The sequence below is a fragment of the Amphiura filiformis genome, chromosome 4 (genome assembly GCF_039555335.1).
Source record: "Amphiura filiformis chromosome 4, Afil_fr2py, whole genome shotgun sequence".
Lineage (NCBI taxonomy): Eukaryota > Metazoa > Echinodermata > Ophiuroidea > Amphilepidida > Amphiuridae > Amphiura > Amphiura filiformis.
The window spans coordinates 63,382,817-63,640,898 of NC_092631.1; the positions used below are offsets into that span (position 1 = coordinate 63,382,817).

At 36.4% G+C, this 258,082-nt stretch overlaps 2 protein-coding genes and 1 long non-coding RNA gene across 3 annotated transcripts; 2 read left to right on the plus strand and 1 right to left on the minus strand.

The window, feature by feature from the left end:
- Positions 1-13,358: 13,358 nt before the first annotated feature.
- Positions 13,359-184,819, minus strand: LOC140150317 (uncharacterized). Its single transcript, XM_072172326.1, is given in 22 exon segments — positions 13,359-15,443; positions 16,064-16,150; positions 16,810-17,101; positions 22,812-22,917; positions 23,855-24,002; positions 28,916-31,168; positions 31,814-32,572; positions 32,575-32,817; positions 33,172-34,129; positions 34,920-35,065; positions 38,324-38,482; positions 40,147-40,671; positions 53,008-53,097; positions 54,543-54,614; positions 67,699-67,752; positions 72,535-72,627; positions 99,267-100,229; positions 113,475-113,586; positions 115,144-115,295; positions 132,861-132,926; positions 173,199-173,279; positions 184,528-184,819. Coding segments are annotated over 22 exon segments (7,704 nt in total). The 5' UTR covers positions 184,696-184,819; the 3' UTR covers positions 13,359-15,266.
- Positions 184,820-188,901: 4,082 nt separating this feature from the next.
- Positions 188,902-195,131, plus strand: LOC140151186 (uncharacterized). Its single transcript, XR_011858914.1, has 3 exons — positions 188,902-189,268; positions 190,485-190,612; positions 194,219-195,131. It is a non-coding gene; the product is annotated as an uncharacterized lncRNA (long non-coding RNA).
- A 25,319-nt stretch (positions 195,132-220,450) lies between these two features.
- Positions 220,451-234,763, plus strand: LOC140149901 (monocyte to macrophage differentiation factor-like). Its single transcript, XM_072171917.1, has 7 exons — positions 220,451-220,912; positions 223,871-223,952; positions 227,328-227,485; positions 228,646-228,720; positions 230,077-230,178; positions 230,887-230,956; positions 234,250-234,763. The coding sequence occupies exons 1-7, from the start codon at positions 220,887-220,889 to the stop codon at positions 234,481-234,483; spliced, it is 747 nt and encodes a 248-aa protein (XP_072028018.1). The 5' UTR covers positions 220,451-220,886; the 3' UTR covers positions 234,484-234,763.
- Positions 234,764-258,082: the final 23,319 nt, after the last annotated feature.

Below are 258,082 nucleotides of genomic sequence, written 5' to 3' on the forward strand. Positions count from 1 at the left end.
AAATAATAATTAAAAAAAATAATAATTTAAAGAAAAAAGAAGAAAAAAAAGTTCCAAGGCCTTAATCAAACGCAATTTGCAGCTTTTAAAGTAAAAAAATCCCTAACATTTAAATAGGAATCTATTCTTTATGCAAATCACACATTATTGCTTTAAATATACAAAAATATCATTATTTTACTATATTAAAGTGTGACAATATATACATGCAACATATCTTACCTATATATACATACATCTGCTTTTTTGTATATATCCTATATTAGAACATGCGATATAGACATAAATTATATACATACACTCTAAATAAAAGTACTCAATGTTGAGTAACACGGGAATAGAACAACAAAATGAGTGAAAAGAAATTGTACTCAAATTGAGTACAAATGTAATCAATATTTTGTTCATTTTGTTCCTCTGTTCCCTTTTTGCTATGTAAAAAATACAAAAAAGATGATATAAATGAGAAGTTCAACATATGATAAAATTATAAAGCATACTATAGGCCTATTAGTCATGATTTACTACCGGGTATTTCACAACTGTGCCACCACCCCCGCGCAGTATTTGATACAGCTCACGTGAAAAGTAAAACCTTCCTCACAATAATATTGACATTATAAACATTATGGAACATTTCGGCAGACTTTTAACCTTTAAATTTGAGTTGAAGTAATTGAAAATATACACCACATTAAAATTCTGATATAGGCCTACCAAGTGATTCGAATACATAACTTATCAAAGCTCAAAAGTTATAGAAAAAGGGAGCAATTTTAACAATGATTCCCTAACCATTAGGCCCCATGTCACATGGGAAAACGCGGTAAATCGCCCATAATTGACAATTGCTGGAAATTACAGAAAAGTGCCGAAAATTATGCTTAATTGTGACCAATCACCGAGAATCGTGTTAAATTTTGATAAATCACAGCAAATTGAAGAATTGAAAAATGTTTCAAAATTTGATCAATCGGCTAAAACCGCCGAAAATCGCAACAAAATCTGCTAAAAAAGCTTAAAATCTACCAAATTGCTGGAAATCACAGTGAATTACCGAAAATGATGCTAAATTGTGACCGATCACTACGAATCGTGCTCAATTTTGATAAACCAGTAAATTGAGGTAAATTTAACAAAATTGTTTTAAATTTTGATCAATCGGCTAAAATCGCCGAAAATCCCAAAAAAATCTGCTAAAAAAGCTGAAAATCTACAAAATGGAGACAACTGAGCAGAGATTCTGCAAAAATTTTCCCATGTGACATCCCATGTCCTGATGAAGTTTAAACTAATCCCTTTTTAGTGCTGTGTGTTCAAAATGTTTTTAAAAACCAGATAGCGGCATTGCAAGGAACCACTGACAAATTACAACATCTCCTTGCGGATATCATGGATATGGTGCAATCTGGTCTTTATATATCACTATTAGCCTATATCAAATTCGGTATCATTTTCAAGCTACATCAAAGACCTTATCATAATTATTGAGATGGAATTGACCTCTAACGAATTTTCAAACTGCGTTAAGATTCACGTTTGTCACAGCCAAACACAGACTCTCTCGTATGTGTAGCCAAATAAATCCGATAGTCGTACTCTTCCTGGAATATAAATCACAATCCTTTTCATCTTGAAGAAAACATGCCAAAAGCTAATAAAATAAATAAATATATTGTGGACTTTATATAGCGCATTTTTCTTAAGGATGTAATTTTGCTGCCGCGATCAGATCGCATCAACTAGGCTAGTCTCCACGGCAGCCAGTTTGGTTCCGCACCCTCCACACAAACAGTCTGCCAATGATAGCGAACGAGTTCTTTTTGATTGGCTAACGGTTTTCTGACGACGTCACCCAGCTTGACGTCAAACAAAGCTTTCAATTGGTCGATCGGCTAGACGGCTACTTCATTATTCATGAGCAATTTTGACCCGCCATCTCGCCAGCTGGGCTGAGGTCAATCAAGTTCCCGTATGTACATCTCTGCAGCTACATACGTATAGCCAATCAGACACGGCGTTATAAGCGGGGTTATAAGTGGCCATTGGCAGACTGTTTGTGTGGAGGGAACGTAACCAAACTGGCTGCGGAGGAGACTACAACTAGGCCGGTAATTGCAGCCGAACCCGGCGCAAACCTATCCGTCCATATTTAGATTGTAAGGGACCGTCCCGGGGGACCGTTCACAAACACTTGTTCAGATCTCAAAAATGTCAGCCCCTCCCCTTTTTGACATGAAAATTATGGGCCAACCCCATAGAAAAGCATATAAACTCAATTTTCCCAGGAAAATTTGTGCATCAGGCCCCCCTAACATATGTTTGTGAACGGTCCATAAATCCGACAATTTTTGCAGCTCCCATTCCATTTGATAACCAAACAACTATAATCAGCGATTTTGGTAATCACTGATTTTAATCACAGATCCTGGAAATAAGCCTATCACAAAATTACTTTTGATCGCTCAGTACAAATCTCGGATCTCATAGAGATATACTTTCCCCGTCCCCTGAGAAATTAAAAAGAGACCGATCAATATCTACGCAAGAGGGCGGGGAACATTTTTGTTGGGGCGGGCACATTTGTTAACCAAATGGTTAGAGGTCATGATTTATATATTTTCCACTTAAAAAAAAAAAAGGGGCGGGCACGTTATCTTAAATGATGAAACTTTAGAAGGACGTGAAGGAGGGGATAGTGAAACATTTGAGATGGGAAAGCGAAATGGTTCGTTCAAAAAGTTGTCAATTCCCACACTCGCTTAATATTGATCGGTCTCTTACCTTCAAACAAAATCTTGAATTCCTATAGTTTAATAGAGTGGTTCAGGCTGCATTCTCTTTTTAGCAGAAAGGTCATCCATCAACATATCCTGATGGTTATTAGATGGTCCAAACCGTTGGATAGAATGTTGGTAATTATTATCTTCAACAGACATGCGAGTGTGATAAAGGTTAAATTGGACTGTTTCCATGTCTTCATAATCCTCTAATTCGCCTAACTTTTTGATTTGTTGAAGAGTGTCTTCATCATCTGTAGGGATGGGCGGCACAGGTGGAAGATTCACCATCAGCTTTGGGGCATTCAATGTATCTGTATTACCAGAAGTGGTAGTTGATGGGCTTGTTAAAGTAGGTTCACGTCGCGGACTGGATGCAGAACTTAGGTAACCGACCGTATAATCAGCTGATGGGCGGTTCTTAGTTTGTGAACATTTGCGTTTAGACATAACTGTTAACCAGATCAGCAGCATGATAAGCACAATGCTCACCAATCCGGCAGATACTGGAATTATCAACTTCCAAAGTTCGTCATTGTTCGGGGAGGTCTGCGAAGCTTCTTGCTGATTATCTTGCAGGCTCTTGACGAACAGTCTTGCGCTTGCAACTTCTTGATACCTGTCAGCCATTACAAGACAAGAAATAGTGGCGTTATTATCCCGGGCATCTACGTTAAGTACACGAAGGCGTTGCAAACGAGTTTCATCGATGACGAACTTTTCCGACAACCTTTGCGAATCAATTTCTGTATCTCTGTAATACCACTTGTATTCGTAACTACTCCTGTATGTACTTACGTTGCATTGGAAAGTTGCCATATCTCCCATAACAACGTCAGCGATCTTGGGTTCGATTCTCACCCTAAATGGGGGTACGTAGGTACCGGTGGACGAACCAAAAGGTTTAACAATCAAACGTTGCTTGACGCGTTTCTCCCCAAGAATGTTCCTACTGTGACACGTTATCTCAGTGCCATTATCGATGGATGATGTATTTGTAATGATAAGACTTGACATGCCGCTGCGAGAAATGATCTCGCTGCTCGAATTTAGTGGCGGAACGGAACTCCAAGTCACACCAGCTGATTCAAGATTGGCCGAAACGACGACACACGTGAAAACGGCCTTTCCACCTTCTACGATCTCCCCCTCCTGCTTTAGCGAAATTACCGGTAGACCAACATTGCATACTTTGATGATTGGTTCATACTTCCCGGAGTAATTGGATTGGCATGAATACTCATTTTCCGCAGAGGGGATTGAGATGTCCAATTCTGCCTGGGTGAAATCTCCGGACTCCGAAACTCTTACGTTGGTAAGAACCTCCTGATGTGATATCCAATTCAAACGAACAGGTGGGTAAGCAGTTTGAGATCGACATCTTAATGTCACCATAGAACTACTTGAAACAGTATCAACGTTACACTGTGGATAGAACTGATTTGGTGGAAACTGCACCGTCAGATTCTTTGGACGCGATTGGCCTATGATATTTTGACCAGATATGAGAGCACATTGGTAGGCTTTGTTGTCCTGGGCGGTAAGGTGCTTTATTTGTAAGTAAAAGTAGGTTTCACCATGTAAACGAAATACAGAAATGGAGTACTTGTCTTTTTCGCCATATTTAATGTAGTGGTTCTGTTCGCTGATGCTGGAAGAACTTGCGATCTCTTCGTTGTCAGCATACCACACCAACCTTCCTCCAGTTGTGAAGAAGTCATCTGTTTGCTGATCGATCACCCTTCCGCGGCAATGAAACTCAACGCGTGTTCCGATTTGTGGTTCGGTAGAATTATAAACCTCTAGATAAAGAGTTGATGAAAGAACTACACCGAGTGTACATAGGCGTATGAGAACTATCAAGTTCACAATAATTGATGGAAAATATGCCATATTGCGGTACAGATGTTAATATCAACAAATGAAAACACTAACGTGGGATATTCTCCTCACTGCGCTGCAGACAGTTTGAGTAATAGATCACTTGTGAGCAAGATATATTACTTGTTTGTCTTAATAACTAACAAATAACTGGTACCGCCAACTTTCTGCTATCAATCGAAACACTGCAACATGTAAGAAAACCTTTAAAGCTATTATTCCTGTAACGCGAGTATCAATATTTTCACAACTGTTATTTAAGTCATTTAGCCCGGGTATTTAACATACCCAGAGACCATTTCCTGGCCATTGGATTGTTTGTATGGTATGCAAGTCTCTCCTTATGGCTTGACACTGAAAATGAGAATACCAACTCTTCAGGTCACTGTAGGCCTATAGTTGTTGTTTCACTTGCACTTCCTTTTAAGGTGATACTGACCAGTTAACTATTGTTTAACTTTTTGGAATCATAACTTATTATTCGTCATTATATTGTTATGAGTGACAAATACCAGACAATGATTGATTACCACATTAATGTGAAATGCGTTTCGCGAGGCGCCCAACGCGGCAGTATCATTGCAGAAACAACTTTGCACTGGTTAAAAAATCGATAATAACGCCCTCAGCCCTCATAGGTCTGTATAAAAATATAATCCGTGATTCGTCACTGTGAACGATCACGATGATATCAATGTCCAATCTATCAAGAATTTACCCGGAACTGTACCCATACAGTGGCTCTGGAACCGGGAGGGGTGAGACTCATTAATTGTGTTGGCGGCCATGGGTCAAGTATACCATAGGAACCATCAAATTAGGCCTACTTTCGACGTCATATGGATACCCTCCTCCCCTCTATAAACTCTTCTTGCCTTTATGCCCAGGGCTTATGCCATATGCTATACAATCATAACGTTTTCTGTTTTGTTGCTAAATATGGAGTATAAATACCTCCTCAAATGCAAACCTTCAGAATAGGTCTAGAGGTTCTCCAAAGTCGCCAAAAACTTTTAAAAAATTAAGAAAAAATGGATTAAAAAAAAATCACCTGTTTTGAGGTCAGGCAAGACGTGTGCTTTCTCGAACGTTTGTTTGTGGTGTTTGAATGTTTTTCGTTTTTGCTTGTTTATTTTTGCTGCTGCCACAACTTTTGCCACCAGTGACCTCTTCCGACGGAAGGCGCTTGCATGGTGTGTACCCGGGGTGTGCATTTTGGAAACTGGAACACCTGTGGAGAAGTCCAACATTCACTGTTGCAACAAAAGTCATGCCTTTTTACGCCACTTGTGTTACAGCATTGCTCTATGGCTGTGAGTCCTGGGTGATATCTACTGAAATGGAAGATAAGATAAACGCCTTTGGTACATCATGTTACAGGATAATACTGAACATCAAACGCACTGACCATGTTAGTAATGAAAGGGTCTATAACATCACCAACACTGTGCCTGTTTATAATAATAATAATAATAATAATAATAAATAAATTTCGGATTTATATTAGCGCCTTTTTCCAGCTAGATCTTGAAGGATTCAAAGCGCTGTAATTTCGCTGCTAGTATCAACTATGTCAAATCACGACAACTACGATTCCTGGGACATATCCTGAGGATGTAGGAAGATGAACCATGCAGAAGACATGCTCTCTCTACACCCCATTACATGGTAAAAGAAGACCTGGAAGGCAAAGAACATCCTACTTGTCTCATGTGTAAAAACTGTTGGGGGACTTTGACAACTTTTTACTGCCAGATGCCATTACCACTTGCTTCAAATCGTAGTACATGGAGCCGCTTCGCTCGCACTATTCGAGGGGCATTACGGTCTGCGAACTGCTAGTAATAATTTATATTATAATGAAATTAACAGAAGAGTGTCACCTTAATCTAGGTATTATATAACTGTCAATTTGTAATTATGGGATTTTCCCTTACTGCCTTTAATGACAGAATCACTTTAATATAGTCAGATCAGGTATACTGACTTTCAAGGAACTAAATTGGAGGAACTATTATTAGTCACCACCCGGGGTCACCACTCACCAATGTCGATCTTCAAAACCGTGGTCAGTCAAAATTTAGGACTATCAAACATCGACAACGAGATAATCTTGTTTTGTGTGTTCCTGACGAAAAAGATTTTTAGCAAAGACATCAAATATCAATTTCGATTTTTAAATATGAAGGAGTCAAATTCCCGTCTATTTGAGCAGATATTGTCACAAATCTGACATTTTAAGAAAATGTAACTTTATCAAAATACTAAAAATTAACACGCAAATGGTTCCTTTTTCAGACTCTCCGGCAGTTCCGAAGACAAACACTTGAAATCATGCTGCTCTTTATCCTCAAACTCCGACAATTGTAGCTCATTAGCTCAAATTTGGGCACTCCATTCCAGAGAATTTTTATTTCTTCTCATTTTTTGTTGTTGATATTAGCCTGATTTTTTAAAATATCCATCTAGGTTTCCCCGTTATTCTAAAATTATCCAGCATCCAATTTTTAGGGACATCCTGTTTGAGAACTAGAAATGAGGAAATATAAGGATTTGACCTGTCCAGTTGTCCTGAATTATCTCAATTTGTCTATTGTGAAAGGGAAATAATTGAGTCAATAATCAGAGTTTAATAACAGCGCGAGTAGATTACCCGGGTTGAAGAGGTTATTGTTCTAAATTGTTGATGGTGTTAGTCCTGTTGTTTTGAAATTAATATTGTGGGGATTTGATATAATAGCGATTGATGCCAACCCACACATGATTTCTCTCTAGTCCAAAGGGTCGCTAGTTCGAAGGTTCTCTAGTCCGACGGGTCCTAAAACTAAATAAAGTTCGCTAATCCGAAGGTTCTCTAGTCCGAATATAAAATAAGGGTTAGGGTTTAGGGTAAGGGTTATAGTCTTAACATGCTTATTCTATATTCGGACTAGAGAACCATATTTATAATTCGGACTAGCGAACCCGATATTCGGACTAACAAAGCTTTTTTCAGAATTCGGAGTAGCGAATGGTAAATTACGTGTTCGGACAAGCGAACCTTCGGACTAAGGAGCTTTCGGACTAGGGAACCTTTGGGCTAGAGAGTTATCACCAACTCACACACCTCTGCATACTTTTAAAGTTTTTTTCTGACTACTGTGGCCAAAGAAGACACATTATAAACCATGATTTTACAACATTCAGGGGTGCAGCTCAAATAGGCGCAGTATCCTTGTCTACCTACATATAACCACTGCAACCATGATCAGCTCTCGAGTGGTACAGGTAAACCAAGAGTTAGGCAACTAGTTCCAAGTTCAGGGAAATTTTAAACTCGGAACAATTATTTTCAAGAGAAAAACTTTCAACCTCATTAGGGCTCGAAATTGGGACATCTCATAAACTACACCAACTTGTTGTTGTTGATGTCATTTTCCCGGGCATTTTCCCTCCAAACTTGGGTATTTTAGAGTAGTGTGTGCTGTATTACTTTGATGAGACCAGCTGTGTATGAACAAGTTGTTCATATTGTTATGAATAGGCTATAATTGTAAGAGCATTTTAATGTTAACAACTACAATATGAAGGCTGGCTTAAAGTGCGTCTACTCGCTTCACAAAAACTGACAGAAAGAATGCATAATACAATAGTATATTCCAATAAATTTGAAGTGTTTCTCTATTACTCCTAATAAACCCGGTCATGATGCTTATTTCATGGTCCTTCATTTATTTCCTTAATTTTTAAAATTTTACACTTCATGCTATTGAGTTCTCCTGTATTTACCACCAGTTATGAATGGTAAATTGCCAACCCTAATATTACATCATCAAGAAAAACACATACAATCAACTTTTCGATTTCACATCTGTCCATTTATTAATGTTAAATACAAAATACAAGTTTGGTGTAAATTAACAAGGCTTTTCATTATCATTATTTTTATGTTATTAAACAGAAGAAATAGCTACATAAATACAATATTATGCAAACAAACAAACATACAGACAGACAGATACATAAATGGTTAAAGAGGTATTACCATACAAGCCAAAATACTGACCGGGCAGGGGGGATATATACGTAAACAAACAAACTCATCTTCAAAACCACAGTTCAATGACTTCTTTACTGGTTTATTACTACATGGACATTTGGTTATCATTTGACTCAATATAAGTCTAGTTTGAATAAATATGTATGGTCTGAACTGTGAGTCCTGAAGATGAGAATGATATCAGTGGTACTATACACAAAAGTCTGTTCCATGATAAATAGTTACCTATAGTGCATGTTAAGGGTACAACATCAGTCTGAAAAAGCTTACAAATGCTGTTTTATAATCATTTCAATCATCAATGGTACATCATCGTGTTATTTGAGTTACACACTATGCAGTCCTTTAAAATGTGTCATAATACCACTGACATACAAATTAGTAATGTCAAAAAAACACAAAATTATAAGGCCAAAAAAAATAATGGTTTGTCTCAAAGCTCACGAGTGGTTTGAAAACAAATGTGAAATGCGATTAAAAAAAAAAAAATTATTCCCGACTTTTTTCATGGTATTTGGAGAAAAAAATCTGATTTTCGCCAAATTTTTCTGGAAAAAATTTTTTTTTGAAATGAAAAAAAATTCCGCATTTCTTTTTTTCCAAATCTCACAATTTTACAAAAGCATGAGCTTTGAGACAAACCTTTTTTTTTTGCCTAACATGTTGGTTACACATAAACGCACTATATTAATAATGTAATTATTATTATTCATAAAATGATTACTTTCAACCTAATGAATACAATTTGTAAGTAAAATACAATAAATATGAATAACAGATTTGGCTTTAGCAAGAAAGCTGGTATATTTTTTCTCAATCAATCATAATAAGTTGTTATGTTTTTTTTATGCATCTGCAAATTTGAAAGAACAAAGATATAAATAGAAGTGTTGCACAAACATGATGGGATGGATAACTCAATACTTCATATCACAATATAAACCAACAGATGTGACGCTCACTTGAAAAATATTGATGAGTTTCAGTAACAGGTGCAGTATATGCACTATGCAGATGATACCATATTGTCCCGCAATCTACTGAGTGGACTCTTTGGATTTGCACACTCACAAGCATTGAATAGGACCCGGCTTCCATCGGCACAGTACATCCATACACTACTTCTTAACTGAAACTCATAAATGTGTATCTCTCTTATGTATCTACCGTAACCCACAAAAATGCTGATAGTGGGTTTGAATGTATAACTTGTTGAAAGTCCAAACGAGAATTTGCTTGAATTTAATGTGACCATAAAATGAGCACTTTATTCATCATCTGCAACAAACATCTTAACTTGCATAACTTTCCTTGTACTCTTTCCTTAGCCATCAGTTATGACAATGACAAATCAAAAGAAAAACATCCAATGCATATTGCGAGAGTAGATACACATTTATGTAATAATAAAGCACAAGGAGTCCATCCACCTGCCTTCAATCATTCATTGATCAGTAACACCAGTACCATGCAACATAACACATCTACAAAAAACAATCAAAAATATTAAGAGTGCACAACACAAAAACATGCATGAGTGAAACGTGTAAAGCTTAATGAACCACAAAATAGTAATCAGTAACTCATTATACAAATTCACTAGAATATACAGATTTTTGCTGGAAGTATATTATTTTTTCAATCATTAGAATTCAAATGCTATCTACAATTTTTTTCTTCAAATCTACAATAAGTTTCTTATTCTCAAGAAAACATGGCGATTATTTTGTCAAAAAGTCACTTGTTTACAAAATACAAGCAAAGGTGGTATATCTGTGCATAATTCATTATTATTCTTTCTAATAATACATATTGAACATTTTTTCCCCAAAGCTTGCTTTGGCTTTTTTCAAATATTTATATATTTTTAAATAATTCTACAAAAGGTAACACAATACCAAATATCAGAAGTCGTAAATAATATGGCTGCCAAGCGCAATTTGTCTTAAAGAAAAAATTACACAAAACAGACGTCATACTCGCTTGCTGCAAAACGTTCATTCAAATATATGTTTAATGCTTGTGTTTCGTACTTTACAGACATATTTAGTTGATTCCATGAACCAAATATCAATTGGAATTTAGATTTTGGTATTTTTAGAGCAAGTACAATGCACGTAACATGCAAACAACAAAAACTTGACAGCAATTTAATAACCTATCTGTAAAAAAAAAGTAAAATCAACTGAAGAAAGTAAGTTTAACTTTATTACATTTATTTACGCTAACCATAGCCATTGAAATATTAAGATACAAAAACAAAAAAATTAGGCATTGAAAACATTGGTCAGACCAAATAGGTCCCCGACTCATTCTTAACAAATACCAATCATTATAGCTACCATTTTTTGCCAAGGTTCTGATTCAATTTTTAAAATATATTTCTATACCGCTGATACTAATGTTTTTGCTTCCTGAAAACATTGCAGAAAATGGCCTTTATAAAGATCCCAAATTACACAATTGGACTTGCACGCACACAAGGGCACAATGGTGGCTCTTATGGCAGTGATGTCACTGCGTTGAGGAATTACAGCACTATAGATGAGGTGACATAACAAATAGTTGGTTGGCAATGGTCATTTGTTCCTTACCCAACAAAATGCATGCACATCATAAATTTGATAAGGAACCATGTTTTAATCATGGACGGTAGAAGAAAATTTTGTGCTTTAATAACTTGCACCATAGCAGATACAAGGCAATAAGGCAGGGAAGTAAGGCTATTGAACAAAAAAGTGGTTTTATGTGTTATAATCTGAACCATGTGCATAGACCAGAGCAGACCAGACCCTTACTTTTGTTTATAAGGCCCCCCCTCAAAAAGGTGTCTCAAAGCTCACTAGTGATTTGAAACAAATGCGAAATGCGATTTTTTTTTTATGGTATTTTGAGAAAAAAAGTTGGATTTTCGCCGAATTTTTCTCAAATCGCGCGATTTTACAAATGTGTGCGCAAGCTTTGAGACAAACCTTTTTTTTTCCTAAACACTGCTGTCACCTCATCTATAGTCCGTTTGGCTTTCTTGACATAGTAGCGTCCGTGAGTGATACACAAGATCAAAGGCAGTGTATCTGTAGGGTGCAGTCACTTTATGCCATATCGTATGTTACAGATGCACTACTGCCTTTGATCACATGTGTATCACACATAGACACTACTGTCTCAAAAGACACTACTGTCTCAAAGAAGCCAAATGGACAATGCTTTAAGTATACTCTGTCCTGGATGAAGTAACAACAACACTGCATTGATGCAAGTGTTGTAATAGTATAATCCTAAACTGCTAGTTATCACAGTTTGATTTCATAATTTGTATTATAATACATCGCCTATACAATAATTTTATCGTATACATCAGAGCAGATAGATTATAATCACACAAATAGAACAGTATGATTCAATAGGAATGCTGTTTACATGAAGGAAAAAAGTTTGGAAGAGCATCAAGAGTATGTCACACAACTTGCATAGCTGTGGTGAAGACAGCATTTCTATACTTCAATCAGTTACAAAATGACATGTCTTGGACAGATTAGTATAGGCACTGCATGCCGAAATGTACAATTTGTAAAAAATGCCATTGGTTTATATTTGACATGGGTAAAATGGAAACATAGCCCTTATAGTCTGTCAACTCAGAAGTACAAAGTAAATAGACCTCAGGAACTGGAGGTATGAGAATAACTATTTCAGTGCAATGCGTGTGTAAATGCTTCTTTGGCGCACCAACTGCTGCACGATTTGCACTTATCACGCTCTTTATGCATCGCGTTTTTTTACCACGCAATGCGTGTGGTGCAAAGCATCGACCCCCGATGCCACGGATTTACTTTGTACTTCTGAGTTGACGGACTATATCTACACCTAATCAATTGATCACAGTATAGCTGTGGTTTATTTCATTTGACAATACAAAGGCAAAAGTTACAAACATTGCCAGGAATCTTTCTCGATCAAGTCATGATGGAATGTCTCCTTTACTATTCATATAAGGCGACTACAGCAAGGGTTCATATATCATGTTGCAAGACTTAAACTTTCAGCAAGAATACTCAAGATTAGAACATAGGATTCAAAATTCCACACACAGGTTGACAACCTGTGGATTAGCGTGAAATAAAGTCATCAACATATGTAATCAACACTTTAAGCTGCATCCAGACATATGAGACTGCTTACAAGGATGCCAGTTGTGACATTTTGTTGTTTTCATAAGTTATAAATACTCATAGTAATGTCAATGTCGATGATGTAATGAAAAGTATATTTTATAGGTTGATTGTATGCACAATTAGTTTGCTACATACATATAAGAAAAAGGAGTTATTACAATTGCAGTGCAAAATTGGATAAAGCACATAACTTTAAACAAAGGCCATAACTGGGTTTTGATAACCAATGCAATGGAAGGCTCTAAAAGGGTTGAACTTCCAAGGACACATCTTACACCTTGAGGAAGTTCTGTCCTAGATTGCTGGTATATTATGGTATTTATTCTCTCATCTGATTGAAATCAGGACTAAGTAACTTCTTGTCTGGTTACAAAATATACACAACTACTTCCCTAATTCAGAGTCAGCTTACTATGTAGGTGCAACCAGGGGTACCACTACTTTGACTTTAACATCGAGCTTTTGCAGTACCAGGGAGTACCACATAGGCACTTATTGGGCACATGATTTTTGTTAATTCTAGAGCTTAGTATTATGATGAAAGTAATCTACCACTGAGATGTTATAAGTGGGTACTCACCCAAACTATGCACTGCAATATGCAAAGGAAATTAGTTGTTTTTTATTCAATTAATACTATTTGATAAATGCTTCTAACTATAGCATGTTTTAATCCACACAATTACGGCATTACAAAATCAATCAATTTTGGAATAAATATTAGAATGTAAAAAGTTATTAAACTAATCAGTAGCAGAGTATTGAATAACAAACATGTTAGGATGGAAATAGTATTCAAGTCTGATGTAAGGAATATGCAACAAGGTCATGTGTGCTTTGTTGTAACTCTGCATTTATAACCTCCTTGCATTCAACTGATTATCATCATGGATAGTGTAGGGATGGCAACCTCCTGACTTAAGGCAATTTATTATGCACCAGCATCTCACCAAAGCCAGAAGTGAAGTTTGACATCCCTGTGGAATTTTGGCTTAAAAATTCTTTTGATCATAAAAACAGTTAGTCTGGACTCTAGCCATGGCACAATAGTGTACTGCCGCATTATATCGTCACATATCTGGCAAACTTCAAATTAAGAGAATGTTTGTTTGTGACCTGTAACCCGTTTTTATGATGATAATGCATTGTAAGAATTACATACATGCCAATAGCTTAACTTTAAAGTTTAAAGATGCCAATTATGATATAATTTTCACTATTTTAGTCCAACTCATGACAATCCAATAAGGTGATTTACCAAAGCATTATGCTCAAGGCTGTTTGAAGTCTGTCTTATCTAGCTAACATATTCATATCCAAGACATAAAGAGAACACACTACTTGTACAAGTAATAACTTATTGTCTCTCATTTGATGTTTTGGTCCTTTATAATGTCATCCAATTATGTAGGATGTCTATACATGTTACTGTTGGTCCACATTCCTTTCCACTGATTATGCAAGGCTTGTTGCAAGTCTAGTCTACAGCTTGAAAGCACCAGCAAACACAGATGGTGGACTGTGGAGAAGTCCTTATATTATAATCATGAATGTTTAATTTATAAAATAAATAATAATATTAATAATACACAGAAACAATATTTATTTATTTGGAAAAAATCTAAGCAACTATTCAGTGCAACTTTGAAAGAAATAAAAATTAATTGAATGTAAATTATATGCACCAACTGAATCATTATCCATATCAAAATATGACAATTAAAATATATGAATATTCATTGATAATGTTTTTAAGGGTCGCTAGCTGTAAGTGATCTCTCCTCTTCACCTTAACGGCAGAGGAGTCAGATACACTTACACCTTTTGTACTCAACATCAAAACATATCGTTAAAACAATGAAATTGTGCTTTCTTTTTTAAGAAACCCTGTATGAAAACTAGAGACTGTGCAGTCATCACATAACACAAAACTTTTGTTAGATACTTTCTATGTAAATCCTTAAATGGCACCGTAATGTAGTATATTAGGTACCTTTCCTATTGCATTGGTGGGTGGGGCAAATGCAAGCACCTCAGTGAGGTTTATACTATCCTCCATCCAGAAACTGAATAGACATTTGTTACAAGTACATTATTATCTAGGTAACAGAATGAGCAAATACTGTATTTACCCAGAAGTGTGCAAAGTACATATATAACTCCCCCTCCCTCTATCAGGCACTCTCTGGAATGATCCTAAGTCCAATATTCAACAACAAAACAAACATTCAGAATACAGATATTTGGTATTCAGAAAAAAACACCTTTAAAAGAACATATGAATCCACAATGTCTATTCAATTTCTGGATGTGCATATCAATGAATACAAGATGGCAGATTAAGCTGGGATTGAATGGAGCACTCTTTACAAACACTTAACACCATATGTGTTATACAACTTCAGGAGTAGGGTCATCCTGTGCTGCAGCACCCTCACCACTGGTTCTCACTCTCTGTACTTGCCGTTGAAGGTCGTCCACTTCTCCTTTGAGAGCTTCAATGTAGTCCTGATGAGCCTGGCATTTCACTGCAAATTCTGATCTCTGCTTGTCACTTTCTTGTTTATTCTGTGAAATTAATACAGCAGACAAAAATATTACTCATAGCATATTCTACAAAATTGATGAGCATATTGAAATATAGTTCATCTCACCACGGTAGACAAAAAATAGTGTTTATTGTCTGGGAATGTTTTAGTCATTGTCAAAACATAACTGCAACCATTGTTTGATTTTTTTTACATTGTTGTGGTCACAAAATCAACTTTTGGGGCAATTATTTCTGTATTTTATTTAGAGATCATAATGCATTGATTTTTGTAATATCGTTCACTGATTTTGAAGATTTTCTTGAAGCTTGTGGTGCTGCTTTTTTCTTTCTATGCCCTGCTTGTATATCTATATATGATAAATAAACAATATCTGTATTTGTTTAGCAAATAACAATTTTTCTTTCCTTTTTTAGAGGAAAATCATATAGTTGAACTTTTTATTTTCCCCACAATCAGAAATTCTTGTGATGCAGTATGTACCAAGTTGATATATTCCTATATTGTTTTAATTATGTTGTGTACTTGCAGGGCCTCCTTGGAAATCAGTGCTTTGTCATTGAAGGGGCTACCCTGCCTAAAGAAAGTTTAAATAAATAAATTTGATCTTATTGTTCCCATTAATCTCATTATACATACCTTTAATGCCAACTCCAGTTTCCCTTGTAGTGTATGCAACTCTTCATTAGCACACTGAAGCTCTACCTCACGAATGTGAAGGGCAACCTGACAAGTAAGAAAACACATGCCAAAATTAACAACTGTTTGTTTACACTCATAGACAATCACACCATGCCATGTGAATGGTCCATATTTGAGCAAATAAATCTGCATAGATTTTTAGAAAAATTGACTATATTCATAATACATTTTAACTTGAAAATATTTTCCTTGATCAGGGATTGATATCAGAAAGAGATACTGCACATCTTAAGTCATAACTCACAAACCAATCATAACTTTAACATACAATTTACAAATTAGACTTACGATGCGTTTGGAAATTACACTGGGCTCAAGGACTTACAGTGTATTGTATATGTTAGTGAAATGCACCCCAGGGGTCCATTTCAATAAACTTTTAACCCTTCGTAATTAAAGTAACCATTCGTAAAGTTACGAATAACCAATACTAGACGGAACTTTACGAAGGGTCCCTGTAGTAAATCCCTATTACTTACGAAGGGTACCATTCGTAAGTAAGTTAGTGAAATACAACTTACGACTCGTCGTAAGTTACGAACGATATCGAGACTTACGAAGCTTCGTAAAGTTTAGTGAAATGCACCCCAGGTCACTATATGCAACAGGTTTCAGACTGCCAGCCAGTCTCATCAGAGAAAACTAAAACTAACGACAAAAAAGCCTCCTATGTACACACTCACCTTTGTAGGAGTGATTTGCTCATTGTCATTCCTATCCACCTGCAGCACTCCCTCTTTGTCTTCTTCCTCCCTCTCCTCTGATACTTTCTTACTCAATGCTAGCACCTCTTCTGTTAATCTATTGCCAAGCTCTTTATTAAGTGATAGCAGCTGTTCCGTCTGTTGCCGTGCATCCCCTAAGGATTTACTAAGGGTCTCCACCTGTCTTGAGAGTTGTGTGTTCTCTTGGCAGACCTGGGAGAATTTCTGCGACAGAATCTGCCACTCTTTGTTCATTTGGCTGACGACTTCCCTGTGTGGCAATAAATGGGTGAGGAAAAACAATAATTTTAGATAAATGTATTTGTATTTTGCATTTGATATCATCAAATAGAAAAATTCATTTCAGCACTGTAATGTGTTCAATTAGTCTCAATAAGGTGTTATTTGTTTATATCAAAATGTGATCATGCTTGATGAGAAAAGTCTGTCTTTCCATATTGCTGGACTTGACAGATTTTCCAACTCAAAAGTTAATAATTTGAATACATATCAAAAACTATTAATTTTTTACTATATGATTCACAATCTCTTGCATAGCACCAGTTGTGGTCTGAAATAGGTTGCTGTACTGTGTTTAACTAAAGCCAATCTAAATGGGGTATCATAATATAGAAACAAAAAACGTTGTTCCTGTGGACAAGGCCAAGGACAAAAAAACACCTTTCTTTCATGACATTAATGTGAAAGTTAATTGAACACATACTAGCGCCACATTTATACAGTAATTATCCTGCAAACAAGCAAATCTTATAGAAGTTGTGACAGGTGTACATCAACTGAATTGTGAAGTGTGTGACACACTTAACTCAACAGTGACCAACAACAGTGTCTCACATCTGTTACACTTACTACTTTTCAAACACATACTCTGACAAAACAATAATGTGACATCTTGCAGCATTGTGGAGTTACCATAATTATTCATTGTCCTACAAGATAGGTGAAGTTATATGCCACAATTGTAGATATCAATCACTGAGAAAGTTGTTCAAAAGAGTCGACCTAATTTGTCAACTGTACATTTTCAGTAAATTCAATATTTACAAAATGGAGAGAGTTGACTAATTTGTCAACCAGGCCGCGACAAATTTTATTTTTTAGCTTGCCCGATCGGGCAGGCAATATCCAAAAATTGGTTGCCCGAAATTGCCCGAAATTAACCCATATTCCCGGCAACAATTGTCGACAAAGTCACATAGGGGCCTACCGTACTCATCATGCAGTGCAGTGCATAGTACCGTAAGTGTGCTGAATTTGGCAGTTTCATTCTTACGGAAATCCAATACTTTTCTCAGTTAAGTTGATAAATAAATGAGTATTCATGAAATGCATAAAAAATGAACATTTCATTCAATTATTTCACTGTTTGTTTCTTACATGTGGAAAATAATGTGTATTTTATGTGAAATTTTGTCAGTAAAGTCACGGCGATTTACGTATTTCGCCAACCACTAGTACATCTCAATCTCAATCATATGCAAATACCAGCTGACGTCATTGACGTCATGATATTTGCACGAAACAGGTTCTATAATTGGCCAAACTTCCGATACGTCACGTAACGGCATGATGTTCATTAGCATATATACATGTATATGTCTGCAAGTCAGGTGTGGGATACGAGTGCCTACTAGCGAAATTTGAGTTCCATTTCAAGAAGTTTTCTACTTTGTTTTGATGTTTTTTTACTTCTGTGAACACGCCAAGTTGGACAGAAATACTCAATTTTAAATCATCAAGCTTTAATTGGTTTAAATTTAGACTTGCCCGATCGGGCACAGCTCTTCAGAGTTTTAATTGCCCGACAAAAAATGTGATTGCCCCGGGCTATCGGACAGGCGATTTGTCGCAGCCTGTTGTCAACTGTACATTTTCAGTAAATTCAATATTTACAAAATGGAGAGAGTTGACTAATTTGTCAACTGTACATTTTCAGTAAATTCAATATTTACAAAATGGAGAGAGTTGACTAATTTGTCAACTGTACATTTTCAGTAAATTCAATATTTACAAAATGGAGAGAGTTGACTAATTTGTCAACTGTACATTTTCAGTAAATTCAATATTTACAAAATGGAGAGAGTTGACTAATTTGTCAACTGTACATTTTCAGTAAATTCAATATTTACAAAATGGAGAGAGTTGACTAATTTGTCAACTGAGAGAGTTGACTAATTTGTCAACTGTACATTTTCAGTAAATTCAATATTTACAAAATGGAGAGAGGATTATCCTGCTGCTACAATGTCTATTAAGCTTCCTTGGTACTAAATCTGAAGCTGATATAATTTAATATGACTTGATCATTTCTTTGGTATAACAAAACAGGTTGCTGACATGCACTTTGGGAGCTTTGCAATATATAAAAATATATATTAGTCTTACAAATAATATTCATGCAAAACTTTTAATGGAAAGTGAAAAACATTAACCAATGAAAGGAAATTAACAAAATGTGTTGACAAACATGGGATATTGTGTAAACTATACTACCAGAATTCATTCAATCATACCTAACCAACAGAAAAGGATGACAATATTTTGAAGAGGGTACATAACTCATTATAAACTTAATTCCAGGTATGTTGAAATTTAAATCAGTAGCTTTTCAGCCACTGACACATAATGGATCTCGTCTTTCAATTTTGAATCATTTAGTTTGCAAGTGTACCGAATGGTACCAATGGAGAGCTTTTGTGTCTGTCTGTGAATATATTGTGTTATTTACAGGTTAACATATTAAATAGTGAAAAGTAGCATGTGAATTTTAATATTTTGCAAAAACAAAACAAAAAATTTAACTGGTATATTTTAGTTCCTTGAAATACATTTATGTATGATTCAAAGACTTGTTTCACAAATTATAAAGTTGGCTTACAAATTCAAAATAAAACAATAATAATAACAACTGAATTACCAATGCATGCAATCTGTGCACCAAAAACTCAATACACAAATGGTCTATTCCAGATGAAATCCATACACCCTCATGGAAGACATATCCTTAATCGTACACACACAAAATGTGTATTTCAAATGGGATGACCTGACTGGGTGACTCCATTTGATATCTACATCCCTTGTGTGTAAGATTAAGGTCATGTTTTCTATAGGGGGTATATGGATTTCAACTGACATTCGAGCCCAATATGGATTTCATCAGACTTATCATTGGGAGCACATGGTTCAATACACTGATCACACAAGTAGTTATTTAAAACATGATCAACAACAACTATTGAGCATGCAAAACTGTGAATTCAACTTGCAAGGTGCAATGTTGAATTGCTTGTCCATTCTATTCAAGAATATGTCTAAGTTACAGACTTTTCCAAAGTAGACTAAACTTTATTGAAACCAGAATTTATACACTTAGTTTTCTCTTTCACATTTGGGCTTTACATAAACCTTAATTAACTTTCTGAAGGAAAATGAAACAATGATATTTTACATAGAATTAAAGAGTCAAAAGACTTCAAATTCAAGCCCATGTGATATTTTATTCAGGTCTACGGATAGTATGGCCACTACCTCAAAATGTACTGTTACAAAACTTGGCTTTAACTTCAGCTCAATTGTCAAATTACACAAGCATTTTCAGTGGCTCAAAATGTACTTTTACAAAAATAAACTTGGTTTTAGTCAAAAGACTTCAAATTCAAGCCCATGTGATATTTTATTCAGGTCTACGGATAGTATGGCCACTACCTCAAAATGTACTGTTACAAAACTTGGCTTTAACTTCAGCTCAATTGTCAAATTACACAAGCATTTTCAGTGGCTCAAAATGTACTTTTACAAAAATAAACTTGGTTTTTAGTCAAAAGACTTCAAATTCAAGCCCATGTGATATTATATTCAGGTCTACGGATAGTATGGCCACTACCTCAAAATGTACTTTTATGAAACTTGGCTTAAACTTCAGCTCAATTGTCACATTACACAAGCATTTTCAGTAGCTCAAAATGTACTTTTATGAAAATAAACTTTATTTTTTACTTCGGCTCAATTGTCAAATTACACAAGCATTTTCGGTTGACTTGATAATGGTTGGTGCATGTGTGATGATATATATATTAATATTGACCCTTGGCAAGAAGGTGCTTTCAATGACTGACCTGTCCCAAGAACTATTGTGTAACAAGACCTAAGGAAATGGACAGAGAACATAGTGGTCAATGGTGGCTCAAGAGTGGACAGAGTTTGAAAGATAATGTGCAACAGCTATTATTAAATACTTTGTGATTAGAGAGTAAAATGTTTGATTTTTATCAGTTGCCACTCAATTTCTATCAAAAATATTTCAAGCGAGTAAGTAACAGAGTTAGGATTTAGAATACTCTACCAATGAAGGGTTACTTTAAGAATGTTGTTACGAGTTGGCCAAGATATTTAGACATGCTTTTAGGATAACATATAATTCTTGCAATTCTTACATTTGGGGTCAATATAAATTTCATTGGCAAGGTATTCTAAATATGACAATGAATGATTGTAACATAAAACAGGCATATTTAAGTATGAGTTACTTCTGTCCATGCAAAGAGTTGGTTCCTGATTGAAAACTGCAGGCCAGCCAGCCAGCCAGCGGTATGATAGTTGCATGCAATTGTAATGATATAAACATACGTATGTGGAAATATGAAAACAAGCAATATCCTCTAATAACCCAAAACCAAACATTTTGGTACAGATTGTTCAGTTTAACTAGGAATTAGGTGACCTTATATCCAAATTTTTGTTGTTGAACTTCACGATATTCTTGTCCGACTTTTGTGGGGCTAATTAAGGATTGATTAATGCTTAACAGTACAAGTGTGAAAATTCAGTCTATACCATTTTTCACGCTGATGTGGCGGTGATGTCAACGTGTTGAGACAGCTGTTTCGCTCGAGCATCTATGTGGCTTCTTTAAGCATGAGCATGACAACCTTTTTTAGTAAGCGCTGGTGATTTGAGCCTGCGCCCAATGAAATATGCACTGACACATCAGTTTAAAAAATGGTATAGTAATGCTAAGCAAGCTACGTCATTTGAGTAAGAATGAATATTATATTTCTATCAATGCTGCTACTAGAATGGACCGGGCAATTGTAGTTCCAAGCCAAATTATGGGTTATTGGTATCCTCTATCTCTTTTACAAACAAGTTAGTTGCACATTAAGGAGAACAAAACAATGTTTGGGTGTCCTCACAACTTTCCTGGGATAGAAGTTTTAAACCAGAATTCTCCATAATACCCTGCCAATGTATACATAGGTTTGCAATGCAGGTCTTTAATAGAATGGTGCATATAAATGCACAGCGAACAAAATGGTAATGCATTCTAAAGGGTAATAAAAGAAAAAACCTTTTTCAGGAATTTCAAAATTAGGATCTTGTTTTGCACAGTAAAGACAAAAAATAGCTTTTTTTAGTTTTCAAAATTTGATGTGGACAGTGGTGAACATCAAAACATTTCTTTTTGGCCAAGGGGCTAAGACATCTTTATACCATCATCATCACAATTAAGGGGACTTACTGGAGGATACTGTGTAAGAATTTGAAATAATGCCCAAATCGCCAATGCAACTTGTTTTTTTCAGGAAAGAGAGCAGGATATATAAGCATAAATGAGAGTCACAATGAAAGACTTGATTTGCATAGTTTCCAGGCATGCGAATTAGTATCATCATACTATATTGGTCCCCTATACGTATTGTACCAAAATTACTTCCCACAATACAATATGCATATTGCATAACAAAGGAGATGGATTAACCTCTGAACTGTATCTATTGTTATGCAATATGCATATTACCGTGTGGGAAGGAATTCCGGTACAAACCAACTTGCGGTAGAAAAAGCCAGGCTCCCACATATTGAAATATTGCACCTTCCTTTGATCATCCAGTACTTTTCAAAACGATAACACCATTATTCCCACTGAAAAACAGCTCCATTAATTGACTGTGACCTACCTGTGTCTCTTCATCACAGCTTCTACATCACTGTTGATACCGCCTTGAAGATTCAGTCGTTCCTGCTCAATTTCTTGCTCATGTTTTTCTTGGAGGGATGCGATAACTGTAGAAAGAAATATTCAAAGTTGTGTGTTAACATCTTGAGTTTAGAGAATGAGTCCAGTAAGTACATTATTCTATAAACCGGTTGCATATCCATCTTTCTCAATTACAGGGGTAGAAGCTACACTTGATCTAGGGATATTGATATCAATCCACAGTGTTAAGATAAGTGTATAGTCTGACATCTTGCAGGTGTTTTTTTTATTGCATCAGACACAAAGCCTAATCTTCTTCAAGTGTATTCCGCAGCCGCTAAAATTTTCCAGTGTCGTCAATAGCAGAAAATGTTGAGACGGAAAACAAAGCCCTGAACAAAGCTAATCACTTTCACTAGCATCCACAACATGCTCATCTACCAGGGGCACAGTTCTTTAACCCCAATACATTTATACATTTATTGAATGACCTTTGAAAATTTGGGTACAAAAACTCATACTTTATAACTTGAGGTCAAATTTTGCACTCTGATTGTTTAATTGAAGTTATTGAACTATGTTATTGGGATGAGGCCATTGTGGTCCATAGTGTTTAGCGAAAAAAATCAAGGCTGATAACCAAAAGTAACTGGCGATAACTGAAAATAGAAAAACACCTGCCAAGGTGGCTGTTTCGGCCTATATGCTGCTAACTTTGGTATTGATTAGTGTACATAGTATAGCTACAGGTAATAATAGGAAAACCATTACATTGGATGGACACACTCACTGGGACACAAAAGAGAGTAACTACAGTGACAACTTAAATATTTGGCCACATCAAAAAATCACATTATGGGCCCAGTTCAACATAATTTGCCTTGTTGGTTTATGTTACCAATGTGAGACAAAATGATTCTCCTCTCCACATGTGACCTGCAAACACACAAGTTCGACTCTTGTTTCTACTGAAGTTTGATTTATTGCATTCGGAGTATCCCAAGTTATCTGTTGTATTGTTACCTTTGGCCGTAGCCTGGGCTTCTTCATGTAACTGTTTGTCTTTCTCCCCCTGCAAAACTTTCATTTGATCTTGGAAGGAATTTCGAAGTTCTGTCAACTTTCCACGGTGGGATTTCTCTTGCTCCATCAATTCTCCATTGCTACGGACCTGTGTCAAAGGTCAAGGGTTAAAGGTTAACAAAGTGCATAGCAATTAAAGCAAGTAACATCTTTAAACAGCAATTCAACCAATTACCATGTAATTTTATTTCTATGACATATTATGGACATATGCAATGAATCTGTAATTTTGGTTTTGAAAATTAAGTGAAGTTTTATGTGTTTTGGCTTTGATGACCATATTTGATTCTTGAATGTTTGATGAAGACACTGCTTGATAAAGATTTTAGAGATGCATCAGTATAGTCATCATCTTGCTTACCAAACAAAATGAGAAAATCTCATGAACATGAGTGTATGAACATGATACTGACACTGATCAACCTAACACATTTGTTCCACTTCCCCAATTGTGAGAAAGTATATTTTGTGTAGTATATACAGGAAATACTCCACAAACAAAACAGATGTGCTTTACATAAAAAATTCTGAGAATGTGTCGCAAGACTGTCAGTAAAGGCTGCTAACATTAAGCGTCACCGTGGGAACAAAACCACTACATATTGTATGAACCAACATTTTTGCTATATACAAAACTTCTTTTTTTCATATCGTTTTTGTCAAATTGAAGTGCATCTTCACAATACAAACCAAATTGTCAGTGTCAGAGTGTTGGCAATCTTACCAGCCAATCAATGTTCATGTTTCATTATTTTTTCATTCATTAAATTTGATGCAAGAGCAAATGGTTATGTTATGTTAAATGTTATGTGGCAAATTTTGAGATTCAAAATTAAGGTATTTCTATGAAAGGCAATTAGCTTAACTTGCAAAGTTAAAGATAAATTCAATTTCTATGTTATGTAAACAACAGATTAGTGATACAATTGATGCAATTAAACAATATATAACAATTTGTTGTGAAAAGTTGTGTTTTGTCAAATAGTCCAACCTCTCTTATCTGCCCACCATGGGACAAAACATTGGCTAGATAAGGGAAAATCCAGATAAATGAATTGTGGGTAATTATGCATTGAATGTCTGAAATACTATAATTGGGATGACAACAACAGATTACTTACTGAAGATGGATAAAAAGCACTGAAAGAGGACACTTTAATAATGTATGCAACATAAATATGTCCTACTAAATGCTTCAGAGTATGAAATTAAGGTGTCAAACATTAAAAACAGGTTTTTTAAAGATTGCTCAGTCAGATAAAAAGAGAGATGCCTATAAATAAGGTCTGGATAAGGGAGGTTGGACTGAATCAACTATTTGACTATGTGAGTACCGTAAAGATTCGCCTAATGGCGCTATGGGTTCCCTTGACATAAGTGGAATCTTAAGCACAACCTAAAAGTGCCCTCTCGTAAAATTCCCACCAGCAAAATAAGGACATGGAACCTTAATTCTTGGTTGGATTTCAGAGGAGAAAGCTCTCTATTTGCACATGGAATTTACCCCAAGACCAAGGAGCCAAAGTGCGCTATTAGGTGAATCTTTAGGGTATTGTATATAAAGAGTTCAAATGCAAAACAATTGAAACACAGTGATTTTGTGTTCATGCTTTGTTCAGAATCTTTCAACAAGATCATCTTTACGATCTCTCTTCCTAATTATTTTAACAGGCACTTATAATTGAAGACCGAATTAAACAGACTAGTTTACGTATGACGTCCTGTCAACCGGACCAAAAATGCTGTATTGCGCAAGTCAGCAACCAATCACATCACACTTTGCCCTGACGTCAGATGCAAACTAGTCTTTTTTTTAATTTGATCTTCCATTATAGGGAAATATTTTCCAGAGGACATAAATCTTACTTTTGTATCTCAACTCTTCAGATATTCACAGAATTAAACTTCTTAAAAACAAATTTTCACATTCACAAAGCAATTAACAAAATGTGATTCACTTACACAACAACAATGGAGCTGATTCTACTCAAATAAACCACACAATGTTAAATTAACTGGCAGGATGATAAAGTTTGGGTAACCTACGATCATTTTCAATAGGACTACCATTGTATCATAAATATGCACTGAAAGTCTCAGAAACCTAAATGATGATGTGGAATTTAGACTTATGGACTATTTTTATGCCTATATCAAAAACAATTACAGACTCATCATAACAATAGAATGAGGATGTTTAAAAGAAGCCAATCAGAAATGACCTCAACAGAAGTGTGTGATATTTCAGTAGAAACAACTTTACAGAAATGGTGTTCAAAAGAAGACTACTTTACTACAGATATAATATTCAATTGCATATTTTGTGTGCGAGGAAAAACAACAAGTTGTACATACTATGCCTAACCATAACACTAGTGCTTACTAACACATTTATTTACACACACTAGAATGTACTTGGATGTACACACACTAGATAACCCATAAGTATGCAGTCTGTATTAATAAAGCAAGTTACACTTCTTCCATGTGAAAGCAATGCTATATTCTAATACTTTTTCAAACCTTTTTAATATTTGATTTTTGATTAATTTATGAGACCAGGGTAAAAACACCTTCAATCTTTGCAGGCCAAAATATGGGAAGAAGCTCTACCCATCTGATCTTACTACTATCAACATCTAATTCAGTGTATATCAATGTATACGATCAAATAATCATTAAAATCAAGATATGGTCATATTGCTTAAATCATTACAGAATGTATTGATAATACTATCAAAATTACTGTGATTTTTTTAGATTAGCTAGTAACAGTATCTTCTTTGGGATACATATAACATAACTGTGCCCCCTATGTAGTTGGAATTTGCCAAGGGATGACTTCAAATCCCAATCACTTGTCAACCGAGGGCGCCCTAGTAGAACCGGGGATTATGCCTGGTTCCCATTGTTCCCAACAATAGAATGCTTTTGCCTGGGCACCGGTGTTCAATCAGAGGTTGAGTTTTAAAGTCATCTCTACCAATCTGTATTAAACTGATTGGTACATAAGAGGCTAGACTAGAGAGAGTGCACATATTTTGGATATAAAATTGACATCCTATAACAACAAAAAATGCAAGAGATTTTGATTTTTCTCTCTATCCAATCTTTGATGCATTATCTACTAGCTTAATTTGAGCTGAGCTGAGGTATTCCTAGATTGGTTGGAACAGGTCATATGGATTCTATTTCACAATGACTTAAAGGCCTATTCAGTGATTTGCTCTTCCACAGGATCGTAAAAATCATCAAAATTTAGATTTTGGCATCTTTGTTAATGCCATAGATGTGCTACTCAAGTAAAGCAATAAGCTGTATGTATTTGAATGGGGCTTCAACTTTGTCAATACTACTGTTTTTGTCATTTTTTTGCCAAATTTTTCATTTCAAAAATACCTAATGACAATTTTATTGACTCATCCTTTACTTTCTAAGCAATTTATTCACAATTTTAATTTTGTTTACACTTTTACTGGGATCACTGAATGGGCCTTCAACAGACTGTCAATAACTATAACAGAGTACAACTTGTCAGATTAAACCTACTTACAAGGTTCACCACGGAAAATGCAAATACTTCCTAATCCTAAAGTATATGTGTTTAATCCTAACTGAACATGTTTCTTGCACCTTCTTTTGGCATATAGAATTCTCATACATTGCACACTTACTTTTCTACTTTAGGATAAAAAGGAAGCACCTGCATTTTCTGTCAAAGAATTACTATCCACATACTAGAACAACTTATAGGCAGAGGTGACTCAGAATAACCATAACCTTTTGCATTGACCTTAACACTGTTTTCTTTAATGACTGAAGGTTTTAAAAGGCACATGATGAACCACCCAATTAAAAATCAACCAGTCCCAACAATTTTCTTTACCCAAATGGATCCATTTTCTGAGTAAAACTACCCTTTTGAGTGCCTGAATACGAAATTCCTCAAAATAAAATCTTAACAAATTTTGGCTATGCATGCGGGGTTAGAAAAAATCTGTGAGCGAGTGTCAATCTTTAATATAAAACTAGACGTTAGTGCACTGATTTTAAAACACATCTTCCACGTGCCTACTTTTGACACTGTGATTTAGTTAGAATGAAATGACCAACAGGCAAGTCTGGTATAGCCAATTTGGCTTTCTCTAGAGAGTATCGTCCATGTGTGATATGTGTGCGATTAAAGGCAGTGTATCTGTCAGGCAGTCACTTTGTGCCACATCATGTGCTACAGATGTACCAACTTTCATTGTGCAAGTATCACATGCGGACAAATGGACTATAGCAGTCCCTGTGTTGGCTTTAATAACATATCAGTCTCGGATCACAGTCCTTCAAAATTCTCAGGGTGGCAAATGTTTACATTTAAAAAAACAGTTCATATGCTGTATAATAAGAGCTTATTGAATCTAAGCGTTACCTTTTTGTTTTATTACAAGCATGGTTTTTGCATCAGTTTGATGTTAGAAATGCAATGTTAGGCTTCCATGGTACCCACCATGAGGCAAAAAGCTTGGAGAATGGAGAACACAATGGAATCTTTTGTTTACCAAAATAAAGTGTTGTTACAAAAATAAACATGGTTTGTTTTAACGAGTTGCAGCAACAGAAAAGCTTTCAACAACTAACTACAAGGCTCAAAAAAACATTTAGTAAAAGCAGGAAAAGTTAGTGGCAAATAAATGATATCTGAAAATAAAGGTGTAAAAAGAAAGCAAGTATAAAAGAAGTTGAAAAATTGGAAACCAAAATAATAAATGACATGCTTTATATAACACAGCCAGCAAATTTCACAGCGCCACAGTCCAACTTTCAGCCACGCCAAAGTCACAGCCATTGATCATCAAGAACAAATTTAAAATAAAATAAAAGCAGCAGCTTGTTTTGAACCACAAATTACCACCGTGCAGTACCAATGTGCAAACGCATGACATCGCCACCATGCACATCCATATTTGGCAAAGAGGAGGGGCTTAGCAGACACACCCAGCTCACACATACCTGTGCAGCCATACTTGCGTTGTGCTCTTCGTATATACGGGCAATTTCACTGCGGTTATGTCGCACCACTTCCAACAACTCACGCTCGTGGATTTCTCTCTGTCGTTCTAGCCTGGTACGCATATTGGCCTCCAATTCTTCAACTCTCTCAATATACTGCGCCCTCAACGAGCCCAGTTCCTCTTTGTATTTCTTTTCCATTGTTTCCATAATATGAGTGATCGCATCAACCTCTTGTATGTGGTCCTCTGATTGGATCTCCAATTTCAGCTGAGCTTCTTTCAGACGGATTCTCGTTGCCTCCATATCCGACTCAATTCTTTTCATCTTATTTGCCATCATTTCTTCCACTATTTCATTTATGTCTTGTACCATGGACACTGTTATATCTGGTTTGTTTGAATGCAAAGCTACAACTTTCTTTAAATCTTCTTCCATATCCCTAATCCTTTGCAATGCATCCGTGTACTTGTCCTGCATGCTAGCAAGCTCAGCAGTATGACTGTCCTGCTCTTCTCTCACCATCTTTTCATATCGCCTACGGATGGTGGCAATATTATGTGCATGCTCTGATGCAATTGTCTCCATAACTGACGCATGCGCAGCCTCTGCAGTTTTCTCCCATTCCTCCTGTATGCAGTCTGTTATATAGACTGCTTCTGCGTGGGCTAGTGCTTTATCAGCTAGCAAGATAGCAACATTTTCCGCCTCTGAATTCAACAACGCTTGCTCTAAATCACCATTTTCTCCCACTAGGTCATCAAAACCATGCACCTGACTGCTACCAGGATTACTACAACTAGCACTCAAATCCCAACCATCTGGAAGCTTGGCTTCCGTATTTAAATCAATCAAGTCAATTTCATCTGCAAACTCGCAAGGACTTGGCGTTCTTGGACTTGGAATACCATCCATAATATCCAAGTCGGTTACACCGAGACAATCTTTGGAATGCTTCTCTAAGCCTACATCACAACCCTCATCTGCTAAATAATTAATAATGCCGTCTACCACTGCAATAGTTAACATCATATCTGCTAGAGTACCAATAAGACTACCCAATGACTCATTCACCCCAAATTCTTTGGAATCCTCCCCTGCCTGAGCCATCATGTCATAGTAACTCTGCCTAACATCTTCACTTGTTGTTATGACAACATCCTCCAGGCTCTTCTGAATCCATTCAAACCGTTTACCAGCATTCATTCTAAAATGATTCAAGACTTTACTACATGATTCAGCTTCAGCCTCAATGATTTCATTGAGTTGTTTTGACCTCATATGCAATCCTTGCATTGCCTCAGCCAAGACAATCTCATTACTAACATAGTCCATAGCGACACTCATGGCTTCATGGAATGCAATTTCTTCTGCATACACAGCCAACTCTGCATCCCAGCCTCCTATTATTCCTCCCATAGTACTGCCTAGTTCTTCCTCATTCATCCTATTCCTACACTCAACATTGTCTCGACTTGCTTCCAACTTTTGCTGCATGGAACATTTTGCCAAAGCCCGACCTATCCTACCAATAATAGTTTCCTTTTCAGACAAGACACATTTCAGTACCATTTCATATTTTTCCTTAAGAAGATCTACTGTGCCTATCCACCGTCTATGTAACTCTACCAACTCTTTGGAACTCAGCGGCATTTCATTTCTAGAGCCAGGGGACCATGCCATATCACCAATCTCAGCAGGATCTGAATGCCGCCTGGGCATCACAAGACAATAATCAGAATCATCTAGATCTTCTTCAACAACCCCACTACCTTCATTGCCCAATGTTGTTTTTCGCCTCAAAGTAACCCGGGATTGAGTGCGCCTGCAGAGTCGTGCAGTGCGTGGTATGACAGATGCGTACACCGGTTCCGAGGGAGATTTATGACATGTCTTTTTGGCTGGAATTGAGGCTGCGCCGGAAGTATGATCACTCTTGTGCTGCACTAAACTTGTTTCGGCTTGAAACAGTATTGCGCTGGATAGGATTTCATTTCTTTCAAACAAAACATTTGCTGACATTTTGGGCGATTCTTTGGTACCGTCAACATATCTATACATGTTCATCAAAAGGCTCAAAGCCGTGTGCATTTCTTGCAAGAACATCTCCTTCTCCACAAATTTGTTGTCGTCTAGTTCTTGAATGAAGGGTGAGAAGTTTGCGTAGGTTTCGCTAGACTGACTCCTGACAATATTGTGACCTCCTCCTTTGCCACTATGTATCGCAACGCTGGGTGTCACTTTCTCATGAGCCTTATGGGCCAATCATAATTAAAGAAAAAAAATGAGAACATCTATATAAGGTGACATGACTAACCGATCTTGCTATAAAAGTATGTTTAATAGAGCATGCAATGGGCTATTCCACTTGAAAACCATACACCCCCTATGGAAGACATGACCTTAATCTACTACATAGGGGGTGTAGATTTCAAATGGAATCACCTAATTTGGTCATTACATTTGAAATTCACATTCCCTGTGTGTGAGATTATGGTCATGTCTTCCATAGAGGGTGTATGGATTTTAACCGGGACAGCACATTTCGGGTGATGAATTACAAGAAGAGCAATGGGGGAAATGAACATGTTTAAATAATCAACCTCTCAGCAGGGTGAAGTTGATGAAAAGTGCTTGGAAAATATTGTTACTCTAGGGGAGAGAAAGCATGCAACTCTGTATGAGGTGATTTAACTTGTGTAAGCTTTTCCAACGATGATGCCGACCCCTTGTTAGTAAAACCACATTAATCACCTTGCTGCTTGAAATTTGAGCTTCTTAAAATATTATTAAAAGGTGATTGTGTTGGCTAAGTTAAGCTTATGAGGTGATAAGCAGCATGTTTAATTGTTTAATGGATGATGAATACGTGGGATGCAACTTTCAGAGTCACTATACCTTCTCGAGATTGCGTTTCAATTCCTCCACCTTCTTTTCCAACCCCTTCACTTGTTCTTTGAGTTTGTTCTCGGACACACGTCTCATTTGGTTAGTCTTCCTGTCCTCCAACTGTTTGGTTGTGACATCAACCAGCTTCCTCGTCACCTCTTTAAGCTTTCTCTCGGTGTCCGTCAGTTTGGATTCCAACATCTTAGCCCGTAATGCTGGGTTGGTCTGTGTATCTGTTGACCCACCATCTTGAGATGATGTGCTGTCTGTGTCATCTGAAGGCTCTGCACCAGAAGTGGATATGCACTCCCCATGTGGACTAGGAGTGGATTCTCTGGTGACTAACGGAGATGACCGCTCACTCGCTGAAGACATTGGTTCCGCTTCCCTGGCTTCCACCTGCTGTTCAACTAAAACAATCTTTCCCTGTAAATTATTACTTTGTTTATCTTGATTATCCATTGAATTCTCCACATCCCCAAGTTTACTTTCTACCTCTTTCAGTTTGTTTTCAATCAGCGCGGCTTGCACTGGTGAGCCCCGTGATGAGCCACCCATGTTAAGCCTAGCTTTTTGCTCCATATTCTGGAGGTCTCTCACCTTGCGCTCAGATGCTGCCAGCTTATTGGTCAGATCCTGAATGCGCTGGCCCATCAGCTCCATCTGCTCAGCGTTTGTTTTCTCCAACCTCTTGATGTCTTCTCGTGACTGTATAGCTTGCAATTCAAGCTCATCGTAACTGGCTTGAGATGTTCTCAGCTCGTTCTTGCTAATCTCTTCATCTCCTTTTCACTTCTGTCAAACTTTTTCTGCATTTCTTCATTTTCAGTTTCCAACCCAAGAACTTTCTTTTCAAATTCATTTTCAGTTTGTGTTGAAGCTTTTTCGGCATCTCTCAACTTAGTGTCAAGTGATTTCCGCTCGTTTTGTACACTAGTGAGATTACTTGTGACTGCCTTTAGTTGATCTTCTTTGTTACGCATCTCAACCGTGATATGCCCCTTTTTCTTTTTCTATCTGGGATTGGAGTTGTCTCAATTCATCCCTCATCCCTTCTAGTCCAGCCAACTGCTGTTTCAAACTTGATATTTGAGAAACATTTGTCTGAAGCACCTGTTTTAGACGTGCATTTTGAGATTCACTTTCTTTGACCTGATCCTTCAGTTTCAATACATCCTGATCTTTGCCAGCGAGTTGAGCTTGGAAAGTTGCCAAATCACCGCTCAAAGTATGAACACTTTTATTTAAATTATTCTTCTCTGTTACTTGCTTTCTAAGTTCTTCTTGTAGTTTCATAATAATCGCGTTCCTTTCAGATATAACTTTCTGAGCACCATCAGGAGTCTGAGCTGCCCGTGCAGTTTTCAGCTCTTCCTGTTGCTTTTGTGCAAGTTTGTATAAACTTTTGAATTTATCAGCAAGTTCTGATTTAGCCATGCTTTCAGAGGCAAGTTTTTCATGGATAGTTTTTCCACTCGCTTTCGCTCTCTTTCAAGTTCACCCGTGATTTGTTTGATTTCGCTCCTAGCGGCTTCCAAGTCTTTTTCCAGTCCCCTTACAACAGTAGAGTCTACTCCCTGGTCTGCAGAAGCCACATTCACAGACCTTGCCGACATATCATCATATTTTTCTTGCAGAACAGATTTTGCTGTGACTTCTTTTTTCAGCTGCCGTCGTAACTCCATTAACTGCTGTTCCCGTTCCGCCAATTTTTGCCCGATTTCTTCAACCGACGCATCAGGCGGCAATGGACTAAGAGGCACTACGCTGTCAAAGCTCATTCTGCTAGGCGACATTCGGCTAGGTGACATACGCTCATCATTCTGTTGTACACTTAACGACTTAATAGTCGTTTCCGCTTCTTCAAGTCTTTCCTCCAGGACTGCCCTTTCCGCTTGATATTTTGACTCTAACCGACTATATCGTTTTTCAAAACGTTCTTCATTGCTTATACAGTCTTGTTCGCTCTCTTGTAACCTTTCATGTGCTTCTTGCAATTGCATTTGCAACATATGTACAAGTTCTGTTTCGGCAGTCTGTTTAGGTTCCTGATGGTTCTCTTTTTGTTGCAAAGTTTGGATATCTTTAGACCTAGCAGCCACATGGTCTTCAAGTTCTGTGCATTTTGTTTTTGATTCGTCTAATTCTCGTTCCATTTCAAATATTCGCTGATTCAATCTATCAATCATGGCTGACGCCTTTTCACTTTCGGAATCATCTGTGGTATTAGCTTTGGTCAATTCGGACATCAATGATTGTAGCTTATCTTGGAGGTCGTTGCACTCCTCTTCTTTCTGTTCTAGATCGGTGGTACTGGATGATAGTCTGCAAAAGGATTCAGATATAACAAGTGTTAGATTTCTGTATTTTAAATAGTGAATTTGACAAGACGGTTGAATGACAAAGAGTTAGGGTAACCACTATTCCAAATATGCTCCCAAGTCCCTTTCTAAATATTCTGTCATTTTTCAATATGTCGTTAAATATGAATTTCTGATGAAACTTTCTTTGCTAAAGAAATTTTAAACCACTTTTTAACCTTAACATTCCACTCAATTCCTCAAATCAGAGCATTTCTTGAAAGTTGACATATTATGAAGGGGTATGTATCAATTTGACTGGGATCAACCAAAATTTACATTTACAGTTATCACCTTGGCATAGAGTTGTAATACCAGTAGCGTTTGATCTTTGGTATGGTATAGTTTCATTTTCTTGAAAATATTGTTTTGTAGGAAACATGACAACTTTGACTATCAAAATCATTATTAAGAGAACCTGGGTGCTAATTAGGTCAAATGGGCTATTCCAGTTGAAATCCATATACCCTATGGAAGGCACGACCTTTATAATCTCCCACACAGGGAGTGTGAATATCAAATGGGGTTACCTGAATGGGTGACCCCATTTGAAATCTATACCCCCTGTGTGGAAGATTAAGGTACCATCTTCCTTAGAGGGTGTATGGATTTCAACTGGAATAGCTTATTTATGTTAAATACGGTACTTCACACTTGATTCATTAAATACTTTGGATCAGAAGTATAAATTTGCTTTTGTAAAAGAACTTAAGTCATAAGTAATAATTGCATCTTTGGGGTCACCCGAATCTTGCCTTTCATTAAGTTGTTCTTTTTGCTGCTCTAGTAGCCCTGCTTTATTCTTGGCTTGTTTTAACTCCATCTGTAATCTCTGCGTCTGCAGTTCATACTTCTCATTTTTCTCGGATAATTCCTCTTGTTTCTCTGCAAGTTGTGTTATCTAGTGGGAAATATAAAGATAGAAAGAGGAAAATAGTATTAGTACATCAAATAGATTTCAATATTAAACAGTACAAATATCATAAAGTGAGTCTACAGTCATGTCCATATTTTGAAAGATGGAAAGCTCATAGCAATGTTTGTTTTGTTGAATATGATAACAATTCACTTTAAAAAAACCCCAACTAAACTGGGTTATGATGGATTACAGCTGGCAAGCTCAGCTGAATGAAGAAGTAATCCCTAATTTCTTGCACAGCGTTGTAATATATCTTGACTGAGTGATGTGAAACCAAAAGATGTCTTTCCTATTTGATAAATAGATTCTGTAGAGAGCTCATGATCTAGTCTGCAAGTGCAAAATAACTTCAATTCCAGGCAAAGAAACTTTGTTCATCTCCATCTTATTAAGCAGGCATCAACAAGCCAACAAATTTGCCTGCTAAGTGTTACGTGTAATCCGATTATCACTATGTCAAATGGATCACGCTTTTTAGTTGTGCACCACAATCAAAATGATCGCAACACAAAGTCTATGGCATGTACTCCCAATTCCAAAAGGTGCGTGATCCAGTTACCAAGGAGTTATGTAACCACTTCGCTGGCGAATTGTCTATTCTTCATAAACTGGTATGAACACAAATCTGATAGTACGAAGATGACACTATGATACATCCATGATCTACAAGCTTGCCTTAGATGGTATATTTAGCAACAGCCACATACACATATTGATTGGTATTACATAGATGGGACTTACACCCTGATATGCATCTCAACACACAGAAAGCACGGCAGACGACATGTGTTCACTAACAAATAGAAGCCAACATTACGGGGCAAACTTTTGCTTACTGATAAAGAGAGACCAACCCCCCATTTAGAAAGATGAGAGTGAAGGTAGTGACAGAGGTGACTTTATGCATACCATCAATAATCCTGATTTGCTCCATTTCCACTTCATGTACAAACTTTTATAAGGATGTTGCATTGAACATTCTTTTCTATCATGTACACTGTAAGCCAACCACTAATTTGGGGATATTCCCATATATACAAACCCTGATTATCTCTTACCACAGTATGATGTTCAACTTTGCATGCAAGACAAAATTGAACGTACAGTATTTAATCAGCTGGGCATAACTTACGCATATCAGCGGTGCTTGCTTCATTTGCATAAGAGGGTGTATATCTTGCAAAGCATTTGAAATTCTGGCAAGCACCGTACACATTTATTACGCTGCAATTTTTGCAGATTTATTTTTAGTCATTTATCAGGAAACCGCAACTCAGGATTTCAATTTTCATTGCAGCATAATTTTCATATTGGCATGAAACTAACAGGTGCAAGTCAGTCAATGACACTTGGAATTTGAAGGAATTTTGACAAGATTCATCTATATGCCAAGTTACACAATAATAATCTTTACAAAAAATCTAGAGCCAAGGGGCAAGAGCCAAACTTAAAACAAAAAACACTAAAGTACTATATTTGACTTTGGTTTTCCCTCTTTGGTGACCTAAATGGTAATAAACAAGCAAAACTCATAAACTGAAAAAGCATTATATGCTAGACCAAAATTTAATCCCTACTAACTCCTGATTTTTGCTTCTTCTCTTCCACCTTAGTTTTATTGTTTCTTTAAAAAACATTGTATATCAAGCATAGGCATAAACAGCTGATATCAGCTGAAACATCAACTATGCCCAATTGACCTGGGGAAAGGGTCATCATAGATAGCTTGACTTTGCAATACTGTGATAGTGAAATCTCTTGCCTTGGAAAGTACTTTTTATATGACACATTACTGATCATTTTAAAATTGCTTATGTTGTTCACATTTGATTTTCTTGAAAGGGAAGCTGCTACTTATGCTAATCAAGGTCATAAATATCAGATAATAATGCATGTGACATACCTACAAGTAGCCAGAATAGCCCAATTAACTTGCTCCATGAGATGATCTAATAAAGGTCATGAATATCAGATAATATTGGGTGTGACATACCTACAAGTAGCAAGAACAGCCCAATTATCTTGCTCCATCTGATGATCAATTCTTTGATTGCTGCTAATAATAAAATGCCCCTTGACAAAAACTTACAAATTCAAAAATTGTCTCCAAAATTTCTTGTCCTATCGGATTTTTGATTGTTAGTGATTGAATCAATGTATATTTTTGTGGAAAATTCAAATACAATCATGGGGAAAATATTTTAATTTTTTTTAAATTGCATTTAGGTAATTGTATAAAGGGTTAAATCACCCACATGAGTATGCACACTTCTTGAGAAGGTGTATGACAGGAGTAGCGTACCAGATTCTGAAATTGTGCCAGGGTTACTTGGCTACATTGACTTAGCTAGCAACCTTGTGTGGCTGTGATGACATTAAGCAATAGGTTTACCCAGTGCTTGCAAAAGCACTAAGTAGCTATGTTGACATCTTTGGTAATAAGCCTTATGGATATACTGTTAAGTCATTGCAAACCAGTTACACACCCAAATTCAAATCCTTAATTTAAGCTTAACCTAGAAAGATAATATTTTATCACACGGCAACACATGAAGGATTATGAAGGAAAGGTTTTGTCACCTATGGCTAATAATCACACCCATTAAAAGCCAATGTAATCCACACCCACACAAAATATGGACTCGACTACCAACAGACAAAATAGTGAATGAAAGGTTATGACTTAATTACACAACTTTCTAGTGGCATTGGTCCAAATAGAGTGTGAACAAATACTATCCAAATGCATATCACACCATAGAATTTGCAACCTGATAAATTGGTTCATGCTCGGGACATCACAGATGTAAATGAATGACACTAAACTACAAGCAACTGACTTGGTTGTAATATAATACAATGATCACAGCTCCATTTCGAACAAACATGCAGTACTCTCTCAAGTTCATTTTCAATTTTACAGACTACTTTTCCACAGCTGTAACTCGTGATGGAATTAGTGACCATAAAAAGGGGGTTGGGCAGTAACAAGACTTCACAGAGGCTCTTCAAACAGTGGACCAAGACATGCTGTACTCTCTGCATTACATTAATCAGCACCTATACTCACAAAGGCAACTGAAGGAACACGCTCCCATTCCCGCCACTCAACCATGACAATGTGTCCACATGAAAGTTATAGGATGTAGCAGACGTGTTGAATTATGTGCACATCTAAATATCACTTTGTTCATTGAATTGCATTTCTGACCGTAGATTTCCCTATTTCCATACACTTACCTGTGTGATGTACGCTGTATGTTCATTCTCCAGATCTTGATAGTTATCTTTATGTTCTCTATGCACTGCATTCATCAGAGCCCTGAGTTCTGAATTCTCCTGCTGTACTCTCACACACTCCCTCTGTACGTTTTCTAATTGGGTCTTGAGAGACTCCACCTGTCATAAAAATATAAGACCAATTGAGACATAATGCAGAAACAAGCAACTGAATCGATTAAAAGATAGACCTATGTGTTGAAACAGCACATTTATATTGTCTCCAAATGTTTCAACGACTTGGACCACAGACATCTTATGCAGACTTTGCATAGTGCTTTAGGTGCAGGACTCTTGTAAGCCTTCATCACAATAAACCATAACAACCATGGACTAAATAGATACAGACAAACTCCAAACAGTCAAAGTCTTAGCATCACCTGATAATGAGGGCCAATTGTTCCACGAAGTGCCCCAGATGAAACTTCTACACACATACCGCATATCTTTCATGTAAATGCAGACACACAACACTCTATCGCAAGCACACAATGCTGGCGTGATTGTTAGACATGCAAGATTGAATGTTCGACCCTCATGAATATGCGAGAATTCACAGCATACAATGCACGGGGACTTTGGCTGTTGGAAAATAGTCTGTATCACAGCAAATGTCACACAGGTATCTGAAGTTGACTAAGACACAAAATTCTTGTTATCAAAATAACCTACTACAGCCGGGTAAAATCCACAAATGTTCAAAGGTGCAAGTTACAATGATTAGCACAGCTCTGAAGCTTTCATTACAATAAACCATCACACCTAGTATCAATTCCACAAATGTTCAAAGATGCAAGTCAGTATAAATAATAATACCATTAATACACTAATCATTTGAAGGAACTACAGCAGCATCCCATGCCCAACTAATGAGCCAACTTTGCTTGCTTACAATAAAATTACTTCATACAATATGATTACTTGATAATTTGTACTTTTAGGTCACCCATATCTAATGTCTTTGTTTAATCTATACTATAATAACACTGTCATTTTAGTCATTATCAACAATGTAAGATTTAATAGCCTTGCCCGCATCCTTTGATGTAACCCACAAAGCAAAACAGAGCTGGATATGATGATTCATATTGAGTTATGACCTTGATTTCCATCAGTTCATACCATTGTTCATTATTCTCAATAGCCAACAATGGACATCCCAAAGTAATGTAGTTTGGGCAAAATTGATCAAGAAACAAGTCGCTTTTTTTGGATTATTCAAGCTCTAAAAATTTGATCCACCTTAGTAATGTCCTTGTTTAAAAATGGAAAAAGAATAAACCTATACACAGATCATGAATACATGATGAATCTCCCCATGTATCTTTTTCTTTTCTTTTTTAAATGCCTGAGCAAACTGACATAAATAGATTTGAAATTCCAAATTCTGAGTTTCTTCATCAGTATCTATCTTAATACTTTTATAACATGGGCTTGCTGCAATTTATGACATAAACTTGAACATACTGAAGTAATATTTCAATTATCTATATGGAGATTTCAACCTTCAGACCTTCATTTTTGAGGAGCTCAATTGCACCAGACCTCCTACAGCTCTCCTTAACAACATTTCAGGAGTATGATTTACTGAGCTCCTCACTACTTGAATCCCTATGTTTTTAATACAGATATTAAAAGATTGAGCTCCTTGTTGAGCTCCTTAGTTGACTCAGGAGAATGATTAACAGAGCTCCTGCAAAATTCCAAAAATGAAGGCCTGAAGCTTGAATGTGACAAGTGTTCATGGAAACTTAGGTATCTTTGTAGCAGTATCACTCACTCACCTCTGTTTCTAGTAATTCCATGACAGCTGTATCTCCCTGTGAGCTATTCTTATTGGACAAATCAGCTTTATTGCTCTCCTTTAGAGAACTCACAGGACTCGACGTTGACATCGTGTCCTGTTGGCTCCCGTTGGTCCCTTTACTCGGACCAATATCTTCTGAATCCAAACTAGTGCTACTTAGTCTCTTAAAGTCTCTTAATTCTCGTGAAGATCTTCTTGATCTTCTTTCCCTCCCCTTTAGGGATCCTCTCCGTGATTCTTTCTTGTCACTAGAAGTTCTTTCAGGTGCACTAGTTTCTGAAACAGAATCTGTTGCATCCTTGGCGGTGACTGCAGATTGAACAGGCGATACTCGTTTCCTTGAGACGGCTTCTTCTACAACTGGTTTATTCTCTTCACTGGAGGGTTTGTTTTCTTTGGCCTTGTCTTCTTGCGCTGTGACGAGTGCTTTGTTGATAGCTTGTACCCAGTTGTCACGGATACCTCTTGTCATAGCAGCTAGAATGATGACTCCATCGGCAGTCTGGGAGAGAAAATAAAAAGAAAGGAGAGAAATTAGTTGAGTTGAACAATAAGTGAGATATGATGTTGCAAAAACAAAAGCCTGTGGTGACAGATGTAATTGAGGAAATTACAGCAGAAGATGAATCATTACAAATGGCTGTATTCTATCATAACATCTACAACTTTTCAAAGTTTCTGATTCGCAACAAAATAAATGCCTCTTTCAAGAACCACAAACTCACATTTGTAATCAAATGAATCTCCTATTCATACAAATTTTCAATGTTTCTGAAATTCCCAAAAGTACACCTTTTTTGGAAATGACTGTTTTTTATTTCTAGTCTGTTATGTGGGGTAACATTGACTTTGAGAAGGTTAAAACCTTGCAGATAGATATCATCTCCTCATGACAGGAAATGATGTCAATCTTACATTATTATGATAGTTATCTGTAACAATTGCCTATTGCTAGACTCTGTTTCCTGAATTATTACATTTTACTTCTGACAGTGATACAAATCATATCAACTCATTCTCTAGCTTGATAAGATATGATATTTTCCAGTAGCACTTACTAATACTAATTGCAAAAACAAATCTTAAGCATTAGGGTACAGGGTATGAATAGGGGTTGGGTAAGGCCCAAGAAGAAGGTTAATTGTTCCTTTCTCACCATTACATAATTACACAAGAATTGGTGAGTGGTAAGCTGCCCCAATCTTCAAAAATAGACGGAGACATAATATTTCAATCAGACAGACAGATTAATGGAGATGGCTGCAAAATTTTTCAAATTTGCAATATTACAAATGTATATCATTTGCAGCACTAAACTTAGGCTTCATTTTCAAGCCATCTCAGATGCAAAGTGTGATGAAAGATTTATTAAGGCAGGAACACACTCGCATATACACACAGGTTTCACAGATGTGTTACTGTCTGGTTAAGATGTTACACTCAAAACAGATTTAAAATCATCTTTATTTATTGCACAATTTTTTACAACTAAGTTGGCAATAAAACTGCCTAGCATGACAATGTTAACTCAACAGTCGGATAGATTTAAAGCACTGATAGCTAGCATGGACGAGAAAAAAAAATATTTAGAGAGACGCATGCATTTAATCCAAATCCGTGCATCTGGTAGGACACACCTCTTTTGAAGCTTAGCAGGATCCTTGGTTATCAGCATTCCCTAAGATGCATATAGATTTGTTTGCAGCTGCCTGACACTAGTATCTACACAAAACATCTTGACAACTAATTTCTGTATATCATCTGTAGAGTATCCCTGTCAAGCAAACCTTTACTTTACTTGCAAGAATTTAACCAATATTTGATGAGGAAGAACGATTTTTAAAGTTGCCAACAGGTGGGCTTCAAATTAGCCATGAGAAAGAGGTAAACTGTACTTATACAAACATGTCTTGAGATTCACCTTTTGGCATCAGTTTCCAGTCTTGCTTTCCCATCTTATTTATATGGGTCAGGCATCCAAAGCACCACATTGTCACATCCTTTTTAATATAATAAATGCTTCACTGTTCCTCTACACCTTTTTCCAACTACTGTATGCTTCCTTCACATAAATATTCCAAGTTCAATTTAGTTAAGATTGTTCACAGGTCACAGTCATCATGAGCACCCAATCCACTGCATAAGGTCCAATATCAAATTACCATCACATCAACGTTTCTGTTCTTTTCAGTTTAGTTCCAAATAATTTCACCTCTAATGATCCACTGTGATGACTGTGTCTCCTTCCATAGATTATGATACAACACCATCATCCATGTAGTCATTCACTATGAACACTGGTCCCACCTGTATACCAACACGTCTGACTGCTACTGCCACCTACTTCATACTAAACAAAACTCCTGAACTGATGACAAGTCAACCCTACAGATCATAAATCCCTCTTCTCTAAGCCCTTTCATCAACCTCAGCAGTACCGCCCCATTCTTTAAATATGCCATCAATGCTAGCTACCGTGGAGAACAGATCTGTGTGATCCGTTACAAGAAGGCTTTAACTGTATCTTCAAGGTACAGCTTCTACATCTGAGCCTCAATTAGGATTGGATACAAGTCATCTCTCAAGTACACAGTTCATCAACTATACTACGTATGCACACTCATGGAATGATGATACATATACTATGATGCTATTCCACATAGTCACCAAATTGAGGTCAAATGATATCATACCACTAATGAATAGAGGTTATTGAATCATGCTTTTGACATGCAACTGTTCTGCCCCACACTTAGGGCCTATTGCATTGCCTCTTGTGGCTTGTTTCATAGTCACATGAGATCACCGGAATTGATTTAGAATTTGAATAGGACTCTGTGCAGCTACCTGGGGATTTGTTTCGATGAATGATTTATTGGTATAACCTTAAGTCCAAAAAGTTACGATTCAAAATTAGATTTCTGATTCATATTCCTAACAGCCCTCCTCCTCTCACTGCTCAATACGACTTAGCGCAGTATTCTCTATTAATTAATATTACTGATAGTATAAATGCTTGGTAGGGTTAGACGTTTGGCACCCTGCTTTCCGAAAAGTATCAACATGAATTTCTTTATAACATGCTGACAAATTGAAACTTCCCCAATATACACCTGATACTATAACATTCAATAGAGTTCTAATCATCCGAAAATTCATTAATAAAGAGCTCAATGGAAGTTAATTGAATAATTGAATCTCCACCTTAAATGTGTCCTGTCTTGGCTACATACTTGCTCTATATACTAAGACAACATAAGCCACAGCGTATTAGCACGACTTGTGGTTTGACCTGATTTGACCCACCCAGCATAGCACTTTATGACAAAATTGCTAGAGACACTATCACTTCGCTCGATTATAGGTTGTCACTTCTAAAGTCTGACAAAAAGACAATAACCAGATAGCTCCAGATCTTTGGGGACTCAAGCCCACCTGCTTTTACACCAAAAACATGAAATATCAGCATAGTGTGGGGACATTACAACTGCTCAACCCCTGGGTAAACTCCCAGGCACCCACCCCTTACGCTGAAGGTTTCTGGGTGCACCCTATACCATCATTCAGGATTTGAACAGGACCTTCATGCTATAACAACATTTTTAACATGTCATCTTTTTGTGAACAAAATGCAAAACATTTATTAATATTAAAATATTATCGTATGGTATAGATAATTATTTCCCCCTAAATATGCATGGCAATTTCCATGCAGAGTTTTGATAATAGTACTATGTAACATGTTATGGCCTCCCATGTCCTATCTATACACTAGCACCCTTGTGTCTTTTCTGAGGTCTCTAATTACCTGCTCAATTCTATGAGCGTTTTCACACAAATTTAAACTTGGTAATATATAACTTCCAGCGAGAAATGAAGAACAAGAATTCTTAAAACACTTGAGAACGTTCCTGCAATCTTATTGGTTCTTACCGTGTGATATGACACGATAGCAACAATGGGACTGGTCGATTTTAAGCTCTAGGTAGTTCCTTGTAAAATGCAGGATTTAATTTGATTAAAATTTGTAATACTTATGATATTTGAATTGAAGTGTTTAAGAATGAGAATAAAAATGTATTGTTTTTAGCAGCTGTCGTGCATCTATCGTCTCATATAACACAGGCGACATCATTATTTTGGCGTAAAACAACGGCTTCGCCTCGTTGTTTTACTTAAAATAATGATGTCGCCCGTGTTATATATGAGACGATAGATGCACTCCAGTGGCTAAAACCAATACCTTTATTCTCTAAATGTAGCACAGTACCTTTAATCTGTCAACACCCTAATATTCAAATCAAGCCAAAAATAGTAACATGACATTTCACATTTGTTCAATTCTAATTCCATTTTTGTGTTCTTAAAATCAAAATTAATTTAAACACCGCTTGTCGTCTCCAAGTCTGTCCATATTAAGACTAGTACCTATAATCTAACTATTCAGGTCTGAGGAAATGCCTGCGGAGCTTTTGGGTGTCTGCCAGATCACGTCAGTCCATCTCATTACCTACTTTCCCCACTGCTTTTTCCAACATCTTGCAGCTGGTAACAGAGGGGAAGCCTCAAAGGCTGCCGTAATGGTTACTCCATATATCACTACAATAATGAAGTTTGAAATCTAAATAATTTTAAACTTCAGGAATCATAGTTATTAGGGAGTAACCTATGAACTACTTTTTAGACTCATCTTATCGTGGATTTCAATCTAACAACCTGTACGCCACATTGACTTTGATGTCCTATTTCCTTGTGTAAAGACATTATCTCTTTCTTAAATGAAGCATATGGTTAAAGTTTCAGTGTTGAGTGCAAACTATCCTAAAACAGCTATAAGGATCTAATGTACCACCACTGCCCCACAATCATTGTCATCATATTGTCTTCATCATAGTTTAAGGTAAACGTAAGGTATTTTTTAACATTGTCTCCTTTTCATTTTTTTATTCTATCTCCCTCCTCAATGATTTACCAAAGAAAAAAGTGATTTCATCAGACACAAGTATTCATCATAGGTACCTTGTCCTGCAAATTTAACATTCTATACAGATGAGTTGACCTCAATGTTTATCAACAAAGGCAAGGGACTGGTATATTGATATGCTTGAGTGAACCCCGTGCAACCACTACACCGTTCAATAGCCTTATTGTAATGTGGCGGGAGTTTTAAAAACATTAGCCCTGAACACAATATGATGCACACGCATACCGCCAGGCAAAAAACAATATAAATTGTGATGATGGGTCCACATACTGCCAGGCTTTGACGTCAGAAGTCAACTCATCTATATTACCAAAGAAGTAGGTCTGAAAAAGACCATTATATCAACATAATATAATAGAATAATGGCAAATTGAGCCGATCCCTATTACCTCGCTAATTCATGCCATAGTCAATGATTTATTCAAGCTGTGCATGGTTATTCCTGATGATATTACACTCCCTGTATATGTACTGCCTGGCACTTTAATATCCTATGTTACATATAGCTAATGAGTTTGGTCTTCCTTTTTCCAAAAATACATTAATAGAATTATAGCACATGAACATGCAGAGGTACACTATCTCTGCCAGCGCTTCACTTGTAAGGCGTTCCATTCATGTGTTAATTGCATACCAAAGCTGATCTTGTTTCATCACATTGCATAGCTAATAGAGAGCTTAAGTAAATCTGCCTGATGTGGAACATGATTTAGTTGACTTCAAAATGAATGCATGAATCAGCTTCTAAAACTTTCCAAATCCTTAACTCAGTGTTAAGTAAAGAGGATCGACTTAGCCATGTTTGCATGTCGCTCATAGACGGCAAAATAGTGTATCTCCAGATTATTTCACTACACACCCATCAAACTTTGTTTTAAATTGCATGCTTGTTCATGTTATGCTGGTAGCGCACACAAATGCTGAAGATAAAAGATGCAAATTGTAGTTTCATTTTAGGCTTTTGCCAACTTATGCCGGATATACCCTATTTTGTGAGACAAACCAATATTTACCATAGCATTATGCATGGGGCAATTCTGAGTCAGTTTCTTTTTGGGTCTAATCTCTTTTAAGCTAATAGGCTAAATTGCTTGTTACTGCAGACTAGGTTCCTTTAAAGTGGATTATTGTTTAGCCTGAACTTGCTCAAGGGAAATACATACCCCAATACTATAAATTATGACTGACTATTACTGCTTCATGTATTGTTCACATTTTCCTGTCTACAAGATTTGGATCTCCCATTTCTAAATTCTTACAAAGTTTGTCCTTGTCTCCATAAAACCACTGCATCAATGTATTCATTTGATAAACTTGACTTTGTTTCAAACTTGTTATGCTCATATCATACTAGAAAATGGAGTATGTGATTAAAACATGCCAGTGATCAAAACACCAGTAGCGATTGTAAAAATCGCTACCAGTGCTCACTCATGACTAGCAATGTAGCGTCAAATTTGCATTGTCGTCAACTGGTACAGATTTGATGCTAGAGCATGCTAGCGACTTCTGCTCGATATATCGGCAATCCTTTTTTCTGATAAGCAACAGAAAGTCCCAAAAATGTTACGCTCCTTGTGATATGATACAGGCATTATTCCTTTCTCCTTCAACGGTAACCTTATAATAACCTATCTTCCTTCCACCTATCACTTTTTTTGTCAAAAGCATTTTATATCTTAAGTCTGCTGTGTACGTTATATGTCCACAGTAGAGCCAGCATAGCCATTTGATATCACCACAGGGGTACTAATCTATTTTAAGAACTGCATAAAATCTTTCAAGGTGCCTGGCAGTATATTGCTTGTGGCTCCCACCTGATATCATGTTACCCCTGGTTACCAGCTGTAACCTATAGGCAGTTCTTGGTAAGACCTGCGCTAATTTCTCAAATACTTGAGTGCACTTTTAAGTCACCACACCTGAATGTCCAAAGTTATGGTATTATGGTGAGTTTCCATGTTTTTGGGAACTTGGACACATCATCATCATCATCATTCATCCATGGATTGAATGGAGGAAACATCAGAAGTATGTTGGGCCCAAAGTCTTCTGTCTTTCATCAGTTGTTGAATCTCTGATAGTTGTAGTACAATATCACTCTTGATGGTGTCAACCACTGGACCCGATTAACGCTTTACCTATATATGTTTTGCAAAATAATGCTTTGAAATTTCAGGATGCATTACAAAATTTAAACTCAAATTGGTAAGTTAGCTGATTGGTAACAAAAATTTGTAGTTTGTCCAAATGTTGTCTCTCCACATTTTCTATTCACTAACATTAGTAATGTAAAGTTGTTATTCTCTGTCATTTCATGGCTCCTAGTGGCCTAAACCCCAAGCTCTCAACCATGCACACTGGCAAAGAAAACACAAGGACCCAAACTTTTCCATCAACATGATCATTTAAGCTCTTTATATTCCTGCTCTTGACATCCAAGCATTAGTCACAACATAGTAGATGACTCAATTGATAACTTTCATATTTTTATAAGCTTCACCTCACTGACCATTTTCAACAGCCATGTCCATCAATTGGAATAATCTACAATGAATCATGATGGTCTTGTTACAGGTATGATGGAAACAATCTGGCAAATTGACCTGGACAAATGGGTCATCACTGAATCATATGACCCTCTTTCAGGGATGAAAGTCCACTTTTGACATAAAGGCTGAAAAACAGTGTGAAAATGACCAGAATGGCCCTAAAACGGACTAAAAATAAAAGAAATTTTGCAAATCTGGACTACAAAAAAGCCTGAATTCAGGCATAAGCCTGAAAATTTGCATCCCTGCTCTTTATTATCAGGTAAAGCATTATATTGCAAACATGCTCATTCCTACTAAGCCTTTGGATAAGGCCCACAAATGACCCTGATATTTGGCACCTTCTTTTACTTGGTGAAAATTTGCGGATTGCGATTGAAGCACAGACATTATTGGCCTCATCATATACTGAAGAAACACACTCTTCATTCTAAGATACATGTTTGCAATCTTGCTTCTTTTTTTTGGAAGAATTTACAATCCCCCCTCCCCAACCCATAATTTCCAAAATTTCTGATTTTTGTCTTTGTTTGCTGAAGTAGTACTCACAAGTAGCAATGTAAAGCTTTGAAAATGGAATGAATCTGCTTTGAAATGATGTCATTACACTGCTTTTTTCTTGAATAAGTAGAGGATCATGTTCTGAAGAATATGGCTTTTTTGACAAGATAATCATGTCCACACGCTCCATTAGGATGCAATGAGCCAACCTTATCAAGTTCCTGGCATAATCTACTAAATCATCAAATATATTGATTACAAAACTGGAGAATTCATCCCTATCCTGCTCAATTTATATTTCCCTTGATTTTTTATCCAGTCATCGGATGGATGAGCAGTTAGAGGATGTGCATAAGGGTATGCATCATTACTGCAGTGTAAGAGGTACAGTTTGGGCCTTCCCTATAGGATATGCATAAGGGTATGCATCATAATTGCAGTGTAAGAGATACAGTTTGAGCCTTCCCTACACCGCCCTAGATATTGGTGCAGCTAGTAAGCCTGTGCACCTTTGTTCCATAACCATTAAGGTATAGGACATTTTTGCTTTTGCTATAGCCCCCGAATGAAATGTATTTAATTATGTTTGTACTCACTCAGGTAGCATTGTGTGTGAATTTTACATCCGAACTAAGTGCTATTCCTTTTTATGGGCAGTTTAGTCACTTTAGTGTCTAAAATGGCCCAAAATGAGGGTTTTTCAATCTTGCCATCCATTTGTAATCGTCACCCCATAGACTTTACATGTAAAATAATATGGCCCATAAAAATTTAATAGCCTCTAGTTTGGATGTAAAATTCACACAAAATGCTTTTTGAGTGATTACAAAGATAATTAAATACTTTTCATGCGGGGGCTATGTGGAATTTTTTTTAATGTATTCCTTGTACAATGAAATTTCACAATAAAATGTCCATTGGAAACAAAGGTGTGTATGATGTCAAGTCAAGATGTATGTCTCATCTTAACTTGAGAGTAATGCTATGCGTTTATTTGTGGTGGCCGATTTGAATCACACACGCTAACCTAATTCTGTGGGGCATAAACATGTGTATAGAAGGTTGGTTTGTCCACACGCTGGTGATGCATCCGCATAAACGCACTGACTGCATTCTCAACTTTTAAGTAAAAAAGATGAGACACAGTATAATGTTGTAGCCAAGTGCAGTCAGTGACACCAGTGCAAATCTCACTATGAATTTATTTGTGTTGACTTTTTTGAATCACACACGCTAACCTAATTCTGTGGGGCATATACACGGGCATAGAGGGTTGGTTTGTCCACACGCTGGTGATGCATCAGCATAAACGCACTGATGGCTTCTCAACATAAGACGAGACAGAACATAGTGTTGTAGCCAAGTGCAGTCAGTGACACCAGTGCAAATCTCACTGGGTGCAGCTTAAAATCATAAGCATTCACTCAAAAGTGATGACATATGTTATTCATACATTGAACAATGCTGCATAGATTTATGTGCAAAACTGACTGCACTAGGCCTCAAGTACTATAGGCAATAGTAGAAAATCATGCAAACCTATTTACCTGTGCCGTAGATGCAAACTTATACCATCTACAGAAACACTGGGATCACCATAACTGCAGTGAAGTATGTATATTACGTTTTGGCTTTTGTTTGAGCCATAAATGCCAATTTTACTAATGGTGGCCTTGTTTATAATTATTTTAAATTGAATAATGACAATATCTACTGCTTGATTTTGGCAAGCTATGTAGATGTAAAAGAATGGGGATCCGAGCGGTCAGCACGTGGGCTGGTTATTTAAAACCAATTTAGGCTAAAATAATACACCATGCAGAGCATGAGAGAAGAATTTAAAAGCAGGTCATTCTTTTATATAAATAACAACATTGAAAATAAACCACATAACCACCTTAAGCAGGATAATGTCTGAGAAGGCTAAATAAAAAAAATTTACCTGAGTCTGCCACCTTAATAATACCATAAAAATACCCAGCAGGAATAACTTACTCACTTACAATACTTTTTACTCACTTTACATACCTACTCTGGTACTTACTTAGTAACTTTAATATAAATCTTAAGCACACATAATTAGGTGGCAAACCTTAAACACTCTTGGTTTCAGATCACATCAGCATTAAAAAAAAAATAGGGCAAACTGGTAGCACCACGCGGCTTAATAAAAGAGATACAGTTTGCACACACAATTACTGGGGTCAGTAAACATGACTCTGGTGCATAGAAAATGTTATGATGATTACCGTACTTAAAATATGAAGCTGCCTTTAAATCACATTAATTTACAAATATTTGGAAGACCTCTTTTTGGCACAAAGTAAGGCAAATTTGGGTCAATTGACAAAATACCGTAAAGGTTGGAATATAAGCCACAAAAAAAATAGAATTTTGGATCTACCATGGCACGCTTCAAATCAAAATGTCAATTAATGGTCAGGCAAAAACCTTTCAATGAAAGATCATGGATCGGTGCACACTACTGGACTTTGAACGTGATTGAGTTGAATAATTTGGATAAACCTGTATGCGAATGATCAGATTTGGCCTAATAAAAACATACACCGGAAAAGTTCAAAGCACCTATAAAATTAATGCACCAGTATAAAAAAATCACCTTTCATGTTCCTGTAACACGAAAGTTGCTTACGTTTGTAAACAAATACACACTCTGATTTTTAAAGCTTAAGGTGGTTATGACACACTCTTTTAACCTTATACAATTTTACACAATAAATATTACTAGTACAAACACACTTTTGCGGTGGCCACCTTTCATCATAAATCCACACAATGCATAATTTGGATGGTGGAAATTTTCACCAAGGTTCTCAATATTGTGAGGTCAAGGAGCGCGATTTTTATGAATTAAGCATTAATTTAATGTGAATATGGGAACCGAACCCTCGACGCACCGTAACCACGCGTATAAAAATAATGGTACCATATTTTTGGTTATTTTTTGGGACGTAGATTACTGTCCGATTTCCCCACGGTATGAGTTCTTATTATCACAAATTTAACATTATTCACATGATTTAGACCACATGAAATATTGACGCTTTTACATCCCACGAAGCCTGGGCCTGGTTCCTGGTAGCTATAGAGATTGAAGCCTTGGCCGGGTTCCTGGTAGCTAATATAGAGATTGAAGCCTTGGCCGGGTTCCCTGGTAGCTAATATAGAGATTGAAGCCTTGGCCGGGTTCCCTGGTAGCTAATATAGAGATTGAAGCCTTGGCCGGGTTCCCTGGTAGCTATTTATTATTTTATAGGATTGGTATCATAACTGGCTTCGGTATAATATATCACATAATTATGCTGATTGTGCATATTATCCATCTATTACACAACGTGTGAACGTGTCTTTAGACTTTACAGTCAATGCATGGTCAAAAATCACCCTCATAGCGATGCCAGTTGGTCATGACAGCGCATGTAAATGTTCAGGGTGATAGATTACTTGCCTTTGGACAACTTCCAATGTTCAAAATATAAATCAAACGGTGGATTTACGGTATCATGTCCATATCGAAATCTCATTTAAAAACCCACTCGTTGCATTGTTTATCTCAGCATTTTCTTTCTCACGTTTTTTGACCTCTGACCTTAACCTCAACATGTCGCGCGATATTCCCACCAGGAATGTACAATCTTAAAAAAGGATTTTGTCGTGTGGAAGGGATTAGTAAAATCCTTAAGGAACATTTGTACTTTATAAAACATGAAATAAAGAATAAAAAGGTCTTAAACTACACAAATAATAATATGACATTAGCAATAATGAGTACGAGGCAGCAGGTCACACACCTGGGGTCACCTTGTCGGCTGCTCCTGATGTTTCTGCAGAATCGGCGATCAGCTGATTTGCTCACTGCAGGTTTGTGCTGGTTTTGACGCCATATGCGGAGGTAAATAAACAGGTGGTGGGTACACGGCAAGTAAGCACAAAATATATCCATTTAACAGCTATTTGTAGACAAGTTACTGAAGGTACCGCTATCAGATCCACGAAGAAATCAGCATTTATTATTGATTAGAAACAGAGTCCCATATCCACCTATGGACTCTCCTATTCAGCTCCGACGGCATTCATTCCTCCATCGACATTCACCGGGCTTCACTCCCCGGTCTTCAATTAGGCCTATGCTGAAATCTCGCAGAATCTGTCACCCTTCAGCGCCGGTCAAATTTCGCTACATAGAGTTTAGCCTTCATAAATAGATATCAATCACACATCCTCTATTTTCATATGATTATGTTGACAGAATAAAGCGACTGTGACCATCTCTGGATCATATCTTAATCACACAGCATTAACATGTCAACTGCTAACTTTGTATGTTTTCCAGGTGCAATGGGGGAACCTTGGTGGGTGTCATGCATACATGCAAGAATTTCCCATTGTTTTAGCTAAACCAGGCATTAACAGCAATTACCTATTTTGGTAATTCATTTAGGTTGGCAACCAAACGATTAACCTCCTGCTTGAAGCTCTGTAAATGCTAGTATGGGAGAAATGATCTTCTCTAAAGAGCTTTCATGTTGAAGCATAAACCCATTTCATGTCATGATTTTTTCAACGTAACAAATCACAGATTGCAACAAACTTGAGGATGATATTATCATTGTTTTAGTGTCAAGCCATATCACTTCTTTGCACTCAAGTAAGGCTCTTCACCATAGAAGATGGGTAATGACAATCTGCTATTTGTTACTGTCACAAAATCACAACATACAACAGTAAAACATTCCTGGAGTTGCTGTGAAGAAACTTTTGGGCCATGCAACTAACTCACCTTGATTTGGAAGCCATAGTTTCTGCTGACAGGGGTCTCCCTGGCCTCCTGACATTTTGACAAGTCTATTATGCCATCTAAATGCTTGGGCTGGAAAGGAATGAGCAAACATGAAATGGTTACACAAACTGCCACAATTCATAACCTTCACGGTTAGAGAGGCATTCAGCAATGAAGCTTCCTAAGTGGTGAAAGCTCATCACAGAACGGTCAACTGCATATCCGTCGTATAACGCTTTTCAATGGGAAATGAACTTTGCTGCTTGGATGATGTCACGATGAGGTTAGCATTTATTCCGTATTAAAAAGCGTGTACTGGCGGATATGCACTCGACCGGCCTCTCAAGAACATTCACACCTGTATGAAATACCAGTAGTACGAGAAATACAAACTTACATATTCCAGAAATCAAATTTGGCATCTGTAACTTATGCACAAGGGTGTGTTTTCACATCTGCATTTAAAGATGAAGTTTACCTTTTCATTGTTTAGTTACTACTAGCCAAGTTGAGTCGTTGCATTCTAGTAGGTGCATACATTTTACCATAGATACTGACTGGACACCCAACTGATGATATCACTATCAATTTGATATCAATTAGTATTGAAATCGAAATGTTACTATCAATTTGAAGACTTTCCCTCACCTTGGATCTAGAACAACTTGTTTGAATCATGTAAAACACCTAAGCACAATGAACTTGCAGGAAATGCGTCATATCTTTAATGCTGTCATCTCACCCCATATCTTATGAATAAAATAAGTTATGGCCGGCTATAAAGATGCTATCGACAGTCTTTGAAAATGATAAAATTACTGTTGATTTTTGTCATGCTTTAGGTGTGATTCACGGTTCCATGGTTAAGAGGTATCAAAAGTCGCAAGTTTCAAAGCGAGACCTGACTTAGTTGCTTCTGCTTCGATTCACTCACATGAACAAAGGTTGTCAACTTCTCTTGACATGTTTCAATTGATTTGATATATAGCTAGCTACCTTGTACGCCAAAGGAAATCATATGATTCATATAAAGATGTAGAAATGATACTTCTTGGTGAAACCTTTTGGTTTTATTTGGTTATTTTTGTAAAAGACAATTGTACTAGATTTATATTGCATGCTGTATACACACAGGTTACAATATGGAAGACATGCCCTTAATCTTCCACACAGGGAACATGATTTCAAATGGGTCACCTGGGGTCCATTTCACTAAACTTTTATCCCTTCGTAACTCAAGGAACCTTTCGTAAAGTTACGAATCCCAATACTAGACGTAACTTTATGAAGGGTCCCTGTAGTAAATCCCTATTTCTTACGAAGGGTACCGTTCGTATTTAGTGAAATGGAATTATGGCTCGTCGTAAGTTACGAACGATTTCAACGCTTACAAAGCTTCGTAAAGTATAGTGAACTGGACCCCAGAATGGGTAAATCCATTTGAAATCGACACCCTTTGTGTGGGAAATTAAAGACATGTCTTCCATAGGGTGTATGGATTTCAGCTGGAATAGCCCATTGTGTCTCCTACTTACATCTTCATCTGCTGAATCTTTGTAGTAGCTCAACTTATTATCACATAAGACAAACCAGTGTTTACTGAAATCCTGTAGCAAAACAAATCAGAAAAGAGTACAAAAATCATGAGTAATCAAATTAACAATAATCCATCTCTACATTCAAGCATGTGTTTCAAATTATGATGCAATCTACCTAATAGTACAAAATGGCAACATTGTAAAAAGAAAGACAAAGAGAATTCAACCACCCTCCCAGAATTCATCTCTTCTGCCAACACGTAGCGCTTAGATGTTCAGATAACCTACTTACACAAACTCAATTTCTGGAGCTTTGGCATTGTGCTATTTCCAGTGGAAATTGAAGGAAGTTCTGTACAAGAATACATAACATGGATACACAAACTAATTCAAGAATAATCCTTAGACTAACACTTGCCCGACAGCATACAAGTAATGTGTTGATGTAATAGTCTACTCTTCTCAAATAGGCATTATTTTTGTCTTGATTCTGTTCTATGCGGTGCTATTATTGGTTAAAACCCGAGCCTGGCTGTGATTAATCTGGTCACAGCTTTGACGTTACTATTACACCCTTAAAAGGATACTATAAGCTTTACACATAACCAAAGTATTACCCTTAAAACAGAAAAATCTGTTTTGCTTAAGCCTTCTTTTATTTGACCACTAACATTTAACGGAAACTACAGCATCTGGATAGCTTTATCTAGCTAAACTGTATTCAACGTGTTATACACAAAACATATTTGGCTTCTGTTACTGTGCGTGTCAATTAGCTAGTGCGAACAACTTATGCGGGGTATTTCACAAAAGAGCATGCAATACGCCCTGCACCCAGCTGTGTGTATCTCATTCTATATCAATCCAATTATGATACTCGCCTATTACAAGCTGATCAAAGTACAGATGCTCTATGGTTTCCTAAGTAATAGGTAGCAAATGTAAAGTGTCACCATAATTTGAACCAAAATGACAACAACCATTGACCACTCTATATATTACAGGGTGTCCGCTGAAAGAACTATACCTTTGAGCCTTATAATGCCACAATAAAACAAACAAAAATGATACATGTTATTGAGTAATAAAAAAGCTACCACATATTTTCTGAATTTCAAATATTTATCCCTCCATTCTTGAATTATAATAATTTGAAAATCACACCTCATTTCTAATTTTAATCTATTCCACAAAATAATGTGTATTGAACCATTCACTTTCAATACGTTCAATACCATACCCGGTGATTGATACCTTAGGTGCAGATAGAATGCTGTATTGAATCCTTCAAAAAGATGCAAAATGAACTATCATCATCATAAAAGTCTCACAGTCACTTTTCAAAATTATATATGAAAGTATATGAAAGCTATCTTATACAATTGCATAAATTATTCAATCTTACTTGGTTCATGAATTAAAAAACTAAAACTTTTCCGATGGTACAGTTGATATAGAGACACAAGATCATACCAAATGTGATTTTATAGACAACCATGATTTATTAGTGGATTTCTAATTAAATACAATTTTGATCAGATTTTGACGATCACAGTAACTGATAATAAACTTGAGAATGTATACTCAAGGAAGTAATAAAGTGTAAGAAAAACAAGACACAAGTGGGAAGTGTTGCACCAAATGAATTAGGAAATAGCCCAAGGCATGGTTCTAATCAAATCAGGCGACAAGGGGACTTCCAGTGACCACAGTTCTTCCGAAACTGTTCTAAACTTAAGCTATTTCATTTTGTAAGATTATTGTTTGGTTGTGTGCCAATTACTTAAAATAAAATAGCTGATGGAATAGTATTTTATTTGGCTTAGTTGCTTGCTATGTGTGATGTATCTGTCTGTATCTGATGCACAACAGAAAAACAGAATATGCAAGGGTATTTGTTCCATTTTACTTTTAAAACTGTTTCAAACCTAATTCAGCAGCAGGATACGGAATAATGGAGGTTTTTGCAATTTCCGAAGGATTAAGTGATGGATTGGAATCTTTGTCATCTCAAAGTGTACTTGGTGTGGATCTTTCCAGCTTATAGTTACTGCATTTTCTCTAGTGCAATCAGTGGCATCAGTACATATTCTCTGAGCACAGCTTCAAAAAGTGAGAGTTCACTCAAAGTGCTGGCATACATATGTGTGTGTTACCTACTCAAGACTTTGACTAGGTGCGCATTCCAAAAAGCGACTGATTTTAATAGAGAAAAACAGTCTAGTTTGACATGAATTTTTCACAGCTGGGCAGAGTAGATAGCCCTCAAACACAACACTATCTACCGATTCTCATTATTATCATACTAAGGCTATGTTATTCATGCTACACCGGGGACCTGGTTTGACTTCTCCATCCCCCATGATTGAGCTTCCTTTGTGGCCAAGGGAAGTCCCCAGGCTAGGGAAATAATCAAATTGCCCATCATCGCTTCTCTGCCATTATCACTCATGACTAACTCTTTATTTTTCCTCTTTCATATTTCTTTTAAATCAACAGAGGAATGCCATAGGTGAATGCATCCAAAAATTTAAATATCTGAATTGTATAAAGGATCATCTCAAGTTCGGTAGTGACGTTTACTTGCATATTTCGTTCGCCGCAGTATCATATCGCGTGTAAAGTTAAACACCCTGAGTGTACACCCACGCGTACAGGGGCGGTTTGTCTGCACGCTTGCGGCACATCTGCGAAAGAGCACTGACGTCACTACCAAACTTGAGGTGAACCTAATTATAGATTGATACCTGACTTATATACACCTTGCAGGTATTTCAAATGTATAACTTCCATTTACTTAAAACCCAGATTTTTTATGAAAGGGTTAGTCAAACTTTTCAATATAAAACACTAAGAAAATTGAGGTGATACAAAGTACTTTCAGCTCTACTGAGATAATTGAGAATCTTTATTTCCTCTGTCTAAACATGTTGCGGACACACCCACATGTCCCCTAGGGACTTTTAAATGGAACCGTATTTGATGACCTCCTTGATGAACAGTTTCCAGTTCCTCTGTCTTAATGCAAACCATACACATTGCATCTACAGGGTGAAAGGGTCTTCTTCTTGATAGATGGTGTCTTTCAGAAGAAGATTCTACATCACAACCACCCTCTTGTTTTGAATTAATACTATCAGATTCTGCAGTCCTATTAAAATTTTTGGAAGGGAGCTTTCATGTTCATCTAGATTAATCAGTCAATGCCTATTATGACAGCTCGTAGTCTGATTTTGTTAATGTCTGTAAAAACATTTTCAAGTCCAACTACAATAGCTTCCAACCAATTTGAGACCTATTCATCTAATATGATTGAATCATGCCTAGACTTTGTTTACAGGTTAATTTGACACCTATTTCATGACAAGAGTAGAGACTTCATCAGACTAACATTCAACTCCCTCTAGCTCTACATGTATACCACAACCTGTCTTCCACATACACATCGAAGTTAGACTGATCTGGCCAATTTCATGTCCACCTCCAAGACTCATCTACTTGTTTAGGCCACTTTCATGTCCACCTACAAGACACCTATGATTAAATGTTTAGGTCACTTTCATTATTAACATCTGGCACACATACATAATCTAACACAGAACTAAATCTTGCACAGGAATTGTACATCGGCGACTGCGTCATTCGAGAATTTCTCCACCGCAGGTGTCTGGCGTGATGGCAAATACCAAATGAACCACACCTGTATGCCACATATCTCTACCCATCATGCTAAGTTCCTTCCTCAGACCGGCAGCTTTGATTTATGACTACCTGTGTATTATCTACACTTTTTTCTTGATGACAGGTGCATACATAGTGTTTGAAAATATATATGAGGTTTCTCCACAGAACTAAAACCAGAGAACTAGGACTCCCATCGAAATCTTAATACACACATGGAGCAATCATTGGGGGTATTTGTGTTTTGCTTGGTGTACCCGAAACTAATCAGAGCTTGTGTGTGATACTAAACATGCTTCATGATACAACACACTGACTGTGTCTAGGAGCGACGGATTACATATAAAAGTGTGATATCATGCAGAATTTTTTCTACATACCATTGTCAAGAATCTGAATACCACCAATTTGTTACCCATAACTGATCACGCTTTTGCATGTGGCGGTATTATTCGCTGATCACACAATCATCTCAAAATGAGGTTATACCCGATAAGTACGTGTTGCATGTGCGTACACCTGTGAAACGTGAGCGTTGACTGCCGCATACACTTTGCAAAAGCCTTCTGATGCAATTGCTAGAAAAGCGCAAATAACACTGTTTAACTCAACCAAACCATCATATGTTTCACATTTGCTGGACTCTGACAAATGTTTCCTATTTATTTTGACTTTCTGACAGAAGCAACAAGCTTCATGTTGTTCTTGATACAATAACCACAAAGTACAAGAGCTTGTATGTTTTCAATCACAATAATCACATATAGTTTATATCAAGAGTAGGATATGTCAAATATGTTACTAATGTAGAATGAATCTGTCAACTTTAACAGGATATCAAATTTTACCACATCAGTTGTCGGATATTACTTCAGCTTGATAAAGACATGTAAAAGTCACTACATAAATATATATAATTCAACAAAAATCACATTTGGCCATTATTTGTGAATACAAAGCTTAGGGCTCATATTGAAATTCCCTTACACAGGAAGGTGTGCGCCATCCTGCAGCTTTCCTGTGCTAGCCTTCTTTTGTTAAAATCCTGGGCAGGGTGTATCACTGATGCATATAATCCATCCGTTTTAAGACCGAGCTTTCCTGAGGTGCACGCTTAGCGAGGGGAATCCTGCCTTCTTTCTGTGTGAAAACGTGGTAGGGTATTTCAATATGAGCCCTTATATCTATTGACACCCTGAGGTTTTGACATCTAAATATGCCTACATAATCCTCTCCGTGAATATCTCAAAATAAATCATTTTAGACTTGTGTCACCATTTAATACAACATGGCTTGTAATGCATTATCAGTTCCCAACCTAACGGCATCTTGGTACAATAGCAAAGCCCCGCTAACACAGATTCTTCACTTCACATCTAGTCTCATAATCCATACCAAGTGCTAAAGTATTGGACTGCATGCCAAAAGATATCACATTATTCATACAGAGCACCTAGCACATAAGTCAGATTGGATGCTGCAAGCACACAACTCAATAGTTACCATGCTATAACAGCCTGCACATGTTAGCACTTTCTAATCAAGTTTCCCACTTTTTATAGAAGAGCTAGCTTCACATGTTCACAAGAGTCATGAAATTCATTTCAACTTTCCCAGGTTCCATGCTTTGGATGCAGCTGGTCAGAACAGGTTTTGCTTCAATGCGGACAAGAATTAAACCTCTCACTCGCCTCAATACATGAATGCATAATTATACGCTCTCTAATTGCACAATGGCCAAATCACCTGATGGAGGATACTATAATGCCTCTGAAGTCCTAAGTCAATGAATAAGAGTCAGGAAATTAACCTTTCTCAAGTTCTCTTCTTGATGTAGCTGGTCAAACAAAACAGGCTTTAGCTTCAATCTGGACAACCTAATCCATGGCCTTGCACTTGCTAGTAAGTCCGAGAAATTGGGCTCTGTAGCAAGTTTTTTCAAATTGATAAAGCTGTAACCTGCTCAAGAAGTGTACCAGGCCTTCATATGTTGTTAAATAAGTTCACAACCTTACAGAGTAATCCGTCCAAATTGTATTAAGAATTTCAATTTCTATTTGAAGAAATCCTGAGGATAGTAAGCTATACCCCATGAGGCACATACACACAGCAGGGTAGACTAAATATTCCTATCAACATCCCCACCCAGTCTTTATTTCCCCTCTATGATGTAAACCAAACATGCATTCTCAAGCACACCCTATGAATTAAACTTCTCACCTGCCTCACTATATTTTGCAAAATTATAAACTCTCTTATGCAAAATAGTTAAATCAGTCCACTTTTCCAGTGGACAAATCAGTCCACTGACGGAGGATACCGTAATGCATGAGGAGGTCCCAAGAGCTTCAGAAAATAATCAAAATTACATTTTTGAGGTTTAAAATATCCACATCAAAGTTTTTGTTAAATTTTGTAGAGACAGCGCCAATGTCTTATTTACCATGTAAGGGGCCCGCATGGGTATTAATTATTATCCTGGTCATGATGCAAAATCATATTATTCGAAATAATCTTGGGATTGTAGAATCTATATGCCTTATATCAAAGAAGTCAACAGTGAATGCTTGAGTTCTTGTGTCAAGACTTCATTCTATTGCAGCAAGGAAGATCTGTACCATGTTTGCTAAAACTGGCCTGTCCCCTCGGAATGCTAGCATACTACATGATGAGCCAGGGTTCTTACCATTCACATCTTCACAATCATATCAACATAGATACTTCCAAATTCATTCCATGATAACTACACAGAGAAGCATGATGGTTCAAACAGTTATTTAACTATTCAACTGAAGACCTGGTGAACTGATTAAACTGCTCAAACCATTTTTCTCTGTGTAGCATATTCCTACATGTAGTGCTAGTTCAAAATTTATTGGCATAATGTCTTGCAGTTGTGCTGAAAACATTTGGTGATCTTGATAGTATAAATCTACAAGTGAAAGGTATCAAAATGTAATGAGAGACTTTAGCATCATTATCAGTGATGTGCAGATTTCAAATCAAAGCTGCAAATACCAACAGGTGTATTGAATTAAAACCAGAAGAGAAGGAAACCCATCTTGATAGCATTGATGAACACACAGTACATCACCCTGTGTGATTCATATCAATCTTACACTCCAGCAAACCTCATATGAATTCATAACAGACAGTTGACCTCTTCCATGTCATCTGCAATTACATTAGGTCCTATACAACACAGTACTTTGCCATTGAAGCATCACATTGATATGAGATACACTAACCTGAATGCTCAGCAGGAACTGAGTTTTAACACACATAGTCAGTTGGTTTGACTTTTCTGTTCAGGAATGACAAAAATAAATAAATGCTGATTTGATTTGGGATTCAGCAGACAGTGCCAGGAGACTTTATAATACATTGATCTCATTATAACAATTCAAATTTTCAACTGTGAAGCACTTAAAATACTGACTCTCTAAGACATAGTTGGGTGAGGTTCACACTTGGGTGAGACGAGGTATATGAGATCAAACATTTGCACAAAGATGAACAGTTTTGATGAAGTTCAATCCCACAATGTCAGAAACACTTGACTGTGGCTCCTTCACAAGACACACTTTCATTTAGTCTTTTAGAAACCTCATCAATTATCTCAAGGACTACATCCATATTGACATCAGCGGAAATTAATCAACACTCTAATTCCATGTTTAACACGAAAAAATTGTGATTGCCTTCACTTGGGTTTACCATCTAAATGAGGCTAATTGAAGATTTCTGATTCACCATGTCTTGTACTCTCTGGATTGATTACAAGTCTTGGCAGCTTCTACTTGCAGGCTTACAGAGCTCTTCGTCAGTTTCCACTCGTCCCACTTTGCAGAAGGGTTAGAAAAGTACATCCAGCGTAAGACTTTGAAGAGGATTGATTCCGAGGTACTAAGTCACTTCACTGTATCAACTTCTTTTCATCATATTTATTATCTAATTGAAGGCAGCATATTTCTGTAAGTGCAGGCAACATGGTGCAAGGCAATGTATTTTTACCTCAGACAACTACATGGACAGGGTGTGTTAGTGCTTGAGTAGACTTGGCGAGTGCCAAGATGCACCGGTCTGGCATTGGCATTTATCATGTCAACCACATTGATCTTGTCAGGTTGTGGGAATCCATGAAGTTGCAGGTTCTAATATTTGCCTAGCCATGGCTTCATTCTTCATCTATTATTTTTAGGGGTGTACTTTCTCTTCCTTTCTAACACATTTAATTTCACATTTCTATTACCCCCATTGATGCCTCTCTTCTAAATCATACAAAACACCCTCCAATTCCTAATAAAGTATTTACTTCAATCCCTCTGCACTTTTAGGTGTATGAAAACTTCTTTACGGATATGCTTTATTACTTGGAAGGGTAAATTTGTTTTGATAAGTGTAACAGCAGAAGCTTGAAAGGGAAATCCCATCAACACCTATAAAGATTTTTAAAACGTCTTTTTGACATAGATGGGAGCATTGTTGCCTTCTGGCTAGGAAATGATTAGCTATATGCATGTTCCTCCCAGAAAGCTCATCCGCTGTTCTAAATTTTTTCAACTGCATCTCCTGCAACACCCACTCAGTTGCATAATATGCAGTTGAATCAATATGGTGCCAACCTTTTCTTAGTGCCACTAATGAACTGCTAATTGAACCAACACCTGTAAAGACTTACAAATGGGTTAAATCTAAGACTCTGTCTACTGAGACACTCCATAAGGCTGCGATCACATAGAAGTATATGGTATACGGTATTCGCTATACGAAATACGCTCATTCGATCAGGCTGAGTTCACATACTTGTGAACTCGGTCTGATCGAATGAGCGTATTTCGTACTTGTGAACTCAGCCTGATCGAATGAGCGTATTTCGTATAGCGAATACCGTATACTTCTATGTGATCGCAGCCTAAAGTCTCTCCAAGGAATGTCTGCTTGAGAGTGAAGAATGTAATATATAATACAATCACTCAAAAATGAGAAAACAGAAAAACTATGAGAAGATGATATTATGATAGAGGAAGAATTGCTGCTCTACAAGCAGCGATACAAGTGTTCCTTCCCACAATACGTTTTTGCCGTTGCACCACAAGCGTGCCAAACAAATTGGCCTTGTACACGTGCATGTACACTATGCACAATTAACATTATGTGTGTAATTTGATACTGCGACCAGCAAATAATATTCACTACCAAACAAATTGGCCTTGTATGCGTGCATCTATGTTGTGCACAATTAACATTATGTGTGCAATTCGATACTGCGACCAGCAAATAATATGCACTACCAAACTTTAGGTGGACAAAAATTTACCATTCCTGTTGTCTTAGGCACAATCTTCAGCAAAAGTCGATCAGTGTTTACATAAATACGTTAAATATCTTTACCTATACAGGTATGTAAACACGGTGAGTAACTTGTTTCAACACCTCAAATAATGTTGTGAGCACTGTTGCCTTCTGGCAAGGAAATGACTAGCAACATGCATGTTCCTGTCATAGTGCACATGCATGATTCTTGTGCAAGTCTAGCTGAAAGTTCACCTTCTCGAAGTCCATTTTAAGACATTCTTATGTAAATTTATACTTCTGACTTTGTCAAATGTAACAATTTTTTTATACTGTGTAGCTTGAAGCCAAAATAATAGCTACCAAAATCAAATATATGTGATTCTCAAATACAATGTGAGAGATATCAATCAATGTTGGAGAAATAGCCATCCTGGATACATGAAAATTCATTTATTGCACTAAATGAAATTTTGAAGAACTTTACAAAAGTCCTAAAGGCCATAAAATTGAGAAAACACAAGCTTCGCTACAAGATTATGATTTTGACTTTTTAAGATATTTCAGCCTACCGAATCAGAAGACCTGTATCCTATTTATAAAGACAAGAGTGTAGACATTGCAAAGTCACATTGAATGCTACACCATAATACAAATTAGTTTTCTTTCAATTTGTCAAAAGCATTTCAGTGCAGTTGTCTTTCCTCACATAAATATCTACAGAAAGCACACATCCCAAATAATGGCTATGGACCTCATCATACACACCCCTACATCCATGGATCATTTGGTGGATGCATTTTCACTAAGTTGAATGATTTTGTCACAAACAATTAAACTCTTTATCTTGTTAACTCTATGCTTACCGTTATTTCTCATCTCAAATTCATCAGACCACAATTTAATTTGTGACAAACAGAGCCACATATTCCACATCATTTTGTGTTTGGATAATAATTGCGACACGAATCACATATCCTAACACCTTTCATCATCCTTTCCTCACATGGTCAAAATATTCCTGAAATTGCTAGCAAATATTTCCTGCATCAGCAACTTAATAGGCTAAACACATCCTTCACGGCTGGGAGGAAGGCGATAGTCGATACGCCAACTGTGCTCAGACACCGTCAAATCATGTTTTGACTGACTTTGGTTATCAATGCATGTCCAGCATGTTAACTCGTCCGACTCGTCACCCACACACCCTACGTATGGCTGAATAAGCGCCACAGATGGTGTACCACAGATTTGGAAGTATGCAATTATCCAAGTTTCCCTTGTTATGGTGCTTTATAGGTGGTCAACATTGACGTGTGACCTGCTCAGGACAACGGGAAACTGACCATAATAACAACAGGAGCGTGCACAACTTGGAAGTCTGCCTGACTGGGCTTGGTGCATGAATTAAGATATTTCCTACAGATGTTTAGTACAGTTTTACTACATGGCAAATTTGTTTGATGAACTATATGGTGACTTTATTTTGTCATCTGAACCTATGATAAATATGCAGGTGTATTCTGCTATAACAAATAGTTTTTTTAAAAACATTTTTCTATAGTTTCATCACAGTTTCAAATCTTATGACAAAACAAATTTACACATGGTATGAGAGAGCACATAATCCACATCATTTTCCAAGGATGGTAAAAGCAAGCAGACAAAGCTCAAACCAAGAAGGGCTTTGCAGACAATTTTGAAATATATTTTATATAGCTTGATTGATAACTAAGATTTGATTTTATTTGTCTGTTTGATAATAAAATGTTGTTGGTCTGTACATTGTTTATCAACAAAAATAACAGAGGACATTGGTCAACATCCGAGTAGAGATGCTCTCACTGATAAATGCTGGGCAGATCTAGACAACTTAAATCCTTGATGGGATAGATGCCAATATTCTAACCTTAATTTGAGTTAATATCTTCAACTAACAGAACTTTGTGCTGTGACAAGTGACAAAATGCATGCTTCATTCAATTAGTACTTACAACACTGTAATAGATACTTCAGGAAATTTAAGAGACTGTATTTTGGGTTGGCCTGGTCATCACATTCAAGATTCCTATCAGACAAATTTGCAGGAGAGTACCAAGCAAATACACCATCATCTTGTGGTGAGTTAGGCTTCATGAATACCCAACTTCAACTAAATTTCTTACATCAATTCATCAACACCTAATTTTTTTAATTTTTTACTAGAATATCACTGGGTTCTGGTTGAATTCCTACCTTGAAAATTACTCTAGGTTGGACCTCTCCATGATCAATCTTCATTTAAAGGCTACTGCCATATGACTGATTGAAGTCAACATAACTTGGCGTACAATGGCTGATCTGACGGGGTTTTTATGCCATAAACTTCTTACTATTTCTTTTAGGCAATTCCACCCTAGATCTAGACTTCCTAATTTTTTTAAGGCACAATATATTGCACGTAAGTTCAGATCTCTCTCCACAAGTTTTTAAACTTTCTTTTCCTCCATCACATAGTTTTGTGCAGAATAAGAACATCTAGCACAGCACATTTCCTGTATATATGACTCATGTGTTGAAACATATCATTGTCATATCCTTGTTAATGTTAACAATGTCTCTAGCTATGTTGTCATCTCACTATAATTCTTCCAATCATTGACCCCTTTGAATGCATGATTGCATACCATGTGACCCAATCTCGACCAATCAAATTGGATGATGAAATTGAAATAGGCGTCAGTATCCTAGGGCGACTAAATGGCGATCAGGAAATATGCACAGTATACAAATCCTTTGGAACGTGTTGAGCTTTGTAAATCTTCTATCTTACATAGCTGATGAAAATGAGTGAATGATAAACTTCCCTTCAAATTCAAACTACCAGTTGATCAAAGTATGTGTTTATAGCATAAATGTACTGATGATGCATCTATACTTTAACACAATGTATTGGCAATATGAATGACATTGCCTATATTTCCTGCCCTAGACACATAACATCATCATCAACAAGTGCATTCAAAGTTGCTTCTTATATCTTGCATCCACCAAACTGAAGAAAATCAATTTTGCACACTATTTTTGGATACACCCTGTCAGTTCGAAACCCCGTCAGTCCGAACCACCGCTAGTCCGAATTTTAAGCTTGCCTAACGCTAACCCTAACCCTTACTCTAAAAATTTGGACTAGTGGTGCTTCAGACCGAGTGTTTCGGACTGACAGGGAGATCCCCTATTTTTCATCAAACCACAATTGTGAGAAGACAGCAGCTATCAAATTGACTGAAGCCTTACAAAATATGCTCAATATTGAGTTCCAAGTTCTTTGTTCCATCATGACACAAATAAATGCCCCTTCCTTGGTGTCCAGCAGATAAATCATGTGTCACATTTTGACGGAAAAATGCAAGGTCATACATGTCTTGTTTTTCATTCTTACTTATGATGTTCTTACTTCTACAACCTTCTATTCATCAAACTATGAGTTGAAACAGGCATTCCCAATCAGTAGATCATGTGACACAAGGTGGGTTGCCAGTGAAAAAATTGGGTCACATTTCAAAATAGTTGAGAACCTCCGAGCTGGAAAGAGTGTACCGAGTACGGACAATGGGAACAAGGTGCAGCTCAAAGTAGAAAGATTGGGACACATTGTCTTAGTTTGTGGGTGTGGTAACCGTCTTATTTCTACAGTAACTATATAATCTGAATGACTTCAACATGAGGATTTGTGACTGAGCTGCTGAGGTGTACTATTGACCTGTTTTGCTCCAACTTGTTCCACTTACCTATATAACATGTTCCTGTTTGAAACTTGAAAAAATATACCCTAGACAGACCATGATATCACTGCTGGTATCTTGGTCTAATGTCACAACAAGTCTCTGGGTTCCTCATGTGATGTCATAGGTCTGCTTAGCTCAAATTATCTACTTACCCATTTAAAATAAAACTTTTCTGTGGAAAAAAATCTAGGCACTAAATAGAGTATGAAATCACAAATAAACTTGAGCATGATTCAAACAGAGCTTGAATTCATTTTGTGATGTCATAGTTCTATCTAATGCTTAGCTCAAACTATTCTTCTTAAGCGGACTATGATGTCACAACTTACAACCAGAACACCTTTCAAACATGGTGTTCGAGTTGATAGTGTGATGTCACAGGTCTGCTTAAGGCAAATCATAACACTAACCTGTTCAGCTTCTCCTTGTTTTATTAACCAACCTTTCTTCAAGTGAAATAGACCCTGCAGAGATGGAAAGAAAGAAAGAAACAAACAAAAAATGTTTAAATGTTATTAAAATAAGTCAATAATAATTCACATGACCACACAATGAGGTCAAGTTTCGGAAACGTACTTCTGCAAAAGGGCTATCAATTACACATTTCCTATGTTCTAAAATACAAAACTGTTCAAAATGTAATATGAGAAAATTATTATTATTCACTTTATGAGCATATCAATAAAGTCTACAATAATGGTGACATAAATCTACAATTCACATAATAGCATATACTAGTTCCTAACTGCATAAAGAACTTTTGTGCTAAGTTCCCAATTGCATACAAGTGAAAAAGACTAACTCTAGGCTAGCTAACTTACGTTCCACTTTTCTAATGCGACTTTGACATGCCAACAAAGATGCATACATCCAAAGGTGGACAGTATGATCTGATAAAAAAAAATGTACTAACTTAGTGGTGATATCATGGTTAGTATGTGCGGTTGACTCCAAACCTACCTGTCTGTGATGTTCTTCACATCAAAGGCATTTGCACAATCTACAAAATAAGTTTTCCACTGACCACTGAAGCCTTCAATAGTCACTCCTCAATATGCAATTCCAGAGAAGTATAACCCACAATTCAAAATAATGTCTACATCAATTTTCAAGATGAGTATGCCTACAAGTTGCACTGTCCTGTGTGTACATCACCTCAACCATTCAAAGAAATTTTATGTTCAACACCTCCTACACAACTTGCATTTATAATATGTCTGTTTCCAAAAATAATCATTTCCCTACGTCAGTTTTACGGTAAACCCATAGGCTTAAAGCCCAAACACTTACAAACACAGCTATAAATTGTCTCCAACTTCAGGCGTGACGAGTTCTGTCAAGATTTTCTTGTCGCATTTGAAATGCAAAAATGATCAGAAGTCATGCCACAATAATACCCATGTTTCCTTGTATTAATCAGTATCAAATGATTGAAAGAAATTACAACTGAAAGAGGAACTTTCCTGTTCTAGATATGCACCGTCGGAAAAGGAACAGAAATAAGTTTAGCAGAACAGGTGTCATTCACAAATGTAACAGCTTATCAACAATATTTTTTCTTTCTCAACAGTAATTCTTGAAATCAAAGTGATAATAAGCAAATTCATGCCTAATATCAGTGGTTCTATACACAGAATCTCTCTGTCATTCATAATTGTTGTCATTTTTGTTTTTGATACTTTGCTGTCACAATTTAAATTTTCTCTAGTACAATTTATCCGTGTTCCCCCAGCATTGGACAGGAATTACTCAGTAACCTCAAGTCAATTTTTCTATACATAAGGGAACAAACCAAAAGATCGATGAAGTCCTATGTATACAACTATAGTTTTGATCAGCTCGTAATCGATGGGCCTTTAAACATTGCGGATTAATATCAATATATTGTATTTCAAGAACTATCAGAAGCATCAAAAATTATTAATTTAAGTCATATACTTTATCTACTTTCTTTAAAGGTGAACCTCATTGAAAATAAAGTTATATATCAATGGAAAGCTTATGATGTCAGGAAGCAGAAAAGAATATTTTTATTTGCCTAACGTACCAGGCTAGACATAATCTCCATGCAAAGATTGGATATTGGCACCCCCCCTAAATTACAAAACGAAATCGTTCAAATTGGGCGCTTTCGTTGATGACGTCAGCTCGGGGACACACAGTTACTTCCGGGTTTGATTGTAAACACAATGTCCATGCATTACTGTGGCATGCATCGGGCCAATGTACGAATTAAGTCATTGTCAACTTACTTTACATGGAAAATATCTTCAATAAAATAAGAATAACATGAAGGAAACATCATGATCAAATCAAGAATGAAGTTCCTGAATAAAGTGTGTGAATAAAAATGGAAAAAGTGCTGGCCGGGGTGATTTGGGATAGGCCAAGCCATCCACGATATGCATAGGGAATATTACAGTAAAACCACGAAGAGCGAAGATTAGCAAGAACCGGAATGAAAACAGATTGCAACAAATAACTGCTAGTGCTACCAGTTCAGATCGTCACACCAAGTTGAGATAAACTTATCACAATGAGAAAATGAAGGAATAGAATAAGGTACATGTACAGGATTTTTTATTATTCTATTATTTCTAATATATATAGAAGGAACCAGCAACTTGAAGATTCCTCTAATTTCAAGCTTTATTGCGAAAATCAGACTTGCCGGGCAGCTTGCAAAGTACAGGAAGCAAGTCTTGTTTACATGTTTCCGAGTAGGATCACGTGATCTGCGAACCCTGAGCTTACGCCACGAGCATTCTCAAGGTCATAGACGACTGATTTGGGTGCTTTTTGGCGCCTTAAAAAAGACCAAAAATTCATTCATTTTTTTAATTTTTCAGCTTTATTGGCCATCAAAAAAATTGGAAAAAATAATTTTTAGTATCCTGACATCATAAGCTTTCCATTGATATAGAACTTTATTTTCAATGAGGTTCACCTTTAACACAAAAATATAGATCACACAGGTAAACTATACCACACTTAATGTGGGTCTACTTTTCGGCGTAGTGTTAAAAGCCTAACAACATGTTGAAACATTTCTCCCATGCTCTTAGTCTTATACGACATTAGGCAAAAAAAAAAAAATTGTTGTGTTGCCCTCAACCGTCCGGTCCTAAATCCTGAAAAATCAGGGTCGCATTTTTTTTTTTTTTTTTTTGAATGATGATTTTACAGATTTGTTCAAAAAATCAATGTTTTTCACTTAAAATTAATATTATATTGAAAGACTAGTCTTTAATTGATGTCTAACAGGTATCCAGAAGTCAAAATTGACAAATGTCCCCTAATTGAAGAAGCATTATCAGACCGCCCGACCTAACTTTCCCATTTTTCCACTTGAGGGCAACACAACAATTTTTTTTTTTGGCCTTAGTGTAATTTGCCCCTTTTCCGGTTTTGTTGCAGCCGGCAATGGAGAGGTTAGCTAAACAAAATATTACCTTTATAGGACCTTATCAATCTTTTGGTTTGTTCCCCAAAATATTCTGAAACATTATGTAGGGCAAGTTTTCACTAAAAATTCATCTGAAAACAGAAAGTAATGAAAATGTTTCCTACTTCATATCAGTGACACCATGATTGTGCTGAATATCATTATATAAAATCCCCGACGGAGTTTTGTATTTAAGGACACTTTAAATAACACATTTCCTTAAATAAAAGTCAAGTAATTTCCACGTAAGTAAGTGGAAATTACAGACATTATACAGGATCTATTTATGTAACTTCACCCCATTTGTAGTACCCCTTTTTGTGGAGGTATAATCTGTATGCCTGCTAAAGTTGGTTATTGCTGTGGATGTTGTCATTGTTGGTATCACCATTGTTGTTTTTCAACTTGGTGGCATGTCATGTTTTGGTACAATACTAAGAGGGCTTGCCTCATTCTGCTTAACATTTCTGTAACTGTATTTTGATTGTATTTTATAGTTACTGTACAGTGCTCGGAGGTTGAAGCAGAGAGCGCTTATGTGCTTATTATTATCACACTAGCTAACTTCACAGGCAGATTTATTCTAGTTAGGCAGCCGATTTCATTATTTTATGCAATTTTAATTAATTTCACTCCTTTGAACTTGATAAATCCCAAGATGCATCAACATTCATTTCGAACAATAATAACATACCCAATTTTATTCTGCATTACACCACCTGGAAATTGCCTGAGAGCATGTGGCTGTCTAATTATGAAGTCTCATATAAGTCTTCCACACTTTCATATACACATAGGTTGTGACTTAATTGAATCAACCTGTTCTCCTTATTTCTTTTACTTACATCATCAATTGTCAATTTTCCATACATTTACAGGTTAATTCATCACGAGAAATATTAAATAAAAACAAGATGAGGTTCGGCAACACCTGCAGGATTGTCTTTCTTCCTGCCTTTTTTCTTTTCTTCTCATTCAGCCTTACCAACCTTTCTTGTGACGGTTAATAAAACATTCAAATCCTGTGTCAAATTGAACGCGAGCACATGCTCCAAATATGTTGACTTAGCCCGCCTCGTACATTGCACATAAACACAAGACTAGTTCCTGTGCCCTTTAGCACCGCACATGATGGTTAACATTACTGACAAATCAACCCTTTCATGTTCCTCCTGAAACCACATTTACGCATCACCTCGTAACACCTTCAGGAAGCTAAGAAAAAATGTTAGCAAATTAAAATTGCCAACTCATGGCTACGGATTCATGTCCTGCACATTTTCATATTTTTATAATAAATCTCAATTTTCATGATTAAATTAAGTTGTAAAATCTGATAGTAGTTGGCCTAGATTTGTCACAGAAAACTGGCATCAATCAACTTTGAACAAGTTTTGACCTCAACTTTCACACGAGTAACATCACAAATTGGCTATAGGAGCAAAGTTGCCACGATCATGTCCATCCTTATATTGCTCAATGCCAATAATAATTGGCTCAAATTTGCAGCTAAATTTAATAAACTAAAATATATGCATTGGTTGGATTAAATTGAATGACTAAATTGATGAGAAACACATCAAGGCATACATGGTTATAGAAGCTGATCAAAGTTTGTTCTAATAGCTGGGGGGAATTGTCCATGAACAAAACACAAGAATTTCATACAAACACTTACTGAAACCTGGCAAGCAACCGCTGAAACCTGGCAGACAACTCAAAGAAAACATAAGGGGGCAACATTTCCATATTTATTTCCAATGAGTAGGAAACCCAGCAATATGTTTTTTATTTTACTTACAGGGAAGGTCATTGCTATCTGCTTGCGCTGCATCATGTCGTTACTTTCTGCTAGACTTGGATCAGAGTTGGACCGCTTCAGGGTGGGGCCATCCTGAAAAGAGAGAATAAAAATTTGAAAGAAAACATTAGTTGCATACTTGCTGTGGTTGAAACAAACAATCTCAATGGTTAACCTACACTTTTCTTTCACCTCGAGTGGGGTAATGATGTCAGTGTTTTTACATAGTTTAGGTTAGGGTGTGCTATTCGTTAATGCAACCAGTGAAATACGCACCTACCCTACCTGCTTCACTACAAACTAGAGGTAAAACAAGTAAAATCATGTGTTGTGTAACATTCAAGTTCATATATGGAACACTTTGAGCACTGGCAATCCAGGAAATGATAGGCTCATGCTTAAAATTATATCATCAAACCAAAATGTTCAAGACAAAAACATCAACAATTGAAGATGCAATTACAGTTCCTGATGTTGCTGAAAACATTGTATCGTTCCTTTGTAGATAATCTTCAGCCAACATCATTTACATGTAGAATGTATCACAGTGTAGAGAGATATGCAATTTTGTCCTTTAACCTGTCTCAACATAATATTCACTTGGCGTATCGTAAGAGAACATGGCTTGCTGGCCACACTTACTCAAAGAAAAAGTCTAATCACAAATAGATATCCGTAAAGTTCCTTTGGCAAATTGTAACATATATCCACTAGTCCATTGATCTTATAACAATGGCAATTATAGTCTGATGCATGTATTCTATACAGCAGAGTGTTTGCCCCCAAGCAGAAGGGAACCAAAGTGTTCTTGAACAAATCCACTGGACACATGGCCTGTATGGGTAGATATAACCTGCTGTAGGCTTCAAACAAGGTTCCTGGTCTAAAGCACTAGATAACCCTTGTCACATCCAATTATTACAAATATCTATCCAAGTTCTACAGCACCTCCAGTCACTGGATCAAAGATCTGCAATTAAAGTAGAATGCTCTGCAACTAAACACCCATACCCATTTGCAAGATAACCACTTAGTTCCTTTGACAGTTAAGTACATTATACATCCAATGCTTGGATAATCTATAATATTAAGTCAATTTTTAATGTCATCAATCATGCATATCCCTATAGTTAATCACTTCTGAATCAGGAGACTCTTTGTCATGGTCTCCTGTGTTTATTTTGGCATGAGACCTTAACCCTTAAGCAGTAACTGTGTTAACATTACAACACGATTAAGGTCAAGATCAAGGTTTCAATGAACATATTATGGAGTGGATGAGTCCAGCTTTGGGATTGATATTGGTGTACCACTTGTTAAACTAGACCGATTGTTACAATAGCTTCCTGCAGGCAGGCCCTGGGATGCTGGTCAGTCATTTCAAGCTTCCTGGCATTTCACCTGTCCTGATTTTACCTTCAGTAGGATTCACTTTGTAAGACATACTTGATCCCTAGGCTTGATCCTTTCATTGATGGACTGAAATAGACACATGAACAGGTGGTCTGGATTGCAATGTTAAGGTCTATTATTCATGAATAACCTTTTGGAATATAACAGTCTTCCTTTAAACAAAAGTTGCTGCATTTTCCATTTTTGTACACCTTTGAAACATTGAAGCAAGTTAAATCTTACCGCTAATTATGTTAAGTTGTATATGAAAGGTATTCTTCTGTTTCAAACATATTAAATAGGTGAAATGCTGACACTACTTCCTCGGGCAGTAAAAATCAATTAGCTTAGATTTTCAACCAATTATTTCAGCATCAAAATAATAAGTACATGTATCAATTTCCCAAGTACTTATTATCAAAGAGGGCGTATTTCTGACCTATTTTCACAAGTGTGAAAAATCTCCACCCATCAGGTAATGTCAATATCCACTTCGCACTCATGTTACCTGAGATACAATCAGGCATTTCATTCCACTCACTTTTCTATAATTTCATGACATACATTTGAATTGTTACAACTATCAGCACATTGTCAGTGCAAATTTGATACAGTATTTCTGAATGTTGTACTTTTTTTCAGCATTCCATTTTGCTATAAGCAGGTTTTGAGTTATTGCAATAACTATTGATATCCAGACTAAAAGGGAAGTTTACAACCTACATTTTATTTAAACTTTATTTCTCAAAAAATATGTTGGGTGCATGTTTTAATGAAGTTTCTAAGAACCATAGATGCAGCCAAAGAAGTACGGTTTCGCCAGCCATCGAAAACCTCAACTTTGATGATGTCATCAGACCACATCTACGTAGAAGAACATACCAAATTTGAAGCGAAAATTCCTTCTTAACCACATTTCCTCATATTACCACAAGATCCGGAGGAACAACTGAAAGCCTTAATCACCGTTCAGTTTGTCAACATCAATGATTTGAGACCATCAGACCCTTACTCAATGAATGATAGACCTTTAACCAAATTGAGTACCAAATGTTAAAGGCAACCCAACAGGTCTTGCTCATAAGTTGTCAAATATGATAACCTCAACACAACTTTTGGTATCACTTAGAGATAGGATCTAAATCTCATAATCAATGGTCTAATTGATGATTACCCCAACCAAGCATTTTGAAAGGATCTAAGATATGGAATAAATCTCAAAATTATGAATGTAATTGATGACTAGACACTTAAATTGACCCTTAAAACAGTGAAGCTGTTAACATGTCAACCCTAATGTTCAAAAAATATCCCGCATGTGACAGCCCCACATCAAGTTTAGTAAACAAACTGTGGAACAACACGACTATTCATGTCCAAATCATCCTCTTCTGATCAAAGAGAAATCTTTAAATCGTTAGTCTAATTGATGATCAGACACTTTGCATAGTCACACATTGACCATCACAATGAAGTTGACCAAGGGATATCGGCTGTTCTTCTGCAACAGGTTTAACCATGCCAATCACTTGTCACATTATGGCGGATATCTCAGATAACCTGTGTGTAATAAAAGTAATGACCATCAGTGATGACCAATTTTTTTGCGTTACTTTAGTGTTGCCATTATTGCTTATGAAGAGGCTGCTTTCAACTATGAAAGTGCACCCAATTTTTCATGCAATTGCCCAAAAGCTGCAACTAACAACACAACTATATATTACAAGCATCTGTGAGGCATCCTTTCCAATCATGAAAAGCTGCCCAACTTTTCAGTAAAGAAATAACTGAAACGAATAACAGCAGTGAGGTAACCAGAACAGATGAAAGAATGCCACATCAGTCAAGACCGTGATTTCTCTCCCCCCCTCATGAAATGTCCCTTAGATACTGTATTTGTACCCATTTGTATGGATTAACAGTAACACTGGCAACACTTCATACATTTGCATGATGTACTTAACTTTGACTTTATCCTCAATTAAAGGAAACACTAACAGTAACATTTTCCATATGAAGTGAGATCATAGGATAGTGGCCTGGTAATTAATTAAAGCACTGACAGCTTGATGCTAGGTGAGACAAATTGAGGGAAATGTTGCGGTGTTAGGAAACATTAACAGGTCTCTAAACAGTCCATAATGCATTTTTTCCCTTTTTAAATGATTAATTTGAACTGAAGAGACAAGATAAGATTGTCATTCCAAGTAGTAAATTTAAATAGGTCTTGATGAAGTGTTATCCTGTCACAAAATAAACACAATATCAAAGTTGGAACTTGCCCCTTATGGATTGGCCACAAAGGTTCAGAAGTTCAGGTTTGCTTGTTTATATTTCAATATAGAACTATGGTAGCAATGGTCACTCCAAGTAATTGTTTATCCACTTATAATTAGCCTTTTCAGGTAAATCCCATAAGCCTTTGTAAGTACATCTGAGAAGTCGTCATTTGACGTCACACCGACTTGCAATGCGCAGTAACGATGTTTGCTAAGCGATGTGCGCCGATGATGTGCGCATCGGCGCAGATTGCGCGTGACATCAAATGACGACATCTGAAGTGTACTCGCAAAGGCTTATGGGATTAACCAAAAAGGTCAATCCACTTTTTCTTGTTTTGTAGCAATTTCACTGCCATACAGCCCATATTCATCATTCAGCTTGATTTCATCAACAATATTATGAGATCCAACCATTCCTTCTATAATCTGTGATCCAACATCCACATCCTGTTTCTAATTGTCCAGCATGCAACTTTAGTTTAACTAGCAAGGTGGGGGCAATTTACAATCAGGAACATTCATCTTGGTATCTTCCTGAAGCTTGCCCAACGACTATGTAAATATGCTATTGTCAACATCCAGTTGGGATAAATGATGACATTTGTGATGTACTTTTCTATATAATGTCACTGAAAACTATTTTGTTGACTACCATGTTACATACTGGTCTACACACTTCCAAAATATCAACATTTACCTTAAAATGTTCATCACATCAGTATGATAAATAAGTCTCTGGTTGTAATCCAGTGGAGAGTACCCCATACATCCTAGCTTCACATTTGCCAGTATATCATCCAAGCACATCACAAGCAGGAAACTGTGCTGAAGCCCCAAGAACTTGACAGAAACTAACACTTGGGAGACAAGTATGTTCATTCATTCTATAACCCATGAACCCGCAACTTAACCCCATGTCTCACAGTCCAACAACACAGGGCAACTTTTGCTTTTGCCTAATTCCAGAAAATCTAACAAAATAAGATAGGACAGATTCTGAACCACACCCACTGCCATCTCAATGAAATTAGTTCTCACTCTCGACATACTTTTGCACTTCTTTGAACACTATGAAATGGTGTACATCAACAGCTATCAACACAGGCCTGCATGTGAAGGATTTATTTTGGAAGGCGTGCAACTTCCAAAATGCGCTTTTTTTTTAAAGAACAAATCAGCTTCTAATGAAAAGTGGCCTTTAAATCTGGGCTTTTAAAACTAAACTCCTCAAAATAAATACTTTTTGAGTTTTTCTTAGACATTTTCGCTCAAGAACATGAGAAAGTAGATGTATTTTGATTTTGTCTTTATTTAGCATATGTCCACCAGGGCCTTCTTTGATAGTTTATTTTGGTGTGCCCCCATATGGATGGCATCAAGTCAAATTGATACATGGAAAACAAAAATTTGTCCCTTCTAACTGGACTACATTTATCCAAGCTATACCACAGGCCAACCTATCAGAGACCAAAGTTCAGCATAATCTAAACACCAAAGTGAACTTGGAAAACTTTACATCACTTCAGTATCAACGCCTCATGCCCTCAATCATGATGTCAAATTCCAAATTGACATTCCTTGATTAAGGTTACTGAACAAAGTGACTATACATGAGGCTATTTGAACCCAAATTAACCCCATTGCCTCCCATACAAGATAGGAGATGGCACCACTGAGATGGATCCAATGACAGACCATTTGGGTTAAAGGAAACTGTGGTTGAACATTCCACATAAGATATTATGAGGTAGATATGAAAGAACACCTGATTTGATTGAGTTATTCAATAGGATGATCGCCATTTATAAGACATGACTGCATTGTTTGGATTTTATAACAGATTTCACCTTTGACATAAATTTGCCAAATATGACTTGTTTTTGTTGATACTCGGACACTGTGGTTAGTGGTTTGATTTGATGTGTTCACACTTTCGGTATGCTTGCTTGCTTGATTGTTTGTTTCTGATATTCACCATAACACTATCTCACATTGCAATATAAAAATGTGTTCAACAGTAACATGCTTGTAAGCAACATGATGCCTGAAACATTATATTTTTTTCCTGACAGTTTGCTGTTTTTAGTCTGTCTGGCCAGCATGGGATATTAAAGGTACGATTCTTGGAACGTAAATCGTGTCTAACTATACAGAACAAAACTGTTTCTAAATGAGGCAAATCAGGTTATACACCCCATCTATGCCTAATAGTTCATGCTTTCAACAAGTAAAAACACCTTTAGTAACTACAACAACCTATTTATAGGTAGTAATTTATACCCGAACAATTACCCGTAATGTGTTCCAGTGAATAACATGATTAAAAAGAGATGTGCTGGTCCTGACAGCTCAACTATGGCTTCATTTGTTAATAAAACCCAATGAGCCATTTGACAACTCCATGAAATATGTTTTATCACATCTGTAAAAGGTTGCCTTTCCTTATCATATTTCCTACTGGCTCAAAATCCAGCTAAAATGCCTTTGAATGTAGCTAATTTTATTGTGAAAATAAGCTTCTCAAGTTCTCATTATTAAAAGTCAAAGTTTACAAGTCATGTCTATTTGGTCTGCTACTGTTTTAACTTATAAACAGAATACAAAAATCAAGAAACTTAAATTGTAAACATTACATATATTCACAAATATAATCAACACCCCAACTTGGTAAGTTGTTTTTACTATGCCCCCATGAAAATCAATATCACCTCAGAACTGGGCTACCTGAGAAAAAAGGGTGGATATTGATGTAAACTAAAATCTAGATATGTGATCCATGATCAATGATCATATCGAAAGTAGGACTCAACCGAAAAAGCTTTTTGTCTACCGATCTGATATCTATTTTATAATATTAGCCAATATCCAAACCAACATCGGTTTTAAAAAAAAATCAATTTTGTTAAAAAAAATTTTGAACATTTTTTTTCAAAGATTTTGTCTGCTTTGGAGAACCCCTGGACCTATTTGCAAGTGCTAGTATCATTCACAGTTAATTTGGGGGGGAAAAATGGAAAACAATTAGTGTTTTATCCAATAATATGCAAACCATTAACTAATGTTTACCTCTTCATCTATCACATATTATAGATGCATTGGTTTTCCATGTAATGTGATATATAAAAGAGGTTTGCATATTAAGGATAACAAACTGCTTTTTTTTTAAGTAACTACACAAAACTGACTGATTTCATGACCAGCGGTATTGGACTTCTTAAAGAATTAACCTGCCATTTACTATGAAATATGCCAGTCTTGAGGGAGGATTTGCAAGCAATGACACAGGAACTACACTATTATGGAAGCACTAATGTATGAAGTACTTGCAAAGCAGGTCATTCATGCATTCATTCAAGATGAATAACCTCTTTGCTTTGATTTCACTCATGACAGCACATTGCAAGAGTCAAGAGACGGAATTTTCATGCTGCATTAAAATCTGCGCTTTTCGCCTCTTCTTCAGCTTGCATAAATTTCATACTGTGCAAAACACTGCCTTTAGTGTGCAAGTATAGGTAGGAAACTTGAAATCGGGATATTTGAATACAAGCAAATTTTTCAAATCAGAGCAGAGTATTTTGGAAATACCAAACTAGTATAAAACTGTTTTTAAAACTAAATTCTACACTTTTGCTAAGGCAAGTGTTGTTGTACATCACTGCACTAAGACGTCTCTGCTAACCAAAAGACCCTACTACGAGGACAGGATGCAGAGCCTTCTGATGGACCTAACACCTCTTATGCAACATTATGACAATCAAATGATCTTTGGTCAACTAATATTGTTTGAAAATTGTTGAACAATTTGCCCAGGTACGTTTTAAAAATCACTTAAAATTGTAACAAAATAAAATGGCTACAGGCAACATTGAAGACTGAAGACATACTCAAAACAAAAAGCTAGACATGTAAAAACATTTCTGCTTTTATGAAAAACCAACACTGTTCAGTCTCAGACAGATAACTCAATATAAGATAGAGAAATGCAAACATAGCAGGAAGATGTCTAAGGCACAGGATCACATAGCCAGTTAGCCACAGCACATAAAGTCACACCCCAAAGAAATTGGTTACGGCTTGATGATGAGGGGGTTAAATTCAGTCATGAGTTGTCCATTTCCTGATCTGCGATTTCATTAGTTTCCTTAAGGTGACTACAATTTCATGTAATCTTGTTGCTTCAGGCTACAACAGAGATTTTATAGGAATCTAATCCATTTCAAATAACATATGATTAGTTTCCCTTTGTTTCCATAAGATAATTTTACAAATCTCAAAGGATTTACCTTCTCCACCCTGTTCCTAAGGCCCAGTATGACCAAAACATGGCATTAGATATTAGAATGGTACCATCCCGGGTACCATATTTAACTTAGTCCAGCTCTGTCTGTGTGAGCTTGACATCATGTTCCTTTGCTCATCAGTCCCTTGTATACTGCCCTCACTGGTGAATAATGAGCCACATACAACTTAGGTGAAGTGACATAAACTGCAGACCAATAGTGATCAAACAGGAGGTAACGTCTCATTTAGTGTTATAAACACCTTTTGCAACAGACGAAAGTAGTCACTGTGTCCAAATATCCTGTACTCTTACAGGAAGAAGATACTGAAACATAAAAATCAAACAACAGCCCAAACATGGTACAAGATGTGAAGTCAAGGAGTTTTGATCAAATCATTCTGGTTTGTGAAAATATAACCTAGATTTGGGTGGGGATCTGGGACTTCATGATAGCATGAACATAAACCTGATTGATTTCTGGTTGTTCAACTACCTCTAAACCTTGGTGATGTAGAACTTGAATGAAACTCAAAAGTCAAAGTAACTTTTAAGTTACACAAAGTTTAAAACAATGTATTTTTATACATCATATGGATATGAGTCACTATTCAACAACCCTCCCCCCATATCTTGGCTCAGTTGGCTACATAAAATGTGAATTCATATAAAAGGTGATGTTTAATTCAAATGACATTGCACCCACCAAGGGAAGCCTTGATTTCCTTACATAAGTGTGTGATTGCATGAGCCAAGGTTAAATTTGCAATACTTGATTTTTTAATATGCATTTGTTTCTAGTTTTATTAAATTATTTCTTTATCTAAACAAGACATGATTGAATTACCACAGTCGTTGATGATTTGATTTCCTTTGATTTCTTGATACATCCTTCATGCACGGAAACCAAACAAGGCCATGTTAAGAAAGTATATGAATCTGAATTCATCTCTCAATGCCTCCATCATTTTTTAACTCTATGTTTTTTGTAATGGTTGGATTTGTTAGGTATGTCCAATTTTTGTCACAGCATCTTCAAAACATGAATCACTCATATGACTTCATGTTGAATCCACTGTCAGATAATGGAATGGACCAATGATGTGATGTCAAAGATGACAAAAATGATGTTACAAAACATCAACAGCAAAACTATCTATCCAGCTTTTGCAAAGAGCTATTTGTTGCGATTCTTCTATTTCAGCCACAGCAAGAAATGAACAATAATTTACATCTTAGTCTTCAATTTCTACATCTGGACAATCTCAAGGCCATCTACCTTCCAAGTCCACACTCATATTTGAAACTTATTTATTTTGAATACAATATTACCACGAACAGGTGTTTCAGTTGAGATTCCTATATGCCACTGCACATATCCTTAGATAACCTAATAACATTACAGACACTAGGCTGTTTTACTTACTCAATTTGGCAACAGGAAAGTTCCTTTCCTCTACATGACAAAAATCCCTAGTATTGAAGGTCTGTGGGACATTAGCAATCGGTGCCAGGAGGTATCACACAATGTAGTTCCAAGGCTCAGTTTCACCAGTTCACAAAGAGCATTAAAGAAACATCTATACCTTTAAATGGGACCTACTGTAAAAGGCATCTTACCAAATGCAAAAGGGTCACATTTAAGTTTGCTATGCGGACTGCGTTATCATAGTTCTTGACATACAGAACACAGTTGCTGTAGATCAAGTGGACGTTGTACTCAATTGTGCATAGGTTGAATGCAGCAATGAGTATGATGCCCACACTTCACTCTGCATCAACCCTGTAACCCAGAGTTGACCTGTAACAGAAAGATTCAATTTGTAGAATGTTCAGCTTGTCCAACTTTCAGATGAGAAGATTATTGGCAAGTCTTGATGTGATATTATATAGACCACTTGACATGTGACGTCATTGCCCTGCAGTGTGCATACGCATCGTTGTTTGCTCAGGGCACATGCATTTTAAATCACCCACCACATTTCATACAGTACAAGAAAGCCATTGAACAGTGTAGCGGTTCGTTCAAGCATATCGATAGACCAGTGCCTTGCCTTTGTTGATAAACAATGATGTCAAGTGGTCTATATGTAAAGGAAGCTTCTCATGAACTAAAATTGGTTAAAATAGCACATCATCCAGGCACATCATACCTTAATTCCTTGTGAAGCATTATGTTAAGTGTCCATTCCATCTACTTCTGTTAAAGTGCAACAGATGAAGTCAAAATGTTCAATTCTGTCAAATAGTACTCATCACTAAGCCCAGCTAACGTTCCATGCATCAACACTCCCTCTTCTCAATCAAACTCCCATGTAGAATGTACACAATCATACTGCTTACCATCAGATCACAAATGAAATAGACACAGCCAGCTTACTAAGACTACTGTTCCATCTTATCTTGATATTGCAAATTTTTTACATATTGATGCGTGTTGATTTTGGCATCATGAATTCACTGTAGATTTCTGACTCAATCTTTGTATAGATTTTGGCACAATCCAGGGTCTACGGCCTACTACATCTGCTTATCTTTACGTTGCAAACTTACTAACATTTTCACAACCATTTCGGCATCATAAATTCATACAGATTTATGATTCAAACCTATTTATGACTTATCCACGAAATCAAGTGAGTAAATACTCATTATCTCTGCTTAATCTTGACTATCTCTGCTTAATCTCACACAAATTACTTCCATTTTTACATACCATACATTTTACTTTCATAAATTCATAATAGCTGTATGATTCAATCCATACTGCATGACTTTCTATCGCACAATCCAGGGAACCATATTTTGACACACATCCTGCTTTAGTAAGATGCAAGTTTCCTGCATATGGGATTTATGATTTCATAGTTGTGACACCCAGCCCCCCAAAAAATCTGGAAACATCCACTTTTTGCTGTTTTTTTCCAACAGAATGAAATCTGCAAGTGCACTTTTCTTGCCAAAAAGGGTCCACTATTTGGGAACCCCCTACCACCTCACCGAAATAGCATACAGGCCTGGTGACACCATTAACCATTTATCAAAAAATACACTGAAAATGAATTGCAATAACACATAACAGATTTTAACTTTCCCTTAATTGATTTGATTTGCATTCAACTCATTTAAAAGCAGGTAACCTTGCTCTTTTAGACCTCACTCTTTCAACGTTTCAAGGGTAATTCTGTCAGCAAGTACTCGGCATGCCATACCAAACTATAAGGAGGACAAGCCTATTACGGTTCAGTACTAATCTTCTAACACACCCCTGAAATCCTCAATTCTAGTAGTCTGGTCCATTTAGCTGCTTGATCTGCATGACAACATGGGTATTGAATGGTCAATGGAAAACTTCAAAACAAAGTTCAATGTAATACAACAAGAGTCAAAGTAAGCCTATTAGATGCAGCAACACCAAAGCTGAGCTAATAAGATGGGAGTGTTTGAGGAGACAATGTGAAAAATGGACACATTATCAATAAGATCACAGGCAACAATATGTATTCAACACAAATGGAACACTACCAATCCTGGTGTCAACATTGACCAGAAAGAAAGATCTGTTCTGCTATGGTGACAAAGTCCTTGAAGCATGCACAAACATTAGGTGATGATTGGGACAATTTGCTGTCGACTCAGATGAAAGATGCCAAAACAGAGGCCTTGCAAGTTTAGAATAAGGCAACCTATTACTATCATAACACAATGCAAATACTTCCAACAACAATGGAATGGAATAAACACATTTCCTAGCTGTACCTAATCTGATAGCCTCCACCACATTTGGGTGTTTTTATTCTTTTCTTTCTGTGTGTTTATTTGAAGTTCCAACTATTGCAGAAATACATACATTTAGATAAGGTACAATTCTGGGAATGCTTCTACAGCAATATACTTGCATAATGTGCTTTGATGAGGATGACTCAAGAAAGTCAATAAACATGACATCAAATGAAACCTGTAGCTATGATCTGAATCACCGATAATTAAATGATCTCAAAATGGTCCAATATGAGCATTCTTGTGCCTTCATGATCAGCATTTTTAAGATGTACCAAGGCCCGGTGAACTTAGCATTGGTCCAGTGCACAGAGATTTCCGTCTTAAATATTAAAGTCAAATACTTGCATGCATGTAGCCCACTTCAAACTCACAGTTAATGAAAACCAAGATACAAAGAGGGCCATGGCAATGCTAGCATAATTTTTATACACCAATGAAATAGTTAACAGCAGCTGCTTATCCAGTCTCCAAGTCTAAAACTGGTCCAGTCAAGGTCTCAAGAAAATCTGAAGCATCTGAAAGCCTTGACAATGTTGGCACACACACACACCCCATCACACTTAGCTGAAAGTCCATTTAAGCTGGTCCAGTCAAGGTCAGTGAACTGTGATTTGGAAGTTAGCTTTGCCTTCTGTTAGGTCGTATGGCATTGACCTAAAGCAAGAGAAGATTTATTGCAGATCAAGTGATAAGTCCTTGATGGGTTTGTAAGATGATTACTAATGAAGCAATCTTATTAATAGATATCAGTTGGCTGCTTTTTGATGCTTTATTACTGCTGAATATCAAGTGCAACCTGTTTTAATGTTACTGAAATTTCAGTTACCAAATTGGCACAAACTTGTAGGCTATGTATTCTGACCAATGTAATTTCTCATCATGATCATAAGAATAATAAAACATCCCTAAAAAGGAAAGACTTTTTAATCCCTCAGATACTTTTCATTTTACCCTCTTGTCCTTGTCTATATTTTGACACAAGATACTCAGAGACCTAGCTATATCCAACTCCTTCACCCAATGCAACTCTCTTGTTGCCCATGGGCCTCTCAACAGATAAGACAGTAAGCCGATTTACATCAACACTAATAAATGTCTAAAATGAATACATATGCAGCATTTGGATTAAAGTTTGTTATCACCCGTAAACATCCAAACTCCATGTTTCCGCCATCTTTTTAAAAATGTTTCAAATCTCCTTTCATCAGACTGACCATTCCTGATAAAAATAAGGAAATTACATATTAGCCCTAAAATACTATCACTAGCAGTCAAAATAGTCACGGAAAGGTCAAGCAGTGATCAAACACAAGGAGTGATGTTGAAGATTAGAATTGGCTTAGTTCCTCTGATTGCGATGCCCTCGGCATGCATGGCTAGGAAGCATTCATCAAGCTAGCCAAGGCGAGGGGTGTAACTGGTGATTGTGTCACATCCAGTACTGGCAAGGATGAGAACTGCACACCTTGACATGACAGCTGCAACCTGTTCTTGAGATTTTGCAGCTCACTGTAATTTCCACTTTTTGGATGCTACCAGATTCTGATGCTTTTCAGAATTTTATTCACCTGAATTAGAATCAAAAGTAACTGTGGACAGAAACCACCATTGGCCATGGGATTTACTCTGATGAATGGATGGTGAAACACTACTACTACCTACATCCACAGATTTGGCAACAACATAATCAGTGACATTTAAGAAGTACCTCAAAGTTCTTCAATATTAATCTTCACTTCCATTGCCTACCCTGTAATTACCATAACCATCAACCACTAGATTAAGGCAGTAATTCCTCCAGATAGAGATGCATCACCAACTAAACATCTACAAACGAATAAAAGAAACAGCTTGTCTTCGGAAGCCATCCCACCCTCAATACCCTTTCATCACTACCCTCAATTTATTAGTAACTTTTCATCACCATTGAAGCTTGCCTTCCAGATCTTCCCTACGTATAAGACACCTGATTTCCTGTATTTAATAGGATATTAAATCAGTTTACCCTCACATCTTGGCAGGCACGTGCACACTAGGCCTGCTGCAAAACTGTAAGATAACTCTCTGTTATCTATTATTTTCCTCTTTATTCCCCAATGGTTTACCCCAATCAAGTCTACAATCAATCATGCCATCTATTGGCTGCAAAGTGTTTCCCTTGTAAATAACCAAAGCATAAAAAAGGATATTTGGTGTGATTGCTACAAAATTATAATAAAAGCTGTGACTCGACTCAAATCAATTTGAAGCAGTTCACTGATGATGCAGTGATTGCAGTAGTAATACTTCCAACTTATGATCTTCCATATGATATTCAGAACAGTCCAGATTTCCAAAATATTGAATCTATAAATTCGATCAGCTCGTAATCAGCGGGAATTGTTAGGCTTTTAAGAGTGATATATGTTGACCTATCTGGTCTATATTATGCGTGTGAAATAAAGTAGACGAAGTATAGATCTTGAATTAATAATTGTGATACTTTTGGTGAGATGTCACAAGACAATTCTCAATATGAAATATATTGATGTCAATTTGCGATGATAAAAGGCCTGCCGATTACAAGCTGATCAAACTATACAGTGCCTTGGTTCAATTTTTCTGCAAATGATTTTAATCATCCATGAAGATTGGAATCTTTCTCATGTGAGAATCTTTTCCTGCTTTGTCAAACCTTGCTCAATTTAAATTCATGTGCAATGGAACTAAGGTTGGTAAACAAAACAGCAAACACAAGCCACTTACCCAAACTGGCGCAATTTAAAATATCCTCAAATACGGGAAATCAGCTTGATTCGGATCATATTCGGACTTCCTTGTTCTCAGATGATTACCGCTTCAAGGGATTATTAAATCTATTTACATCCAATCTAATCAGGGACTCTTTGCTAGTAAGTCCTTTGGCCTTAAAATGGACTCTCTCTAGGAAGTGAGGCCACTTTCATTGAATTTGAACAAAATTTCTATTAATATTAAAAAATAAGTGAGTCTTGTGGCCAGAAGTCCATTGCATTGTACCAAATACACCTCCCTTCCACATGATGAAATCCTATATCTTTTTAGTCTTTTGACACAAATTCTAACCAATCTTTTACGTAAATAAAGTTAACTTTTTGCTGTTCTTATTTACAAAAATATTCAGTCTGCATCAAATCCATATGTCCAAATCGCGTCGTGTCAAAATTACAGTGTGTCCGTATATGCCACATTTCATAATTGGTATGTTTACGCAATTAACAATATTAACTCAGCCCACCTACCAGAAATCATTACGGCACAATGAAAACATTTACTGTGCGACAGTTAGCGTCACTATAAACAATGATCACTAATTATGATCATGTCACCTGTGACACAGTTGGTATGATGTCACGTCACAGGTATGATAACGTCACTAACCATGATCATGTCTGAACTAGGAAATTTGGGAAAATTGGTTAATTATTAAAAAAAGATGAAAGAAATTTCCTGTGTGACCCTGGCCAAACTTTTTCATGAAGACCAGCTCATTTCATAAGTAATGTCCTCAATCATCCAGGTAGATAAACAGAAGCGAAATGAATTATAAATCTGTTCATCTGGAATTACTATTTTTGATGATTTAACTGCAATATATCATGTCTCATTCAAGACGCATCATCAGGCTGACTGATCAGACACCGAACAATGGACCTGTGACATGATTGAATGATGTGATGTCACAGGAGGTTCATCAAGGCACTTTTCTGATCCCTGCTTAGAGGAGGGGACTAAGCTACAACCTTTCCAAGACCTATGACACAGATCTGAAAAGTGGCTCAAGGACTCTCCTGTGACATCATACCAACTGTGTCACACAGGTCAATGGTTCTGTTGCTGATCAGTCAGTCTGATGATGCATTCTTTAGATGAGACATGATACTGCAGATATCAAAAATAGTCAGTCCAGATGAACAGATTTATAATACACTCTATATTTACAACTTGTACAGGAAGCATAGACTGTTGGTTACAGGTAAATTAGTTGTACAGCAAAACACCATCTGTCCATTGACTCATAAATTGAGACAAGATAACAATTGAAGCCACTGAAATGATGATTATTCATGAGCTTTTCTTTTTGATGACTGATGAGTAATTACAGTTTCTGCCAAAGAAGAATGGCACTTGTTTACATTTTGAGAGCGTGCACAGCGTAAACATGGAAGTGGGGTTCTGATTGGCCGATTCAATTCGTCTGATTGGCCGATTATGCGTTAAAACGTTGGTCAGCGCAAACAAAGCTATGTTGCTCATTAACAGGGCACTCGCATCAATCTGAGCGAGGGACTGCCATTCTTCTATGAAACCAAGTGTAAATGTTATTAAAAGTTTGTATAAAATTCATCCAAATATATCTCAAAATTGTTGTGACACACAATAATTTGATTTGTTTCAAGTTCACTGAGAACTGTCATATAAGCCCGGGGGGGTCACTCCCATTGTGGCCTGTATACCATCCGCGATAATGAAAACAGCGTAAAAGGGTCGTTTTTTTGGTGGGTAGGGCACGATACTGTGAGTATCGCGTTTAGGGTGTCAAAAACATGAAAAATTGGAAAAAGGGTAGCAAAATTGCAATTTCTAAATACGCGGAAATGAAATTTAGGGTATGAAATTTGATGTTAGGAATGAAATCCTTGTTTAGGGTGTCGTTTTAGCCAAGGGTTAAATCCTTGTTTAGGGTGCTTTTCAAAAGTTGATTATCGCGGATGGTGTACAAGCCACAATGGGAGTGACCCCCCCCCGGGCATATAAGATATGACAATCATTCCTGCTATTCAATATTGTGAAGTCATTGCAGCATATTCTAATTTGAACCTAAATCTTTGCTCGTTATTGACAAACCATCATTTCTTAGCATCACCTGACATTTACATGCATTGCTACCTATTACATTAAACTTCACTGATCTGTGATACCAAGCACTCACTACTCAATAGAAATTCACCTGCCATGTACTAGGAAAAATGTTCAGAGCCAAAGAAGTAATGATGGCACCATTCCTAGCTTCTTGTAATATCACTCATTCTCTTTTCAAAAGGCTTTATGATTATAATGATTTTTTTGAGTCTCACTTATAAATTGCATGTCACTTTTTTTCAAAAGGGTGTTTTATTATGCAACTTTCCATTTTTACAAAGTAGATTCGTAAGTATGATTCACCATTAACCACTTTTCTACTCCCAATTACAAACATTAAATATTTTCATATTTTCCCAATAATTCTTACTTTCGCATGACCTCAAATTCTATCTCAATAGAATGCATTATTAGCCAGTATCACCTAGCAAAATCCTACAAAATCCAATACCTACATGATTGTATATCCCAAAATTTAACCAAACTGGCACTGCCAACACCAAATCCTTGAACAATGAACTTATGCACTGAAATTGAAATCTTACAGACCACTACTTTCACAAAATCAGGCATTTTTAAATTTTTGCTTGACAAAACAAAGTGAATTTAATCATTATGACATTTCGTCCTTCACATATTTACAAAACTCACCTTAAAATTCTTTCAAGTATGTTCTGCCCAACTATTCCAAAATGTTATTTTCAGTGACAGATCTGATCCCTACTGTATCCTACAACCTGTCATGCCTATGATACGACCCCTGACATCACCAATCATACTATAGACAACTCAACAATTACCTTTCCAGTTGGATGCTTTCTATTTACAATTGTTGGATGACAAGCTAAAAAGTCACCCTGTGGTTTTGTTCAGTCGTCTTTTTTACCACACAAGTTTACCTTTTAAGTATATTACTCCGTCCAAATTGACAGAATTCCTATACTACCATGCGTGAAAACGTGAGTGTATTCGACCAATGCCAACTAGTGATTTGACTTGAGATAAAAGAAGTTGTAGACATTGGCTAAAGACAAAAGAATGACCCAGCAAGTGATATTTTTATTTTCACATTACTCAAAAGTCAAACAAAACCAGACTGACTTGTGCCATACAGGAAATGATTATACAGGAAGAACAATAAAAGCCAAACAATAGGAAAGCAAAAACTTCTGGAATTACTTTTCATTCAGAGGCCGAGGTTCTCAAGCAGCTAGTTTCAAAATACTGCAGTATCATTCAGAATCACCACTCAATATTTTTTGCTGTTAGAAATATTTTGCATCAGAATTGTAAAAGCTAAACTTTATATTTTTGATTCGGATTAAGTCTGGTACACTAGCCTGGTTTGAGCATTTTGCACATGGATTTTCCATGGACTCAAGCATGCGTAAAGACCAACCTGGGTAAACAAATAAACAACAAACAAGTCTACCAATATCTCCAACGAAAAGCAATCTGTAAATCTGGTAATGAAAGGGAAATCCAGGCTGGTGTTACACACAATGTAACATGGTACACTGAAGCAACAGACTGGAAGATGTCAACAGTAGGATGGCCGCCTATTATGATAAATGTCACGTTTAAGAAACAATTAATCATAGATTGTATTTGTTATGGTTAGATCAGGAAAACAAGTTTTTTCCCACACAAACAAACTAACAATAACACAGTTGATCAAAAAACACGATTTCACTGACTTGATGAAGGTAGTAATCTATTCATTCCATGCCTACCATGTTCCACTTGATCAGTAAAAGAGGGATGCCTAGTATGAAGTACATGAGCTGAAAGCTGGACAACCCTCTCATCTATGTGGAATGGATGGGCATATCAAATGAATAGATCAAAGTATAAAATAAACTGTTTGAATTCTAAGACATGTCCATGTACATTTACGACACACACTCAATCCAAATCAGGATGGTATATGTTCTAAAATACAACAGTCAAAATGCAAACGCAATATTTCTTTCTATCAACAAAGACCACAAAAGTGCTCCCAATTTCGTTAGAAAGTCTTAATCTGATTATGCAACTGAACAATGCATAAAACCGAGTGTCAAGTTCATTTTGCCTTTCACTCTCTAAAGATGTTAATTCCTAATACAGTACAACTGCCTTCAGGCTTAGATTTAACAAAATTCTTTGCATTTTCAACTTTTTTTTCACAATTAACTAGTAAATATAGTTACAACTGCATAGAAATTCAACCCAAAATGCAGTCTCTCGATATATTTACACACTGATTAGAATCAGTCTATTTTTGATCCTGAGTTTTGCAGTTTGACAATTCAACACCATTTTACAATTTGCCCACTCAAAACATTAATACAATAACCATCTTCATATTTTACACAAAACACCAAAAATACCTATTGTTTCCAGGAAAGGATGATAATAATATTAATTTCCATACCACAATATGCCAGAAACTTTGGAGCTTCATCATATTAGCAGATGCAAACACTAAGGTGGCACGTCCTGATAAACAAATCACAGCTCAAGTTGATTCCATTGAGAACACATCATCATCATCTTCATCACGTTTCACAGGTGGTAAAAGGGCTGGTAGTCCGTGGGCAACGCTCACACACGCATGCAGGCAGGCATACATGTTGAGATAGAGCATGCCCTATGTTCTCCTGTAATTCGCATCCAACTGATGCATCGCATACTCAATGCCTACCCACGTTGGCCCTATCCACTGTGCCAAAATGAACAGTATCCCATAATTCAGTTCACTTTTAAATCTAGCTGTGAGCTGATTCCCTACGCCTATACTTTGTTGTCAATTTGGAGGTGAAAAATTTTCTTTATCAAATTCAAATGGTAGGAGCAGGACACTTTTGTATGTTGCACACTAAATTAGCAGTGTATCTGATCTATCCCATGATGCATTTCTGAATTTTCTGCACATCATTTAAATAAATTGTAAATACCAAAACCTTTGAATGTTTGTTGTGCTTCAAATGAAAAAGTTTAGTACAACAAGGTGGATTTCATCAAATGAGGCAAGACAAGCAGGCACAAGAGATATCAGATGGCACAGTTTAGTCCAGAGGAACAACATAATACAACTTGAACATTACATATCCTGGGTACACATATCATCCTGCCCAAATGTTGTTATGCACACTGGGATAGCTGCAAGTCTGACACACCACAGCAGTCAAAAGGGACTATACATAAACCATGGTGCAAACATACAGTGTTATACAATAAGGGCAAACACCACTACCTAAAGTTTATCCAACCTATAGAAACATAACTGACTTGATCAAAATAGACACATCAAGTTTACCTCTTGTTCCTTGAGTTTGTTTTTGTTAGATGAATATTAGCACACTTTACAAAGCTGCCATATGATATTTACTAAGTAAATAATCATACTTTCAATAGTAGTTTACATCTTTTAAGACTTATAAAAGTAAAATGGCAGCTATTCATGTTTGGCCACTTATCCCACCATGAGCTTGAATTTCAACCACAAATCTCACCCACAATGATATGACATACATTCATGTAAACAAACACATTCACAACAAAATAACCTAAGGCATGCTGGGATCTGAACACAGCAGCCATATTTGTGGTTGTTAGGTAACCAAACCAGCTACCAACCATTGTTTAACACCTCAGACACTTTCTGCATCAAAAATACCCTATTGGATGATATTCAAATATGAGCTTTTTGATGAACATGGCAGAGGTGATCTCTCTCAGCTAAGTAACCAACTAACATTGGCTACCATCATAGGGCCAAGTTATGCTTTTGCAGCAATCATGCCGATACTCCCCCACACTCATCGTCGCCCCACTTCTACAGGCCATACCAAACAATAACACCCAGTTTGTTGATGACCAAACTCAAGTAGACAACTCTGTCTCAGACATATGGCCTATTCTCCACAAATAAATGCACTATTATTTGAACTTGATTGATTGCATGTGACGTAAATCTTCATTTCCTTTCTCAGTCAAATTGAATTTAATCTAACTCTTGGCCTGCTATCTTTGCAGGCAAATATATTTATATCTACCCCACTGACCAGTCACATTTCATAGAACTTTTAAAGAGATGACAGAATCAAATTTGACAGTGTGGTGTGAGACCAGATTGACGGCCTCATCTCCCACTTTAAGCCTGGTGGATAGTCACAGCGTTTTTTTTTCACGCAGAGGCAAATCGCCGCGATTTCTCGCAAACGTGTGCGACTTTTCGGAGAAAGTGTGCGACTTATCACGCTTTCAATTGCGAGAAAAAAAATTATAGGCTGGCGTTGCCAGTCTATTATGGTGACGTATGTTGCCTAAATAATAGCGTCTTGTCCGTTTTTATGCATTTTATAACAGTGTCATTTTCGTATGAAGTAATAAATGTTTTAAGAGTGCAATATTTTGGTGTATATTGAGCATGTTGAACTGTAATGTGTATTGTCTCCCCTGCCTGTCTGCCGCTCCATGTGGAGTTTGGTAGCGTGTCCTGGGGTAAATGTATTTTCTTTATTTTTGTGTGTTATTTTTGAATAAAGATGATTGAATATATAACATGATATATAGGATGGTATACCAGTGATTTTTGAAGGACAAGATTAAGATTTTCTTTCTCTCTCTCTCTCTCTCTTGTGCTTTGAATATTCACCGCCAAATAGATAGTCTCGAGTCTTGCACAATTATACTCCGGCGGAGTCAAACGGTCAGGCTAAATAACCTAATAGGCCTATATTAAAATAATAATAATTATTATATAGTGGTTATGTTAGGCCCTAAGCTGCCCTATACCACTGAGGATCATGAAAGTAGCCTAGATCACTGCACATCACAGGCATAAGAATCTTCCTGCTTTTGCAGGTCCAAATTTCCGCACTTTCTTATAATTTCAGCCCGTTTTTGGCCTTTTTAGCCTCATTTCACACACATTTTCAGACTTTTTCAAACTGTTCAGGTTTTTTCATGGCTGATCATTCTTATGCCTGACATCATGATGCACATACTGACTATTGAAAAAGATCAAAAGATCTATCTCTTCCCTGCATCCACTCCTTCGATTATTTAACAAGTAGCAATGGATTGTAAGGAATTCATTTTCTTTTGGACATCACGATAATCAATCCGATGTAAGATATAGAGATGAGGATATTGTTCCACTTTTAATTTGAAGCTGTTCAATTTGTTCGTCGGTCAAGTTCGCCACGATGTCTGTGATTTCTTCATGCTTACTTTGGGGCAAGTCACGTGGGGAAATAACACGACCTGATTGGACAAGTACAGAAAATCGCCAGCTAAAATCGTTTCCAGTAGAAAAATTTCTACTTGAACTTTTTCTATTGTTACTCCGTCGGCGGCAAAAAATGGACTCGCTAGCGTTTTCCGCTGAACAAGTGCGACAAAGTCGCTGTTCGTCGGCGGGAAAAAAAATCGCTGCGATTTGCCGCTGCGAGTAAAACGCTGTGACTATCCACCAGGCTTTACCCCATCAAAATGCAGATTTTGGTATCAGATGAAACCTCAAATTTTACTCATAACCACACTGAAATGTTTTGGTTAGGCTTTATGAACAAAACCATGGTAGTTTGATGGTTACCACCTCAGAAGTATCCAGAATCCAAAGCACTGGAGCAATATTAACTGGAAACTTAGAATAAGAATACCAAGTACTTGAGTGGAGGGCATCAATGAAAGGTTGGAAATAATCAGACCTCACACCTTTAAAACGTAAAACACAAAACAAAGGCACGCAATACATTATACTCAAAACTTTTTTTTTTTTCGATCTTTTATCTGAGGTTCTATTCACTCTCCTATTCTTCAAATGACCTACATGTAATATCATTTCTGTATGTTTTGCTCAAAAAATCTGCTGAAATCTGCTTGAATGATACTTAAACTACTTCACATTTTACAGGGTGCAACAAAAATCTGCAAATGACAATCATGAATCCAAAATACTTCCATCTTAGCTTTAAGATTGGTCAAGTAAACATACACGCCTCTTAACAAAAACCTAAGGAAATGGTATGTTTGCTTCATGTCAATATATCACTAGTTCAGGAACATAAAAATCCCTCCCCCTCACAGGAGAATTCATACACTACAATGTCAATATGAAAACACTGATATCCATATTATAACATAGTACAAATGTTGATTTAATCTACATGGAATCAATCATTGGTAAACATACGGTTTACCAGACAATATTAAATGCTTCAATTTACAGCGGCTCAGATGTTGCGATGCTATGGCACTGGCAATGTTTAGATTGAAATGCGGTTAACATTTTGGAATACAAAACATAATTTGGACAAATGGTAGCATTTCCAAGTTTATAGCTTGAGACAGCATCATCATTTTCTGTGAAACACCATGCCCTTATTGGTTTAAAAAGTAGAGTATTGATAAACACCATGCCCTTATTGGTTTAAAAAGTAGAGTATTGATAATAATGTTCATTCTAGGCAAACTTCTTTTAACAACTACTAGGATTCCTAGTTGGCAAGCATCTATAAACCTAACCTTTTTAAATGCCTTTCTTTAAAATGTAAGAACAGAAAAAGCAGTATCTTATTTTTTAATCATTTCTTAATTTATTTTGATGCTTCCTGTTTCGGTTCACAGCTTTGCACTGTCACGTTTTAAAAGGAAATTATGCTTCAAGTTTGACAAGATCACACACTTTTAAATTTAAGGGTATCTTTTGAGTGTTGACACAATTATTTTATGTACATTTGAAAAGTTCATTCCATCTTTTTGAAAACCAAATTAATAAGTGCTCACCTCTTTTATCACACCTCTCACTAAGCCCAACATCCCCTGGATTAACCAGGGCACCTTAGTACCTTGACAGTGAGAAATGGAAATGCTGAAATCTGGGTTTATATGTCACAATAATATTCTTATAAAACTGTGACAAATTTGTATGACAATATCTGATGAATGCACTGCCATATACTGGTATTAAGTTGTAATTTTTCCTGAAAATGTTTGATAGGTTCAATATGTTCTTTCCATTACAACAAAGTCAAAAATGTCTTAAAAGTGCTGATAACTGAACTGAAGAGGCTATCTTGAACCTTGGAATTTTTTTGGAAAATACCTAAAACATTCATGAAGGGAGCCTTTCCCCCTTATGACTTGCATGCTTTACACAGTACTACACCAAGCATTATTTTCCGTTTTGTCTTTTTGCTAAGGTCACTGCAGCAAATGAAGAACATTGTATTTCCTTAACTTTTCTTGACACAACACAGAACAGTATCATCAATTTACTTGCACTGATGCTTGCAGTCACAATATACATTGCATGTAGACATGAAGAGATTTTTTTTAAACCAAAGTCATTATGAATATAAAAATAATTGCACTTTCTTTCAAATCGGCATTGGCTTTGTGCTTGTTTTGTGTCCGTTTGCAACCGCATTTAAACTCTGGAGGCGTGTATATTATACACATACAAACTGTCAAGCTTAAATAGCATCAAAACAGTGTTTTTGAGCCATCCCCATTATACACATATTTTGTTTTTGTTTGTACTAATTTGTTTGTTTTGTCCTTTTTTTTTTTTGATTTTAATGTTTTTGTTTGTTTTATTTCTCATTGGACAGTCAATCAGTTGAAAACACACTCAATCATCTGTTCTTCCTTGAGGCCTTGTTTGTTTGTTTCTTGATGGTGCCTCAAACATTATCACTTTCTTTATTACATTCTACCAAAGTAAGTGTCACTATAATTAATCAAGATTATCGACACTAGACACAACAGTTACATTGGCTTCCTTAAGGTTAGCAACTATTTTACACTGTTGCAATTTGGTAGTTCACAGCATCTTGCGATTAGGTAGCAAGCTTCGGCAAAAATTGCATTGATCATTTCATAGCGAGTGTGTAGAAGAATTCAAATATCACAGATATACTTTTGTAGGTCCTCCTGTGGTTCTTGAGTTATGTTGTAAAGAGGGCTGAAACAACAACACTTTTGTAAAACGTACAAGCAAGTTTTCAAAGTATATGATTTGTAGAATGAACTTTTGCAAAACATCAAAGTGTTATTTTTCAATAATTAATGATTTAGATAATGAAAATCAATATTTTGGCTGCTTTGACCAACAATACCTAGTCTACCCTTAAGCCTGGTTCACCACATTCACTCTTCTATCTTATACATGTGCCACAGACCTGGGGGAATTAAATCATTTAAAGAGCCACTCATCAAGATAGGACCTGTTGCAGTTCATTACAACACACTTCCTGAATATCCAAGTACTATTACTCAGAGCGCAGAGGCAATGGAAGAACAGAAATCATGTTATTATTGGATTCTAGTGCTTACAAACGTTTCAACAGAGAAGGTTTAGTTTAATAAAGACTAGCCTAGATTTAGATTAATTTAGTGTTATGGAAACAGTATGTGACAACTAGAATAAGACAACCACATGAATGTATTTGATTCTTTTTGACTTAACAGGGCATTGCATGAGAATTAAGTTATAGTACCTTAGATTATGGTTAAGAACAGGGGCCAACAAGTTGTTATTCAACAATTACAACTTCTAATGCAAACCATCTTTTGCCATTTCAAAATTGGTATCTTGTCATATAATTGAACCTAAAAATATATCAAATTGATCAGTAGTTTCCTCATATGATTTCCTCTGGGATCCATAGGCTGCTGCACATATATTACAGTATTCACTATGCTGCTCAGTTGCAATGTTTCCACTGATAATTCACACACATCCCTACTTGCAAAGACCAGCAAATGAGGACCGAAGATTTTCAAAAGGACCTTCAAACTTGAACCTATTTGAACAGACTTTGTAAACCTGAAACTGTGTGTCAAACTGTGGACTTGCTTGAAGCCTTTCAATCCAACCGAGACTTATACTATACTTGCGAATGGAAACATGGTCTTATATGCATTTTTACATGCACTGGTTGGGGGAAGGAACCAAGGAAGTCCACGGTTGGTGTGTGTCCATGGTTATCAGAGTGCATTCTGGAGAGTTTCCTCATTTGATAGTGTTTACAAATGCACACCCAACCAGACACATTGAACAACACTGTTCTCCTGTATACTCCAAATATACACAAATGCAAGTCACCAATCAAAATCCCAAAGGACACAAACAACTCCAATATAAAAACCTGATCATCACAGATTCTTGCCTTTTGAAAGAAGTTTCCAGGGTAGTTTTGTGACAAAAACTCAGGAATAGCTTGGTAATGCTATTATTACAACCTATGCAAGACAGGGGAGCTTTAATTAAACCCTTGGTGTTGATCCAAATTTATCTCCTTTAATACCACCCACTGTTACTCATCAACTGGATCCCAAATGAGCCTCATATTCTATGGGTTTTATTGTAAGTAATTGCTGAAAATATTCTTGTTTTGCCAGATATTTACATAATCCCAGAACTTCGAAATGAAAAATTTGTCATTGAACTGGCACAAGACAGCCGAACTATAGTTTGGTTCAACTCGGTAGTGACGTCAATGCTTTTTTGCGGTTTCGCCGCAAGCGTGCCGACAAGCCGCCCCTGTACGCGTGCGTGGATACTCAGCGCGTTTAACTTTACGCGTGCGATTCGATACTGTGGCGAGCAAAAGACACACCTACGTCACTACCAAAGTATATGCACATCCTACCAACTTTAAAGACTGTTGACTTAAACCTGTTGTAACTGCACAGTATTTTAACTAAGAGAAACTGCCACCTCACAATTTTGTCTGACGAAGGCTTACATGTTACATGTTTCATGACAGCTAACCCACTGATACCACTAATTTGTATCAAGATGATCTTCCATGATTTCATTCACTGATATTTTGTGTCATTAAATAACACCAGTAGATGCTTCTAGAGATGTTTCCAAACCTGTGGAATATGTTTGCAAAACAATACATACATTGTGTCTTTTCAGGAGAGCATGAGCGACAAATAGTGCAGAGCTGCAGATAACTACTGTTGCTTGATAAAACATTGATAGCTTTTCTACTAATCTTTAGAGCTTAAAGCACATTGTAAAGCTCCCAGGCTCACCTCAAAACACAGTGTATTTAGAAAAACATGGAATACAATCATGCGACATAATTATTAATTATGACACTTACCTTTGATGATTCACTATCGTTATCGCTTGATGGAATTGGCATATGCATACTGCCATCTAAAGTGTGTCGACTTCTTCTGTCAATTGCATGTCTCCGCCTTTGAATGGTACGCTTGCTTGGTGATGGCGAATCCGACGGATCCAGCATGACCTTGAGGCCCAAGCGTTGCTTTCTAGGGATATCCATCCTCTCTAGATCCTCGCTGGAATGACTGCTCAGATCAGAGAGTGTACGTGGTCTGCCTTCAAGATCACCATCTAAGTCCTCTTGAGTAGCCAGCGGTGCTGTCTCAGCAGGCCGTTTGTTTGTGTCTGGACTGCTTTGCAAACTTTCTATGTTCACATTATTATTGTTCCTATGCAGAGTAGAACTTTGTGAGTTGGTACTGGCAGGCACACCTACTTGTGATGATTCATTAGCTTTGTCACTGATGTTTTTATTCTCCGGTTTATTCGGCGTACCAATATCTATTGTGTGGTATCGTGTCCTCTTCCCGCTGCGCTTGCTCTCTGAGAGTGGTGTACCATCAGATCGTAAACGCCTATGACGATTCTTTTCTTTATTCTTCTCCGAATCTACCTTCTCAGGACTACCGTCTCGCTTTCTGGTAGGAGCCGAGTTTCTCCTCCCAAGGTCACTATCATCAATATGCAAAGTATTTGAGTCCTCTTCGCCTTTAGAGGGCGGATTGGTGTTAATAATTTCGTGGTATCTTTTTGGTCTATTTGTGGTGGTTTCACTTTGTGATCTTCTTAGTCCAATATTACCCTGTCCTAAGCTACTATTACTGTCCAACCCTTTGCTAGTCAAGTTTTCTGTAGTAGAGCTGAGTTTGTCAGCAGGCTGGGTTGCCTGTTCATTATCCTTAGGGGCTTGTGATTCATTGGACTTGATTGGTTCCGGAGGCTTGGCGGTGACGGCGATGGTTGTACCTTCCACACGAGGTTTGTCTGGCTGGATTTCCTGCACAATGAAACATAAAGAAATGAAATATTAAAGTGAAGATATTACATAACATATCATAATTACATAACTATGATTTAGTGGCAACTACTTGTAAATTTTTGAAATCAATTAAGTTTAAGAGGAAGTTGTAAAATTTCATTCCTCACTTCAGATTTACTTTGAAATTTTGTGGGTTTTTATTTCGTTCCAATCTCATTTTTTGTATTATCTTGCACCAAATTCCTAATGTTTTGAAAATTCAGTTATATCTACTTTTGTGTGAAATGTTATGTTGCATTTATTGCAAAAGCAGCATATTTTGGTCATTCAATATCATTACCGTTTAGCAAGCTGCAATATACTGCAAACTCCATCAAAATTGGACCTACAGTTCCTTGTGAGATATGAACATTTTTATGCTGCAGACAACTAATGCAATACAAAAGAAATTCCCAACTTTTTCAACTCAAAGACGTTAAGACTTGACAACTCTCAACTCTGCTATATATCTGTGTGTCACTCATGGATGGGATTTGCACCTAGCAAACCTCAATTTCAAGTGTGTAATTTTTTGTTACCTGTTTGTGATGCATTAAAGGGCTACATGCATAAACCTGTGTAACACTCATGCTTTAAGATGTTGTTTATCTCATGAATTTAGGTCAGTTGCCAATATATGCTGGAGGAATACCAACTTGGCCCCCATCGTGACAATCCTATAGTGGTTTTCCATAGCCTAAGGTACAGGACTACAAGATCCGGATTCTCCTTGTCTGACCTCTTTGTTTCAACCATATCTCAAAACCTATTCTATAATTTGTCCAACACATACTAGACGAGACTCATAACATCGCATTGTAGCTCGATATAGAATTGCGTACACGCTGCATGCATATTTACATATTTAGCCTAATTTTATTATTATAATTTTTCAAGAAATATTAAAATAATCTAATTTTTGTACTTTTGTGGTGTTGTTCTGACCACTTACTCATTTTCTCCAATGGGAGAAGTCTTATGTCGCTGAACTGCATGGGAGGAAATTGAATTGATGAGTTCTGTAGTTTCTTGTCACCTTAATTTGAGGGTTTATCCACACCATAGCACAGGAGATTTACTCTGTAAACCCAAAGGTAGTGCCAAGTCTGGGGAAAATTAACTCATTTTAAAAATGAAAAGTTCTTGATTTCAACACATGTAATTTGATGTTTTACTAGCATTTGAAGAATTACAAGCATAGTACACTACCTTCAGAGGTTTTTGGACTTTCGTTCCCTTCTATGTCTCCATTGATTCTTTGGTTACATGTCAATAGTCCAAAGGGTCATTAGTCTGAAACTTGAACTTTAATCTTCACCCTAACCCTAAACTTTACCATACCCCTAACTTATACATAAGCCATAATCCTAACCATAACCCCAACTCCAATCCTAATACTAATTCTAACCCCAACCATGATCATAACTAAAGATTCTATCTGTCACTTTTGCCTGCTTTCTGTCTTGCCTTATTACTTTGATTCTTGTTTATCTTTTATTTAACATTACCTCGGAGGTGGTGGATGAAGAGAAAAGCGGTATTCTCTGGTGCGGTATTGAACCACATACCCCTTGGATGATAGGCACATGAACAGGGATGGGTGTGCACATTGGCCAGCCAAGGTTTTTGTGCCTAAAATCATGTGGGATACCTGCGTTTGCAACGAGTTGTGCAGTGAGGTTTTTTGATGTTTGGCAGGGTTAGGGATAATCCTAATTATAACCCTTAAACCTAACACATGGGTAATCGTTATCTCTTGGGTTGGAAGTAGTTACACTTAAGTCCGTTATCCAGGTGGTTTATTTCTGTCTTCAAATTTTACCATCAAAATATGTGTGTTGTATCATCATATGTAGGCCCTTTATCAAAGTAGTGTTGTTAACAGGTATCATCTCTGCACATCTTACTGTTAGTTTAGCAGATGCTGAAATAGTTGATTGGATTTCAGAAACATAGCCAAGCAGCAACATGTGAAGACATTGATAAGAATTTCAAGGCTGCCAAATCATGTCATGAGAGTCTGATAACCATCTAGAAATACACCTAACCTCCTAAACATCAAAGTCAACGTCACAGTCCAATTACAGAACACCAAGTGCTTCTTTATCCTCATGATGCACTGGATTAATTGACTGCAATACCTTATAATATTGAAACTCACTTAGCTAATATTTAATATATCAAACAGAAATGATAGTTATGATTTTATGTTCAACAAATCATTCACATTTGCCACAATCAGGAAAGCAAAAGAATCTTGCATGTCAAATAAATTTGAGCCTAACTGACATTTAGGCCTTGCACTGCCATGCACCAAGCTTTATGCACAACGCTCAAATGGATGTTAATGACATATTTATTGCTTTACAAACTTTTTATGTACACAAAAAAATATGTTGAATTCTGTTTTTCATTAAATGATGCCAAATATAGTGCTTTTTCTTGCAACTGATATCAATGCAATTTATATTCAAGATGAAGGTAGCATTTAAAATACTGCATTGTATTCATATTACAGGTGTTATAACATTATTGCTTAAATCTTTTTCAGATAAACTTTCTTTTTGAAGCAGACTAGCGCCCACAGGCGATGCTTCCCTATTTAATTTCACCGAAATGACTTGCATACGATAGGTGATATGCCTCAACTTCTGTTGATACACCATTCAAAATACATACGATAATCGAGCTCAAATGAGATCGAAAATTGTAGGTTAAGCACATGCACATTCTGTATTTGTTATGAGTTTGTTTTGTATGGCAGTACATGACTGAGAAAGAGATTAAACATAGTTGGTCTTTTTAACAGTCACTTGTCATGGGTTTGTTTTACATATGTCAGTAACTGACTGAGAAAGAGATTACATGAGAGTGAAACCCCCATAATGCATTGCGAGTCAAGCATACTAGCGACTGAACAACAGCTGTTACGTCATCATTTTAATGTTGGTCGTCAGCATGGTTAGTTGATATAAACAGTCTTATCTCTCACAACTCCCGTATTTTGCGTGTGAGTATAGGCCTAGATGTAGTTCACACAGTATTCAGTGGAATAAACGAATTGAAGTCGACAATAATGTGGTCATGCATGTTAGCGATTGAGCGCCAAATAAACTTGTTCTGCATAAAATGTTGCCAATAAGACCTATCGGAAACAAATGCCTTGGATATCGATTGGCAAAGCATTCTTCAATCTTCGGATGATTGGTGTATAGGGGTGCTCATGACGGGGCTCATGATTGTAGTTTGATGGAGACGATGGGGTCAAAAACTAGGTTGAAAATGTTATTTTATCGTGCCGCCAGTTCATGTCATTTCATGATTATACTTTGATAGAGGACGGGAGTAAAAAACTTTGATTAAAAAGTGTTATAAACACAAGTAAAAGCAAGGTTATCAGAAATATTCAATTATTCTCCTGATCATACACGATACAAAATATATGTGGGGGTCTCCCTGGTTGAAGGTATACGGGGATGTGCCACGGTTTTAGGGTACCGTACCTTTTCAGCGATTTTGGTATATTATTTATTTTATTTTTATTTATTATTATTATTATTATTTATTCTTTCTTTATTGAGGGTAATACTGCTTCAGTGACAAGCACTGCTTTTCAAGCAGGCCCTCATTGCATACATGTTATAGCAACAAAATATATTACGATACACAATATTTACAAAAAATAGCATACATAATATACTAGTATTACAAATAAGTATAATGGTATCATCAAATACAAGAAAATTATAAATACCATGATTCAAAATACAGAAATACAATAATTATATTTATACAAAAAATAAGCAAGCAAATGAACAAAATGTAGATAAAGACAAGCCTAAATTTCTTTAATTTTTGACTGAAATTGGCCTAAAGTCATATTTTCCATCTGCGCTCTTACTGTCGGTGGCAAAGAATTCCATGCATAGGCTGCCCTGACGTGAAAAGTACGTTGACCTGAATTTGATTTAAATTTTGGAACAATCAATGTATTAGAAGTATGATTTCTAGTTATATGATTATGGTTATCATGAACAAAATCAAATTGAGAAGATAAGTATGATGGATATTCATTCTTTAAACATTTGAAAACAGTCATTAATAGAGTATTATGTCATCTTTGATCAAGTTTAACCCACTGCAAAGTATTCATTAAATCATTAGTTGGTGTCCTTATATCTGCTGAGAGAATTATTCTAGCTAAATTATTATGAAGTACCTGAAGCCTATTATGGTACTCTACACTAAAATTTGACCAGACCATGCTGCCATAATCAAAGTGGGGAATAACAAGAGCATTGGATAACATTACAGTGGTTTTGTGTGGAAGGAAATATTTTATACGTTTTATTATGCCAGTTCTTTTGGAAATAGTTTTACTAACATTATCAACGTGAGCTGACCAAGACATCTTGCTATCAAATTTTATACCTAGATATTTAAACTCATCTACTCTTTCAATATCATTGTTGTTATATAATAAATGTACATTGTTGAACTTTTCAAGCATTTTGTTTGTACCAAAGATCATAAACTTAGTCTTTTCAACATTTAAAGTGAGTTTGTTTACTTTGAACCATTCAGCTACCCTACTTAGACATGACTCCATTTGAATTTTAAGATCAGATTCATTTTTAGCTTTACACATTAAAGAGGTATCATCAGCATACATTACAGTTTTACATTCAGACACAGCATTAGGTAAACAGTTAACAAAAATGATAAACAGTAAAGGACCTAAAATTGAGCCCTGAGGAATACCAATATCAATTGGCCTAAAGTCAGAAAGAGTTGAGTTAACATTAACAGTTTGTTCTCTGTTGTTTAAGTATGATTTAAACCATAATAATTCATCCCCATATACCCCATATTGTTTAAGTTTCCTAATCAGAATATCATGATTTACAGTATCAAATGCTTTCTTTAAGTCTATAAATAAAACACCTGTAGCATAACCTGTATCCATATTCTTTAAAATGTAATCTTGCACATCTAGAAGGGTTGTTGTTGTGGAATGATTCGGACGAAATCCTGATTGAGCATTTGATAACAGTCCTACATTACTCATATATTCATATAATTGATCATGGACAGCTCTTTCAATGATCTTTGATACAATTGGGAATACAGAGATAGGTCTATAGTTACTAACATTAGTTTTATCACCCGATTTAAATATTGGAGTTACTTTAGCCTTCTTCCATGCATCAGGAAAAGTAGACCCATTCAAAGACAGGTTGCAAATATGAACAAGGCATTTTGAGATGAAAGGCGCAGCCAACTTTAATAACCTTACATTGAATGGATCTAATCCTGACGATTTACAATTTTGCATTTTACTTATTTGTTTGAGAACAAATTCATTAGATATTGCTCTAAAACTAAATTTGTTTACACTATGATTTTGATGAGAACATACAGTATTACAAGTGCATACATAATTATCATTGTTATTATTAAATTTACTCCCAAGTTCATTACCTATTGAAGTGAAAAACTCATTGAACTCATTTGCCATATCCTTTTGTTACCTGAGTAATTACCATTCTTTTTAACAACTGCTGTAGGTATACTTGATGTTTTGTTTGGTATAATTTTCTTAATTGTTTTCCAAAGATTTTTACTATTATTTATGTTGTTACTTATAGCCTTGTTACAATAACTCTTTTTCAGTGAATATTTCATATTGTTTACTTTATTTCTAAGAGACTTTGCTTTACTCCAATCTTCAGCATTATTTGTCTTATGTGCTTTTGAAAAATAGTAGTCCCTATCTTTACTTAAAAAAAAAATTCACTATTCACCCATTCAGGTAAACAACCTTTAACTTTCTTTTCCTTAAATGGTGCATGCTTGTCACAGGCAGCATTGAATGAAGACTGCCATTCATTAAGTGCTTCATTGACATCATTTATATTATTTAATTCTACCCCAATCAATATTTTTGATTGTATCAATATAATCTACTTCATTAAAGTTTTTGAAACATCTGGATCTTACAATTTTTGGTGGAAGTTTCAACTTATTACATTTTCTTACAGCATATATTAATGGGTGGGTGGGTTTTAAGTGCATTGGACCAATATTTAAATGATAAATCCTTGGCGCTGCTTAACCCTTTAAAAGGTTTTTTTTTATTTATTTTGTTTCAAGAAATGGGCTGATATTCGTATCATAAGTTATCACCAAAGGCACAATACCAACAGTCCACACAAAAGAGAATTTGAAAATTACTAGAAGCTAATGATTCGCTTTAATTTTCATATAAGTTAAAGGTTTTGAGAAAAATCTTCGAGTGATTTGTTTAAGTTTTGAGCTCCCACTGGGTATTCAGTACAGCCTAATCTGGTTATCCCCAAGAGCTGATCAGAATCAGGATGCATCACTTGTATACAGGGAACTCAAAACCCCCCAGGAAACCAATTTATTTAACATAGTTTGGCTTCAAGCCACAAGTATAACATTTTATTTATTCAAAGTCCCTTGGAATGTTTTAAAACTTTTCGTGTTTTATATGAATATGAAATATAAATAAGTTCATGGGCCAAAAATGCAATACATGAGCTTAAAATAACTGGTTTGTTTTGGATTTGGTTCAACCTCAATGTTGCTCCTGCCAATAGCTTCATATTTTCTTACACATTTCACTTTTGTGACTTTCTATAAATAATTTATTTTCAATCACTTTTTGTGTAACTTTTTGGATGTGTTATTGGACCAAAACAAAAAGCTCAGAATGTTAGTTTGGCATAGTCAGTGCTGACTAAATGCACCAGGTGAGTTTTCTACCTCTCCAGTTCACACTATGGACCACAATAGCATCATCCCAATGGCACAGCTCAATAACCTCAATTTAACAATCATAGTGCAAAATTTGACCTCAAGTTGCAGAGTATAAGTTTTTGTACCCAAATTTTCTGAGATCATTCAATGAATGTGTAAATGTATTGGGGTTAAAAAACTGTGCCCTGATAGATGAACATGTTGTGAATCCTAGTGTTTGAAAAGACAATCTTTGCTTTAAGGGGGTACTACACCCCTCGATAAATTTGTGTCTATTTTTGCATTTTTCTCAAAAACTAATAATACAGTGGTAACAAAAGTTATGTACATTATAGGGGCAAGGAATCCAATTACTACACTGGAATTTGAGTGACCCAAGACAAGCGTTGTTCGTTATTTATGATAAGAAAAGAGGTACCGCTAGAATGTACCTCATGTTCTATCATATATACTGAACCGCTTGTCTTGAGTCACTGAAATTTCAGTGTAGTAATTGGTTTCCTTGCCCCAATAATATACATAACTTTTGTTACCAGTGTGTTATTTTTTTCGAGAAAAATGCAAAAATAGTCACCAATTTACCACAGGGGTGTAGTACCCCCTTAAGAAACTGGCTTCCTTCTCTCCCAAAGTCTAAGTTTCCTCTCCTCCCAACCCAAAATTGTTTGTGTTCAAGAACTTCAAAGTTCAAAATCTACCTCCTAGACTCCATGTCAAACTAATGCTGCCAGATTATCAAACTGAAATGTGGACATATGTCTAGATCTATTTCTAACTCATTTTTGCAAGCACTACTCAGCTGCAGCGCTCTATACCTTAAATGTTTGTGAGTAACACCTAGTCACTACACATGGGACAGGTCAACTACGGTAATATTGCAAGATTATCAATAAGCAAGGTAGGTATGTCACAATCTATTCACAACCTGAAAGTAAACCTTGTAAACATTACTCCATTGACGTTCTGGCCATCGGAACACTTTTTGCAGAATGCAGGTCTATTGCAAATGCTTTGGACTTCAATAAACTTGCCTTCTCACAATGAAACTTTTTCTAAACTATCCCTGCAAGATAAAGCTAAACTTGTAACCAATAAGCTAAAGATGTCTGTGAGCAACTGCCTCCCCCTCCAGCTAAGACAGTTGACTAATACCATCAGATTATCTAATAACTTCAATACCTGAGAGACTTGGGTAGGTACGAAGGAGGGAGGAGTGTAGGAGATATGCCAATAACATTTCTATGTTTCTAGCGCTATAATGTTGTACAGGAAATCAAGGGTGTTGACTCAACGTTACATCGAGGGTAGTCTAAAGTGACTTGTTATGGTTCAACCCTTTTCACCTAGCTTAGCAATTTTCTTTAATATCAATATAAAAATTGAAATGGTACCTTACAGGAAATATGGCTGGCAGCTAAAAGTCTCCAATAATTTTGCATGATTCAACAGATTTTGTAATTTCTACCAAAATATACAAAAACTGAAATGTTAATTTAAAAATATATTACAAAACTGACAGCAGAAACAATATGCCTAGAACTCCTTGACTTATTAGGCTTGAAATAAAAATGGTTTTAAACAAATCTCACTGATCTCATTGCAAAAATTAGTGAGTCACATCAATTCATTAAGTCATTAAGACCACATGTTTGCCAACGTGAGCTTGCTGTCTTAACATTACTAACACAAAGAAGTGCGTCAATCCATGTGACCTCCACAATACAATCATGAGATAATGCAAAAAAATAATAACAACAATGGGGGGGGCTTGGTACAGAATCAGATATTCCACGTCCCTAATCTTTCTTATGAGCTGACAGCACAAATGATTAGGATTGTAGGTGTTTTTCAAATATTTTTTCCCCAAAATGATCAGCATACAGTAATCATAAGCATTTGTTAAAGTAATGCTCATATAATTTGCATCAACATGTCCCATCGTGGGTCTTGTTTATGTGTTTCCATGAGGTGTGACCAAACCTAGTCAATATTCGCCTAATGATTTGCAGAGAGCTACTGTTTCATTTAACCCATTCATTACACAACACAATCATTTTGGATCAACATCTTATCAAAAACTAATAAACAAAAGAAATGTTTACAATGTGCTGTTTTTAAAAATCCAGTATTCTCCAATATGCTTCAGCTATTGCATGAAGTTTCTGGAATTAAATAACATTGTAAACCTGTAATGGTCCATAAGACCATGGCAATGGATCCTCTGTGGCTTACTCATAGCCGATTCACTACCCCCTCATGTGGTTGTTATAAATTAAACTTTGAATCTAGTTTTACCATGACAACGAGAGGGCAGCAGATGCAGCACATGCAGGGACCAGACAATATCGTACCAGATAAGGCACTTGAAACTTGATTCTGAGTTTAGCGTCCACCGCCCCGCGTTATGAAATTTGTGCCGCGTTTGAGATGTAAAATCTGAAAATAATTCATTATTTTGCAAATTACTACTAAAACCAGAAAGAAAATTTGTTCTGCAAAATTTTTAAACCCCTTTTATTGTATAGAAAGCCTTGAGAACTATTAGATGAAGCCATCTAAATATTTTAGCATTAAAAATATACAGGTTTTTGACCCTTGCTCTATCCAATTATTTCAATTATACCTTTGGGATGTAGACTAGAAGAGAACCTAGCCAAAATGTTTTTACCAGATGGACATTGTTGATGTTGTAAATAATTTTACCAGGAAAGCCCTAGTTTTGACAAATTGGTGCCAAAAATTTATTTCATAATGTTCTGCATGATTGTTATTTTTGTATAAATGAGTCAATCCTCCCCCTTCCCCATTTCCCTCTATCCCCAAATGTATATGGAGAGGTTAGTACAAATTGGAGTGAAGAAGATGCATGGTATACTTTGGAATACATTTAGTTTGTTTTAAAACTTGAAAAACAAAAAGCAAGATAAATTATTATACTTTTACAGGGGTGGAATTTCGTAAAGTGCCACAGGAGTCCAAGTGGATTCTCGCAAGAGAGCTTTGCGAGAGTCCATGGATTCCCGTAAATGGATTCTCGTTGTACAATCTTGCAGGAGTCCAAAAGGTAATATATATGTAGGCCTACGTAAAATGCATTCAAACAAACAAACTAACAAATAAACTAACAAAGTTAAGTTTTTAATATGTGTCATCACACTCTCACTTCCATTGCATCTTTGGTGACTTTTCCTTTTAATTTTGAAGGCTTTGAGTTTTAAGGCGTGTTGAACTTAAACGTAAGTTCACTGAGACGATCATTTCCAGCGGGAGTACACATGGACTCTCGCAATAGGACTTTTACGGGAGTCTCTGCGAGAGTCGACTCTCGGACTCCCGCGAAATTCCACCCCTGCTTTTAAATGTATATGTGTGTTTATGACATTATATTGCGACTGGCGATACCCAATTAAAATGAACAAAAGCGCATTTAGCATCGGTAAAAGGCCGCTGATATGAAACCTTGAAAATAATGAATAATGAATAATGAAATAGTTGCCTCATTATGAGCTGAAAAAAATGGGACGCTAAACTCAACATCAAGTTTCAATAGCCTAAAGCCTGGTGGATAGTCACAGCGTTTTTCTCGCAGCGGCAAATCGCCGCGATTTCTCGCCAACGTGTGCGACTTTTCGGCGAAAGTGTGCGACTTATCACGCTTTCAATTGCGAGAAAAAATTATAGGCTGGCGTTGCCAGTCTATTATGGTGACATATGTTGCCTAAATAATAGCGTCTTCTCCATTTTTATGCATTTTATAACAGTGTCATTTTCGTACCAAATATAATAGGATACCAGTGATTTTTGAAGGACAATTTAAGATTTTCTTTCTCTCTCTCCAGTCTCTTGTGTTTTGAATATTTGCCTCGAAATAGATCACATGTAGGAAAATAATAGTCTTGCACATTGGCCAATACTCCGGCGGAGTCAAACGGTCAGGCTAAAAAACCTAATAGAGGTTATCCGTGTTCTATAAGTTGCATATCCTATCAGCGACTGCTATACCTTGTTTAGGACTTTCAAAACAAGTACCTGCATGTGTAACCATGACTGCTTCAAAATAGCCCGCCAAAGTCATGCAGGTAATCCGAGGTCGTGCATTGAATTGGTTTGAATGAGGAATACTACGGGAATCAGCGCCTTTTGTTAGAAGTCACGCATGAGTAAAGTGGATAACCTCTATAGGCCTGTAGTAAAATAATAATAATAATTATACAGTAAATGGTAGGCCCTATAGACTAATCCAATTTCACGCATTCCTACACCTCAATGGCAGCCATAGCTGGGTCCCCGTCGGCCCCATCTCACCTAAAATATGAAATGATGCGGCCTTGGAGGGTATTTTAAACTGCATTCTATCACCCGTGTTAGACAAAAGAATGATGGCAGTTTACAACACAAAAGAATCTAACATCGAATTTTAAGCGGCTTTAATCCACCCAATTGGGAAATCACAACACCAGTTTGGTACTGCGGGGACCCAGTAATGGCCGACCAAATCCTGTCCATGATTTGGCTCGTTGGATTCGTCTACCACTGAGGATCATGAAAGTAGTCTAGATCACCGCACATACTGATGCACATACGACTATTAAATTGTGCTGAAAAGATCTATCTCTTCCCTGCATCCACACCTTCGATATTGTTCGTCGGTCAAGTTCGCCATGATGTCTGTGATTTCTTCATGCTTACTTGGGACAGAAAATCGCCAGCTAAAATCGTTTTCAGTAGAAAAAATTTCAACTGGAAATTTTTCTATCGCAACTCCGTCGGCGGCAAAAATGGACTCGCTAGCGTTTTCCGCTGAACAAGTGCGACAAAGTCGCTGTTCGTCGGCGGGAAAAAAATCGCGGCGATTTGCCGCTGCGAGAAAAACGCTGTGACTATCCACCAGGCTTAACATGAATCTTGATGTATGTTTGCTACTTACACAAATGACAAAATTTTAGTTTCTTCAAATTATTTAGCATTTCTTCACCGAAAATGTCTCATTGTTTTAACGAAAATTCCGGGCAAAAATTATATTAATATAAGTCACTGATTTTGTTGTCTTTCTAAAGGGCACGCACAGTACAAGCAGAGTATATTTTTAGATAACAATGTAATAAGCAATGTGAACTACAGAGGGAGCTGTTTACACTACTGCTATATTGATAATCAGCTGAGGGGTGTAAGACAAGACTCATTTGCTGATACTGGATTCCTAACTCCAAACTTCTTTGTGATTTAACTTCTTTTGGTGCTAAAATGTTCATCTCACTAATCCAAATTCTAAATTAACTAATTATAATTTAATATTTGTTGCAACAATAATTATAACATTCAAGGTTGGGTTGAGAGACACTGCTGTTGAAGATGGTCAAATTGATTAATTTGATAATATTTCAAGTTGAACAAAGTCACCTCTAGGGCTAGCGATATAACAATTTGTCAGACAAGTGTCACACATTTGGGCCATGAAATAATAAATCAATTAATTTGACTATCATCAAATGACATTATCCTACAATCAAACCTTCAATGTTATGGTTTGTTAATTAATAGTATAACAAAATATTACAAGTGCTAATTGAAACTTAACAGATATGTGTAATTGTAAAATGCTGCTAATTTCCAGTGTAAGGCCACTAGCAAAGATCAGTTTAGGTTGAACCCCTTGAACCAAACACGTGTCCAATATCACCGCTTTAATTTGTTATGTTTTTTTTTAAAACCTTACATTTCCTGCAAACTCCAACTATTTCTGGAATGAGGTTCCCAATTCCTCACTTCTCCCAGGCCAATGACCATTAACCCTAACACCCATAAATACCATGACGATAACGACTATGCATCATGATGCCGTGATGCAAACCCTTCAAGTCCTATATGTAATCACTTCAAGTCCTATATGCCCCCAGAATCGCAAAACCGCCCTGGCTACCAGTCAGTCATCATGTACTTGGCACGCGAGGGGTCTAAGTCTGAAGTACGGGGTACCAAGTGACTTCTTTGTTCATCTTCTGTCCTTTTTCCTATCTTCTTTAACTTCCGATAGCAAAACACAGTGTTCAGTGTTAGGGTTAAAGATGGTTGTGGTACACCCTATATTTCAAACGCATACGACTACTCTCAGGGGCTGATATTCTGAATCTAGTTAGTTTTATTATTTACTCAAATCCAAACAATCCAGCTGGTTCCACATTTCAGGAAGAAAAGTATGATATTAGAAGATCATGTAACCTGAAATTTTAAAAAAGAGCATACTATTCCAAATGTCTGCTATTCTGAGAATCATAAAAGCTTGATACCATATCAAGGTAATACCATATCCCGCATCTGTCCAGATACCAGACACTCCTTCAGAATAAAGAACCATAAAATATCAAGCCTTTATTATTATTATCAGAATAGCAGACTTTCAGACCATAGGGCTCATACTACCAGTTCTTAACACCTCTGTACCTGTTTATTGTTTGATAATGCTTGTCCATAACCCATGGCTTTGGCTCGTTTCTTGCGTAACTTCTCCTCTTGACGGTTGATTTCTGGGTATTCTGCTAGTGTATTGTACCAACTAGACAATAACAAAACACATAATGAAAATTTAGTTGAACAAAATTATAACACTCTGAGACAGATTATCTCATGTTCAAAGCTTGGGTGTGCCCGAGGTGGAATCAATCCTATCCCATTATCACCCAACTTTACAGCAGGTTTAGGGAAGGATTCATTCAAACCTGGAGGTCACTAACAAACTCTGTACATCCATACTACAAAGATTGACATCTCTCCTTGCTGTGCACACACCCTATACATGTACTTTGGTTCACTTTCAGTTCAGTAGTGAAGTCAATGCTTGTAGGCTCTGTGCAATCAACTAACATACACCATTCGATACTAAAATATGCACCTATGTCACTACCAAACTCAAGGTGAACCAAAGTTTAGGTACATTTCAGTTTTATAGGCCTACATAAAAAGACTCATGAAAGGTAAATACATTCAAATGTTCACATTTCCTTCATCATACACTTAAAATCAGTTAATGCTTGAAATGGGTTCCTTAAAATATAGGATGTGCAAAGAAGGGGTAATGCTTATTGCCACATTAAGGAGGGGAAGAGAAAACTTTCATTTCTGCAAGAGGACGTTATAAATTTGCTCCAAGGGTATTCGCCCTTTGCACAGATACGCAATCTTGCTACCAATACGAGGTTCTCCCTGCAAACGCATGCGCAAAAAAGTACATTTTTGCTTCTCTCATTTTTAACACCGTGCCATGCCAGAAGGCTTTCGCAAAGCAAACACGTTTTATAGACGTATGCACGCACAACACACACTTTCCGGGTAGAACCTCATTTTGTGAAGACCGTGTGATCATCGAATATCATTGTGGCTTTCTCATACTGATGGATCTTAGATAACTATGAACCATCCTTTGTATTATACTGATTGAAGAGGGTGATATGGTCACTACTGCACTTGGCAAATCATGTAAGGCACTTCACAGATTATATAAGAACGGTTTGTAGCTATCTGGTATTCATCAGTATGTGAAATCACAACACAGCATTATTGTACATTCCTTTACAACCCTGTGCTTGAATGCAAGAAGGTCACAAGTGCTTTATTATGACTATTGGCTGTCGTAGTACATGTTAGTAACCATTGGTTACAGCTCCAAGCCTAGGCTCATACACCTGTTCCGAATTGTGATATGCCATAGGCTTTGTGTTGTGATCATTTCAATCAGTGGTTCATAACAAAGAAAGCATGATCCAGTTGACCTAGCAATGGTCATATTCTAGTGTGCACTACTGCAACGAATTTGCCATGGAAGTGACGTCAAAATCAGATAAACTACCATAGCAATAGAGGAATATAATTTTTGAATCGATCGCCCTGCACTACAAGCAGATTGCACTAATCACATGTTTATGTCAGCAAACATAGATTGAATACAATACTACTCTTTTCAAAGATACTAATCTTACAGGTGCAAGTGATCAGCCTTTGTTTAACATCTATCATGATTCAATGCATCAGTACAGCGTGAACGTTGTAGTGCAGGGCGATATAGTCAAAATTGTATTCCTCAATTGCTATGGTAGTTAATCCGATTCAAACCTACCTGTCTTTTTCTTCCCTTGTCTCTGCTCTGATATAAGTTGTCTCATCAGGTGTGACAATGCCTATTGAGTGCTCTTTCCCTGTCAGCTTATCTGCATCAAATACGTTGCTACACTGGTACATGTTGATGGATCCTTGTGGTATTGTGTTGGGCTGTAATGACACACAAAGAACAGATAAGGAATTATACCTTCATGTCAGTTTAAATAGATACAAGTTGGCATACACAAATGGCAAGAATCCAAAGTAACTTTAAGTTGGATATGCGGGAGACTTCTGTTGGCTTTTGCTGCATATAATTCAGTGCATGCCTTTGTAAAATCAGGTTTTGATTCTCTGAAGATACCATCTGTTTTGAAGAAGAAACACTACCTGCATTAGGGTACTTCAACTAGAACTTTTTGATGTGGAGAAATACATGTCATAACTTGCGTCATTTATATCGGAATTATTAAGACAAGCAAACAATATTTTCCCATCCCTGGCATCCACATCTCTGCATACATTACCTGTGTATACATACACAAGGGTCAAATAGAAAATAATTTTGAAATGATTTTTCGAAGATAAGTGATTCGTTTTTTGACATTTTCAACCTTGGCCTTCTTTCCTTCTGATATCAAAATAAACGTTTCTGAACAAACTGGTCACTTTATCACAAGTCAATCAATCTATGTAAAGATTAAATGAAATGTGGAGCTCAATAGTTGGAACTTCACTCTAGAAATCTCACTGAAAATTAATCATAACATTATCAAAATTGTGTTCTCATATTAAATATTCAACTTGTTTTCATGTATGGGTGAGCATTTAGGATATTTTTATTATTGTGAAATGTACTTTGAAAATCCCTGAAATGTTGTGTTATGATGTAGTAGTGTTGTTGAATAGCTGACCTGAGATGACCTTAAGCGAGTTCACAACATGTGTCTTTAGTCTGGGAAGATAAACCCCTATGCTATACTGCCTACCTGCTAGTCTAGTCTCTAGCTCTGTGCACCTGTGCCATACATCTGTGCTATAATTGATGCAAGGGAGTTGAGCTAGGGTAATGTTTACAAGACACAAGAGGCACAAAGGAATAACAGGTAAATCTGGATGGGGTAGTGTTCTGTAGAGTTCAACACTTACAAAGATTGACACTTAAGTTGAATCTATGTGATGCCAATATTATTACTAGGTCTACATTTAGGCTTTGCAAGTTTGCAGATGTGATGAGCATAAAATATCAAATAAACGCCCCGCAATAGTAGTCCGACGACGCGTCGGACTTGATTTTTTTAGGCACAATCTATGTTGCTCAATAAAGATGAACCAGGAAAGTCCACCAACCGGGAAAGTCTACCAACTGCAAAACCGGAAGAAATTTTCCTTGGGTTTCGTGGTTGGTGGACTATCACATGGTTCATCTTTATTGAGCAATAAACTGGGTCCTACTCATTCGACTACCCAATAGGAGAGCATTTAATATATGAAACAGGGCCTAAAGCTAAATATATAGCCTAGGCCTATGCCCTCATAATGAATTATGTTCCAACTCAAATGGCACAATATTCTTTCCAGTTCAAAGGCAAACTATTTAAAACTTAAATAGGGTACAATGTTACAATAATTTCATCTTGTCTATTTAATGTTTCCTCTGCACATGCCTGATGCATTTGATATGATTCTATTTGATTTTGATGTCTTACAACAACCTACCCAGCCTACACTCATTCATTACAACCCCCCACCCCACTATTTCTCTGGCAATACACACTGGCAATGTTCCAAAAATGTAACAAATTTTGACTATTGAGTATTGTTTACTATTTATATACATTTCTAATCATGTGAGTAGGCCATAACCTTTCCTATGTGGTATTTTCAATTTCAACTTTACTTCTCCTCTTGCATAGACCCTGCATAGGCCAAACAATGAAAATCATCCTCCTTTTCAGAAACACAATCCTTGTTTTCCTCCTCCAGTTGTCATTTATCCTTCTTGATATAAAAAGCATTTGGAGCTGGGAAACATCTGGGGTAATAATTCTGATAATTTAATGCATTCATAAATTAGCCAAACTATAATTTTTCCTCAATATGACAGGTCCAGTAATTCATTGCCCTGAATATCCCCCAACCCTAACCCTCACAATACGTTTCGGTGCTACAGCCAACTTTAAAATAGCTGCAACATTTAAAATGAAAATGTTTTGAGGTATTTCCTTTCTAGTTTACATATTATTTAGGATCAGTATCAAAATATGTGTTCACATATGTTCATTTGCCTTGAACTAGTGGTCCAGTGATTCTTAAAATAATCAAGATTTCGGACTTGTATCTGGGGTTGGACTTTCAAACCTACATAGTCATTGGTGGAATGATGGGTTTATGGTGATATGTAGTGTCCCTTTGTGGGTTCAATAACATGGTCATTGGTCGTATTCCTTTCATAGTTGATCTACAAACTTCACTCTGAGATATTGATATCATATTTATTCATTTTAGGCAAATATGTTTTGATGAAACTTGACTTTATTATTATAATCTGACATTTCCACACATCCATTAAGACCTCCCAGCCCACAACTTCTTTACCAATATAAATGTAACATCAAACTTGATTTTTTGATGAAACTTGACTTTTAATAATTATTCTGACATCCTCCCACTAAAATGTTACACTAAAGTTGCAATATCTAAAAATATTTTCATGGCATGCATCCTGATCACACTGAGTCATGTAGATTTGATATCGCCAACATTCTCAAGCTATGTCATCCCAATATCATCAGTAATATCATCTCAATTTAAAGGGGCAGGTCTTACAGCGCAGTTCTCAACAGCCAGCCCGCGGGCCACATTTGGTCTGTCCATACTGATTTGGTCCTAAAACAACTAAACTGGGGCATATATTTGGCCCTAAGAGTAAGACCACTAACAGTCAATTTTGAGTTTCCCCGTCACATAATTTCTGAAAACAAGTGAGGTAACTTTTTCATTATTCATTATTTTTCTGCCTTTCATTATATGACCAACACGCATGTAAATTGTGTTGTTATTTGTCGCTCACTCACTTGAAGATGGATGTTAAGCCCAAATGAGATTCAAAAGTATATTAAAAAGAGTCTGCAAGGTTGACAGCAAAATGTATGTTTTGATTTTGATTTTTCCACAAAAAATAAATGGATATTCATCATTTGTTTTGCAAATATAACCAGTTTTTATCAGTATTTTTGGAAAATCACAATAATGAATTCAAGTGAGGGTCAGAAAATGAAGTGAGGGTGGGTGACGGGAAACTCAAAATCGACTTTGATTGGCCTAATCAAGCATAAATGTGTGAGAACTTGCAGGCATGACCATGGACCAGAAGTTTATTTCCCCCAATGTATCATGTCAAAAGATGAAACACTGTTGCAACCTCTCCATTCCAGGGCATAATCGCACATCCTGGTCATTGACCCATGTAAAAACAACTAAAAAGTGAAACTTTTTACCAGCAGTCAGTTTTCAATTTCACAATGCTGAAGTGTGAAATCATTCTACCAGCTTTCTGAATCTTGTGACTTTCAGCCCACATGACCAAGACTCACAGGAATTTATTGATATGAGACATTTTGAAACTTGACAAGAAGTCAAGATTTACAGGGGAGTCTTAGCAAGGCTGTTGATATGACAGGCTGAGAGGTCCTTGTCAAAAGGTTTCCCAGGTCAAAGTGTATGGGAGGCATTCTTGCCTACAAAGTAAATGGTATGACTGATATACAGCTTCATTTTATGTGTGTGGGATTGGAGAGTGGGATGAAGATTTCTTCAACTGTATAATTTAAGAACCAGATATCAGCTTTTACAAATGTAGGCCTACAATGATTACAGGGGTTCTCAACAGGGGGAGGGGTGACAAATATTTGACTCTTGACCAACAATAAAATGTAAAGGAAAACATAAGAAACTGGGGTGTATTTGGCCCTCAGGCATAATGTAGACCCTATCTAATGTGTTTGTCCCTCTTGCAGCCCTTAAACAAATTAACCCCTGTATTTACCTGGTGCTATAAAAATGATGATAATAGGCCTACTGGTCAAAAACGTGTCTTAATGCACTTTTACATTGGTGAAATTCACTTTCCCAGACCAGAAGTGAAGAGTAATTTCTTTCTAGCAGCTTTTCTGGATCTCAACTCCCAGATAGGTACTGAACTTTTGACATACTTGGAATAGATAAGGTGCTTCCTTTCTATATCAAAGGTTATCTAAGTGTGTTTCCCTATTTAAGATTTGATAGCATCCTATGAAAGAAGATAGGTAACTAACCAAGGAAACTATGCATGATACAGGTAATAAACCGTAACAGGGATAAGGTCCAGGTAAGAACACGAGGACAGATGACATTTGAAATGATCAGCTATGATTCAAGAACACAAGATGGTGAACCAAAGGTTACCTAATCTATCAATTCCATCTGCAGGCCTAACTGCAACATTATGTATAGGCCTACATCAAACCAGTAATGACTGAAGAGGTTCATCAGGTGTGTCAATTAAACGGCTATTTTTAAAAGTTCTTTGTCAAGACCAATGGAAAACTGATGCTTTCTGCTGACAGTTTCGCCAGAAACCTTCTGGCTTTCTCAAAGCGATTGATGTTGTTATTGATCCATCTGCTTGGAGCGGGGATCCTGGCCGGATGTTACTGTTTCACCGGAACTACTCCTGTCTCCAACTTTGGTCTTGAATAGAGGATCGAAGATGTGGCTTAGAAAGAATGTCCCCTTGTCTCTGTTCATGGTGTTGTCTTGACATGGGTCAAGGAATCAGTATGGATATACAAGAGAGGAGACAACACCATGCACAGAGACGAGGGACATTCTTTCTAAGCCACATCTTCGATCCTCTGCTCAAGACCAACGCTGGAGACAGGAGTACTTCCAGTAAAATAATAACATCCGGGACGCGATTCCTGCTCCAAGCAGATGGATAACAACACCAATCACTTTGCAAAAGCCAGAAGGTTTCTGGAAAAACTGACAAAAAGTTTTCCTTTAGTCTTGACAAAAAACTTGAAAAAAGCTATCAAACCAGCTAATTCAAACAACCCCTATAATGAAAGACAAAGATAAAGACAATTTATCGCGTCTGACGTCACCTGTCAATCAAACTCGAGCACGGTTTGTTTACAAAGTGTCGTGATGATGACTTGCTGAACGCGGATTTATAACCGGGCGCCTTATTGTTGATTTTGCACCTTTCGACATGCAAACCATCTCAAAAGTTAGGTCTTTATAGTAGGAAACTTTCTTTGGTGAAGGCACCATGTCCATCCACAATGCCTAGAAAAGCTGCTTTTTGCCTTGTAAAAGTACGAACTTTTTCGCCATTTGCTGCTATTCCTTTTCTCCGATCAGCACCAGATAGATCAGTCTTCCTTTTACGCGCTGATTAACCTGTGTAAACCAATCAAGGATCGTAATTGACAGTGACATCAGACGCGACAAATTGTTTTTATCTCTGTCTTTAATTTTAGTATCACCTATATGTAGACATACATTTGTTGCTGCTGTTTTTTGTTTTTTTGGGTTTTTTTAGTGACCCTCAAAATTCCAGCAATTGCAGAAAGGGGAAAGGCCAAAGAGTACCACAATGGTGAAATCTTAAACAATTGGATGCTTACACCAACATTTAAAACTGGCCACCTTGAAATCAAAAGAATGCATTTGAATACCTGAGTGGAAGAAGGGCCCAACTCCATTTTTTTACAAAAATGAGTTAGACCCATACTTTTATTGTCAGCAGACTGTTCTTCCTTGTGTGTGAAAGATGAGCCAAAATCCATGCTCTAAATAGTCTTCCATGTACACTTAATCATGGTTTTCATGGAAGAATGGCCCAACTCCATGGAGTTGGGCCCTTCTTCCACAAATATTGGGTTAAAGAAGAATTTTGTTCATCCATGAAATTTGCTTTTCACAACAATAAACTTTCTTGCTAACATATTACATGCTTCTATTTGTACTATTAATGGATTTATGTAACTATTTATAACACATCTGCTTACGGAACTGGTACTTGCAGAATATTAGTGGAAGAAGGGCCAACTCCAGCTAGTATTAAGACCTGTACCGTTGCCATGGAAACATCATATATAATTTCGAATGTATGTAATATTGTAAGTTCATGTATTGAAGGTCCCCTGAAGATGAAAACATTCTGTCTATAAAACTTTTCAAAATATTAAGTTTTTTCTTAATATCTCAAAAACAGTTTTGATGGAGTTGGGCCCTTCTTCCACTCAGGTATTCATTTATATCATAGTCCCCACGCATAGTAAAATTCGTTTTGAGGGAATTAAAATTGAAAGGAGGTCAAAATAAAGGGTTAGGATTCATTCCAAGGCATTCTTTGTTCAATTGACAGGGGTTACATCCAAAACCACAGTGAGTTATACATATTACATAGGTATTCAGATCTACTTCCATGGTCATGTATTCCCTTCCCAATCACTCTCCTCCAAACTTGGTCAATTACTGAGGAGGTGGGGTAAGGGCATTGCAGTAGGGAAATCAGTTAATCCCCTATCAGCACTGATAGGAAACACTCAAATCAACAACTACAAGCTGTCCCTTCCTCTATACCCAGGTAGGTCTGTTGCCATGGTGATGGGATGCTAGGTGACAAGATCAGCACAGATTTGCTGTGGTGATTTAGCTCCAAGTGATCCTAGGAAATTGATCATTTTGTTGGGTTCCACTAGAAAAATATGGTACATCACGAGTGTTTGATGTGAAAATTTCCTGCTTGAGATTTATAAACAAACTGCACGCACTTGTAATTCATAATCAACCTAAAAATGTAGATTGACCTTGTGCTATATATAAATTCATGAATTTTACATTTAATTTAAATACAATGCAGATAACTATTTCTGAACATTTCTGCAAGTTTATTTGAATCATGCTTCCTACATTTGAAGAATAGGGAAGGGGGCAAAATATGGAAATCATTTGATTCCAGATTTAGATTATTAATGACCCTGACCAATTTATATGATCAAAAATTATACATCTGATGTGATTCACTAACAATTGATGACCTGGTTATTGGTACCATTTTGAGGAACAGTTAAAACGTAAAGTAGCAAAAATCAATTGTGACAACCTTTTAGTCTTTTTTTTATAGCAACGTTTCACATTGAAAGCACACACCCCTACCCCCATACACATCCACACATGCCAAGGTAAAAAGCCTACAGGTCTACTCTTCCTCACTCAAAATGCAACACTTCATTCTATGTGTACATTTGCGTGTACAAAGAATATGTTGAAAGATTATTTTGTCATGTTAGTGCAAGAACATCTGCATTTTTGTCATTTTACAGGAGAAACATTTTTGTGTTTCATTTATTTTGCTGATTTATTGTTTTTGAAGCTTCCAATTATTTAAATAAAATTTAATTAATTGCTTCTGAGAGTTGTAAAGTAACTTACAATGCGTGCATTTATCTGCATTTTCATAATCCATTTTATAACTCAATTTTGCACAAAACAGTGTCTGTCACTTACGCCGTTCTTGCGCTGACTTGACAATTCAAAATTGACAATGATTAAAAAAAGACATTTCTAAATTTAGACAAGTCAATTTCTTGTTAAAGTGCATCCAAGTCTGCAGGCAAGTAATCTGATTCTAATCGAATCTGGACGGGTACTTCTGCCACCATGCATCAATTACAGGGACCATGGAGCAAATTCAACAATCGTCATATTTATCTTTCAGGGTGGTACTGTTGCTTGTTGTCCATTGAAAATGAGACATGATGTTTAGTATTCACTATTTGCCTTCTATCCCGAATTGTTCTTAAAGAGGAAGCCCCACCAGAACAGTTCTTCTGGGGTGAACCAAACCTGCCTGGTTATCAAATTAATCAGTGACAAGGTTATCTCTGAATTTGACAGGTGCTAATTGATGCAATAACATGAAAATATCAAAATAACCAGGCAGATTTGGTTCACCCCAGAAGAACTGCTCTGGCGGGGCCTCAATAACAACTTAACAGATTTTGAATATGTCCCAAAAGTACAACATCCAGCAACCCACAAACACACTTGACAACGATTGCCAGATAATAAGGCCTACTTTCTGGAGTAGCACTCTTTCCATTGTAAAATCATACATCAATGTTTAGATCAGGGGAGTTCTTCAAAAAAATTTGTACGGGGATGTGACACACAGTTGGTCTCCACTGACTGAAAACCCACCCATTAATACACTGAAATAGCTGAAAAGGTACCCCAAACCGTGGCACATCCTCATATACCTTCAACCAGAAAGACCCCTCTGTCCCTGTAATTTTTCTGTTGCCCCATCTTTCCCTTTTCCTTTCAGTGTTTTCTTGTTTTCTGCCTGCCATCTTCTACATGTATCTACAGCTAAAACAAAATAGTGAACCTCCCTAGAAATTTTAAGCCAGGGTCATATGAGTGGTATTATATCATTACGTCATCATTTCCTGATTATTATAATAATAATGCATATGATGCGTTACAGTTAGCACTATTATATGCATCATCATGTGATCATGGTGATGAGATTCTCCAGTCCAATATGTGCAGGCTGGGTGACTTTTATTGTCTTTTTTTAACCAACGTCAATCAATTGACTTGCGTCATGGTTTATATTGAGCAAATAGGACACCAAAACACTTACTCTATTATGCAACTGATACAATATTGTCATCATTAATAAATGATTCAGTTCAGATGATACATGATCATATTTACACCAATTATACAAGCAGTCATATGCTTCTCTTGACATTCAATTGCAACACTATCATGTAACTCTGTAGATTCTGTTGAGTGACCCCAGCCTAAGTGAAATGCATCATGCCTTCAAAGTACACACAACAGATTTGCCAAGCAAAACAAAACATGAAGCACCTTGGTGAAGATGTGTAAAGACACATGTTTTCAAGTCATTTTGATGACAGAGGAAAGCATAACAGTTATCTTTAGGCCTCTGGAATGTTGATGAGTTTGTTTATCAGGTAGGTAACATCATAGATAGTGAAAGCCCCTGATGTGTGATACAATCTGATCCAAGTTGGCAATAATGAACTTGAGAGTTAGGCACAAAATAAGGAACAAAAAATAATAAAAAAACTTAAGAAAATAGATGTGTATAAAAAAATTCATAACTTTGCAATCAATGCTAGGGACGTAGGATTTCAAAATCAGTAAGCTTTTACTTAAAAGTACGGAGTAAGTTAGAAATGGTAAAAACTTGATTTTTAACATTTCTGACTTTCCGATCAAGTCACAGAGAGGAAATAACTGTCTCAAGAATGTTCCCGAACAATGTTTTGAAATCAAATTTGCTCACATCCTTAAGAATATTGAGCTCTTTATAAAGTGATAACTTAAGTTATACACTTTCCTCTGCAAAACTTACAGTGAGTTTTGAAAGTTGACACTACCATGCGTAGGGTTATGTAAATCACACCTTACAAAATAATGTACCTCCTATGGGAGAGTCAAACAGTTGAAATATCATCTTCATCCTGACTTCCAGAATGCACAGTTCATCAACTTAAATTTCATGTGCAAGCATTTGAACTGAACATATCATCTCCGGAATGAATCATGGACCTTTTGAGACTAAGCTCACATTCAAGAATACATGCCAGAACTTTGACTTGGATAGTGAGTCTTTAAATTGGTTCAACAGAAAAGAACAAATTGGCTCCAATCAAATGTTTTCACTGTTCCAGCAGCGTTACCGCTGAGCTCATGCTCTGTGACTGAATAACATCCACCTGAGTGATATGCTTTACATGTTAAGTGCCATGCTCGCATCAAAGGAGGTATGGCGCCATGAGTGGGATATACGTTCCACACTTAATTTGAACTTGCTGATCGAGAACATTAATGATTATAGCGTAAAATGTTCATAATTTAACATGCTCATCCTCATTAACAAAGATTAAAAAGCTTGAATAAAGCTTGAATAAACCAACTTAAAAATCTCAGTTATTGTGAACTATTACTTGACTACAATCTTGTCCCAAATGATTCATAAAGCCTCGAAAAACAGTTCACATTATATATTTTAGCTGTTAATATTTGGACTCAAAGACAGAATTGTAATTTAGAATGACTATCAATGTCCTGCCTTCAGAAAGAGACAAAAACAATCTGACTTTTTTAATTCGAAGTCGATCTGTTAGACATTACTATGGAATTAAACTACATGCGTTCAATCTATTGCAGAATGGCAAAATGGGTTGAAAAACTCGTAGAATGTGTCTCTTTAGTATGTAAAGGTACCGGTAACTAAAAGAGTTGAGTACATGGTAAAGGCCAGGCTAAACACAGATACATGTACTAGCTACCAGCTCAAGTTCAGAGACACTAAATTCTTTACCCAAATGGATTGAAACTATAATAATTATCTATCACCACAGAATTGTAAGATGAGCAAAAAATATCAAGCTATGCTTCTCAAAAGGTCAAAGTGGACAAAGACAAAGTTAAAGGTGAAAGGCACAGTTTAGGTGAAAATAAATGCAACTTCAGACATACAGTTTCTTTAAATTAGTTCCAGAAGGGATACCAATTGGCTATGGTTCAGATTTGGTCAAGCCTGAACTGTAAAGTGTCTTCTTACAGATAACAAACATATGGTAAATTACAAAGTTGAAATGATCTGAGTTTCAGTTTTGGTGTTTAAAATGCAATCACATTTTGATTTCCAGCATTTACATGTGTAGTGTCCAATTTACATCATTCAAATTGAGACCTCTAAATATCATTCTGTGCCCTATATTGGCCTGCAAAATTTCATGTTAGTAAATGTATTTTGAAAACAACAAATAGCAAATACAAACAAACAAAATATATTTAATAAACAAACATAACAGCAAGTAGTTGATTGTGTTCAACTACCAAACAGACGATCAATATTCTGAAAAATGATGATCAAAGTGACATCACTGAAGCTATGCTTGATCTTAAAATGAAACTATGGTAGGCCTCACAAAATTTCAAAAGGATATTTTCAAAACTGAAAGAGCAGATGCTAAGAGGGGATATACCGCGCCATGTAAGACATTGCTGTGGCTTTTTGGGTTGTTTGTACATACATACACACCGGCGTGTCCAGGATCTTTTCCTGCGGGGGGCTCAGCCCCTCTTTCAGATTTATGTGGGGGGCTTGATGGCTAAAATCGCCAAAAAACGGCTGATTTTACATGATTTTTAACACAGTGCGGGGGGCTTCAGCACCCAAAGCTCCCCCCCTGGACACGCCACTGATACATGTAGCGCTTTTAAAAATGTTTCACATGATTTTCAATTCTACGAAAAGGTCTGACACATCCCTCACCAGTCAACACAGAGTTCAATATCACAGATGGAAGCACTCCAAGCTTAAGCCAAGCTTGACACAACAAGTATGTGCATCACCAATAAATGCAGGTAGCATGTTCAGATGAAATCCAGAAGGGTAAAGTACTCCTTACCAAAAAGAAACTATTAAAGTGACATTAGGGCTAAAACTTTCATAATCATACAAATAATAGTCATAATTTTTAGGCCATTACAAGATATGTCTGATAATTCAGGGTGCAAAAGACTTTTTCACACAGGCTATGTGGAATTTTAAGGCAAATCACCCTTAAGCCAACATGCATTTTGAGCCCTAAGATAATAAGATATCTGAAGGTGGGTCAGAAGAGAATATGATCTAGCAGTTTTTGCACTCAGATAATGAGACAAATAAAGCTGACATACAAGAGGAATGGTATGGGCTCTATAAAAGGAGATCCTATGGCTTGATATAACGGGGTGTCACTTCTACCCCATGTACATGATTTTTCTCGGAAGGGGGAAATCGGCCTAAACCTTTGTTTTGATATATTGGCTTCCTTGACTCATTTCCTACAAGATCAATATATTAATATTAAGATACACAGCAGTTTTTTAAATGGCTAAAACTGGACAAATATGGCTCCTGCCATCAATCCCACTTGCCTTAAACCTGTCATAAACCATACCAATATGAGTTACTAGAAACAGCATTAGACCTAAGAGAAGTCACATCCTAAATCTAACCTTGCTTGTATGAACACACATTTGTCAGATATTACAATTTCCTGATGATAAAGAATGCAATGATATGATGATATTAACAGATGATAACTGTCAAGTTTTCAAGCGTGTAACTACATGTGCGTAGGCCTACATTAATTCCTGCCAGTTTCGTAATATTACATTGGTAGAATCGGCAATATCTTACTCATCTGTCTTCAGTCTATCATCATCATCAAAGTCTCTAACTTAATTGATGTGGATGGGCCGTGTCATTCAGTATGTTCCTTATTTTCCCAAATTTGATATAATCTTACTGTAATGTGTTGTATCCTTTTCCCAGTTTTAGTACTTTGTGGATAATTATCCACTGAAACACCTTTGACTCCTTGCTTTGTCCTCGTTTGAGCACATCATTAGTTTATAAATGATCCTGTTCACATTAGGAAATTTTCTTCTTTTGACGAACCTCGAACGAAGATTACAAATTGTTTTTTCCTAATGTGTACGCACTTTTCTTCCTTCGACAAAGATTAAAATTGCTTCGTTCAACAAAGCTAAAGAGGTTGTTTCGACGAAGGAATACTTTGTTCGACGAAGCTAATTTTGTAATGTGTATGGTCGCTTCATTCAACAAAGGAAAGTGATCATGTGACAAGTGACCTTCGCCGGCTTTAATAATAGCCGGGCGTTAATAGCTTCGTTCGAGCTTTGTTAATTTTCATGAAATGTGTACAGTGCAATGTCTTCGTTCGGTCTTCATTCAGCGTAATGTGTACGCATGCTTAATTAGTTAATCAAGATTAACTATCTTCGTCGAATGAAGAAATTTTCTAATGTGAACAGGGTTAATGATGCAACCCTAATTTCTGATGCAAATCTTAGCTATTTACAGCCCCGTTTACAGCCTGCCTGAGAAAGTTTCAAACTATGACTAGACAACATTGTAACATTCAAATTTCCGGAAAATTATATTGAAAATATTTTGATCTAATCTTCACTGGGCAATTCTGAGGGAGCGGCAGCCACAGTGCCACGGTTCTCCAGTGACATTAGTTTTCAGAGGTCATAGTAAATGGAACCTATCTACAAGTTAAAGCCCGAAGTTTTCTGTGTTGCAGATTGTCTGCGAAAAAAGCCGAATTACGATGAAAATCAGAAAACGCAGTTTTGATAAAAAGGGAATAAAAAACCCCATCAAACTCCACAAAAAAACAAAAAATTATGAACAATCTTATCAATGGGAACTGATATAAATATTAAAATAAGCTTCAAAATGTAACATAATAAACAATGTTTTAAAATAAAATGAGTATTCTACATCAGGCAGAAATCATAAAATAAAGCTTTTTGCGAAAAAAAAGTAAACATTTTGAAAATTGCATATTTTACAAAGCAGAAGTTAAGAAAGAAGAAAGTTAATGGAAACAGATTGCTTCGGAGTGATTCTGCCAGTAGAAACACAACATTTAACCGTTGCTGGGCATTTTACTTCTTTTTATGTACATTTATGTATCCTATCCTGACATTAAAAGTATTAAAACCAGCATAGGGGTCAGGAAAACATTTTCAGTACTTCTGGTACACACCACAACCCTTATTTTAGGCATCAGTATAGAAACATGCTGGTTGTTGATGAAATGTATTGTGATACCGGGTAAAAATACAGAGTCCTCAGTATAAACGTGCAGTTTGACGAGATGAGGCGAGTCCTGGATTTAAGTAGATTTCCCATCTTTAAATACATGACATCATTTCATGTTGCGTGAAAGAAATGATCAAATACTGCAAAGAGGAAAACCTGTAATTACTTTGTTTTCCTGTCTAAACCAACCTTTATGTCATATCAATTTTTTTAATATCTTTTGTTGACAGCCTACAAAAAAGTCATGACATTATATCTATACCATATGTTAAGCAATAAATTTGTCTAGACAAGCAGAAATTATACATCAAGGTAAAAGATTTGAATTGCTATATATGTAGGTGTAATTATTGCAGATAACACATTCCAGTGTGCCTCAGACATTGGTGTACCTTTACCTTTGGCTTTTTAGCTTTGACAAATCTAGGCTGGATATATAAAACTGATCACAATTTTTGCAGAAATGAGACAAGCAATGTAGTAAATTTCCAAAATATCCACCATTTGTCCCCCATGCTTGCAGAAAGTCCTTGCCCCCTTCCATTTGACTGCCAAAAATATCTACCCCTCCCCCAACAGCCGGAGAAAATAGGGACCTACTTACTTCATGTACTTGACATTTGCAATTTGCATTTAGTTTTGAAAAGTCTTATTATGTAGGATTACATGTGACTTTTGACACATTTCTCACAACAATTGTAAGCTATTAAACCAGCAGAAAACGTGAGAAAATGTGTGATTACAAAAAGGAAATGCAAGCAACGCATTCTGTATCTAAAATATTATATTTTATCAAATAAATTATGAACAGATAGGCCTTAGTCAGCGCTCAAAAGACACCAGGTGAAGGATAATTTACCCTTATTAAAATCCTAGCTAGCTTGTGAGCAGAGATGAGTCCTCAATATTGTTATCCTAAAACCATGACCTACCCTCTCTGAGGTGTACTAGACAGGCCAGTGAATGTCAGTTGGAGCATGGTCACAAAATGTTCACAATCAGATGACTAGTGCCAGTCACAGGCCATTAGCGATCAAAAGGATTTGTGCCCTAGGTACTAGACTAGTGATTACTGGATCTCACGAGGGCTCTTGATTAAGGGCTACCTAAATCCTACATAATTCCCCCCTCCTCATAACACAGATGAAAAAATTGAAGTAGCAAAATCACAGCTTTCATCATATCACCAATGTTAAATCGGACAATTAAATGATCTGCAATATTAGAGATCACATAATGTCACTGAAAAGTAGCCTGAACCTTAAATAGCCCCTGCCAAAATTTAGAAGAAAATAAATACTTTGATCCCTGACTAGCTACAGGTATATTGATGCTAAGACTTTTCATGGTTATTCAAATGAACAGAAACCCCTTCCATATTGATATAAGATCTTCCTTGTAAAACCACAAGTGTTTTCTTGTTTTCTGATATACTACTTCTCTGAATACCACTCTACAACTGCCTTGAACTACAGTTCAAGTAGTACATTTTCCTGAAAAGGAACTAACCACATAATCTTCTGAGAACCTTTTAACTTTAACCTCCCCATATAAATCAAATTCATGCACATTGCAACTTCTATCAAAAGTTTCATGCTTTTGGACTCGAGCTCATCAAATGATCTCTTACTGTGCCAATTTAAAACCCTCTCTCATAGTTGCATCCTTGAGGTGAACATGAAAAAAAAAAATTTATTTCACACCTCGGTATGCAACATACTATTATATAATAACTAGGATGTTGCAGTGAAGGTGGCGAAACCCCTCCACTTTGTCGGTCCTGATAACAAAACTCCCTACTAATTAATGAGGCCTAATCAAGGATTTAACACTAATTGACATAGAGTCTGTACTTTTGGATGCTGCACCGTTGCAAATCCTTACTGTCATTAACACTCTACTAATTGGGCATGACAGTTTGGGTGAATCAGAAAAGAAGTTTGCGTAACTGTGTGCATGATGTGTTTCAAAGTGGAAGACTGTATTATTCCTAACTGTGGTTTACTTGACATATCTTGTCAATACTCAGTGATATAACATAGCTCTAGACAGAGCCAATGTAAAAGCACCAGTATGAATATTATATGCGACCCATCTCCGGCAAATATTGGTCTTGTACTTTGCGGAGGTTTGTGCACCTAGCTCATTCAGCACATTTAGATCTTGAATTTCAGGAGATATGGAAGGTTATAGCACTTTTCCCGTTCAGTTAAATCCATATCTGTGCCTTTATATCTCGGAAACGATGGATTGGCTCTTCCATTTGAAATACACACTACCCCTGTGGAAGATTTAACTAAATTCTTCCACAGATGGAGTATGGGTTTCAAAATAGACAATTGGGTAACTTCCATTTGAAATACTCACTCTAGTTGTGGAAAATATCTGTAAAGCCATATGCAGGGGGAATATGGGTTTCATACAAATAAACCCTCTCCAATTCCATTTGAAAAACATACTCCCTCTGTGGAAGACGTATCTTAAATATTCCACAGGGGTAAGACAAGACTTCAAATGGAATAGTCCATTTTGTGACTTGATGTGGTGACACAACATGGATTGTCAACACTAAATTATCAAAAATATCAAAATTTGATATTAACATTGAGGCATCTTGTCTGAATGGATTAATTTACAACAAATTCCATCATCAAATTGATTAAGTTGTACTGGTTTTCTTCCCTGACTCATTAGTCCCTCTATGACGGAGGAAGTGACAAATGAAAATCATGTCAGACTGACATATCCACAGACATCACAATTCATTATGTTAATTTAGAGTTTTTTAAAAGTCCAAGATGTATGGTCGTGTGTTCTGTGCAATTCTCAAGTCAAATGAGTTCCTGCAAAGAAACTTGCTATTAGGCCCTTTGCATTCAGGCCTTGTCTTTTGAAAATTGCTGGCGAATGACAAATCACTCTCCTCAAAACTTGTCAGGTGAGCTGTAGGCGAGTGATTTATCACTTGTATGCGAGTGATAAAAAGATCTCCTCAGCTTCATTTTAGGGGAGTGATCACTCTCACTCGCCTCAAAAGACAAGGCCTGTGCATTTGATTCCAAATGTCCTGTTGCCACCAGCGTTAGAAATTCATTATTACGATTTTTCATAATTTACATTTAAATGTGTGTTTTTGTGGGGGAAAAAAATCAGAATTTGAATTTGCTTCACTTACTATACCCACTCTTTTCTTTATTAATTAGGTACATAGAAGACTGTGTTAAATTCCACATTTTGACTGATATAATTAAGTTACCTTGTTTGTTTACTGAAAATATGTGACGGGAAAACTCATAATCAAGAACATTTAGTTTCTCAGTCTGATGAAATTATCTTATAATCATTGATGATGATGTTTCATCATCCACACCACCCTAATTTCCTAATTTGCATAATGCAAACTATGTGTTGCGGATTGATAAGCCTGGAATTGCCCATATAAAGAATTTGGAATTTCTGCCCAGCTATTTGACTTACATTCTCCACAAGTTTCTTTGTAATCACATTTTGCCCAGTATTTTGTTATTAATTAATGTTATCACTACATGCACTTGTATTTTGGATTCAATATGACTTGCTGCATATGGGTGCAAATATATTTAAAGAATTTGTGAGTTGTTACAACTTAACTAATGAAGTGCGACTTTATTATAATTACTGCTAATCGCCCTATGCTTTACAATTGTTAATTTTAGGCTTCCTTGGTACATTGTTGATCCTACAAGAGCTAGCATGATTTGTGATAAGATCTGCACACGTAGCGCACATCACTTTCAAGTTCAAAATGTGGAGAGATCAAAGAAATCTTAAGGTCATATGCACAGATAAAAGGGTGACTAATTCTTTCTTACAATAAAATGGGTTGTCTGTCAATCACATAAATGTCACCATGTGCGAGACAATAAAATGCTATTGGGTGCCAAAAAAACCCTGTTCTTTGGGCCTGCCAGGCCCAGATTTTAGGTTTGGTGGATTTGTGCTTCTTTTGATACTAATAATTATATACTTACATCATCATCAAGGGCATAGCACAGCTCGCCATTTTCATAAAATATGAAACACCGTCTCTGCCATTTCTGTAAAAGACACAAAAAATTAAAACCGGGTTAAAATATTTATCTTCTGATTGAAAACACATGTCTGCTAATTAGCCTTGGTTTGCTACAAAGTTAATTCTATCTTTTTAGAATGCACCCTGTTCCAACAGGCCTGTGCTACATTCAATTTGCGGGGGGTGGGGGGTTCAAATGTATTATCATTCTTTCAAAATCTTGTACAATCTTCTGCACAAATGTGAGAGAATTTTTAAGTGATCGTACATGATTTCAATATTTCTTATTTATTGCATTTCAAGGTTTGAAAACTACATCTATTACGCATAAAAGATATTTGTCACACATTTCAAATTTTGCATTTTCATTCAAGTCCACAAAAAATAGGGGAAAATAGAAAATTCAATTAGATAACAATGATCACCAAGCCTTGTGTAACACTTGCACTGACATAATTTATTTCATTCACAGTAAAGATGACCCAAATAGTCAAATGCCAAGGTTTCATTTCAATGCACAACTGATATGTGCAGCATCTGTGTGCTCTATAGTACTGTATATGATTTTAACCACACATTTGACCCAATTGAACCATCACAACAAAAGTATCTTCTTTTTTCAAAAATATATGAATCTATTTGTCATCTGTGATTTTTCTAAAGCCTTGATAATGTTGTATTTGGAAGAGGCAATAATAAGCGTTGAAGTTTTTGAGTTAAGTTGGCAAGTTGTTTCATGGAAAATTAAAAAAATTGAAGTATAGAGAAAACAAAAAACCTGGACAATACAAAATTAAGCTTATTTTCACCTAAAATATTGGCTATTTTGTTTATTTATTTACTTCTTGGCCAACATTTCTTGAAAGTTAACAAAATTCCCTGGAATTGGTAGTAAAGTTTAGGGATTTTTTAGAAAACAGAAAAAAAACCAGAATTTGACCTTTCAGAAAATGGAAAAGGCTTGATCATTATCAGTAAAGCTGAGAGTAAATTTTGTACACCTGCACACTTGGTATCATCGCAAAGGGCTCACATTTGCACCTTTACCTGTGCATTTACTCACCCGTTCTCTCCCTACCAATTATCTAACTGACAAAAATGCCCCCTCAAAACAGGCATTGCATCAGAATTAATCATCTGGGAAACATCCAAGTGCAAAAATGTTAGCTTTTGTTAGATGGTTTCCATCAGCTATACCATGCATTGCATAGGAATTCGTCACCTGGAACCCATCCAAGTGCTAAGCAATTTGGTTAGCATTACATGCATGAATGACATTTGAATGTTGTGTATTCAAATCATGGTGTAATTATTGTTAAATAATTCTAGAAATATCTATGGGAATGACATTCACTTGATGAAATAAATGTGTAAAGTGTGTTGCGTGACAAAATGCATTCATCATAATCATATTTTTGCATTTGGCTGCTTAGTGATATCACTAATTATTAATGAAACAAATGTTATTAATGATATCAACATGCAGATATATTTAAATAACATAAAATATATCCAACTGAAAATATTTTTGAGGGGGGGGGGGGCACATTTAACAAAGGACACCAAACTCTCTATCTCAAATTAGTTGGTTTGGTAGGTATGGCATGTATACAATGAAATGAGATGATTTTTTGCTAATATCCTAAGTTATGACCAATAAACAATTTAAATGAGATTGTTTTGGTGATAAAGAGTGTATAGCCAAAATGCCAAATGTAGCCCAGTTATTAATATTTATAATAATCGCAGAAAAGGCCACATGAAAAAGCGAATCACATGTTACCTACAAATAGTAATAAATCAGTAGAAAGTTCAAATTTGAATTCAAAATGTGGAGAATGTACAAATATATTTGGGTAAAAGATCTTTGTCCTGACAGGTGTAAATGAGCATGTTTGCAATCTTTGACCGGTGGTATGGAGGAAATGAGGAGAAACAAGTTTATCTTATTATCATCAGACATGATTGGTGGCTATACATCTAGATCAAAGTACAACAAAGCTTACTACCACTAGCACAATATCCACTCAGATCAAGTATACAATGCAGAACTTTTGTTGTCACTTTTTCACAAGAGATTCTCAATTTTAACAAATTTGTGTAGAATCAATTTTTGTATTTTAAAATGTGGAAATATATTTGGGTAAAAGATCTTTGTCCTGACAGGTGTAAATGAGCATGTTTGCAATCTTTGACCGGTGGTATGGAGGAAATGAGGAGAAACAAGTTTATCTTTCTCATCAGACATGATTGGTGGCTATACATCCAGATCAAAGTACAACAAAGCTTACTACCACTAGCAAAATATCCACTCAGGTCAAGTATACAATGCAATACTTTTGTTGTCACCTTTTCAGAAGAGACTCTCAATTTTAACTAACTTTTGTAGAAACTAGAAGCATTTTTTGGTAGATTTTATGTTTTCCCTTGTATCTCAAATATAACAGTGTAATTCCATTCTCTCTCCTTTTGTGCTGTCATATATAGAGGTGTGCGGCATCTTAAATTGAGTACTTCTACAATTAGTTAAAGGTAAAGATATGATTTCAGCCGACTTTAAAGCTTCTCACTTTTGCTACTTTTTCAACAAATTGTAGGGCATAATAATGCAATAGGAGCTATTGATTTCAATAAAAGTTACATGCATTTTGTCATTTGATTCAACACATACTCACTCACATTTCCAATCATGTGTTTCTTTATTTGCTTTTTTCTACCCCAATGCACATGATCCCTGAGCTGCTTTGTAGACCTTTGGTGCCCAGATTGATACTGGTCTATTGTTATAATGGGGGTGTTCATACTGACAACACAGATTGACCCACAGCAAACCTACTATTTTCAGTACAAAATGGAAGCAGAGCCAAAACTCATCTCTCTACCGGATGTTGATTTGTACCGAAATTCCTCCCCACAATAAAATAATTATGCATATTGCATGACAAACGAGATGGATTAACTTCTGAACTGTATCTATTGTTATGCAATATGCCTATTACCTTATGGGAAGGAATTTTGGTACAAACTGACTTACCATAGAGAAACCCAGGATATATGCATATTCCAAGAAGCATTTTCTGTCACATTTGGAACAAATGAGCAGTTTTTACCAAATATCCTTAAATTTTTAGCTTATGCTTCAGTGGGTCAAATTTTGGCTGTGTTAAAAAAATTTGGACAATTATTTTGACCTTTAAAAAGGGGTCATTGATATACCAAATGGGCAAACAACAAACTATTCTAGCTCTCCGCAAGTGAACCAGACCTGGTCCACAAGTGAACAAGAAGTGGATCGTATTAGCCATGAGAACCATCCAAATAATATCACATCAGATTTAAGCTGACCCCAAACACAAAAGCTGCTTATTGTCATCTGCCTAAAAGATATTTATAGGACTACAAAAACCCAGACTGGATAAAAACACAGCACTCCACAATGTTTTCTTTTTTTCCTTTCTTATTTTAGTGAAGGAATGAAAGAATACCCCTAAATAAGCAAAGCTTGGATCTAGAGTAAGCACTCAACTCAGACTAAAACCCAAACTGGAAATGTCTCCTATTGTATATGTGCACAAAGATGATACAAATGTAATTGTTATGTTGAATTGAATCAAGTAACTGTGGCCACTTAGCAGAGAAGTGTATGATGGACGTGCTAATGTGTGGTGCAGCAAGAATTTACTGAAATCAAATGATGAATTTATATGGGTGAAAAATTTACAACAAAATTCCTCATCTCCATAAAGATAATCCTAGCTTTGCATCTCAAAGGTGAGACCAAATTCAATAGCGAAACTACATAATACATATTGCATAAAACAAACAGATACATAGTGACATAGTTAGATTTCTTTTATTTTTGATGACTTTTGAGGCTTGGGCAAACTGACATCTAATAAGAGAGTGAAAAAATTAGGACTCGGTGGTATGAACCACAGTCTCGTAATTACCGGTCATGCATTTTACCACTACACTAAGTTGAATTCACTATCAGTACTCAGGTAATCTCAACTGGCAAAAAATGTTGTTAATCTTTATGGCATCAAAGATAAGAAAAGAATACTACATTAACATTTACACATTTTGCTCTTTTTTTTCAAAGCTGGATAAAGTTGTATGTTTAATACTGATGCTTTCTATTGAACAGCCAGGGACACATTGAATTAATAGTATGCATTGCTAGCTGTTCAATAGAAGTGTAAGTAATTAAAATGTACAACTTATTCCTGTTTTGAAAAAAAAATAGCATTTTTTTATTAGCAGTATTTCTCCAATTGGTGAGAGCCTCACAAAAAAAGGCATCAAAATGTGAATTAACTCTAAAACATTGTCACACTCACAAAATATTTATAAATAACTCAGCAATTTAATCAGTTGTAATGTTAATACAAATTCTGCCCCATAAATAGTAGTACTGTCTATTAAAGATTATCCACCATGACTATGGGAAATACAGTTATATGACAGGCATCACCTGATGCATGGCTGACAAAGCGCATTGTCCAAATAAAGATGGCTCAAACAAGCCAGTGACTTCAAACAATGATGGATCAAAATTATCCCAAATGGTTGGCCAATTGACATCAAAATTGTGTCAGTCTGGGACCAGGCATACAAAGCAAAGATGCTATCACAAGTCAGTAAATAACAAACAATCTAAAGTAAACCTTTGTTTGCCCACCCACTATACTTTCCATAAGTACCAAAAGTTCAATTCTTATTTTAATCATTTTTTTAAGGGGGGTATCACAGCAGATAGAATGTCACTGTATATGTACACAATGTACCTTACTTGGTAATTCCTTTACTGTTTATCTACAACACTTTGATGCCAATTGTTATGTCAATTCGCAACTTCTGGACAAGCGGGTCCATAAAATAAAAACAAACACTTTAGAAGGGTTCCTCAGGGCTTCATTCTTGGACCCACACAGCCATCATTATGCCTTTGACAACCAACCACACAATTTTTCCACACACACTTTGGCGATTGCGGCTATCTGTTCTGCTTGAATTGTGCCTTCATCATACCCCTAGGGGACGGTGTGAAAGAGTGGAATTATAGATTCACAGACATAAAAATTCAGCGTGTTTATAGTGGGAGCAGATGTACGGTACATTGGCGTATAAATTATATATATCCGGTCAGATATTGTCCGGAAACTTGCTCATTATAAACACTAGCCATAAACGGGTATGTACCGTATATCGATATCCTTCTCAAAGATACTATGGCGCGAGATATTTGCACTATAAACACATGATAATAAATTGTATGCTGTATTAACAGAAGTAGTAGACTCATGATGCGTTGGATGCGCGCAAGACATTCGGAACTCTTCTCAGCCCTTAGAGTTACCAAAACAGCATAAAGGTTTGCAATGATCACACTGTTAGACCGCTGTTAAAAGTTCGCGCCACAATATTTACACATTCCACATGCTGTGCTCAACTAGGACTATCGATGGTATCGTATACAATGTACTCAAAACTCAGTATATTCACCGATTGTGAATCAATCGTTCTAAACAATATACACATACAAGTTGTATTTATGGAAGAGGTAATACTGAGTAGTCAGTATAGCCAATAACATGTATTCACTTCGTTTGGGTGAGATGAAATTAAAATTGAATGCAGCTGAAAAATTTATGGTGACTATGCTCCATCTCATGGAGTGGAACCTGATGTACTTTCTTGGGTCAATTGTATGTAGCTCATAATCTTTTTTACCCAAGTACACCTAACTTAACAACTAGCTAATCAAAATTTTGCTAACTTGTAACAAAGGCTAAAGTAATATTAATAGCAGTCCAACCAGTCGTTAATAAGTTCCGACTGATTAACCAACAATGTATACATCAATACAAAGAAGTTATCCAACCAAATGCTGGGTAGTATTGGCAGTAGAAAATCTATGCATCAGACCTAGCAGGTTCATAATCTGTTCACGTATTTAAGATTTTTGTGCTGAGTTTGCTTTCAGAATTGTGTACAAGTGGAACTTAAATGTTCAGCATCATTTAATTTAGCCTTCATTTTTGAGGGGTTTATAAATTTTGTTGGCTATCATCAAGAAGAAAAAAACAAGTAACTAGAGCAACTGTGCCCTTTGCAAGGGCACGAGGTAAGTTAGGCGGATGACTGTGATGATCTGATCAAGCAGCAACACTCAGTGCTGTGTTGGATAGTATTAATTTTAATAAGATTGTTTCATTAATTGCCGTTTTGATAAACCTTAATCGTGGAAAGCTGGCATTTTGAAAACTTGACCTGTGACCTCTGTATGGCCCCTTAATGACCTGAAATGAATTTTAAAATATTTAAAACATGTTAAGAATGTCATAAGGATCATTGCATTCAAATTTCAGCTTAATTGAAGCATTTTGAAAACTTGACCTTTGACCCCTTTATTGCCCCTTAATGACCTTAAATGAATTTTGAAATATTTTCAACATGTTGAAAATGTCATAAGGATCATTGCATTCAAATTTCAGCTCAATTGGAGCATTTTGGAACACTTGACCTTTGACCCCTTTATGACCCCTTAATGACCTAAAATGAATTTTAAAATGTTTTAAAAATGTTTAGAATGTCATAAGGATCATTGCATTGAAATTTCAGCTCAATTGGAACATTTTTAAAAACTTGACCTTTGACCCCTTTATTACCCCTTAATGACCTTAAATGAATTTCAAAATATTTTAAACATGTTTAGAATGTCATAAGGATCATTGCATTTAAATTTCAGCTCAATCGGAGCATTTTCGATTAAAATGACCTTTTTGACCCCTGTGACCCCTTGGATGACCTCTGACGTTAAACAACCCATGATGTTTGTAGCCAGCTACCCAATACTGCTTGTGACCGAGTTTGGTCGAAATCCGATCCAGGATGTGGAAGTAGTAGCAAATTGTGAGAAGAAGAAGAAAGAAAGAAGAAACTAGAGCAACTGTGCCCTTTGCAAGGGCACGAGGTAAGTTAGGCGGATGATTGTGATGATCTGATCAAGCAATACTGTGCTGGGTGCTGGATAGTTTTACTTTTAATAAAACTGTTTCATAAATTGCCGTTTTAATATACCTTGATCGTGGAAAGCTGACATTTTGAAAACTTGACCTTTGACCTCTGTATAACCCCTAATGAACTGAAATGAATTTTGAAATATTTAAAACATGTAAAGAATGTCATAAGGATCATTGCATTTAAATTTCAGCTCAATTGAAGCATTTTGAAAATTTGACCTTTGACCCCTTTGTTGCCCCTTAATGACCTTAAATGAATTTTTAAATATTTTTAACATGTTTAGAAAGTCACAAGGATAATTGCATTTAAATTTCAGCTCAATTGAAGCATTTTGAAAACTTGACCTTTGACCTCTTTATCGCCCTTAATGACCTCAAAATAATGAATTTTAAAATATTTTAAACATGTTTAGAATGTCATAAGGATCATTGCATATAAATTTCAGCTCAATTGAAGCATTTTGAAAATTTGACCTTTGACCCCTTTATTGCCCCTTAATGACCTTAAATAAATTTTAAAATATTTTTTAAATGTTTAGAATGTCTTAAGGATCATTGCATTTAAATTTCAGCTCAATTGGAGCATTTTGAAAAACTTGACCTTTGACCCGCTTTATGACCCCTTAATGACCTTCAATGAATTCTAAAATGTTTTAAACATGTTTAGAATGTCAAAAGGATCATTGCATTTAAATTTCAGCTCAATCAGAGCATTTTCGGTTAAAATGACCTTTTTTTGACCCCTGTGACCTCTTGGATGACCTCTGACGTTGAACAACCCATAACTTTTGTAACCAGCTACCCAATACTGCTTGTGACTGAGTTTGGTCGAAATCCGATCAAGCATGTGGCAGTAGTAGCAAATTGTGAGAAAGAAGAAAGAAGAAAGAGGAAAGAAAGAAATGGCAACTAGAGCAACTGTGCCCTTTGCAAGGGCACGATGTAAGTTAGGCGGATGACTGTGACGATCTGATCCAGCAGCAACACTGCTGAATGGATAGTATTAATTTTAATAAGACTGTTTCATTAATTGCCGTTTTAATATACCTTGATCGTGGAAAGCTGGTATTTTGAAAACTTGACCTTTGACCTCTGTATGACATCCTTAATGACCTTAAATGAATTTTAAAATATTTAAAACATGTTAAGAATGTCATAAGGATCATTGCATTTAAATTTCAGCTCAATTGAAACATTTTGAAAACTTGACCTTTGACCCCCTTATTGCCCCTTAATGACCTTAAATGAATTTCAAAATATTTTCAACATGTTTAGAATGTCATAAGGATCATTGCATTTAAATTTCAGCTCAATTGAAGCAATTTAAAAAACTTGACCTTTGACCCCTTTATGACCCCTTAATGACCTTAAATGAATTTTAAAATATTTTGAAATGTTTAGAATGTGATAAGGATCATTGCATTTAAATTTCAGCTTAATTGGAGCATTTTGAAAAACTTGACCTTTGACCCTTTTATGACCCCTTAATGACCTTAAATAAATTTTAAAATATTTTAAACATGTTTAGAATGTCATAAGGATCATTGCATATAAATTTCAGCTCGATTGGAGTATTTTGGGTTAAAATGACCTTTTTTTTATTTCTTTTACTCTTTGAATGACCTCTGACTTTAAACAACCCATAACTTTTGTAGCCAGCTACCCAATACTGCTTGTGACTGAGTTTGGGCGAAATCCGATCAAGGATGTGGAAGTAGTAGCAAATTGTGAGAAGAAAGAAGAAAGAAAGAAAGAAAGAACTAGAGCAACTGTGCCCTTTGCAAGGGCACGAGGTGGATGATTGTGACGATCTGATAAAGCAGCAATAGGCCTACTGTGCTGGATAGTATTAATTTTAATAAGACTGTTTCATTAATTGCCATTTTAATATACCTTGATCGTGGAAAGCTGGTATTTTGAAAACTTGACCTTTGACCCCTTAATGACCTTAAATGAATTTCAAAATATTTAAAACATGTTAAGAATGTCATAAGGATCATTGCATTTAAATTTCAGCTCAATTGAAGCATTTTGAAAACTTGACCTTTGACCCCTTTATTGCCCCTTAATGACCTGAAATGAATTTTAAAATATTTTCAACATGTTTAGAATGTCATAAGGCTAATTGCATTTAAATTTCAGCTCAATCAGGGCATTTTGGAAAACTTGACCTTTGACCCCTTCATGACCCCTTAATGACCTTAAATAAATCTTAAAATGTTTTAAAAATATTTAGAATGTCATAAGGATCATTGCATATAAATTTCAGCTCAATTGGAGCATTTTAAAAACTTGACCTTAGACCCCTTTATGACCCCTTAATGACATTAAATGAATCTTAATTTTTTTTAAAATGTTTAGAATGTCATAAGGATCATTGCATTTAAATTTCAGCTCAATTGGAGCATTTTGAAAAACTTGACCTTTGACCCCTTCATGGCCCCTTAATGACCTTAAATAAATTTAAACATGTTTTAAACATGGTTAGAATGTCATAAGGATCATTGCATTTAAATTTCAGCTCAATCGAGCATTTTAGATTAAAATGACCTTATTTGACCCTGTGACCCTGGATGACCTCGGACGTTAAACAAATCCATAACTTTTGTAGCCAGCTACCCAATACTGCTTGAGACAAAGATAGGACGAAATCCGATCAAGGATGTGGGAGTAGTAGCAAATTGTGAGAAAGAAGAAGAAGAGGAAAGAAAGAAATGGCAAAAAAAATAAGTTAGGCTGCACGCCTAACTTAAGAAAGAAATCGCAAGAAAGAAATAAGTTAGGCTGCCCGCCTAACTTAAGAAAGAAATAAGTTAGGCTGCCCGCCTAACTTAAAGAAATGGCAAGAAAGAAATAAGTTAGGCTGCCCGCCTAACTTAAGAAATGACAAGAAAGAAATAAGTTAGGCTGCACGCCTAACTTAACAAGCTATTTTCTGTGGGGAAAACATTGAACATAATTCTTATGGTTCATTAGACTTTTAACAACAGTGTTTGTCATTTTGTGTTGGGCCGCACTTTGAACTGGTAAACAAATAACATTGATACCACAGGCTAATTTATTTGATCTTGGGACTGACTGTCAATGCTGATTTGATGCTTGTAATTAATGAACTATTAATTAATTAATAATGGAACGTGTGTACTGGTCAATACATTATATAGACAGATTAATTATAATCACAATTAACAATAGTCAGTTAATTGATATCTCATAAATAATAAAACCAACCAAGCATCTAACAATGGCTGATCAATTGAACAGAAGATAGAACGTTTCAACCTATCATAAAATTAAGGTGGGGGAAACAATTAACCAGGACAAATTTTGCATGAATATGGACAAAATGACAACAAATGTCAAGGAGATGGGTATTATCACTGGATAGAATGGAAGGGTCTTGTACCCCCCTGGGAAAGTGACAAAAGATGATGTCAAGAGTATATTTCGAGGGTTCAGAACCAGAAAGCCACAACTCACTCCCCCAGCTCTCACAAAATGAGCATAAAGTTGGCTCCTTGTTTTGGTCTTCAAATTTCCTTCACAATGTCTTTTGTTTTCTATTGAATTTTGTCATGATTAATGCACTGTATCTTCTATAGTGCCCTGGTGACTTTATGCTCATTTTGTGGGAGCAGGTGATTGTGAGTTAAGGCTTTCTGGCTGCCAACCCTTGATTTATATAAATTAGATAAATTAGATATGTACTTCAGGATGTAGCACAACTTCTAGCCATTTTTTTTTTTTTATTTAATTAATATTCATCCTAGTACTAGTCCACAATCAGACATTTCATCCTGAAGGTCTTCTCTTTTCCATAACACACAGTCCCACACTGATGTAAACAAAACATTTCAAGGTAGATCTATTTTATTTTTCCATATTTCTCTCCTTTATTATGGTCTGATCAAAAGCCTCTAACATGTACAATTGCAACAAAAGCCTGGTAATACAAAACCCTATAGTGCTTACATAATCAGGCATTGTGCCCTGGTTGACAGGGGCTATTGAGTGTTCTTATGCCCTGCATATTAGGATCACCCAAGTTTTCTTTCAACATCCCTGAGCACACAAAATGTGTTGAATTGGAGAGTAACGTTTGATGGAGTTACACACAGCTGATGACTTGGTACATGATCGTTACCGATTGGGGAGCCCGGTTGAACCGGGCCGGTTCCAGAACTCCATGTATCAGTGGGAACTCATGCTCGTGAGTCAGCTCGTCAACAAACTTTGAAAGCACCCTCTTTTGCATCTCATTTTGCAAAGTTTTCAGGATAAAAAAACCCCCTTTTCAGCGATTTCACGATTTTTTGCACTTCAACAATGCTCCTTTTTTTGCTAAAACACAAACGATATTTCTAAAACATGTAAGATATGTATGATGCATTAGGATGTAGTGTAATTTAATGTAAATTTGTAAATTCGTAAATGAAAGTCTAATGAATAGCACTCTTTTTTTTTCAAATTTGCGAACAAGTGGTATGAAAAATCACTTTTCTTTATCTAAAATACACCCCTCATTTTGCAAAATTTCTGACGAGCATGAGCACCAGCGGATACACAGAGTGCTGCAACCGGGTTGGGGAGGGAGTGGAAATGAATACAAGAATACAATGCAGCCCAAGAATTCCTTTACTTGCTAGATAAAATCTTACCAGGTACCGGTTATTAAATATTATTTTGGGGTCAGCATTCTTTCAAATTATACAACAAATGCCATTGTATGCTTTTGTTTCTTTCCTGACATCAAGTACACTATTTTCCCAACACAACTAGAACTGGGGCCTTGCATATTCTCAACATGTACATTGTACAGTACTTGGAACAAATGACATCCTTGCACTTGCCCCATGCAGATATCAGTTAAGAGATAATGATTATACAGTTGAATGATTATATTATTTACAAAGGTAAGCAACAATTACAGCCTACAACCAGTTTACTGCTCAATATCCTATAAAAAACATCTTATTGGCACAAATTTATGGGGTCTCAGCAAAACAAAATGTGCACATGTGCTGTTAAGCAGTATTCAGATTTTTATTATGCGTACAATATTGTATGTACAATATATGTACGTTATTTAATCTATTGCCATTCTATTTCCAGTAATGTTTAAGTTCTAACGAATGTTTGATGACGTAAAATCGATAATATATTTCTGCTAGATATTGTATGCAACATATTATCGATTTTTCGTCATCAAACATTCGTTAGAACTTAAACATTACTGGAAATAGAATGGCAATAGATTAAATAACGTATATACAGTACATACAATATTGTGCGTACAATACTCGGAGTCTGTATACGACTTTAGACAAAAATAATGACACCTGACAGCCAAATGTTTGGTATGATGGTAATTACGTCACATGTTACATTGTCTATAATCAGGGTTCGCAGGTTTTTGCCGAAGGTGAAAAAAAACATGGTTTTAACCACTTGGCAAAACAGTTTTTGCCAGCAAAAATTAAGAAAGTGGGTTTTTTCTAGTTTTTTCATCTCAAAACAAATTATTAAGTTACAAAAATAAGTTCCTGAGTGTAACAAGGCCAGATTTTGTAAAAATTTATGAGCAATATATTAAGAAATTAAAGGCATACGTTTTCATTGCTCAGGTGCATTTAACCGAAATGTGACATGTATCAAATTCAAAACTTTTTCATTTTAAGGATTTGATGAGACAAAAAATATGTTGAATGATTCATTAAAAGTTGTGTGTTACTGTTTATGCACTTTCTGTGTTACTTTTTAATATTTCAGTGACTATATGCCAATTTTTGCCACTTTGCCGGAAAAAACGAACCCTGTCTATAATACTACTGCCAAATTAATGCAATAACCTATGCCAAACTCTCCACATATTTACTCCTCAAACTATTGATCTTTCATGTCAATAATCATATAATAGCACTGCCCAACTTGGAAGAAGTCCTCTATAATCATAAAAGAGAGTCTGTGATTTCCGATTTGCCATTTTGTGCTAGATACAAATTGCAATTTTGATATGCTACATTTGCTATGTCCTTGAAAAAAGAAAGACTAAACACTGAGAACATTAGAAACATGAAAGATGCTATTTTCAAAGGCTGATCTTGTCTCAAAAAAGCACAGCACCGTATTCTGGCACTGTCCAGATGATTTCATTTCAACCTAACCTTTGTTATCCCGTTTCTTATAAACTGATAAAAATGAACAAACAAAAGGGTAGTTTATAATGAATGAATCCGCAGATCATGTCCATGCAATCCACAAAATCAAGTGACTCTCAAAACAAAGTAATTTTACAGTAAGGACTAAAAAGAAATTGTTTGATGTAACCTGACCGGAGGTTAAAAATGTGCCAACTCTACTTTTTAAAAAGTTTTAAAAAAAAAAACCATCTGCCAACCAGCCATGATTATTCATCCTGTTAGTTTGGGTTTTTTTATGCGAAAAAGGGAGAATAAAAGTATTGAAATTAAGATAATTAAAAATATTGTTTCATTCAAATTTTATTTGAATCATTTATTTTAATTCATCTCAAAAGAAGGAGGAAATGCATATGTTCTTGTCTTGAACAAAGACCAACACTGAATTTCCACTCATTCACTGGGTGATTAGAATAATTGTTTTGTTGTTGATGCTGTTGTTGCTGCTGTTATTGTTGTTGGTTGTTGTTTGTCTTACAAGAAAAGATACAAAGTGCTTTTGCTGCTTTGTAAACTGATTGGTCAAAAATCAGCTGCTCATCTCTCAATAACTAAGTGTAAATTCAGCTTTTAAACAATAGTACAACTGTACCAAATTGAAGTTAACCCACATCAAGCCCTGTTCCATTCTCAGGATCATATAATTATCTTAGGGGGTTCATATCAATAGATGACTGCATGATACTCTGGTCTCTATCGTTCAACAATCTTGTACCATTTCCTTATCTTTCTCCAGGACAAAGTCTTGTCCAGTTCATTTGGGGATATTTTACGAAGGTCAGAGGAAGTCTTGTGTCTGATCTTAAATGAACTTGGCTTCTGGCAATTTGTCTGATGACTATGTTGGTATTTGTGCCAATAGCTGAAGTATGAAGTGAGACATGCCAAAGAAATTCACATCTAAACACATTTCATCTCAGCCCATACAATACAAGGGGATCCATAAATAGATTCCAAATAGAAGCCAGAGTGACCAAAATGCGATCATGTTCAGTGTGTCACTTGCCCTTTGGTATGAGACTACAGTAGCAACTCCAATCTCAGACTGTAACATAGCCGATGCAAGGGTGTGGGGCAGTTACACCGTGAGAAATCTTGCCTCCTACTAGCCAATTGTTAACTAGTTTGTCTCCCCCCCTGCAAAATTCCTAGCTATGCCACAGATCTAAGATATAGAGCTAGGCTAGTTGCTACGTAGATATCATTATAAGCAGAAGTTTGGTCAAGAATATAGTCTGGTGTAATAACACTTGAATTGATATCTCCAGCAACAGGAGATTGGCAAATTGTAAGAATAAATGAGAGTGTGTGACACTACTTTGATCATACATCACAAGAAGCCCAAGTCTGGTTTATGACAGACTGGCTGACCAATGAATGACACCAAGATCTGATGAAAGTCTGGTTAAGTCTTAAGATGTAACACCAGACAACATCAGGGGAATGAGAGTGTGTGACACTACTTTGATCATACATCACAAGAAGCCCAAGTTTGGTTTATGACAGACTGGCTGACCAATGAATGGCAACAAGATCTTATGAAACTCTGGTTTAGTCTGTAGATGTAACACCAGATAGCATCAGGGAATGAGAGTGTATGACACTACTTTGATCATACATCACGAGCCCCAGTTTGACAGACTGGCTGACCAATGAATGGCAGCAAGATCTTATGTAACTCTGGTTTAGTCTGTAGATGTTAACACCAGACAACATCAGGGGAATGAGAGTGTGTGACACGACACTACTTTGATCATACATCACAAGAAGAAGCCCCAGTTATGACAGACTGGCTGACCAATGAATGGCACCAAGATCTGATGAAAGTATCATACATCACAAGCCCCAGTTTGGTTTATGAGAGACTGGCTGACCAATGAATGGCAACAAGATCTTATGAAACTCTGGTTTAGTCTGTCGATGTAACAACAGATAGCATCAGGGAATGAGAGTTTGTGACACTACTTTGATCATACATCACAAGCCCCAGTTTGGTTTATGACAGACTGGCTGACCAATGAATGGCACCAAGATCTTATGAAACTCTGGTTTAGTCTGTCGATGTAACAACAGATAGCATCGGGGAATGAGAGTTTGTGACACTACTTTGATCATACATCACAAGCCCCAGTTTGGTTTATGACAGACTGGCTGACCAATGAATGGGACCAAGATCTTATGAAACTCTGGTTTAGTCTGTCGATGTAACAACAGATAGCATCGGGGAATGAGAGTTTGTGACACTACTTTGATCATACATCACAAGCCCCAGTTTGGTTTATGACAGACTGGCTAACCAATGAATGGCACCAAGATCTTATGAAACTCTGGTTTAGTCTGTCGATGTAACAACAGATAGCATCGGGGAATGAGAGTTTGTGACACTATTTTGATCATACATCACAAGCCCCAGTTTGGTTTATGACAGACTGGCTGACCAATGAATGGCACCAAGATCTTATGAAACTCTGGTTTAGTCTGTCGATGTAACAACATATAGCATCGGGGAATGAGGGGAATGAGAGTGACGGTGACACTACTTTGATCATACATCACAAGCCCCAGTTTGGTTTATGACAGACTGGCTGACCAATGAATGGCAGCAAGATCTGTAGATCTAAGTCTGTAGATGTAACAGCAGATAGCATCAGGGAATGAGGGGAATGAGAGTGTGTGACACTACTTTGACCATACATCACAAGAAGAAGCCCCAGATATGACAGACTTGCTGACCAATGAATGGCAGCAAGACCTGATGAAAGTAAGTATATAGGCTTTGATGAAACATGGAGATTTCCACAGATTAAATTGTTCAAGTCCAATGAAACAAAAATACAACTAAAACTGCCCGCACTGGGTTTACCATATTATAAGTGCATAATCATGTAGACTAAGTCTAATATTTCCCCTGGGTAGTGTTCCTAGGGTTACATAGACTCCCCAGGGACAGGGAAACACCCTCAATACTTTTTGGATTTCATAGTAAATTCATGTTTACTCTCTACTTTGCTCTCTGTCAAATACTTGTCATTTTTCAGGAAATTGGATTGTTTTTACATGATGTGGGACTATATGAGTAAACAGCAAACTCTTTGCTGAATTAAGATTTGCTCTGATTTGAATCACAAAATGTGCATATAAAATCCCAATCATAATGCCCTGATTTGATTAAGGTCAAAAATAAGATCAGTGGAATTATATTCAGAACTGCAGTATCATATATATAAATCTGAGGATTTATAGTCAGCGTTGGATTTACTTTGAAAAATATGCATAGCAGTTTTTAGCGGAAACATTATTTAGGTGAAGTTCTTATGATATTGGCATATGTTTACATTGTAAAAACAACCCAGATTTTGGAGCTGTAAAAGTGCAATACAAACTTTTTTAAGCCTAACATTCCCTCATTCAACCAGTTATTTTAAAGTTTTAGCCTTCTACAAAACATAGGCCTACACCGTTGGTGTTCTGTATTTTTTGCAGTACAAAATCAATGGATCAGGAACATATCTATCCACATTGACATGTTTGAAACATAGTTACATTAAAATGTTCATAACAAAAATGACCTTAACCGTGAACTGTAATGACCTTGACCTGGCTCTGTCAGTGATATCTAGGCCACCTTACCAGAAGTGGGAAGAGTATCTATTGGTTATATCCTGCCAATATACACATCCCTATTGCCACTGTTTGGCAACCAATTTAGAATCACATATCTGGGACTGAGTACAAAGGCTGGTTCTGATCAGTGGAACAATAATCAGTTTGACATTTAAGCAATAATGTGTGATTTGCATAAAGAATAGATTCTAATTTAAATGTTTGTTTTCACTGATCACAATATCCCCTTTTAATTTCGAGCCAAACAAATGAGGTATAACGAAGAAAATTGCGATTCATTCTAACGCCTACAATGCGTGTACCACGCTCGCCGATCGTATTACATGTAACTGCACGGAGCATCAAGCTCGATGTGTGTACATACAAGCTGACATCCACAGTACATGTTAGCAAGTACTCGATCGCTGAACTCAGAATAAAACCGGGTCGACCCGGTTTTAATACAAAAAGTTCAATTTTACTGTTATTAAAGCAGTTCAGGCTTAGTCTTTAACGTGGTATTTTAGTATACCACTGGGCATTATAATTATGCAAAAAGTAGAAATCCGAGTAAAATTGAGGGCGTCGCTGTGAAGCAAATCACACATTATGGCTTTAAATGTGAAGTTCATCTGGGGCATATCCAATATTCTTACAAGTATACACCAGCAAGGAATTTGGAAAGGATAAAATTGATCTAGATTCGGCCAATTAATTCTCTCAAAAGGTTCTTGTCAACTTTTATTCCACTAAACCATGCTGAGATCACCTAACCCAAATATAAATTCAATTGTCTTTTCTTATTTCTTGCTTGTTTACATGCAAGGTTACCACACATTACAAGCAGCTTAGACCATCATATGAATATGATGAGGTATTGCTGGTCTGGCCAAAATACCAATCTAAAAAATGTTATCAAAAAATGACCTCACTTAGCTTCCCAAACAAGTTTTGTAAACAAGAATGTGAAGAGCAATTGAGTTCTTGAGCATTTTGTACCCATGTTTTGAGACAACACACAAAGTCACCAAATAAGATCGCAAGCCTATGGAAAGAATATTCAGATGATCCCTGGTATCTAGGCCATGCCCTTGCCTACATCTCAGTGATAACATTCCTCATGTATTTATATTATTGACAATACCTATGCAATACCAGCCCTGTGTCAATATTACAACAGCATAGCTACAAATCTATGTATAAAACCAAAGCAAACCATTGCTGCTGTAGCTCTTCAACCAATGTCTGATGGTTATAATCATGATAAACAAAAGGATTAACTACACCAAACGGAACATAGATACAATCTTGAGCAACAATAGATACAATCTTGAGCAACATGAAATTTCTGTATAGGCCCCCTACACTACCAGCGGTGCATGAGCCTGGAAATAATCCAAAATATTCAAGGGCCATTCGGGCCCTCCGGTGTGAGATCTACAGGCATCAGGAACAAAATCATACTTCATATTAAATAAACAAATATAGGCTTGAGCAGCATTGGCAAAACAATTCTTATCTCCCAAGGTAAGAGGAAATAAATATTATTTTTCATCCCTAATACCTTCCAATTTATGCAAGGTCCCGATTAATACACATAGGTGTGAGACTGCACCTTGAATTCCATATCATATGGGAAAGCCTTGTTTCCTAAGCATGAAAATATTTCAATGCAATTAGTGAAATAATTTACACAAATTCCCATTTCTAAAGTTCAGATATGAAAGAGTAAAAGTATGAAAATCCTAATCACCGTTCACCATGACTGATGGGAAATGTGGGTTTAGCCCCGAGTTTAGCCTCTGTGTAATTACCAAGGTTACAAACTGGCATCAAATTCATTCAAGGAATTACCTCGAAGATGTCAGGCTGGGACCTGCTCACCATGTCACTTAATGTGAGGCTTCAAAATCAGACCTAAATTGTCACCTGAAACTAAAACAGGACTGAGACAAATTTCTTCTTCTGTACTGTAAAGGTAGCAACATCTAGCTCTACTACATATATTATTAAGGTCACTTGGGTCATTGTAAGGTCCGCCGAGGTCATCAAATTATGACAAGCTCATAGATAGAGTGGTATGCTATTTATGTTATGATTGTCATGGTCAATGCTAAGAAATTGACAGATACATCAAAATGAATTTGCTATTAAAGGTCAATTTTCTTGGACTTTATGGTTACAGTTGGTTGGGAGCCTTGCAACTTGTCTTTCATGGAAACTATGCTTACTCTTCTCACTATTTAACTTCTTGCATGCAGGCCTAACCATAGGAATATGATATAACTAGCCCACACATCTGTGATAGGTGAAGTTCTGGAGACTCTCTTCCTACTCTTCTGAATCAAGTAATTACAACTTTACAAGGGAGGAAAAACACATCAGGAGTAGAATTCCTGATGCAGGTACAGGTCCACTCCCAGTTTTTATCACTTTTTTCATCCACCAACTAACATTCACAGCAGCAAAAGAAACCCCGCCGCGATTGGGAAACACCAAACATATTATCAAACGATCGCATCACGTGATCGCTTCAGTTGTGATCATGGCTTCCTTCGCGATAGAGCGTCCGGTCGATCGCAGCATCACAGCATTCTGATTTTCAAGACAACGAGTTTGTAAATATTCATTGAATAGGAAAACAAGAGAAGATTCGGATCAAATTTGACAACTTTCCTGGAGGCCTTGCAATTTGTCGCCTGGCATACATTTCGTTCCCAGTCAAATCTTCCGAGAGAGAAGAGGTTGTTTTAATAATTATCGAAACGAACGAACTGCAAGACGAGACAGTCAGCGCTCAGGTCACGGGTCAGAAGCGGGCTTAGATTCAGTGTACACACGCTACACTCAGTGACCTCCATGTAGAGCAAAACATGGACCGAAAGCCATTCAAAATTTTCAGTATTTCATTAACTCTTTTAAAAACAGTCAATTTAACCATACATGATTCATGATTTATGTACATGATTCTGAAGAAAAATTAGATCTTCAATTAGATTTTACCCTCATAAAATTGGAAAATTTTCCTATTTTTCCGTAGCAAAAACAGTCTAAATAAACGATGTTCCGCTTTGCCCAACAAATTTATACTTCAGAATATCAAAGATTGATATGTTTTGTCATGAAAAATACCATAGTTTTAAGCCAGGACTTCTTTTAAGAAATTCAAGACCACGGTTTATTTGATCGAAGTCACAATCGGTCCCAGTCAAATCTCGCCATTTTTGACTGCAGTGTGTTTTGATTTTGCCACAATCAGCAGGTCATGACCTTTCACTAATTGATCGCTCCTGATTGGACAGTTAAGTTCCACCAAGGTCGTCCAAGTGGGGGAGGGGGTACATGTTATTGAAAAATAAAATAAAAATACCAATAATTTTAAATATTGGGCAAATAAATAGGTTATATAGGCCTGCATAATAATGAACTCCCTGAAACGTGTGTGACTAAAATCAGTGGTTTCAAGATTAATTAAAAATACAACTTGCAATTCAACATTTTTGCAAGTAATTACTCAACATTAATAGAGTGGTTCAAATAAGGGGCTAGCATTTTCTTCGGAAGGGGGGTTCCCAAATATACAAAATGTCGGCATCAATAAAATTGTGACCCCCTATTTCCGCAATCAGAATTTTTTTGACCCCTTCTACCGATACATCTTACCTCCTTAGTAGGCTAAAATTTTTTTGGAATAAAATAAACACACTATCTGTACTGTGGTCATCTTGTGACTCCCTACATTTTGGTCATCAAATATTTTATGACCCCCCCCCCATTTTTCTTTTCAAAAATGTATGAACCCCGCCCCCCCCCCCATATATTTGGGACCCCCTTTTGAAGAAAATGATAGCCCCTAAGAGCCTGGTGGGATTTTTGACAGGTCAAAAGGATGCAAGCAATTAGTGACTGACAGTCCATGGTAGAGGAGGGCAGGAGGAATTTCCCCTTTTTTTTCCCACAGACAGCTGAATAATCACAGAAAAATATTATTTTCGGCATTTTTTGTAAATTTCACACCCTCATCGAGTCAAGAAAAAAATCCTAGCTCCGCATTGCAGTTGATTATTGGCGGGCATAATAAATACTACTTAGGGACTGATCGTATTATTTACGGCAGGAGGGGTAATGGGTGTTTTGGAAAAAATAATGACAAAAAAAATTGTGTTCCCCCCTCGCGTCTGCTCAAAATTTTCGGATTCCCCCTTGTTTTCCCAAATTTCTCCACTCCCCCCTTTTAATTCAACAAAAAAATTTGTGTTCCCCCCTCAAGACCCCCAAAAAATTTTGGGGTTCCCCCCTCAAAATGCCCATTTCCCCCTCTATCGCATCGTAAATAACGATCGCTACCTTAGGGACACACCATTTGATTATGGGGGGCATCAGAGTTTGTGTCAGGCAGAATTTTTTTCCACCAATTTTTTTTTCTTCAATTTGTTGGGGGGGGGGGGGAGAATTTTTTTAAATCATCAGCGAAGCAAATTTTTTCCCCTGTTACACTAGTGGGGGCGAAGTTTAACGTCTCACTAGTGAGCAAAATTTTTTACCTGTCTTACTAGCGGGAAAAGTAAAAAAAAAAAAAAAAAACCTGTTCCCCACCTGGAAATCAAATGGTGCGCCCTTATGGATGATTGAATGGAAAAAAAAATCATGCTAAAACAAAAAGATACATATGAATGTTCCAAGTTTCTGTTATATTTTTCATTTTTATTCAGTAGTAGTAAAATAAAATAACTAAATTATTTAATTATTATTAAATAATTATTAATAATATTAAATAATTATCAGCTACAAATAACACCATCTTTTGCACATTTCTGCCTTATCATAGGCGTTGTCCCTGATGCTGCTACACCGACAACTTGTTCTACAAAATTATAGTTCCCCTCATCTCTGTTGAGATGAAGCAGGTCATGTTCGGAACAGTCTGGCTTTCAACGTTTTTCAACTGCAAATGTGAAGTGAAGTAATTTGTGCCCAGGTCTGAATTTTGAATGTCAAGTAATTTTATGTCATTTGTCCAAGTCAGAACAGTAGAACTGCCTCATTTTTTTTTTTTTTTTTTATCAGGGTACAAGCATATCACAATTATGTAAATTCTGCAGCAGTTCGAGAAACAACGTCGGAATTTCATGTGTTTGTTCCCACATGAAGAAATAATATCTGGCTAAATTCCTGCAATATTTCGAGTAAGTTCGACACCTGCCATGCTCGAACCGTTGCCCCTGGCTTGTTGAATGGAGTGACCGACCAGTCAACTGAGTCTTTGTAAATATCAAAAGTGTCCCCGGCCATCGAAGTATTTGATGAGCGAGACCTCAAAGAAAAACAACTTGCAGAGCCCCAAATCTGGCGAGCACCTGTAATGTATAGAAAATGAAAATATCAGGTTTATTAATACTATAGGAAAAACAACAACAAACCCCCCCCCCCCAAAAAAAAACACACCATAAAACACACAATCGGATTTGTAGAAAAATTTTTATGATTTTTTTTTTTTGTTTTTTTTTGCCCAACTGAGCTGTCATGTCCTCCACGATCAATTTATTATAAGCAGGCATGGCAGTGACGTAGTGAGTCATGTGGGGTTTGGGGTGACACCGACCATGATGGGGGGGGCAGTCCCACGCTTTCTTGACGATTTCTTATCGATCATGTCGATTGGATTTGGAGGGCACATTGGCGTAGCATGGATCATCACATGGGGGGTAGCACCGACCATGATTGGGGGCACAGGCACCGGGTCTGATGGGGGGCACAAGCCCCTTTGACCATGATGACACTACGGCTACGCCACTGTGAAGCATGTCAAATTACGCTTAAACTTAGTATGCCATATCGCGGCTTGCATGACAACAAATGCCTCGAGAGCATTCTGAGGGAAACCGAATACCCCCAATTTTTGTTCCATGCCTGCATCAAGATGGTGATCGAGTCCCGGTTCTTTCATCTCTAATTCTGTGGCACAGACCGAAAATGCCGAATTCATTTGCTTACACTCTTACTCTTTCCAAAATGGTGTATAAACAATGGTTGGCTTGTTTTAAGTTTCATATTTGGGTTGAGTAAAACATCCACACAATTGTCTCAACATGACATTGAACGTGGACATTCGATTAGAAGACAATTTAAACACAAAACGGAAGAACAAACACTGATTTCGAAGTAAAAATCAGCACATGCTGAAACTGGCGACATTAAAATAGCTACCATCATGACAATTTTTAGCGTCAATAATCCTTCCTTTTACTCACTTTCTGGTCACCAAATGCAATTTCGTGAAAAAACAATATATCTTGCTCGCCAAATGCAGCTTCCAATAGTAAAAAACAACTATGAAATCATAGAAAATATATGCTTTTACTTACGAAAAAATCACTGCTCCGGACTCGGCAAACAATGTGACAGGCCACTGTTTACTTTTCAACGTGACCCTTGACACGAGTTCTCTGATAAATGACGTCATACATAATACTGCACATGCGCATAAACTGAATTTCCGAATTTGGCTGGTAAAATTTGATCTTTTTGTCATTCAATTGTAAGAAAAAGAAGGAACCGCATGACTGATAAGGTACCAAGGACGCTTTCATTATAGTTTAGGGTGTTATTTATGTGGATGGGAATCTAAGCGCCCAAATTTGAGCGAGTAATAGCAAGTTTAAACGGGCGAACTTTTGTGTGCATTTTCTATGGCACTCGCAAATCCACACTCCACCCTGCAGTGCGTAATGGGATAGTATCGTTTGCTGCTGTGACTAACATTATTATGCTTAACTTATAATATAGACTTGAAAAGATAATGGTAGGATCATAAGTAGGCCAACAGTAATGACATAAATTACTCTGATCTTATCAAAAAAGTTGGTCACATTAAATGTTACTGAATGTCATAGCACCAACAAACCATTCATACTACACTTGCGAAGGCCTAGGCCTATGCCTACACATTGTCATCATTTCAAAGGTCAAAAGAGAAAGGACATCTACACCACTACTAGTAATAATAATAAAGTTTTATAGGATGGGCTTGCTGTAAAACTTTACAATGTTTACACCATGATCATGATGATGACACTCCTATCACAACACATTCACCCTGGGTTATTTTTATACCAAGAAACAATCAACCACTAGTATCCAACATTTATTAGTCATAACACTTTGTATGTGAACATAATTTCCTTGAAACCTTAACCACCAAGGTGTACAAGTGAGTGTATCTCTGTGAGCCTTTTTAAAATCAAAACAAGGAAATTTGTGTAGGCCTAAAACCGGGCCTACTCCCCTGCAAAACAGTAATGACAAAACAAGACTGACCCTCTTTCTGAAATCCTTGAAAATTCCCCAATTTACAACCCTGTTGTGAATATTGTATGTGAAAACATTGTACTGTTTACAGTATGCCAGGTTCTTCTTCAAGTTCATCCTTCCACAACATGTAAACTATCATAAAACCCACTCCTAGCACTTGCCACTTACTAACAATTAAGGGGGAACATCCCAAAGATACATCAAATGTGTATCATTTTAGACTGGTCAGGTATGATGTCTATAAAGAATAATTTTTATACTGAGCAAAAAATAGAGGCTAGTAAAATCATCTACCTGCCGACCTGCTGAAAAATTATGACAACTGCATGTGGAGCGTGCAGAAATTTTCAATTTAATCCTACTATAATTCACCAGAATCTGTTTGTTTGTGTGTTTGTGTATCTGTTTGTCTGTCCGCCTCTTTTCTCGGAGACTGGGGGTCGCGTTCCTCAAACTTGGTGGGTGGGTGCATCTTGGTATGAGGAAGAACGAGTTTATATTTTTTAAGGTCAAAGGTCAAGGCCGGGGTCAAGTCCAATTGAAGTCTAATTTCAAATTGCCCCTTTGGAGCTCAAACTTGGTGGGTGTGTTGACCTTGGACTAACAAACAAGCGTTCCTCAAACTTGGTGGGTGGGTGCATCTTGGTATGAGGAAGAACGAGTTTATATTTTTTAAGGTCAAAGGTCAAGGCCGGGGTCAAGTCCAATTGAAGTCTAATTTCAAATTGCCCCTTTGGAGCTCAAACTTGGTGGGTGTGTTGACCTTGGACTAACAAACAAAAGTTTCCACGGTGACCTTTTCGTCACACCTACGGTTAAGAGGTCATAGGTCAAAAAAGGTAGAAATTTCAAATTGCCCCTATGGAGCTCAAACTTGGTGGGTGGGTGGATCTTGGACTAACAAACAAAAGTTTCCACGGTGACCTTTTTTGTCAAACCCACGGTTAAGAGGTCATAGGTCAAAAAGGTAGAAATTTCAAATTGTCTCTATGGAGCTCAAACTTGGTGGGTGTGTTGACCTTGGACTAATAAACAAAAGTTTCCACGGTGACTTTTTCGTCAGACCTACGGTTAAGAGGTCATAGGTCAAAAAAAGGTAGACATTTCAAATTGCCCCTATTCAAATTGCCCTATGGAGCTCAAACTTGGTGGGTGGGTGGATCTTGGACTAACAAACAAAAGTTTCCACGGTGACCTTTTCAGTCAGACCTACGGTTAAGAGGTCATAGGTCAAAAAAGGTAGAAATTTCAAATTGCCTCTATGGAGCTCAAACTTGGTGGGTGAGTGGACCTTGGACTAACAAACAAAAGTTTTCACGGTGACCTTTTTGTCAGACCTAGCCAAAGGACACACCCTGATTTTGAGATCTGACAAAAGCCAATCACCATGACAGCCGAGAACCGCGAAAAACGGGCAACCGCCTAGTCTTACTATAATTCACCAGAATCTGTTTGTTTGTGTGTTTGTGTGTCTGTTTGTCTGTCCGCCTCTTTTCTCGGAGACTGGGTGTCGCACGTTCGTCACACTTGGTGGGTGGGTGCAGCTTGGTATGAGGAAGAACGAGTTTGTATTGGTTAGTGGGTCAAGGTCACCCAAGGTCATACAGGGGTCAAATTAGTAAAAACTGTTTTTCTCGGAGACTGGGGTCGCATACGTTCCTCAAACTTGACGGTGGGTGCGTCTTGACCCGGGATAGAACAAGTTTGTATTGGTTAGTGGGTCAAGGTCACCAGAGGTCATCTAGGGGTCAAATTAGTAAAAAGTGTCATATGGGCATGAAACTTGGTGGGTAGGTGCATCTTGACCTAAGACAGAACAAGTTTGTATTGATTAGTGGGTCAAAAGGTCACCCAGGGGTCATCTGAGGTCAAATTAGTAAAAACTGTTTTCCGCCTATTTTCTCGGACACTAGGGGTCATACGTTCCTCAAACTTGGTGGGTGGGTGCATCTGGACCTCAGACAGAACAGATCACCCGAGGTCATCCAGGGGTCATCTGAGGTCAAATTAGTAAAAACTATTGTATGGGCATGAAACTTGGTGGGTACAGTCAACTTTTATAGTCAAATTTTTGGAAGGTCATTTTGGGGTCATCCGGGGTCACCCAGGGGTCATCTGAGGTCAAATTATTAAAAAAATGTCGTATGCGCATGAAACTTGGTGGGTACAGTCACCTTTTAGAGTCAAATTTTTGGAAGGTCATTTTGAGGTCATCGAAGCTCAAATTACTATAAACTGTCATATGGGCATGAAACGTGGTGGGTACAGTCAACATTTAGAGCCAAATTTTGGATGGTCATTTCGAGGTCACAAGGGGTCATCTGGGGTCAAATTAGTACAAACTGTCCTATGGGCATAAAACTTGGTGAATACAGTCACCGTCAGCCAGGTAATCGCGACAGCCGAGAACCGCCATATACGGGTAACCGCCTAGTATTTTAAATTCACCATGAATGAAAAAAATGCAAGTGAAAAAAACCACTGTTAGTTTCCTAAATTTAGAAAAATTGTAGGACATTTTGTAACCAAATTATAGGAAAACATAGGACAAGTTCAAAACTACAGGAAAAATAGGAAATATATGGCTGTTTAAGGCCTGGGACACATTTCAAACCCAAAGACAATCTTGGTATTTCTGTCACCCCCGCCCCCCCTCCGGACTTACAACCTTACAATTTGTACCAGGAGCTAAAAATATAAAAGTTTCCTTTTTTAATTGGTGCAGTTTACCACATGTGAGAAAAAAATAGCAAAACAATATTGGCTTTCCACAAGCATTGTTTTTACCCTCAAGGTGCGGTAGAACAGTCTATGAAGGAAATTATATTATTGATATTTATAACACGATAACATACTTTTCCTTGAATAGAATGCTATTGTAGTTCACCAATGTAGGTCAGAAAAATACCGCTGGCTACATGTAGGGCCTAAACTGTCTAAAAGTTACATCCTCTGCTCTTTATGATTTTGTTTTGACTTCAATGCTCAGTGTTAAGTCCGGTTCTTACTCCACATCATGGCGCTGATGCGATGCTCGCGATGCTATAAAACTGAAATCCGAGGCAGGTTTTTACGAGCTCGGCGGTAAAAATTCTCATCGCGCGGTGGAAATTTTGGTCCGCGATGGAGTTCGATTTTGTTCAACTTTATAGCATCGCGCTGCGATATCGCAGCTGTGCACACTTGTGATTGGTTGCTGGTAAATCAAGGTCGGCAGAATGACCATATAAGGAGATGCAGACCCCACATGCTTTTAAAACATCACAGCATCGCGCGATAATTTCATCGCGCGATGCTGCGAGGTTTTAAAAGCATCGCATCGCGCTGCAATGTGGAGTAAGAATCTGACTTTATACACTTGGTTTCAAAGAAGAATGGCAGTCCCTTGCTCAGATTGACACAAGCACCCTAGAAATGAGCGACGCACGGCGTGATACGCGGAGCTTTGTTTGCACTGACCAATGTTTTGACGGGTAATTGAATCAGCCAATCAAAACCCCACTTCAGTGATTACGCTGTGCATGCTCTCAAAATGTAAACAATCAAGTGCCGTTCTTCTTTGGCAAAAACTGTAGTAGTGCAGCATCTACAGATACAAAAGTGCATTTTTTCAGTTTCATGCATTTGTAAAACGGAAATATGGGTATGAATTGAACAGTTGTAAGCATGTTCATATAATTCTATTAATACTACAACACGTAGCAAAACATAAATGTCTGAAAAATTACATCTGGGGAGAAATTATCATAAAACTAACCCATGCACAAAATTACAAATAATTTGGCAGTAATATAGTACACTTAGCATACTGCTGCATACTACAACAACAACAACCCCAAACAAACTATTATTACTTCAACTTTAATACCAGACAGTTTCTTTTCACCATTTTCAGTTATTTATTTTCAACAACTAATAACAATACTGAAGCAAGAATATTGATCATGCTTCACTGATGGTGTGGAAAGTTTGACATTATATAATGAAATATGTACCAGTAACCGTGGCACAAGTCATGACAGTTACTACTGATCATGTGTCCAAATGAGTAGTTGCCTATCTATTAGCAACATTAAATTCCATTACTATTTAGCACATAAAGTACATAAAATGTATTATTCACTTTATTGATAATGTGTGCAACTACAATGATGCAGAATCAACACGTTCACCATTAAGGTGGTACTACACCCCTGGCCAATTGTTTGCCTATTTTTGCATTTTTCTCAAAAATTATAGCGCATTGGTGACAAGTAAGATATGTATATTATAGGGGCAAGGACTACAACTACTGCACTGGAAATTCAGCAAATCATGGCAAGTAGTTATTGATTTATTGATCAAATATTGGTTTTCCCTCATTTTTGACTGTAACTCCACAACTGTTGTCTGTGCTGAAATAAAATTTCCAGTGCAGTAGTTGTAGTCCTTGCCCCTATAATATACATATCTTACTTGTCACCAATGCGCTATAATTTTTGAGAAAAAATACAAAATAGGCAAGAAATTGGCCAGGGGTGTAGTACCCCCTTAAAATGTTTCTATTCGAATCCGCATGAAATAATGACCTAACTCTACATTAGACCAATCTCTGATTTAAAATTAATGTCTTTCACACGCACTATAGCTCTAAATAACCACACCACAAATAAACAAATGTATTACTGCAATAATTATTTTATTTTACAAAACCATTTTTCATTATAATCATTCAATGCAAGTATAACCAACAGATGTTTTGCACTTTATAACAATAATATTATTTCAACATTTTGAATAAAGAATAACAAAATCAAAATGTGACGGAAATCGTACATTAAGGCTTTAAGCATACCCCTCCCTTTTCCCCACCTACCCCTCCCTTTTCCCCACCTACCCCTCCCTTTTCCCCACCTACCCCTCCCTTTTCCCCACCAAACATGTTGGGTGAAGATATGGTGAAGATGTGCATTATATTGGGAATGCCAACATTGTATGGTTGGTATAAGGGGGACCACTTCCAATTAGGCCTTTAAAAGTGTTTGAACAATATTTCATGTTCCAAGTACAAAGCCATCTTTTACAGTAAGATGTACATTGCAGCTTCAATTTTTGTTTTATTAAAAATCGCTTCTTTTCATAATCACAAAAGCCACCTATCCAATCCATTTGCAATCAACAGATGCTTTGCACTTTGTAACAATAAATGCTCAACATCTCATATTCACGTTCAAGTTCAAAGTCATGAGATTGCATCTCCATTCCAGCTGGGTAATCACAGCAGGCAATTTGTTACAGGTCACTTGGCATGTGTGGCAGTCAAGGGGCTAACTGAGTAACAATCTTTGCTAGAAGATTGAGGTTTGGGGAGTACTGATGGTTAAAAAGACTTGGGAGTTACAAAATCAGAACAAAACTATTACGGTACCGTACCATAATAAGCAGACAACTCAAATGCAAAAATTACTAAACCTAACTACACAGAGGGAAATTAATTTTGATACTATAGAAAAATTACTTAATTTGTGTACATCGTAGAACATACATTTTGTACATACATGCGTAGTAAGCTGTTGTACGCAGATAACCTCGCAATATGGACGTGTAGAGTAGCGCTGTACACTTGTGTATTAACATGATTAGTCGCAGAGTAACAAGCATAGTTGAATGTTCCACGATGTACACAAATTTTTCTATAGTGAAATTTCTATGTAAATTTGGCATTTACCGTATTGTTTGTAATAAACGCCTGGGGCGTTGCATTTTTCCAAAAGGGGCGTTTATTGAAGGCTTAATTGTCAGTGAAAAAAACTTTAAAATCGGGTTAAATTTCCCGATGGTGCTCCTGTTAAAAGGAGGGATTTACAACTATACATGATGGCGGCGCCCACAGAAAATGATGTTTTTGTGGGAAATACAACAAAATTACACCTGTAAGTGCATGAAATTAGTGAAATTCTACCATAATTAGGCAATGAAATGGATGGGAGTTGAGTCATAATAGGTTTTTTCCGTGTAATTTAGCGATCGTGACTGACATGACTGATGCAAATTTTAAGCTTACCTACACGATATGGCATGGAAATGTTTGCATTTTTGTCAATTTTTCACAGAAAAATTGGAGGGGACGTTTATTAGAGGGGGAGCGTTTATTACAAACAATACGGTAACCTGATGGAAGTTTAAATTAGAATAGCTTTTGCCCAAGCAATCTGGCAGCGCTGATGCCAGTTTTAAGCACTCACACGATATGGCATTCACATTTTTGCATAAATTTCCTGTTACCTTTTCATTGAAAAAAAATTAAGGGGGATGATTAATAACATCTAAATTACAAAAAATATGGTATTGAAGTGCAAAGCAGGAAAAATAAAACTTGCTGCGCAACAAACACAAACTCTCTTAATAAAACTCTATTTTCCAAGGAGTTTTCACCCCAGTCCACTAATTGAACCTTTCTGCTTCTTATTTATTTAGAATATCTTCATACCTAGGGGACCAGGTGACTTGAGCTATTGTTAGGTCAATGGAACTAAACAAATTTCTACCATTCCAAGTTTCTACCATTCCTTTCACTAGATGTATATACATGAATATTCAAGCAGGCTATAATTGATTAAATTTCTTTCAGTGTAATGCAATTTGCTACTTGCATAGTTCCGCCATTTTGCACTATGTGCGGGGAGATCCTCAAACTGGCAGCATACATGAATGGGAATTGAACCAGTCATATAACATTCTGTGTTAAATTATGTAATTCTTCCTTTCACGTATGCTGCCAGTTCGAGGCTCTCCCTGCACACATAGTGCATAATGGTAGAACCATGCAAGTAGCCAATAGATACATGTAGGCCTAAATGTGCTTGTGCAATGATTTCCATCGAATTCACCGTCACATAATAGTCAGAATTTTCATATTTAACTTAATAAATTGGATTCTTGCACAAAATGCACTTAAAGATCAAATTTGATATTTTTTTCTGATATAAGCCCTATGTGGTCTTCACATAGGCACCGCCAATCCGCCATCAAACAGAAAGTAGTATTTTGCGAGTTTCAGATGTCGTATTTTGTGAGTTTTTCTATGAAAATTGACTTCTAATAAACGCCCTCTTTTTAAAAATGCTACGCCCCAGGGGTATTAATTAGAAGGAATATGATGTGTCAGTTAATTAATATTGCAATTACTTTGTGACAAGGTGTAAGGGTTGACATTGAGAATCCAGAGCAGAAATCTATCTAGAAATTGAAAACAAAATTTAACCAAAATCATTGCATGCCCAACTATTCTTATTGTGTTCATATGCCACTGACTCAATTTCCCATATCACAATTTTTAGGAAATGAAGGGCAAGCACTCACCAAAATAGCTCAAAATTATGCTCAATATATAAAATGCAGGTGCAGGAACCTTGATGGAAAATCACTTTTAAGTGGTATAAAAATAAATACTGATATAAATGCTGGAATTCAATAGGACAATTTCAATGTTTTGCCTTCAGCCTGAGCACCAATACACCTGATTAAATGTCTAATTTAATTGCTGAAGTTGTTTTCAACACACCTAAATTACAAATAAATTGCCCTAGAAATATCTTTATTGCAAAAATGTGTCAATATAGGATGTATGAGTAATGTCTCAAACATATTCCTTGAACATTATAAATAGATTTAATTTGCCTTCTGAATATCCCACAACCTGTTTATCTTCAATTACAAATTTAATACCACCAACATAACACAAATTCGCCACCTAAAAATCTAACATTACAGACATGGCAAGCAAATTGAACAATAACATTATGCACCTAGCCAGCCTCCAAAATAATTCAATTTTCAAAACATCTTTTCAAGGCAGACACAATACTGCACAAAGCAAGTGATAAGAATCACCAAGCAAATGTTGAACAAATGTATTCACAGCAAACCAGTTATGTCATGTATGTTGCATTATTATTTCATTTACTCAGTTCTTTTCCTCAAGGATGAAGTATCACTACTTTTTCAAAATTGATAAAAGTTTGCATATTAATTGTTACCATTGCAGGCACTTTCAAGCTGGAGATGTGGAAGTGCAAAGCTACAGAAGAGGTCAATGAACGACATCTCCTTTGTTCATTTAAAACAACTGCAATCGTACACAATCACTGAACCGTGAAAATTTAATTGCACAAAAATAACTAACTTTAGAGCAATCTGATCTCACATTTTAGCAATGATATGATAATAGTGATTCAATCCACATCCCTTGTTTTCAAAAGAAATGGTGTCCTTCCAGTTAGAAATAATATAGATTGAGGGTCATACTCAATTGATTTACAAGTATTCACAGGATTATAATGTGCACATGAATAACTTAAAATCAGTGAATTACATTATACGAATAGCTAAAGATCCACAAATCAATCGCTAAAGGAGGAGTTAGGGCTTATTCATACTCCTAAATTCGATGTTGAATATGAATATTAGATGTTATCTGTTTCAATGCAATGGTCCATGGGACAGATATGGCCTGGCCATGGCCTGCCTTTTGAAAAATCCCTGCTATAAATGTACATCGCAGAAAAAAAACTTCATGATCAACAGTCCCTGTAATACAGTTGGATTTGACTGTTCCTAAATATATCGCTTATGCATGTTTTATCGGAGTGATTACCGAATAGGGTGCAATTCCACTCATTGCAAGACTGCCCTACCCCAACCATAAACCCTAACCCTAAACGAAGACTGGACTCAAAGTCTATAGCAAGTTGTACCCAATTCTGTAATTGTACCATTTTATCAGCCTGTATTCAAACAATATATCAATCATACAAATTCATCAACTGCTTGCAAACTATTTTAGAATCAAAATACTGCTTTGGTACAAAGTTCAGTGATAACAACTGATGTCACAGATGCCAACAAAATCTTACATAATATTTTTGATATATGTACAGTGGCTTTTCCTCTACCATTGTCTACAGATACAACAGTAATGCAGCATTTGTTTTGAGTTCCATAAAATGTATGTCATAAAATTCCAGGGCAAAATTCACCCATGGAATGTTCAAGCTGCATTGTTTTGCTACCATTCTGCAATACCAGACATTGTTTACTATACAGCAACACAAGACAATTAGGAGGAAGCAGTTATTAATTTTGATAACCTTCACTGGATTACTTTTCTGTCTAAACCATGGTGACAAACTTTATACAAGATCTTCTTGTTTTCAATAGATTGAAGATCTTGTCATTCATTCAATTTAAAATCACTATGATGATGAGACAAGTTGGAAGAAAGTTTTTCTTGTACATCAAGTGAACTGCTACCTGTCATATTGCACCATATTGTTGAGTCAGGAAGGATAGTTCAACCATGGATGTACTGGTTGAACACCTCCTTGACTCAGTGACTGACTTGAATGCTATTCTTCTCCTTATGACACATTTCAATGTTACATGCTGAATCAGAAAAGTTCCTTGTAAAAGTGAAAGACAATCACTTTTTTACAAAATGACCCCACCGTTCATCAAAAAGTGTAAAAAAGTGTATGATTTGCTTCATCAACATCAATCAAACATGTAGTTATGAACCAATTTTATGTTGATAATTAATCTTTAATAATATAATGTAATAGAATAAATGATTATAATAATTCTCACATTGTGATTAATAACAGAATGCAATTGGCAAAACAATGGTAACCTACTTATTACAAAAATCTTCCTAATCCACGAAAAGAACAGTTATTATAAATACATAGTTGACCCTGTTCCAAACACTGATTATGCTTCATTTATAAATTGGCAAAATTACCATCATAATTGGCATGCTTTGAATGGGTGTAAGCCTAAATAATGGGTGTGATAATTTGAAGTTTCCATGCCAGATTTAACACTTCTTGTATCAAATAATAAGAAGTGAACTTTGACATGATCCAGTAGTGCCAACATGGAAGTACAATCAGTCTGGGAAATGAAAGTGCAAGTTTGGCAATCTAACAGCTTACCAAAATGCGGAACAATGAATAAGTTCATTTCTTCTCATTTTCGAATGTACTTCACTTTATTGACAGGTATCACTATATCATTGGTATAGGGTGTATATTAAGGGCAGGCATCGCTAGGGTTTTCCATGTCGTGATATCGCGGCAAAATTTATCGCGATATCGATCATATCACGATTTTCACACTTTCGACAATTTAATTACTAATTGAAAAAAATACTAAATGGATTCATGGAAGGAGTTAGGTACATCGCGCAAATGCTTCATTATATTTAGAAAGGTCAAATCAAACTACAAACTGGGAATATTATTGCCAAATTGGCGACTTTATTCAGCTTTCATTCTTGAGTCTATAGTTTATCATGTGGTCATCAATGAAGCAGTGAGAATTATCGCATCCCGGTAATTAATATTTTCTCACGATATTGTTGCCTTGCACGATATTGCACACCCTTAGCGTACATTATATTGCAACAAACACACGCCTTCATCCCCAATTCATTTCTGAAATTCAGGAACTGCTGTACATGATTTATAAATCTTCAATGCTGAATTTTTGTGGCCAAAATAGGTGTACAAGCTAGTAACTGAAAGCAGTCCTTTCAAATTTCCTGGTACTAAAAATAATAATGTCCCTTTTTTGCTCAACAATTTCAACATATTATCTTGAATTCAAATACACAACAGGGGAATTTATAAAAGCACATGCTGTTTACTGAACTCGCACAACACGCTATTGTGCTTCTGAAATGGGAAACAACCATCAAATTGTGCAACTACTGAAATTTCAACAACTTTCAAAAGCTTGATAATTTTCCCAGAAATCAACAAAACATTCAATAACCTGATGTCTAAAAATATCAATTAATTGGGGCAAATTAATGTTCGTACAAAAGGACACAAACAATGATACTACAATTTGCAAAAATATCTTGGGGACAAAAATATATTTTTTTTGTTACTGATGATGCCCGATACCAAGCTGTTCATTTGGTTTCACAACAATCCATTATTTAAATCAAAAGGGATATATTTAGCTGTACAGTTGTACACTCACAGTATTTAGAATGTAAATTGTTTCATTATTTGCAAGCACGATGATTTGCAAGTTTGAGTCAAAATATTACTGAAAACAGAGGAAATAGGTTTTGTTTTTAATATTTAAAAAAAAAATGTCAGAATTCAACAGTGCCATAGTAGCCTCGCATTTGGAGTGACAAAATTGCTTGGGAAGAATAGAATGCCTACACAAAACAGAGACCAATATCAGAATGCTTCATTTCAAACTAACCCTAACCATGTCAAATCTAACAAAGCAAATCACTTTTAAGTCGTATAAATAATGACGGCTTCATTGGACGGGCCAGCGAAACACCTGTGGGTACTGGTCAGCGATGCAGTGCTTGGCATGTGAGGGGACCGGGGCCGTAATCCGGAGGTATCAAGCAACTTCATCATTCATCTTCTCTCTTGTCCCCCCTGTTGCCCCCCAGAAAAGCGCCACCACTGCTCATCCCACCAGTAACAGTACATGATGGACAATGCAAAACCCCACTCCCAAACAGATTGCCCTTCATATAATTATTTCCGAATTATGCCAATAAAATACAAAACCTACAGCAGCAATGATGGTTGCTGAAAGCAGCATCCAACTTCTTTTTATTTTCTACTTTATAGTCTAGACAGGGTTTAACAACTGTACACTGTAATGTCATCAGGGCATTCAACCTGAAGGCAAACCAGCTAACAAACAATCTTCCATGTTTACATCATGTGTGCAATTTTCATATGAATAGCTACAGAGCTAGCTAGACCTAATGTAATAATAGCATTCAAGTAAAATGATGTGTGTTTATACAATCCAATATTTTGTGAATATGAAAAATATGGAAACAGGATACCGGCTTTACTAGGCAAACATGAGAAGAAAGGTTTTTTATTTTATTTTTTAAATCAGGTTGATGGGTCTCCATCACATTTCCACTTCGCCCTCCCTCTCCTTCATGTACCAAATTCAGAAAATCCAAAACATGCCTACTCGCCTAATTTCTTACCAAAAAGTGGGATCACACTGAACAACAATCTGGACGAACATAAATAAAAATTCCACAAATATTTTCCCTACTCTACCATGTGTCCACACCTAGCATACTCCTAGTGCTTGAACCTACCACAGAGCATTTTTACAAGATGTTTACAGCTCTGAACAGATTTGCAATTTGTTTGAATTCATTCAAACTGGTAGTTTTCCTCCCCAAGTTCAGACCTCCCCCTCTCCCCAGGCATTTGTTATTGTGTATGCCTACATACATCATGGGTATGATCTAGGTATCCATATTTTCTTGACTTTGGAAGACAAATGCACACCTAAAAGTGAAAATAGCAAACAATGCAATACAACAATAAACATCAAGTACATGTATGTCACTTACAGTGTCCTTCATTAGTGTCAAATCTCAAAGCATCCAAACTCCTCAACTCTTCCTAATTTGCCTCAACAAAACTCCATCCATCATCCATAACTATCACAAATAACTATCTCCCTTGTCTATTAAAAATATTGCTCTTTGGTATATCTATTGTCTCATAGAAAACACAAGTCATAAAACCAATTGGGATTACAATTGGTAACCTGTACAAAGTGATACCAAGACCTTCTCCCAAATTGGCACAGACAGTCAGTTGGGAAGATCACCCATTATGATGGTTTTTAATGGGACTGAAATGAGTGATTTTAATATGATGGGAAGCTCGGTGGCACATTTGCAAAAATTATGATATATTTCTCTTTTGATGCATGGGTTAAATAGGCTGTGCATTGTTATCAGACCTGGGTTGACATGATTTGACAGTACATTTGCCAAAATAATGTTTTCTACAATCAGAGAAATTAGAGTAAAACTCAATCTGTAGCTTTAATATCAAGGTGGTTTATACTTGTGATTGACAACAACTTCATTGTGTACATGAATTGTACAGAAATATAGGAAACATGAGCTCTAAACAGGTTGACACTGAGGAGTTATTTACCAAACGCAATGAATTTCAAAACCAAGCAGCTTTGCTTTTTTGACTCTCAGACACACTACCTACCAAATAGCTGCCATTTGTAACTCTTCAAACCCACACATCAAAGGTTAACCAAATTAGAAGGGCCAAATGGGGGCCAAATAAACCAATTATGGTCTCACCATTGTTACTGAGGGACTAGTCAAAATACAATTATGGCGCATTTACAAACCAATCTGTTTCTGATAATGATGTTAAATTGAGGCAATGGATACATGCAGGAATAGGTCATCAGGAGGAACATGAGAGCAACATTCAGGTGTAGGGAACCAAAGCTACATGTTGGAAAAGAGCCTGGACCGGGAGCCTGGACTCATCTGAATAGCAGTTTTCGGATGGGAGTGGTTCTCGTTCTGAATTTGTTATCATTTATTGTGAGATGAGTCTACATTGAAATATGAATGTCAAAAGTAGCTATTCGAAGTAGACTAGCTGATCAGGCAGGCCTTGTGGATTTTTAATTTAGCAGTTACATAACTTTGCCTGATCAATCCCCTGGAATGACATAATCATATTATTCAGATCACTGCATAAATTTTAACTTTAATCATGCATAAGCTTATTTTTACACTCATATTTGTTAACTTATAAACTATTCTTTTATCTGCCGCTTCCGGAACCAATAGTGATTGGATTAGATATTTTATTGGGCATAAAAATGACATTGATAAAAAGATCTCTACTTAAAAATCATAAATTAAAGATAAAATAATTAAATTATATAACTTAATAGGATTATGAGGCATGAAAAAAGGATGACTATAAAACAATTGGTGTCAGCAGACGACAAGTACATTTGTACACTGATATCAAAGAATTTAATATCATTATACCTATATGCAAGTGGCCTTCTGATTGGCTGCTTGATTCACATCATGAAACATTGGCACCTCATTCGCTAACCACGCCCGCAGCATCACGTCCCATTCTTTCCTTTCCCCTCGCCAAAATAGGCCTGGGATGATTTAAAGGTTAACATTGGGATGATCCCATACCTGCTCTAACTATTAGTTTACTCATCATCATAAATATGAAAAGCACCTTTACAATACAATGTTGGCTCAGATATTTGTCTAGAAATAAAAATGTCAATGCTATTATGATAAATAGGTAGGTTTACTAGACAACATTTTAAAGAAGAATTGAACCTTGCATTTGAATTTCAACTCGCCCTACATTGAGTATTGACACTGATTGCACCAAACAGATAAATGCGGATTTCTAAAACTATGCAACATTTTGGCACTCATACATAAGTGAAAAACATAACGCACATGAAAATATTTAAACTGTAACACAGTTGAAATTCTAATAACCTCTCCACTTGCATTTCCGAGATCATCGAGATGTTCATTTGACAAATTAATTTTTAATTTGCCTTTCTATCAAGCAGCATGAGGTAACACAACCAGCCTAGGAAAACAGGCTAGCTTTCATCACCTTCATATCATCAATATATTTCATTCCAGTGATATGCAAAAATTGCAATAATAAACCACTTTAAAATCTGTATCAAATTGAACTTCAATTTTATACTAAGATCCTACATGTATGGAGTGCATACATTGGCATCTGCCATTCTGATCAGGATTTTCAATTCTCCATCAGAAAGATACTTTTTGTTTTATGATACATGTATGGACATGCATTAAACACAATTTTTGTAAATAATTAAGGGCAAATTTCTTATGCACCACGTAAAAAGTGACTAATTAGTCCATAATAATTTGGTCTAGATGTAATGCATACATGTACAAACCTGTTGAATCCATTGGGCAAAATTTTCTTTGTTTGAAAATAATTTGCATAAATTATTTCAATGGATTCCTACGAAAATTACACATATTTACACACCAGAATTAAATATGGCAAATTAGTGTACAATATAGATAGGCATTAACAGCTGAAATCTAGGAGATAACGCTGATGAATCTTCGGCCAGGCACAAGTGACCTGGTGAACGAAGGGGGTCACCGTAGATAGATGGTCGGGACAAGTGTAGCCAACAATCGGGCTTGTTACCCTGATCAGAACTGGCTGTAACGAGGTCTTTTATCATGGATCATCTGCCCAGCCTTTACCAGATGAGCCACGGGGAGAGCGGATAAGATTTTTTTTGTCCTGCGGAAGAACTGAATCCGGGACCACTTGCACCAAAGGCAAGGACCTTAACCAGTGTGCCACGCTGCTCCCAATGTGAAATTTAAACCTGCTGAATCTACTGAACAAAATTTTCTTTGGTAATAATAATCGAAAACATAAATGTTTTGTAGACTCCTAATCAAACACACAGAGTAGTCATTATATTTTTAAGAAAGACAAATTCTTCTTATGATGTTTCCTCACTCTAAAATAATAATATGTACGGTACAGATGTTAAATAATTTTATATCATTTTCAAATCAATCCACACAAAATGTGTCCATATGTACCTGCTGCACTGCTCCAACATAGATGGACAAGATATCCAGGGCGATGAAACATACCAGCCTGTTCCTGGATGAATCTATCAGTACATGATTCCTTATAAGGATATCTCCAAATATATCCTTCAATACTGCTAACTCACAACATTGGTGATAAAATGTATGTGTACATATGCCAGCACGAAGACTACTATTAATTATGTGGGTTTATTAGACCAGAATTGCAGAAATGTGTTCCTTACTAACAGCTACGCACGCTACTGTAAGCAGTTATAACACTTTTTTTCTAGCTTTTTTTCACAAATTTGGGGAAAACATTCTCATTATGAAGCATGTGTATCAAACTTGTGACAGAGTAAAACTTTTGACGGTATAACATTTTTGTGCCATTGAGACAAAAGGCTGTAACTGCATTGAAGAACAACAGTTTGTACTCAACTGGCAATTAGACCTGCTAGGGCCTTTTAAACAAACATACTATACCTGAGAACCACTAAAACCCTGTGACCGGGGGGGGGGGGGGGGGTCATTAGGTTTTAGCATTTCTCTGGGTATAGCAATGTCTGGGTATACCGTTCTTAAGCCAAAAGGCTGTATGTAGTAGAGTTACTGGATTGATGAAATGCAGAAGAAGCTTGCTTGTATGATTTTTGTATCCATCTTCATTTGATATAATTCTGTACACAAAAGAGACTTACCCGTGATCTTGCCAGTGGATTGTCAAAATCTATGCCAGGTGCAATGTAGAGATAACCACACAGCAGTACTTTCTTGGGTTTCTAAAATTAAAAATCAAAATACCAATAAAGTTAGAGCTTGATCAAAAATACATCCATGGATTTGAACTAAGGAAGTTATTACAATGTACATGTTATTATGCAGCTTCAGAACGCCATTTGCCAGATTTATATCATAGTTACACATTATACCCCTACCCCTCTTGACACCAGTGTCTGCAATAAGTGCGTAGCAAAATGCTACACAATTTTCATCATTTGTTACACAATTTTGTACCATTCATAAGCATTCACTCCCAAATTTGGTGAGCATATTTGCTACACAAATAAAATTGCTTAATGCGGACCCTGCTTGACACTGTGCCAGCTAGATTCACATTTTTGGTAGCACAAATATGGACAAATCTTGATACATAACCATGTCTAGTCACATACACATAATGTGAATTTTAGTCTTTTGAGCCAATTTACAAAATGTATACATTTGAATTTACATTACTGTATTTTCTGTAATAAATGCGCTGTGGGCGTTGCATTTTTCCAAAAGGGGTGGGGCGTTTATTCGAAGTGAATTGTCAGTGAAAAAAACTTTAAAATCTGGTTCAATTTCCCGATGGTGTTCCTGTTGAAAAGAGGGATTTACAACTATACTAATACTACTAATGGCAGCGCCCACAGAATTGCATGGAAAATGACATTTTTGTGGTAAAATACAATAAAATTACATGGAATTAGCGAAATTCTATCATAATTAGGCAATGAAATGGGTGGAAGTTTGAGTCATTAAATAGGTTTTGTCCATGCAGTTTAGCGATCGATTTAGACGATAGCTACTTCTGAAGCTGTAATGTAATGGCCATGGTTACCCTGAATAGCCAATACGTTTTAAATTGGGCTGTGACTTTTTCCTAGTGGGCCCTTTTTCCTAAACAGGGCCACAACTCTAAATATAAAAGTCAGTGTAATAATTAATATTGCAGAATATAGTCTGCCCCTAACCCTAAACCCTACTATGATCTAACCTTAACCTTCTGCAATTACACCAAAAGGTCAAAAAATAAAATTTGACTAAGTTCATAACATTGCAATCAAATACAGATTAGCCTACATGTATTCCTGTTTACACTGCTTTTGATGTGGAATTCAATGCAACCTGTCCAAAATCAAATGGTGATATTTGCCTACTGTAAACAGAATCTAGGAATGCAAGAATCTGTTTGAACACCATTTTCCCAGGCCTATTCCTGGTAGTCACTATGAACAAAATTGTCACTTAAAATTGGTTCAGTGACTGAACATTGCAATCAAATCTCTTTGTAAAATCACATAAACCCTGCTTCAGTTAATTTTCAGGCCATTTTCAGGGCTGATTGCGTGGAGATATTTTGTGGTACCAGTGCCCACGTTTCCAACCATGTAGCATGCCGTTACCTTGGTGATGGACCGTTCCTACATCAAAACAAATGACCATTTCAACTTGATCTGAAGTGGTATCCATATCAATCATACTCAGTGACAAATGACCTTTATTAATTTTGATTAGACTTTCTACTTGTAAAGAATGCACTAATTCCGTAGCATACCATGTACATACCGGTATTTGCAGGCCTTTCATCGTTAAAATACTATTTTTGTTGCATCATTTTGGACAGTCATTTAATGTCAATGAATTAGTATTGTCAAATGATAAAACCAAAGCTGTAGGCCTAGACCTAACTGTATAACCAGAAAAATGTTTATATTTGGTAAATCCCCCTCATCCCCATTTTTGGACAAGACATCGCCCCTTCCCCTCCAAGATTGTCCGCGATCATTGAGGAAAATAATATATTTCATTTTTGCTGCAGTTTTCCATAAATTTATTTGATCAGACTATGCATAATTCGTCAAATTTGTGTAGGTGTTCAATATGCTAAGGCCAAGTTGTGACATGTACACTCGTAACATTACCAAAATAGATCAGTAGTCCTGGTATTTGGAGTTTGGACTCTTGATTATCAATATGATTGATAGAATAGAGCTTACTGCTCTTACTGGAGATTTTACGCCATAAAATTGTAATTCTGAACGCATGATCTTATTAACCTGTTAGGCCTGAACACTCACTCATCTGTTATGTAAAATGTTAAGTTTGGATCCCACACAGTGGATCAATTTCCGATCATATGAATAATCAAATTTTCCAGTTCATTTAAAAAAACCATTTCAGTTTTCTCAAATGAAATTATACTGCTGTTTCTACATATTGGGTAACATTCAATACAATGAGTCACTTAAAAAGAAGTTTTATTTCATTTAAAATGTATCAATATAAATAACATCTACCACTTCCTTTCTTTTCAGGTTTCCACATTATTTGATCAAATGTGGTTAATTCACTTTTCCCAAGAAACCTTTTGATGAAAACATAGTGCAGTACATGACATGAATGTTTGACACAGTATTCCAAATATTAGTATTCCATGGTTAGTCAGCTCTAGGCCCTGGGACTAAAGTAAACCAGATAAGCCAGGACTAGATATTGTCTGAACTGCATTTGAACTCATCTCTTTTTTCATGTTTTCAAGATGGAACATGCATGATGGCAAAAGTGACATGCATAACACACAATATATTACCTGACACACAAGCCCTACTATAGGCCCCGCCCCTTTTAAACATACTAGTCGTCTATGCTATACCTGAGAAATGAAAAAACCCAGTGATCCAGCCTGAAAAAGTTTTAGGGGGAGCTGTCACTGGGTTTAGCACTCACTACCAGCAGGGCCTCAGTTTTGTACCAGTTTGCGAGAATCCAAAAACATCTGAGTCGCTTTACTTACTGCATGATCCAATGAAAGAAGTTGAATATCGCAAAATTTTACAAAATCATTATGAGAGTCCATTCTGTGATTCTCATCGAATCTGAGGCCAAGCCCTGGCTAGATAGGACTCTCCCGGGTGGCCACAGTTTGTGTTCAGAATCAGAGTTGGATCTCATGGCCATGAATGAACATTCAAAATGGACCCAAGGCCACAAACAAACCCTGTTTTACAAGCCTCAACCGACCCAGATTTTGCATTTTTCTTTTACTTGTATAAAATTTTATACTCCAGAAAAAAAAATCTGGACTGATCAACTACTTGAAAAGTCCATCTGCCTATAAAACAGGGTTTTTTTTCTGTTGCCTCAACAAGTATATCTGGACTTCCATGATACCGGTCTAAGCACATGTACATTTTGGTCAAACAGTCATTATTTTACCATTTTTGGCACTACAAATGGCACTTCAGCATACTGTAAAGCACTTTAATTTTGCGGGTACTTTATTTTGCGAATTGACGATGATCGACATTTTCGCGAGTATTGTTATAAGCTTACACCTACAAGTATGCCAAATTTTTAACTCCACAGAATTCTGCACTAACTTTCATATTTCTATGTCTATCCGCTTACATCGCTCTGAACACTGGATAAATTTCCCTTTTCTTGGCCTATAATGTACAATGAATATCTAGTATTTCAGATTAAACCTTGATTCTTTATATATTTTGTCATTTTGACTGTCTATTTTGATGATAGTTTTGCAATATTTTACCACTTCCGTGTTGGGCCATCGGCCATATTTGACTACCTTATTCCCAATGCCCCTTGCCTATTTCCCACAATGCTGTGGGTAACAATTAGCCTAAGTTCCTCTCCTCTTCCTAAAGATTGAAGACCATGCATAGCTTTTAACAGAGACATGGATTTAACCTATTATAAATAAAACAAATTAAAATAAAATAAAATAAAATAAAATAAAATAAAATAAAATAAAATAAAATAAAATAAAATAAAATAAAATAAAATAAAATAAAATAAAATAAAATAATGCCGTATTTCAGGATGTTTGTGCATAATTACTGGAGTTCAGAAATAAACAAATTAACCCATGAGAACTACCTGCCGATTGGCCAAAAAGCAGCTTTCATTATCGATTGGACCAATCAGCAATATTGTTAGAATAAATGAATGATCCTAGCATTTAGGTCTAGGTCCAGAGACACTACAAAACCAAAAAAAAACCCGGTTACCCGCCCGAAAAATGCGCCCTAATCAAAACATACATTTTGCTGTCAACCTTGCAGACTCTTTTTGACATACTTTTGAATCTCATTTGGGCTTAACATCCATCTTCAAGTGAGTGAGCGGCAAATAACAACAATTTACATGCGTGTTAGTCATATAATGAAAGGCAGAAAAATAATGAATAATGAAAAAGTTACCTCACTTGTTTTCAGAAATTATGTGACGGGGAAACTCAAAATTGACTGTTAGTGGCCTTATGGACTACAGTACATTTAATTGGGGCAGAACCCGGTCCTGCCAATTTCCAGAAAATACTAGTGTTCAGGGTAAGACCACAAAAATAACTTGGGTGACTGGTCCATTGATTTTTAAGGTGAGGACAATACTAAACTGACAAAGGATGGAATCCATATTGATATTTTCCCTGTGAAATGAATCAATCTGATAATGGCCTTGCCCAATATTTTTTACTGCATCACATTTCTGACATTCCATTTTTTTAAATTTGTTTAGTAAACAAATTACGAGCTGTTTGCTTTTTGAATGAAATTATGCAGACACCAGATCATTATCTAGAATCTAGATGTGTGAAAATGCACATAGTAACTAATATGAACAAAATAAAAGATATTTAAAAAACTGCCAGCAAAAAATATGAATTGTCCAACGTCTTTGAAAAAAAATTATGCCCAGTGTGACAAAAAATAAAATGGGACTTCAGTTCTTCAACTCAAAACTAAAATACCAATTTCACTTTCAATATCAGTATGAGTGTGTTACCCCCCAGCAATTGCTAAAATGTGAAGAAGTAGTTTGTAAGCTCTTGCCATGAATTCAGATAGCAACATACAACACATTCTACAGACATGTAGAGGTCACGGCAAGTTCATGAATTTGTAACATTGTGAATTTTCAGTTTTTATCTAAAATAAAAAGTAACATAAAACTGACATTCAAACTTAGGGGTCATATATGGGGCACTCTTTAATTACAAGCAGATCATAAAGTTACATTTGTGCATTTTTAAATAAATCCTCTTTTAGTCCACTATTTGGACCAGGCAGTGTTGCCAGATCTTTGCTCAAAAATAGTTTCACAATTCAAATTATTTTGAAAGTAAAACATCAACCTAAAACACATGAATTAAATCTACATTTAGGTCTATGTGTTATCTCTCAAATCATTTTTCCCCATCTCCAAAAATCAGGACTGTACTGTAGGCCTACACTGCAACTAAAAATATTTTCTGATGTATATCAAATGCCAGTGGCAACCAAATTTCTGTCATTAACTCAAAATAAATGTCAAAAAACACTAAATTGGGGGTTAGTCTGGAGTGATTGCCAACTATTTGAAATGAGTCGAAGTGTTTTCTCATTGAATGGTGTTGAATAGCTTATCCTAATACTATAGCAGCAATCATTAATTAATTACTACTGCCATTAATATCAATGAAATTTAAATAATGTGTAAAATTTAGCATTCAAAGTAGGCCTATACTTCTAAAATCTAAAAAAGCAAGAATCCTTCAAATAAGCCTACTGCCTTGAAGTTAATGTCTTTTCTCTTTTGAGAAAATACAAACTTTATGTGTACACATGAGTATGACAGTGAATTTGAGTGAAATTTTGGCAGCAAAAATGTATGCATGCGCCACTTTAGGAAAATTCACAATTTGGGCATTTTATTCCAAAATAAATGATTTTTCTGGCAAAATAGTTCACATTTGCAATATTTAACATTGTTTACTTTTTCCTCCTATATTTTCTGATGGTCTATTTTCTGAATTGTGTTGCAGATTTTTTGATTTTAGTGAAAATTGCAGGTTTTTGGAAAATGAGTACTTGAAAATGGTCATTTTGGGAAATTTTAAAAATTTGTGGTCGGACCTGTAATGCGCGAGTATATCCAAAATGCACAAATTGCAATGTTTTTGCACATTACAAATTTTCCCTGAGCGTAATTGTATGCAATGACTGCTCTGTCCTCTCAAAAAAGTTGCAAGACACAATTTCGAGTATTTTCCATTCGGGTACACAGTACAGTCTCTCCCCCACAGCACTACCATGGTGTGATTATTTGTACAGATGAGCTATGCCTTCACTATCAAAGTTAAGTTTATTTATATGACTGTCAATGAAAGCAATGTTCACCTTTCACACTATGTACTTTTCCCATTATTTGAAGTGATAAAGTCCATTATATTCAGAATACAGTACATGTATGTACCGTACTGTACAACAAAGTTATGGGGAAATTTTTACAGAGCTCATGAATACGATTGTTTTAAAAACAACCGATTGTTACAATAAAAAAAATCTATTCAATTTGAGACCAAGTGTGTAAATTGCACTGTATGGGCTGCCATCACAACCTTTAACTTGCTAAAATTCGAAATTATTTTAAATTAAAATATTCAGGGCTCGAAATAAGGAGGGTCCAAGGGCCCTCGGCCCCCGAAAATCAGTGAGGGCCCGCAAGAGACACATCCGGCGGGCCCAAATGGCCCGCAAAAATTTGTGGCAATTTTTTTCACTTTTTTGTGGGGTTCATAGGTTAAAACCAATGGCCCAAATTCGGGCCCACAAAATTTTGTGAGGGCCCTCAAACATTTAAGATCAAGGGCCCAAATGGCCCTCAGAAATTCTGGCTTATTTCGAGGCCTGAAAATATTCAAGCATGTAAAGTTATACATTGTATGTGTACTGTGATTGCACATTGTATCGTACAAGTTTATGTACAATACGTACAAAAAGGGGAAAATCAACCAATTGCCCTGGGCCCACATATTCTTTGAGCCCTTGAATGTGTTCATCTGACAGTGACAATCAGAATAATTTTATAGGCCTACACGCAAAATATTTTTTGGGATTCATGTTTTGTTTAATTACGTACATTGTATTGGGTGGTGACGTTTTGAAAAGTGCAGCAACTTTTAATCAGGAAAAGATGAGTGGTACTGTTGTATGAAAACCAATGTGGGCACTGGGCGATTGTGAAGGTTGATGACTCCTGTGTCATGAATATGTGTTCTCATGGTTACTACAAAATAATACAAGCACTTTTTTACTGCACATTATTTTTGTCTTCATTGGGCATTTAAAAATTCCAAATTAGAGCAAATTCATATATATATGTACCGTACATAATTATGCATAAGTTCACTTTCATTGTAGTAAATGGACAGGTCAAGATTGTGGCAGAAGCTGCAATATGACCAACTGTACCAAACGTTAAAAAAAAGGTTACTTTGGTTTTAATTACATGTAATGTAAGTGCATACAAACATTAATTCACACAAACATTCACATCATTTGTTTAGTCACCATGACAAATTAATATACAATGAAAAAGAAAAAACAACTTCAGCTTTATCATGTTTATGAATGACAATTAAAGACAATCAGCTTTATGAATGATAGGTGAAGCATGCCAACAAATCATCCAATTGTGAAACACTATTATTTATAGAAATTTACTATTGAATCCCATGCAACAGTTGCCATTTCTCTCTACTGTCTATGCATTAGCCCAGTGAGGAAACTTCTGTATTACTTCAATTTACTTGGTGAGCACAAAATCAATCATTTGTGTCACATTGTGTGTTAGGTCTAGTTCACTGTTTCTCATCAACTCATGTCCATTGTCACTCACTCAAGAATGCGATTTTGGAGCCAAAATATGCAGGTCTCAATTTAAAAAAAAAACAGAATCTAACAACGAGTTAAACTTTTTTTTTTGCTATTTTTGATTTCTTTTTTGCAGATTTGGAGCGTTCCTGGAAAGGAAAGCCATGTGCTGACTGCTGAAATCATTCATGGTTGAAGGAAAATAAATTTGCAAAAAAATACAAATTTTTATTTTGCTTATAAATTTCTCAGATTTCATTTTGTGTGTATAAAAAATTTTATGTGAAAAATCATAGACTCTGGTCTCTTGGCTCCAGTTAAGTCAGTCTTCAACAAATGACATGAAGTGATTGATCAGTGGAATAAATTTTAATTTTACAGTTGAAATGTCATTCATAAAGGAAACCTTTTTTATGTACCTAATTTTGTTATTAAACCAACATTGACAATATGGTCGTTTATTTTTTTTCCATGAATGAACTTGACATGCTTAGTCCACATGCATGAATTCATGAAATTTTATTTGAACAGTGAACAGAATTTTTGAAGTGCAATGTTTCATCTGAAAAAGAAAACTTGGGCTCAGTTCAAGTTGAACTGTTTCAAACAGTTGTTTCCCAATTTGAATCAATGAAAAGTTATTTTCAAACTTGTTTGCAGACTCAAAACTGTCCCATCTTAAAGGTTGCTTGAAGTTTGATGAAATTGCTTCCACAAAAAAAAATTAAAAGATCACCCAAAAATTTATATTAAATTTTGCATTTTTGGCGGGAAATCACAGATTTTTAGGTTTTTTCTTTAAATCGGGATCAGACCTTCATTTCTAGAAACTGGTGGAGCTCTTAATCAATCTACCGACTTTATTATGGAGCTCATTTCAGCTCAACAAGGAGTTCAATTTACAATGTCCAGCATTTAAAACATGATATTTTCAAGAAACAAGGAGCTTGATAAATATTATAGCACTCCTGAAATGTTGTCAAGAGCTCTCCGAAGAGCTCCAGAGCTATTGTAATAGAACTCCTTAAAATGAAGGTCTGCGGGGTACGTTTTTTGGCCTTCAAAATTGTAGATTCCTAGCAGCCCCAATATAAAGGGTTTTTTTTTGTAATACTTCCGTGGTTCAGGTACATGCTGATGATCAGATATCATATAGAAGGAGAGGTCCCCTCTCCTTCTATGTGCCAATGCCAAATCCAGGGACACTCAAGGGCTTTGTTGTCAAGATTGTTGATAAGCCAATCAGCGAGAATCACTTTTATCACTTCTGTGTTAAGTCCGATCCTGACTCCACTTCGCAGCGCGATGCGATGCTTTTTAAACATCGCAGCATCGCGCCGTGAAATTAAAATGTACCGGTACATTTTAATTTCATCGCGCGATGTTGCGATGTTTGAAAAGCATGTGGGGTCTGCATCACCTTTTAAGGTCATTCTACCGACCTTGATTTTCCAGCAGCCAATCAAAAGCGTGCACAGCTGCGATATCGCAGAGCGATGTGAAAAAATGAACATTGTCCAACCAACTCCATCGCGGAACCATCTGTGTGTACCCAAGTTGGCTCTCATGATCGAGAATTTAACCCTAACACTGACCCAGGTTTTTTGCTATCGGAAGTCACAGAAGATCCAAATTTTTCAAGAAGAAGAAGAATTTTGACTTGGCACCCCGGATTGAACCTTTGACCCCCGCATGCCAAGCACACGATCGCGGACCGGGAGCTAGGCGGGTTATTGCTGCCCGCCAGCAATTCCGTGAGCATTTGACACTTAGGCTGATTGCGTCATCGCAGACCCTGGGATGCATGCATGATTTGATTTTTTCATCATGGTATTCTGTGGTATTTTTGGGTGTAAGGGTTAACATAGGCTCTAATGTGGAAAAATACATCTTTCTTAACCCTAACACTGACCCAGTTTTTTTGCTATCGGAAGTCACAGAAGATCCGAATTTTTCAAGAAGAAGAAGAATTTTGACTTGGCACCCCGGGATTGAACCTTTGACCCCGCATGCCAAGCACACGATCGCGGACCGGGAGCTAGGCGGGTTATTGCTGCCCGCCAGCAATTCCGTGAGCATTTGACACTTAGGCTGATTGATTGCGTCATCGCAGACCCTGGGATGCATGCATGATTTGATTTTTTCATCGTGGTATTCTGTGGTATTTTTGGGTGTAAGGGTTAATAGATTGCAACGGTCTATAGCCTTGAATGTGATGCTCAGCGGTATGCAAATTCGTGGCTAGACTTCTTGACTTGAGCAACTGTTGCATAAAGTGTAATTTTCGAGAAAAACATGATCGTGCGACTGTGATTGGTCAATTTTCATGCATGAAAGATGTGCTTGCTCCATATTGTGTGTGGTCTGGCGTTATGCTCAACGCAAATTTCCGTCTCATGATCGACTCGAGAATTAAATAAAAGTTTTGCATCTAAAGTCTATGGCGTATGGCTCTTGATAATCACAATGCATCATGAATGCTCGACTTCATCATATTCATAATTCACAATTATTTAAATTATGATATGATCAATCACATGTTCATACATACACGCTATGTAACAGCGGCGTACAGCGCTATGTCACAGCGTTTATGCCTGGACCTAGCTAGTGTCCCGGATGTGAGATCGCTGGGTAGGGAAAATGAAGGAAAATCATGTTTTTAAAAATGATGGCAGTTTTTTGTTATTATTTTGATGAAATAAGAATCACAAAATGTTCTGGCATATGTACATAATATGCATATATTTTCATGACTAAACGGTGTACATGTATGCCCTCCGGCCGCAAGCGACCCCTCCGGCATAAACAACCGTTCATACATTTGTGCTATATAATGGCGCGCATGATTGGTCGAGAGCCGGGCATAAACAGCGTTCATGCCCGGCTACTTCAGCGTGACGATTTCCGTATAGAAAAAACGCAGGAAAATCACGTTATTAAGAATCTTACAGTTACAGTATCTTACTATTTTTTGTTATTATTTAAGATGAAAAACGATCACTGAATGTTTGGGAATGTATGAACGGGGTTCATTCATAGAATTGAGGGCATGGTCGTTGTTTATGAACCCCTAATTTAGTCATGAAAATATATGAATGCAGGGCTGTCAACTCTCACGCATTGGCCGTGAGTCTCACGCATTGGGTCACTTTCTCACGGTCTCACGCTAAGGTAGTATAATCTCACGCCTAGGTAGTAAATCTCACGCAAAAAGCTGGAAAATTAGTAAAATCTCACGCATCTGCATGAATAATTTGTTGCTCCTACCCCCGCTTTCCACATTCTCGAGCACCGTGGCTCAAGTAATCATGGTACAAAATGAACATTGGAGTCGGCAAAATCCCGGTACGCCTCTGTCTCACGCCAAGCAATTCCAAAAAGTTGACAGCCCTGTGAATGAACCCCCAGCTAACCAGGCCACATCATGTCGACATGGCCAAATTATATTCCATGTCATGATGTACTATTAGCCTACATGGCCTGGGATCATGTAATGTGTAATTTAAAAAAAATAATGGCCTCACTCAGTACTCATGTACTTTATTACTAAACAATCAAACATGTTTAACATTTATTCATGTAGTAGTGTATTATTTGTATTACTCACATTATTCCCATCGTCTGCATTCATTGCGTGTGCTTCTCTTGTCCGAAAACAATTCTGACATTTTGTCTTATTGAACATATTCGGTTGAAAGTTTTTACACGAGGAGGTCGAACTGGTGAGGTTCTTCTCCCCTCGGTCTGGAAAACCCATGATGCTGAGGCGGATCATTTAAGAAATGGTTTAAATATTAAATCCAAAAACGAAATGATTATCACGTCCCAAGAATTTATTTGGAGTTGTATACAAGTGGTATAAACACACGGCACTCCTCCGTCCGGAATAGCAACACACAGGAGTGCAGTGAGTGATGTTGATTTTCAGTCGAACAGACGCTGGTATAAATCCACGAATTATAAAGAGAAAATCACACGACTCGCTTTAATTTCCACAAAGATATTACATGTAGAATCCTTATAACGTCCTGGACCTGGGAAGTTCTTTCCAAAGCCCATTTTACGGTTCTAGAGAGAGCAGCAGAAAATTTAGAGGAATCGTTGGGCGATCTCTCCTCTCGCATCAACGGCACGTCAATGACACCGCGGTGCATGTACAATGTACGGCACACATATAATAACGTGCCGCATAGCCGACCACACAAACCAAGATCCAAGTCCAGCTTCCACGATTGCAGATTTTAAAAATAATTATACAAGTATTTAGATCAGTATAATTTGATTACATAAAATGCAGCTCGTTATTTCTTTCAGAAAATTTGCGACACATTTCACAAATAAAGTGAAACTTTGAGAGCAATGACCTGTAAGAATATAAGTTTTGTTCTCAGATTATTGAACACTATTATCAGGCCAGAGGGAGGGAGTTATAAGCATGAACTCTCCCGTGTACTCAATGCAATGCTATCATAGAGGAAAGAGAAATGTGAATGCTATACTATTTTAAGGATTTTAGGCGATAGCGCCCTAAAATACGGAAGCACTGAAGGGACATGTCATGTTGTCATGATGACATGATGATGACATAAATGACGACATAATTGACGACATAATTGCAAGTTGTCACGATAAATGATGACATAATTGACGACATAATTGCGAGTTGTCACGATAATTGACATGATAATTTCGAGTTGTCAAGTTGTCACGATAAATGGCGACATAATTGACGACATAATTGCGAAGTTGTCACGATAATTGACATGATAATTTCGAGTTGTCAAGTTGTCACGATAAATGACGACATAATTGACGACATAATTGCGAGTTGTCATGATAAATGATGACATAATTGACGACATAATTGCGAGTTGTCACGATAATTGACATGATAATTTCGAGTTGTCAAGTTGTCACGATAAATGACGACATAATTGACGACATAATTGCGAGTTGTCACGATAATTGACATGATAATTTCGAGTTGTCAAGTTGTCACGATAAATGACGACATAATTGACGACATAATTGCGAGTTGTCATGATAAATGATGACATAATTGACGACATAATTGCGAGTTGTCACGATAATTGACATGATAATTTCGAGTTGTCGAGTTGTCACGATAAATGGCGACATAATTGCGACATAATTGCGAGTTGTCACGATAATTGACATGATAATTTCGAGTTGTCAAGTTGTCACGATAAATGACGACATAATTGACGACATAATTGCGAGTTGTCATGATAAATGATGACATAATTGACGACATAATTGCGAGTTGTCACGATAATTGACATGATAATTTCGAGTTGTCGAGTTGTCACGATAAATGGCGAAACAATTGACGGCATAATTGCGAGTTGTCATGATAAATGATGACATAATTGACGACATAATTGCGAGTTGTCACGATAATTGACATGATAATTTCGACTTGTCAAGTTGTCACGATAAATGACGACATAATTGACGACATAATTGCGAGTTGTCACGATAATTGACATGATAATTTCGACTTGTCAAGTTGTCACGATAAATGACGACATAATTGACGACATAATTGCGAGTTGTCATGATAAATGATGACATAATTGACGACATAATTGCGAGTTGTCACGATAATTGACATGATAATTTCGAGTTGTCAAGTTGTCACGATAAATGACGACATAATAGACGACATAATTGCGGGTTGTCACGATAATTGACATGATAATTTCGAGTTGTCAAGTTGTCACGATAAATGACGACATAATTGATTTGACATAATTGCGAGTTGTCATGATAAATGATGACATAATTGACGACATAATTGCGAGTTGTCACGATAATTGACATGATAATTTCGAGTTGTCGAGTTGTCATGATAAATGACGACATAATTGACGACATAATTGCGAGTTGTCACGATAAATGATGACATAATTGACGACATAATTGCGAGTTGTCACGATAATTGACATGATAATTTCGAGTTGTCAAGTTGTCACGATAAATGACGACATAATTGACGACATAATTGCGAGTTGTCACGATAATTGACATGATAATTTCGAGTTGTCAAGTTGTCACGATAAATGACGACATAATTGACGACATAATTGCGAGTTGTCATGATAAATGATGACATAATTGACGACATAATTGCGAGTTGTCACGATAATTGACATGATAATTTCGACTTGTCAAGTTGTCACGATAAATGATGACATAATTGACGACATAATTGCGAGTTGTCACGATAATTGACATGATAATTTCGAGTTGTCGAGTTGTCACGATAAATGACGACATAATTGACGACATAATTGCGAATTGTCACGATAAATGATGACATAATTGACGACATAATTGCGAGTTGTCACGATAATTGACATGATAATTTCGAGTTGTCAAGTTGTCACGATAAATGACGACATAATTGACGACATAATTGCGAGTTGTCATGATAAATGATGACATAATTGACGACATAATTGCGAGTTGTCACGATAATTGACATGATAATTTCGACTTGTCAAGTTGTCATGATAAATGATGACATAATTGACGACATAATTGCGAGTTGTCACGATAATTGACATGATAATTTCGACTTGTCAAGTTGTCACGATAAATGATGACATAATTGACGACATAATTGCGAGTTGTCACGATAATTGACATGATAATTTCGAGTTGTCGAGTTGTCACGATAAATAGCGACATAATTGACGACATAATTGCGAGTTGTCATGATAAATGATGACATAATTGACGACATAATTGCGAGTTGTCACGATAATTGACATGATAATTTCGACTTGTCAAGTTGTCACGATAAATGACGACATAATTGACGACATAATTGCGAGTTGTCACGATAATTGACATGATAATTTCGACTTGTCAAGTTGTCACGATAAATGACGACATAATTGACGACATAATTGCGAGTTGTCATGATAAATGATGACATAATTGACGACATAATTGTGAGTTGTCACGATAATTGACATGATAATTTCGAGTTGTCGAGTTGTCACGATAAATGACGACATAATTGACGACATAATTGCGAGTTGTCACGATAAATGATGACATAATTGACGACATAATTGCGAGTTGTCACGATAATTGACATGATAATTTCGAGTTGTCGAGTTGTCACGATACTTGATGATATAATTGCGAGTTGTATGACGAGTTGTCATGATAATTGACGACATAAAGTCATGATAATTTTGTGTTGTCACGATAATTGACATGATAATTTCGAGTTGTCGAGTTGTCACGATACTTGACGATATAATTGCGAGTTGTATGACGAGTTGTCATGATAATTGCGACATAAAGTCATGATAATTTCGTGTTGTCACGATAATTGACATGATAATTTCGAGTTGTCGAGTTGTCACGATACTTGACGATATAATTGCGAGTTGTATGACGAGTTGTCATGATAATTGGCGACATAAAGTCATGATAATTTCGTGTTGTCACGATAATTGACATGATAATTTCGAGTTGTCGAGTTGTCACGATACTTGACGATATAATTGCGAGTTGTATGACGAGTTGTCATGATAATTGCGACATAAAGTCATGATAATTTCGTGTTGTCACGATAATTGACATGATAATTTCGAGTTGTCGAGTTGTCACGATACTTGACGATATAATTGCGAGTTGTATGACGAGTTGTCATGATAATTGGCGACATAAAGTCATGATAATTTCGTGTTGTCACGATAATTGACATGATAATTTCGAGTTGTCGAGTTGTCACGATACTTGACGATATAATTGCGAGTTGTATGACGTGTTGTCATGATAATTGTCATGATAATTGCGAGTTGTATGACGTGTTGTCATGATACTTGACGACATAAAGTCATGATAATTGACGACATACGCATGATTTATACTACATCGCGAGCGATTTGTTTGACCAATGAGGTGGCGCGTTCTTCCCAACGCAAAAACCCGCTCTATCCCATTGCACGACAGATTTCACCTCTGACCTCGATCAGCTGTGTTTGCGACAGTCATGACAGTAGTGTCCAGTTGCGAAAATCGAATTATTTGCCTCATTTTAACGGCGTGCTTGGATTAGTTTGCAATAGTAATATAAGTATTCAATTCACTTAATATTTAGAGAAGCAAATGACATGATGGATTGAGGACAATTATGTCCACGGACATCGAATACACCACGAAAACATGACGAGATTTGTCCCATTCACCCATGCATCACACATGACTGTGCATTGATCATTGCAATACCGTGCAGTGTTTTCCGTGTGTACACCGTCCTCCAGGCTGAGTTGGGTGTGTTGTCTGTACGTACACGACTCTGCAAGGTGAGTTTTTTTATAACCATTATTTTTTTATGCAAAAGTAAAACTAAACGACACAACATTAATTTTAACTGGCAGGGAGGATGGGGGATTCTGTCGAACGGACAACCGGGCAGGAACCGGCTGACAATTTATTTGAGCACTGGACTGAAACAACATTCATACGTACTCGCTATAACAGCATGCGTGATTGGTCGATAGGTTATAAACAAGCCGCGCGAGTTGCGCATGAAAGCGAGAACTGATGGACGCCTTCGCGAGTAGGATATTACGCGTCTATGTTCGCGAGCTATTTACGCAAAGCGCGAGTGATGTATCGCGATGTTCGCGCTGGCGTCCAAGCACGATGGACTAAGCAAGAAAACGTTTTCTTACAATTAGCGTTGGAGAAACTGTTAAAAATGATAAGGAACTGGTAGTTTTAGTTTAAAATGATGGTATTTTTAGTTTTGGGGATAAATTATAGGTAAAAGAATGTTTTTTATTTTTGAATGGTTATTCTTCATATATTTTCATATATAAAGCCCTCGGGCATAAACAAGCGTTTAGTCATGAAAATATATGAATGAACCCCTAATTCGCATTCACTGAACTCGGAGACAGCGTCGGAGTGTATCACAAGCTATCACACTATTGTGCCAGGTTCGACTCTCGATCTGCAAATACAAATATGCGATAAGTTGTTTTCACTCCAATGCATGTGATAAATGGATGTGACATGGCCCCGACCGAGAGAATAGTATAGGAAAACATGATTTGTGACATGATCTGGTCCATGTGGACCAAAGGCGGTAAATTTGAAACTGAGATAGGTAAAAATATGGAGTAAAAAATAAGAAAATACATAAGAAAATAGACATCAAAAAAACTTTAGAACCAAGCATGCTAGACCTTTGTTTATTTCAGTAATGATAGCCTATTGTATGTATAATGTAATGATTACAGTAACTTAATTTTCAAAATGCCTCCTTTGGCCCCGATGGACCAGATTGTGTCACATTTTCACTTCATCTTCAGTCTCAAGCCCACCCCACAGCAAGTTATCATTAAACATAACGTTTTGATTTTTGCTGAGTAGGCCTATGTACTATGTTTACAAAGTACATGTACATTGAAATCGTGTAAAACAGAATTTTGAAAAAATATTCAGGGCTTTCTCCTTAGCAAATGTTACAATATATGGCTTTAATTACAATGTCATATTGTTTTGTCTTTCCAGAAACTGGCACAGGATCTAGCAGGAAAAGGTCCATTCTGCAAGGCATATCTTCCAAAAATCTAGACTAACATGCGCTGAAGCAAAGCACCTGCAACCGAACAGCACGGCTTTCCTATAGTGAGGAGGATGTAAGTAATTTCATTTACAAAGTTGTAGCCAAATGGGTGCAGCACACCACACAAAATGCCAATACCTTATTCAGCCTGATCATGACCGAAAATAGTGTAAAATAACAAATTTTTGTGTGCTACGTCCCAATAAAGCCTTTTTTAGAAGCTCAAAGACTTTAGACTTGTACCCGAGTCCAGCTCGTCCGAGTCCGAGCCGAGCCGAGTCCGAGCAAAGTCCGAGTCAAACAAAATATGACCCTAGTCCGGACTCGGTCAGAGTCCATGCCTGGGGTGGGGCACTGAACTTTATATCTAACATGTATGTTTCTATCAGTGAAGTAGGGGCCTAAAAAGTGGGGGGTTGGGGCAGTGTTCTTAGTCGGTTAATTAACCTCAATCTTACCGGTTAATTAACCGGTTAATTAACCACAGCATCATATTTAACCGGTGGTAAAATAGGTTAATTATGAATTTTGAATTATTCTGACGCTTTTTTAAGTTTTAACACTTTAATATCACTTCAGTGTTCACTGGAAATATTAAAATAGTATTCTTCTTCTTGCTCTCTAGTCTAGAGTGTCATGCACCACATCATAGACCATATGTGCAGACTATATCATGGTCTATATGTAAAAATCTGTGGAGGGGGGTTCTTTGAAAAAATTTGTACGGGATGTGCCCTGCAGACTTTTGGATGCTGACTCCTCTATACATGTACCTACTTCTAATCATAATTTGTTTTACAATGTATATCATACGAAATGTAACACTTTTACTCCCTATACACTTTTCCCCATTACAGTAGGTCAACAGATTTATAATGCAATTCAATGTTATACATTGTAGCAGGTGAATGTGGTAATTACTGGTAATATGTTGAAAACTACCTATCCTTGAAGTCAAAACCTCATGTGTTCCTTATAATATTTTTCAATTTTTATGCCATTTTAAATGAAGAGCACACTATATTGTCCATACATGTATATAGGCCTACTAGCCTCATTTTAATGAGTAATTGCCAATTCTCTTTAAATTTCAAATCTTGTGCAAAAAGTTACTATTTTTGTCTGTTTTGTCATCATACGGTTGTAAATTCAATGATATGACATTGCTAAAGAGTGCCTACAAATTGATATGACCAAAAATGTGCAAATGTTGGCGCTTTTCCCCAAAATTGCTGAAAAGGTACCCCAAAACCGTGGCACATCCCTGTATACCTTCAACCAGGCAGAATGCCCACCACCTGTTGTACAAGTACCCAAAATCCACAGCAGAGTGAGCAGATTATACCATTTTTGCCCAGGATTGCTTCAATCAATAACTAAAAAGACAAAGTTGATAAAATTCTAATTGTATAGTCACAGACGTGCAGTATCATTGTGCATCTGTGTCAATGAGTGTAAATTTTTTAAACAGGTTGAATTGACATTATAAGTTTATATATGAAAATAATTTTTTAATTTTAAAATTTTAAAATGGAATGTTTTAAAGCTAAAGGTGGACAAGAAAACTTCATCTGCTCATGTTAAATGCTTGCGCAGTGTTCTTCAGTATGATGGCATATTGAATTCGAGCTCGGATTTATATATCTTCCAGCCATAATTAACCAATCTTACCGGTTAATTAACGTTAATTAACCGCCGCTTATAATTAACCGGTTAATTAAGAACACTGGGTTGGGGTCATTTACATTTTAAATGATGGGGGTCGACGTCACAGGTATTAAAAGTTCTCTAGAAACTACATGTATCAGAGAGCAGTAAATGTGGAGATGTTGGCATGTGTGTGTCACATTAGTGACATGTAACTCACAGATGTACACAGGCCACAGGGAATAGGGAAGGGGCACCAGGCTGTGTGCAGCATTTAAATGTACATGGAGAGCAATGTATTCAATGGGGGTGAGATAAATTATAGAAAAATATTATAATGATAACAATATAAATAATAAAATAATAAAATAAATGATAATAATAATCATAATAATAGAAATTCACCCTTCAGAAATATCAAGAAGAAAATTAATGTGTTGAAATGTTTTCCCAGTTTGCCATTTTGATACCAGTATGCAAACAGCTTTACTTTTTACCACATTCATTAAAGCAGGCCTGGAATAACTACACATGTATACAAATCAGTTAGGGTGGGGCCATATCCCCCACTTTTAGTCTGACTTCAGTCAGGCAGTGGGGGATTATGCTGTTACCAAACAAAAGTTCAAGTATGTGGTATGCTTTGTACCTGTGATATTAATTTCAAATATCTTTTTAAAACTGAACAAATGTGCAGTGAATAGTGAACACATACAAACTACACATACATGTATTCTCTCGGTCAGGGTTGTTCCATTTAGTGCACTTACCCATTTCTCACATCTGGCAAAGGGGACACCTTACGACATCCCTACTGGATTGTACAGGGCCTTTGATTTCCAGTCAATTTTCTCCGTGATAGAACACATCAATGTGCATTAATTTTCCTTTTGTAATTTATTGGGAGCGTATTCCCGATAATAAATCAAACTTTTTAAATTATTTCACAAAGAGGTATATTTATCATATGACATGTTTTGTGATTTCCCCCATTGAGTACAACGATAAGTGTCCCCTGTGTCTGAGGGCGCAAGATGGAACAGCCAAATCTATCGCGAGCAACCAACAGTATGTAAAATACCTATGTAATAACCATACCCATACATGTACATGCATGTAAGGAGCACAAAGTTACTATACACTAGGATGAGCTGCCATGCATACTGCATGGTCCAGTGTGCACTTTTTCTCTTTTTCACTGAGTTTCATGAATTAGAAAGTTCCATGAAAGAAGTTTTAGATATTTTTATACAGTATTTATTAAAAAAAATTATGCATAATTATTATCAATGCTAACAAGTATGACTATGCTAATTCACAGATATTAACTTAATTAATATGGTGGATATGTAGGATACATGACAGATGACTTATTTGACAGCCCCAATTTTAGGAAAAAGGGCAAATAAAGTGAAGTCAACAAATTTTAAATCAAATTTTAGATCTATTTTGACATTTTTAGGTATAATCAGTTCACATTTAACATGGATTTAATTGCATGGACTCGGACCGGACTCGGCTTCGAGTCTTTTTATGTCCGAGTCCGAGCCGAGTCCGAGTCCAAAAAGTGGACTCGAGTCCGGACTCGAACGATACATCCCTGAAAGACATACAATCTCTATGTATTGTATGATGCAACTGTAAGTTTTTTCGTGTGCCCCCCGAAGTTTTATTTTGCCCTCCTTACTAAGAAAGATGGATATGCCCATGAAACTATGCACGACAAGTAGACTTAGTAAATTACAGATTAGTGCTTTAAATGTGTCCCCGCTCTCACAGTTCGTAAACATTTTTTGTTTAAATTTCAAAATGATTGCAAGTGACTACTTTATGACCTTTGACCTCACACCTATTGAAATAGCAAATCATGACTCTGCTACAATAATTTATCATTTTGGAAGAAAAATCTAAAAATTTAAAAAGATTGTACATTAAGGCTTTAAGGCAAACAAACAGCCTAGATACCATAATCCTGATAATAATGTGTAATAATTAATCATTGGCTATTATTTTATTTTATTTCAATTTCCAGGTGCAGCAGTACTACTGAGGATACTGGTTTTATGGCGCAATTCTTGAAAGACAAAGAGGATCATGGTTTGGAAGTCAACAGCTGGCATCTGTTATCTGGCGCATCACTCGCTAGCCCTACAATATCCGAGAACCGCTAAAACCCACTAACCGCTCCACCCGAAAGGGGAATTAGCAGTCTGGGTTTAGCAGTTCTCTGGATATAGCCAGGTTTTCCGATATAGCATGGTTTTGGACCACCACAGTCAAAAGGCCCTATACTAGTAGGGCTATCACTCGCATGCATTGAAAACTTTCCTAAACTAACACATGCATGGTGTACTAGTAAATGTTTGCTCCAATTATCAAAACAATAAAGACCTCAACAAGTGACACTGACATGTGATGTAATCGTAATGCATAGTTCCTTACAGGCTGTAAAAAGTAGCATGGAATTATTGGACATGTTCTAGGCACTTTTCTTTGGTTTGCCTCAAATTCAGCAGTGATATCAATGTCTTTTCATGGCTGCGCCACACGAACCGCCTTTTTTGGCTACACAATTAACTATACGCACACAATTCAATACTGCGCCCAACAAAATATGCACCTACGTCACTACTGAACTTGAGGGGAACCAATGTATAGCCAAGGTTCCCTAGTCCAAAAATACGGATCGCTAGTCCGAAAAAATAGGAAATGGTTCACAAGTCCAAAAATAAATAAGGTTTACAAGACCTTAGCAATGGAAAATCTGCAGCCATTAGGACTAGCGACCCTTTTTTATCTTGGACTATAGTGACATTTATGACTAGCGCATGTTAGGATTAGCGGATGCAGGATGTAGAATAATTGTAGACCAAATTGTTCAGTAGCTGATCCATAGTGTCAGGGGCACAACAAGGGGGGGGGGGGTGTACCTCAGGCCCGTAGCCAGCATTGTCAGTCCGGGGCAAACGTCAGTATCGCCCCTATCTATTTTTCCCTCCCTTCCTCTCCCTCTCCTTCTTTCTTTCTTTTCTCCCAGGCTTCTTCTCGTCCCCATTTTTCCACTTCTCCATCCCTCCCGCTGGCTACGCTACTGGTTTACCTTCATCCCTGTAAGTATGATGAGTATCCACTAAGCAAGGGTTTAGAACCAAAAGGCCCTAACTGCAATAGCTGTCCCATAGACATCTTGATAATTTATGCATTATGTAGTGTACACATCTCATGAAGATTTTTAAAAATGTCACCTGGCAGCTATTGCAGATAAGGTCTGTTAATGTCTGTTATTTATTAGATAAATAAATAAAAGGTCCTATATACATGTAAACCCTTGACATGAAATTAAAATAAAAGGTCCTACATGTAAACAGGGTTCGCAGGTTTTTGCCACAGGTGGAAAAACCACGGTTTTAACATGTTAAAACCGCTTGGCAAAAAACAGTTTTTGGTGGCAAAAACTAAAAAAGTGATTTATAGTTCAGTTTTTTCATCTCAAAACAAATTATTAAGTTACAAAAATAATTTTCTGAGTGTAACAAGGCTAGATTTTGTAATTATAAGTAACATATAAAGAAATTAAAGGTATGCATTTTCATTGCTCAAGTGCATTTAACCCAAATGTGGCGTATATCAAATTTAAAACTTTTTCATTTTAAGGACTTTCATTGAGGCTGTGGCTGTGCATCAATGCATTCACACCCAAAGCCTTCAGCAAAGACTAGCCGATGTCAGTCAATGCTAGTCTTTTGTGAAGGCACCATATTAACACACAAGCTGGGCTCGAATTTCAGTCAGGGCCATTGCCTGCAGTTTTTCAGTTTTGGCCGTTGTGCCCCTGATCTTTGTTTAACTTCAAGGTATTCTTCATTCCTTGTTGACAAGTGGTCCCCAATGGCCTTGACAAAGGGTGCCCCCCCCCCCAAAAATGAAGGTCTGCACAAAAGCCTTCTCAAAAGACTAGTGGCTGCCAATAGACTGTAAATAAATGGTCTTTTTGCACTCATTATCTCATACTTCATTACTAAATGTATTTTTACACTTATTTCTCTGGTACATAATTATTAGAAAGACAAGAGTTCATGAAATAAACAAGAATCATTAGAATGCATGGTGAATATGTAGCTTTGATCATTGTTTTATTTTATTTTGAGATCTGTAAGGAAGTGAAGAAATAAAAGCACTATTTTTTTCATTAAAAAAGTATGAAGAAGGAAGTCCAACAAACCAAAACAGTTGAACACACCTACTTAATAGAGAATAAATGATGGAGATTTTTTTTTACTATGTATGTATCCTCTATTGTGTGATGGAAGATATCCAATATAAAGTCTGTACCAAAAGTAACACAGCTGTTTTAAATACGCCTATAGGTTCAGAACTAGTAATCGTTTCCACAATATTTCTACATATAAAGAAGGAAGATTTATTTACGCTCATTTGAATACCCCATTTGTCAAATGCCGTTCAAAATACTGATAACACAGTAGTGCTTTTAAAGAAAAAAACCCAAATTTAAAAGTTGCAATTTACAGCAATCAATGGTTATTATGCAAGCACTGTGACACGTAAAACCCTCCATTTATCTTTGCACTGACTTCAAATCAATACAAATAACTGCAACTTTTCAATTTAGGTATTTTTCTTTAAAAGCACTGCTGTGTTGTTACTATTGAACGAGATTGGACAAATGGGGTATAAAATGCGCGTAAATAAATCATCCTTCTTTCTATGTTGAAATATTGTGAACACAATTATTAGTTCAAACGCTACAGGCGTATTTATAACAGCTGCGTTACTTTTGTGCAGTCTTTATTTTTATAATACAATTCAGCATATTCCTCTAAATTCCTTTAAGATTAAAAATGAGTGATTGTGATCTGGGACAAATCCAAAATTGATTAAAACATTTAATCAAATTAGATTGAATTCTAATCTATTAGAAATATTCAATCTAAAATTCAATCTAATTTGATTTTTAATCTAATAAATACTTGGATGGATTTAAAAAAATCTTAATTCGAATACATCTACCGGTAATTTGATTTTAATCTAAGGGTTAAAATCAATCTAAGCAATTTTAATCCCTTAAATATTAAAATTGAATTAGATTCATTTCTAATCTATTAGATTGAATATTTCTAATAGATCTTAATAATTTTTTACACATTCTGTTACACCTAATTTATGAGTCCCGACTTTCAACACAAGTATTGTTCAATTAGTGATGTTGAAGTGCGTTTCCGTCATTATTTCAGTCCTTTTATTTCATTTGTTTCATCTGCCTCTGCTGCAAAATGTGACATGAAATGGCTCACAGTGGCATTGGTTAATGGTGACTGGCAGTTGGTTGTTACTTGTACAGTATAGCTCTGATCTTTTAGTAGGCCGGCCTGAAAAAGAAATAGAGGATTTTAGAAAATTTGTCAGGGTACAGCTGGGACAGTGGCACAATCCCCAGCATGGGGCTGTTACAGCGGCTTGGTTTGAAATCCTTGCCGCCCCTTCTCCCAAATGAGCACATGCATCTGTATTCCCCCAGCACCCCCTCCCTTGGCGGTGGTGGCAGATTTGCCCCCAGCTAGCTGTTCCCTTGATTGCAAGTCTAGTTTCGCCACTGGTGCCCCCAAGCTTCTCCCTCATCCGTCGCACACCACAGGCTTCATTTATGTGCCATATTTGGGGCTGTGCAATAATTATGAGCCCGGGGGTAATAAAATGTCCGAACGACCCACCAAAATCGCTTGCCCCCCCCTCTCAGCCTACAAAAACATCTCTTTCCTCCCTCTTTGGCTTGCCAAAAATCTTTGCCCCCCCCCACACATGCCAAATTTTGGGGATCCCAATTTGCAAACCTTTAAAGGTCTAGATATGTTGCGAGCATGAAAATTTGCATATTTTTTTTACTGTTTTCCTAAGCCTTTTTAGAGCGTTTTATTTAAAAGGTGCCCCATATATGTGTGCCAAAATTGCTTGCCCCCCCTCGGCTCGCAAAAATTGCTTGCCCCCCCCACAATTGTACCCTCCTTCCGGGGCTCATAATTATTGCACAGCTGAGCCCCTTATAGGTATAAGGGGCTATCATTTTCTTCGGAAGGGGGGGTCATAGAATTTTGAGACCAAAAATAGGGGGTTATAATTTTGTAACAATCAAAATAGGGGGGGTAGAGAATTATTAAGGACTGACTAAAAAGTTTTTCGCGCCACGCGCATTTTAAACTTTTCTTACACTTTTTAAAACAAAATGTACACACAATCTTTAGTTATACAATGTAAGATTTTTGCGCTCTCCGTGCGCCTTCTTTACGCTTAGGGCCAAATTTTTAACGCGTTTTGTGCACTCCGCTCTAAAATTTTGATTGAAGGGGGGGGGGGCATAAAATTTTTTGACCCACGATAGGGGGTCGTAAAATATTTTAGCCATGATGGGGGGGGTCATATTCATGACCCCCCTGCTGAAGAAAATGAAAAACAAAAAAAAGGTGAATTCAAATTTGCCATCAAACACCGCATCATTTTATATCAAATTAAACCCTTGATTAAAGAAAGCCAAATCTGAAAACCGTTTTGTCATAGCACTTTCCGTAGCAAAATTACATCTTGTCAAAGATCCCGGTCAAAGATTGACTTTCATGATCATCAAAAACCCGGGTCAAAAACATTCATACTGCAGTTACTGTCCGTTTTCCTATACACAATACACAGTGCTCTTTCCCATTGACGAGTGACCTCTACAAATAGCCCTACGTTAACAGTATGGGGATATGACTAGTTAACGTCGCTGTGTGAAAAATAACCGGCCAATATTAAAAGTACTCTTTTAAAGTTCTAGAAAATATAGTTTTTTAACATGTCCTAAATTTTAGCTAATTTAGATGTTTGGAAATATTCGTACTTTGGTGTTTTAGTTAATATTATAGGTAATAGTACATTGCCTAGTTAACGTCGCTGTGTGAAAAATAACCGGCCAATATTAAAAGTACTCTTCTAAAATTCTAGACAATATAGTTTTGTAACATGTCCTAAATTTTTAGCTAATTTAGGTGTTTGGAGAGGGTCGTACTTTTGTGTTTTAGGAAGGATATGTAAACGACAGATAACACCAAAAATATGAAGAAATTATTTCCAAACCGTGTTAAGTCAACAATCATTATGTTGCTCATTTTCAAGAATGCTGGTTTACAAAAAGCACGCCATTGTCTCATTTCGTGAACAATGGTACACATACCATTGTTTCCTTTCGTTTCCTTTATAATCGGTTACCCAACTGAAGCTTTAATACAAACTTTATTGCGATATCGCACATGAAAACAGTCACATGTGCACAGCCAGAGAAGATCCGATTTAATCAGTTGAGCTGTTTCAATGAGTGTTATCTTGGTTTAATAGCTTTTAATGGGGTTAAGTCCTGCAAAGGTCGAGATGAATTCTACTGTAGACATGACTGCATCATGTCAGCCAACATTAGAAGCATCAATTGCAAAACAAATCAGCATACTCTCATGATAGAGCAGCTTTTCTACGATATAATGTATTGTCCATGTAGAGCCCATTTATTGTCGGATTTCTGTATGTAGAACACGCAGTTAACAACAATTGAGCGCTATTAACACATATTAATGTTTTTAAACAAATAAAATTCCAAAATATGGTACGTTTTCTGTCTTTGCTTGTTACGTGGTAGGCTATGTTGAAGTTGCGATGATATATGTTCAAATAAGTTTCAAGATGGATACCAACAAGTGGCGCTAGGCTCATAGAGTATCCATTGATAGCGGCGCGCCGTGAGTTCGAACCCCACCTCTGCCAAACTTAATTTTTCTTTTTTAAATTTCATATTAGGGAAATGTGGCTGGGAGAATTTATGTATGGAGTGACGAGGAGTGCTGCCCTCATTCGTCAAGCATAACACAGTAGGGTGAAGTGGGGCAATTTGCTTTGCAGATGACACTCGCTAGAAAGCCACAAAAGCTCGGCCCTCTGAAAAGGACTTCTAGGGAATATTAAATCCTACTCAAGTTCAAATGTTGTTGAAATGCCTTTACTCTGCATATTCTCAAGCTTTTCGATAGGAATTCATGCCTTTCAGACCAACCAGGCTGCAAAACCTTGCTTATACAATGTGGGTGATTGAAAACCATGGCCGGTTGTGACTGCCACCTTAGTGCAAGAGATTTTAGTTCACATGACTACAATCGTGCAAATCATGTTATAGAGTCGTCATATTTGGCCAATCATGTCAGAGTTGGTATATTTGGCAGAGTAATAGTGCATACAGTGCTGATTAATCTATAGGCCTACATGTAGGCTATGGAGGCATTACAACACTTAGGCCTGTACAAGAGCATACCCCCATTTTAGTGGGAAAAGGTCACTGAACTTTACATAGGGGTCAAGTTCAATTACTCAGACCTGTTCAAAACTCATACCGTCGTGATCCTCTGGCAATGAGGATTCCGAGAAGAAATATACTTTGGTCTAGCTATGGCGTACGGTTATGGAGTTATGGGCAAGAAAGTAACATTGTGACGTCAAAGGTCTATTTTTCTCCCACAGGGGACAAAAAAGAAATTTTTCTTTTGAAAATTATCTCAAAGTAGTTGTCTTGTTGCAAGAAATTAGAAAACTCTATAAGTCTATAACCGTACGTCGAAGATAGGTCAAACTTAACTTTTTCTGAATCCTTATGAGTAGATGAACACATTGTTTGTGTTTTTAACAAAGTCCGAACAATTTTTGAACTTGACCCCTGTGTAAAAGTTCAACGACCTTTTCCAACCAAATAAGGGTGCTCTTGAAATGCCCCAATAACATATATTATGATTGATTAGCACTTTAAGTACTACATGTATATCTCTGCCCAATACAGCAAATTTAACTAGGATTTGCACGATAGTTACCGGGATTTATTGGACTATCTGGCTTGTTTTTTAGGACGTTTACAGTCTTGATGGTATTAAGATTTACAAGCCCAGCTAAAACTACACCCTGTTGCCAGTTCTCTCAGTCTACTGCAACTTTCCCCGACTTCGGGTCCTGGGAACTTTCCTCTCCAGCTGCAGTCTCTGTTAAGACATTTTTCTGCTTCTCCATCTAAAGGTTTCTTCAACTACAAAGTTTTCTAAAAGATTCCCTGAATCTCCCAAATATTCTCCCAAAACAGCAAAATAGATTAGCAAGATTTAAGATGGTTACAGATTCTCAGAAATGCAATATATAAAATGGTTATGACTTCTTTTAAAATTATTTATGCAAGATATTCAAAGTAGGCCTATATACCGTATACATTTGGGAGGTGGGAGGGCACTCAATTGTGCCTGTCAATAGAGGCAAGTTCTTGAGGCAAACTCTACACCCAATAAACCCCATGTAATGTTGCCTTAACTCTAGATAAGGGTCGTAAACCCCAGATAAGGCATCTAAACCCCAGATAAGAGACGTAAACCCCAGATAAGGCAGTCTAAACCCCAGACAAGGCGCCTTAACCCCAGATAAGGAACGTAAACACCAGATAAGGCATCTAAATCCCAGATAAGGTGCCTTAACTTCGGATGAAGGACGTAAACCTAGGATAACACAATCTAAACACCAGATAAGGCATTTATACCCAATATAAGGTGCCTTAACCCCAAATAAGGGGTGTTAACCCTAGATAAGGCAGTCTAAATCCCAGATCCATTCTTTAGGCATCTAAACCCAGATAAGGCACCTTAACCCCAGATAAGGGATGTAAATATAGGATAATGCAGTCTAAACCCCAAATAAGCTGCCTTAACCCCCTGATAAGGGACGTTAACTGGGATAACACTGTCTAAACCCCAGATAAGGGACGTAAACCCCAGATAAGACAGTCTAAACTCCAGATAAGACACCTTAACCCCAGATAAGGGATGTAAATATATGATAATGCAGTCTAAACCTCAAATAAGCTGCCTTAACCCCTGATAAGCGCGCAAAATTTTACAATGTTATCATTTTGGAGGCTAAAAATAAACATGCATATGGCCAAATTGGGGGCCCCCAAATTTTGGGGGCCCTGGGCCCGGGCCCATCTGGCCCAATGGTAAATCCGGCCCTGGGCTTACGTCTCCTTGCTGGGGCTAAGGCGCCTTGTCTGGGGTTTAGACTGCGTTATCCTTGGTTTACATCCCTTATTTGAGGTTAAGGCACCTTATCTGATGTTAGACTGCCTAATCTGGGGTTTACATTCCTTATCTGCGGTAAAGGTGCCTTATCTTGGGCTTAGATTGTGTTATCATATGTTTACGTCCCTTATCTGGGGTTACGGCGCCTTACTGGGGGTTTAGACTGCGTTATCTCCAGTTAATGTCCTTTATCTGGGCTTAAGCCAGCTTATCTGGGGTTTAGACTGCATTATCCTAGATTCACGTCCCTCATCTGGGGTTAGGGTGCCTTATCTTGGTTTAGTTGCCTTATCTGTGATTTAGACTGCCTTATTTGGGATTTAAACTGCCTTATCTGGAGCTTACGTCCCATATCTGGGGTTTAGATGCCTTATCTGGGGTTTAGACTGTATTTTCCTAGGTTTACGTACATCATCTGAAGTTAAGGCGCCTTATCTGGGATTTAGATGCCTTATCTGGTGTTAACGTTCCTTATCTGGGGTTAAGGCGCCTTATCTGGGGTTTAGACTGCCTTATCTGGGGTTTACGTCTCTTATCTGGGGTGTTACGTCTCTTATAGGGTTTAGATGCCTTATCTGGGGTTTACGACCCTTATCTAGAGTTAGGGCACCTTACGTGGGGTTTAGATGCCTTATCTGTGGTTTATGTTCCTTATTTAGTGTTAAGCACCTTATTGGGGTTTGGCCTGCTTTATCTGGGGTCTACGTCGCTTATCTGGGGTTACGGCGCCTTATCTGGGGTTTAGATACCTTATCTGGGGTTTAGACTGCGTTATGCTAAGATTAAGGCATCTTAGCCCCAGGTAAGGATCGTAAACCCCTGACAGTGCCGTCTAAACCACAGATAAAGATAAGATATAGGCAAAATTCTGCATTTTAGTGGTGGTTATTTTTCAATTTTGGCGGCCATCTTGGGATTTTAAGGTTCTGTACTGATTATTCTAATGGATTTCTAGACCCTGTAACCATGGGTATAGACACCAGAATCATACTTCTAGGACTTTCTGCACCCGAGATATAGCCAAGTTAAGCGGGCGCAACACTAAATCACTACGCATTTTATGTAAGAACGAAATTCGGGTAATATAGTCCATAGTGAGTACCGTAAAATGGGGTAACTTCGGTCAGCGGGGTAACTTTGGTCGGTCAAATTTTTTTTTAAATGGTCATATTTCCGTACAGCAATATAGTTTTTAGTCATATTTGGTCTCAATTTGTAAAGAAATATAATATTTGGAAGAAATAATAGTTGCTCATGTCCAATTTTCTTGAAATTTACGAAAATATCGACATTTTGACCAAAATGAGCATTTTTTTACATTTTTTCAGAAAAATTAAAATCGGTATTTGTGAGCAAGGATGTGTGGTTGATTAATTTTGCAAGGGGTTAAATGTCACAAAAACAAAAACTTGCCCATATACAGCGAAGATCAATTTTTTTTTTTTTTTTTTTTCATGGAATGTAATACTCTGACCAAAGTTGCCCCAAATGCGGGGTAACATTGGTCAGGCTATTTTTAACCCATAGGGCACCCTTTCAAAATTATCTAAAATCTTTTTCAACTTCAAGGTGTAGAAGGAACCCTAATGTCATAAAAAGAAATAATTAGAAATATAATTGGTTTTGTTTGGAAGCAGTGGTTTAAAAACTCTGAAAAGTGCCCAAAGTTACCCTCATTTTACGGTATGAGATTGTAGCGACCATATCTACCGACATGTTCACTTTAAATCACTCATATGAATTCGACAAGTGTCTTCAATAATAACATGCAGAAAAAACCGGACATTTTATCTCATAAGCAATTCTCTGTGGCGGATGAAGACAACTTCCGATTTTGAAATGTGAGTGGTGAATTTAGTATATTTTTAGGCCATATTTTTTGCACCGCGAAATAGCGAAAAAAGTCAACGGTCATCGATATAATGCCGACAAAAGTTTTGGAATCTACAGAAACAGAGCTTTAATTTGATATACCAAATTTATTTTGCCAAGTATTGCAGGGACGCCAGGAATGGCGCTCGAAGTAGGCCAAAATCACACGTTATCCTATGGGACGCTTATTTAGTGTTGCGCCCCTTAATGTTCACTGGCGGCCATTTTGAAATTTTGGCAGCCATCTTGGAATGATAGGTCCTAGGCTGATGTAAATGACTCTATTGGATTCCTTGACCCTGAAAACATGGGTATAGACATCAGAATTGTTCTGTTGGGTGCTTCTCTGACCAAGTTATGGTGATTTTAAGGGAGTTTGGCGGCCATTTTGAAAAACGCCCTCTACCGAGAGTTCCCCACACTTTTAGATGGTACAGACCCTCCCATTTTATTCAGTGTCCTAAAATCTATTTAAAAAACACCTTCAAAACGTCTTGTACTCACACCGAGAACGGGACCTCCATTCTGTACCCTACTACAACAACATTTGAAAAATTTGGTTAAAATAATTGAAAATATAAATTGCAAAATAGTTTAATCACTTAACAACGTTATGTTAGAATGTTTTGCATCAAGTTTTCTTAATGTTACTAACCTTGGGTAGCATTTTAGGCCTTTAAGTATATCAAGGACCCCTTTTTTCAAAGCCAATTTTGGTATTATTTGGATGAGTCTTTTTAGTTCAAGATTTTTCATTTTTTTAGGAAAATAGCCCAATAGCCAAAAAATGACAGTAGCCAAAATGTTTGACATTTTTCCACATATTTTGGGACACTGAGTTGTAAAAATAAGACAATTTGCGTTAAGTTTAGCCAAAACGTTTTTTTTTTTTTTTTTTGCATATATATGGGGTCGCTTTCAAATTCTCCAGCACACCCCACGAAACCAAACTTCAGCACCCCTAAATCTCAGTTGGGCCTCAAAAGTTCGAATTTTATCATTTGACTGGGTGGCACGGAAAGCAAAGGCCAAGATTGGGGGCAATGCGTAATAAATTCAGTTTTACTCGGCCTTCGCATTTATTAATTATTATCACATGTGTCCATATAGTTTAACTGCTAAGCTCCCAAATTGGTACAATTGTGCACTAAAAGCATGGGAGTTTCCACACATGAAGTACATGGTCCAAAGTTTATTTTAAGATGTCGAAATATTTCAGTTCATTTTAGATGGTAAGTACTAAACAGTATAGTACTTACCATCTAAAATGTACTATTTACTTGTTATTTGCAATGGAATTCAACGATCAACAGGGCCCTTGGCAATGGCATTTGACATTTTTAACCTCTATCTCAGTAGGTTAACACAGTACGATATGCAAAACTATTATTTTTATGATTCATGTCAGCTAAATGGACAATTTGCCATTTCTGTCAAAATCGGAGCAAGTTGAAATTTTTACCTTTACTCAAAAATTTGATCAGGCGAATAATTTGGTGATCTGTTAAAATTGGAGCATTTTCATATTTTTACCCCTATGTGACCTCTAGAAGTCACTAGGTGCCAAATCTGAAATGGCTCTACATCTTAAAATAAACTTTGGGCCATGTACTTCCATGTGTGGACACTCTCATGCTTTTATCGCAAAGTGCACAATGATTCAGCTTAGCAGCTATACTGATGCATGATATCACTCAGGGTCCACACCACCCCATACCCAAGTCGGTATATCATTGTGGATGAGTCTTATAAAATTGATAAGTCTATTGGAATTCAGCAGGCATTCATAGATTTGGACATTTTTTCCAACAACTTGCCCCTCCCCTCATCAGAACTTGAACAAAACTTTCACTGAAAACCAAACTATTTTTGCGCAAATTTTACACCCATTGTTAGTGCAAGGGCTGGGTGAATGTGAAAGATAAAAAACATCACAAAAGGAACCAATCAAATTTTGGAGGCAATTTATTAATTCAATTGTTTTTAGCTCAAAAACATGTTCGCTCACCCCTTTCAATTAAAAAAAAAGCTCACCCATTAATTTTGATCAGTCCTTACACCAGTCACCATGAAAACAAACATAGATACATTTTAATTCTTATTCATTACCACTTTATTTTTTCTAACACATGGCTGATGACATGATGCACCAGTCATCACAAAAACAAACACATAGATTATATGTAAATTTGTATTTTTATTCATTGTCATTTTATTTTTCTAACACATGACAGGGTGTCAAACACACACAGTGTATTCCAACATGTGGTCAGCATATGATTCAAACAAAAATACAATAAGTTGTATGTAACAGTAACACCAACCTAGTAATACATTAATTTTTTTACAAATTTTACTGGCAGTGTATTATTCTGAATATCAGGGGCAGAGCCTCGGGCCCATGGACACTAAACATCTCCTTTATCAGCCCTTATTACATTTTCACATTTGCTTGGGCCCTGAACCCCCAGGGCCCATGGATTTGCTATGGATTGTATTGCTACGCCCCTGCTGAATATGTGGGTTTTTTTGTCTTTCAAATTACAAGAATTATAATAAAGCAGCCAGCTAAAGCAGGAAATGGCAACATTCAAAGAATTGCACATGTGGCATCATTTTGAGGGGTCCAATGGCAAATCACAGCAGTGTGTGCGTTCATGTGCCATTTTAGTAATTTTCTATAATAAACTTTAAACCTCTTACTAACATTTCTATAAACAAATTAAAATACTAGTACCTGAAATTTGGTTCATGACCTTGCAATATTATAAACTTTAAATCTCTTACTAACATTTCTATAAACAAATTAAAATACTAGTACCTGAAATTTGGTTCATGACCTTGCAATATTATGAATTTTGCACAAAAATGAGTAAAAAATCATCATTTTCAGGCGCTTTTTAAGACATATAAAATATGCGTTTATAAATGCTCATTCCTCCAACATTTTCATTATGTACTTGTTTTTTGCCTCAATTTTCATGTGTACTAAAGATAGATCTTCCATATAAAACTTACTTCTTACATTCAAATTGTATGTTCCTTCATACTGACTTCATCAAAAATAGGTTTCACCTGTCAACTTTGGTGTCCCCCATTTTCATTTACCATGTGAAATTTCAATTGAATAATTATATTTTCTATAAAATTGGTTGTTTTATTGTTATTTGTTTGTTAAATGTTTGGGCTTTGCATGATTTGAAGGGAAATAAAATTGATTACAAAAATGTGAAGAATTAAGCAGTGCATTGGTTTGAAAATTGTTGAAGTGCTTTGGTGTCCCCAAAAATATTTACATTGTGAAAATATTTAAAATATTTAACAAATGTATATATTTCCAAATTAAAGCTCACTGTATTGCTGGAGCAGGGTTTGTAACAGTTACCGTACTTTATAAAATTTGGTCAAGTTCTTTCAGAATTTGAGAAAATTAGAATAAAATTCAGTTGAAACAACTGATTCATGATTTATTTGGGTATCTAGATGAGAAAGTGGCCTGGTCACCTGAAATAATAAAATTGACTTAAAACTGCTTTTTAAATTAAATATAGCAATATTCACAATATTTTGCATATGTGTGTAGTTATTTTTTGTGTTAAAAGTTTCAAAATGTAAAGAGTTTGAAAATAAGCATCTAAAATAAATATAGTTTAAACAGTAAAGACAATTTATGAAATCAGGCCCAAAAGACCCACAAAATGCATGTCCCAAATTATTGGACCACTCACAAATGGAATATGCCAAGTACATTTCACATTCTTAAATTCAGCAAAGGTAGACAAACCTATTACTAGCCAATTTAGGAAATATAAATTCTAAAACAAAATTTATTATTTTTCTTGACTAATATTTGACAGGGTCAGTAAGAAAATTATTGACTTTCTATTGATGCTACTGATAAATAAATCTCCATTTTGATGGAGAAAAGTGGATATGTTGCTGTTGATCATACCATCCTCCTTTAATTTCAAGGACTAAAGGAACAAATGAAGATTTAAAAAATTAAACCATATTAATTTTTTGACCACTATACAAAGGTGAAAAGCATTGGTTAGTTTAAAACCTATTTCTTAAAAAAGTGTGTTCTTAATTTCCAATTACTATAAATTTTGATTTCATTTTCACAATCTACAATTCTGAGCACATTTTCATTAAATTGCCCAATACCGTGCTGATTTACCATTAACAGTGTCCAGTGTACACCAGTGGCGTAGATTTCTTTTTGACAATGGGGGGATGGGGTTTGAAAACATTTCTTGAAGTATAGTGAATCCAGCACTTTTAGCAACAGAATAAGTGTATGTTACAAATGTGTGTGAAAAAATTTGCCATTTTGAAGCTAAACTGTTGAAATATGGTGCAAAAGTGGAATAAATTTTAAAGCGCCTAATATTTGCACTTTCGGGCCTAAAATGGCCATAAATGAGGTTAATTTGGTCAGAAACCCACATACACCAGCCGTAAACATTGGGGGGGGGGGGATGATTGTATGGACCATCCCCACTGGCAAATACCCCCATCCCCCGGGATCTACGCCTATGGTGTACACTCTTCATAATAGGCACATCATACCTGACCAACAACACTTACATCTCTGCTAGAGCTATAATAGAGGGTATAATTAGAGTTTGTAATAGGTACATACATACATGTATATAGTTAATAAGGGTAAGGGTGTGGCACAGGTGTGGAGTATTACTTTATTTTGTGGTAATATCTGTGGGAGGGGGTTCTTCCTGATTGAAGGTATACATGGATGTACCACGGTAGTTTTTTAATGGAGACAAATTTGCACAATTGGGCGCATTTAGGCTAAAATGTCTTAAAAACACCTAATTTGGGCAAATTTGGGTGCTTTTTGTGACAAATTAGGTTGCTAAAAAAGTAGACTATAGAGAAAGTCAGCATCCAAGTCTGTGGCACTGGCAGTGGCACATCCCTGTACAAAATGTTTCGAAGGATCCCAGCCGGGATAAAAGATCAAATTCTGCAGGTGATGTCTACTAGTGTTCCAAACCTAATTGATAGGTATAAGGTAGGCCCACATGTAGGCCCTACTTGCCATGTTGTTGACAAGTTGCCTTTTTCTATCAATTGCTTTTCCCTCAAATTCAAACTTGATTTACACATTGTCATCACTATCATCATCTCGATCTTTATCTTGCTTTTAGCTTGTTGCTGCAGGTGGTTCCTTCCAGTTCCAGTTCAAGTTCAAATTTCATCTGTAAAATAAACCAAAATATATATATATCAATTAAAAATATTTAAATTTAATACATTTTTCTTACCAAGATTAAATTGAACAACCTACAGAGCCCACAAAGTGGCATGGAAAGAAAGAAATATCTTGGGCCCGATTTAGTAGCTTGGGTCCTGACTTAGTAGTTTGGGCCCGACTTAGTAACTCGGGCCCGAGATAGTAACGTGGGCCCCAATTTAGTAGAGTAGTACAGGCCCCTGACTTGATAGAGTAGCACGGGCCCCCAACAAAGTAATTAGGTTGGGACCTGTGTTACTAAGTTTGGGCCTTGAGTGACTAAGTCGGTGCCCCAAATTACTAAGCCAGGGCCCGTGTAACTAAGTCAGGGCCCTATGTTACTAAATCGAGGCCTTAAGTTATTACCGTACATGTACATGTAAGTCAAGGCCCCCCGAGCCTCCTGGGATTATTGTTTTCTTTCCATGTCACTTCTGGGGCTCTGTAAGAACCTGTGGTAAAAAAGAATGATGAAATTTGAATGCTTTTATGATCCAAAATTTATCATCCAGTAAAGTTGAAAGTCGCACATTTTGATTTATGCATAGGACTATGTTGAAATGTACACATTTGATTTATGAATTTTAGACCTAAGTACAATCCAGTGCAAGTAGGTAGCTGTATGTAAGTGCAACTTCTGAAAATGAAATTGTTGAGGGGGGGGGGGGAGTAAATTGCCCATATTTTCAACCCCTGGAAAAAAAAAAGCAGCAAATTTAAATCGAAATTGCAGTTACTCCACAGCGTACTGTGCATTCAATGTGATTACATATATATAGCCTATATGCTGATGTGTGAATTTCGACTGCCACGGTCCTGCAGCCAGTGGGCTATTCAGTTAAAATCCATACACCCCTTGATGGAGGTCTGACTCAATCTCGCACACAGGGTGTAGATATATCAAATGGAGTCACCCATTCAGGTAACTCCATTTGAAATTCACATTCCTGTGTGGAAGATTAAGGTCATGTCTTCCATATATGGGGTGTATGGATTTCCCAATGGTTCCTCTCTTGCCAATAATTGATCAGTATCAAATACAAAATGTCTATAAGGAAATTTGGCTATTTACACTAGCTTCCAGAGAAGTACGGCACTCCCTGTGGGGGGGGGGGGGTACTTTGAACAATTTTCTACAGGGATTTGCCACACAGACTACATGTATACCGATTTTCCATAAAAAACACCCAAAATGCACTCAAATTTTAAATGGGTCCTTTCAGGTGCCCTTTTGACAAAAATTGGTCTCCACTGAAAACCCAACCACCGATACTGAAATTTGCTGAAAAGATACCCCAAAACCGTGGCACATTCCTGTAGGCCTATACCTTCAACCAGGAAGAACCCCTTGGCACTCCCTTGCTCTGATTGACGACGCACCCTGTAAATACGCCAGGCTTAATACTGAGCCCCGCTCTGCATCGATTGCTTCTTTGACGCGTAATCGGCCAATCAGCTAACTGGTCTGTTTTATATCAGATGATTGAACATCAATCACAACCCCACTTCTGTGATTACGCTGTTTGTAAAAATGTAAACAAGTGCCGTTCCTCTAGAGCTGCCAGAAAGTGTATTTTACAAGCAAAATTAAGGTGCACAAATACTGAGTGAACATTCCTGCTCACACTCTGCCACACTGTAACACATGACTTTTGGCAAGTGGAGCGCATTAGGGACCGTTCACAAACACTTGTTAGAGGGGCCGGGGCCTAAGGCCCTTCGCACTTGATTATTAGTTTCCTGTTTAAGATTTTGAAAAGGGACGAGGTGACTTTTAATTATTAATTATTAATTATCTTTTATTTTCTTTATTTGGTTTGAACTATTACAAGCAACTATCGACTCGTTTTGACTAGGGCGGGCATTTAATTATTTCACAACAATATTTGATTTTATAAATAAGGGAAGGTGGAGTTGTACTCTTTGTTCATTCATCATTATTGTTGATATTAGTCAGAAAATGGCAAGTAGAAGTTGAAAGTTATTTTAAAGGAGAAAATTGGAAATAAAAATAAAATAATTAATTATTTTGAGATTTTCAATTTTGGACGCGGGCGGTAAACAGGAAACTAATAATCAAGTGCGAAGGGCCTAATGCAAAAAAATTTTATCCCGAAAAATTTTCGGGGCCCTCCCTTTTCAGACCTCAAACATTTCAGGGCCCCCTTTTTGACATGAAAATTATGGGTCAACCCCATAGAAAAGTATAAACTCAATTTTCCCAGGAAAATTTGAGGTCATTATTTTCAGGCCCCCCTTAGAGATATCAGTACGACAACAGTTGAGTGCAGCGTGTTGTGCATATTATATAATATTAATAAAGTCCATTTGATTTCCTCAAGACAGTAGCGCCAAAGGTACGCATCTGTAGCATGCGCTTCACGAAGTGAACGTGCCGTAGAAATACATCGCCTTTAATTGTGCGTGTACTGTGTACACATGTAGACACTGCTGCCTCCAGCCTGCCAAATGGACTATACCCGGGTGGGGGGCACATTAAAAAATTTTGGTGGGTATGTTCCCCGAATTTTGAGGTGGTGGGTATTTGGGAGCTGACGGCGTACTGGTAAAAGGGGTCTTTTGGAGCTGCGAACATCGCGATCGGCATTTGCTGGTCAAGCTGTGTAGAAACGCATGACCTAGTTCTTTTTACGCGATAATCAGACAGAGCAGATGAACACCGCTGAAGTAATTTGCTGATTTTTGCTGAATGGTGTAGTATAGCCTAAGGTCTATACTACGGTATAGCCTGGCCCTGGGAATTCGTTCTATTCACACTGTAATGTATGTTGAACTTGAGCGTACGTACATGCAAAGTCGGAGAACACTGACTTAGAGCCTGCATTTTATCTTAAAATAAAATATCATTTCAATATAATAGAAGGCCATGTACATGTGTAATGCGACGTAAATATGAACAACTTACCATGGTGGCATATTGATTTAATCATCATGGACATGATCATGGCGTCTGACCTGTCGAATTCTCAGTGCATACACTCTGACACTGTATGATACGTCCGTACCAAGGCACTTCTTCTTCTTACAAGTAGACCTACTTATGTCTCGCTGTTTTACACACTGCATACATTCAACTTATCATTTGCTATCAATATTTCTTCTGATTGCAGTTTTCATTCAAGCAGTTTGAAAAAAGTAGCATATTTTGAATATTAAATTGTGCAATTTCAATAAAACCGTAGCCTGTATGCAGAGCTCGTCGTACTGAGATCATCTGAAACTTATACTTATCTACGCTGAGCAAAAGCGATTTGTTTTTAGCATGTTACCAATGGGATAGAGCGCCTTTTGATGCGTTGGGAAAAACGCGCCACCTCATTGGCCATACCAATCGCTCGCGATGTAGTATACAAGGTGACAAGTCGAAATTATCATGACATTTATCATGACAACATGACATTATGTCGTCAATTATATCGTCATATATCGTGACAACTCGTCGCACAACTCGCAATTATGTCGTCAATTATCGTGACAACTCGACAACTCGAAATTATCATGACATTTATCATGACAACATGACATTATGTCGTCAATTATATCGTCAAGTATCGTGACAACTCGACAACTCGAAATTATCATGTCAATTATCGTGACAACACGAAATTATCATGACATTATGTCGTCAATTATCATGACAACTCGTCGCACAACTCGCAATTATATCGTCAAGTATCGTGACAACTCGACAACTCGAAATTATCATGTCAATTATCGTGACAACACGAAATTATCATGACTTTATGTCGTCAATTATCATGACAACTCGTCATACAACTCGCAATTATATCGTCAAGTATCGTGACAACTCGACAACTCGAAATTATCATGTCAATTATCGTGACAACACGAAATTATCATGACTTTATGTCCTCAATTATCATGACAACTCGTCATACAACTCGCAATTATATCGTCAAGTATCGTGACAACTCGACAACTCGAAATTATCATGTCAATTATCGTGACAACACGAAATTATCATGACTTTATGTCGTCAATTATCATGACAACTCGTCATACAACTCGCAATTATATCGTCAAGTATCGTGACAACTCGACAACTCGAAATTATCATGTCAATTATCGTGACAACTCGCAATTATGTTGTCAATTATGTCGTCATTTATCATGACAACTCGCAATTATGTCGTCAATTATGTCGTCATTTATCGTGACAACTTGACAACTCGAAATTATCATGTCAATTATCGTGACAACTCGCAATTATGTCATGACAACTCGCAATTATGTCGTCAATTATGTTGTCATTTATCGTGACAACTTGACAACTCGAAATTATCATGTCAATTATCGTGACAACTCGCAATTATGTTGTCAATTATGTCATCATTTATCATGACAACTCGCAATTATGTCGTCAATTATGTTGTCATTTATCGTGACAACTTGACAACTCGAAATTATCATGTCAATTATCGTGACAACTCGCAATTATGTTGTCAATTATGTCATCATTTATCATGACAACTCGCAATTATGTCGTCAATTATGTCGTCATTTATCATGACAACTCGACAACTCGAAATTATCATGTCAATTATCGTGACAACTCGCAATTATGTCGTCAATTATGTCATCATTTATCATGACAACTCGCAATTATGTCGTCAATTATGTCGTCATTTATCATGACAACTCGACAACTCGAAATTATCATGTCAATTATCGTGACAACTCGCAATTATGTCGTCAATTATGTCATCATATATCGTGACAACTCGCAATTATGTCGTCAATTATGTCGTCATTTATCGTGACAACTTGACAACTCGAAATTATCATGTCAATTATCGTGACAACTCGCAATTATGTCGTCAATTATGTCATCATTTATCATGACAACTCGCAATTATGTCGTCAATTATGTCGTCATTTATCGTGACAACATGACAACTCGAAATTATCATGTCAATTATCGTGACAACTCGCAATTATGTCGTCAATTATGTCATCATTTATCATGACAACTCGCAATTATGTCGTCATTTATCGTGACAACTTGACAACTCGAAATTATCATGTCAATTATCGTGACAACTCGCAATTATGTTGTCAATTATGTCATCATTTATCATGACAACTCGCAATTATGTCGTCAATTATGTCGTCATTTATCATGACAACTCGACAACTCGAAATTATCATGTCAATTATCGTGACAACTCGCAATTATGTCGTCAATTATGTCATCATTTATCATGACAACTCGCAATTATGTCGTCAATTATGTCGTCATTTATCATGACAACTCGACAACTCGAAATTATCATGTCAATTATCGTGACAACTCGCAATTATGTCGTCAATTATGTCATCATATATCGTGACAACTCGCAATTATGTCGTCATTTATCGTGACAACTTGACAACTCGAAATTATCATGTCAATTATCGTGACAACTCGCAATTATGTCGTCAATTATGTCATCATTTATCATGACAACTCGCAATTATGTCGTCAATTATGTCGTCATTTATCGTGACAACATGACAACTCGAAATTATCATGTCAATTATCGTGACAACTCGCAATTATGTCGTCAATTATGTCGTCATTTATCGTGACAACTTGACAACTCGAAATTATCATGTCAATTATCGTGACAACTCGCAATTATGTCGTCAATTATGTCATCATTTATCATGACAACTCGCAATTATGTCGTCAATTATGTCGTCATTTATCGTGACAACATGACAACTCGAAATTATCATGTCAATTATCGTGACAACTCGCAATTATGTCAGTCAATTATGTCGTCATTTATCGTGACAACTTGACAACTCGAAATTATCATGTCAATTATCGTGACAACTCGCAATTATGTCGTCAATTATGTCATCATTTATCATGACAACTCGCAATTATGTCGTCAATTATGTCGTCATTTATCGTGACAACATGACAACTCGAAATTATCATGTCAATTATCGTGACAACTCGCAATTATGTCGTCAATTATGTCGTCATTTATCGTGACAACTTGACAACTCGAAATTATCATGTCAATTATCGTGACAACTCGCAATTATGTCGTCAATTATGTCATCATTTATCGTGACAACTCGCAATTATGTCGTCAATTATGTCGTCATTTATCGTGACAACTTGACATCATGACAACATGACATGTCCCTTCAGTGCTTCCGTACTAAAAGCAACACATTTTGATATAATAGAAGGCCTACCATTTTTTCAAATTTTTTTTATACCTTATCAAATTTTTTCGCCCTTTTTATTTACTAATTCTAATTGCCGCCCCCTTCGTTTTTGCCGCCCCTGTTTTTGCCGCCCCTTCTTCTTCCGCCGCCCCTTCGTTTTGGCCGCCCCCGCTTTTACCCCGGGGGACTGACGCCCCCAAAGGCCACCCCCCAAATACTCGCATGATGTTTAGGGCTAAGGCCTAGGCCTATGTACCAACATTTTCTTGCAAATTAATTCGTTTAGCAAAAATATCGTCATATTCGTTCTGGTATAGGCCTACTAGGCCTAGATCATATTAAATAGATCATAAAAAAGTATTGTGAAATAATTATTAGGCCTATGATATAGGCCCATTTTAAGCCAAAATAAAAAGCTGTTTAACAGCGGTGTTTTACGAGGAAGATTGAAGTACAAGCACACTAGCTTTAAAATTAATTTGTCATCAGATTTTTTTTTGTGTAGATTTTTGAATTTGTTTAAGACTCTGGAATAATTTATGAAAACTTCATACATAAATAGGCCTACATTTATTAGAGAACAAGGATCACTTCCAAGGTACTCTAGGGGTTTATCCGGGGGTTTATTACTCGGAATCTCACATTTGAAAAAGAAAAAACAGCTAAAAACCAGGGCCTCATCCTTCCCTCGGGCACTGTTGGAAAAGACCGAAAATTATCATGACTGACAATGCTAATACATCGAAAAAGAAAAACCTCCATATTTGTATAATACTTAGCCATTTTATTGCAGAACCAGTGGTGGCGCTACGGAGGGGGAATTCCCCCCACTATTTTCTCCCCCGCCCCCCGCCCCCCCACTTTTGAGGCAAAAACCCAAAATTACATAAATTTCCAATTATTGCGGCAATTATTTTCAAAATTTGTCGATTTTGCGCCCCCCCCCCTGAAATTCCCTCTTCCCCCAATGCCCCCCCCCCGAAAAAAATTCCTGGTGCTGCCACTGCTCAGAACTTTAGTCACCAACTTCTATTGTTATAAAAGTCGATCGATACATGTTGAAATCAGCACAATTCAGAGACGCACCTTTTTGCTATATGAAATTAATTTTCTCGGTCAAATATAAAGCAACATTTTTTTCCTGCAGCCAAACAAAATTGTTTCGCTTGCCCAAGATCGCACTAGTTGGAGAAAGCTAGACTGATGATGATGATGATTTGTTTTCCTTCAGAACTGTCAGTTAAAAACATAGTGCTTGGATATACATTTAAAAAAATTAAGCATGAAACTGTGTCTTTTAGTGTATAAGATTTGTGATTTTTATAGGCCTAAACTTCGCCCGCGAGCTTTTTCGGAATTCATTTTCTGTTTCAAATTAATGATAGTTTGCTAAAGAAAGATATTTCCCACCTCTGTAATGCACATCGTGTGGGTCTATATAATATATTATTACAGTTTTGTCAGAATATCTGTTTAGTGATTTCACTTTCGCTTTCGACTGCCAAAATATCCAACCAGTTCTTCATTTCTAATCAGCAGATAGTCGATATTTCTATTGGCTTGCAAAATCATCCATCCATTGGTACATTCGCGAGTTGATTTTAACAAAATTGATAGTCGGAATTGAAAAATGGTGCAATCAAAACCGAAATTCTGACAAAACTATGAGATAGCTCACGGTGATGTGCGTTAGAAAGTTGGGGTGGGGAGATCCTTCATTAGCATAATTAGCGAACTATATATATTTAAGGCCCTACTTTGATTTAAAAAAATAAAAAATAAAAAACTCGCGGGCCAACTTGAAGCCTATCAAAATCGAAAATGTTCACTAAATGACCGAATTTCACCCTTAAGTTTAAAGGCCCATTCAGTGATTTGCTCATCCGGACGATTGTAAAAATCATCAAAATTCAGATTTTGGTATATACCTTTGTCATTGTTATAGATGTGCTAACATATAGGCCTATAGCCTGCTAGTGGTTCAGCCGAAAGCTTTTTTTTACATGATCTGTTTGTTAGTTTAGTTTATTCTTTCTTTATTGAGGGTAACAACTTCAGTGACCAGCACTGCTTTCCAAGCAGGCCTATAGTTTTTTCCTGACATTTTCTGAAAAAATGAAAATTTTATTGCTTTTCATTTGGCCGAGAAAATTTTACATTGAAAAGGTATAACTCAAAAATTTGCTCATTTCAACACCAACATTCTATCGTTTGTATTGCTTCATTTTCATGCTTCAAAAAACCTTGAACAACAAAATTATAGCCATCGGTTGACTAAAGTTCTGAGTGTTTGTAGGTAACAAAAGTGACTTTGGGGTGGTAAAAAGTTACGCATCGGCTCTGTGTGTATTGAAAATGCCGAAATATTATTGACGGCGCGGCCCCTAGGCTAACAAACAAGAAAAAGAGGGGGCTCGACCAGATTTCTGTTTGTGGTGTAAAATTTTAATACTAGGCCTACACGAACCAAAAATGATTAACAAATGTTAATAAAATAGGCACGGTCCTATTAATCAGTTCCTGCATATAGCTAAAGGAATACTTAGTAACTTGCACGGATTCTGTACCGTATCATATAGGATATACCCATGGGGGCCACTCAAGTATGATAGCATGATGCAGTCATGTCTACAGTAGAATTCATCTCGACCTTTGCAGGACTTAAACCCCATTAAAAGCTATTAAACCAAGATAACACTCATTGAAACAGCTCAACTGATTAAATCGGATCTTCTCTGGTTGTGCACAAGTGTCTGTTTTACATGTGCGATATCGCAATAAAGCTGGTATTATAGCTTCAGTTGGGTAACCGATTATAAAGGAAACGAAAGGAAACAATGGTATGTGTACCTTTGTTCACGAAATGAGACAATGGCCTGCTTTTTGTAAACCAGCATTCTTGAAAATGAGCAACATAATGATTGTTGACTTAACACGGTTTGGAAATAATTTCTTCATATTTTTGGTGTTATTTGTCGTTTACATTATCCTTCCTAAAACACAAAAGTGCGACCCTCTCCAAACACCTCAATTAGCTAAAAATTTAGGATATGTTACAAAACTATATTTTCTAGAATTTCATAGAATAGTTTAAATGTAGCTTGTACCGTTTTTTTGTGGCATCCTTCAGAACGGAGCGGTCCGTTACCAATATAGCTCAATATTTTCGGTCAAATCTCCATTCAATTCAACACGGGGAGTTGGCTAGCTATGAGCTAGCTATGCTTTGCCCTCACTCATATTCTACGAAAGTGCGACCCCTTCTGAACATCTAACCTAGCTGTAATTTTAGGTCATGTTAGAGAAATATATTTGCTAGAAGTTTGGAGAATAGTTTAAATAGTGGCTGGTTATTTTTCACACAGTGATGTTAACTAGGCAATGCCCATATACCTATAACATACACTGTTTGTAGAGGTCACGCGTCAATGGTGAGAGCACTGTGTATTGTGTATAGGAAAACGGACAGTAACTGATGGTGTACATAATATAGTTTTTAGTACCGGTATATAGTATAAATTTGAAAAGGTACCCCAAACAAGTTGTTCAGTTTTAGGAAACTACCCTTATTCTTGAAAATCAGTGCTCACGGAAATTTGAAATTACCACAAAATGGTGAAAAACTGTGTAAAACTTTTGTTTTGATTTGCAAAATAAAACAAAGAAAAGTGATTATTTAGCAGTAATCAACCATTAAACAATCCATTCTAGCAGTAATTCTAGGCCTACGATGCAAGATTCATACTACAGTAAAAGGTAAAACAAAATAGGCCTACACTTTTAAACCAATTTGTAACACGGCTTTTAAATTTTGTAACACGAAATCGTGGCTTTACATGATCGTCCATGATCGTGGAGGTGCGGTCAAAAAGTGGGGCCACTGGCCCCTGGCCCCCCGGTTCCACCGCCAATGAAGCGGGCAATGAATGTTGTTCTGCTATCTTGTCTTGTTGAAACTTTCTTATATAGCTTTTCTTTCAACTTCAAGTTATTTTCAATTTTAGATATTAAACTTTCGTAATTTATATTTTAATATTCAATTCAGATAATTTGTGTCATCGACAGGTGCGGAGTTTGTTTAAACTCATCGTGTTGAATTGAACTATGTCATTGCCTTACATTTAACATGTGTATGCCTGAAGTCCAATGTTATGAGGTAAACCGCTGTAGTTCCTGTTCCACCGCCTGAAGCTAGCAGTCGACGGATCCACCTGAATGCAAAGGGAGTGACAATTTTAGAATCAACAGCCAAGAGAAAAGCGATGAGGGCGTCAGACTAAAATGTGACCTTTGACATAGTTAGTAGTATCTTGTTTGTATCTATTTTAATGAAAGCGCAAATTTTAAAGCAATTTAACTATGTTTCTGAACAAAAAAACTATAAATGATATAATGAAGCACTAAAAAACAAATACATGTCTAAGTTACAATGAATTTAATAAGAAGCAAAATAGTTGTGATTCGTAGCATCGAAGAACATATTTAGTACCCCTACCGGATAAAATGATAGTAATAAGGAAAACAAATGCCGGTGCTGTCATGCTCTGAACTGCTGATGACAATTTGACAAGCAAATGTGACTAAAACTGCATAGCAACAATCAGGAAACAGACGTTATATCTGTGGTTCTCATATCAGAATGCATGTGGACTGTAGAATACTATCATTCTGAGTGCACTGATGAATGTTTGATGCCTATGATCAGTAGATGTTCAGCACTGTTTGCACGTTCACCTGCCTAACTTAAATTGCATTCCAAATAGTAGTACTGACTACTGTCATGACTGTAAAGTAAATTATGATTAATTAGATTTGGATGATCTGCTATTCACTATTCAGCATGTATACTACTGGCCTATGGGCCAGCTGTTGCAAGGTAGCATATGGTGACGGCAGAACATAGGTACGGCTTGTCGTTGCATGACACTGACAGCAGAGCTAGCCATGAAACTGATGTTTTGAGTGTGAAAAATTCAGTTATAAAGTGTGTGAAAAATTTGGCTACTGGACATGATTGCATGGTACAGGTGTGGAGCTCCAACAAAAGTCACGTCACTGCAAAGTTTTTAGTTTAGAAGTCTTGAAATTATTTCAGAATATTACAGACTTGCCACCGTTAATTAATGCGAAAAAGAAATTAATGAATAGGCCTATCTATCTATGAACACAAGTTCATCAACAGCAGCAGTGAACGAGGTAGCGAAACCAGAACCAGTGAAGTAACCATGCTATTTTGCTGCAGTGATGTTAGGTAAGCTATTTTTAAACCTAAACTCGTAACTATTATATAAATAGGCATGTTCACTAAAAATTGAAGTACTTTTAAATTGATTCAGACCTAATTTAATGGCTGGCCGGGAATTGATGAAAGAAACATTTTGGAGTTTAAATAATTTTAATCGGACATTTTATTTAATTTCAAGAGATACGGACTTTCGAGTGTCACGGTTTTTTATAGGGCTGCTAGAACATGTTAAAAAGTTAAAGTCCAAAATGGAATACTAACAGAAAGTGCAATTTTAAGGGGCTTTTTCTTTAATGTATTTATTAACTAGCATTATCTGGAACATTATATTTGCTTATAAACACATGAAATAAGATCATCCTGAAAATTTAAACGATTTTGTTGACATACAACAAAAAATACAAGACCTCAAAACCCATGGTTTGTTTGGTGGAACCTCAAGTACGATCACAGATGGCTGCCATGGAAAATATCTCCATAGAGGAGCTGAACAATAAGTACCGTACCTTATTTCAAATGAATAGCGGCAGTCTTAAACATTGTTCAATCTTTTAAGGTCAGCACATTTTATCTTCAAAAATGATTACATTTCATCATGACATAAGTTTGGTAATAATCACTAACTCAAAGGTTATCTTTACTCCGGGGGGGGGGGGTACTCAGTACAAATGACCATGGGGATACGGGGACGTGCCGCAAACATGGGTAGCATTTTCAGCCTTCTGGTATATCAATGACCCCTTTTTCAAAGCCTATTTTGGTACCGTATATGAATGGATCCTTTTTTCAAAATCTTCTCAATTTTTTCGGAAAACAGTCCAATTTTTCATTAATCTAGCCAAAATTTTCAAAATTTTCCCAAAATTTTGGGAAAATTTGTAAAAACTAAGACAATTTTGGGTAAATTCAGCGAAAATTTTGACTTTTGGTATATCAATGGGTCCAAATTTCTTGAAAAATTGGTATATTTATGGGTCTACTTCCAAAATCTCAATGCACGTCCTTACCAAAACCAAACTTGAGTACCCCCCCCCGGGTAATTGAGCAATTGATACAGTAAGCCGAAAAATTAAGGTACCAGTTGTGTTCACCCCTTTAAAACAAGCAGCCGATGCCTGTACTCTTTAGCTCTGATTTAAGACCTGATTTGTTGAAATTGGTTGAGAATTAAAGAAACGGTAGTCCAAAACCTGATGAAGATACGAAATAAAAAGTTGCACATTTGTGTTCTAATCAATGAAAGCTCGACGCTAGTTTTTCGTGCTAATCAATGAAGGCACAGCACTAGTTATCTTGTTCGTGAACGCTTTGTGTACAAATCAATAGGGCATGCAAATGTGTCAAACTGCAACTTTTAAATGAGCATCTTCCTTGGGTTTTTGGATCGTCGTCGTGTCTTTATTTTTTAAACAATGTCAATGAATGAGGTCTTAAATTCAAGCTAAAAGATACATTAGCTATTGGCTGTTGGTTTCAATTATTACATATCTGCCTTTGTTTAGGATATACAGGGGTGAACGTAACTGGTACCTTAATTTTTTGGCTTACTGTATACTGTGTGTGCATGGAAGCCATGATGTAGCATATCTAAAATGGACATGGTGGTCAGAAGTGCATAATTTGAGATGGGTTTCGGCAGGCTTAAACATTCTTTAATTAATTTCTTAACATCCTGTAAATTTTGTCTTTAAAAATAGTTAAACTTTATGAGTACATGTATGTAAGTTTGCTTGTCTGAATCAATCCAAATTCGGAGATAATTGCATTTCAACACCTGATGCACAGAATGGTGTCACTTCAACCTGTTGTAGTTCTCAGACTCATTAAATTTTTCTTTAAAAAAGTTGATCCCTTGATAAAGGAAGGTCCTCTCTATTTAATGACCAATCAGGAAAGAGTTCGGTTAATGTTTTCTGGTGGAATCAGGAATTTCTTGAAACACCCTGATATAGGCCTACATTTGGATCACAACAAGTACTGTACACCATTTAACAGGCCTGGGATTTCCTGTATTGATCTGTTTTCCCATAGACAATACATGGTAAGTGCATGCATACAGTAAATGGGAAACCATTCTAGTGGCAACTGTATTGACAGTGGGCATCCTTACTACATTGTATTAAATTAAAAATACATGTACAGGTACCATTACATTTTTAAAGCCATATCGTCAGCCTGCTACGCTAACTGCCTAAGTGATTCTTACATGTTTCTCATTTGCAATTTTGATTTTTTGAGTAATATAAACCCATAATTAATCAAATTTCCAGCTGCATTTTTCATTAACTTGTGGAATACATCTCTTTTTACAAAATAACACACAATTTCCCTCAAAAATAAAATTTTTTTACGTTTTGCCTTTCCAAAACTCGATCTAGCTAAAACAGGATGACCAATAACAGAAGTGCGAATCACAATCTGTGCAAATATGGTAGCGTACAATCCAAATACGGCGGCCAGAGCTCTCGCAATTTGTTCGACGCACAACAAGGCACGAGCGGAGGTTACTAATATTTACGCTGATAGCGCGGAGGTCCACTGTCAAATATTAGTAACCGCTATCAGCGTTTTCGTTTTGGCAAATAAATAAAAATGTTTGGATCGCATACATGGCATATATTAAATGAGGTTATGAATATGTATTGGGGTCAGATCGTGAAAATATTAGTCGCCAAGGGGATAAATTTAGTCGCACCGTATCAGAATGGTCGACTGCAGATCCGTCTGATAATGCTTATCAATGGGAAATGAACTTTGATGCTTGGATGATGTCACGATTAGGTTAGTTAGCTGGTTCAGGTTAGGGGCTAGTTAGAGTTAGGGAGAGTGTTCCGACGGATCTGCACTCGACCGGCCTCGTATAGCGCTGGCTAGGATGAGGTGTGTTAGACTATTAAATACTAGTACATGTAGTTAGTGTAGCAGTTACAATTTTACTAAAAAACTTTAGCTTCGATTTTTCAGATGGAAGAATGAACCGGCTTATGGGCGTGAGCCATACAAACCAACACCTATAGAACATGGGGCCAATACTATAACACATGCAGTAAGTTTTTGTTTATTCAAATTTTCCTCTTTTCGAATGTATTCTTATTATATATTATGTTTTTCTTGCAACATGCAGTTATCTATTTTGTTATTTATAACAGACTTTGAGATAAAGGGGTTTGGAATCTCTTACCTAGGCAGTGGCGTAGGCAAGGGGGAAGCTCCCCCACTTGTGTAGCATCTTCCCATTCCTATGGGATGTTGGCACTCTGTGAAATTTTAGATTTGATCCTTTTTTTACTATTTTCATCCAATTTTGGTTATATACCACTGGGTCTCATGGCATATGCATTTCAATGTACAGATTTATGCTCCTTTATAGCATGTTTCATTTAAAAGTTTGTAGAATGCTTGTTTTAAAAGATTTAAAATGAAATTCAGAACAGATACATTTCTTTTAGCATTATTTTGTTGGATTGTATTGTAGGTAAAATAATTCAAAAATTTTTGTCTCACCTGCTGTCTTGCCTGAACTTTATTTTTCACATTTAAACTGTGGACCTCTCTGCAATGGGGGACCGTCCTCAGTTCAAGAAAGTCTGCAAATGACCGCAATTGTATGTGTAATGTAGTTGTGAAATACGTCCTTTATCGTACATGAGATATAACATCTGCAGGTAAAATCCAGGTAGTTTGTTATCCAAATTTACGCATTTTTATTTTTTCAGCCTGTTTTAACCCTTTTAGGGCCAAATTCACATCCTTTATCAAAAGTTTTTAAAAAAGCCATTCTCATGCCTGATTAGATACATTTGTTGTATATAGGTAGCAATAAACATAAGAATGTTTGCTGCTGTATGTTATGTTTTATCATCATGCGTTTATTAGACAAGACTGTATTAATGGTAACATAATGCAAAGAAGTATTTTTGTACAAAGGGTCAAGTTTAATTTTTGGGCTATAACATGCTAAAAGAAGATGCACTCTGCAATCTGGTCTAATTTCTGCCAATCTCTCTAATGGGTCATTTATAAGACTCAAAATTCCTATTTTGAGTCATTACATGGTCAAGTTTAATTGTGGGGCTAAAACATGCCAAAAAGAAGATGCACTATAATGGGTCACTTAATTCAACACTCCCATGCATAATTTGCCATTGGGGTGATGTTTATGTATGTAGATCTTTTCACTTAATTCAACACCCCCATGCGTAATTTGTCACTGGGGCAGGGTTTTCTTTAAGCATTTTGCTAAACGGGTATTTTCAAATTTTTTTGACCCTTTCAATTGTGAATTTTCCCTCTGAAGGAGTCAAAAACATTGCCCATGGGGTATTTTTATAATATATTGTTTTTGAAGACATTTTTAACAATATGTGTGTTTTTGGAGCCATAGGCGTAGATCCGGAGGGGGGGGAATCTCCCCCAATATTTTGCCAGGGGGATGGTCCATACAATCATCCCCCAATGTTGACGCCTGTATGCCCCAAAAGTGCAAATTTGTGCGCGCTTCGCGAGAATTTATTCCACTTTTGCACCATATTTCAACAGTTTAACTTCAAAATGGCAAAATTGTTTGTACCATAAACTTATTCTTTCTCCAAAAGGTGCTGGATTCACTATACTTCAAGACATTTTTTTCACTCCCCCCCCCCCCGAGTCAAAAAGAAATTGTGGATCTAGAGCAGTCAGAAGGGGGTGGGGGCAATTTTAGAAGAAAATAATAATATTTAAAAATGCCCCCTGAGAAAGAAACTTTTGCAAAATGAAGACCTAATTGAAGCAATTTGGTGAATCATTTTGGCACTATTAATGTGTAAAATTTTAGTTTAAAAAAGCCGAACATTTGTGAAATAAGCAGTCCATGGAGTCTTTCGTGGACAGCAAGTATCCCTATTATGGTAGGCCTATAAATTGTGTTAAACATAAATTGGCAAATGTCGAAAGCAGAAGTGAAAGTGGCCATTTGTTTATCAACTACGCAGGGTGATGTTCCCCCCTTAGAACTTGGAAAATTGTGCAAAATCAAGACCTAATTGAAGCGATTTGGTGGACCATTTTGGCACTATTACTGTGTAGAATTTAAGTTTGAATAGTTGAAAAGCCGAAAATTGTGAAATGACGGTCCATAAAGCCTTTCGTTGTCACGTTTTCCCCATTAGACCTATAAATTGTGTTAAACATAGGGCCTAAATTTGCAAATGTCGAAAGCAGAAGCGAAAATGGTCACTTGTTTATACGCATGGGGGTGTCTGAGGGGGATGAAGGAGTCAGAAAAGTGCCTGAACGCGTAAATACGCGTGTTTTGTGCGTTTAAGTAAACCCTGCACTGGGGTGATATTTCTGTGTGTAGATCTTCCTATTTTGGTCCTTTTCATATCGCGAAATGCCAAGAAGTTATGACCCAAGAGATATCAAATGAAAGAGAAAAAAGTACAAAATATAATAAAAAAATGATTTCTCCACGGTGGTGACACTCATCATAAGACTGGTCAAATTCGTATTTTGAGTCTATATCTCTAAATCCCAAGAGGTTAATCCCCCCCCCCCCCTGGGACAGTGGTATACCACAATGTATAGCCAAAGCCACATGGTTCAGCTATGGTGCGGTAACCACTCTAGGTTTTTAACAAACAACACAAGGACTGCCCTTCTGGTGGGGACACAGTTTACTTTATAGCAGCTTTACATGGCCTATATTAAGATATTGAACATGAACAGTGAAAATCCATCTTGCAATGGGGTTAACAAAGAGCCAACAAAGTGGCTGTTTAGGATTAGGGTTGGTCAGCAGTCATTATGGTGCACACTTCAAAGTTGTTCCATTTGTTTTTCTCATCATATATTTTGTATCCAAGGAGGAGTGAGAAAATAACTTAATGGAAATGGGTCAACTCCCACTCTCACACATTTCTTGAACATTTGTCATCATATACAATTTAATGTTGTTTGTTGAAAATGTAGGACACAAAGTCATTTGGAAATGAACATATCCTCATCTAACATGTCCGAATGCCTGTGTGCTTGTGCACATGTAATCATCCACAAATGCAAATGTTTTTATGAAATTAAACATAAATATTCCAAATGGGGACTTTTGTAGAACTTAGTCTCTGGTTGTCTAAATTAAAATGAACATCCTGTAGACATTCATGATCACTGATTTGTTGCAACAAAATTCTGTAATAAAAGACAATTTAGATTAAACTTTAGTATAATACTGATTAACATTTTATTGGAAAACTCAACAACAAAAAACACAAGAAAGAAAATTAAAAAGCTTTTTCTCCTTCAATATTTGACATCATCTGACCTGAGTAGTCAGGAAAGTTCTATTTATTTGAAGAAACTTAAATTCTGCAAGTGTAAGAATTTTCTTGGTGTATTGCACATGTATCTTGAACATTTGTTTGTATTAATTGTCTCTCTGCAGCTCTGGATAGCACCCAGTGTGTACTGTAGTCTAGTTATGATGGGCCGTGCCAGTACAGAGGCAGAGTGGTTCAATGCAATTATCTTCGGTGGTGCTCTACTAAGTCTATTCAGTGTATCTACTATTTTTCATTGGTTATCATGGAGTGGCAGAGCCAAGTAAGTTTAGGAGTATAACTATATAATGTATAATAATATATGACAATTATAGTATTTGCTGTTAGGAAAGTTTTGTGAAGGGTCCGGTGGTTATTTTGTATGTTTTCTTCCCCGCCGGACTCAAGTACAGGGAATAAACCATAGACAGTAACACCATGGCTGTCAAAAAAAAAAAAAAAAAAAAAAACAAAAGAAAAAAAGAAAAAAGTAAGTTTAGGAGATTAAGGTACAGGGTGATTTGAAGCTGCCTTATTTAATTCTCGGACACTGGCATGAACAATTTAAAAGCAAATAGTACACCCACAAGCATTCCACATGCACATGATGTTGTACACTACACATGACTCAGAAAATTTAACCAATCAAGCTACACAATGTTGTTACTTAACAGATGGTTGCTAAGGTTAGAACTGCTCTTCTTAAGTTTTGATTATATGTAATCGTTCATGATCGTTGTGAACTGGTGGCTCATTATGTATTTTTTTCTCCCTCCACCAGTTCCAAGCACAGGGAATAAAAAATGGTTAGAACTGCAGTCCGAGAATTAAAAGCAACAACATTTATGCAATAGTCACACTGGATTGCATCCCATTATCCATAGGGGAGTTGAGTATGAACCCAGAATAATGTGATAAGGATGAATGTTTGATATATCTTTCAAATGTTGTGCTCATGGAGCATAGCATGTTGGCCAACCGCTAAGTGGTGTATACATGGCATTTATTCCATAAAGCTCTCAGATATGTTGATGAATCTCAGCTTTGCTGATTAGGATTTGAAGCATGCATGCCTTGCGTAGCAGTAGAAAATATAACCAATTATTATTTATTGGTAGGAGTGACTTACTTTGACTTACCTGCATAGGTCAGGATGACCCTTTTCCATCTACCAGGTCATCCTCTCTCTTTGCTTGGTATTCGGCCTGTTGAAGATCCTTGCATGTGTCTTTTGAGATCTGGTTCTTCTAACTTGTTGGAGGATATCTAGGTTGCATGCCTACTAAATCTTGAAAATTGTCTTGGTATGAAAGTCTTTGTTTTGGCATACTGACAACATGCTAAGTTCTAATCAGCACTTGGTTATTAGTATTTAATCAAAAATCATAGAAAGACAAAGAATGCAAAAGGTAATAAGCTGTCTGTTGTAATTATTTTTTACAGAACTCTACGATTTTATCTGCACATCAGTGACAGGGCTGTAATCTACCTCTTTATAGCAGCATCTTATACACCCTGGTAAGGCATTGGTCACCATGAAATACAATCTTCTTATATATACAACTTATTTTAACCTGGGTGAATAATTAAATTTCAGACACTATTCTTCCTTGATGCCCAGGATAGGGACACAGACATCCAGGTGTTACCCTGATTGGAACTGGTTGCAAGATCTTTGTCATATTATATATATAAATATTTTTTATCTTAATACATTTTATGATATTTGCCTCTACCTGGATTTGAACCAGGATCCTCTTGCACCATAGTCAAAGACCTTAACTGCTAGACCTCAGTGCTATCAACCTTAACTACTGAGCCACACTTCTTGAAGGTGTATTTTGAGATTCTCAGGTGATCCTTTTACATCTTGGTCTGTAGATGATCAAGTAATGAATTAAACCATGAAGTGTTCTGATTATTCTAATGATATCAAGCCATTGCAACTTATATTGTCATGCTGTATAAAATGTGTGCAGACGGCATAATTTGTACCACATGGATTATTGATACTGACTTCATTAAAGTAATATAGAAAGCAGACAATTAGTGCTGACATGGGTAGGCTGTTAAATTTCATAATAAATACTCACCATACTTACTGTACTTTATACATGTAGGTCAACCCAATATTGCAAATCATCTATATTCAGGAAATTAAATTTAAATCTCATTCTTCTTACACTCTCACTAATCAGTTATTTATGGACTCTTTTTCTGACTGAAATTGTCCAACTCACCCAAATCCGATCAAAGCAAAATAAGCAGTCATAAGTTGACTTGTGGGTGCAGCAGATGACACACTTATGTGCATGAAGCTACAAGGCGGCAAGATGGTTGGCATGCGAATATTCAAGTGTAGAATTTGAGTGTTGCATATGACATCAACTCATTGTCCTCAAGTCCTGAAGTCACAACACCAATTAAAGAATGTTTTTCCATAACTAACACAGTCCAACACAGTCCACAACTCTCATGTTAGCCATTCACTTTTTTGGGTCAATTAGGTACCGTAATGAGCCAATATTTTAATTAATAGTAAATATCTTTTATTTTCATTATTACTCTGTGGACTGTAGTCAAAATAATATTAATGTAGCCTCTTCAAAAGCAATCACCAGTTCACTGTTTAGATGCAAATAAAGTATTAATAAATGAGGAAAATGGTGGTGGTGGGTGGACTGAGACAGTTTAGGAAAACTCACTCCAATTTTGTTTCCTTGTATCTACAAGTTAGGGCCTACTGCATTTTCATGACATACACAATCTCTCTCTATATATACAATGTATATTGGCTAATGTGTTTCAGTTTTTGTATACAATAAAGAAATAGTTGAATTGTATTTGAAACCATTATTTATATATTGATGATAGGTTAACACTTCTGAAGGTTGGAGTCATTGGCTATTGTCTACGGTGGCTGGTCTGGTTACTAGCTTTCCTAGGAATTATCTACTCGTACTGTTTTTATGAAAAGTAAGTTATGCTGGAAAATGTTTGTTTTGACCTATTACAAAATGAACTGGCTGGGCTATCCCTATGACTACACTTGCTGGCAGAAAAGAACAGCACTTGTTTACATTTTGAGAGCATACAAAGCGTAAAGACACAAGATTGGTAAGCTGATTGGCCGATTACACATCAAATCGTTGGTCTGCACAGAGCGGTGCTCACAAAGGGAACACACAGCACCGCTTAATTATGTTGCTCATTATCAGGGCACTTGTGTCAATCTGAAATGTAAAAAATAAACAATGTAAAAATAAGCACCCACCCAAAATTAGTACTCCAGAATTCCAGAATTCAGTTTGATTGTTTCAAGCAAAATTGTATTGCCAATTATTTGATAGTCATTTGGGCCCCTGGTATAAATGTTCCTACATCAGGGATTGAGTTTTGAAAATAACAGGCATGCTACAAATCACACTTCTGGAAATGTTTAGGCGGGCTGTTAGGTGTGCTATTAAATTGTACTAGGTAAAGGTAAGAAGTTTAGAAATTGAGGTTTGCTATAAATAATTGCACTCGGACAGGCGATTTAAGGTGTGGGATTACTCACACGCCTTAAAACTCGATCCCTGCTATATTTTATCTATTTTTTGTAAACCTTCATTCTTTTTATGTTTTGCATTTTGTTTATCATTTAGTTAAATTTAACCTAGTGTTTTTCTTGTTTCCATTTAGATACAAACGTCTGGAAACTGCTTTCTATATTATTATGGGTTTAGGACCTTCAATTGTCGTTTTTGAAGTGGTAAGTGATAGTATACAAATATTGAATGTTTATGATTACAATGGTAAGAATTTTTTCATGAGGTGAAATATGGACTGTTCTTGGCAAAGCTTCATTGAATGGAACAGGTCATATAACAGAATGAAAATATTATTTCCATTGAACGAATAAAAACATTCAATATTTGTTTTATATAACTCATATAAAAATTCTTTTTCTTCCACTTAATTTTATAAATCACCAGGAAAACAAGATAAATTGAATAAATATTACAAACTGTATTTATTTTAGAAGCGATACCCACACCTATAATTGGTGAGTCGAGGTGGTGGTCACCCAGGCCTTGTCTTTTGAGGTGAGTGAGAGTGATCACTCGCCTGAAGCTGAGGAGAGCTTTTTATCACTCGCCTACCTACTAATACTAATACAAGTGATTAAAATCACTCACCTACAGCTCACCTGACAAGTTTTGAAGAGAGTGATTTGTCACTCGCCAGCAATTTTCAAAAGACAAGGTCTGGGTCACCATGTACGCTATACGCTCACGTCTGTAAGCGTTGCTATGGTAGCCTCGTGTGCGTGCAAAGGAAAATGGACTCTTGCACGAGCATGGAATGCAATAGTCTTTTTCTAAAAATAATAAAAATAATTAATAGTAATTGACCAATCAAATGATAAGAATTTTTGTATGAGTCTATTTGGATAACACAAAACTTATGGTATTCATTCCATTAACCGCTCATGCCCCTATAAGCACCCACACAGTGATTTTACAACAAGCAAAGTGTGAAATCGGGATTCTGCCCATGCAAATCAGAAGCATGGTTTGAAACATCCACACTGATGATGATGGATGAAAATTTGGGGCTTTTTTACATATTGTAGGCCTAAACAATGTAAAAAATAAGTGCTCACCCAAAATGACTATGTTAAGGGCTCTGGGCACTTAATGGAATGAATACGGTACTTCTTTTTCTCTAGCGCTATCAGTGCGCATTGCACTGCACATTTCTTTGGGCACAGCTTCCAAACATGAAGGTTTGCTCAAATGGGTTGTATTCACAGAGGAGAAAGAAAACAGAGAGCGTACAACCAGTCAAAGTCCCCGTGTATTATATGATGTAAGTTTTCGCATATTCATGAGGGCCGTTTGTTCGATCGTGCCGTGTCTAACAATCACGCCAGCGCCGCGTGCCTTCGGTTGCGTGCTTTCGCCTGTCACATTTCATGGAACAATAGGCTCTCATTATCGGATGATGCGGAGACTTTGACTGGTGGTACGCTCTCTGTTTTCTTTCTCCTCTGTGGTTGTATTACAAATCTGTATCATCCATTTAGTAAAACCAAACCATCATATTTATGATACATTTAGTTTCAATGCATATACGATAGGTGGTAAATCACAATGTGGTAACATTTACTAGTGAAGCTTACACTTAAAAGGAAGGAAGGAAAGTAAGGAAGGAAATGTTAGTGCAATCCAGACTTGATTTCTTCCCATCAATTGAGGTAAACATTTGAGCCTTGTGTATCAACTTGATGTTGGGAACAAACAAAGGAAATAAAACAAACAAGCAGCAAACCATAAAAGAGAAAAGAAAACTAGAAATGTGTAACAAAAGAGATCCTATGCATTGCACTGATATACTGCCCATTGTCAGGGACAAGCACATAAACAAATAATATAACCAATTTAGCAAGCATATGGCCTAATACAGAGCCAAAACAAGCTATCTCTACAAAAAGAGAACCTATGCATTGCGCTGATATACTGCCCATTGTCAGGGACAAGCACATCATCAAATAATATAACCAATTTAGCAAGCATATGGCCTAATACAGAGCCAAAACAAGCTATCTCTACAAAAAGAGAACCTATGCATTGCGCTGATATACTGCCCAATGTCAGGGACAAGCACATCATCAAATAATATAACCAATTTAGCAAGCATATGGCCTAATACAGAGCCAAAACAAGCTATCTCTACAAAAAGAGAACCTATGCATTGCGCTGATATACTGCCCATTGTCAGGGACAAGCACATAAACAAATAATATAACCAATTTAGCAAGCATATGGCCTAATACAGAGCCAAAACAAGCTATCTCTACAAAAAGAGAACCTATGCATTGCGCTGATATACTGCCCATTGTCAGGGACAAGCACATCATCAAATAATATAACCAATTTAGCAAGCATATGGCCTAATACAGAGCCAAAACAAGCTATCTCTACAAAAAGAGAACCTATGCATTGCGCTGATATACTGCCCAATGTCAGGGACAAGCACATCATCAAATAATATAACCAATTTAGCAAGCATATGGCCTAATACAGAGCCAAAACAAGCTATCTCTACAAAAAGAGAACCTATGCATTGCGCTGATATACTGCCCATTGTCAGGGACAAGCACATCATCAAATAATATAACCAAGGTAGCAAGCATATGGCCTAATACAGAGCCAAAACAAGCTATCTCTACAAAAAGAGAACCTATGCATTGCGCTGATATACTGCCCATTGTCAGGGACAAGCACATCATCAAATAATATAACCAAGGTAGCAAGCATATGCCCTAATACAGAGCCAAAACAAGCTATCTCTACAAAAAGAGAAGTGATGTGACCCCGGGTCACCACATGAGCTCAACTGTCATTTGAGATTAATTTTATAATAATACACATAGCAAGTTCCAGGGGATCACAAAAGTAGGTGAAACTTGTGTTGTGGTTCAAGAATGTATCAATATCGATGTGGTCCAAGTCAGGCATACACAAATCTATTTGCATAACATAGGGAGATGAATGCTGGGTTTATTGCCCATACCCCTCAATATTTACACATATGATGTGTATTGTTATGTGTCTTGCCTTTAGATGATAAACAATATTTCATTTTGTTAAAATTTATGTATTTATAAATGTAAGTGTAACTGCACAAGTTATAGTAGGAATTCTAATTGAATGAATGCAGCTTTTCAACAGCTGTATTCAATCCAACCGCGATCGTATATCGCGTATTTCAAACTACAACATGAACGCACAACCTTGGATGCAATGATAACCAATCACAAGCGCGTTGGCATGGTTGAATTCACTTCCGCGTTGCTCACACACAAAGTGGCGTACATCGCGCAGTGTACGCAAAGAAACGTCACGCTATTGAAAGCTGCGTTCATTCAATTGGAATTCCTACTATAGGTAGTTAACAAGTTCATATTTTCTCACTAAACTTATTAAGTGAGTTTTCCTACCGATCTGGACCAATCTTTTCAATCAATAGCTACACTATTTCTCATTATATTATTTGCAGCATGATCTTGATGGTATATATGAATTAGCCTTGGGTGGTCTCATCTACATTGTTGGTGTGATCTTCTTCAAAAGTGACGGCATCATTCCCTGTGCCCATGCAATCTGGCACATGTTTGTGGTAGCTGGAGCTGGCTTCCACTTCTATGCTATCAACACATACCTGATGGGCAACACAACGGTCAGTGCAAATACCACCAATCAAGTTCACCATTTTGGAGAGAGATGGCCGTAAGTGTTTCAGGTCTGTTGTTGTACCGATCTAAAATTATAGCTGGCATTAATGTGAGTCAGCTCTTCCAAAGGTAAGATTTTAGCAATAGGTTTGTTTTATGATGGTTTTTATGCAGGTGATAAAGTTTTGAAGATGCGTCTGTTTTGGCGACTAGTGAATTCACCTGCACTGATGTGAGGGTATAACGAGGATGTAAGAGGAAAGTTAAGAGAACAATACTTCCGTATAGAACTAGAGATCTTAAGCTTCAATGGAAGACTCGTTCTCATTGACAACAGGAAAGCCATACAAGGAGCAAAGGGGACAAGCAGGGTATGATGGTCAGCACACAAGTGATTTAGTGCAGTCTGCATTATAAGTATGAATCTATGGTGCTTAGAGTGTAGCCAGATTTAATCTACATCAATTGTACATAGCCAATTATGTACACCTGTGTATGACCAAATTTGCAGCTATATGTGATATATTAATACTACATAATGTTATACGTGTAGCTGGTCTATTGTAAACAGTTGTAAAATATATAAACATATGGTTGTATAGTGTACACCTTAACTAACACAGTGATGTTGTTGGTATTGGATGTTTATGGCACATGGTGGAATTTTCATTTACCAATACAGCCAACAGGCTGAACCTGTTTGTGTTTCTTTTTCTCCCTTCTGCACATCAGGTATAGTTGCTTTTTATGCGCTATTTAGTTTGAAACCCATCCATGACATTACTCTCTCACACAAGGGGTGTAGATTTCAATTGAGTCACCCAATCAGGTAACCCATTTGAAATTTCATTTGTGGGAGATTAAGGTCATGTTGTGTATTGATTTCAACTGGAATAGCCCAATACACTATGTTTAACCATTATGGGAATTTGTGCATTAACCATTGTTCAGCTTGAAGTATGAAGTGAAATTAAAATTATTAGAAAAACCAAAAGATAATGAAGTTCTTCTGATCAAAACTAGATGGATTTTTTTAGGGACAGTTGGTAAAGTGTCAACTGTGGTTAAAAATTAGTGTCACTTTTGACCCATGCTTGGTTTTGTTACAACAAATGCAGGGGCTAGTCAATGTAGTAACAAGACTATACAATTTTTCACCCTGATGTGGCAGTGACATCAACATGTTGAAACAGCTGTGTGTGTACATCAACGATTTGAGCATTGAGCAAGCGCTAGCAATTTGAGGCTACACTCAAAGAAATGTTCACTGATGTCAATGCCACATCAGGGTGAAAAATGGTCTAGTAATTATATAATGTTTACAGGGTTCTGTTAAATTTCAGAGGTTTTCTGTGATTAATAAATTGAGTCCTTCATACTTTTCATCTGAACAAAGTTATATTTTGTGAATAAGATATTAACAGAGAGATTTCCTTCCCAGAGTGCCTTGCACAAAATGCATCATGGGAAGGTTTGATAGATTTATAACGTAATTGTGTTTTGTATTTGTGACCTGATCATACAAAATGAAGACACAGTCAACAAATGTAACCGTCATTTTATTGACCAATTTTTATTTTAGTTTAGAATTATCAAAAGTTAACTTTGAATGTTCAAAATTTACACACATAGAGACACATACATGTTCCTATTATATCAAATGTGGATGTTAGGTAAAAACCCTTATACAGAGGGACGCAACTTGCACTATCTGACTGTGGACATGCCGGGTCAGACTATTCAACTGTGCACTGTGCAACCCCACTTACACAAAAGCACACATACACTTATACGGATATTTATTTGAATGACAATTTTGATGACATTGTCCTCATTTCTTTGATTGGGTCTTATTTTGATGATGTTTAGTTTTAATCTTTTATTCCTTGATAGGTTTCATAGCAAAAACACAAGTTTTATTATTGTTTGTTTACCTGTGTATTACTACAAGGTATTTTGATATGACAACCTTGATCAGGAGTGTGTATCTTGGCCAAAGACTGAGTTATAGCAGATTCAACCCACCGTGGGACGTTTTTCAAACAAATTCAGGCTTCTGGGCGAACATGCATATCACGCTATACATGACTGCATGGCAGGTGATTGACTGGTATCCTGGATTTGTTGGAAAAACGTCCCACGATGGGTTGAATCTGCTATAGTATAGAATGCATATATGAAAAGTTGGAAGCCAATTTAGAGAGAAAAGTGAACATGTGAGTTGCTAGTATTAAACACCACCAGAAAGTGCTTTTATGCAAATATTGTAATAGAAAAGGTGCTTAAGAGGTGTTCTCTTTGCTACAAACACCATGCATGTCATTTGAAGCTGTTATTTTCAATTAACTAAACAAGACTTAACTTATGAAATACTGATGATGAATGCTTACGCACAATTAATATAGAGGTGCCACCATGCTGCATGTAGCAAACTTGCTATTTATAATTTAATTAATCGTAAAGTGTAAGGTTTTATAACATGGTGATAAAGAGAATAGTCAGTCTAACAAGTGAGATTTATAACAGCAATGCACATTTTGTGACAATGAATTTGTGCAATTCAACAACTGTAAGAAAATTGTAATAATGTAAAGATTTGCCTAATGGTGCTATGGGCCCCCTTGACCCGGTGGAATTTTAGATACAACCTGAAAGTGCCCTCCTGTAAAATTCCCATCAGCAAAATAAGGTCATGGAACCTTAATTCTTGTTTGGATTTCAAAAGAGGGAGCTCTTTATTTGCACATGAAATTTACCCAAAGGCAAAGGAGCCAAAGTGCGCTATTAGGCGAATCTTTACGGTACTCTAGTAACTTGATTTAAATGGTAATGTGTTCTGTTTTAAAGCTGTGGCCATTTCATGTAGATCTAAACATGTTGGCAATCTCCCGATACAGGGCAGTTAGCAAAAATGGTGATGGAACAAATGAAATGTATGATCAGTTACTTCGTTGGCATGCACATTTTGCCACTAAGCATGCAGGAATATCTACTGTGTCATAATGTCAGTATTTTTGTTCTAGTATTACATGTACCATATTCATTCTATTAACTGCCCATGCGCCTATGAATGCCCACCCAGCAATTTTACTACACACGATTCCCCTTCAAACATATGCAGGAACCAACTATACATGATCCCATATTATTATGTGCAAATCCCCATCATGTGCAGGAACCAATTTCCAACATCAAATATGGAACCATCTACAAATAAAATAAATATTTTGGGCCATTTGTTTACATTTGCAATTATGTAAACAATGTAAAAAAAATTGCACCCACCAAAAATTACTTTGTTTTAAGCACCCTGGGTGGTTAATAGAAAGAATATGGTATATCACATGAATACCGTCATTTTCTAATGATGAAATTAGGAATATAGTCCATTGGGTCAATTCCCAATAATTGACTTCCATTTATTAAAATGTCATTGATTTTCTTAAAAATATACTCTCTTTTTTTGTATTCACAAATTATATACAAAAAAGAAGTACTAGTATAACTTTGCCAAAGTGGTAGAAAATTCTTAAACTAGACAGCATTAGGTGAACAAATGAGGTAAAACAGAGAAAATCACTATTTCATTCCAGCACCTATATCGTCCAAAGTGATATGGTACCACTTTAGCAAAGTTAAACTTCTTTTTTGTAATAGGTTAATACAAAAAATTAAGAGCATATTTTCAAGAAAATCCACGAGATTTCAATATTTTGTGCTGTTGTGTTTGTTTTACATGTGCAATGTTTTTAGATAGCAATTTGAAACATTTAGTATTTTTTATTTGCCAGCTGTATTATGAAGTTATGCCATGTAATGGTATAATATCATAAATTGTAACTTATTCACACAAATAGGCTGGATACTCAGCCAAAACCACCTTGTGTATCTGTAAGATACAGTCTTGGGATGTCTCAGTGAAGACGAGGAAGCTGATTATTGCCATGCCATAATATACAAATATGGTTTCGGTTTTGGTGTCTTTGTGCTTGGCTAAAAAGAATCACCAGATACTCACTGATATGTTTAGTTTGGGGAGGAGGAATCAAAATTTATTCTTGCTGTTTTATCTTTTCTTTTAGTTTTTCTTGAATAAATTGAACCACTTTTTTAGATTGTATTTTTATAAAGCTTGCTTGCTATAAACATACAGGGACATGCAATACATGGCATATTATTACATGTATATTTAAGAATTCAATAATCCAGTATACCCAAGTCAAAAGTGTTACATAGGTTGTTAACATCGTTCGTTTTATACAAATTCAAGAAAAGATGTTTTAAAACTCACATTTTAGTGACGTTTCACCACTACACTAGTCGTTTCATCAGACTGGCAACTCATCACATCTGACTGCTTCCTTTTATAGGCAACAGGAACCGTGTGATGAGTTGGTCAAAGATGTTGTTGAGTGAGTAGGCCCCCTCGTCCTTGTCTAGAGTGTGAGTTTAACATCTTCATTTTTCTTGGATTTATATAAAACGAACAATGTTAACAGTTAAATCTAAAATTCTAAATGAACTTGTTCAAAGATGTTACATAGGTTATTGCAGTTGAAATCCATATACCCCTTATGGAAGACTTGACCTTAATCTCCACACAGGGTGTAGATTTTAAAATGGCATCACCCAATCAGGTAACCCCATTTGAAATCACCCACCTATGTGGAAGATTAAGATATGTCTTCTACAAGGGTGTATGTATTTCCACTCGAACAGCCTATTTTATCTTTGCAGCCCATTTATGGCCTGATATATGATGGTGAAGGAGCATGATGGGTAACAGTAATCATTTTGAATTTTAGATCCAGACATCTATCTACACTACATTTATTTGATTGCATACTGGGAGTGTAAAAAAATAATAAACTTCATAGTTCTCACCAATGCATATGAAAATATAGTACTAATCCTAAGAAGGGGTACATGTGAAAAACGGGTCAAATTACACTGTACAGTGTACATGGTAATTACAGAGTACTGAAGATATAATGTTGACAGTGGTGTTAATGCATCCAATGAAAAATATGATAAATAAATGTAAAAATAGCTTTTAACCCCAATGTTATGATGTGAATATATGGTATTATATAAACACATGAAGTACTAATTTTGATGCACTTGATTCTATAATCTACTGATTAAGTATATAAGTAAATGTGTTTGTATTTTTTTTTATGAAGTATTTGTGTTTGTAATATGATGAATGTGTGGTGCAGAAGTGATAACTTTGTTGTATTTTTAGCTGCTAATGTGTGTTAATTTGTAATGCTACAGTTTTTGCAGCTCAGCTTTAGTGCTATTGTATCCTTGATATTTTGAAAGTTGTATGTGTGACGTGATCCACTCAGGCCAGTAAGTATTAGTTATACTGAGATACATGCCTCTGTAGCAGGAGGATACAATCAATTCAACCAGTATGCACAACGTTTTGTGGTGTTTTACTTCCTCAAGACAGTGGGGCAGGCACTCAGTCTACATGTGACATTAACTCTGCATCATAGAGGACTGACACAAATTTTAGACATTAATGTTGTGACATTTGAAAACTGGGGCACGTGTGGTGCAGCTGCATGCGGGCTCTGCCTTGTAATCAGTGGATGGCGGGTTTGAGCCCCGGCGGTGCCATCGTGTTGTGCTCTTGGGCAAGGCACGTAACCTTACTTGCCTCTCTCTACCTAGGGGTGAAATGGGAGCTGTTATGAATGTTGTCCATTGAGTGCCACCCAAAGGTATGAGCATGCCTTGGGCATTGTATGGCAACTGACATATTGAACGACAGCTGAATAAATGTAAAGTGCCTTGGTACATGTGGGGAGCTACTCTACTCTATGGATTGCCTCAATGTGGGTACACCAGTGGTGACAACATCATTTATGTGTTATCTCGTATCCACATGCACACAAAGAAAGCACATTGGAACACTTGCATTGCAGATTCTCCAAATCATTGATGTCACCGTCTTGAGGAAACAAAGCACTGTACAAACATGTGTAGTTTAACAAGTAAACTTACCAACAATCACAACAATCGATTTTGCAAAACCCAACATTTGTAGCTTCCACGACAGTGTTTTTCTGTTATAATGTTGTTTTCCAAATACATACAGGCATGCAAATTTTCAATGTTTTAGCTGATTTCAGTGTTTTTTTGTTATTGTTTTCAGTATTTTTCACAGAAAATGGTAAAAAAAACACGGTTTTCAGTGTCTTTTCAAGACCAGTTTTCATGCCTGATATGTGTTAGTTGAATTGTAATCAATAATGCTGAAGTATATCTTGCTTTCAGATAGGTGGTCAGTAATATACTCATGCCATTATCATACATAATTGGACCAAAACCTTTGGTTTAGTTTATTATTACTGTAACCGTGTTTGTTTATGGGTATAAGCCCACTTTTGGTTGTGTGTGCATATGCCTTTCAAACACATGCTTTAATTACAGCGTATGGTTTGCGAAAGCCTTCTGGTAAATTGCTAGAAAAGTGTTGAAGCCAAAAATGTTCCAACCTCTACTAACAACTTGGACACATGAAGGGCAAGGAGTAACCCAACTAGGGGTTTGAGCTTATTACCTTATGGATGTGGTTATGGTTTACATGCACACTGCCCTGATATTAATAAACTGCAGTATTATAACTAGTATTATTCAATTCTCGCGTTTCACAATACGATGCACCTCCAGCGGTCGCTGGGTCGAGGCCAAAATATGCAGTGCATCATGGGAAAATGAGTCAACATCCAAAGCCCTCGTAATACGAATACAATACAGGAACATGCATCATTGTGGGTTTAAATGTCATTATAATGATGTTACATGCGAATGCACACTCAAACAACAATTTACAACTATAGTAGATCCATTTTCTATCTATTGATCACAGGGAATCCTTCGTAGAGCTGTTTTCAACATATTTATTATCACACTCGTGTGAAAATTCAATAGCAGCTAGAACGGCGATGTCGACTCTGGAGTCGAAAATTTGACTGCCAAAAGCAACCGCTGGCGGCGCATCGTATTGTGAAACGCGAGAATTGAGCAGCAGCATGAGCTTGTAAACCCTTATTGCAAAAATGTAGATTTGGGCCAAAGGTGATCATATTTACATCAATTCTGAATTTTGTTTTGAAGCAAACATATTTTAAAGTAAAGATTTTATGTAATACATATACACAATTGAGCATATATTTTGAATAAAGCTTTCACATAATTATGTATTTACAATTGACCAAGGAAAATATACTATTCTCACTCGAAATAGCACATATTTTGTTTAAAGCTTGCAATAAATTTGAAGCACCCCAGTACTAATAAAAATCAGTAACTGTACCAAATATAACTTTTGATTAATTTTGTAGCATTTGATGCACCCTTGTACTAATAAAATTCAGTACCATGCACTATAGAATTTTGTATTAATTTTTGCAGCATATTGATGTACCCTACTACTAATAAGATACAGTACCTGGTACTAAATAAATTAATTTATTAATATTGGCAGCATATTGATACACTCTAGTACTAATAAAATTCAGTACCTGGTACCACAGCAGCTGAAGGGAGTATCCCATCATGCATCTGCTTGCTCCATAGCAAATACATACAAAACATAAGTAAGAGCGGCTTAGATATTGAGAGCTATGGATAGTTTCACAATACTTTGGAGATCATATTTTTTCAAACAAAAGTCTTAACTCCCCTAATATAAGCGAGTATTTGAAAGTTGAAGTGAGGGATTTTGTGTACACTTTCTATGGCATATGCAGTTCTACTGTGGTACTGCAGAGCATGATGGGATACACCTATCTGCTGCTGTGACCTGGTACTAAATAGAATTTTGTATTAATATTGGCAGCATGTTGATACACTCTAGTACTAATAAAATTCAGTACCTGGTACTAAATAGAATTTTGTATTAATATTGGCAGCATATTGATACACTCTAGTACTAATAAAATTCAGTACCATGCACTAAACAGAATTTTGTATTAATTTTTGCAGCATATTGATGCACCCTAGTACTACTAATAAGATACAGTACCTGGTACTAATTAGAATTTTGTATTAATATTGGCAGCATGTTGATGTACTCTAGTACTAATAAAATTCAGTACCATGCACTAAATATAATTTTGTATTAATTTTTGCAGCATATTGATGCATCCTGCTACTAATAAGATACAGTACCTGGTTCTAAATACAATTTTGTATTAATATAATGAAGCATATTATAAGATAGTAAAACACTAAACATTGTGAAAAGTACTGAATATAATTTAATGTTATCAAGTAAAAGAATACTCATAGTTTGCCTAGTATCAAGACAGGGATCTCACAGCTTATGGAATAAAGCTGTGTAATCACTCAATGAAGTCTTATTAACAATAGGCTAATTTCATGTCTGCTTATATAGCAGGATGTTGTTAAGGGGGTACTACACCCCTGGCCAATTTGGTGCCTATTTTTGCATTTTTCTCAAAAATTATAGCATTTGATACAAGTAAGATATGTATATTATAGGGGCAAGGACTACAACTACTGCACTGAAAATTCAGCAACTCGAGGCAAGTACCCAGCAAACACAAAACGTTTTCGACATCATTCGCAAAAGGTTATAAAAGGTTGTCGGAAAACGTTTAAATGTCGGGTTATATAAAGGGTATAAAAACGTTTTAAAGTATAAAACGTTTTCATAATCTTAAGAAACATTTTTTGATAATCTACTGCTCAGCAAACAAAAATGTTTTACCGAAAACGTTTAAAAGTCGGGTTATATAAAGGGTATAAAAACGTTTTAATAACATTCCAAAAACATTCTTGAAAACTTGATACAAAACATTCTAAACAGAATGTTATTTTGGGAGTTAAAAAATATTTTGCGAAAAATGTTTGCCCAAAATATTTTCAATAACGTTTAAAAACGTTTTCATGACCTTTATATAACCCGACATTTAAATGTTATTAAAAGGTTTTGAAAAAACATTTTAAGAACATTTCTGTGTTTGCTGGGTTCAAATGTTTTAACATAATGTTATTTAAGTATTGACACAATATTTGGCAAAAACGTTTGCCAAAATAGTTTAAAATAACATTTTTTGAAAACATTTAAAAATATTGTTGTAGGGTGTTTTCATACAAAACTTTTTAAAATGTTATCATGACCTTTATATAGCCCGACATTTTAATGTTATTAAAACGTTTTTACCTAAACCAAAAGCCAAAATATAACTTATTTAAAACGTTTTTAAAACGTTTTTGTGTTTGCTGGGTAGTTATTGATTTATTGATCAAATACTGGTTTCCCTCATTTTTTTACTGTAACTCCACAACTGTTGTCTGTGCTGAAATAAAATTTCCAGTGCAGAAGTTGTAGTCCTTGCCCCTATAATATACATATCTTACTTGTCACCAATGCACTATAATTTTTGAGAAAGATGCAAAAATAGGCACAAAATTGGCCAGGGGTGTAGTACCCCCTTAAAATTGTACATACAGCAGCTTTAGCTAGTGTTATAAGGTACTATATATAATTAGGTGTTTAAGCAAAATATAACATAAGTGGTGATTTTTTTTCAAGGAAGTGAGAATTATTTATTACTTATTGAATTGAATAAGCGATTTTGATGATGCCTTGCAATTGATATGGGTATTAAGTTCTGAATATGAAGTTATGATGAATTGTGGGACTATTTTCTTGTGATTTTCTATATTTCAAATTGTTTACCGTAATTCTCAAAACTTCCCAGACTTGGGGTATATTTTGCCTCAACGAGTCACATATTTCAAAAACGGCTGCTTTTTAAAGAGTTTAATGCAATTATCATTAAAATTTAGTGTTTACTAACATATACCTGAAATTAGGAATCAAACCTGAATGCGGTAAACATCCAACTATTTTTCTTATTGCATATGAAAGTACTGAATACACACGTGTGTATATATATATTGTATGTTTTATGTTAACTCAGGTAGTACAAGGAAACCTTAGTAATTGTTGCTTGCCTTGCAGACATGTGTGATACCCAACTTCCCGTTGAGTAGGTGTGATATTAATCTATAAAACACTTGCTTTGGATATATTTTGCTGGACCTTATTAATTCATATTTTGCAGTAAATGCAATTAATAATAATTTCATGTATATATATATATTTTAAAGCACTTTTCAAAATCACCTCAAAAAGACTGGGTTTAGCAGTGTGAACTATTTATCGCTTCATGCATATAGGCTCACATTTGTTTGATATTTTTTATTGTTATATGTGATGTTTTTATTCTTCCTGCAAAGCTCTTTGTTCAGGAATGCAAAGACGCTTTAGAAATGCTTATGTTATGTTGTGTGTTATGTTATGTTAAAATGTTTATATTAAATTATTGTGACGTGTCATGTCAAAAGGAGACACTTTTGGGCAGGATCGTAAATGGAGAAATAGCCAAAAATCTGCCCGGGTGATTTTTTTCACAATTTCGGTTTGTTGCGAATTTGTGATGTTATTAATGTTAAAAATATTGTCTGATAGTTTCAGACCCGAATATAACTGGCATCTTGTATTTTTTGAGACATTTTTCAAGGTAATTGTTACTCTCAACATTGTCAATAATATTTTTGAAGGCCGATATCTCAATTTCCAATTTTATAATACTATAACTTACGAACTCAATATCTTCGCTTAGGAATATCCGATTACATTGGGGGAAACGGCATTGTGGAGCAAAATATCTCTATATTTAAGATATATAAAAACCTCAAAATTGACAACCTGCCCAAAAGTGTCTCCTTTTGACATGACACGTCACTATTGTTGTTTTCTTAATGCAAGCAGTACCACCTTTATATTATGTATATACTTTTGTTTGGATGTAGAATATCTGTACTAGGTTTTATGTGTACAATATGTAAGCAAAGAATGATTAATAGTATATTTAATGTGGTGTGCAATTGAAACAATTTATCAGAATATATTGAAGTGAACGATCAAATTTATATAAAGTTTGTGGTCAATGAGTTGTGTAATTGACTATGAACAGGTCTGCCCTATTACAGTTGACATTGGAAGACATGACCTTTCAAATGGTGTTACCTAAATGAATGACTACATTTGAATCTACACCCCCTGTGTGCAGGGCTGGAAAAAAATGAAAATTTCCCTGGAAGATGATCAAAATTTCCCTTCAAAAAGACAAATTTCCCTCCAAATTTTTATGTATTTCTTTGTTTAAGGACCTTAATATCCCTCTAATCTTCCAAATTTCCCAGGAAGGAGCTTCCCACATTTTTCCAGGCCTGTCTGTGTGGGAGATGAAGGTCATGTCTTCCATAGGGGGTGTATTGATTTCAGTTGAAATAACCAATATTTAATTTGTAGGTAAATGTTATGTGTCACAAAATTACATTTTAGTCATTTCAAGATGATTCAGTGTTGATTTTGGAAGAAGCACGCTTTCAATCAATTCAAAGTGATTGACAATTATTTTAATATAGTATATTTACTTGTAGCGATTTGGTGACATCAACGTGTTGCAGCAGCTTACCTGTGTGGTGTCTATGTGCATACATGAATGCCAGCATTTGAGCTATGGCTTACTATTTGAAGCTGCACCCAATGATATGTACACTGATGTCTCCGACTTGCTGAGATTAAAAATGCTATAGCCTGCAGTTATGACCTTTTACAGGAGAATTGTATTTACAGTCATTTGGAAATGATGGTGTTATAAGATTTTTTTATTGCCATTGTAAGCTATCTTGAGGAATATTTGTAGATGTGTTTTGTGAGACAGTGGAATTTGTTGGATCAAACAGTGAGTTCCATAATAATGAAACCATCACAAGGTGATAAAATGGGTATTCTATTGCATACATCCCTAATGGAAGATGTGACCTCAATCTCCCACACAAGGAGTATAGATTTCAATTGGAATTACTCATTTAGGTAACCCCATTTGAAATTCACACTACCTGTGTGGAAGATTAAGGTCATGTCTTCCATGGGATGTATGGATTTATTGTACACATATGACTGTTTAATGTCAACTTACACTGCATAATTCAGTAGTAACTAAATTGCAAAGCCAACTAATAACTCACATTATATTTGTAACAAATGCCAATGATGGTGGTTTGGCATGGCTGAATTGAATTTGTCTAATTTTGAAACTGAACTAACACTTCAGCCATCAGGGGTATAATAAGCTCTAGCAAACCTTACTAGTCCAATAAGTAAGATCTGTTTTTTTTAGTTTATCTCTAATGGCACAAGAAAAACAAATCGGGTGAAGTCCATTGACCACCCGCCCGCAAAAAAAAACACATCCGCTTCACAAGCAATGTTTTTATAGGGTTTTTTTTTGGGGGGGGGGGGGCGGTTAGTGAACTTTGACTGTTAATCTTTCTTGAATGATCAGAGTGTGAGTATATGGTAACTAAGAAAAAACAGGTCATACCCATCATACTAGAAAATGTATGTATGAATTCTATGTATTATATATATTTATAAGAAACAACATTTGCACCTTGAATCTTTATTTGTATGCTACCTTCTTAATATGATACCTGTAGTATAACCCACCAGCATTGTAGTGCTCATTGGGGATAATGTCAACGTAAAGCACTCCATGGGCACAAGATTATTTATAGCAGGGCTGTCATTAAAAAGAACTGTTAGGATTCAAAATCAGTTTAAGCTTCTAGAGTGCTTTACATTGACAAAATGTCTGTTTTTGCAATGGGTATGATTTAGGAATATTGTGTTTAGCTTAAACTAATTTTTATTTTTCAATACTGCTAATTCACTGCACCTTATTGGGCCAAAGATAAAAAAATATTAATATTGCTTTTTTATTTTAAAAGTCCTGAAATTGTTTAACCTGTGTATAAAAAGGTAACAATTTCAAAGGGTAATAGTGGAAAATGCTAGCCAGTTGTTAAGGTGTGCTTGCCCTTGTTTATTGCTGGCATATGTGGTGCATATCTGTGGCAGCTGTTCGTTAAAGTGTGCTTTCCTTTGTTGTGATGTGATGCATATGAAACACATTACTACAAAACCTGCAACATGAGATTTTGAAATTTTGTCAAAATGATTGTAAAGACTTATAAATTGGCTAATGATGATACCTTGTATCATGTATACCATTGACAAATTATGAGTACGATTTGTCAAGACTCTTTGGGTAAGCCGATAGTCCCAAATATGCAAATGAAGTTAGGGTTAGGTTTAGGGTAGTCATTTGCATATTGGGACTATTATATGAGCCCACAACCAACCCTTCAGATGTTATTGTAAATGAATGTCTGAGAAATAAAGTAATAGTAATGAATTTGTCCAGTTAAACACAGCAATGCATGAGAATAGTCAAATGTTATTTTTAAGAGTCAGTTATTGATTAAATCATCTACTTCTGAAAAACTTTTGTTTTTGATAAAAATCCAGATATCAGCACCAATGACTTAATCGGTAATTTGACACATTTTATGGTATGTCCTTTATCTCAAAATTATGTTTGCAGACATGTTCCAGGTTTTGTAACAACAGGTTACATATATGTCAATATGGATATATTAGAGAGATTGCGATTTCCAAACGATCGAACGTACATGGAATCTATTCAAAACCACTCTCCTTTGACAGAATTTTGAATAGATTCCATGTACGGTTGATACTACGTTTGGAAATCGCAATCTCTCTATTGTACCACTCAACCACACAATAATGTAATATCAGTATTATTACTTGTAACATTTCCTCCTGATATCAGCCATGGCAATGGAGCAAAATTAATGTGCACCTATGACCAAACATAAATAGTACTCTAAAATCTCATAGTTTTGTGAAATGGGAATTTAAATTTATTGGGAATATATCATATCTGTGTCGGGGAAAAGCTTGTTACTCACTGTAGCTAGAACTAACTGTCCCATTAATGTTATCAAGTAAAGGATGGAAACGCATTGTGTCATTAGTAGGTATTATCAGTGGGAGTAAGTATATCAGATAGAATAGCCTCCCACTCATCAGTATTGATAATAATCACATTACAACAATGTTTATATATGAGTATTTATTATATATGAAATGTCAATATATTATCTGATTACAAAGTGTGTTGTGTATTAGTATCTTGCAGAAATGTGTGTCTTAGACATTAACATAATAGTAAGCAATATGATACGGTACTGTGATTACATCAGATGACTATCATCTAAAGAAAACTAATACCAAACAAAAACAAGTATAAACTGCTTTATGTGTGATTGTAACCTCCAAAAATATTACCAAATTTGTGGTATTTTAAACATCAGTATTTGAATCTCAATAGTGATTGTAATTTGCTTGTGCCCAATTTGTCTGTGTACTCCATGAAGTGTGAATTGCAAAAAGCACAAAAGGCATTTATTTCTGGGTAATGCTGCAAACCATGTAACCCTATTATAGCACTTGCTATAATGTGTGATATGTGAGCTATGATGTGTGATATAAGAACAAGTAGCTAATGAACTAATTGAAGCCAACTTCTAATGGAGCTTGCTGAATTTGTCCTGTTGTTGAAGAACCACTCAAGTTTGTAATATACATTTGTAAAGAAGAAATAAGAAGCAGGTAAGCTCCAACTTACAAAAAAGTGTTAACATTTTTTAAAGAGACCAATACAATTCCTGTATAACCCATCTGAAGTACCTTATAGAAAGCACACAGTGGTGCCAATGACAATAACAAAACAGGTTTGCTCTGCAAAGAATGTGATAAAGTTGCCCTCATTATTTAACTTAATAATACAAGGCATTGATGGGATTTGAAAACATGGATAATCTCTATTTAGAAAACAATTCTGTGCTTCTGAACCAATATTCTTCCTCAGTCGCCAAAGACAAACAGTCAGCATGATGAAGCATGAGTTACAGTATAGCCACAAGACTGAAAATGTAGATCCAGGAAAACTGATTCAAATTTTTATTTGCTAATAGTATTGTACTATTATATAATTTGTGAGATTTCAGTTTCATGCTTTTTGCAATTAAATTAAAAAAGTTTATAAAAATATTTTGGTCTCACAGGGTATAACATGAAGCAGTGCATGAAGTAAGCTGTAAAGCTATTCTAAACAGACAAATTAATACGGTTAAAAATGCATCAAAAAAGGAAAAGAAATCCTGCACACTGCTTTTAAAAAACATGCATACAGGCATGCATACTGCATAGGTTTCTTCCAGTTACTAAAACAAACATGCAGTATTATTTCATATAGTGTACACTGAATGAGTATTGGTATAATGCAATATATTTGATTTAAAAGTGCAAGTGAATAAAAGTAAAAATAATAAAGGGTTCACAAGTTCCCCCAACACTTGTCAAAATAACTCGGAAAAGTTATTCACAAAATTAACTATTGGTAGCCTGTATTGTTTTACACACCTGGTCCAAGGTACAATCTCACAAAGCATGCATTATGCAGTAGGTCAGGCCTACTCATTGTTTGAATGTTGAATGGACCAAAGCGCAACTTTCAAAACTGCTGTATATTTCCATGCATAATGGAGCTATTGTGACCAAATGCAACAATGTGTGACATTGTAAATTGGGCTATTTGTGTCAAACAAAATGTTTTACCAAATACCTTCATAATGTGTTAATTTTGTATAAAAACTGCTGAGTTATTCTGAAAAGTTTTTTGGGGAATTGTGAACCCTCTATTATCAAATAGTTGACAGCATACATTGATGATAGTTTGTGTTATGTGAAATGAATGTTAGTTATATCAGTATGTGTAGTGCACATCAAAATAATGCAATATTGGTTTGATTAATTGAAGCTACAAATACAAAATGGATACTGAAGGTGTACTTAGCACGATGATGGGTGTGTTTGTGACACAAACTTGACCAAATATAATAGAGGAAAAGTGTTTTACTGCTTTGAAACCATCTATTTGCATATGCTATACCTTTGTCTTCATAAACTAGACTATGGAAAGTCGAAGAAGATATCATACAACACGTCCCACAATGCATTTCTTCCATGTACTAATTTGCTATCTGCTGCAACATGGGTCGATACTGACAAGACAAAATTCCAAGATTGCAAGATCTGGATGAGCTCTACTAATTGAGGCATTTTTTGTCATTATATAACCATGTTGAATCACAAATTAGGGAAGAAATGCATTGTGGGAAGTGTAAGATATCTTTTCTGATGAAGTGTTTGAATGAATTTTGTCTCATCGCTCATCAATTTTGAAAGTATGGGCAATTGGGCACTGCTGAGCTAAATCAAGATAATCTTAAGTTTGGTAGGAAGGGCTACTTATGTCACACCAAGAACTGCATTTAATTTGCATTGTTTTGATGCGACTCTACTTGCAATGAATGGAAGACAAATAAACTATGTCCACCGTAATTATGAGTCTCACATTGTCGTCTAGTTATTTCTGCTTGTTTGATTGTATGAATACCAAAGTTTCATTTTTTTTTTTCACTTTCGAAATAATGCTATAGCTAGAAAGCAAAATTAAACTCCTACACTACTCAAATTTGTTACACCTCTGCGGAGCGCTTTCACCGCGTCAACCTGGTGTCTTCAGCGGATATTATTGCTATAGCTATTTTAGAGAATTACAATCGGGGGGTTTTTAAAACCAAAATATACAGAGAGTTTTGAAGGTACCATAAGGACAAGTTACAAGACCTTTTACCCATTGTAAGTCTAGACCCATCTATAATATAAATCCTATGGAGAGTTACAATAAATTTTGGACTATCAATGAATCACAGCTACTGGTGAAATTAATCCCTGATCCCATAAAGGACCAACCCAAAAGATTATTGGCATATCAACCTAACCACTCGCATTAATGGCATATCAACCTAACCATTCGCATGGTCATCTCAAAATGAGGTTCTAACCGCAAAGTGCGTGCTGTGTGTGCGTATGCCTCTCAAACGCATGCTTTAATTACTGCGTATGCATTGCAAAAGCCTTCTGGTGCGTTGCGTTGCGCAAGAAACAAAAATGCATATTTTGTGAATGCGCTTGCAGGTAGAACCTTGTTTTGGTTGCAAGAGGGCCGATCCATGCAAAGAGCAAATAGTATGTCTTGTCTCATGTTGGATTTCACGGTGACAGATTTGAATTGTTGAGTTTTTGTGGTTGCAGCGACAGCGTATGGGCAAATCACCCTTCTACTCATATGTATACACCCTGTACGTGGGATTAGGTTAGCATGTACGATTGAATCTGCCACTGTGAAAGCCAACATGGCTTTACTCTCAACTTGAGATGTATTAAATTTATGACCCCTCAAAGCAGTGTGGACTTTCTTTTTATTTCTTTATTTATACCATTTGGCCCATAGGCCTGGCACAGCTCAATATTGCAAAAGCAATCAAACAACTTTATTTTAGCTGGCTTAATTCCCAATGGCCACCCTAGAAATGTTCAAAACTTCCTGCACTACAGCCCTGTTCTAAGCTGCTCTTGGTCAATTAGTAGAAACAAAAAATAACACAACAGCAAAATTTCTTTTATAAGTTTGCAATAATATATATTTTTAATATTGTATAATCCAAACCTATGTACATAGGCAAGCATATACATGTATAAACAAAATCATCCAGTGAATAATCACTCTTGGTTTCATCAGACTGATGGATAACAGATCCCAAGAAATTGTCTTTATAACAAGGGAACAAACTAAAAGTTTGATGACTTGTGGGGGAAAGGGAACAAACAGTCTGATTACATGGTATAAAACTAGTTAACATATTTGTCAATGTTGACATTTCTGGTTGCAATCCAACATTTCACACATACATTTTCAGGAAGGGAGGGAGGGAGTCAGCCTCCTGATAAAAGCACATTTGTTTATATCACATCATCGAACTTATGGTTTGTTCAATAATAACATCTGCAGTATCTAACATAACAGTCATATCCAACTATCCAATGCGACCTGTAACATTTCTTACAAAAAATAACATTATGATATAGGCCTATATAAAACAAAGGTTGGTAATAATAATGCTGTATGCAGTCCTCCAAATGAACGTCACAATGTGGCCCTCATGTCCTAAAAGGTTGGCCAGTATGGCCACCCCTGCACTAAACTTTGATGACAATTACTGCCCAAATGCATTAAAAGTCTGTCCTTCCAGTCTATAATGGCATTGCATCATATCAATAATGCACTTGTTGGCTCAAAAGACTTGAAATAATCAAAGTTTTGTTTGTCCAAATATTAAAGAAATAACAAGTTATTCTTGTAAAACAAATATGACACAGGTCATTATTACATTATAAAAAGTAAAATTTCATACAATTATTCACAATATATTTGCTATATTTGGCTACAATTTGCATTGTGATATGTTTAATAATTAGAAAATGATTTTGTCGAAGGCAAAGATCACAAATTGTGTTACTTTTGCAATAAAGTAACACAATTTTGAACATCTTAAAAAAATTAGATCTTGGAATTAAAAATCAATAATATATGATTCAGAATTAATTTGTCATACAGTAATAAGGCATTTAAATGTCTAGTATAAATACTTGTACCTTTTATAAACAATTTGCACCTTTCTGTATTAAAAACACTGTCCCAACTATTTGCTGAACAATCTTTTCTTCAATGTTTTTTGCCTCTATTTTGAAATGAAGTAATTAGTCTTTATAGTAATGTTACAGAATACAGTATCATGCAATCTTAACAAATTTAAACTGTTACATTGTGATATGTACATTTTGTAATACAACAAAATTTGACTCATTTACTCATATTCATGATATTAGGTCATATTATGTCAATGTTAGAATTAAATAATTCCTGTTGAAATCCATACACCCAGTAATGAAAGACACGAACTCAAGTTATCTTCCACACACTGGGTGAAGATTTCAAATGGAATCGCCCATTCAAGTAATCCCATTTGAAATTCACACTCCCTTTGTGGAAGATTAAGGTCATGTCTTTCATAGAGGGTGTATGGATTTCAACTGGAATCACCTATTATACTATTAGTACTGCTTTCCTGATTGTCTTGTAAATTGTTATTGGGTGACACCAAACAAAAATTGTTGATTAAAAAACAAAGGTAAAAAACCTGATGTGCATCTTAAGGAAAATGTTCAAAGAAAGTAAAACTATGAATTTGGTTTTTATTGATTAAAAAAAGGTAATAAAAAGTCTTGTGCACCTGATGGAAATTGTTCAAGGAAAGTCAAATATCGATCTCACTAAGGGGCTGTGCAATAATTATCAGCCCCCTGGAATTTCTGAACGGCCCGCCAAAAATTGCATGCCCCCCCTCTCAGCCTGCCAAAAAAATCGCACCCCCCTCTTGGCCCGCCAAAAATCTTTGCCTCCCCTTTACACATGCCAAATTTTAGGATCCCAATTTTCAAACCTTAAATGGTCTAGATATATGTTGCGGGCGCAGTGAGCAGGAAAATTTGCATATTAAAGTGTTTCCTTACTGTTTTCCTAAGCCTTTTAGAGCTTTTTATTTAAAATCGCCCCATGAATGTGTGCCAAAATCGCTTCCCCCCCTCTCGGCTGGCCAAAATTGCTTGCCCCCCCCCTTTCGGCTTGCCAAAATTTCTTGCCCCCCCAATTTTACCCTCCCCAGGGCTCATAATTATTGCACAGCCCCTAATCAGCTCTTGCGGTTTTTGAGTTATAATGAAATAAGGTCATGTTCAGACTGATCAACCTGTATATCTATACTAGTCCTTGATATAAAAACAAAATAAAACAGTATCATAGATAAACAAATCAAGGCATTCTTCTTGCACTTCATCAACTGTGTTAGAACAGTAGGTCTTGCATAGTTTTCACAGAACCCATTTTCTTTCTTATAGCCCTAAACAGTCCAACCTCCCATATCTGGACCACTTTTTTTCAATTCAATTCACATAATACCGTATTTCTTCAAATAAATGCCCCCGGGGGCGTTACATTTTCCCAAGGGGGGGGGCGTTTATTCAAGGTCAATTTTAGAACGATAATTCCCGTTAAAATCATTAGGTAAACTTAAAACTCACGCTAAAATGACGAACTATGAACTAGAAACACTTCCGGGTTTCCAATCCAGATGTTCGCCAAGATAGCATGGAAATATCGGCATTTTTTAAACATCTTGGTTGAAAAAAGTGGTGGGGCGTTTATTTGAGGGGGGCGACTACTAGTATTTGACGAAATACGGTATATGCTTATCCATCTTACATAGCAACAAGGCACATGATAACAATATAATAGTATGTGCATAAGTAAGATACAGTATAATAAATGAAAACGCAATATACTTTGTAAGTTTGCATTTTAAACAGGTACACTCAATATGAGATATATACGGATCTTTATGTTATCGTATATCCGGACAAGTGATCTTCCTAGGAGGCATGTTTTTAATGCTATGATACCTTAATTTCATGCGCTGAAGCATTTAAAAGGGCCTATGTTGCATGCAATACTCGGATACCATCTTTCAGTCCCAGGCTTTCAGTGTTATTGCCCTATATTGAGATCCAAGGAATGTATTCTTACTTAAGGTCTGTCCACCATATAACAGCTAGGGTTTGTCATTATTATGTTTTGATGAATCCAAGTGTGTGAAAATATTGGATCCAACACATAATAATGATAAAATTGGATGCTTTACGCCCAATATTTATTGGTCTCGCTATGAGGTTTTAAAATATTGGACTTAAAACTCATAGCTCGACCAATAAATATGGGCTCAATCAATCCAATTTTATATCATCGCCGGATGTAGCAACTAAAAACACTAACTTGACAAAATAAAAATTGGATCAGTGCCACATTTAAAAATACCCAATGATACGCAATGTATGCATTTTGAAAATAAAATGGTGAAATACACAACAGTTTTATCAGTTTTTAGGCTGCTTAAGATTAATAGAACAGTAAAAAATACCTTTATATTTGTTGTTTTTGCCAATATAATTACTGCAACTGATTTATATAGTAGGAAGATAAAAGCTGGACTGATAATGATAGCTGACAATTTGTGCATTTTTGGTAGCTTGTAAGAAATTTCACAGTAAATGTTATGACATCATCGAAATGATCACATGATAAATTAAAAATGAACATAATTGGCACACTTGGTTCTTCCAAGCTTGGGTGCCAATCCAGTGGTATGATTAATACCTATAGCATTGAGAATTACATCAATACACAGGTGTGCATTTATTCTTGAGATCACATCACGTGTCAAAATGTGTGGTATTCTGTACAAATTTAATAAGCTCATATCTGAAAATAGAAAAATTGCATCAACAGTCACAATAACTTGATTCATCAAATACATTTCATCTGTAAATTGAGAACCTGAATATAAAATATTAAATCAACACTGTATCACTATTATTACCTGAATCATCATTACAAACATTTCATGATATTAATCAACAATGAAAATAAACTTATCTTTAAAATATAATTCATCTCTGTTCACAATAATAATTTCAATTTTTCTATAAATGGGAGATCTATCATTTTTGAGGTCAAATTAATTTGGGGGAGGGATGATGTGCAACTGAATTGTAATTGACTGTTCCACCAAGAAAGTTTTTATTGCCCAATTTTGTGGTCAAATTAATGTGGGGGAGGGGTGATGTGCAACTGAAAGGATTCTAATTGACTGTTCCACCAAGAAAGTTTTTAATGCCCAATTTTGTGGTCAAATTAATGTGGGGGAGGGTGATGTGCAACTGAAAGGATTCTAATTGACTGTTCCACCAAGAAAGTTTTTAATGCCCAATTTTGTGGTCAAATTAATGTGGGGGGAGGGTGATGTGCAACTGAAAGGATTCTAATTGACTGTTCCACCAAGAAAATTTTTAATGGCCAATTTTGTGGTCAAAATTTTTTTTTTTTTTTGGGGGAGGGTGATGTGCAACTGAAAGGATTCTAATTGACTGTTCCACCAAGAAAGTTTTTAATGCCCAATGTTGTGGTCAAATTAATGTGGGGGAGGGGTGATGTGCAACTGAAAGGATTCTAATTGACTGTTCCACCAAGAAAATTTTTAATGCCCAATTTTGTGGTCAAATTTTTTTTTTTTGGGGGGGGGAGGGGTGATGTGCAACTGAAAGGATTCTAATTGACTGTTCCACCAAGGAAGTTTTTAATGCCCAATGTTGTGGTCAAATTAATGTGGGGGGGAGGGGTGATGTGCAACTGAAAGGATTCTAATTGACTGTTCCACCAAGGAAGTTTTTAATGCCCAATTTTGTACACATCTTTACAAGAAGTTCACATCCCATATTATAAAGCCTGTCCCTTGATCCAGTAGTGCTTAATCATACCCTTCTGTAGACAGTAGGCCATTCACAGTATACTCTATAAAAAAGTATTATGCAAGACATGGCCAGCAACCATGTAGGGTAATATTCAATAAGATACATTACATACATGAACAAAATGACCTGATAATTAATAAAATGGCTTCTTTTTTCTTTTCTTTTTTTAATGAAGAAGGGGCGAGCAAAGAAAATTTGGTCGAAGCAGGAATCAAACCGGCAACCACTGGTTTGCGAGACCAGTGCTCTATACCATTTGAGCTTTCCAGGCCTATGATGGACGGTGATCTCAATTAAAGTTTGTTCAGCTTATAACTCACATTCACATAATTTCACATAATATAATCGCATATTACGCAATGCACACCTATTAAACGTAAGCATTACGCCCAACTGTGTGCATGCCATTCTTTATAAATACATGGTGTCTTATTTTTTTGTCTTATATAAGCTGAACAAACTCTAGCAAGATCTTTGCTCAGGTACAGTGCTGTCGTGTGACCAGGGATCACGCCCACATTACGATACAACCAGGGAAGCGACAGTAGAGGGCATCAGTGAAGATGCGGCTTTTAAAATTTAAAAGCCGCTTTTAAATTTATATACTTATAGTAAACAATATACTTTGTATATAGTAAACAATATACTTTGTACACAAGATAATTAAGATAATCAATGATGGTAAACTGTTTTTGCATTCTATTTGGCCAAGCTCCTAGCATGAACAGAATTATATGTCCTACAGTCAGTCTACTCTGAAGTACAAAGTACCGACGTGGACGTACGCATTGTGCCGACTTTGAAGGTATGCATTCCTGCAGCAGAGATGTAGCACTACGCACTGTTTACACGCTGTATACGCGCGCGTTTTCACTTTGTACTTCAGAGTGGGCAAACTGTATGTGCAGGTGTATTCTGTATCCGATATGAGAATAAACCTATGTACACTCCATTTTCAAAGATAAATTTCATGGTTCAAATGTATTTATACACGGATTTGAACTCTATAGGCTATATGAAAAAGAACTAATCAGTATAAAATTGTATAGGTTCATAAGCCTGTCACAAAATACAGGCACATTTGAAAAATTCAAATTCACTAAATACGGTCACATTATTTGAAAAATTCAATTTCACCAATTCATTATCCTGTGCATGAACATGTAAAGTATAAATGAAGATTCCACAATATCGAACAATAGAATAGAAGGTTTGAATGATTTAACTGCTAATTATAGATTTACATCATATTTATATAATTGTAATGGCAAATATCATCCAACAATAAATCATCCCTTTGTATCATAATGATACTGCAGAGGGCAATATTTCCAGTTTTTTGA

Coding starts and splice junctions, on each gene's coding strand:
- LOC140149901 (XM_072171917.1), top strand. CDS start 220,887: ATGCTATTTTGCTGCAGTGATGTTAG. Junction 220,913..223,870: donor TTTTGCTGCAGTGATGTTAG/GTAAGCTATTTT, acceptor TCGATTTTTCAG/ATGGAAGAATGAACCGGCTT. Junction 223,953..227,327: donor CCAATACTATAACACATGCA/GTAAGTTTTTGT, acceptor GTCTCTCTGCAG/CTCTGGATAGCACCCAGTGT.